The following is a 288,358-nucleotide window of genomic DNA, read 5'->3' on the forward strand; positions in this document are numbered from 1 at the left end:
GTGGGTAGAAGCAGTTCCACTCATCAAGGCAACAAGAAAACAAGTAGCTCTATTTAATTCTTAACTATATCATCTGCAGATATGGTATACCTTCACCAATTATAACAGACAATGGAGGACATTTTAAGAACAAAGATCTAGATGAACTCTGTGAGAAGTTTAAAATCAAACAACAATGGTCCTTAGTATATTACCCTCAAGGTAATGGACAAGCAGAGGCATCTAACAAAAACCTACTGACTATCTTGCATAGAATAGTGAACAAATCCGGGAAGGATTGGCATCTGTAGCTCAATCCTGCACTGTGGGCTTATAGAACAAGTATCAGAACACCTACTGGGGCTACACCTTTTTCTTTGGTGTATGGGTCCAAAGCAGTATTACCTATTGAAGTAGAAATACCATCTCTAAGAGTTTCCTTGCAAGGTCTTGTTATTGATGAAGACTATAGAATATCTAGATTGCAAGAGCTCAAATTGCTGGATGAGCATCGACAAGTGGCGTTTGATCATCTCAAAGTGTATCAAAAGAGAATGTCTAGAGGATATAACAAGAAAGTTCGACACCGATAATTTCAAGTTGGTGACTTAGTTCTCAGAGAGAATCCTAAAAATCAACAGTTTTGAGATAAGAAAGGGAAGTTTGAACCCAACTGGCTGGGTCCCTATATCGTTACTGCAACTTTCGGCTTTGGTGCTTATCAACTTTCAACATCAGAAGAAGAACAACTCCGTGAACCGATTAACACCATCCATCTGAAGAAATTTTTCACCTAAATATTCTCTGCTCCAGCAGATTTTTACAATGGAAAATGTCCTGAAGAAATCATAAAAATAAGAAAATGTCTTGAACAAATTCTAAGAAAAAAAAAAAAAGAAAAAGAGAAAAAAATAAAAAAAATAAAAAAAATGAATCTCTGCCAAGCAAGGTGAAAACCTGGTAAACAGGTGCCTCTTGTACTCAAGCGCTCCATCTATCAACACAATGTTGGCATTCCTGCTTTCCTGCATATTTGCTTTCACTTGTACATATTTCAGTCACTTTTGTGACATCCTAGTTCGTTGGAACCTTCATGGCTTGAAACCGATCGATGTCCTAGTTTTAGGTAATCAACAGAGCACATTACATGTCCTAAGCAGTGTCAACCAAGTCAACCTTACGTCAGTGAAACCTGGTCATCCACTCTAAGTCAGTCACCTATCTCCTGACTACTGAAGAGTTTTATCACTGAGTTAACAAGCAAAACAACATAACGGAAAACAATCACTAAATAGTTTGAGCTATGCATGAAAATTTTATTTGTGTGTTGTCTTTTATATTGGTTTTTGAGTATTATCCCTCTGAGTAACTTGAGGAAATCTATTATGACTAAGAGGAGCAAGGATTGGGGGCATAATATTTTCTTTGTTTTTTGCTTGAAGGAATTATTCCAATGATTTGGAAACATTTAAATTAGCTGGGTGTCTGTGATAAGAGCCTTCACATCAAGGTGGAATCGCCTCACATACCTCGACTCCGCTTATTTGAATGCTACAAGGAGGTTCCCATCATTTCTTTGTTTGTTTTGAGGAAACTTCTTTATTATGCAATTCGGGTCCATGCATCATTTGTCCAAGGATATGAATGAAAAAAAGGGTCATTGCGGACAATATAATTAACATTGCACATGAAAACAAATGAACTCTATTCTATCTGCTATAATTGCAAAACGCTCAATGATGAAAATTAAGCTGTTCAAATCCAGTGACTAGGTTTAGGTTGCATCTCATTTTGCATCTCATTTTGCATTTCATTCTGCATCTCATGAATTTGGAGTGATTTTGGTATAGTAACAATGCTTTCTCTTTATCTTTTGAATGAGAGTTGGAGCGTCATCATTTCTTCGCTAAGTGGTCTCTTTTCATCATTTCTCTGATCGAGTTCTTATGTTTTGAGATGTTAGCTGCATACATAAGCATCTTATATAGATTCATACATTCACTAATCATTCATTTTCACTCATCTTACTGCACAGAAAAATGAAAAAATTGTATTACTCATTTTAGTTACTCATTCACATTCATTTATTTGCATATAAAAAAAAACAAAAATAGGCATTCATGATCATTTGCATTCATACATCCATAACTGAAAAGAAATGCATACATATAGTATAAAGCATACAAAGGACATCTCATAAGCGAATCAACACAAGTATGATGAAGTCAAATTGGATCTCGTATATATATCATGTCAAGTCTAAAGTACAAAATGATGTCAAAAGACATATACAAACTCCCATCGCAACAAGAATCGCATAGGCTACAAAAAAATGGGTGTGTCTACAAAAAATATCTGAGCTACAAAAAAGAAATCATCTAGCTCGCTCCCTCTCCCTCATCGCCTGGTGGTGGAGGAGGAGCCTGCTACCCAGGATCCTGTCAAGGTGCTTGTGCTCCCTCTGATCGGGCCATATACTGCGAATAGGGTTGCACCTGATGTGCAATAGGAACTACAACACTATACGCTGCTACATAGTAAGATGCCAACTGCTCTGAAGAAGGACCTCTTATCGTAGAGAATCTATCTCCACTCTTGACTCTGCTCTCAATGCTGTGATCTGGCGATCATGCTCAGTCCTCACCTTGGCCAGCTGTTGGTCTCGCTCTGCCAGCTAAGTCTGCGCCACTAGCAATTGTGACTGCAGCTCTGCAAGACATGCCCTCATCGACCATCCATCGTCTGTCCCTTGCTATCTCACAGGCTCTCCACCCCCATCTCCACCTCCACCTCCAGCTCCACCTTGCTCCTCTCTCCGCTGTCAAACCTGTCTAGGAGCTTCTCACTCCTCCTCCATCCCACCCACTCACCCTAGGGATCCACCCTCACTCCTCTGCTATTCTCCCTTAGCTGGTACCCTGCTATTGCTAGCACCTGGATCACCACTACCCCATCATGGAGCCTCAACTCTCTGTGCCTGACCCTGCCTCTTACCCTACCTTTGACCCTACCTCTAGCCTTGTCTTTGGCCCTATCCTTGAGTTGGTGTGGGGGCATCCTCCTGAACATCCTCAATATGAGGAGCCTACTCTCCTGGATCCATAAAATGTGGGAACAGATGCTGCTGGAAATGATCTCTGTATTGGGGCAATGCCCCTGCATTTGCTACATCATCTAGGTAATCCCACCTCAAACAGTGTAACCCTATCAACTCCTGCATCGCCAACACATATGATAATCGCGGAGACCATCCCTGTCTCTCCTCATCTGCATATCGAACATACAATGTATACTCCTGCGAGATCTCCTAGGGCCGACCATACTGCCTCATCACTCGTGAAACGATGAATCACTCCACAATAATCTGTGATCTCCCAATCAGTGGGCATGTAACAAACATGTCCCTGCGAACTAGCCACTAGTCATCCCACGGCTCCAACCCTCTGTATGGTCTCCATATGATGGCTATCAGGTCATCGAGCTGTTGTCTCCAGAAGTCTATCTTGCCCAGATGGGGCTGTGTGATATATCCGGCATACTTGTAAATGATCAGCTGCCCAAGCTCTTTGTTGTCTGTTACTATGAGCTGACACACAGGAAGGTGCTCCCAAGCCCACACCTACAAAATGTATACCCCCGCGGCCATGCTCCACCCATCTCTGTATATGATCTCATGCATCTCCTGATACATGTGGGCTAATAAACAAGAGCCCCAACCAAGTCTCTGAGGGGTCTCTATCAACCTCTCTAGCATCCGACGCCATCCGCTCTGGAAACCCTGCTGCCCCCTATCTGGCATCAAAAAGCACTTGATGAACCCTGCTAGAACACATGCCAGGGGATACTCCTCACTGTATCTTCTCATAAGTATGTCCCAACTCATGGAATGAGTCAAAATGTCTGGATCCCCGAAGACATGCCTGATTGCTTGCAGTCCAGGTAACAACGTGGTATCATAATCCACTTTATCCCCATCAAAAGGGATACGAAGGATCCTATACACATCCTTGGGAGTGATAGTCAACTCCCCAACTGGCAAATGAAATGTATTATGCTCTGAATGAAATCGCTCTACCAATGCCGTGAGCATCCTGTGGTTCACATGGATATCAGGTAATCCCAACAGATGAGTCAAGCCACACAAATCAACATGAGCCTGCTCAACCTCAGATAAATGTCGCACCAATGCCATAGTAGGAGGATACACACATTTGAATAACACAGGAGGTAATCGAACCTACAAACAACAAAACCCAACAATGAAGCATCAGAAAAACATTCCAAATAAGCCTACAAGAGAAGTTTAACATCATGCAAATCCAGCTAAGTCAAACGCAAAATAAAAAATTCATGTTTACACCTTCAAAAATGCTCACTGTCTTTCATACGACAAAACACAAAAAAGTAGCATTTCGTACGAGTTAAGAATAGGTGTCATATGACAAAACAACCTCAAATGACAAACTTTTAGACTCTGCACGACAAAATGGTCTTTTTACAGACCTCTTGCACGAGACATGGGTGACCCTAGAACAACAAAACTAATGGGCTAAAATGACAAAAGAATTTTTACCAGTTTCTTGTACAAGACAGGATCCTGTCTCGCATGATAAACCGGGATGCCCGACCCAAAACATGTGGAAAACTTGAAAAATGCATAAAAATATTCAAAATTGGAAACACAAACAGGCTTAAGATCGATCACTTACCATTGGCTCATAGTTTCAAGGTCGATTATGTCTTCTCTCACGCTCGAATCGATGCTGATGAGTAGGGACCACCATTTTTCTTCACAGAAGGCTTTTCAAATTTTCAAACTTGGAGGGTTAAAATGAATTGAAAATGACACTTTTGTCCCAGATTACTGTGACCTATTAAATGGATTTTAGTTCTTCCTTACAAAAGCCAATTGAACAAATCACACAGAGCAAGAGAGCTACTTTGACAAATCAGAAATATCCTTGATACACTAATTTAAATAATACAAAAGGAATCACATTGGAGACAACCTTATAACATATAGCAAATATAACCATATAAACAATTGAGAACAAAATCGTATCCTTGCAATTTATATTATCACCACTGCAAAAAAGGTACAAAGATGTATTTCTCATGTTCTTATTTTTTATGAGTTCTTCTCATGCCCTTATCGGTCTTTGTTTCTCCCTTATATACAAAATGGGAGAAGAAACAAGCTTCAAACCATTACAAAATTTGACTATTTAGTTTTACCCACCCGGAAGGACATGCCTTTTCATTAATTAACATAAAAATATTTTGAAAATCATAATTAAAATACTTTGAAAATGTTTGTAACTTAATTTTTTTTTTGAAATAGAAGATAAATAACACATGAGAATAGTCGATGAATATAAGTGCAACTTGTTATCTTCATGATTTAAATGGTAATTTGTGACCACTAGGTTTGACAAGGTTCTATTTTCAATTGAGCGAACTTCATATCCATTGGTTGGGATTCCACTACACTAATCCTTTGAGGGTTTAAGGTATTGGCTCTCCCATCGGTATACATCATAATGTTAGAATCAAGGAACACTGAGAGGGGGGGGGAGGGGGTGAATTAATGTTCTATAAATTTTAACTTTGATTTGTTCTTTCAACCACTTAATGCATTTGATTAAAAGAAAGATGCAAGAACACAATAAAATAAAACATAATACTATAACACTGTAATACCCTAAAAATGGTCATCTAAACCATGGGCCACTAATCTCGACAACATCACCAAGGTCCTAAGCAAAGGCAATTAAATAAATCTTGAGCACACAATTAATTCTTTAAACATCAAATGTCACATGACAAATTAATCAACCAATATTAATTAAATATTTATATTTAATTAATTAAATCATTCCAAGTAAATCATTTTAAACAATCATCTTATTTATTTTATTAAATATCCTAGCATATTTAATTAAATAAATCAATTTGCCATTAAATCATTTTGAGGAATTAATTTTAATTAAATCAATTATGAGCACAAATCTTCAAAAATGGAAATAAATCAGAAAAAAGGAATTAATTGACCAAGAAAGAATTAAAAGTTTGAGAAAAGAAATCAATTGGAGATAATCTTGAAAAACAAATTAAAAATTGATAAATAATCTCAAAGAAAGCAATTAAAACAATTAAATATTCAAATTGAATGAAATAGAGAATAAATCAGTTTTTTCTGATTTCATCTTAATTTTAGTTCAATTTCCTTTAAAACTGAGAAAAGCATCCAATCACATCAATTTACCTGGATTGTGCTTCCTCTTGGAAAATCTTGACCGCTCGTCATCATTTGATCTTAGTCGTTGGTTTCTTTCTGAATTTTCTATAAATTCAGGCTCTTATCTCTCATTCAAAATCCTGGATCCTGGAGAATGTATTGTTATTATGCTAGTTTTGCTCTAGGTTCATTGCATATTAGTTATTTCACTTATTGCATGCATATTTAAATCATTTAGCTCATTTATTGCTTAAATCTTGTTAGATTAATATTGCATCCATCTAGCATTCATCATGTTCATATAGATAAAATCATTCGTCTTGATGTTGTCTAGTCACTGGTATTGCTTATAATCTGAGAGCAATCATATACTCGCATCTTTTAGAAGGCAATGGGTCGATTTGTTATGGTTTATTATTCATTAATTATATCTGATTAACCATGCATGTAATGACTTGATTGAAGTGTTGTGTCTTGCAGATACAGGTTTTTAGTCCACTTTTCACACACACAAACACAAGAATTTATACATGGAAAACTCGGTCAAGGAAAAACCATGGTGGGGATGAGACCCACAAAATGAGTATACTCAAATATAAGTTTTACAACGGAATGCACATGCATTCAGGCACACTTCCTAGAGCTCACTGTTTAAAAGAGAGGCTCATTTCTTACAAATTAGTTACATACGATTACAATAGAATTTGAACTAAGAAATAACATCTACAAATGCCTAAGTATAATTCTGGTTAAGGACATTACACAACTTTTCATACTCTATCACAAACTGCTCTGTTCCACTATTCTACTATAATCTAGAGCATCGATCTCTAACCTGCACACATGCAACTACATACAATTGATCGCCAAAACCTTTCACATTCACCTCATACATCAAAATGATCAAATACATCACTTATATATATCTGCAACAAGAAATGATATCAATTACATGTCAGCTTCAAGAACACTTAGCTTATTATGAAACATGTAAACATAGTCGACTCAATTCAAACCAAAATACCAATGTGGATGAAAACAACTGATCACACATTACCAAAATCACTAAACAAAAAATTTAGAGCATGGAAACCATCACCAAAATTGATCCACATAATTCACATAAGGATTATCCACATAAGTCGGCTGCCCCACACTGATAAACTAAAAACTAATATACTGAAGCTTCCATTCCACACACCACACACCATCGGGGGCCAAAAATCTAGAATAAGGCCATCTAGACACCCATCTACCTTCCCTAAAATTTTCAACACAAAATGATAACCCAAAAATATGTACCAATAAAAATACTAAACTCTGTCGGATACTCCATTCTAGCTTGTCGGACTCGAACCAATCTTCAATCTGACTTATATTAGGATCAAATCAAATAGTGCATATGGGATAACTAACTTAGGTTGCCATAAAAGACAACACCAGATGACCTATGCAGTGTCTCATGCCAACACATAATCATTGGGCCACTTATAATTCTACACCTTATGAACATTCACTAGATGATCTCTCCATCTTTTGTCAGTTATGGTATGCACCTTTGAAACCTTGTATACCAATTGTCAAGTGTCACTACCCTATCACATAAGAGATTGAATCTTTGAACATTAAAATCCATTTCTTCTTGCATAAGGGAGAAAATATTCAACACCATCTGATAGAAATCGCTTTTCCTATCATTGAGATCTTTGATATGCTTATCCTTATCCACAATTGAAGAGATTGTCCAATGTTTTAATATGTGGAAAGAATCAATTTTTGCCTTTACCCTAGGCTCTCCTACATAAATATATTTAAGTTCCTCAATCAATTTTTTCACCATTATCTCTATTGCTTTGATAGCATGGGGAGCACTTATATCTCTTTGTAATACTTTGCACATTGTAATTAGAGTATGATGTACTGGTTGCCATCTCTTGGATAATGATTCTAGGATGAGCTTTTTTTCCTTGAATATTTCTAATTCTTTCAATGATGACTCATACCCTTTTTGAACACCCTCTACCTTATCCATGACATACTTTACCCTATGTATCAATATCTTCTCAAACATAGAAAGAATCTCTTGTGACATTTTCAACTTGCTGTCTTCGTTCACTTTCCTCAAATCTGCAATTTCCTTTTCACACTTCTCTCATTTTGCATCCCAACTCTAAGTATCAACACTTTTATTCATAGGTTTTGGTGGTGCATGACTATGAAGGACCAATGCCTTACTCTGGCTTGCTTCTCCACCTTTCAAGTGATCCTTTGACTTAACATTTTCAATATACAACCTATTTATTTCCTAATTCATATCAACCTGAATTTTTTTATATTCAATCAACTTTTGCTGCATGTTTTTTCACAACATCTTGGGTGAACATGGCATAATGCATTGCCATGGTGGCCGCCTATAATGGGGAGGTATCTTTAAGTGTTTTCAATATAGCAGCACCCTTGGTCTCTTGGACCATGCCGACTAATTTTAACTTATTTATGCTTTTAAATTTCACCCAAGCTACTAGAGTTTCCATTTTGGGGTTATACCCCATTGCAATTACTCCTTGCTTCGAGTCAAACTCAACTACTAGCATTGGGTTCTCATCATGCATAACCTAATCTAACAAGAACATCTTCTTGACAACCATCCCGGGAACAATTAACATGTTGTTTTTCAATACCGTTTCTTTAGCTTCTTTAGGGGTAACATCTATCTCATCGAATCTTAGCTCCTTAAAAGTCATCTTTGCAATATCATCATGTTAAGTTTCATTAGCACCCATCATATTTGTTTGTTTATTTTCTTCAAACCCCATTTTCACATTTATCAAAAAATCTTTAAATTCAAGAGTTTTTATGAATTCATCATCTTCAATAAACCTTAGAGAAATAGCAATTCTTTCATCTTCTTGATCTCCTACTATTGCATTACCCTTAGCCCGTGTCTCATTCCCATGTGTCTCCTCCTCATACCTAGGGGGTGACCCTTGGGGCTGATCAAATCTCTCTCCTTTGTTGAAAAGACTCCAAGGAATTGGTGACTTCATCGGTATCACGTGCTCCTTTAGTGTCATCATATGACACTAATGGAATTGGATCATTCCTTTTCTGCCTCATTAATGGGGCTGGACTGGGTGAAGGTTCCTGGACAAAAATGGAATCTAGAGCATCTGTAATCACAACCCCTTTGGGCTTTCTCATAGACAATTTTGCCTTTTTGGGTGTAGGATAATCACCAATCGATTTTTTATATATCTTTTCAAAATTGTTTATATACAACTTAATTCTTTTAAGAATATTTGGCTCCCTAGAATAGAACCCCGAGAAGCTTGAGTACTTATTTCTTCTCTCCTTTTCCAATTCTACTAAAATATTCCATTTCCTTTTTCTTTGAAAAATTTCATCAAAAGTTTCACAATTTCTAATAAAATCCTCATCTAATAGCACTTCATGGGAGACAGCTTGGCTTGTTAGCACTTTTCTTTTCAAATGATTGATGTGACCCTCAGGGTCACACAATCTCTCCTTGCCTTGTTTCAAAGAAAAAGAGTTTTTTAGGTAGCCCTGGAACTCTTCGAGTACATCTATGTTGGCAAGAGACACTGTTTTGATGATTTTGGTGAAGATTGGTGCATGATAGATGCTTAGGGGTTGTCATTTATGGCAAATCAGTTTGCAGATCCTATTTGATGTATATAGAATTGGTTTACTGGAAGTCATTTTGTTCATAAGGCATGTCTGGAAGGTGGAACATAGTAACCGGTAGAGAATGAGATCTTGGTGCATATCTTGATTTCAGTGATGTATTTTTGGTTGTGGTGATCAAGGTAGTTGGTTCAAGGCTCAATACAAACTAATTTGTGATATTGATATCTGGTGATGAATTGTGTGCAAGTTTGGAGCTTCAGTATCCAATAATTTAGTTAGGGCAGAGCTATTTTGGAGTAATGTGTGTTGTAGATTCATTGGGATAATTTTAATGATTGGTGTTATGATTGAGGAGTTTGTGTCATTGCATGTGAAGCTTGTGATCATATGTTTTAGGTATGACATTTGGATTTGTGATCGGATTGAGCCCTTGGTGAAACATGTTTCATGTTGTGTTATGCAATTTTTATGAAGCCGACCTATTGGAGATCTATTTCGGTGGTGTGGATATATAAGATAGATTTGGGAGATCATTTTGGTGTGAATTCATGTGTGAGGAATTATTTTGGGAGCGATTGAGCATAGTTTCACATGTGCATCTTGAGTTTTGTTGATCTGATATTCGGCAGCAGAGCAAAATAGAGCAGATTTTCAGATCAGTAGCAACAAATCATTTTGAGCTTAACCGGAACTCATTTCTCGCATTTGTAGATGTTATATACCAGTTCAAATATTGTAATTCCCTTTATATCTCATTTATAGGGCAGTGAGTCCTTCGAGGTTGTAGCCCTATTTTATATTTGAGCAGTGAGCTCTAGGCAATCTGCATGAATACAAGTGCATTCCTCTTTTGTAATATTGTTCTACTACTGGCCATAGTATAATAATATTGTGGTTTTTCCTTTTCTGGGTTTCCATGTAAAAATATTGGTGTTATGGTTGTGTGATTTCTTATTTTATGTTTCTCAATTTTGATTACTTTCTCTTGCATCTGGTGGCTTAAGAATCATCTCGATAAGTTTGCAAATTATAAAAAACTGATTCACCCCCTTCTCAGTGTTCATTGATTCCAACAATCTAACCCGATGGAGAATCCTGCACATCTAGCCAAATGGGGTAAAAAGGTCCCTTTCTTCATTCTCTCCATGACTTACTTCTCCATCCACAATGTTTGCCATCTCAAATCCAAGAAGGTAATCCTATCATAAAAAAAACTGGAAGTTGATGGGGGGCTTGCGAGCATCCATATACTTTGATCAGAGTGTAATCTGCCATGTAGAACCAATCACCAAAATCATGTGTGTGCGCTGCTTCAGGATTCTTAGCCAAGGGTCTTATCATTTCCATTATTTTTGGTGTTATCCTATTTACTTGTTGATTAAAATAACACAAAATTGACATAACAAAAATAACATGGAGATTTTTTTAATCATTATTGACACAGTTCTTATCCTGGATATGTAGCACCACAATTGCACTGGTACCCTATTTCCCATCTTATCAACAATGCCCAACTTCAATTTGTTCTCTAACTCCTGCATATTTTGATACAATATTAAGTGACACAACAATGAGTAATGGTGAAAATTACAAATTCCTTTTTTCTCTTTTAAGGCTACAAACTACACATGGATCCTCCTCTCAATTTCCAAAGCAAAATCAAACTCCAAGTTTAGTTCTGAATTTTGGATCCTCATAGCCATGCACATCATGGCAATTGGCATCTTCACCCAATATTTGGCACAAAGAAAAATAAGTTCTCTAAAAGTAAACTTGAAACTCATCATGAAAAGGCTCATTTACCACAATCTCCACAATATGGTTATTAAAACCTCTCTTTCAATATAGAGGGAGCTCATCTTTTCTATATGTCTTCCTTAGCCTGTTATAATCTTAGTCAAACTTTAGAAACTCAATTTTGTTAATGGCCTACTTATTTAACATAAAGCAGTCTATAATGGCTAACCTGGTTATTAACAATAAACAGTTTCCACTTGTCATCCTTACTGTCCTAGTGATTGGGTGATAGTTCTCAGCTAGCACTTGAATTAGCTCAACATCAAAAAGTACATCGGGTACTATCAATTTGTCCAAATCCAAGGTCTAAGGGTTTGATACTAGAACCTTTCCATCCCGATTCTTATAAAAATACCAAAATCAATCTCTACTAGCTATGGGAATCAAAGAATCTCTACACCCCTACATGCTATCCTTAAAAACCTTTCTTGAATTAATATCTTTTGACTGCGGTAGAGCATCCAATAGAGATTTTTGAAGGGGCATTTTCCTCTTAGTAGGGTTAGACAACTCTCCCTTTGGTTTTGAGCTCTCTCCTTTCTTAGGCATTGTTTCTACTCCATCTTTAGCTCAAATTTTAGTTGCTATCCTTAAAAGTTTTTACAATCCATAGAGCTTTGACAATTACAGTACTTAGTTGTTGAGTGTGCGGTCACTTATGTATCTCCCTTTGTCGTTGTAGAGCTCAAATCATTGAATACTTAGGTATAGAATGAGGCTTTCAAGTGGGAATTCTGGTTTTAATAAGGGTCTATGATTATCACCTCAACATTTAATTCTTTTGTGCCAATTTACTTTCTCCATCCTTTCCGAAAAAACTTAGCTATGATGTGTTGATGTCGTCATCCCCTAGAATTCTTTCCAACCACTGCGAGAATGCGGTAATGTTTATTGCATTACCACAAAGTATTTTTATATTATGTTTCCATTTCCTATGGTACTGCGATATCATTCCTTTGTTCATCGCTATAATGCAATCACATTCTTCACCGACCAACAATGTTTTGCATTTTGATGGTAACTTACTTAAGTTATCATTTTATCACATAGCTCACGAACATTCAATGTGTTACTTCTGTGAGAGTGCGATGTGACTTTACTCTTTTATCACCATCCCATAGTTCACCCAAAAGGTTGTGATATTAGATTTGCGGTAGCACAGGCATTTCATTCTTACTACTAGATACCGCCAATGGTTTAATAAGCCATAACAAATGTCTTGTGAGATAGCGATGTTTTATTTCAACACCTTTTATTGTTACCACCATCCTCCAACACTTTGATTATCTTGAGATTTAATTCTTGCTGTATTGCGATGAGATGTGCTAATATTTCTTTTTCTTACCACTGTCCTATGATCTCTTTGAATTATGGAGTATGGTGCTTTTGGTATTGCGGTAACCTATGGTAGGGACTTATTCAGCCAATGTAATGAAATGATTGTGGACAAAGAAGGAAAAATAGGGATTTTGTGAGTCATAACAATGGGGAACTAAAAAGGATTTTCAAAGGTGGTTAATATTTTGGAAGGGGAATGGGTAAAATGTAGGCTTGAAATTCATAATTTCTCAAAATTTAAGGTGTTCTAATAGTGGCTCCAGTTGGGAATGAATGGCTATCCTAATAATTGCAAGAATCTTGAACAACTCCAGGATGTAGAGAAAAAATAAAAGAGAACAAAGAAAAGGAAAAAACCTAAACTACTATGCATAGAGAATAACTTCTTTAACAAAAGAAGTGTTTCATAAATTGTCCATGTGTGTGTGTGAAAAGTGGACCTATATCTGTATCTGGAATACACAACACTTCAATTAAGTCATTAGATGCATGGTTAGTAAATCAATAATAAATGAATAATAAACCATTACAAAGTGACCCATTGCCTTCTAGTAGATGCGAGTATAGATTGCTCTCAGATTGCTAAGCTATCCAATGACTAGACAACACCTAAATGAAAGATTTTTAAATCTATATGAGCATGAATATGAGCTAAATTGATGCAAGATTTAAGCTAGATATGCAAGATTAATCTAACATGTTTTAAGAAATATATGAATATTTAAGCTAAATGATTTAAGCAATATGAAATAACTAATATGCAACATCTCAATGCAAATTCTCAATGAACCTAGAGCAAAAACAACATAATAACAATATATTCTCCAAGATTTTTGAATGAGAGATGAGAGCCTGAATTTATAGAAAATTTAGAAAGAAACCAACGACTGAGATCAAATGATGATGAGCAGTTAAGATTTTCCAAGAGGAAGCACAATCCAGGTGAATTGATGTGATTGGATGCTTTTCTCAGTTTTAAAAGAAATTGAACTAAAATTAAGATAAAATCAGGAAAAACCGATTTATTCTCTATTTCATTCAATTTTAATATTTAATTGTTTTAATTGCTTTCTTTGAGATTATTTATCAAGTTTTAATTTGTTTTTCAAGATTATCTCTATTTGATTTCTTTTCTCAAATTTTAATTCCTTTTTGTCAATTAATTCCTTTTTTGATGATTTAATGACAAATTGATTTATTTAATTAAATATGCTAGGATATTCAATAAAATAAATAGGATAATTGTTTAAAAATGATTTACTTGGAATGATTTAATTAATTAAATAAATATTTAATTAATATTGGTTGATTAAATTTTCCATGTGACATTTGATGATTAAAGAATTAATTGTGTGCTCAAGATTTATTTAATTGCCTTTGGTTAGGACCTTGGTGACATTGTCGAGATTAGGGGCTCATGGTTTAGATGACCAATTTTAGGGTATTACACCATGCACTGGTGATTCTTGATTTTCAGCCGCCATATTCTATAGATAGTAATAATCTTTACCACACATATCCATGATAACAACAATGCCCAACCAAAAAGCCTCAAACTTCCCATGCTTCCCTTTATCCTAATTTCTGGCATTCCACATGAGGACAATGTCATCAATTTTGAATTTTCTTTCCTTGGCTCTTTTATCATGTAGATATTTTACCTATTGTTGTATCTTGTCATTTTCTTTTTGAGCTTCATCCCCGACCTCATCCAACTCTTCTAATCACACCATTATTTCCTTCATGGGTTTAGGGATATCCTGATCCTCCTACATAATAAATTTACATATAGGCAACAAGTTGTGCATTAGTATTCTAGCTCCTGAGTTCCATATACTAAATCAAAAGGGGACTTCCTGGTAGCCTTTTATATTGTTATCCTATCACCCCATATATCTAGTCTTAATATGTAATCCCAAGCCTTTTTATTGTTTTCAAGCATCCTTCTAATTATCTTCAGTATACTCTTATTGCTTGACTCAACCTATCCATTACCTTGAGGATGATAAAGTGAAGAGTATGAAATTGTTATACCATATGATCCATATAATTATTTAAATTTCTCTATTCAAAATCACATCCCATTGTCCATGATAATCCTAATAGGCACCCCAAAATGTGCAATAATGTTTTCCATCAAGAAGTTTATTACCACTATACTAGTAGCCTGTTTTGTAGGAATTGCTTCTACCCATTTTGAGAAGTAATCTATGGCTACCAAAATCCACTTATGTACTCCACTAGATTTATCAGATATCTCCCCTATGAAGTCAATCCCCTACTGATGGAATGATGCTTCAATCTACATGGGTCTCAAAGGTAACGTACCTTGGTATTTCAGTTCGCCAGATTTTTTTTTTGGCATGCTTCACACTTTCTAAAATACTGATGAGAATCAATGAATATTGTTGGCCAATAATATCCAATCCTCAATATCTTATGGGTTGTAGTTTTTGTTGAGAAATTCCCTCCACACACTCTTTCATGCATTTCCCTCAGGGTGATACTAGCTTGCCCTCTATCTAGACATAATTGTTCTCATGTTTGAGATAATCAAATTCAAGCTAATTAGACTGAAAGGACAAATCGAAAAATCCTTAACTAATTAAACTAATTTTAAACATAATACAATGAAATAAATGATAGAAATAGAAATATTAAACTAAATTAAAACTCCCTATTCTCCACTTGTGCTTTCATTGTTCTTCTCCATTATTGTTGGTGTAGGTGGCTCTTAGGTATTACACTGATTTCCTGCATAAGATGGACAATAAATTTTGAAGAATGTAATTCTAGCTTAAAATGAGAAAATGAGGTTGAATTTATAGATTTTTAACACAAAAGAGGTGAGAATTTGAACTCAAGTGTTGATTGATAGACAATTGAAACTGATTGATCTTTTAACTCATTAGATTGAGGAGTCAACTGAATTAATTGGAGAGAGAACTCAATTGATTGGAGAGTGAACTCAATTGATTAACCAATAGAGTGAATAGACTAGTCAGTTAACTGAGTTGATAAATTAGATGACTAAATTGATGGATTGGAGTGAAAATGGGATATTGATGAGTTTACCGAGTTATTAGATAACTGATTTGATCAATCAGTTCTAATTTTAGCATGTGTTGTAGGATTTTGAAATTGAAATTGATTTTTATATTCAATTTGGATTTGAATTTGGACTTTCGAATGCTGAAATGTACAAGAAATTAACTGAAATTCAGATTTGGTGAAATATGAACTTGGAAGAAATGAAATTAATTGGAATTATGTGAAATTTGAATTTGGGGAAAATGAATTGAAATTAGATGGAATTAATTCGAATTACAATTTGGGGATTGGAAGAATTAAATTAATTAATTAAATAATTTAAATAAAATAATTTAATCATAGGAAATTGAATTAATTAAAAATTAAAGATTATTTAACTAAGGAAAATGTCACAATTAATTAAATAATTGAGATAGGGTTAATTTATTAAACGATGAAATGATAGAAATTCGATAATTAGAAATGTTAAATGTTATGATCAAAAGAAATATTTAATTTAATCAAATAATTAAAGAATTACTTAATTAAATAGACGAATAATTAGTGTAGAATTAATGAGACATTTTTAGGTGTCTACATTTGCCCCTCTTTGACACAATGCTGGAATGACGTTGTTTCAAAGAAAACAGAATTTTTTCTGCCCCAGTATGCCCTGACGACATTTTGTTCTCATGTTTGAAATAATCAAATCCAAGATAATTAGACTGAAAGTACGAGTCACAAAATAATTAACTAATTAAACTAATTTTTAACACAAAACAAAGAAATAAATGATAGAAATAGAAAGCTTAAACTAAATTAAAACTCCCTATTCTCCACTCGTGCTTCCATTTTTCTTCTCCATTATTGTTGGTGTAGGTGGCTCTTAGGGATTGCATGCTTTGTCGTTTTTCATCTAGGAATTATAGTTCTTGCAAACGTGCTACTCTGTAGTCTTCTTCTAATATAATGTACTTCAGAGAGACTCTTAATAATGACAATTCTACCTCGATAGGCAAAATAGCTTCTGAACCATAAAGAAAAGAGTAGGGTGTGGAACCAGTTGCTATGCAGACACAAGTTCGATAAGCCCAGAGAGTTCAATTTAGTTGAAGATGCCAATCTTGTCTAGTGTCATTGACAACTTTCTTTAAAATTTGCAAAATAATCTTATTGGTTTCCTCTGCTTGACCATTGCTCTGGGGATAGTATGGTGTCAAAAACGTTGTTGGATTTGAAATTGTTTGCAAAGTTCACTCACTTCTTGATTTTTGAAGGGTCACCCGTTGTCGGTTACAATGCATATAGAGACTCCATATCTGAAAATTATGCAATTCAAAATGAACTTAGCTATTTTCTTCCTTGTTGTGAAGGTCATCAGGATTGCTTCAACCCATTTTCTAAAGTACTCAGTAGTTGTGAGTATAAATTTATGTCCATTGGAGGAGGTAGGGTGTATTTTCCCCACAAGATCTAGTCCCCACTATGAAAATAGCCATGGTGATGTTATTGGTTGACGATCTTGAGCAGGTGCATGGATTAGGTTTCCATGTATTTGGCATTGTTTGCATATTTGGACATACTTGTAAGCATCCTTTTCCATTGTAGGCCAATAATAACCTATTCGTAATAGTATTTTTTCTAGGGCTGGTCTAGAAGAATGTGCTCCACATATGCCCGTCATGGACTCCTTTTAGGGTGATTTGTGCTTCTTCAACATTGAGGCATCTAAGCAAGGTGCTATCTACACTCTTTCTGTATAAATTGTAAGCAATGATTAAATGTCTTTCTGATTGTCAGATGAGTGAATTTCTTTGATTTTGTAAAAAATCAGGAGGTATATATTGATCATGAATGTATGTATATATATCTTTGTACCATGGGGAATTAGGTCTTGTTATCATACATACATATTGAGTGGACAATATTTCATAAGCTAGCACAATGAGTTATTCCATTTGAAAATCAAAGTGAGTTCCATTGTTAGGTATATCCAAGAGAGAGCCTACTATTTCCATTGCATCGATTGCCTTGTTTTGTGCTCTTGGTATTTGTTCAAATGTTACATTGGTGAAGTATTGTTTGTATTCATCCACCAATTGTTTGTAGGGTGTTAGCTTATCCTCTTTTGCACTGTAATCATCATTGACTTGATTAATAATAAGATGTGTCTCCGAAGACTCGTAGTTCCATGATCTTCCATTGTAGTGCAGTACAAAGTCCTATCACCAAGGCTTGATATTCAACAATGTCATTAGTGCAAGGGAAGCTGATCCTGATGATTTGGGAATGGAATCTCCTTGAGGAGTAATGAATAGAATTCCCGCTCCTGCTCCATGATTTGTGTGAGATCCATCAAAGTATAGTTTCTAGTTTGTTTGTGCTGATAGTGCAAATACTGATTCATCTGGAAAATCTACCACCATCGGATGACTATCTTGTAGGGGTGTTTCTGCAAGTTGGTCTTTATGATCTATCCTTTGATGGATTTTATATTGAGATATTCAATGTCGAATTCACTGAGTATCATGACCCACTTGACAAGCCTTCCGGTTAATACTGCTCTGTTCATCAAGTACTTGAGTGGATCAAAGTATGCAATGAGCTGGACTTTATGACTCAACATATACTCTCAATTTTTGTGATGCAAAAACTACTGCAAGACATGCTATTTCTATCGACGTGTAGTTGAGTTCATATCCAATGAGTGTTCTAGTGATGTAGTAGACAACTCTCTCTTTTTCTTGTTCATCATGCTGTGCTAGGAGAGCACCTAAGGAGGAATTTGTTGCAGCTATATAGAGGAGTAATGGTTTCACGTGCATGGGTGGAACCAAGTCTGGTATGGACAAAATATATTCTTATAGTTTTTGGAATGCTTCTTGGCATTGTTGTGTCCATTTGAATGTGACACCTTTCTTTAAAAGATGTTGAAATGGTTGGCACTTTTCTACCAATTGAGCGATGGAGTGCATTATGGATTGTAATCTGCTTTGCAGACTTCTGAGTTACTTGAGTGTAGTAGGTGATAGACTATCTATAATATTTGTTACTTTTTTTGGATCTATTTCAATGCCCAATTGGATACAATGAATCCCAAGAGTTTACCAAATGTTACTCCAAAAAACACATTTTTTTGGATTGAGCCTTACGTTGTATTGGTCAAGTCTATCAAATATTTTAGCCAATATATTTAGATGATCATCTCTCATGTTGGATTTTGCTAGCAAATCATCTACATAGTCTTCCATGATTGTGTGTATCATGTCATAGAATAAGGTGGTGATTACCCTTTGATAAGTAGTGCCTGAATTTTTAAGGCCGAATGACATCACATTCCATCAATATGTTTCCCAAAGACAAGTGAATGTTGTCTTAGGTTGGTCCTCTTGTGAAATTTGATTTGATTATAACCTTAAAAACCATCCATGAGTGATAGCATTTCATTTCTAGCTGTCAAGTCCACTATCATGTCTATGTTAGGGAGTGGAAAGTCATCTTTTGGGAAAGCCTTGTTGAGATCTCTAAAATCTGTGTAGTTCGTGATACCTCTAGTATGCTTGGTTACTGGAACTAGATTTGAAATCCACTTAGCATAGTCTATGGGTCTAATGAAACCCACTTTCAACAATTTTTGTAGCTCAATATTGACTAATAAATCTATGTGAGGGTGCATCTTTCTGAGTTTTCATTTATATGGTTTGACTCCTGGTAGTAATGGTAAATGATGTAAGAACAATGCAGGATCTAACCCTAGCATATCTTCATAAGAGCATGCGAAGTTGATGGGTATTTGATTAAAGAATTGGATAAACTTTTCTTTTTCTATTGGTGTAAAGCGGAAAAATCGAACCCTAGTCGTTCCCCCTTCCCAACTCCAAGGAGAGAGAAGGGAGAGTCACTAGGGTTGATGGTTTTCACTTAGGGGAGACTTTACATTCAAAAGAGGGGTCGAAACCCACAAGATCCAATCCCATGCAATGCAAGATTGGATTCTATATGAGTTTCAAGGGTTGTGACATCAAGGATACCCTCTTTTGTAAAGAATGTAGATAGAAAGATTGAACTAGGAATGCATGTAAAGTAGGAAAGATTCGCTTATAAACAGAGATAGGGATATGGGATGAAGCTGCGGACCTAGAATTAGCAGTAAAATGTCGAGACGGTGCTGTTCTGCAAATTTGAGCGAAAGTTGACAGGACGATGGTGCCCGGCGTGCACACGGTCCTCCGAAAAATCCGCGAACCGAAGGGGGATCTGTTCGTCTCTGCACAAGGATTCCAGATCTTCAATTACAGCCGCATACCTGCAACCTACACACAGAAAAGAGAGGATGATTGGGGGGTTAGGGATGAGGGGTTTGCCTTTAGGTCAAACCTCAGTTTTGGAATTAACCAAGAAATGAGAATGCTGTAAATGTAAATGTTTGTAATGTAAACAAGTACTGATACCTTGTTGTAAGAATGTTTGTATTCTTACATGCGAAGGCGTAATGTATGTTGTATGTTGTAAGTGATCTCCTCTTCAATGGTTGAATCCTTGTCTTGAATGCAACACTTAGCCTTGAATGGAGACTTAGAATGCTCAATTGCTTGAAAGATTGCTTGAATGCTTGAATGTTTGAATGTTTGAATGTTTGAATATCGCTTTCGCCTTTTGCTCACATATGTTTTTTCTCTTTCTTACCTTCCTCAAATGAGAGGGGAAATGTAGTTTATATACTTGTCAATTAGGGCTGATAGACTGATTTTCCCAACCTTAGACCGACCAGGAAACATTATTTTCCAATTTGCAAACTTAAAGACCCGATGCCCAAAAGAGACCGAGCCCAAAATAGGGCCAGGGACCAGGGTGCTGGGCACCATGGTCCTGGGGGACCAGGGCACTGGGTGCCCTATTCCTGAAGGACCAGGGTGCTGGGCGCCATGGTCTCACCTCCCGGGACAGTAGGGTGCAAGGAGGGATTAGGCCAGGGTGCAGAAAATGCAGTTTTTGGTGTCGTAAACAGGTTTCGGGGTCTCCATTTAGGTTCAACGTTGCACCGCCATCGTGAAGACCCAAATGCAGTTGAAATTGCAAGTATCACAATTTTAGGACGCTACAATTGGATTCAAGGACTTTACTAGGTGTATCTTACAAACTTTTTCACCATCACCGATGTTGATTTATTTGGTTTCTTCTACTAATAATACTGATTATTCTTTATTAATAGGAAGAGTGTCCATTCTATTATGAGAAATGTGTTCTGCTTCATTATGAATGTCCATATTGGAAGAGGCCCTTACTTCTCCAAAATATGCAATCCTATCAAAATCTATTGCAAAACCAACTTTGTGATCATCATAAGGGAGTCCATCCCTTGCACCCAAGAATTCAGCTATAGATTCATCATTTTGAAACCAATGTAATTGTGTCTTTTCTTTTTGCCCCCAATCAATCAAATGTGGTTGTATAAGGGGTAAGCCATTGTTTCCTTCTATTGTAGAAGATCCTGATAACATGCATACTTGGTTATTTGGATGACCCGATATATCCTCATCATCAGTTGCTTGTGGGTTATCATCATGATCAGATAAGAATTCATAGTCATGAGAATTTTTCACACTTTCTATGTATGTTTCACTTTCTAAGACTTTGTCACTCATCTCCTCTTGTTCTTGTAGCTAAGTTTGATTAGTGGCCCTCCTTTGTATGGTGGATGCCCTTCTTAAACTTGGTTTTAGTCATTGTAGTCTCTCTTCATCTGAATCAAATGGAGCAGCCTGATTTGTTTCCCTTGGTAAAAGTATTGACAACAACCAAGGATTACGCCCATTTGTTGGTGCTAAGCCTGTATTGTTTACCATATTTTGTTTAGATGTTTCCGATATTTTATTGCTAGATGATTATGTGTTAGTTTCTTGTATAAGTTGCCTCATATCTTCACCATATTATTCCATACTAGGAGATGTTGGTGCTCTCCTACTATGAGATGAAGAGGGAAATACTTGTGTTGATAAGTGATTCTTAGGTATGTATTATGAAGGCAACCTAGGCTTGTTTAGTATATCTAATGTACATTGCCTTGCCTTGATTATATTTGGTACATGTTTATATCCTAGCCCTTGATTCTTTGGGTTTTCATGTGGTTGAACAGGTTCTAATCTGCCTTGCTTCTATAATCCCAATCCTATGGTACCATCGTACCCATGTTTTTGTAGCATCTTGAAGCCATTGTCATACTGGTCTAGGGGTAACCTTGGTATTTTCATGCTGTCTTCTTCTCTATATATCCAGTGATTGACATCTTCATGTAGAGATTCTTCTTGTAAGTCTCCCCATCTAACAAAAAAGCATGAATATGAGTACTTCACTATCTCTTTTCCTTTATCTTGCTTTATTACTGTGTTATGCGGCTTCCCAAAAGATCTAGGAAAAAGGGATGATTATCTACCATTCAAGGTACTTGATATGGAATATTCCCCACAACCAACATCCTTAATTTATAAAAAAGATGTGGTAGGTGTATTTTTTTCTATTTATGTGACTGTCAATGATTCCATTTGTAGGTGAAGTGGAGCTTCTTGATTGTTTGGTACTTGATTGTATGTGCTCACCCTTAAATAATTGCAGTGTTGAAAAGGGTTTGGGTCACCATGAATAGTGATCTCAATGCCATTGTATGGGAACTTCACACATTGGTGAAAAGTTGATTGTACTGCCTGCATGGTATGCATCCATGGGTGGCCTAATAGCATATTGTACCCCAATTCTCTCTCTAGGACTTGAAAGGTGATGTTTGTTGTAACTCGAAAAGTCACTACACCCTTAGAAGGGTGTTCCTCATCATCATAAGCTTTGATATTGAATCTCTTGGTAGAATCAATATAATGTTTGGAATATCCTAAAGCTTTATTGAAATGCAACGTGGATATGTTAAGGCCAACTCCACCATCTATAAGTACTCTTCGAACTTTCTTTCGGTCAATCAAAGCTTCCAAGTTTAAGGGATCATTATGCATGGGTCAGTCTGTAGGTACATCCTGCTCAGTGAATGCGATATTTGAAGTTGCCAAGTTTCCAACCATGGACTGGAATGTGTTCTCATCAATATCTCTAGCAATGGCCGAATCTTGTAGTGCTTTGTCAAGGACTGCCTTATGAGCTGGCGAGATGCGCAGTAACTCAAATAATGAAAATTGAGCTGAAGTTCGCTTGAACTGATCCACGATAATGTAATTTCTAGTTGTTGAAGGGGGATTTGAAGGTACCCATTGTAATGTGACTTTTGATATTCTAGTGATGACAACACAATCTCTTCTTGTGGGATTTATTATGATTGTAGAAACTATGTCATCTCTTGCAGTGAGTGCATTTATGGCATAATCAAATGCGATATTATTATAATTGGTATTATTGTTTTGTGCATTGGAACTAGAAGCCTTTCCTTTGTCATTCTTGACAAAGGGATCCTTGAAGATGGTATGATCTGTGTTTGGTGTATTACTAGCATCCATAGTAATGTCGCCTTGATCAATGAGATTATGTATGAGGTTCTTCAGTTTGTAGCAACTTGTTGTCTTGTGACCTTTATTGCGGTGGTATTCACAGAAATCATTGTCATTCCACCAAGCGGGCTTAAATGGACCTGGTTCATAGGGCCTGACTTCTGGTAAAGTTATGGCATTACTTTGTATCAATTTTTTGAGTGCTGATTCAATAGGTTCACCATGGGGTGTAAAGCTTCTTCTGGGTGCACTTGCCCTTAGTGGTCTTGGATTGCTTGACTACAGTGCATCGGTGTTGTTTATCTGAGTTTGATTCTTACTGGAAAAATTAACTAGTCCTTGTAGAGATACTGCTGGTTGAGCTCTATTTACAACACAAGCATCAACAACTCCATCATTTGTGACACTCTTATTCCTAGGCCAAAATTTTGGCCTTTCATTGTTTGTACTTGTGTTTGGCCCATTATCCTTGTGGTGTTTCAGTATCCCTTGTTCTAATAGGCCTCTTTCAAATTTGATGCCTTTTTCCGTTATGTCTTTAAAATTATTTAGGCATTGCATTTGTAATGGATACTTAATTGGAGGTACAATATTTTAATTGAAAATGTCTACTTGCTCAGCTTCAGGGATGTGACTAAGACATCTGCGGTATAAACCTCTCCATCTTTGCAAGAATGTAGCGAAGGTTTCTCCTTCCTTTTGCTTTGTTTCACATAAATCCATCAAGGTAACTAGATTATCTATATTGAATGCAAAGTTTGATATGAATAAGTTAGCCAGCTCACCCCACGAAGCAATCTTAGGTGGGAGGTGTGAAAACCATTCTAATGTTGTCCCTCCAAGACTTTTGGAAAATAGCCTCATTAACTATGTATCATCGTGGGCTACCTCGATATATGCTGTGAATAATTCTCTGACATGATCTTGATGATCACCTTTCCCTCTATATTTATCAAACCTTGGAGTTTCAAAATGCGTGGGAAAAGGTGACATGTATAACTTTTTGTCAAAAGTATATGGACGAAGGTCCTCCATTGTATAGCTCTTTTATCATCGACTATTTGCATACTTGTCATTTGTTTTTGAATATTCTCCATTTATTGAGTCAGGATCTCTATTTATGTCAATGGTATACTGAATTGATGAGTGTTTCCCATAAAAGGAATAGTATTGGATTATCTTTGAGCTTGCTGAAATGTAGACTAACCATGTAGTTGTGTACAACAAGTCCCACTTGGTGGTGTCAAGTATGCAAATTGTGCGTTGACATTCGATTGAGTTGAGCTAGTTATTCTTTGATTCACATTTTGGCTGCTGTAGGTGGATCCACTTGAAAATGAAGGTTGAGTTATACTTGCCGAAGAAAGATTTTGAGATATTGTAGCTTGCGTTGTTACACTAGGCATTGTCTGAGATGTAACATTAGTACTTGGTGATGCAACTGCTAATGGTGCTGAAGTTGTAGTTGCTTGAGTATTTTGAGATACAACCTGGGTTGATGTAGCAAGTGTTTCTTGAGTCTATGTAACAGTAGGTACTTGAGGAACATTTTGATTCAATGCCACACCTAGTGGTAATATAGTTGAAATGTCCACCCCTAGAGGTAATTTGGCCCCATTTTTTACTAATAGTGTGATATATATGTCTCTATCATTATTAATAAGAGCATTGAAAATCATAAGCGTTGCAGGATCTTGTTAGGTTGCTTCCAATTCTTCTTTTGTCAGATTATGTTGTATTTCATCAATGAAAGGCATCCTTTTTGTGTTTGTTGATAAGGTTGCAGTTCTCTAGCTTGATGTTTGTTGATTTGTGGACAAGTTCATATTCCATGTTGGGTTAACCAAAGGGTTGTTAGGTTCCATCTGATGTTTCACCTTTTGAGCACGTGTTAATGGCATGAATGTTATTCCAATGTGATCTTGACTCTTTAAGACTCTCTAAAATGTGAATGTGAGACTCAACTAAATGTAACTATGTATGCTTCTAAGAATTTCTAAAGACTAAAATGTAGACAATGCAATCTATGAGTGAAGACTTGCTATCAAGGGATTTCAGAATTCAAACATAATATCTTCAATGTATTGTCGACATGCTTCAAATTCTACCTCTTCTTTGATTTTCGAGGTCTATGTCAATTTGTACTAATTTCTGAACTTCCTCATCTATGACAGCTTGAACTATGTCAAATTGCTCTTGATGAACTATCAATTTCTTAGCAAGTATGTTTAACCCATCAATTATTTCTAATTGAACATTGTTTGACCCAAGATTAGGTTGCTCAAATGGGAATTTGTGGTTTCATTTTAGACCCATATGCTAAAGATTATAATGTGGACTATATGGAACCTAGGAATGATTGATACTTTGCTTTAAGGACTCTAACAAGGATTTAGAAGCTCTGCTATGGTCTTTTCAACCAATTGTTTGATGGCTTCCTTTTGAGCTACCTTTTTGATCTTTTTCCTCAATTTTCCATCAAGACGAACAGATTTTTGGATCTCATTATCTATGACGATTTCAACTATATCATACCGAGCATGATCAACTTTTAGTTTCCAAGCAAGGTTGTCCAAACCATCAATTATTGCTAATTGGTCATTGTTTTGTCCAAGATTGTGTTGCTCGAATGGAAATTCTTTGTCTCCTTTTAGACCCATGTATTGAGGTATGTTTCTTAGACTCTAATGCAATATTGAATTCTATATGAGTGGATGCAACTTGGTTGAATACTTCTATTTTTGTGATGTGAGGACTTGTGCAAAAACTTTGTGCAGTATGATGACACTAAAGGACTTATGCATGAACTAGATATCTAGGACTTAAGATCACTTGAGAATACCATGTTTTTTTATCTTTGAATTTTGCAAAAGTTTTGGTGTGATGTTGATGTTGAAACTTGACATTGTTGAGGGACTTGACCTTGTTGATGTTTTTGACTATACCTGGTTGAGATTCCACTTTGTTTTTGGTATTTTCTAAAATGTTTGAATTTGGTGAAATGTAGCAAAGGACACAACATACACATCAAAATGAATAATAACATAGAAAGAATACTTGTTTAAAGAACTTTTTCAAAATGTCCTAAATGTTGGAGTATATTTTAAAACCCCATTTTGTTTTCGCTGTAATTGGTCAATTGATAGCACATCAAGTAGACTCTCCTAATGGTCAAAAGGTCACAAGTATTACCACAACTCACATCTTGATATTTTGTCAGCTCAAACAACCTTATCACAACCTAGAGTGCGCCCATTTTTTTGCCTTTTTCCAAAAATTAGACCAAAGAAGATTGCTCCTCAATTGGCCCATTATCCCAGGAGATATATGGTGAGTGTATTGGAGGCAAATTCTTCCCCCCTCTTGCACTATGATAATCCAAGTTTCTAGTTACTGACTCAGTTGAGCTTCTAATTTCTAAGGTGTTTAGAAAGGGTTCCATTCAAGTGGTCACAATCAACAATGTTTTACACTTTGTTGAGGGAGGTCTCCCAGTCTGTAGAGGTTACACTTTACAGATTTTAATAAATTGTATAGGCACTGAGGGAGGCATAATGCCGTTGTGACATCATGCAACACTAGTCACATATAATTTTCATCACATACACATTTATTTAAAGTTGCTTGGATTAATTGGCTTTATCCATTGCCACTTAGGTCATTCCCTCTCACTTGGCCTTATGGGCTACTTGGGAGCTGGGCCTTCTAAAGGTGTTATCCTAATGCAGAAAATGAAATAAAGCATGAAAAAGGTGGGTCTGACTTTTTTATCACCCCAAAAAGGGGAGAGCATATACCTATCACTTTGGAGACATGAAGAACAATGATTCCTTTTAAACCTTCATTGCAATGTTTTCTAAACTATTAGAGATGTTGCTCCAAAAAGGCATGGGGTTTATTTTAACCGTCATAGCAATGATGAAAGTTGTATTGTTCTTTTTAACAACACCAAACGAATTTTTCTGCACTAACCCTATAGAGAAAATAAAGTTAGTAGACATATGGTGGGCTATCTAGCCTAAGTTTCTCAGTTATAGAGCTCTGTCTTTTCACAAACAAAGAGAAATCCTGATAAAAACCATAACTAAATAAATACAAAATGCAAAAAACCTAAACTGGCAATTGTGAACTAACTACTAAGCAATTGTGAACTGATATTTGATCAATTGCGAATCACTGTTATCAAATGAAAATAAATCGATAATCAATTGTGAATGAGATAATTTTGACTCTTTTAGACAATGGTGAAAATTTTAGAAAAAACAAACAAAAAAGGGCAAAATTCCTGAAAAACTCACCATGCCGCCAGTGTCAGGAGGTCTCTAATACGATCGCACTCACTCAGACAAGTGCAACCTCACTCTATGACCCGCCATCTCGCTCCAAGGACACCGAAAGCACTATAATCTTGAGGAATTCTTACAAAGCAAATGAGTGCAAATGAGCTCAAATAAAACCCAATTTTCAAGATGAAGCTCAAAATTAGGGTTTTTGTCACCCTAACAACTGTGGACCCCTCCAACTTCAACGCAGTCGTATCCATACCAAACAAGATCCAAATCTTACCAAAATTCATATGATCAATTACTAGCACAATTTTGAAAAAATGGTCTTCGTTCCACAAATTTTTTACCACTTTTTCCGAGGGGGCATATTTATACCCTAAATATCATTAGGGCATATTGGGGCAATTTTGTTTTTTATATTCTTTAAAACAATGTCATTCTGACATTGTGTGAAAGAGGGGCAAATACAGACACCTAAAAATGTCTCATTAATTATACACTAATTATTCATCTATTTAATTAAGTAATTTTTTAATTATTTGATTAAATTAAATATTTCTTCTGATCATAACATTTAATGCATTGACTGATTGCCTCGCTAATATGGGTTGTGACAAAACTATTATTGATTCCTCTCGATTGGGGTGTGATTTGATGAGCTTCTCAAACCTATTAAGTATAGCCTGTAGAGAGTTGAGTATTTAATCTTTCTTATTATATGATTGCTTGTTTATACGAGTTGATATTCTCTTCTCTTAGCGAGGTATTTCTTTTCATAATTCCATTTGGTTTTGATTTGAGGAACTTTGCTTTACTCTATCATCACTTGGCATTCATTAATGATGAGTTGGTTGTTATTGATGTTGTTCGTGTGTTTGGTACTCTCTTCTAGTGTGAAATTTAAAGATATTTATTTCCACATTGGGAATCCGTCCTTCATATGCCATTTAAAGTTTGGTGTGGCATTGTTTTCATGATTATCTCTGTATGCCGCTTCTTTTGGTTTTTCAGATTTTTTATGATATATCTCCTCTTTCTTTTCATTTATGGCATAAAAGTTTTGGGGTTCATTTCTCTCTAGCATTTCCGCATTCACCTCTTCTCCTTTGGCATTTGTCTATAATGGCAAACCGTAGATCTCATGTTGTTGGTGTCAGTCATGTTTTGGACCCTTGTGTTTTGTGTAAATTCTTTGCGTTCTGTAGTATATATATATTTTGGTTGCAGGTGTTTTTTGGTTTAGGGCATGTCAATTTTGGTTGTAGGAGTTCTTTGTTGCAGGGCCTTCAAGATATCCTAGGAACTTATTTTGTAAATAAGCTTGCATGCTCCTATTCTGTAAAATGAGCTTGCATGCTCCTATTTGTAAATGAGCCTGCATGCTCCTTTGTTGATCTCTATTTTGTAACTAGCTCCGGCTAGAGGATTGTTTAGTACTTCTCTTCTATAGTCATGTTGATGAGCAATGACCAAAGTTTTTCTTGCTGGTTCTTTTCTTTGTTAGCTCAGTTTGAACCGGTTTTTAAATATATTGTAAAAATTATATATTATTAATAAAATATATCAAGTGGCATTGCCACCTTGCCAAAAAAAAACAAAACATTTAACATTTCTAATTATCAAATTTCTATCATTTCATCATTTAATCAATTAACCCTATCTTAATTATTAATTAAATATCAATTATTTAATTAATTGTGACATTTTCCTTAGTTAAATAATCTTTATTATTTAATTAATTGGATTTCCTATGATAAAATAATTTCATTTAAATTATTTAATTAATTAATTTAATTCTTCCAATCCCCAAATTATAATTCTAATTAATTCCATCTAATTTCATGTCATTTTCCCCAAATTTGAATTTCACTTAGTTCTAATTAATTTCATTTCTTCCAAATTCATATTTCACCAAATCTGAATTTCAATTAATTTCATGTACATTTTAGCATTCGAAAGTCCAAATTCAAATCCAAATTAAAAATGAAAATCAATTTCAATTGCAAAATCCTATAGTACATGCTAAAATCAGAACTGATTGATCAAATCAGTTAACTAATTAGTTAACTCATCAATCTCCCATTTTTACTCAAAATAAGCTTTTTATGACTAATCAATCATTTTAGTCTTCTTATCCATCAATTTAGTCGTCTGATTCATTAACTCAGTCAACTGACTAGTCTATTCGGTCTACTAGTTAATCAATTGAGTTCTCTCTCCAATCAATTCAGTTGACTCCTCAATCTAATGAGTTAGCAAATCAATCAATTTCAATTGTCTATCAATCAACACTTGATGATATTTAGGGTATAAATATGCCCCCTCAGAAAAAGTGGTAAAAAATTTGTGGAATGAAGACCATTTTTTAAAAATTGTGCTAGTGATCATGTGAAGTTTGGTAAGATTTGGATCTTGTTTAGTATTGCTACGACTACATTGAAGGAGGGGTCCACAACTATTAGGGTGACAAAAACCGTAATTTTGAGCTTTATTGAAAATTGGTTTTGATTTGAGCTCATTTTCTTTGTAAGAATTCCTTGAGATTATAGTGAATTCGGTGTCCTTGGAGCAAGATGACAGGTCATAGAGTGAGGTTGCATTTGTCTGAGCAAGTGTGATCGTATCAAAGACCTCTAGACAATGGCGGCATGGTGAGTTTTTAGGAATTTTGCCTATTTTTGTCTGTTTTTTCCAAATTTTTTTATCATTGTCTAAAAGGGTAAAAATTATCTCATTCGCAATTGATTATCATTTTATTCGCATTTGATAATAATAATTCGCATTTGATAAAATTGACCGCAATTGCTATTGTTGATTCACAATTGAGATTATTAATTCACAATTGAAAGTATTAGTTCACAATTGCTAATTTTGGTTCTCAATTGCCTTAATTGATCTACAATTGAAAATATCAGTTTATATTTGACATAATATGATTTTTTTTTTGTTTTCTCGTGATGTGAATGATGTATCTTATTCATTGTGCTTTTTCTCAAATGCAAGAGCATTATCAAGTCTTGATCGTGAGACAAACGAGGTCAGATGGTATTGATCGACGTCATGCATTAGATGTAGAGGATACCGCTTTGCTTCGACAAGTTGGATTATTCCATATAGCGCACTTGCCTAAGGTTACGACCAACAGGGCTAGGATTACTGCTTTGATTGAGTGGTGGCATTTAGAGACTTGTTTATTTCATCTTTTGACAAGTGAGGCATCTATCACACTTGAGGATGTGTGGCGTATTCTACACATTCCCATATTTGGTGCGCGAGTTACTTTTGATCATAGTGATGGGATAGCTGCTTTGCACACTTTGTTTGAGTGTTCTGAGGTTGTTATGAGATTCATTGGGATGATTTTGATTATGATGATCTCATCATTGTTCTTGGTTGCACTGATGCTGGATTATTGATCCGTGATAGGCGTACCCATGGTTTCCCTATTGGATGGGGACGACTGATTCATGATATAATTATTGATAGATGAGTGTTTGCTAGGGGTCCTTGTCTTCTTGCCACTTTATATCATTAGATGCATGGGATTGTATATTTGCAACATAAATTCATTAGATGTGGTGTTACTTTGCTTTAGATATGGGCTTGGGAGCACATAGCTATATTTTGTCCTGTGATACATGTTGATTTAGAGCCAGAGCAGCCATATGCTTACAGATACACTGTTGGAGTGAGACATAGGGCATCGGGTAATATTTTATATTGTCATCATCAGATTGATATTTTATAGTACTTCTCATGGAGACCTTATCTTACTTCCCCGATTGGGCTGATGATGCCCAACACCTTCCTTTTTGCCGACATCAAAGATATCTTATTGGGCGCGATGTTGGTGGTCATAGGGTTATTGATATGCATCTTCCTGGCCATGTAATTTGATAGTTTGGGGAGATATGAGGTATTTCGAATGTGACAACTTATTTTGCTCATACTACTCGTGAGATCAGTGATTAGGGTGTATGTGTGCAGCCTCATGTTGCCATTGCTGAGTTTGATGCTCTTGCTCCTATTCAGTGGGGTTGGCGAGTTGGTGTCACAGATCAAGGGAATACAACACAATATAGTGTATGGTGGATGCAACATAGGCCCATACCTTTGACAGATTCGATAGTTCTAATTGTTGTTCAATAGATTAGACATGATAGGGGACCCAAAGGGAGAGGGAGAGGGTTGATAGCTCTGAAAAATTGATTGCATGAAATTTTAAATTTTGAGCTTAAATATTGATTTTCTGGTTTTACTTGTATCCTCTGTAAATGATCCAAGGTCTAAGGTTTAGGGTTTATCAAGATTCCTTATGTTTTGTGAAGAAAACCCTTGTAAATGATAAATTTTGTTGTTACTTTTTCCCACTGAAAAACCAAGGGTTGTTTACCATGGGAGGGGCCATTTCATTTTCTAAGTGTTAAGGAGTGGTTAACTAGTTTATAAAATGTGATTTTTCCTAAAGTTGCAAAAATTTCTTTATGACCGGTCTCCTTTTAATATCCATGCCCATGATTTTCCTAAGTCCAAAATTCCTAAGTATTTTGTCAAGTTGTTAAAGAAAGAATGAATCCAATGGTTTGTGCTTCCTTGTGATCAAAGATGCGAGGATTATAAAGACCGTGACATCGCGAGATTGTGCCACGAGTTATTGGTGGAAACCGATAAGATTGGCAATATAACCAGTCAAAGCACTGTGTTACTAGTTCTCAGGAGGTAAATGATGGTTTACTAACAGTCCTATCAATTTGCATGTGTTGAAAATAAATAAAGATGTTTTATCTTGAGGTAAAAGGTGCTCGATTTTTAATTCTGGAGGAGTTAACGAGCATTGTGCAAAGTGGTAAAGTTTGAATAGATTTGACGACCCATGTATTCCCATGATGGAAGTTGCAAGAAGGTTATAGACCATGACATCACGAGATGATTCCATGTGTCCTAGGGTTATGAGGAAGACCTATGATGAGGTCGCTGATGGATTTTGATTGAAAGATGATATCGCACTGTTTTGTCAGGATTTGGTGGGTCCGCAGATACAGATGGAAGGACAAATGGTGAGTCGATATAAAATGACCATTAGATTTGGACAAGATGGGTGAGATCTGTGGTTGAGTTTCAAATAAGAAATTAGGAGGGATCATAGAAGGCATTGGTCATAGCTTGCACGAGAAAGACAAAATTAATTGGATACAGACTTGTCCACTTAGGATGATTAGTGACCAATTGGGAGATTTTGATGTCAATCTAGTCTAGGAGGATTATTTTCAAATTTTCTATTTGAGCAAAGGATTGATTCGACAAGGCAAGGATGATATCTTAGAGATGTGAAAGTATTTGGATAAGCTTCCGATTCAAGTGTGATGGATCATGAGTTCTTTGATGAATTCAAAGATTTGCTTGTTGGCAGAGATCCTAAAGTAGAAGAATGTATGCCCATGGAAGAATAAAATCTGAATAAAATCACTCACATCGGATGAACCTTGGAAAAAGATTACAATAGATGTGATATGCATGAATTCTAGTGTCCATAGCTAGCAGATTGAATTGAGAGCACCAGAGTGATGATGTTTCATGAATAGGCATTGCTTGATGAAGTATTGTTCGACTATAAATACAACAAGGTGGTGATCAAATTGGTAGGAAAGTATGAAGCCTTTTCATTTTCTGAATGCAATTTGTCCTTCTGCAAAGGGAATGATATTTGAGCAAGCTTGTAGATGGAGTTGCAATATACTCTGTGATACTGGATGGATTTTTCTGTCTCATGTGTGAGGATGTCTATTATAATAGGGGATGTGAAAGTGGGGATGATTTCCAAAGGAGGCATGAAAGGATTTTCTCATGAAGAAAGGCCATGCATGGTACAACCTCTATGTCTACTATGTCACTGGATGGCAGAGGGTTTTGAGAGGGAGCCCGCAGAGGAATGAAAAAGGAACATGTCTGGGTAGGGAGTGGCATCAATCCATCCATGTAGCTGCATGGAAGTTGCGACCCCTCCCCAACATATTATGTTTACCCTCTAACTCCCCCTCCCACTGCCTCTGATCCTGGGCATGAAGGATGAAGCTCCTCCTCTAGTTTAGAGGCGACTTTTATTCTTGACAAGACCCCATTTGCTTTTGTAAGAAGGAAACACTGAATAGGACAAAAGCTCAACATATCACACTCCATCCGTAGGTGTTAGGGCGATAATGATATGGCTCAAATGGTTTTTCTCCTTCCAATTTTCATTTAAGAACAATGATTCACAGGAGCCAATGCATGGACATGTTAACATTTTTGTAACATAGTTGCAAATGGCCTTTTAGGGATAATTGTTAAGAATGAATCTATGATTAACATGTGTCTTTTGGCCGAAAGCTTGTTGCTCCCTTTAAATTTATAAAAAGGGAAATCATTTCTAGAAGCAGGGTTCAGATTTGTTGGAAATGTCTTGTAGGTTCAGTTTTTTTGTTCCTTGGGTTTTTTCCTAGTCTGTTTCCAGTAGTGAGTCAAAGTGAAGAAAACAAGCTGTAAAAGCTTTTACAGAGCAAATAAAGAAATGTTTTAGTGTCAAATTTTGTATAGGTTCTTGAAGGAGTTATGCATAAATTTTATCTTGTAACAAAGATAGCATTTTACTTATAGAAAAATAGAATTTCGACCTTTTTCTCTCCATTGCATGATTCTATCAGTTTTTAAGTGAAACGAATCAAGGGTTTATTTTATTTAGTGCATTGTTATGATGTATGTAGCTTTCTGTTTATGCTTAGGCCGAAGGGGTCAATTAAATTGCTTAAATGGAGTTGTAGAATGATATGACTTATGCAAGGATTTTAGATAAGTAGTTTTGGGTTAGGGTTACAAATAGGATATATTGTAAGGCAATATCATATCATATCTTATGTTATCAGATCAAATTCTATCACACTTTCAGGTTTATGTTTCACGTCTTTCAGGTGTCCAATGGAGTAAGGCACTAATCAATGCTTGTAACTGGTTTTGTTTATCAGTCTTGTTTTGTTTTCAATTGATGAATCTCTACAAATCTCATAAATATCAGAATATCATTTGTTAAGTTTTATGTATTTTCTGAAGGTTGTCCCGCCCCTTCTCATACTCTAGCTTAAGGTTGAGGATCACTAAAGGATTTACCATCCTTGAGCATTCTCCCTTTCTGTTGAGTCTTTTCATGAGATAATCTACTTTGTTTTTAGCAAATTCCTGAGTATCATTGTAGAGAGCAGGAGATTTGCTGAAGGGATCACCCTCCCTAGTTCTGCAGAGCCTAAAGTGCATAAGCACTTTATGTTCTTGTTAATGTTGGTCCAATCTTGATAGATATTGATAGTTGGAGGTGGATCTCCTTAGATATTTGGAGGAATCAACTTGGTCTTTGCCTAGTGGCAGCGTAAACCTGTTCATTTTTGGGAAACCAATAAAAATGATGACTCTGCTGGGGAAAATATGAATTATAAAGAATCTCTGTAAAATGATTTACCTAAATATATAGTCAATATTATCCCATCTGAGTCAGCAACAAAAATGGCGACTCTGCTAGGGAATGTTGCATAAAGTTGCTTGGGTCTTTTGTGATTTGATAGTTGAGCGTTGCTCCCGTGTCACAGGACTATAAACTTTTGCCCATAGAGTGAAAAGATTCTTAACCTGTCCCTTGTCGGTTTGAGTCAATTCTCATAAATATCGCTAGAAAATATATTGTTGTTCATTTTATATAAAGAGTTTGGTCCAGATTTGTCCATTTTTCAAGACTATATGCAATACCTCATAAGTTGTGAGTGGCGACTTTGAGACTTTGATATCTATGCACCAGTGTGTGTTTGCTTGAAGAAGAACCACATAATTTGTAAAAAAGATGAAGTAGATTTGAGTTTTTATGATGAAGTACCCTAACAAGTTGAGGATGGAATCAATAATGCCATTTGATGATAAGGAAGTGTTGCAGTGTTGTGTTGAAACAAATCTGACCTATGAAGGAATTCCAGTTGTTTGAGTATTTATCCTCTGCAAGGAGGTGGCGACTCTGCGAAAAGATGGATGTTAAAGATTTGAAGGATTGAAGGTGATTTTGCAAGTCCTAGGTTAAATAAAGCAACAATAGCTTCAACATTTCCAGGTATTTAGATTTTCATGAGTCAAGTGTGTTTTCATGAAAATTGTGAGTGAATTTTTTTTCCCTAAAGAGTGAAAGAATGACTAAGGAAGGGAATGTTAGTGATTATTTTACATACTCCTGTGATTCAATTTCTATTTTTTGTATGAGTTTAGATGGAGTATGTTTTGAGCCTTTGCCAATGTAATAGTTTAAGATTTGTGGAAAAAAGAAAAAAATAGGGAAATGAATGAAAACATGTGTTATGAGCCTGTGCTTCCCTATGAAATGTCAAAAACAAATGTACAACCTCTGCCGAATCACCATAGAGATTTCTTTATGGAAAGATATAAGCCATTGAATTTTGATGGTATCCAAGGTTTCCCAAATCCTGTTCCTATAGGGGTTAGGGAAGAATTACCAGGATTCAGTGGGAAAAGGTCAGAATCAACATGACAACATTTGTAAGAGTTTTTTGAGTTAATGGTTGATTTTGAGATAAATTAGGAAGATGCTTTGATGAAGTTATTTGTCCAGTCTTTGAAGGAAAATGTCAGGGAATGGTTTTAGTACATACCAGTATGTTCTATCTCATCATGGGATGAGTTGAAGGTAGCATTCATGGAACAGTTTGGTGAAAGAATTAATCCAAGCTTAGTTATGAAAACATTCATGAGTATCCAGAAAGAAGAGGATGAGTTGGTACCTTCTTTTAATCTCAAGTTTGCTAGGGCATTGGATGATATTCCTAGTAGCTATAGAACAAATGATGCAGTGTGCTTGGTGGTTTATTTGGCTGCATTTGATGAGGAAGATAGTTATTTGCTGAGAGATAAGGATCCTAAAACCTTACATCAAGCTTATAGGATAGCAATGGATATTGAGAACAACTTAAGATATGGAATCCCTAAGGGTAATCTATCTGCAAGGGTATTTTATCCTAAGATGTTAGGGGTTGAAGAAAAGCATGAATCTGAACATAAAGAACCATATCAAGGCCCTTATATCCCTATTGATCACATTAGCCCTGCTATTAATTATGATTTTAACAAATATATGAGTGAAGAGAACCTGTCCCAAATATTGGTTATTCCTCATATTGATGAAGAAAAGGTTATTGAAAAATTATCTGACATATTTGATGTAGAGATGGATATGGTATCAATCACTTTACTAAATGACAACAATAGTAATTGCACAAGGAAGAAAATATCACAGGAGAGTTGTTTGCAGTCTTGTGTTTTGGATAAATCCAATGAGTATAAAGAATTGGAAAGTGTTATGTCTGACATTGATGCAAGTATACAAGATTTTGATGATATGAATTCAATCTCTCAGGAATCAATCATATATAATGATGAGAATTTAGATGATAAGATCCCACCAATTTTAATTAATAAAATTATTGTTATAGAAAGATGCATAATGTGTACAAATGAGGAAGTTATCCTAATACAAGATATTTCTAGCATTGAGGACCAGACTGTTATAAACTGCTCTCATTGCCAAAATGTACTAGAGCTGACCTCTACGTTTGAGAGAAATCTAGTTCAAAAGAATCAGAACGATCATGGCAGCTTTGCTGGGGCTTATGAATATCTTAACATGAAACATTCATACTATGGAGATCATATTGTTGGGTGTTGTTCCACTTCAAATTCTAATTCCTTGATTCCTGATGAACCTGAGGATAAGATGAGCAATGATTTTAGTGAAATTATCAATGTATTATTTGATAAAGATGCAGATGGAGATCAATTGGTGCTTTATTATAACATTTTTGAGAAGGGTTTTCATATTGTTCTTAACCATTTGTATGAAGAAACAACTGAGAATTTGGATATTATTATATCAACTTCTAAAAATGGAATATTATAAAGATAAAGGTGTAATACTTGATTTAAAGATAGGTAACAATGATCAGTTTTCCCCTGTTGCTGATATTGTTGACATTAAAATGGATACAGAACAAGAGGGTGAAATATTTGAAGAGGTCATCTCTGATCCTTTTCCTCCCCTTGATAACAGTTTGTTTGTTATGATTAGTAAGAAGGTGGATTTTTCAGACAACCCCTATTTTAGTAGGTAGGATGATATTGCAAGAGGCATGTTTTCTTAGTTATGTGCCAGAATATGAGATTTTCCTTTTTCAATAGGATGATGTTTTTGTAGAAAAGGATATCGGTTGCATTCCAGATGTTTTCTATGTTCAATACAATGCATATATGTCACAAAATAACAAATATTCTATATCATTGCACAAGTTTCAAATTTTCAACAATAATTGTAATGATAAAATTAAGCATAGTGGTTGGATGAAAGTAGCCACCAAGTTTGAAAAATGGTTTTCCACTTATGTTATTAAATTCCATTTGATGTTTTCAGAAGAAAATCATGTTTATGACTGAGGGAAGTATCGGTTGACATTGTCAGATGGAATTGGGCCATCATATGCAGCTTGACCCTACAGGCCACAAATACTCTGGGGTATAGTAAGTTTTTCTGACTCTATGCCCAATGAGGTTATGAATAAATTCCCTCTTAAATTGCTTGTTCATGGAAATTTTTTGAGGCTCTACTTTTCTTAAAGTAGCTATTATCCATGAGCATTAGTTAGGTTTTCTTTAGTAGTGTATTTTCCTTCTTGTTGAAGTTACTCTGTCCAGGTAATTTCTTTTTGGTCTGCCCTATAGTTCGTCTGCTTCACTCAAAGATTTTGGTCTCTCACCTCATTCCTATGAAATGAGCATCCCCAATTAGAGCCACTGATAGCTCTGAAAAATTGATTGCATGAAATTCTAAATTTTGAGCTCAAATATTGATTTTCTAGTTTTATTTGTATCTTCTATAAATGATCCAAGGTCTAGGGTTAAGGGTTTATCGAGATTCCTTACGTTTTATGAAGAAAACCCTAGCAAATGACATATTCTCTTGTTACTTTTTCCCACTTAAAAGCCAAGGGTTGTTTACCATGGGAGGGGCCATTTCATTTCCTAAGTGTGAAGGAGTGGTTAACTGATTTATGAAATGTGATTTTTCCTAAAGTTGCGAAAATTTCTTTATGACCTGTCTCCTTTTAATATTCGCGCCCATTATTTTCAAAATCCTAAGTATTTTGGCAGGTTGTTAAAGAAAGAATGGATCCAACGGTTCACACTTCCCTGTGATCAAAGATGTGAGGATTATAAAGATTGCGACATCCCAAGATTATGCCACATGTTATCAGTGGAAATTGACAAGATTGGCAGTATAACCGATCGAAGCATTGTGTTACCTGTTCTCAGGTAGTAAAGGTCAGTTTACTAATAGTCCTATCAATTTGCACATGTTCAAAATAAACGAAGATGTTTTATCCCAAAGTAAAAGGTGCTTGATTTTTAATTCTGGAGGAGTTAACGGGCATTGTGCAAAGTGGTAAAGTTTGAAAAGATCTGATGACCCCTGTATTCACGTGATGGAAGTTACAAGGAGGTTATAGACTACGATATCATGAGATGATGCCACGCATCCCAGGATTACCAGGAAGACCTACGGTGGGGCCGCTGATAGAGTTTGATTGAAAGATGATATGGAATTGTTTAGTTAGGATTTGGTGGGTCCGCAGATACAGATTGAAGGACAAATGCTGAGTCGGTATAAAATGACCATTAGATTTGCCAAGTTGGGTGAGATCCACGGTTGAGTTTCAAATAAGAAATTAGGAGGGATCATAGAAGGAACCAATCATAGCTTGTGTGGGAAAGACATAATGAATTGGATATAGACTTGTCCACTCAGGATGATTAGTGACCAGTTGGGAGATTTTGATGCCGATCCAGTCTAGGAGGATTATTTTCAATTTTTCTATTTGAGCAAAGGACTGATTCGACAAGGCAAGGACAATATCTTAGAGATGTGAAAGGATTTGGATAAGCTTCCGGTTCAAGTGCGATGGATCACGAGTTCTCTAATGAATTCAAAGATTTGCTTGTTGGCAGAGATCCTAAAGCAGAAGAATGTATGCCCATGGAAGAATAAAATATGGATAAAATCACTCGCATCATATGAACCTTTACAAAAGAATACAATAGATGTGATATGCATGAATTCTAGTATTCATAGTTGGCTAGATTGAATTAAGAGCACTAGAGTGATGATGGTTCAAAAATAGGCACTTCTTGATGAAGTATTGTTCAACTACAAATACAAAAAGGTGGTGATCAAATTGGTAGGAGAGTATGAAGCCTTTTCATTTTCTAAATGTAGTTTTTCCTTTTGCAAAGGGAATGATGTTTGAGCAAGCTTGTAGATGGAGTTGCAATATACTCTGTGATACTGGTTGGATTTTTTCTATCATGCGTGAGTATGTCTATTGCTAGAGGGGATGTGAAAGTGGGGAGGATTGCTAGAGGGGGCATGAAAAGATTTTCTTATGAAGAAAGGACACACATGGCACAACCTCTATGTCTACTCTCTCATTGGATGACAAAGGGTTCTGAGAGAGATCCGATAGAGGAATGAAAAAGGAACATGTCTTGGTAGGGAGTGGAAACAATCCATCCATGTAGCTACATGGAAGTTGAGACCCCTCCCCAACATATTATGTTTACCCTCTAACTCCCCCTCCCACTGCCTTTGATCTTGGGCATGAAGGTTGAAGCTCCTCCTCTAGTTTAGAGGCAAATTTTCTTCTTGCCAGGACCACGTTTCCTTTCCTAGGAAGGAAACACTCAATAGGACAAAAGCACATCATCTCACACTCCATCTGAAGGTGTTAGGGCGATAACGACGTGGCTCAAACGATATTTCTCCTACCAATTTTTAGTTAAGAATGATGATTCACTAGTGCCAGCGCATGGACATGTAAGCATTTTTGTAATAGAGTTGCATACAACCTTTTAGGGCTAATTGTTAAGAATAAATCTACGGTTAACATGTGTCTTTTGGCTGGAAGCTTTTCACCCCCTTTAATTCTATAAAAAGGGAAATCATGGCCAGAAGAAGGGTTCAAACTTTTTGGAAATGTCTTGTAGGTTCAACTTTCTTGTTCCTTGGGATTTTTTCTAGTCTGTTTCCAGTAGTGAGTGAAAGTGAAGCAAACAAGCTGTAAAAGATTTTACAGAGAAAATAAAGAAATGTTTTTACTATCAAATTTTGTACAAGTTCTTGAAGGAGTTATATATAAATTTTATCTTGTAACAGAGATAGCATTTTACTTATAGAAAAATAGGATTACGACCTTTTTCTCTCCATTGCATGATTCTATCAGTTTTTAATTGAAATAAATCAATGGTTTATTTCATTTAGTACATTGTTATGATGTATGTAGATTTCTGTTTATGCTTAGGCCCAAGGGGTCAATTAAATTGCTTAAATGGAGTTGCAGAATGATAGGACTTATGCAATGATTTTAGCTAAGTAGTTTTGGGTTAGGGTTACAAATGGGATATATTATAAGGAAATATCATCTCAAGTCTTGTGTTCTCAGATCAAATTCTATCACACTTTTAGGTTTATGTTTCATGTATTTTAGGTGCCCAATGGAGTAAGGCACTAATCAGTGCTTGTAACCAATTTTGTTTACTAGTCTTGTTTTGTTTTCAAATGATGAATCTCTATAAATCTCATAAATATCAGAATATCATTTGTTAAGTTTTATGTATTTTCTGAAGGTTTTCCCGCCCCTTCTCATACTCTAGCTTAAGGTTGAGGATCACTGAAGGATTTACCATCCTTGAGAATTCTCCCTTTCTGTTGAGTCTTTTCATGAGATAATCTTCTTTATTTTCAGCAAATTCTTGAGTATCGTTGCAGAGAGCAGGAGATTTACCAAAGGGATCACCCTCCCTAGTTTTGCAGAGCCTAAAGTGCATAAGGACTTTATGTTCTTGTTAATGTTAGACAAAGCCTGATAGATATTGATAGTTGGAGGTGGATTTTCATAATATTTGGAGGAATAAACTTGGTCTTTGCCCAGTGGCTGTGTAAATCCCTTCATTTTTGGGAACCAACAAGGGCAAGGTGGAGATGGTGGAGGGAGAGATAGAGGGCAGAGAGATGGTGGATGAGGAGAATGAGATAGGGGTTAGATAGATCTAATAGCAGTAGTTGCAGAGGAGGTGGAGGGTGGAGGAGATGATGTGGATATTAGTGGAGGTACTACATCTATGAGGAGTTCTGGTGAGAGTGGGTTGAGAGCAATGAGTCAGTATTAGGCTCATAAAGCAACGATGGAGATGAGGGTGGGGATGGTGGATATGATGTTGATATTCCCAAGGCTATGGAGAGAGGAGATGTGAAGGAAGATGATGATGAGGAGGGAATGACAACTCAAGTTAGGAGTTTGGAGGACCTGGTTGCTACTTTGCAGCATTGGCAGATGGAGGATAGAGATCAGTATCGATAGGCGATGGAGGAGCTTGCCACAAAGAGAGATCAAAATAGTTGGTGAGAGAGATCAACTACTGAGAGAGAGGAATGAGGCAGTTAGGCGGGCTTAAATCACCATAGATGAATATGATCAACTATTTGGCCAATGAAAGAGGCACGAAGCCAGATAGATAGATATTTTGTTGCTTTATAGGAGGCTATTTACTATAGGTATGATTATGAGAGAGTCGTTCCTAAGGGACAAAGAGAGCCTAGTTTTAGTGTTTTCATGGGGAGGAGATCAGGTTGGTCTACCTCTCGACAAACTAGCAGTGGAGGAGTGATGGGCCCACCTAGGGCGCCATTGGGATAGACTGGTGCTAGGCGAGATACACCTACTGATAGAGGTAGCATTGGTTGATATGGTTTGTTATTGATGATGTACAATAGATGCAATATATTTTGACACATTGATGAGATATAGTATATGCACTTTTGGTGATGAGTTGCTCCTTATTTTATGATGCATTCTATGATCTGATTTTTTTCTTTTATTGTGTGCTTACTTAATGATACAATTATGATGTAGTGTATGCGATGTGCATTTATTTTATGATATATGAATCTACGTGTGATGATGATTTAAATTTGAAATGTTTGTGATAAAGCACCTATGTGGATGTGTAACAAATGAACTAATGCAATATTATGTGAAATGGAAATGCAATGTAAATTTTTTTTGTGTGAAAATAGGTGTTGAAAATAGTGAATTTGGAAGAATTGTTAGTTGTTAGATCGAGAATAGATTAGAAGAAATGATATGAAATTATAAATCAATTGAACTAATATTTACTTATTCTAGAAGTAGATATGATGGAAACAATTTGATTGATAAGATTTAGATGAAAAAGTCTTCATTTCTTTATTCGTAGTGCAATACATTATGATCATTAAGACTTATTTTGTAACAATGGAGATTATTACACCAGGGTATGAGGAACCAAGATGTATAGATATATCATTGCAAGAAACAAATAAGTAGCAGACAAGGATTGAACCCTCCATTCTGGGAATTATGCTAGGGGTTGAGGCATGTGTGGCATTCACAAATTGAATTCTCCTATCAAAGACACCCACTAGAGCAATTGCCCCAGAACTTCAATGGTTCAAACCATAAACAACAAAAAAAGAAAAAGGATCATGCCCATCATGACTCCTCTAGTCACTTTTTTGGACATCCTTGAGTAGCTAAAATCAATGATCTTCGCCAATTTGATAAAAATATTCAACCAAAATAGACAAAACTCAGTAGTTGGACTGACTGTGTCTTTGCTTTGATATGTTTGATGCAATTTTTATAATGTCTGGTTTCAGAAGTTTTGGATCCTGTTTAAGACTGACCTATCTAGTTTTGAGTGTACTGATTCCGTTTAAGACAAGATGGTGATCACGTTGATAGTTTGATAGGGATTTGATAGATTAGATAGTTGATCAACTTGATTGTAGACGTTTTGACAAGATAGTTGTATCCTTCGTTTAAATTCATGTGAAGTGTTTGCTGGATATCTGCTAGGGTGTTTGATTCTTGCAAGACAATTTATTACAAGTTTTTTAATTGATTTTTGAATGTTTTTGTATTTTTTGGATCGATATTTGAATGTTTTTGGATTGATTTTTTCAAAAATTTATCTGAATGTTTAGAATTTTTTCAGGACTTTATCTGAATGTTTAGGATTTTTTTCGGACTTTATCTGAATTTTTAGGATTTTTTTAGGACTTTACCTGAATGTTTTTTAGGATTTTTTCAAGAATTTATTTGAATGTTTAGGATTTTTTCGGGACATTATCCGAATGTTTTAATTTTTTCAGGACTTTATCTGAATGTTTTGATTTGTTCTAGGACTTTATCTGAATGTTTAAGATTTTTTTAGGACTTTATCTAAATGTTTAGGATTTTTCAGGACTTTATCAGAATGTTTTGATTTTTTTTAGTTATGCCTCGAAGCATGAAAACCTGTATGATATGGTGGTCTAGGCAATGCACATGGAGACAATGATTTTTTCAAATGCAAATTATGCTAATGCAGTATGTGATATGAATATGTAGTTCCTAAACATGGATGAATGTATGTGCCCCTCACTCTGAAAAGCATTGATTTGATTGAATGTGTGAAACATTTCAGAGATAGGAGTTCAATCCACCCCCAAAAGACTTTAGACAATCCAATCTAACACACTGTGTAGCCAAGATTTATGAACGGAGGCATGGAAAAATTATCCATCAATTCTTGAAACTTTGATATTCTTTTACCAATGTGTGTGTATTTGAATTCATTCTGACTCTTATAACCATCAAAGACCCTTGGAATACTATGTGGCTAGCTACATGAGTTAATATAACTTCAAAAGCATCTTGGATAGAGCCTTGCTGCCCTCAAGATTTTAGGGCTCCGACGAGGTTATGCACTATAATCTCTTAAATATTTCTCCATTGCTAGTAGGCGTCCATAGCCTTGATGGAGTTATTTGCATGTTCCCATAGTCAAGCTTTTATTGTCGCACTTGTATGCGTGATATTTTAGTAATATATCATTTTTTTTTATTTTGCCTTGAGATGGATATTAGCATAGTATTTTTCTTTTCTTTTCTTCATTTTCTTGCCTTGACTTGTAATTAATGAAACCTATGTGGGTATGACAATTACAATGACACTGAAGTAGAATTTTGGATTTTTCACTAGCCACAAGATCAACTAGGTATCTGTAATGACTTAGAGCTATTGATTAATGTGTGAGATATACCAATTGATAGATTTTGGGTAACAAGGTTCAACATTGAAACTTCTACACAACCATGGATAAAGATTAATTACAAGGTGACGTTAAGAATGAATGACTAAAGGCCTCTAAGGACTTCATGAAAAAATATCTAGGAAATGAGACCACCTTCTTTCCTTTCAGTGCAGACAAGTGAATAACTCAGACAATCATCTTCTATTATTTATGCAATGAATATGATGCCTTTATGAAGGAAACTATATGAGACACAATGCTTTCACAATGATATGCAAGTATAGAAAGTAAATTCTAATTAAAACCCAACCCTTTAGATGTAATATCTTTTTAGGTGCATTCTATTAATTGAATCCGGGAGTGGATCTCCCTCCATCATTTTCAAATGATAATCATCATTTCCAACTACTTTGGTTATAACAAAAGGACCTAACCAGTTTGGCTCAAACTTTCCTAGTTTTTCACATTCAATGAGATTCCTATGATTTTCATTAAGAACAATATCTCCTACCTTGAAGCAACGTGGGTTTAATCTTTTGTTGTATCTTCTTCTCATTCCGTTTTGATATCCTTGTAAGTGATTTAGTGCACTTTGCCATTTTTCATCTAGGAATTCTCATCTTGCAAATGTGCTACTCTTAGTCTAATTTTGATGTAATGTGCTTCACAGAGACTCTTAATGATGGAAATTCTACCTCGATAGGCAAAATAGATTGTAAACCATAAACTAAAGAGTAAGGTGTGGCACCAGTTGCTGTGTGGACACTAGTTTGATAAGCCCAGGGAACTGGATTTAGCTAAAGATGCCAATCTCGTCTAATGTCGTTGGCAACTTTCTTTCATTTTTTTAAAATGGTCTTATTGGTTGCCTTTGCTTGACAATTTCTCTAGGGATAGTACGGTGTCACAAAATGTTGCTGGATTTGAAATTGTTTGCAAAGTTCACTCACTTCTTGATTTTTGAAGGGTTGTCCATTGTCAGTTACAATGCACATGGGGACTCCACATCTACAAATTATGTAATTCAAAATGAAATTAGCTATTTGCTTCAACCCATTTTGTAAAGTACTCAGTAGCTGTGAGTGTAAATCTATCTCTGTTGGACGAGGTAGGGTGTATTTTCCCAATAAGATCTAGTCCCCACTGTGAAAATGGCCATGGTGATGTTATTGGCTGAAGATCTTAAGCAGGTGCATGGATTAGGTTTCCATGTATTTGGAATTGTTTGCATCTTTGGACATACTTGTAAGCATCCTTTTCCATTGTAGGCCAATAATAACCTGTTAGTAACAGTGTTTTTTTAGGAATGGTCCAGAAGAATGTGCTCCATATATGCCATCATGGACTTCTTTTTGTTGGCATATGCACACTCCAATGAGACATTGTATGTGATTGAAGGTTTTGCCATTGATGGTAACCTTGCAATCCTATGGCATCGGCAATGCATTATACCGGCAAAGCATTACACCGACAAGTTAGTGCATTGGTATCAGCAGATCACACTCTACACCGACACTCAGGACACCGACACTGACACAGAAGAAAGGAAGTATACCGACATAGAGGCTGACAGGATTTTGGTATATTATATTTTGTTTATTATTGTAAAAATGTGTAAGCCGAGTTGGCAATTTGTAAAATGACTCTTATATATAAAAGAGATCATTGTAGACATTTGATATATAAGTGTTGTAGAAGCATTAAGGAAAATATTAGGCAGACCTAATGTGTGAAATTATAGGTTATGAGGTATATGTAAAGAATAGAGTAGGAACCGGTACTGAATCTGGCATTGAAGATGCTATTGTAAAGCAGTACAAGATATTGGATTTGTATAATCCTTATTGTAAGTCAGTGTGACTTCCCATTGAGCAGTGAGCTCTAGGCAGTTGGCCTTCCTTCATGTGCAGGCCCCTATTGTAAGTAATATTCTCTTATTGGCCAGTGAGTGAATATTGTGGGTCACAAATCCCACCGAGGTTTTTCCCACACCAGGTTTCCTCATTAAAATCTTGTGTTATGGTGTGCTTTTCATGTGGATGTTCTTGATTCTATTTATTGCATTATTTATTGCATACTGGTACACTGTTATATTATGTTTTGCATGTTTTAAGTTAAGAAATTCTAATTACCGGTTAGATACTGATTCACCCCCCCTCTTAGTATCTGTGGGATCCCTAACAATTGGTATCAGAGCTTGGTCCTCTATTTTCAAAAGCCTAACAACTTGAGGAAGATCTTGACACCAGTAAGACAACCTAATGCTTATAAATTCAATGGAATATGTTTTAACTGTAATAAGTATGGTCATAGAGAAAATGAATGTAGATCTAGAAATTATCAGAATATCAACACACCCACTGGTCAATGTTCTAAATGTAACAAAGTAGGTCACAAATCTGAAAACTACAGAATGAATGTGAGATGTTATGTTTGTGGAAGATTTGGACATTTATCTAATCAATGCAGAACACAAACCGGCATAGGTTATGGGAAAGCTATTTAGAAAAATAATGTAACTTGTTATGCATGTAACAAGATTGGGCATATTGCTAAATTTTGTAGAAGTAAAGGAACACTGGTAGACAGCAAAAGTTTTAGCTTGAAAGGTAAAGAAAAGGTTGAAGAGGTTAAGCAAGAATTCTCAAAACAATGGATTAGAAAAGCTGATCTAAATATTGGGAATACTCCTCCATTGGTAGAACTAGTCAATGCTTCACCGACATGACAGAGTGATGCTTCATTGGAAGGACAGAGCAGTGCTCCACTGGCAAGGAGTTCTTCATCTAATTGAAGAAAATTTCCTTGAGGGTTTGGCAATCTATTGATACATGTGCTATTATTCCCTCGATTAGAGATAAGAAGTTGGAAATTACTTATTACCGGCAAACAATGTTAAGTGAATACTTAACCGGCATGCAATTAATGTGGTAGATGGTGAAAAGACACTATAAAATTAAGGTTTTGGCTTCATTTCACTTCATCGAGATTTCAAATTTACGAAGAGCGTGAAGACTCCGAGCTAAGGCATTTCGAGCAAGAAGCAAGAACACTCCAAGCAATCATCCATCCTAAAGGTAGTAAAAGGTATTTAATCATGGCATCCTCCTCCGCAATTGAATACATAGCAAACCCAACTATTGTTGAAGTGATAAAAAGACTTAGGCTCGTATTTCAGTTAGTTCCTGAGATAGAAAAGAAGGATGATACCTTAGGTGCTTTTTCTCAAATCCCTAAGGGAGTTGTTTATGGTGAAGACCCCAGAATGTACATCCACTGCAACATTGAAGAGTTAGGAGATGAAGAAATTAAAACCATGTATAAAACTATGATATGTGATAAAACCGACAATGTAAAAGATGAACACAAGATCATTGAAACCCTAGGATTTACAGAGATCCTTAGCATTCCTGAATTTCCCAAGGATGTGATTAGGATAGTTTTAAGCAGGGTACATGGAGAATTTTTTTGGTTAGATGCAATCCATAAGATCACCAAGGAAGCTATGAAAGTTGTCACAGGGTTACCAACCACTGGTAAGAGACCAGATAAAAACAAGAAGGTTCCCAATGACCTAGTTAGACCTAACTGGTGCAACATTCAACAAGAGGTCTCTAAGGGTTAATGATGTAAAAGATATCAATGTGAGATTCATCAGTATGATATTAGGGTATAAAGCTACTCATGCTAATAGACTCAATTCAGTTTCAAGTTTATGCATTAAGAGTGCTTATGACATGGTCACATATAATGCAAAAATTGACATATGTGAGTGGTTAAAGGATGAACTAATTGACAACCTTGGAAAGATCAAGAAGGACAAGAAAGGAACTTTTAGATTTGGAAATTTGTTAGTATGTCTGATGCTACACATAACAAAATAGGTTCCTGGTATAGGTTACAAAGAACTTGGATATGACATACCGGTAGGCAAACAATTAACAGAGCTATTCAAAAACATGGGTGAGAACAAGGAAAACAATATTAATGACTTTTTCCAAGCATTAAAGACCAAAATGAAGAAAAGAATAAGGTTATCATAGAAGATTGTAGACAAATACAAAGATGAAATATGCTTTGTCATTAAGAAAGATGAAATCTGGATGGAAGCTGTCATCCCAAGGACAATTTGGGTAACTGAGATGGGCTATGAGACATATGATCACATAGTTGAAACATATGCTAAAGCACTTCTGGAAGCCCCCAGTGAACCTAAGGAAGAAGTATTTGGTAGTGCTAAGACTATAGAAAGCCAAATACAATCAAAGAAAAGAGTAAAGAAGGTTGAGGCATTTGTAAGAAAAGGTTCCAGACAAGCAAAAGCCATCAAAGAAGATGTATTGAAGAAAACCAGTATAACAAAGGATGAGTTGGTAGCTCCACACCCTGAAACTCACCTATCACCGGTAGGTACTTCTTCAGAAGGTGACATGCTTGCAACTTTCAAAAGAGTTGTAAGAAAAAGAGATCCCTCACTGGCAACCACACCCTCTCCCAGGAGGACAAGGCAAAAGCAACAAGAAGTGAGATCTCCGGTAAGAAAGGCCACACCAAAGAAGAAACTAACACCCAAGAAGAAGAAAAGGACAAACAAAGACTTGGCCCCTCTTGATATACTACTGAATGAAATCACAAAGGAAGGTAAATTGAAGAACATAGAGAAAATATATGACACTTTGATAGCTAATGAGAAAGTACAAGTAGAAAATAGTGTTATATTACATATGGATATGTACAAGAAGTTTTTGATGGAAGTAGTCAATGAAATACTAGATGAATTATTCCAAAGACTAGAGGCAAGAAGACAGGCAGTGATAGAATTGGATAAGAAAATAAAAATTGAGAAGCTACTTGCTGTATATCCGGTAAACTTTCCACAAGAAATTGATGATCTGATTGCAAAGGCCAACCGGTCAATATTCTCTACTGCACACCGACATATTTCACTAATGGCAGGAAGAGTTAATGAAGTGACAGAGGAAACAAAAGATGGATGAGATATATTGTTGGTTGAGAAAGAAAAACAAGAAGAGTTTAGGAACCCCAAACCCATAAAAGTTTATTAGAAAGATAGAGACAAGGGGAAAGGTAAAGTTGGTGGACCACCAAGTATCAAGGTTAGAGACAACTTACCCCCACCTCCTTTAAATACTCCACCAGTAAAATCAACAAATACTAAAGATCAACCGGCAGCTGAGAGTATGGATGTAGAGGATAATAATCCTAATCCTGAAGTCCTATATACATTGGATGTTGATACTCAGAAGATCAACATAGTGGTAGATAAAGATACAATAGATAAGATAGATATGGCTAATGAGCCTCCGGTAGCTGAGGAAACTAAGAACTTACAGGAGAAACCGACAGAAGATAAAGAACAAAAGGTAGAGACTGAGACACAGACTGAGGCAATGAAACATACAGTGAAACATACAAAGCAAAAGGCTCTGGAACAACAACATGAACAGGTACATAAGGAAACAGTGCCACCGACAACTAGTGAAGTAGGAAAACCAGTGCTTAAAGAAATGTAGACACAAACAGACCTACCAGAGGTCAAAACAAGCTTGGTTACTTCCACCGGTACTCAGATTGTTTGATCATCATCAAGATACAAATCAACCAATGTGACTAAGGTACTACTTGATTCTATCAAGAAAATAACCGACTGCAGCTCACAGGCTTACAAAGCAATTGATGATACCTTACCAATTTTGAAGGTAATTGCTCCTAACTGTAATATAGATAACAAAGATTCTTTAGGACAATTGGATACACCGTGTAAATATATTTCAGAAAACATTAAGAAAATAAAGGAAGACTCAGTGAAGGATAAAGTAGAAGTTGAAAAACAGAAATTCTTTGATGAGGAAATAAAGAAGTGTAATATAGATTTTGACACACTTCTATCGGAATAATGTAATTTGTTGAAAGAGTACAAAAGTCTGTATAAGGATACCTGTAAAACAAATTTTTTGACTGTAGATATAGACAAGAAAATGAGCAAGGTACAGGATGAGATCAATAAACTTGCAGATAGTTTTGTCAACTCACCTGATACACTATCAGTTTTTGAGGAGAAGATAACAAATTTTGAGGAAGAACTACTTGAATTGGATAGAGAGAAAGAAAGGATAATAAATAAGGCAAAACATTTGAGATCTAAACTAAGTCCAAGATTGGACTATCTAGCATCTCCGTGGAAGGAAATTTCTGAGGCACTAATACAGGGAAGCAAAACACCGGCAGAGCACTTGCAACATCTCACCGGTATAGTGAAGAGAACAGAGACAACAATAAAGGATAGCAAGAAGTTTATGGACAATATAAACTTGATTTTGGGAGATCTTTTTCAAATTATAACTACCTAACTACAAGGCTGAAACCACAAACTCTACTGACATCTTAACAACCTTTGTCATTGATGCCAAAGGGGGAGTAGTGGGATGATAAAATTCAAATTATAGGACAAGAATCATATGCTCAGGGGGAGCTCTCACATTTTTGGTAATATTTTTGGACTACACATTTTTGGATACTTTTTGAAATTTCTCATGAGTGTTGCCATCAATGCCAAAGGGGGAGATTGTTGGCATGTGCACACTCTAATGAGACATTGTATGTGATTGAAGGTTTTGTCATTGATGGCAACCTTGTAATCCTATGGCACAGACAAGGCATTATACCGGCAAAGAATTACACCTACAAGTTAGTGCACTGACATTAGCAGATTACACTCTACACCGACACCGACATAGAAGAAAGGAAGTATACTGGCACAGAGGCCAACAGGATTTTGGTATATTATATTTTTTTTATTATTGTAAAAATTTGTAAGCCGACTTGGCAATTTGTAAAATGACTCTTATATATAAAAGAGATCATCATAGACATTTGATATATAAGTGTTGTAGAAGCATTAAGGAAAATATTAGGTAGACCTAATGTGCGAAATATAGGTTATGAGGTATATGTAAAGAACAGAGCAGGAACCGGTACTGAATCTAGCATTGAAGATGCTATTGTAAAGTAGTACAAGATATTGGATTTGTATAATCCTTATTGTAAGTCAATGTGACTTCCCATTGAGCAGTGAGCTCTAGGCAGTTGGCCTTCCTGCATGTGCAATATTGTGGGTCACAAATCCCACCGAGGTTTTTCCCACACTAGGTTTCCTTGTTAAAATCTTGTGTTATGGTGTGCTTTTCATGTGGATGTTCTTGATTTTATTTATTGCATTATTTCTTTCATACCGGTACACTGTTATATTATGTTCTGCATGTTTTAAGTTAAGAAATTCTAATTACCGGTTAGATACTGATTCACCCCCCCTCTTAGTATCTGTGGGATCCCTAACACTTTTAGGGTGATTTGTGCTTCTTCAACATTGAGGCATCTGAGCAAGGTGTCATCTACAGTCTTTCTATATAAAGTGTCAACAATGATTAAATGTCTTGCTGATTGTCAGATGAGTAACTTTCTTTGATTTCATTAAAAATCAAGAGGTATATATTGATCATTAAGGTATTTATATATATCTTTGTACCATGGGGACTCATGTCTTGTTATCATACATACATATTCAGTGGATGATATTTCATAAGCTGGCACAATGAGTTGTTCCACTTGAAAATCAAAGTGAGTTCCATTGTTAGGTATATCCAAGAGAGAACCTACTGTTGCCATTACATCGACTTCCTTGTTTTGTGCTCTTGGTATTTGTTCAAATGTTACATTGGTGAAGTATTGTTTTTATTTGTCCACCAATTGTTTGTAGGGTGTTATCTTATCATATTTTGTATTGAAACCATCATTGACTTGATTAATAATAAGTTGTGAGTCTCTAAAGACTTGTGGTTCCATGATCTTCCATTATAGTGTTGTATATAGTCCTATCACCAGGGCTTCATATTCAATAATGTTGTTGGTGCAAGGGAAGCTGATCCTGAATGATTTGGGAATGAAATCTCCTTGAGGAGTAATGAATAGAATTCACACTCCTGCTCCATGATTTGTTTGAGATCCATCAAATTATAGTTTCCATTTTTTTGGTGGTGATAGTGCAAATACTGATTCATCTAGAAAATCTACCACCATTGGATGACTGTTTTGTAGGGGTGCTTCTGTAAGTTGGTCTATTATGATCTGTCCTATGATGGCTTTTCTATTGAGATATTCAATGTCAAATTCACTGAGTATCATGAACCACTTGGCAAGCCTTCTGATTAATGCTTCTCTATTCATCAAGTACTTGAGTGGATTGAAGTGTGCAATGAGCTATACTTTATGACTCAACATATAGTATCTTAGTTTTTGTGATGCAAAAACTACTACAAGACATGCTATTTCTATTGGTATGTAGTTGAGTTCATATCCAATGAGTTTTCTACTGATGTAGTAGACAACTCTCTCTTTTCCTTATTAATCACGTTGTGCTAGGAGAGCACCTAAGGAGGAATTTTTTGCAACTATATACATGAGTAATGGTTTCCCATGCATGGGTAGAACCAAGACTAGTGTGGACAAAAGATATTATTTTAGTTTTTGGAATGCTTCTTGGCATGGTTGTGTCCATTTGAATGTGAAACCTTTCTTTAAAAGATGTTGAAATGGTTGGCACTTTTCTGCCATTTGGGCAATGAAGCATCTTATGGATTGTAATATGCCTTGCAAACTTCTGAGTTGCTTGAGTGTAGTAGGTGATAGCTTGTCTAGAATAAATTTTACTTTTTTCTAGATCTATTTCAATGCCACAATTGGATAAATAAATCCCAAGAGTTGATTGTTCTTTACCAATAGGAAGAGTGTCCATTATGTTATGAGAAATGTGTTCTGCTTCATTATAATTATCTAGATTGGAAGAGGAGCTTGCTTCTCCAAAATATACAGTCATGTCCAAATCTATTGCAAAACCAACTTTGTGATCATCATAAGGGAGTTTGTCCCTTGCACCCAAGAATTTAGCTATAGATTTATCATTTTGAAACCAATGTAATTGTGGCTTTTCTTTTTTCTCCTAGTCAATCAAATGTGGGTGTATAAGGGGTAAGCCATTGTTTCTTTCTATTGTAGAATATCTTGACAACATGCATACTTGGTTATTTAGATGACCTGATATATCCTCATCATCAGTTGCTTGTGGGTTGTCATTATGATCAAATAGGAATTTATAGTCATGAGAATCTTTCACACTTTCTATGTATTTTTCACTTTTTGAGACTTTGTCACTCATCTCCTCTTGTTCTTGTAGCTAAGATTGATTAGTGGCCTTCCTTTGTATGGTGGATGCCCTTCTTAAACCTGGTATCATTCGTTGTAGTCTCTCTTCATCTAAATCAAATGGAGAAGCCTGAGTTGTTTCCCTTGGTAAAAGTGTTGACAATAATGAAGGATTAGGCTCATTTGTTGGTGCTAAGCCTTTATTCATTACCATATTTGCTTGTTCAGATGTTTCCGGTGTTGTATTGCTAGATGATTATTTTCTAGTTTCTTGTAGAAGTTGCCTCATATCTTCACCATCTTATTCTATACTAGGAGATACTAGTGCTCTCCTGTTTCTATGAGATGAAAAGGGAAATACTTGTATTGATAACTTATTTTGAGGTATGCATTCTGAGGGTAACCTAGGCTTATTTAGTATATCTAGTGTACGTTGCCTTGCCTTGGTTATCTTTGGTACATGTTTATATCCTAGCCCTTGATTCCTTGGGTTTTTATGTGGTAGAACAAGTTCTTATCTACCTTTCTTCTATAATCACAATCCTGTGGTACCATCATACCCATGTTTTTGTAGCATGTTGAAGCCATTGTCATACTGGTCTAGAGGTAACCTGGGTATTGTCATGTCTTCTCTATATATCCATTGATTGACATATTCATTTAGAGATTCTTCTTGTAAGTCTCCCCATTTGATGAAAGAGCATGAATCTGAGTACTTCACTATCTCTTTTCCTTTATCTTTCTTTATTACTGTGTTCTGTGGCTTCCTGAAAGACCTAGGGGAAAGGGATGATTGTCTGCCATTCAAGCTACTTGAAATGGAATATTCCCCACAACCAACTTCCTTAATCTGTAAATATGTGGTAGGTGTATTTTTTTCTATTTTTGTTACTGTCAATGATTCCATTTGTAGGTGAAGTGGAGTTCCTTGATTGTTTGGTACTTGATTATCTGTGCTCTCCCTTAAATAATTGCAGTGTTGAAAAGGGTTTGGGTCACCATGAACAATGATCTCAATGCCATTGTATGGGAACTTCACACATTGGTGAAAAGTCGATGGTATTGCCTACATGGTATGTATCCATGGTCAACCTAATAGTATATTTTACCTCAATTCTCTGTTTAGGAATTGAAAGGTGATGTTTATTGTAACTGGTCCTATTTGTACTGGCAAAGTCACTACACCCTTAGAAGGGCGTTCCTCGTCATCATATGATTTGATATTGATTCTCTTGGTAGAATCAATATAATGTTCGAAATATCCTAAAGGTTTAATCAAATGCAATGTGCATATGTTTAGGCCAACTCCACCATCTATAATTACTATTCAAAATTTCTTTTAGTCAATCAAAGCTTCCAAGTGTAAGGGATCATTATGCATGGGTCGGTTTGTAGGTACATCCTGCTCAGTGAATGCAAAATTTGAAGCTGCCAAGTTTCCCACCATGGACTAGAATGTGTTCTCATCAATATCTGTAGAAATAACTGAATCTTGTAATGCTTTGTCAAGGATTGCTTTATGAGCTGGCGAGATGCATGGTAACTCAAATAATGAAATTTGAGCTAAAGTTCACTTCAACTGATCCGCCATATTGTAATTGCTAGTTGTTGAAGGGGGATTTGAAGGAACCCATTGCAATGTGACCTTTGGTCTTCTAGTGATGATTGATGAGTTGAGACACTAGCTCTTTTTATTCCCAGAACTCATTAGTTTTTGTCATTTTTTGATTTATATGATGGGATGGTGATGATGTATTAAAAGTTGACTATATGCATTTTAGATGTTAACTGAACCTATTAAATCATGTTTTGTCTTTGCCAATTATTCCTCCAGCTATGTGATTCATTCCTATTGCCATACGGGTTGTCATAGGCAATATCATGTGTGAAATTAATAGATGTTTTGATTAATTAAAATAGACATGTATATGCTTGTATGCTCTTTCTTTTGAATTGCAAGAATATATAAGATGCTGCGGTGAAGGCTCTCCTGTCACACCAATTGCAAGTTGATATATTCAAGGAGATGACTGAAAGATCAAATCAATGAAGAAGATGATGAGTGTAAGGAATGACATAGGAGAAGTAGGCATGAAAGACTCATTGATGTCTAACTCAAGTGGGTGTCATTATTGTAAATACTGCCATGCTATGTTATGGATGTGGTTTGGTTTAGATCCACATTTTCAGTGGCTTAACTCCGACTACTCCCCTTCATTAATATTATCTGCCTCTTCTCATCAATGTGATCTTAGTTGTAGGGAGTGATTTTTTTCTTTTAAGTAAGTGTCTTTGTCTCTCTTTAGAGATTAGAAGAAAAGAGAAGAAAAAGAGAAGAAGGTTTAGAAAGAAGTTTGCAGAAGTGTTTTGAGTTTCTTTTGATTCTGAGTTGTTGGCATTATGTGAACCGACATGAAGACATAATGACATTGTATGTTGTCATTGATGTCAATATGTGTTATGAAGTGAACCGGCATCTATGATATGTGAGAAGAGGGAACTGACATATGTATGAACTAGTTTATATGCCAAAGTGAAGCAGTATATTTGTTCAAGGTTAATCGACATGTAGTTATGAGAACCGACACATGGAAGCATTGTATGACTACTGGCTGGTAGGTAGCTTCCACTTCAGGGTTTCTAGTTGGAATACCTCAAGTTTGTGTGACTCAATCAATGATCTTTGTGTGATGAGTTAGCACTATAATGGAGGACAGATCATGTTGCCATGTAAGCTCTGTGCGCGTGAAGGATCTTGCATGAAGAAGACTATTCCTATCTACTTCGGGAATGTGCGAAGTTTGTCAAACGGTGATAACACGTGATGGGTTATCAACCACCATGAAATCGGTGGATAATGGACGATGGAGAATGTCTTGAGATCGATTCAAGACTATTGCATTTAATGCAGTATGATTCAACGGTCAGGATTGAACTGCTTGAATTGCTTAACCTTAAAGGTTTAGGGTTTAGGGTTTTTGCTACCGACCTGTCTGTTTCCTATAAGGTCGGTGTTGTGTTTCTTTTTGGGGTTGTTGGTAAAAATTGTGAATGTGTATCCAAGGGGAGTGATACGTGATTCTTGCTAGACCAAAGGAGAGAAGAGATACCTGCAAAGTGAATGTGCAGAAGGAGAAGAGGAGCCTAAACGGATCTGCATTATCATTGAGTGATGTTAACAAATCATTGTAATTCCTGTTGATCTCTAACCACTTCAACAGTTGTAAAATCCCCTAACAGGGTAGCCTTAACTGGCTTGCTGCAAAATCCCCTAGCAGGGTGGTCTTAATAGGCTTGATTCAAATCCCTTAACTAGGTAACTCGAGGTTAATGAGTTCTGAGAAGCTATAGAGCTTAGGAGATCCTTTAGCTATTGAGTTCTTGAAATCCTCTAACAAGGTGATCCCACCGGGTTTAACCCTTAACCGGGTATTATAGCTATCCCTTAACTGGGTGATCCCTAATAGGATCGGTTCCTAGCAAAACCTATTGTAATGTCTTTAACTGGACAAGGCTCCTAACAAAGCGGACTTCAAAAGAGTTCAAAAGAAACTTGTGGGTATTCATCCCCACCGTGGTTTTTCCCAGTTGGGTTTCCACGTGAAAAATATGTGTGTCATGTGAAATGTTTTTATCTTGTGATGCTTTGTTTTACCTGTTGAGCATATGAAGGTTCTATGTTTTATGCCTGTCTATAAAACATATTGAACTCATTGTTGTGAAGATCTGATGATTAAGTTTACCTGTTTATGCATGAGAGTATAATGATACTGTAGTATTGAGCTAAGAGGAAAGCTTATTGAGTGACCGGTTCATGACTGATTGAGTTGTACTGGATGTTACCGGTTGCATTCTGTTTTACCAATATCCCTGTTTATCAGTTATTTGGAGTATTTGCTATCAAACTGGTTTTGGACTATATTTGTGTTTGTACTGATTCACCCCCCCCTCTCAGTACCGGTTTGGTACTAGTGGTTCATCATTGAGTTATCATGAGTAATGTATCAACTTTGAGAAATAATGAATAAAAATATGTTATTATGAGCACTTAGAGTTATTTTTTAAGCCTGGAAGTACTCATCCCAGGGGTTCCACTTGGTGAGTGTTCCCATGCCTTTGTTAAAAATAGTTTTCTTCTTTTGCTGCAGTAGACGTCCTTGCATTGACTGTTCCTACAGCCAGTGGAAATAGATCCATTGATTGTTCCTGCAACCAAAACAAACAGAGTAATTCCTATTTGGTAGCATTGGACTTAGCTAGTATTTCTTGAGTGAAATTTATGTTAATATAGAGTTTTTCCTATAGCCATTCAGTTGTTTCAATTCTTGCTTACTTTTCTCGTATAAGATTTTAGTTGCTGCAATAATGCAGGGTAGCTATCACAGGAAATTAGTGCATATATAGTGCATACCTATTTCAAGTATTATGTCCCTAGGTTGACAATCAAATGAAGTTCAGCTATGGAGATAGTAACTTCACAAAGTGAATGTCCAAACTTTGGGTTGAGACTTTAACTATAGTTATTGTTCCTATTGTTGAATTGAACAATGATAGCACAATCTCTTCTTGTGGGATTTATTATGATTGTAGCAACTATAACATCTCTAGCACTGATTCTGTTTATGGTATAATCAAATATGACATTAATATTATTGGCAGTATTATTTTTTGCATTGGAACTAGAAGCCTTTCCTTTGTCTTGCTTGACAAAGGAATCCTTTAAGATGGTATGATGTATGTTTTGTGTCTTACTAGCATGCATAGTAATATCGCCTTGATCAATGAGATCTTGTATGAGGTTCTTCAATGATGGACTTGAAAAGCACTGAGGAGGGGGGGGGGTGAATCAGTGAGACCATAAATGATACTACCATCAATTAGTAACTGGTAGATGAACTTAACAAATTTATTGACCAATATGCATGCAATAAAAAATATAAAACAACATCCACAATAAGTAAAACATCTACCATAACACAAGTATTTATACGTGGAAAGCTCAAATAGGTAAAAACCACAGTGAGATGAGACTCACAAGTTAACTATCTGTAGTAATAGATAAATGACCGGTTAAGGTCTACAAAGTGCTCTGCTAGCAATGAATCCTGTTAAAGATCCCAAAGCTTAGTTAAAAGCTTATACCCTATAAAAGGTAATACCCTATAAGGGGTAACCTTAGTGGACGATTTCTGAATCCAAACTAATGGATCACCCTGTTAGATGATTTGAACAAATAATCTTGTTAGAGCTTACTCGGTTAGGGGATTTGACTATTGCAGTGGTTAGAAAACAACGGGTGATGTGATCTAGTAGTAGCACAACTTCCTTGTATAGATCATGTTCTATGCACTTAACTCCTCTTTACCAACATACTCTGCGACTAAACAATTCTGCCTTTTCACATAACATATCACTTTCGCTCTTATAAAATAATTCATTGTGATGTCAATATATTGACTTTTAGATTTTATGTTGGCCTAAAGAAATCATAACACAATTACCTAGGTGCAGTGTATCTGGTCAAGTGATCATAACTCATCATAAAAATACTGCCAAAAATTGTCGGTAAGGATAACTCATCATGACTTGTGATAACTCAACACACAATCAATGAATTTTGGTTGGAACTATCAATACCGGTTGGATTTAATTATATAAATTGTTATCCTTGAATCTGCTGTGATAATCTTCGCTAGATCTTCATGTTGATGCTGATTAATGTATATCCACTGGTTGTCTCTTATGCATATACCAGTTGTCACAAAGTACCAGTTAGAGATAAACCTCTCAGTATACCGGTTGTGGTGTAAACAACTTGAAGTTACACTAGTAGACAATATGAACATGTGTGTGTGTATGTGTTTCATCAATGACAACCTATGATGAATTCATTACAATCATCATCAAGCCAACAATCTCCCCCTTTGGCATTGATGGAAACACTTAAATTTTTTTACAGTAATATCGCTAAGTGTGCATAGAAAACAAATTTACACATATACACATGCTCCCACTTAATGCATACGTTATACAAAATTTTCAAAAACACACATACATCTTTCTACTCCCCCTATGACAACAATGCCAAATTGAAAAACAATATATATATATAGGGAGAAAAGTTTGTATCAAAGTGTTCAACATATAGAATAACAACTTAAAAAAAACTGAATCAAGATTCATGCATAAGCTATTATCATGAAAATAACATTAAAGTTCCTTTTCAAATATGACAAGGCATTTGTCCATGTCTCCAACACATTCTCATTGTACTCTAGCGTAGACATAATCTGTATATGGAACTCTTCCATCGAATCCAGTGTACAAGTTTCTGGAGTTGCTAAGATAACTTCTGCATTTGATGAGGCTCTCTATAGTATGTCCACTTGTGATGTGAGTAGACTCTTTAGTTCCTTTAGAGACCGAAGTCTCTTTTCTTTCTCATGATCATAAGTATCCAACCTGTTGTGTAGATCATCCACATATTTGTTAAAAGCAAAAATAGAGTCCTAAAGTGGGACATATGCATTGCATATATTTTCTATCTCTTGCTCTTGTTGGTATTATGGATGTGTTGCACTGGTTTTGTCATTGATGTAAATACTTGTCAACACCTATCAGCACTTGGAGATCTTTGGTTATGTTCACTGACATGTTCAGTGACTTATACACAGTCACCAGTATCTAGTTCACCAACAGGTTCTATTATTCACCGACACTAAGGATGACTTGGAGATTACTTGGTTATGTTGAAGACATTGTTTGGACACTCTATTTTGGTGATTTGATTATTGGTTTAATCGAGTTTGCATATTTGCTGTTACCATAAAATAGGTCTAGGTTATGGGCTGACAAGCATTATCTATTCCAGATTAGCATGGCATGTTATGGAGATGATTTGTTATTATTGTAAATGCATTAAGCTGACATAATGCATCACATATTGATTTATTTGTAATTAATTTTATTGTAATATATTTAGTGAGCTGACCTACACATTTGGTCTTAGGTTTTGGTATATATGTAAGATCTCATTTGTGAGATTGATATGAAAAATGTAATGTAACAAGTGATAGAGCATACGGTATTAAGGTATATGCGAATATAAGAAAAGCTATACACATAGACATCATTCAAGGAAGGTTTGAAGAAGGCAAATCAGATCTTAACCGGTACTGAATCCAACATATGAAGATGTTATTTTGAGTAGTACATTATCATTGGATTTAACCATCCAATTGTAGTCAGTATGACTCCCATTTTGTGATTGAGCATTGAGCTCTAGGTAGTTGGCCTTTCTGCATGTACAAACACCATATTGTACACACACACTATCTGCAATAGTATCATCTGATTGTGGGTAAGGTTTCCCAGTGTGGTTTTTCCCCTTATAGGTTTTCCACATACAAATATCTGTGTCATGTGTTGTGGATGCTATTTGTCTTTCTATTTGTTGCATTGAACTTTACTGGTATTGCAATTAACTATTAAACTGTTAACCAACATAAAGTTTGGTTTAACGGTATTATGCATTAAGTTTGGTTTACCAGTATTATGCATTAAGTTTGGTTAAGTTATATTTGGTTTGAAATTAATAGGCAACTGATTCACCCCCCCTCTTAGTTGCCTTTGGGTCCTAACAATTGGCATTAGAGCCTAGTCCTCTTTTTGCAGAAGTTTAACAGCTTGAGGAGATTCTATGGGAACTAACTATTTCAGGAAGGACAATCAGAAACTTGATGGAACTAACAATGGTATATGGAAGATTTGAATGGAGACACATCTGAATTGCATTGGAAAAGACATATGGAATGTAACAAAGAATGGCTATGTTGGTCCTACTCAAAGTCAACCTAATCCACCAACCTTGGCTAAAGATGAGGAGAATGATTGCAAAGCAAGAGAAGCACTTTTGAGTGCATTGTCAGATCAGAAAATCATGGGATTATCAGACTGATCTACTGCTAAAGCTATTTGGGACAAATTGGAAACATTGAATGAAGGTGATACCACAGTCAAAATTGCAAAATTGGAATGCTTCCGGGTCAGGTATGAAAATCTGAAAATGAAAGAAGATGAAAGGATTTCTGCTTTTATGGAAAGAGTAAATGAAATTGTTTTGGGTATACAATGTTGTGGAGGATCATTAAGCGAAGATGAAATTGTTTCTAAAGTTTCAAGAGCAATGCCATCGACATATAAAATGAAAGTAACTGCTATCAATGAATTGAGAACAATGCCTAATGCATAAGTATCTAGAGATACTCTGGTTGAAAAACTTTCAGCTTTTGAACTTGAAGAATTTGGTCCTATTGCTACTATTAAGACAGATTTAGCTTTCAAGGCATCATCATCATATACAACAACATCATCATCATCATTTGAAAAATCTGATTGGAAAGAACTTTATGCAAGAAAACTTGAAGAAATCAGAAGGGAGAATGAAGAACTAGAAGAGCTTGAAGCACTATTTGCAAGGAAAATGCCTAAAGGTCCAACTGGAAGTAAGTATGAAGGTAAAGCACCATCTAAATGTTTTAACTATAATAAAATTGGTCATATGACATCTAGGTGTCCTGATAGACATGCAAGATTTAAAGAAGAAGCTAAAAGAACATACAAGCCCAACCCTGAATATCAGAGATATAGATTTAAGAAGAATAGAGACAAATCATGTTACTATGCTGATGAAGGAGTTACTGATGATTCTAATGAGGAACCGACAGAAAATGGATGGGACTTTTTTGCTATAACAAAAGATCAACCGACACCTACTATTCAACTGGTAGAGTAGGCCTTGGCAGCTAAAATTGAAGAAAAGGATGAATGGATCATTGATTCTGGATGTTCACATCATATGATTGGTGATAGAAGTAAATTCTTAACCTTTTAGGAGTACATTGGAGGTCTAGTAAGATTTAGGGATGATAAAGCTTGTTTGATCAAAGGAAAAGGCACTATATCTTTTGATGGTAATCACAATACTAATAATGTTTACTATGTTGAAGGTTTGAAGCATAATCTTTTGAGTGTTGGTCAATTAGTTGAAAAAGGATTTCAGTTACAATTCAAGAATGGTACATGCACAATCATGAATAGAATTGGCTTAGAAATTGCAACCGATAACCAGACCAGAGGTAATATCTTTCATTTGAATAACAATGAGAAAGCATGCTTGATTGCACATATTGATGAAAACTGGTTATGGCATAAGAGACTTTGTCATGTTAATTTTGATTGCATTGTGAAAATTAGTACAACTAAGGCAGTAAGGGATTTACCTAAGATTGTTAAACCTCACAATCTAGTATGTAAGGAGTGTCAATTTGGAAAGCAAGTTAGAGAAACTTTTAAGAGTATTCCAGATAAATCCAATAATGCTCTTGACTTAATTCACACTGATTTATGTGGTCCAACAAGAACTAGAAGCTTACAGGGAGATAGATATTTTATGCTAATCATTGATGATTATTCTAGAATGTGTTGGGTTACTTTTCTTAGGGAGAAATCAGAAGCTTTTGGGAAATTCAAACTATTCAAGGTGATGGTAGAGAATGAAACCGGTAAGAAAATCAAATGTTTGAGATCAGATCAAGGAGGTGAATTCACATCTAAGGAATTTAATACATTCTATGAAGTGAATGGGATCAAAAGACATCTATCAGCACCTCAGACACCCTAGCAAAATGGAGTTGTGGAAAGAAAGAACAAAACTATTTTGGATGCAGCTAGAAGTATGATATCAGAAGAAAATCTACCTCATTTATATTGGAGAGAAGCAGTGAATACAACAATTTACACATTCAACAAATTTCACATCAAAGGTGAAACCAGTAAGATCCCTCATGAACTATGGTTTGTTAATACTCCCACTCTTAAATATTTTAAAATATTTGGAGGTAAATGTTATATTAGGAGAGATGAGTATATTAGCAAATTTGATCTTAGAAGTGATGGAGGAATATTTCTTGGTTATTCATCTAAGAGTAAGGCATATAGATGTTTTAATAAGAGACTATAGAAAATCATTGAGAGTGCAAATGTGAAGATTGATGAACAGTTTAGAGGTAATTCAAGGTACGTGGACTCTGAACCGGCAATAGAGATAATATCAAATGAACCTACAATGAGTACATCGGTACAAAATGTTGATCCAATCACACCGGCATCATCTGAAAATTCCACAATGACTGAAGAACAACAACAAGTAAAAACACCCAGGTATGTAAGATTGAATCACTCATAAAGTCAGATAATTGGGAACAAGTATCAAGGTGTAATGACTAGAGGAAGATTGACAAATGAAGAGGTATGTCTAATTTATCAAATTGAACCAGCATCAGTTAATGAGGCATGTGAAGATAAACATTGGATTAAAGGCTATGGAAGATGAATTGGAACAAATTGAAAAGAATAACACATGGACATTGGTTTCCTGACCTAAAAACAAAAATGTAATTGGAACTAAATGGGTATTCAGAAATAAACTTAATGAAGATGGTAAGGTAATTAGAAACAAAGCAAGATTAGTGTGTAAGGGATATTCACAGAAAGAAGGAATTGACTATAATGAAACCTTTGCACCAGTAGCTAGAATTGAGGCAGTCAGACTATTCTTAGCTTTTGCAGCACACAAGAACTATAAAGTATATCAAATGGATGTTAAATGTGAATTTATGAATGGTGATCTTGAAGAGGAAGTTTACATTGAATAACCTGATGGATTTTTATTGACAAATGACAAAGATGTGGTTTGTAGACTAAGGAAATCTTTATGTGGATTAAAGCAAGCTCCTAGAGCTTGGTATGCTAGATTGGACAAATATATTTTGAAGATTGGTTACACCAAAGGTAATGCTAACAACAACTTATATTACAAAGTGACTAATGATGACATCTTGGTTATAGAAGTTTTTGTTGATGATATTATTTTTGGAGGAGAAGATGGATTGCGTAAAGACTTTTCTAATAAGATGCATGAAGAATTTGAAATGTCTATGATTGGGGAGAGAAAATTAATTTTAGGATTGTAGATTTCACAAATTGATAAAGGTATATTCATAAATCAATAAAAGTACTTGAAAGAATTACAAAAGAAATTTGGCATGGAAAACTCTAAACCAGTAAGTACACATATGACTACAATTGATAAACTATCATTAAAGGATGAATCAACACTTGTTAATCCGACACGATACAAGTCTATGATAGGAGGTTTAGTATATTTAACACAAAGAAGACCTGATATTATGAATGCAATATGTATTGTTTCAAGATTTCAGAGTAATCCTAAAGAAAATCATGAATCAACAGTGAAAAGGATTTTCCGGTATCTACAAGGCACAACAAATCTTGGTTTATGGTATCCTAAAGATGAAAATTTTGATTTATGTGCATACACAGATACAAATTGGGTAGGAGATGTAGATGATAGGAAGAACACCATTGATGCAGCATTCTTTCTTGGCAGCAAATTAATTTCATGGTTGGGCAAGAAATAGAGTTGCACATCTTTATCAACAACAGAATCAGAATATGTTGCAGCAACAACTAATTGTACCCAGGTATTATGGATTAAGAAAACGTTGGAGGATATAAAGGTAAAATGCAAAGAATCTATAACCATTTATAGTGATAATATGGCAGCAATTGATATATCTAAGAATCTGGTATTTCACTCAAAAACTAAACATGTTTCTATCTGTAGCGTCGTAAATTGTACGCACTTGCTAGGGTGGTACAATTTCACACCTAGTTTAGCACCCGCCTTGGTGCATTTTACATTTTGCATTGCATTTCTCCTTTAGCACTTAATTAATCAAATTAATTAGGTCTAAGGTCCTATTTCATCATCCTTCATATCATAAAGTCGGGCCCTTTCATTAAAGTGTGCCCCTTTTCATTTTATTCCTCCAATACATCATCTAATCAAAAACCCTAATTAGGCCTTCTTTTGAACTTGGGGGCTTGATTTCGGGGGTCAAAACATCTCGAAATCACCTATAACTTCGGGATTCTCTCTAAAATCATCATATCTGACGGCCCTAAAAATTTGGTGAAAAGTTGCCCGGACCATGGTGCTCGGAGTGCACACGGTCCCGGACATTTTTCCCAAAATTTTAGGAGCACGATCCAATCATAAAATAAAGCTTAACCCCAAGAAATTGGCAGGTTATTCAATCTCTAGGTCAGCCAAAAGTTGGAATTAAGACCTAGGTTTTCATACATAAGAGCTCCCTTTCTTCATTAGAAGGGATCAGAATTTTGTTTTCAGGAACCTCATATGTAGCAAAAGAGAAGATCTTTGAAGACTTCAATAAAATTCAACATTCATCCTCTAAGCATTCATCAAATCCATTCATTCACTTAAGGCTTTGAAGGCATTGAAGAGCAATAAGGGATCACCGACTGAAGATTGGCTTGTACCCCTCCCTTGGGGCAAGGTATGATTTCATGTTGTTTTCATGTCTTTGAATAAGCCTCATTATGTTACTTGTATTCATGCTTTAGATCACTTGGCATCTTGATTTGGAGCATTTACATTATCATTTACAAGCAATTAGGGTTTACTTTCTAGGTTGCTCTAGTTTGCTTACTTGCATTTTAGGATCTTACACACACACAAGGTCTGCACACACAATACATTTTACAATACAACTTGGCTATTCATGGAGGTGGAAATCACCGAAGCAGGGGTTTGACTAAGGCAAAACCCTATATAGCCACCCATACCCTTTTCAGATATAAGTGCAGGTTTCGGGACTTGGACGACGCCGCAGGTTACAAATCCAGGAAAAGCAGGTCGATACAACACTCCACACCAAATTGCAGAGAAAAAGACCAGGACAGGGGTGTGGGGCACCCTGGTCCTGCCAGGATAGGGGCACTGGGCGCCCTGGTCCCTGGGACAGAGGCGCTGGGCACCCTGGTCCTCCTGACAGACAACATTTTTGACATTTTTCCAGAGTGCAAAATGGCAGTTTCAGGTGCAGTTTCCGAGACAGAATCAGGACAGTGGCGCCTGCGCCCCCGTCCCGAACATTTTCAATCAAATTTTGACTCCGGGTACGCATCTGCATTCTTGTCTTGTCCTTGTGTTTGTATCTTTCCATTGTTTAAGTTCAATTCTGCAATCTTGTTATTAGTTCATACTTGCATTTTAGGGTTAGGAATTGAACTTGCATAATCTTACCTTTCAATTACAACAAAGGAATAGAAATCCTAATATGTAGCCCATGGCTCTCTCTTTCACCAAAAAGAAGTAGCCAATTGTGCGATACCTCTAGGCTCTTTCGTATTCCATAGTGTGTGACAAAAGGTAGGATTAGGACATATTAGCCTAGTCTCGCTTTTTTCCCCCACACATTTTGGTGAACCCGACGTGAATCTATCATTGCTTCCTCTTGCATTGCATTTGTTAGATCTAGAGCTAGATTTAGTGTGTTTTCATTTCATTTTCATTAAAAAGAAAAAAAAAAAGAGTGTGTTTCTTTGCATTGTGTGTTTAAATTTCATGCAACTTTTATTTCAAAATGTCAGACTTTTATTTGCAAAATGTTCATGCTTATGATGATTATTATGAGTATAGCCAAGATGAATTAGATGAAGCTTTAGATGAGTTTTTGAACTCTAAAGATGCCAAACCTTCATTTTACCAAAGACTCATAAACCTTGTTACTATGCCATTTAGGTGTGATGAGAAAGATAAGTCGAATGGTTCCTCTCAAGGGTACATTCCTATCAACTCTTCCACTAAATCTAGTAACATGGTTGTTTTCAACAATCCCCTCTATGAAGAGATATCTCCTTTTGAATCAAAAGATAAACCTTTTAATAGCTATGATCATGCTTTGTTGGATGACGCTCTTGATGACTTTGTGGCTTTATTGAAATCTCTAAACAAGAACAAAACTTCTAAATTAGTTAACATGATAAACTTGAATGAGCATAATAAGCCTCTCTTTGAAGTCCAAGGTGCTTATCCTTCTCCCACCTTTCAAGTTCCTAAATCACCTCTCCTTACTGTCCAGGGGAGGTATGATTCCTTTCTTACTCCAAATAAACCTATCATCACTGTGCAAGGAAGAAAACCTATAAGTCCTTATAATTATGCCAAGCAATTAACTAGAGAGAGTTATCATGCGGTTGCCCATACTTATCATACTAGAAATAATAGGCAACCTAATCCTCCTCTGGTTACTCCAGTTTCTCTTCCGAATCCTCAACCAATTCTTCCACAAGCTCCACGCATTTCACAAGTTCTTAGTAAGGAATATGATCTCATAGAACAACTTAAAGCTACCCCTGCTAAGATATCCCTTTGGGATTTGATTCAAACTTCTTCTGCTCATCATGGAATGTTACAAGATGCTTTGAAAGATTTGAATGTTCCTCCACCGAATACATCTAGTAATATAGTGTCTTTGGTTAACTCTGTGATGAATCCTAAAGCTCATATTGTGTTTACTCAAGATGAGTTGCCCACTAGTGAAATTCAACATCAATATGATCCCTTGATGATTGTGGTTATCATAAATGATACTGCTATAAGACGAACACTAGTAGATAATGGCTCTGGTCTTAATGTGTGTAGCATTAATCTTTTGCATAAGATGAATGTGGATACATCCCTAATTGAGCCTGACTCTCGTCCTATTCGAGGCTTTGACAATGTGGCTAAGACTTCATTAGGTATTATCACCTTACCCCTCACAGTGGGGCATGTTACTTTACCTACTCCTATCCATGTTATGTCGAGAAATCTAACATACAACTTGTTATTAGGGAGACCTTGGATTCACAGTATGCAAGCTGTCCCCTCTACATTGCATAGACAAGTTAAATTTATCTATAACAATAAGAGATATACCTTGATAGGTGATACTAATTTCCAAGCTTGTTTACAAACATCTACTTCCAAAGGGGGTTCTTCTAAGCCATCCTCATCTAGTGATGACTCTTTAAACAAGATACCTATTGATGAATCCTCGCTCTCTGATGATCAAAATTCTTTGGATGAGTCTGGAGATCCCGAAGAAGACTCTTCTCGACTTGAAACTACACATAAGAAGGATTTTGATCCTGAGAAGGTTCTCGCAGCAGACGATTGGGGATCTCTTGATTTTAATCCCTCCTTTGTAGGTGAATAGAAGGTTCCTTCTAGAGAGCTTAAAGCTGAAAAGAAGGAAGAAGCTAAAAATCAATCAACATTACCTGAGCCTATGAGCAATAACTTCATGGCCACTTCTCAAACTTCTTCTCCTCACACTTCCAATTCTGAAGGGTTTGATTCTTTGTCTTATGAAAAACCACCCTCTCTTTCTGAAATGGCTGATCGTTATGGTTGTGGTTTTCGTATTCTAGCTAAGCATGGGTATAATGGAAATGGCTATGGTGCTCATGAACAAGGAATAAAAGTTCCTCTAGAGAATAATCTTTATGATTATGCCTTTGGACTTGGTTATAATCCCTGCAAGCGCACTAAATCTTCTAGAAGACCATGTATTAGTGTTAATGTTATTTCTACATCTCTACCAATGAGACATCCTGAGTATATTGATCCTTCGCATGCTTGTGCTTTGGATGTTTTTATACCGATGATGCTTTAGCTGAGTTTTTAGGAGCATATGATACTCTTCCTCGTTATCATCACAATAGGGGATTCCCTTATTGTTTGAACATTGAAGCCTATTTTGGAAAAGAGACTGATAACAATGAGATTGTGAAAGAATTTCCTCAGTTAAAGGATACTCCTCAACAAAGTAATCTTCTTATAAGCGACACCATTGATGTTAAGATGGATTCTGGCAATGAAGAAAAAGTTATTAAAATTGGAAAATGTCTGGACGAAGAAGAACAAAAACAATATGAAGATTTATTGCGTGAATTCCCTGAGATCTTTGCTTGGACATATTCTGACATGCCTGGTATAGATCCTAAGATTGTTACTCATAATATTGTCTTAGTTCCTGATGCTAAGCCCATGAAACAAAAGATTCAAAAAATGAATCCTAAGGTGGCTCTGTTTGTTAAGGCTGAGATTGAAAAGTTATTGGAGGCTGGATTTATCCGCCCTATTGATTATTCCCCGTGGATTTCAAATATTGTCGCTGTGGCTAAACCAGCTAATAAAATAAGAATGTGTACCGATTTTCGAGATTTAAATAAGGCTTCTTTAAAAGATGATTTCCCTCTTCCAAACATTGACATGATAGTTGATTCTACGGCAGGACATGCCTTGTTATCCTTCATGGATGGTTTTTCAGGATACAATCAAATTTACATTAACCCTCAAGATCAATTCAAAACCACTTTCACCACTCCTTGGGGTACGTTTTGTTGGATAATGATTCCTTTTGGACTTAAAAATGTCGGTGCAACTTATGAACGAGTGATGACCCTTATCTTTCACGATTACATGCATAAGATTTTAGAAGATTATGTTGGTGATGTTTTAGCCAAATCCATTCTCCGCATAGATCACATTAAGATCCTTTGTCAAATCTTTGAAAGAATTCGTAAATATCACATGCGCTTGAATCCCTGAAAATGTGTTTTTGGTGTGGATAGTGGAAAACTATTAGGATTCATAGTTTCGCATCATGGGATTGAGGTGGATACTAAGAAAATAGATGCTATTGTCAACATGCCACCTCCTAGAAATGTGTCTCAACTTAAAAGCTTACAAGGAAAGATTCAAGCTATTCGTAGGTTTGTATCTCAACTTGCGGATCGTACTTTTCCTTTTACTCAACTTCTCAAAAAGAATATCACTTTTCAATGGAATGAAGATTGTCAGCAAGCATTTGAAGATTTAAAAGTGTATTTGGCTAATCCTCCTATCCTTCAACCGACCGAACCTTCTAAACCCTTTCTTCTTTATACAACTGCTTCCTCTCATGCTCTTGCAGCATTATTGGCACAACATGATAAAGATGGTAAGGAGTGTCCGGTTTATTATATAAGTCATACCTTACTCAATTATGAGACCCAATATTCTACGATAGAAAGACAATGCTTGGCCTTGGTGTTTGCGACTCAGAAATTGAGACATTATCTCTTAAATTCAGAAGTCCACGTCATAGTAAAGTTTGATCTGTTGAAGCATCTTTTCTCTAAAATTGATTTATCAGGACGCCTAGCTAAGTGGGTTATGATGTTAACTGAATTTGACCTTAAATTTGTTTCACAAAGAGCAATTAAAGGGCAAGCGTTGACCGATCACCTAGTTGAGGCCCCTTCACCTTTCTCCTTCCCTAACCCTGAGTCTTTTCCTGACGACTTCATTCTTTGTATAGAGAAAGATGAAACTTGGGAGTTATACTTTGATGGCTCTAAGTGTCTTGTTTATGGTGCTGATGCTATTATGCCTTTAGAATTAGAGATTCCATCACTTAGAGTTTCTCTCAAAGGTATAGTAGATGATGACGCTTATAGAGAACAAAGACTTCAACAGCTTGAGATGCTTGATGAACAGCGTATAAATGCTCTCGAGCATATTCAAGCATATCACAAAACTCTACAATGAAGCTATAATGATAAGGTTATTCAACGTTCCTTCTCAATGGGTGACTTAGTTCTCTATGAGAATTAGCGCAATGTGAATGCCTTACCTGAAGAAAAGGGAAAATTTAGTCCTAATTGGCTTGGACCGTATATTGTTATTGAAGATTATGGATCAGGTTCTTATAAAATAGCAGGTGTAGATGGTACGTCTCTTAAAGACCCTATAAACGCTATTCACTTGCGTAGATACTATGCTTAATTCCTCATTCCTTATCATTCATCTATTTCCTTTCTCACTTCTTCAAAATTGGATAATATGTTAGCATATATTTGTTAGAGAAAATGGAATTAAATGATGTTTTGTTTAATCTATATTGCTTCATTCCTAACAAGTGTGTTTCTTTACTTTATGGTTTGTCTTGAATTCATTTATGTAAATTGCAAAAGATTTACATTTTTTATGTTGGCATATTATACAATGTCTTTATGTGTTAAGTTGAATCGTGTCATGTTGTGTTTAAATTCAAATTAAATCACATTAGTTATATGATTCTTAGGCTTAACACATATTTTCTTCCCTATCATCAATGTAGTACTTGATCAAAGATTTTAATTAAGTCACACATGTATCAATTTAATCATGGAGCATTGAGAAATCAATCACATGGAAATTAAATTCAGAACATACATGTACATCTACCAAATGTATTAACTTTAATCAAAATACATATTGTTTTAGACATTAAAGATAACACATTGAGACAAATAAGCATGTATATATATATGTGTGTGGATCAATATACAAAGGTAGGTCACTATACATCCAAAATGTGACCTACCCTACATCATAAGATCATCTCCTATCCCTAGGGCTGGTGGCTGGAGAGTGATGACTAGATGCTCCCTCCTGATCCGGCTGTGTAGGTGGACCCATAGGGGTATACCGTGATATAGATCGTGAATGGCTCAGAGAGGAACTCCTACAATCCCTATCCATAAGGATCACGTGATACGAGGTAGCCTTGGCCTGAGCTGCTGCTAGATCACGCTATGCCCGCTGAAGGTCCTCTGATAGAGCTCGCTCTCTCTCCCTCCATATCTCTACCTGTACTCGAAATGGGGAAAACAAATCATCATGCCGACCCGCGTTCCCTTGAGGTCTATAAGCAACCTGTGAGGAACTAGGGATCTGTGCCATCGTAGAAATATCTATCACTTCTTGCTGGATCAGGGAATGCCACTCCTACACATTAGCTGTAGCAATAGAACAGATCATGTATTAGTACCATTTTATATCATCAAAACATCAATCAATCAATATAAACCTACTATACCTGGATCTCCCTCACGCCAGTAGGGATAGTGATATGGTAGCATCTGTGACTGGGAACTACTAGGCTCCCCACGCTCGAGTGATCTGTGCGCGATGGGTACAGGTCTCTGTATCGCCTCGTGTTTCCCCTTTTGGGGAATAATGGGAGGATCTAAGGCTATGGTATCATCTCCTGAATGATGGGGAGCTGCATCTGACTCCTCCTCATCTCTATCCTCCTCCTCCTCGTCATCCTCATCCTCATCTGCATCCTCATTCTCCTCATTATCATCTCTATCTGTGTCATCTTCCTCTCCTTCCTCCTCCTTGGCACTGGGCTGATCTCCTATGGGTGGATCGGGCCCTCCTGTCTCCTCATGACCCTCTCCCTCCTCTGGCTCCTCTGATCTGGATCCCTGATCCTCATCTCGGTCTCCATGTCTCCATGGACCTGGATGGCCTGTCGGGTGATCTGGTGGAAAGATAGGCCCCGGGTATGATCTCATAAACCATGAGAGATGCCTGCGCTATGCCCCAGGGTCTGCAGCATAATCAGTGACCACATCCTGATCGGACCCCTCTATATCTATGATCTTGATATCATCTATCATGGGTCTCGCTACTGCTCTGGGTCTTGGAAGGACTCGTGAGTGTCGAGTGTAGATGGGTACATTGACTGGAACACACTGCTCTAGCCCAAACTGCCTCCGTACTTGATCAAAGTAGAATGGGACTATGATGTGTGGATATCGCCCTCTTAGTAGGCGGTTCCTCTGTAAGCATGCTAACTATCTCTCCATCCCATCCCATCTATGCATCCGCAGATATGGTCTCCATACAGTCACCTCAGCTGTCAATCTGTCAAATGTCACTCTCCAATACAGTAGATCTCCAAATCTCCACTCGCTGGTAAGTGGATAAGCAAATACCCTAGGTTGCTCACTAGCCGCACTCATCGGATAGCCAACGGGCCTGGTGCATGTAAAGTGCTCAAATATCCATACCTGCAGAAGTGTGCATGTCATCAAGCTGCAACCCTGTCCTAAAACATACTCCTTGAGGTCATGATAGAGATGTGCAATCATACTCCGACCCTAGGTGTATACTCTCCTATGTCTCTCCATGGCCCTGATGCACCATGTGAGACCCCCATGCATGTGTGTACCTCACCCATTAGGGCAGACAGCTAGTGCAATGATGGCTATCATAAGACGTCTCATGAGGGGCACCTCTCCTGTAGGATGTAAGAGCCAGCTGACCATGATACGACCTCTCATCTCACTCAGCATGACTCTCCCTATGTAATATAACTGCTCCCTCTGATGATCCTCTGTTGACCGATCAGTCGCATATTTCACAGTAGCTCCTCTGATCGGTAGGCGACGAATGTGGTACACATCCTCAAGTGTCACCGTCATCTCCCCTACTAGAAGCTGGAATGTGCATGTGTCAGGATCCCATCGCTCCATGAATGCCATCAGCATCACGGGATGAAATTGAATGGCCGGCATAAGAATTATAGACCACAAACCTACTATAGACAATGTATCTCTCTTTGCCTGAGTAAGCTGGGGAATCTGATCTCACAAACTGCAAAGAATCTGTCTCGCCGTATGCTCTCTCATGTATGAGAGACCCTGCAACACAAAAACATAACTATAATTAGTACTCAATCATCAAAATCATTCATGCAAACTGTCGAACATCGTATGCTAACCCTGACATCTCTCGCCAAGTTCTGATTGGGACCATGGCGCCCTGTCAGGGACCATGGTGCCCTGAGGGGACCATGGCACCCCACAGGGACCATGGTGCCCTGAAGGGACCATGGCACCCCACAGGGACCATGGTGCCCTGGGTGGGACCCAGGGTCAGATTCCAGGGCCCGCAAACGATCACAGAAAGTCAAATGCAGAAAATCAAAAGTCAACATTCAGTCAACTCACCTCGTCTAGTGGCTCGTCATCGATCACGACCTGTCGCAGGATCTCAATCCTCGTGGGACGCTCTGATCATCGTGAAGGCATGATGATGGCTATGTGGGCTCCACTGCCATAAACAATATTCAAAAATCAACAAAGTGACAAATGCAAATGTCACTTTCAAGGTATATACTTTCATTCCTTTACCTTTACTTTCAAAACCCTAATTTTCCTCTATCACTCATTTCATCATAACTTGAGTTTGGGAGATGCGATTTTTGAACCATTTGTTGCGTAGGAATTGTATTTTTGTTCCCGTACTCCCTTGTTGTTCCAAAATGTGCTCTGATGAAGCCTTTGTAGTGAACATCTCTCATCACTAATCGTTCACACAATTTGTTGTAAGTAAACATGCTACCTTGTTTCACCTCCCTAATAAGCTAGCCGAAACAGGGGGGGCATATAGCTACTCACAAATTTCATCACCTTCCTTAGTAAGCATTAAGTGATTTTGTGATCTAACGTGTGTTTTGTAGGGTGCGGTTCCTAACTGTGTACTGCAGATACCGCTGGGGGCTTCGTTCGACGAACTTATGGATATATCCTTTTTCAAATAATGTTTACTTTCCTGTACTTTAGCTTGCATATGCACGTAGTACTCATATGACCGCTAAAGTGGGGGCTAAATGTAGCATCGTACATTGTACGCACTTGCTAGGGTGGTACAATTTCACACCTAGTTTAGCACCCGCCTTGGTGCATTTTACATTTTGCATTGCATTTCTCCTTTAGCACTTAATTAATCAAATTAATTAGGTCTAAGGTCCTATTTCATCATCCTTCATATCATAAAGTCGGGCCCTTTCATTAAAGTGTGCCCCTTTTCATTTTATTCCTCCAATACATCATCTAATCAAAAACCCTAATTAGGCCTTCTTTTGAACTTGGGGGCTTGATTTCGGGGGTCAAAACATCTTGAAATCACCTGTAACTTTGGGATTCTCTCTAAAATCATCATATCTGACGGCCCTAAAAATTTGGTGAAAAGTTGCCGGGACCATGGCGCCTGGAGTGCACACGGTCCCAGACATTTTTCCCAAAATTTTAGGAGCACGATCCAATCATAAAATAAAGCTTAACCCCAAGAAATTGGTGGGTTATTCAATCTCTAGGTCGGCCAAAAGTTGGAATTAAGACCTAGGTTTTCATACATAAGAGCTCTCTTTCTTCATTAGAAGGGATCGGAATTTTGTTTTCAGGAACCTCATATGCAGCAAAAGAGCAGATCTTTGAAGACTTCAATAACATTCAACATTCATCCTCTAAGCATTCATCAAATCCATTCATTCACTTAAGGCTTTGAAGGCATTGAAGAGCAATAAGGGATCACCGACTGAAGATTGGCTTGTACCCCTCCCTTGGGGTTGGGTATGATTTCATGTTGTTTTCATGTCTTTGCATAAGCCTCATTATGTTACTTGTATTCATGCTTTAGATCACTTGGCATCTTGATTTGGAGCATTTACATTATCATTTACAAGCAATTAGGGTTTACTTTCTAGGTTGCTCTAGTTTGCTTACTTGCATTTTAGGATCTTGCACACACACAAGGTCTGCACACACAATACATTTTACAATACAACTTGGCTATTCGTGGAGGTGGAAATCACCGAAGCGGGGGTTTGACTAAGGCAAAACCCTATATAGCCGCCCACACCCTTTTCAGATATAAGTGCAAGTTTCGGGACTCGGACGACGCCGCAGGTTACAGATCCGAGAAAAGCAGGTCGAGACAGCACTCCACACCAAATTGTAGAGCAAAAGACCAGGACAGGGGCGTGGGGTGCCCTGGTCCTACCAAGACAGGGGCGCTGGGTGCCCTGGTCCCTGGGACAGAGGCGCTGGGTGCCCTGGTCCTCCTGACAGACAACATTTCTGACAGTTTTCCAGAGTGCAAAATGGCAGTTTCAGGTGCAGTTTCCGGGACAGAATCAGGACAGTGGCGCCCGCGCCCCCGTCCCTAACATTTTCAATCAAATTTTGACTCTAGGTACACATCTGCATTCTTGTCTTGTCCTTGTGTTTGCAGCTTTCCATTGTTTAAGTTCAATTCTGCAATCTTGTTATTAGTTCATACTTGCATTTTAGGTTTAGGAATTGAACTTGCATAATCTTACCTTTCAATTACAACAAAGGAATAGAAATCCTAATAGGTAGCCCATGGCTCTCTCTTTCACCAAAAAGAAGTAGCCAATTGTGCGATACCTCTAGGCTCTTTCGTATTCCGTAGTGTGTGACAAGAGGTAGGATTAGGACATATTGGCCTAGTCTCACTTTTTTCCCCCACACACTATCAAATTCAATTTTCTGAAAGAAAATGTTGAAGCAAAAGAAGTGAAATTGGTTTATATGAATACTAAAGAGCAGATTGCAGATATTTTTACTAAGCCTTTGCCTAAGGAAACTTTTTGAAAATCTCACAGAGCAGCTTGGGGTTATACCCTCACCGGTAGATACCTAGACAGTTGATGTCTGACATCAAACCAACAGAATTATCAGAGAATTTTTTTTTTCCGGCTTTGATGAGGAGAGATACTTCTCAGGGGGAGTAGTTAGATAAATTGAAAAGTTAGTATTTTGTAATAAGTTCTATGAACTATTTGAATCTAATTTTTGTATTGCTTTGGCATTTGATGTCAAAGGGGGAGAGATATCTATGGAAAAACACATTATATTTTGGGGAGAGATTATTCATTGGGGGAGAGATTGTTACTCTCTGTATCTGTATTTTGATTTCTGGTTAATGATCTCTTTAAGAGATTGTTGGCTTTTGGTTTTTGGCATTTCTGTTTTGGCACTTAGATGGTTTTTCCATCTTGTGTTGTCATCAATGCCAAAGGGGGAGATTGTTGGTATTTTGGATGTGTTGCACTGGTTTTTTCATTGATGTCAACACTTGTCAACACCTATCAACACTTAAAGATCTTTGGTTATGTTCACTGACATGTTTAGGGACTTATACACAGTCACCAGTATTTGGTTCACTAGCAGGTTATATTATTCACCGACATTAAGGATGACTTGGAGATTACTTGGTTATGTCGAAGACATTGTTTGGACACTCGGGTTTGGTGATTTGATTATTGGTCTAATTGAGTTTGCATATTTGCTGTTACCGGCAAATAGGTCTAGTTTATGGACCGACAAGCATTATCTATTCCAGATTAGCATGACATGTTATGGAGATGATTTTTTATTATTGTAAATGCATTAAGCCAACATAATGCATCACATATTGATTCATTTGTAATTGATTTTATTGTAATATCTTTAGTGAGACAACCTACACATTTGGTCTTAGGTTTTGGTATATATGTAAGATCTCATTTGTGATTGATATGAAAAAATGTAATGTAACAGGTGGTGGAGCATAAGGTATTAAGGTATATGCGAATATAAGCAGAGCTATACACGCAAAAATCATTCAAGGAAGGTTTAAAGAAGGCAAATCAGAGCTTAACAGGTACTGAATCCAGTATATGAAGATGCTATTTTGAATAATACATTATCATTGGATTTAACCATCCAATTGTAGTCAGTATGACTCCCATTTTGTGATTGAGCAGTGAGCTCTAGGCAGTTGGCCTTTTTGCATGTGCAAACACCATATTGTACACACATACTACCTATAGTAGTTGAAGAGGGGAAAATGGATTAGAAGGTCAAATGATCAAAATGATAATGAAATAAGCATAAAAACCATAAAACATCAAAATATCATTTGATACTTTTGCTACATTACCTTCTCCTTCGGATTGAGCTTGATGAAGTGAAGGCAACCCTTGATGATGCTCCACTTGATGTGCTCCTTTGATTGCTTGTGATGTGGAATGCTCTCCTTTGTGCTCAACAAGATAGATGGATTATTGGATTGGATTTGAGTGATGGATAGAAGGATTTTAATTAGAAGAGAATGAGAGAAGAAATGGCAGCAACGACAATGCATGAGAAGTGGATGATTTGTGAGGAGGATTGGCTCCAATTTATAGATTGGAGAAGGCCAATGGAGGGCCAAGATTGATTTGATTATGAAGGGTTCATATTGATTTTAGATAGAAGGCATGGATCAAGGGTGCCTTGGTAAAATAAATAGGAATATAAAATTCCTTGGAAAAAGGGGGAAGAAATTTGAATTTCAAACTTGAGGAATTAAAAATTCCAAAATAAGGATGCATTGAGGGATTCTAAGAAATTTGAATTTCTTTGAGAGACTCAATGTTGATGTGACATGAGTGGGAATTACAAATTGAGGGATAATGATAAGCATGATTATGAGAGATTCTAGAAGACTTAATTAGGTTAATGAGATTAGGAAAAGTGATTTGTAGGAATCACATGACTAGGTTAATTAATTATAATTAATTAACTGAGTGGGTTTTAGAGGAAATAATTGTTGAGAGGACTTTAGAAGAATAGGGGAATAATTAATTTATTTGATAAATTAATTATTGGACTATAGTGACATAATTAATTAAATTAGATTTAATTGATTCTAAGAGGAATACGGATAACACAATTAAGTTAATTAATTATGTTGATAGGCTTAAATTAATTAAATATTAATTTTAGGTGTCTACAGTAGTATCATCTGATTGTGGGTAAGGTTTCCCACCTTGGTTTTTCTCCTTACAGGGTTTTCTATATACAAATATCCGTGTCATGTGTTGTGGATGCTATTTGTCTTTCTGTTTATTGCATTGAACTTTACCGGTATTGCAATTAACTGTTAAACTATTAACCGACATAAAGTTTGGTTTACCGGTATTATGCATTAAGTTTGGTTAAGTTATATTTGGTTTTAAATTAATAGGCAACTGATTCACCCCCCCTCTTAGTTGCCTCTTGGTCCTAACAACTCTACTTTTGTTTGCCTTTTTGTGATATCAGAATAAAAGAATGAAACATTAGAGGTAGAAGCAAGATACTTTCCTCCTATTTCAATAGCTTTTCTCAGCAAATCTTTATTATGTGATATTGCCATTTTGCCAGTATCAATGTCCTTTGCAAGTTGCTCTCCATACTTCTTCTTGTGACTTTTCTCAGCATAGGTTTGTGCTTCTTCTTCAAGTGACTTGATTTTATTAGATGCATCAGCAACCAACTGACCAAGTTTGCTAATAGGGGTTGTCAGATGTGTTGTAGAAGTTTTGAGTACTAGATTAGATAGAATATCTACTGCATTTTGAATTGTTTAAGCTTCAATCCTTTTCTCTTTAAGTCTCTTCTTATGCACTCTAGATTGCATGAAATTTGTAATCTTCATCCTTTCAGATGCGATCATGTTGTCAAAATTGATAGGCCTTGCAATGCTTAATGAATCATCATCATCCTCATCAATCTATTATGAGACTAATAGCTTTGTTGGTTTTAGAGGATGTAACCTTAATGATTGCTTTCTCTTGATTTTTCTTTGTTTCCTTTTCAGAAGTTTGTGTGTCAACATTTTTCTGAGATTCCTTTTATGTATTCTATAAGAACGATGGAGATTTGGGTTTCTTAGGTTGTTCTTTGTCCGGTGGATTGTCCACATTCAGTTGAGTTATTGGTTTCTCAATTAAATTAACCTATAAATCAATGATTTCAGGAGGCTCCATATCTTGTGCAGTGTTGTCTACAGATAGATCAACTGTATCCTGAACATCATAAACAACATGAATAATGGTGTCATCCATCTTCTTGGTAGAATAGACCTCATTAGCTCGTACAATTTCTTCTTCATCAATTTCTAGTTGATCAACAATATCTTCCTCATTCTGAGAAGATTGTATGAGCTCTTCCATCCATTTTATATTACAGGCTATTTGATGGGTCTCAGTCTCAATAATTTGCCTCTTTCCATTAAGAAGCTTCAATCTTCTTGCTTTGAAAGTAAACTGAGTTTTGTACTGATCTACCAAAGCACTAGTTTCATCCTTAGACAATTCAAGAAAATGTTATACAAATATCTTTTTCCAACTTTACAACTTCCTCCCATTTATTTACAAGAATAGTATATAAATAATTCGAGATATCCTTTTCAATATCATGAGGTAACATACTATAATGATACAATTTATTGATTACCTATTGAATGACTTGTTCCTTCTCATCTTCACCGAAAGAATCAAAATGTTCTTTGACATTTTAAAATCTGTTTCTTTCTAATGTCTTCATTGTTCTTTCAAAGTGGCTCACAAATTTAAAAGTAGAGATATCAAAAGGAACAATTGCCTTCAACACTTCCTTCACTTCCTTAGCCACTCTGCCAGTTGCTTTCATCTTCTTGGGTTCTTCCTCAGTATCAGTACCCTCAGATTCTTCTAGGAGAATTAGTTTTCGACCTCTCTTCTTCGATAAATTATCCTTCTTTGTATACTTTAGGTGCTGATTCCTTTTTGGTTTGGATAATTCAAGTCACCCTTGTATTCTTCTCACTGGAAGTGCTTCCTCAACTTTCTTTTTCTTACCTTTCCCACTTGTTGCAGTAGCAATACTGGTTTCAACTTGTGCATCATGGATTACCACAATATCTAGTTTTACCTTCTTTTTATCTTTTGGAGATGCTAATAGGTTATTAGCATAACCAACCAGTAAGTCATAGTTAACCTCATAACTCATATCTTTCATTTCTTCTTTTCTCGGCTCAATTGCTTGCATCAAACAAAAATCAGTGGTAACTATGAAAAACACTATCTTTTGCAAAATGTCTTACCACATCCTCAGGAAATCTCATTCTCATGCTCATCTTCTTTTGAAACTCATTGAAATATTTATTCATAGCAACAGGAAATTATTCTTTACAGCCTTGATGTTGTTCTTGATCTGAGCAGATATTGGTAGATCCTTTGACCATTCAATATCACCTATTCGTGATAGAAAATTTTGGAAATAAAAGAATAACCTGATCAATAACTATCCATACTTAAACTTTAGACTACTGTCCTTCTTGATAGATTGTAGATTTAAAAACAATTGGCTCCTAATAGCCTCACAAAGATCATAATGTACATTTTCAGCTATCATCTTGTAAGCAGTATGTACTGCTATTGATGGAACACTATTTAGTCTACTGGAATAAAATGCCTAGTAGCCTATAACCATAGCTTCCAGTTTCACCATTGGGTCCCTGATATTGTTGACAAAAAAAGCTCATTTATCAAATAATGATCTGGTTAGAGAATATACTGTCTCTTTTGAAATACGCCTCAACATAGGTACTTCACTGGTGGAATAAAAACCATTAATAGCCTGAATGGTTTCATTGGTTACAGTGTGAGTTCTCTCTAAGTACATGTTCTCACTATGAACCCGACTCAAAATATTTTTGATATGCTCTTCTTCAAATTTTTTAAGAAAGTAAGCGACATTGTGAAAACCTTTCTCGAAAACCCTAGCATACGCTGTTTGAATCTTTCCATTCTCATCACAAAGTGATTTCAACTGAGTGTAAATAGACAGTGATCCTAGATCCTCAATCTTACAGTCAATATAGCTTGACAAATCTCCTCTTACTAAAGCTCCACTAGCAACTTGTGATAATGCATTATACGACACAATTTGTTCCACCTCTACAACTCCCATTGGTTCAGATGTAATCATTAATCTTTCTACCGGTTTAGACGACGATGCCATTTCAGATTAGCAAGATTTGAAGAAGGATTTTTGAAAGAAATACCTTATTTCATGCACGCTACCTCGTTTACCGGTGAATGCCCAAGTGCACACTAGTTCAGTCTTCTGCAACCTTCAAATCAAATTGATTACACAAATCACAATGTAACTTCGATAATTATCAACCAACAATCTTTGTTAGCTCAACAAGCGCTCAAAATTTCTTTCTCAAATGCGTTAGGGTAAAAATAACAAAGTGAAAACTCACTTTTATCATTTTTACTTACTGCATTAAATGCTTGTCCGTTAGGGTTACAAACCCTAATTACACCGCTTAACAATATATAGATGCAAAAACCGATTGATAACTTATTGACAAAAGGTTACCAAAATTTTGTGCATTCAAGTTCTCTTACCACTCATTTATCTCAAGGGGACCAGAGGTGATTTGACCATTATGCTCCACTTAGCCATATTAAAAAGGCTTAGTTTATCGGTGCAGGATTCTCCACACTTGGTGAAGGAACAATTTCCTCTCCAGGTGATTCATCACTCTTTTTCTTCCATATCTGATTCATTTCTTCTCTGGTTTCTTCAACATTAACTTTCTACTTTCCTTTCTGATCCTTAGAAGAATTTACTGGTTTGCTATTTCTGGATATATAAAATTTTGCTAAGTGCCCCAGTTTGTTACGATGATAGCAGACCATACTAGATGATTTTCAAGGTCCTGCATTTCCTCTCCCAGTTCTTCTTCTGTAGTTCATAGCCACATGACCAAAGTCATTATAGATTGTGCAAATGAAATTTGTTACCTTTTCCATCTCAAATGGACTAAACTGGTTGCCATAGGGTCTTTGCCAGTTCATGTTGACCCGGTTTTCAAAATTCCTCATCCAGTTGCCATTTGGTTTTGGATGAATATGTGGTACAGGATTATTTGCTCCATATCTGCACTCAGCAGATCTATGTCCATACATTCCACATGTGAAGCAATGACCTTCAAACTTCTTAGACACATGCCTAGCATTAGTATTGAAGCTTTCATTTCTATTAGGTTTGTCTCTGAAAACATTTATAGTGTGACTAGGTTTATGGCAAATAAAACAAACAGGTTTAAATACCTTCTTACCTGTAGGCTTTTTGACCTTAGGAGAAGATTTGTTCTTAAGAGTGTTGCTCTTGGTACTGGAGGATTCACCTTTTTCAAATGTGTGAAAACCAACTCCAGAGGTATCACTATTCATTCTTTGAGACTGAATTTGTTCTTCCAACAAGATTGAACTTTTGATGAACTTGTCCAATTTCCCATTTTCTTCAGTAAGCTGTGTGGTGAGATCTTCATTATGTTTTGATAGGTTCTCTTTCAGAGATGATGCTAATTCAAGATCTAGCTGTAGGTTCTCCTTTTCTTCTCTTTCAACATTCAAATGCTCATGCAAGGTAACATTTTCTCTCTTTATCTTTGCAATCTCATGATCTCTTTCCTTGATAAGATCTTCAACAACTCTTCTGGCTTCTAGTTCCCGACTCATGCAGATAGTAAGACTTTCTAGCTCTCTCCTCAGATTTAGCTTTTCACTATTGAGTTTTTCAACTTCCTCAGCTAAAGCATCAATATTGGCCTCATTTGAAGAACTATTATCAGATATCTCCAATAGTTATTCAGTAAGCTCTCTCTTTTTGACTCGAGAAGCTTTCAGTTTGACCCTTAGGGTTTCAAGCTTATTTCTACTAGCTTCTAGCTCTCTAGCCATCTCAAGGTAGCTCATGTCCCCCATGGTGGTTTCAAGGCTTTCTTCTAAGTGATTAGGCTTCAAATAAGTTAGGATATGATACCAATTGATGGACTTGAAATGAACTAAGAGGGGAGGGGGTGAATCGGTGACACCACAAATGATACTACATCAACTAGTATTCGGTAGATGAACTTAACAAATTTATTGACCAATATGCATGCAATAAAAAATGATAAAACAACATCCAAAATAAATAAAACATCCACCATAACACAAGTATTTATACGCAGAAAACCCAAATTGGTAAAAACCACGATGAGATGAGACTCACAAGTTAACTATCTGTAGTAATAGATAATTGACTAGTTAAGGTCTACAAAGTGCTCTACTAGGAGTGAATCTTGTTAAAGATCTCAAAGCTTAGTTAAAATCTTATACCTTGTAAAAGGTAATACCCTGTAAGGGATAACCTCGGTGGAGGATTTCTGAATCCAAACTAATGGATCACCCTCTTAGAGGATTTGAACAAATAATGTTGTTAGATCTTACCCGGTTAGGGCATTTGACTGTTGCAGTGGTGAGAAAATAATAGGTGATGTGATCTAGTAGTAGCACAAATTTCTTGTATAGACCCTATTCTAGGCACTTAACTCCTCTTTACCAACATACTTTGTGACTAAACACTTCTACCTTTTCACATAACATATCACTTTCGCTCATATAAAATAATTCATTGTGATGTCAATATATAGACTTTTATATTTCATGTTGACCTAAAGAAATCATAACACAATTACCTAGGTGCAGTGTATCTGGTCAAGTGATCATAACTAATCACAAAAATATCACCAAAAATTGTGGGTAAGGATAACTCATCACGACTTGTGATAACTCATCCCATAATCAATGAATACCAGTTGGATTTAAATAAATAATCCGTCATCCTTGAATCTCCTATGATAATCTCCGCTGGATCTTCATGTTGATGACCATTAATGTATATCCACTGGTTGTCTCTTATGCATATATCGGTTAGAGATAAACCTCTTAGTATACTAGTTGTAGTGTAAATAACTTAAAGTTACACCAGTAGACAATATGAACATATGTGTGTGTATGTGTTTTATCAATGACAACATATGATGAATTCATTACAATCATCATCAAGCCAACATTTAGTTTGTAGCAACTTGCCATCTTGTGATCTTTATTGCGGTGGTATTCACATAAATCATTTTCATTCCACCAAGTGGGCTTAAATGGACCTAGTTCATAAGGCCCGACTTCTGGTAAAGTTATGACATTGCTTTGTATCAATTTTTTGAGTGCTGATTGAAAACGTTAACCAAGGGGTGTAAAGCTTTTTCTGGGTGCGCCTGCCCTTGGTGGTCTTGGATTGCTTGAATGCAGTACATTGGTGTTGTTTATATGAGTTTGATTCTTATTGGCAAAATCATCTTGTCCTTGTAGAGATACTTCTGGTTGAGCTTTTTTTACAACATGGGCATCAACAACTCCATCATTTTTGACATTCTTATTCCTAGGCCAAAATTTTGGCCTTTCAATGTTTGTACTTGTGTTTGGCCCATTATCTTTGTAGTGTTTCAATATCCCTTGTTCTAATAGTCCTCTTTCACATTTGATGCCTTTTTCCGTGATGCCTTTAAAATTGTTTAGGCATTGCATTTGTAATGGATACTTAATTGGAGGTACAATATTTTAATTGAAAATGTCTACTTGTTCAGCTTCAGGGATGTGACTAAGACATCTACGATATAAAGATCTCCATCTTTGCAAGAATGTAGCAAAGGTTTCTCCTTCCTTTTTCTTTGTTTCACATAAATCCATAAAGGTAACTAGATTATCTATATTGAATGCAAAGTTTGATATGAATAACTCAGCTAGTTCACCCCACTAAGCAATCTTAGGTGGGAGGTATGAAAACCACTCTAATGCTATCCTTCCATGACTTTTGGGAAATATCTTCATTAAGTATGTATCATCATGGGCTACCTCAATACATGCCATGAAGAATTCTCTGACATGATCTCAAGGATCACCTTTCCCTCTATATTTGTCGAAACTTGGAGATTCAAAATGAGTGGGAAAAAGTGACATGTATAAATTTTTGTCAAAAAGATATGGATGTAGGTCCTCCATTGTATATCTCTTTTTATCATTGACTGTTTGTATACTGGTCATCTATTTCTAAAGATTCTCCATTTGTTGAGTCAGAATCTCTGTTTGCATCAATGGTGTACTGACTTGATGAGTGTTTCCCACAAAAGGAATAGTATTGGAGTATCTTTGAGCTTGCTAAAATATAGACTGGCCATGTAATTGTGTACCATAAGTCCCACTAGGTGGTGTAAAGTATGCAAATTGTGCATTGGCATTCGACTGAGTTGAGCTAGTTATTCCTTGATTCACATTTTGGCTGCTGTAGGTGGATCCAAATGAAACTGAAGGTTGAGTTATATCTACTGAAGTAGGGTTTTGAACTATTGTATCTTGCGTTGTTACACTGGGCATTGTCTAAGATGTTACATTGGTACTTGCGAATGCAATTGTTGACGATGCTAAAGTTTTAGTTGCTTGAGTATTTTGAGATACATTCTGGGTTGATGTAGCAAGTGTTGCTTGAGTCTATGTAATAGTAGGTACTTGAGGAACATTTTGATTCAATGTCACACCTGGCGGCAATATAGCAAAAATGTACACCCCTAGAGGTAATTTGGCCCCATTTCGTACTAATAGTGTGAGATATCTATCTCTATCATTATTAATGAGAGTGTTGAGAATCATAAGCATTGCAGGATCTTGTTGGGCTACTTCCAATTCTTCTTTTGTCAAATTATGTTGTATTTCATCAATGAAAGGCATCCTATTTATGTTTGTTGATAAGGTTGCAGGTCTTTGACCCAGTGTTTGTTGATTTGTGGACAAGTTCATATTCCATGTTGGGTTAACCAAAGGGTTGTTGTTAGGTTCCATCTTATGTTTCGCCTTTTGAGCACATGTTAATGGCATGAATTTTATTCCAATGTGATCTTGACTCTTTAAGACTCTCTAAAACGCGAATGCAAGACTCAACTAAATGTAGCCAGGTATTCTTCTAATACTTTTTAAAGACTAAAATGCAGACAATGCAATCTATGAGCGAAGAATTGCTATCAAGATTTCAGAATTCAAACACAAGATCTTCAGCGTATTGCTGAAATGCTTCAAATTATTCCTCTTCTTTGATTTGATTTTCGAGGTCTATGTCAATTTTTACTGACTTCTGAATTTCCTCATCTATGATAGCTTGGACTATGTCGAATTGGTCTTGATAAACTATCAATTCCTCAACAAGTATGTTTAACCCATCAATTATTTCTAATTGAACATTGTTTTAACCCATCAGTTATTTCTAATTGGACGTTGTTTAACCCATCAACTATCAATTGCTCAACAAGTATGTTTAACATATGGTGGGCTATCTAGCCTAATTTTCTCAATTGCAGAGCTATGTCCTTTCACAAACAGAGAACAATCCTAATAAAAATAGAACTAAATAAATATAGAATGCAAAAATCCTAAACTGGCGATTGTGAACTAACTACTAAGGAATTGCAAATTGATATGCTATCAATTGCAAATTACTATGATAGCAATTGTGAATTGATGTCTAAGCAATTGCGTAACAATATTAGGTCAATTTCTCATCAGTTAAATGCAAAAAGTTTTTAAAAAAAAATAAACAACAACAAAAGATAGAAGATAGAGATTTTATTCTAGAATGATGTTATCCCAAATCAAACAAGCATCACATCGATATCGTCATAAAATTTGTATTTGGCAATGAGTTGGTGGATTCTTCTATGGTATTGGGTGATTTCTTCTTTTTCTTCAATTTCACGAGCTCTCTTTCTGCTTTTAGGAGTGTTTGGTATGCTTTCTGCTCTCTCGTATGCTGTCTTGCCCTCCTTGCACCTGAGATTTTGAAGGTTACCTTTAATGCCATTGTATTAGACATATTTTATGCAAAAAATAAAAATTTCCAGAATTAAAAGATTTTTATGGGTGCGGATAAACATTCACAATTGCGAATTCTTATTTTCTGGGCACACACAAATCTGTAAAATCAACCAAAACAACAAATGAAGGTTAGATCCATTTCACACTGGGTTCACCAATTGTTCTCATGTTTAAAATCATCAAATCCAAGCTAATTGCCTCCAATGAATACTATTGGCCAATAATATCCAACCCTCACTATCTTGTGGGTTGTAGTTTTTGCTGTAAAATTCCCTCCACACACTCCTTCATGCATTTCCCTCAGTGTGACACTAGCTTGCCCTCAATCTAGACATAAATTTTCTCATGTTTGAGATCATCAAATCCAAGCTAATTAGATTGAAAGGACGAATCACAATATCCTTAACTAAATAAACTGATTTTAAACACAATACAATAAAATAAATGATAAAAATAGAAAGAATAAACTAAATTAAAACTCCCTATTCTCCACTTGTGCTTCCATTTTTCTTCTCCATTATTCTTGATGTAGTTGGCTCTCATGTATTCCATTGATTTCCTGCATAAGACGGACAATAACTTTTGAAGACTGTAATTCTAGCTTGAAATGAGAAAATGAGGTTGAATTTATAGATTTTTAACACAAAAGAGGTGAGCATTTGGACTCAAGCGTTGATTGATAGACAACTGAAATTGATTGATCTGTTAACTCATTAGATTAAGGAGTCAACTGAATTGATTGGAGAGTGAACTCAATTGATTGGAGAGTGAACTTAGTTGATTAACCACTAGATGGAATAGACTAGTCAGCTGACTGAGTTGATGAATCAGATGACTGAATTGATGGATTGGAAGATTGAAATGATTGATTAGTCATAAAAAGCTGATTTTGAGTGAAAATGGGAGATTGATGAGTTAACTGAGTTAACTAATTAGATAACTGATTTGATCAATCAGTTTTGATTTTAGCATGTGCTGTAGGATTTTGAAATTGATTGATTTTCATTTTCAATTTGGATTTGAATTTGGACTTTCAAATGCTGAAATGTACATGAAATTAACTGAAATTTAGATTTGGTGAAATATGAATTTGGAAAAAATGAAATTAATTGGAATTAAAGTGAAATTCAAATTCGGGGAAATTTGACATGAAATTAGATGGAATTAATTGGAATTATAATTTGGGGATTGGAAGAATTAAATTAATTAACTAAATAATTTAAATGAAATCATTTAGTCACAGGAAATTGAATTAATTAAATAATAAAGATTATTTAACTAAGGAAAATGTCACAATTAATTAAATAATTGATATTTAATTAATAATTGAGATAGGGTTAGTTGATTAAATGATGAAATGATAGAAATTTGATAATTAGAAATGTTAAATGTCCCGATCAGAAGAAATATTTAATTTAATCAAATAATTAATGAATTACTTAATTAAATAGATGAATAATTAGTGTAGAGTTAATGAGACATTTTTAGGTGTCTACAATAACAACAAAACTCAATTCTTATTCTTCCAAAACAAGTCGCTATTTATAGGAATATACTGAGATTCTTTAAGCTTCAATGTTCTCTTCTAATTTTCATCCATATCATCTGGGCATCACATGTTTTTTAGGAAATATACTATACTAGTATACTAGGAGGTCTGTTCAATTCTACAGACTGCATCCTTTTGTGTGTTAAACTTTATTTACCCAAGATGCTTTATAATTTGATTATGTCATTAAATTTTCCAGACCTTGTCGCCTGACCAAATTGGTGATCAGAATATCAATGTTGAACTCCTAGATTCTATTTATCCATCTGCATCTCATGCTTGTAACTTCTGAGTGGACAAAGACATCTTTCACTGCTACGTGTGACACATGCAATTATCCGTGCTCCTACTAAGTATGGCCTGAAGTTTTTCACAACTTTCACCAAAGAATAATCTTTCTTTTTCATAATATAATATTTCAACTTAGCTCCCTGAAGTGACTTTCTAAAGAATGAGATTGGATGCCCATTCCCTTCATCATTCTTCTACAACATGACAACAACAATAGTATGAAAGTATGCAAATGAAAAAATCTGAAAAGGCTTGCTAAAATCTAGCGATTTAAACATAGGATCTTCTTTGATAACTCTTTTTATAGCTATAAAGGAATCTATTACTTCAGGTGTCCAATCAAGTTTAGCTCCCTTCTTCAAATTTTTTGAGATTGGCTTAACAATCTCAACAAGGTTAGAAATAAATCTCTTAATAAAATTAATCTAACCAAAGAAAGATAGGATAGCTTTTACTATTTTAGGAATGGGAATCTTGTCTATGGCCTCAACCCTCTGAGGATCACTTTTGATCCCTTCTTTGAAAAATATATGACCCAATAATTTACCTTTAGTGACTGCAAAATGACACTTTTCAGGGTTTAATGAAATACCATACCCTAATGCCTTAATAAACATCTTTTCCAAGTGCCTACAATGATCTTCAACCTTCTTTGAAGATGCTGTCAAATCATCCTAGTAAATCACCATTATGATTTTTATCAAATCTATAAAAGCCACATCCATCGCACTCTAAAATGTTGCAGGTCAACATTGGTGAGGCCAAACAACATCCTAATATAGAAAATAGTTCCCTAAGGAGTGGTTAACACAGTCTTATATTATTCATATTCTTTAACTTTAACTTGATTGTATCCTGAGAAGCTATCCATCATGGATAACAATTGACATCCAGTCACCCTTTGTAACAAAGTCTACATGTTTTCTTATGGATAATTATCCTTTAATGATGATACATTCAAGTTCGGGAAGCCCACACATAGATTTATATCACCATTTTTATTCCTTACAAGAACTAAACTAGACATCCATGATGAATTTCTAATAGGTTTAATTATACTGTCCTCTCTAAGCTTTTGCAGCTCTTCTTGCATCTTTAGGGCTAGTGTGGGGTTAATGGGCCTCTATTTTTGTGTGAAAGGCTTAACATTAGGTTTAAATGGGATTTCATGTTGGAACAAATCTTTCCTATATGATTTGAGATCATCATATGACCAGACAAACACATGTTTACATTTTCTCAATAAGTCTATGATCATTTGTTTGATCTTCAGACTGATCCTCTTGTCAATGTATACCTTCTTTGGAGCATTATCTGTCCCCAATTTTATTTCCTCCAAGTCTTCATTATTTACAGGGTCTAACTTAGTACTCAACCTATCATTTCCATCAAAGGATCACTCCAAGGCCACCAATCTTTTTGGAATCTTGTTAGTCTTTAATTGCACAACCTCATTTCCAAATATTATTTCTTTACCATCCACAACTTGGACCAAGACATTGCAATCTATTTATTGAGATTCATATTGGTCCATATAGTGCAATAATTTCAGTAAATCATCATCATCACTAAAAACTTGCCAATGGTACACATTGTCCAGTACTATAGGTCTTGTTTTAACCTCCACTTCTGTTATGCCAGTTGGGGGAAAGTCATTTTGTCTTAAAGCAATATTTTCCAAGAAGTCTGCCATTATATTTTTTGACCTTTCAACCCAATATATTGATAAAGAATCAAACATATCCACCAAATCCCATATTGCATGTTTGCACTACCTTACTTTTTTGTTCTTGGATGAGTACTTGGATCTGACCTATGAGACAATCAACTTCGAATCTCCAAAGACACAATTATTTAATTGTATATTTAATATCCAAATTTAACCCTAGCAACAATGCTTCATATTTTGCTACATTATTTGTAGATTCAAATGATAGCAAGAAAGATTATTTGAATGTTTGGTCACTAGGTGCAATAAAGACCACACTAGCTTCATTCCCCTCTTTGTTGCAAGCTCCATGAAAATACATCTGCCAAATACCTTCCCCATCAAACTGGACTTCATTATCAATAGGATGACTATTCTTAAGTTGTGGTTGTGAAGGCTCAATCCTAAAACTCCCCAAATCCATATCATAAAAAAAATTCATTTGGTTTGGATCAACACATTCTATCACATGCTCAACTCTTAGTTCTCTATACAACTTTACTTCTTTTCTATTTATTGGTGTGGTTGCATATGATAGATCCAATTGTACATTTCCCCCTCCTACAATTGTCCACTATCTTGATAAGATCATGCTGAAATATGGAGTGTCTACTACTATAATGTTTGATTTGTACAAGGCCTCATGATATGATGCTAACTTGAGCTCTACATCCCACATAACTCCCATAACTGGGACAAACCAACTATCCATGGCATAACATCTCCCATATGTAGTATCCACCCATAAACCTAACTATTTTATTACTATGAAATGCATAATATTTATTGCTTCTCTAGAATCTATCCTGCAATTTTTGATCAATTTATTGTTTATTAGCAAAGTAGTGTAGAAAGGATCCACTTGCAAGGGATTTTTTGATAAAGTACTTCCTAGATAAACTTCAGGAGTTTTCATTGCTTTCTCTCATTTTTTATTTTTTTGTTTATTGTCCCTTTCCTTATTTTCAATAGTATCCATTAGAGCCTCAGATTTATTAGAGACACTTGAAATCAATTTAATGACATTTTTCTATACTCTTCTATTTTCATCATTCTCAAAAGGGGTAGTGCCATTTTAATATGTGATAATGCTTAGGCCATATCAAATTATGGTAAATTAATTGCTAGGTCAGGTTTACTTAGCTCTATCTCAATTGGCCTCTTTCTCTCAACACGTTGTTGATTTTGATGATAATCTTGAGGGGTCATAGCTTTGTCAGCAACCGCTTCTTTTGGAACATATTTTTGAAAAAACATTAGGATGTGTTTTCTTTCATTCATTTCCTTTGGTAGCTGAGGAACTTGTGCCACCACTCTATTGACCTTTTATAAATATTTTAGTGGGTGTACCTTGATTAGGATTGACATTTCTATTCTAGAGATTGTAATTGCTATTAGCCCGAGCAACAACTGTCAACGCTTTGATTTCCTCTTCAGTTGGTCTTCTCAAGTGAACTTTATTAGTTTTTTATCTAGAAACATACACTTGAGCATTCATTCTATTTGCATCTCCTTGATTAGAGAATATTTCTTGTCGACCCACATGCATATTGTACCTCTGGCGATCCACATCATATTCTAGCCCATCATAATATGAATATGAGTAATCCATACTAATTCAATGTGGCCCAAATGACAACATGTTTATAGTGTGATCTCATATCTCTTGTTCATGGATGGCTTCATCCTCTATTGATTAGGCTATTACACAAAAAGAAGATGCATGAGGTAAATTGTAGGCCATGCACCATGGAGTGTCTTAGATACTATATTATCCCCACACTTTTTAAATGGGTCTGGAGTTTCCTTGCTGACATTATGCTTATCATCAATAGGATTTTCGTCCTTCCAATTAGTCCTATAAGACATGTCATACAATCTAGGCCTGCCATTTATATGAAAATTAGGTCTGTTGATGCAGAGCCCTCCTTGTAACCCACCAAACACTCCAAGATGTATGACACCGACTCCTCAAAACAACAATAGGATCCTATCAAGGCAAGGCTCTACAACATTTGTTCAATCATCTCACAATCTTCAAGACTCATACCTACTCAACTTGGGTAAATTGTTCCAACATACACTTTGAGACCCCCAAGGTTATGGACCATTAGCATACCTATTTTAAGTTAAACATGACTCACCTGGACCAGATCCATCATTGGTTTTAAGGATTCAGTCCTATTCCCCACAGTACCTTCATAATTAGGCCTATTTGCTTCTATCCCTTTTAAGCGGGTAAAGGGACCTTAAGTTCAAACTTTCCCAAACACCCTAGCAAAAAAATTATGGATTCAAATACCCTTTTGGAACTTACATAATTCCCCAAAAGGATGGGTCAAGGTTTGACAAAAATGGTCTGAGCCAGTAGAATATTGACTATCCTAAAGGGATAATTAGGTCTCCATTTGTGAAGCATTCATATCCAAATGAGTAAACCATACAATCAAAAACCCATGAGTATGTGGGGAACCATAAAACATCATGGATTCCAAGGTTACATGCCTAGAATCATCACCATTTGCATTCAAGGGTGACTTTGTTGGTTAAGGTCTAGGTAGCCACATAGAGATGTCTACCTAGGTTTGGTTCAAACACCCATCTCCCTTGCTCTTCCTGAAAAATTATTTTGGAATCCTAGAATAAACTATCCATACTTTCATTTCACCAAATCCCATGGTTATTAGATTGATAAATTGCAAGTTATGGCCATGAAGGAGTAAAACCCTATGTAAACCCTGGTTTTTCTAGGCACCTACAACAAAATTTGAATATCAAGAGAAAAATAGACAACCAAAAATTAAAACCAAAGACAAAACAAAGATAAATCTCCTCTCTAACCAATTCACATCATTGGGGATTGATCCCAATTCGTACAATACCATACCTCGTACCAAAACTCTAGAATTGCAGGAAAAACTCAGAATTTCGTTAGTTTGCAGTCACCAAATATTTCCTCCGTACAGTCTCTCCCTGGGAATTAGACCCACAAGGTGTAAAAACTACTCCAAAAATTATCTCAATTGAAAATAAGAGGTTAGAGCTGTTGGAGGAGTTCAAACAAATAAAAATGCAAAAAGTGCATAAAAGTTGCTCATGACAACTTTTGACAACTTTTGCAAAAGTTGTCAAAATGTCCTCTTTCGCCTCCTAATGCCTTGGGTCAAGTCTAACCCCTCCTAAAACACCCTAGAAGCACTAAAATCACTAGGATAACTATTGCCTACACACATTTGATCCCCTATTGTCCAAAAGTCCTAATTGGCTTATTGAAATGCTAAAATAGGAGTTTGGCTCACAAGATGGGGTTCTTTATTACAAACACACAATGCATGATTGAAACACATACAAAAAATCCTAAAGACATGTCTGATTCCTTATCTTTCCTCCTCTGAGTCTGATTTATCATCTTGAAGGTGTGCTCCTGCACCATACTCCCCGGAAGAAGAAATCTCAAGTCCACTTGAGATGAGAGCCTGTAGGTCTGCACCATGGTCTTTGATATGTTGTTCTATCATTAAGACTGCTTCAGAATTAGGTTGTCCTTTCCAAGCCACCAAATACACCAAGTAAACTTTATTCCTTGTTCTCTTTGCAACCTTAGTGTGTAAAACCCTATGCAACTTTGGTGGTTCATGTTTGGGAATGTCATCATCTGCAATATCTTGAATTTTGTCTTCTCCTACATCAACACTACATTTATAAAGAGTTAAGTCACATACATTAAAGATAGGTGACAAACCAAGATGAGGTGGGAGTTGAAGTTCATAAGCATTTGGGCCACATTTTCTCAAGATTTGGCAGGGTCCAATCTTTCTTTGCATAAGATTTGTATATCTGCCTTTTGGAAGTCTTTCCTTCTTCAAGTGAACCCACACCAAGTTTTCCACATCAAACTGAACATCCCTCTTCTTTTTGTAAGCATGAACTTTATATCTTTTTGCAGATTATTGAAGGTGAGTTTTAAATTGGTCATGGATTTCCTTAATTGTGGTAGCAAAGGTTTCCCCATCTGCACTAATGACTTCTCCTTGAGGTATCTCTCTCAACTCCATCACACCCCTTGGGTGGATGCCATAGACAATCTGGAAGGGTGACTTGCCAATATTCCTATTCACTATATCATTATAGGAGAATTCTGCTTGAGACAATATACTATCCCATCTTTCCCCATGCTATCTAGTCAAACACCTTAGCAGATTTCCTAGTGACTTGTTTACAACTTCAGTTTGGCCATCTGTTTGGGGATGGTAGGCTGAGGAGAAGGATAAGTTTGTACCAAGCTTCTTCCAAAGGGTCCTCTAGAAGTGGCCATTAAATTTCACATCCTTATCAGAGACTATAGTCAAAGGTAAACCATGTATCCGGATAAACTCCTTGAAGAAAAAGTCTACAACATAAGAAGCATCACAAGTGGTTTTACATGGTAAGAAATGTGTCATTTTACTAAACCTATCCACCACTACAAAAACACTATCATATCCTTTCCTTGTCCTAGGCAATCCTAAAACAAAATCCATACTTATGCTTTCCCATGGTCTTGAAGGGATGGGTAAAGGCTAGTATAGGCTTACATTTGTGGACTTTCCCTTTGCCTTTTGGTAGATCACACATGTTTTCACAAATCTCCAGACATTTGTCTGTAGTTTGGGCCAAAATTAGTGCCTCTTCACCAAATCTAGTCTCTTGTCAAGGCCAAAGTGTCCTACCATTGCTCCACAATGTTTCTCTTTAATTATATTCAGTCTCATAGAGAATTTGGGTATGCATAGCTGTGCACCCTTAAACAATAATCCATTTTGAATAAAAAATTCAGAGAACTCAACATGAAACCGCTCATCAAATGAAGCACATACCTTATAGACCTATCCAAAGTCTTCATCATCCTCATACATGGCTTTCAAGGATTCTATTCCTACACTCTCTAAGTGGATCTGATTTGTAGTTAGGAATCTTCTGCTCAAAGAATTTTCCACCTTATTCTTGACTCCTTTCTTGTGCTTAAAAATGAAAGTGAAGGCTGGTAGGGTCTCTACCCACTTCATATGCCTGTGATTCAACTTTTCTTGACTATTTATAAAGCTAAGGGCCTGATTGTCTGTGAAGTCTATGAATTTTTTTGGCAGCAAGTAGTGTCTCCACTTTTTCAAGGATTGTACTAGAGCATACATCTCTAGGTCATAGGATGAATATCTTCTCTTTGCCTCATTTAACTTCTCAATGAAGAAGGAAATAGGCCTTCTCTCTTGACTGAGCACCACCCCAATAGCCATGTGACTAGCATCACATTCCACTTGGAAGATCTTGTTGAAATTAGATAGGGCAAGGACCAACTACTCTGCAACTTTTCTCTTCAATGTTTCAAAGGAGTTACCTACCTCTTCTGTCTAACTGAACCTGCACTTTTTTCCTCCCTCTATGGTATCAAGCATAGGATCACAAATATGGATAAAGCCACTTATAAACTTCCTATAGAAGGTAGCTAAGCCATGAAAACTTCTAACATCATTCATTATTCTAGGTGTAGGACAAGACAATATGGCACTCACCTTTTCTTGATCCATTTTCAACTCACCATATGAGATTACAAATCCCAAGTAAATGATCTCTTCCTGCATAAAGAAACACTTTTCCAAATTGATCATTAATTGTTCTTCATACAATCTTCTTAGGACTAGGTCTACATGTCTTAGATGCTCTCCTTTGGTTTGATTGAAAACTAGAATGCCATCTAGGTAGACTATAACAAATTTCCCTATGAAATCCCTCAAGACTTCATTCATTAACCTCATAAAGGTACTAGGTGCATTGGATAAGCCAAAGGGAATTACCTTCCACTCATACAACCCCTCATTTTTTTAAATACAGTCTTCCACTCATCTCCCAGCCTAATCCTAATCTGATGATAGCCACTCTTTAAGTCAACCTTTGTAAAATATCTATCACCCCCAAACAATATAATAAATCTTCAATCCTAGGTATTGGAAATCTATACCTGATAGTAATCTTGTTGATATCTCTTGAGTCGGTGCAAAGCCTCCAAGTGCCTTCCTTTTTGGGTGCTAAGACTACAGGGATTGACATGGGCTCAAACTTTTGCCAATCAATCTGGATTCCAATAATTCTTCAACCCATTTTTCCATCTCAACATTCTGATCCGGTGTGAGCTTGTATGCTGATTTATTAGGCAATGTGGATCCAGGTATAAGGCCTATGCAATGATTTATATCCCTCATGGGAGGTAGTGACCTTGGCATGCCATTAGAGATGGCATGCTTGTATTTGTTTAGTAGCTGCTGCATTGTAGGGCTAATCAACCTTAATCTGTCTTCTTTCTTGTCTTCAGACCTCTCCACCTTTGTTACTGTTGGACTAGGGATAAGGGCATAACAAACCATGACTTCATCTACCATGTTCATCATGAATTGCTTCCCTCTTAATACCAACACCTTGGCCTCCTTTGGTTTGGTTTCCTCCTCATTCTCCATCAAAGGTAACAAATCAATCACCTTACCATCTTTGGTGATGGAATATGTGTTCCTAGCACCATCATGTTGTGCCTTCAAAATCAAATTGCCATGGTCTCCTAAATAGGAGATAAAAAGCATTCATCTTTGCAATGTTAAACATAAATCTATCTCTATAGGTTCCAATATGGAATTCTACCCAAGCCTGCTCTTCCACAATAGCTTGCTGTCCTTGTGTGAGCCACGAGACCTTGTAGGGGCAAGGTTGATGCAGTCTCCTCAACTTTAGTTTCTCCACCATTTCTAGGGACACAAAGTTTTCAGTTGAACCAGAATCTACTAGGACCTTGCATACTTTTCCACTCACTTTGTAAGTGGTCTTGAATAGAGACTTCCTTTGTGGGGGTTCTTTATCAGTCATCTTCATGGTAGTTATTGCTCTTTTGATCATCAAAGCTTCACCTCTTTCAGGGTAGCCATAGCTATTAGGGGTATTGACACTTTGGTATGTATTTTCACTTGCCACACTTTGGTAGTCAACCTCTAAAACCAAGTTACTTCTCCTTTCTCCCATGGAACTAGTAGGTTTATCAGGGAATCTATTGGCCATGTGTCCTTCTTGATTGCAGTTATAAAATCTGATTGGACCTCTACCCTGAGATCTCCCTCTAAATGGTGGTCTTCTTCATCTAAAGTTACCTCTCTGATTATATCCTCCATTGTCATTGGAACTACTCTCTACTTTAGTGCCTTCTTGACTGGTTTCACCTTGGTTTCCAAAACCATTTCCCTTACCTCTAAAAAAATTTCTTCCACCCCTTTGCTGTCTTCCTCTTCCTTTATTGTTCTTCTCTTATCTCCTTTTGATCTTCTCTTCCACCTTGATGGAAAGTTGATGGCATCTACCAATAGTATCTAGGCTAAGAAGGTTTAATTCTTCTTGAATGTTGTACCTTAATCAATTTAGGTACCAAGCAACTTTCTCACTCTCTTCCTCTTTTGTTTTAGACTTCATACATAGCCTTTGGAACTCCTTAGTGTATGAGTTCACATCCATCTCCTTCTGCTTGAGATTTTGTCTCCTCTTATGGAGTTGAATTTCATAGTCTTTGGGTACATAGGCCTCTTTTATTAAGGCAACCATCCTCTTCCAAGAAACAACCTTGGGTTTGTTGTCCTTCTCTCTTTCCTCTTGGATAAAGTTCCACCAAGTTAGTGTTGCTCCCTTCAACTTGGACTTAGCAATCTTCATCTTCTGGTGTCTTGGAATGTCTTCACATTCAAAGAAACTAGATAGGGAGTCTATCCAATCTACCACAACATCTGGTTCCATCTTCCTAGTGAAAGTTGGCAAATCAATCTTCTACTCCATGGTTCTCCTCTCCATGGATTTGAGGGTATTAAGGAAGTGCCTTTGGTAAGGAGGAATCACCTCTTTCTTCGGCATAGGGATCTCATCCTCATCCCCTTCTTCACCACTACTAGTGCCTCCATCTTCCTTCTCATCAACTCTACCTCTCAACCTCTCTAGCTCCCTCTGCATTGCCCTTCCCTCTCACAATATTTGCCAATTCCATGTTGGTGATCAGCCCTCTGGGGACTTCTTCTTCTTGTCCCTCTCCCATCTCTCAATTATCTATCTCCTTACCAAAGATATTACTAGCTCTGATACCACTTGATATAGAGCCCTCCTTGTAACCTACCAAACACCCCAAGATGTATGAAACTGACCCCTTAAAACAACAATATGATCCTATCAAGGCAAGGCTCTAGAACATTTGTTCAATCATCTCATAATCTTCAAGACTCATACCTACTCAACTTGGGTAAATTTTTCCAACATACACTTTGAGAGCCCCAAGGGTTATGGACCATTAGCACACCTGTTTTAGGTTAAACATGACTCACCTAGACTAGATTCAACATTGGTTTTAAGGATTCAATCCTATTCCCCACAATACCTTCACAATTAGGCCTATTTGCTTGTATCCCTTTTAAGCGGGTAAAGGAACCTTAAGTTCAAACTTTCCCAAACACCCTAGCAAAAAAATTATGGATTAAAATACCCTTTTTGAAGTTACACAATTTCCCAAAAGGAAGGGTCAAGGTCTGACAAACAAAGGTCTGAGCCAGTAGAATGTTGATTGTCCTAAAGGGCTAATTAGGTCTCCATTTGTGAAGCATTCATATCCAAATGAGTAAAATGTACAATCACAACCCCATGAGTACACGGGGAACCATAAACCATCATGGATTCCAGGGTTACATGCCTGGACTCATTGCCATTTGCATTCAAGGGTGACTTTGTTGGTTAAGGTCTAGGTAGCCACATAGAGATGTCTACCTAGGTTTGGTTCAAACACAAATCTCCCTTGCTCCTCCTAAAAAATGATTTTGGAATCCTAGAATACATTGGCCATACTTGCATTTCACCAAATCCCATGGGTCTCAGATTGATAAATTGCAAGTTATGGCCACAAAGATAAAACTCAAGAATTGCAAGAAAAACTCAAAATTTCATTAGTTTGCACTCACCAAATCTTTCCTCCATACAATCTCTCCTTGGGAATTGGATCCACAAGTTGTAAAAACCACTCCACAACTGCTCTCAACTGAAAACAAGAGGTTAGAGCTATTTGAGGAGTTGAAACAAACAAGAATGCAAAAAGTGCATAGAAGTTGCTCATGACAACATTTGACAACTTTTGCAAAAGTTGTCAAAATGTCATCTTTTGCCTCCTAATACCTTGGGTCAAGTCTAACCCCTCCTAAAACACCCTAGAATATCTAAAATCACTAGGATAGCTATGCCTTACACACATTTGATACCCTATTGTCCAAAAGTCCTAATTGGCTTATTGAAATGCCAAAATAGGAGTTTGGCTCACAAGATGGGGTTTTTTATTACAAACACACAATGCATGATTGAAACACATACAAAACATCCTAAAGACATGTTTGATGCCTTATCCTTCCTCCTCTGAGTCTGATTTATCATCTTGAAGGGGTTCTCTTGCACCATCTGTAATATGTTGCTACTTTATCACCTTTTGACTTTTTGTTAGACAAATCTTTTACTGCATTCTAGACCTTCTCCAGTTTATCCTCCTTTCATTTGTTTATTTTGATTATTCATGGGATTATGCAACACTTTTATCCCATCTATTTTTCCAAATTTCCTTGATGCCTTTCTATTGTTTTCTATTTTCAAGGCAAACCTAAATGCATCAGCTGAGTCATTGGGATTTTTCATTCTCAATTCATATATGGTCTCATTATAAAATGCATTGAGGTAAAAATCCAAAAACATAGGATTTGTAGGCTTCAAATGTGGTGGAATTTTATTCAATAATTTCATAGATCTCATGTTGAAATTAGAGACTGATTCATTGTAGTTTTTCTATATATTAGTTATCTCATGCAAGGAAAACTTTGGATCTAAATGGTCTCCATATTGTTCCTTGAATATCCTTTTGAGTTCATTTCATGAACTGATTGCTATATCTAGTAAATTATTAAATGAATCCCTTGCATCATCAACCAAATATTGCATGAAAAACTTCATATAAAATCTTCATGTTGGACATCAAATTTATCCATTACTGTATCAAACACTTTTAAATGATCTTCTACAAAAACTGCATGATTCTCTAAGAATTTAGGTACAACATTCCTCACTTCATTTTCAATAGGGTTTGGGTATCTCAGGATCCTAGAAAAATCTAATTGTCTAAACCTAACCAAGCTCATGATCCTTCTTGTGAATGAATTTAGTCTTTGATGTTGCTGATAATGTGCTTGTTGATTTTGCACTCCCTGTTGAAACTGCTGGTATTGCGGAGCTGCATAGTTAAGCAACCCTTGTTGATATTGGTGATTATTTTGTACATTTTGGTTCATTCCAGCATACTGATAAATTTATTGAAGAATTTGGTATCCACCAACATATGAATTATATCCATAATTGTAATACTCCATACCTCCTTGGGCTGCACTGATTCTAGGTGGAAGAGAAGTATTAGTAGACACCTAAGGGTCACTTACTTGAGTAGTCCCATGCACCATATATGACTGAATGCTTTGACTAGAAATATTACCAAAGAACTCACTTACTTGAGAAGAAGGATGTACAATCATGATATATTACATGGTAGGAATGACATTTGTCATTGGCATACTTTCTGGCAATTGAGATGATAGATGAGTATTAATCATTCGTTGTGAATGCTACAATACATTATTTTGAGTTGAAAAGACATTATTTGTTTGAGATGTTGAGTTCAACATTTCTTGGATAATTTGAGGTCTCTCTATCTTGTCAATCTTAAGTGCTCTACTTTTTCCAACATATCCTTGATTTGATCTTGCAATTCTTGAGTAGTAGGGTCACCTTGTTCTCCTAGTGAGTTGACTTGGTTGAGCATTTGGGGAAGAAGAAAACCTAGGAGTGGTACTATGTGTTAACACCTTGGACTTGGCACTTGATTTGATGTTCCAACACAAAATTGGTTATATGTTGCTACTACTTAAGCTAGAGTTACTTCTTCTTCATATTGTCTTTGAGTTTCCTTTTCAGCCATTATGACACAACTCACAGGTGGATTATAATACTGGTTTATTCTTTCTGACAATTTTTTATCTGGATCCATGAATGAAATGATAGTAGTACTTGTAGCTATAGGGTTTTTTTAGGGTGTTGTTTGAATCCTTCTTACTTTGATTCTTGTTTAAATTACCCTTTTGTTTAATCTTTAAAGGGTGAATAAGATGTCCCTATTTTAACGACCTTCTTCCAAACATAAAAAATTAAAACCTTTTGATCCTTTTAAAATAGAGATTTATAGGAGTCTCCCCCTTCTTTTATGAGAGAAGGAAAAATCAAAATTTTAGTCTTGTCCAGAGATTCTAGGATAGAACTAACAAGATCTTTCAAAGAACTTCCCCAACAGAGTCACCAATTTGTTGGTTCCCAAATCAATAGATTGCAAAAACCTAAGAGTATGCCAAATTCTACAATCAGGCTTTACAACTGATTTGTCCAACAAAGAAGAATCTCCCAAAGGTATATATCTTCTTCTCTTTAGGCTCTGTTATGCCTTGGTGGGTATACTTTTATCATCAATAATCATTCACTCCTTTGAATGATAAGAGAGAAAATTGATACCCTCACACAATTTATGAGTCTAAATATCTTTAATTATTCAATTATATCTTCTATCTATTTATTTTTGGCATGAGGATATTGAAATATATAACTAAAATAAGAAAATTTCTTTTAATCCTAATATTGAAAATGAAAAGAGCACAATTTTGAATAGTTGAAAGAAACTCTAAAAATGTTTAATATTGGTACCTTTCTTGCAAGACAACAAAGTCTAAACAAAATGAATCTATATTATGATCATAATTCAAATTTGTTGGCACCTTAATTGTTTATGATTTACATAAATGTGCATAAAGTTTATTTAATTAGGTTCTTCTTCTTAATTCAAATGATTCTTCTAGATTACTATGATATATTAAATTGATTTTAATTTTTCTTTACATAAGCCAATTGAACAAATCACATAGAACAAGAGAGCTACTTTGATAAATTAGAAATATCCTTGATACACCGATTTAAATAATATGAAACGAGTCACATTGGAGACCACCACATAACATATATAAAATATAGCCATACAAGCAATTGAGAACATAATTGGGTCCTTACAATTTGTATTATCACCATTGCAAAAAAGGTACAAAGATTGCTTGCCTTTTTTTTTTTGAGTTCTTCCTACCCCTTTATCGGTTTTGGTTAAATATCCCTTATATATAAATGGGAGAAGCAACAACCTTCAAACCTTTACAAAATGACTATTCAGTTTTATCCACCCAAAATGAAAAGACATACCTTTTCATTAATTAAGATAAAAATATTTTGAAAAGCATAATTAAAATACTTTGAAATTTTTTGTAACTTAAAACAGAGTTTTTAAATAGAAGACAAACATCACATGGGAACAACTCGATGAATATAAGTGAAACTCCTTATCTTCATGATTTAAATAGTAACCCATGACCAATGGGTTTGACAAGGTTCTATTTTCAGTTGAGCGAACTTCATATCCACTCACTAACATTCCACTACATTGATCCTCTGAGGGCTTTAGGTATTGTCTCTCCCACTGGGTATACATCATAATCATTGGGTCACTTATAATTCTGCACCTGAGGAACATTCACTAGATTATCTTTCCATCTATTGTCAGTTATGGCACACATCTCCAAGACAAAACCTTGTGTACCTGTTGTCAAGTGTCACTACCTTGTCCAGGAAGAGATTGAAACTTTGAACATTGAGATCCCTTCCTTCTTGCATATGGGAGAGAATATTCAACACCATCTGACTAAAATTTCTTTTCCAATCACTAAGATCTCTGATCTGATTATCCTTATCCACAATTGAAGGGATTTTCCAGTGTTTAAATGTGTGTAAATAATCAATTTTTGTCTTTACTCTAGGCTCCTTTGTAGAAATATATTTAAGTTCCTCAATCACATTTTCACCATTCTCTTTGTTCCTTTGATAGTAGGGGGAGCACTTGGATCTCTTCATAATACTTTGCACAATGTAATTAGAGTATGATGTACTAGTTTCCATCTCTTGGACAATGATTCTAGGATGAGATTGTTTTCCTTGACTGTTTCTAATGCTTTTAACAATGAATCATACCCTTTGTATACATCCTCTACCTTATCTATGACATACTTTACCATATGTATCAATATCTTATCAAATACAAAAAGAATCTCTTGTGACATTTTCAACTTTTTGTCTTCATTCACTTTCCTCAAATTTGCAATTTCCTTTTCATACTTCCCTCTTTCTATATCCTAGCTCTAAGTATCAACGCTTTTATCCATAGATTTTGGTGGTGCATGACTATGAAGGACTAGTGCCACTTTGACTTGCTTCTCTACATTTCATGAGGTCCTTTAACTTAACAATTTTAATATACAACCTATTTATTTCCTCATTCATATGAACCTAAATTTTTTCATATTCAATTAACTTTTGTTACATGTTTTTCATAACATCCTTGATGAACAAGGTAGAATGCATTTCCATGGTGGCCACCTCCAATGGGGAGGTATCTTTAATTGTTTTCAATATAGTGAAACACCCTTGGTCTCTTGGACTTTGTCAATTTATTTTGTCTTATCTGTGCTTTTAATTCTTACCCAAGCTGCTAGAGTTTCTATTTTGGGGTTATAAAATATTCCACTTACTCCTTTCTTTGAGTCAAACTTAGCTACTAGCATTGGGTTCTCCTAATACATAACCTGATCTAACAAGAACATCTGCTTCACAAGACCATCCCAAGAACAATTAACATGTTTCTTTTCAATACCATTTCTCTATCTTCTTCAGGGTTGACATCTATCTTATCAAATCTTATCTCATGAAAAATCCTCTTTGAAATTTCATCATGTTGAGTTTCATTAGTGCCCATCATATTCATTTTTTTTTTCAAACTCCTTAATTTTTATTTTTATCCAAAAATCTTTAAATTTAGGAGATTTTATGAATTCATCATCTTCAATAAACCTTAGAGAAATATCAATTCTTTCATCTTCCTAATCTCCTAGTGGCACATCAACCTTCATGCCTGCCTATCTCCTCCTCATACCTATGGGGTGACCCTTGGGACTGATCAACTCCCCCTCCTTCTTTCAAAATCATCAAGGTACAAATAGTTTCATTTGTATGACTTTCTCCTTCAGTGTCATCATATGACACTAATGACACTAGCTCATCCCTTTTCTGCCTCTTTGATGGGGGTAGACTAGGTGAAGGTTCCTAGACATAAATGAAGCATCTACAATCACAACCCCTCTTGGATTTCTCACAGACAATTTTGCCTTTTTGGGTGAGGGATCATCGCCAACCAATTTTCCATATATATTTTCAAAATTTTCAATATACAACTCAATTCTTTTAAGAATAATTGGCTCCCTAAAATAGAACCCCAAGAAGCTCGGGTCCTTCTTTCTTCTCTTCTTTTCCAATTCCACCGAAATATTCCATTTCCTTTTTCTTTGAAAAATTTCATCAAAAATTTCACAATTTCTAATAACATTCTCATCTAATAGCAGTTCATGGGAGACACCTTGGCTTGTTAGAACTTTTCTTTTCACATGATTGATGTAACCCTTAGGGTCACATAATATCTTCTTGCTTGTTTCAAAGAATAATTTGTTTTTTAGGTAGCTCTGGAGCTCTTCAAGCACATCTAACCCAATGGATAATCTTGAACATCTAGCCACATGGGGTAAAGGGTCCCCCTTCTTCATTCTCTTCATGACCTCCTTCTCCATCCACATCATTTGCCACATGAACTCCAAGTAGGCAAGCCTATTAGAAACAAATATTGTAAGTTAATGGGGGGCCAAGGGGCATCATATACTCTAATCAGAGTGTGGTCAACCTTGTAGAACCAATCACAAAAAATATGAGTGTGCCCTGCTTTAGGCTTCTTAGCCAAGGGTCTTATTATTTCCGTTGTCTGTGGTAATAACCTATTCGCTTGTTGGTTAAAAGAACACAAAATTGAGATAACAAAAACATCATCAAAAGTTTTTTAATCACTGTTGGCACACTTCTTATCCCATATGTAGCACCATAATTGCACTGGTAGCTTGTTTCCCATCTTATCAACAATGCTTATCTTCAATTTGTTCTCTAACTCCTGCCTATTTTGATACAATATTAAATGACATAGCAATGAGTAATGGTGAAAATTACAAATTCCACTTTTCTCTTATAAGGCCACAAACTGATCATGGATCCTCCTCTCAAGTTACAAAGCAAAATAAAACTCCAACTTCAATTCTAAATTCTGGATCCTCATAGCCATGTACATCATGGAAATTGGCATCTTCACCCAATATTTGACACAAATCAAAATAAGTTATTTGAAGGCAAACTTGAAAATCATCAACAAGAAAAGGCTCATTTACCACAATCTCCATAGTATGGTTATTAAAACCTCTCTATTGGGATAGTATGCAAATATTCTTGAGAGTTGACTGAGTAATGTGTTGTCTTTGATGCCAACATATTCCTCTGTTTGTTCCAGTGTTGCAGTAAGTTCAATGAGGCGATTTGATCAACACAGTAAAGATTAGTTGTTGCGGTTTAAAAAGTTTTTAGTGGATTGTCTGTAGATGATTCAACTCAAATTTCAGAGGTCTGCATGAAGATTTGATTGAGTTATGAGTATCTATGTTTCAGTTGGTTTTTCAATTGTTCAGTGGTGGTAGAGTGTCAGTATTTTGATTTGCATTGCTCTGTATTGTAATATCTTGTTCTGTGGATTGGGAGATGTGTTTGGGACATTGATATGTGTGCTTAACTCAAGTGGTTCATGGTTTGGAGTTCCTCAAGTGATTTTTCTAAGTTGATAGTCATTACAATTTGTGTTCTCGAGGTCCGATATGGAGATTCCGATGATTCTAGTAATTTGTGTTGCTGTGGTTGCTGCGGTGGTAATTCATGATGCTTGTGGATGTTTTTGAATCATGTACCATTTATGTTGGTGGTTTGCATTGATTATTGAGCTCTTAAGTGATGATTTTACTTTGCGCATTCATTTTCTTCATGTTCTTGGCTGACTGGATGCTTGTAGCATGTTGCAGATGTTCATGGTGTGTTTATTGGAGGTGTTTCGTGTTCAAGGTGATTGTTTAGGTCCATGCTATGTATTAGCCGACATTGTTTTGGTCCACATGTGATATTTTGTGTCTAATCAAAAGCTATATCATTGTAAATGAGTGTTGAGCCAACCTTGAAAGATAGGTTGATGTCATGTATAAATAAATGAAATAATCTTGTGTGAGGTATGCAGGGAAAGATGTAAATTTGCAAATAATGTATTAATCTTTTAGAGGTAGAGAAGTAGTGTGAAGAATAAATTGAAAGTTGATATGTGCTTAATTGGAATTTTAACTAGATATAGGAGACGCTATTTCTTAGTTCATGATTTTCGGATGTGATCTGAATTTGTTTTGTAAGAGAACGAGTCTTCCTTGGGTTGTAGTCCTCTTGGTTTTTTAGCAATGAGCTCTAGGTAGTTTGTGTGAATGCATGCACATTCCCCATTGTAATACTTCTAACAAAGTATATCATTTTGTGGGTCTCATTCCCACCGTGGTTTTTCCCTTAACTGGGTTTTCCACGTCCAAAATCTTCGTGTTATGTGTGTTATTGATGTGGTGCTGATTTATGATTTCATGTTCAATCATTAGATCTGAGATTAAGTTTAATTTGTGTAAATTTTTTGAAAAACCCAATTCACCCCCCTCTCAGTCATTTGCCTTGTTTCCAACAATTGGTATCAGAGAAATTTCCTCCGAAGAAGCTTGACCACTTAAGGTGATTCGAGATGACAACCTACAAGAAGGATAGTCTGAGATTTGATGGTACTAATTACTCTCTTTGGAAGAGTCACATGGACTATCACGTGAGATTCATTGGTGAAGCTTATTGGAATGTTATAAAAGACAAGTATACCATTCCTCAAAATGGTCCTACAACTTTGGATGAGATAAAGGAAGTTGAACATAATATTAGGGCTAAGGAAGCATTGTTGAGTTCTTTGACTGATTCTAAGATGAAAAATGTTATGGAATTGCATACTACTCATGAGATATGAAAGAAGTTGGAAACTTTGTATGAAGGTGACAATTATGTGAAGATTGCCAAGTTACAAAACCTTATAGGAAAATACGAGACATTGAAGATGAGCAAAGATAAGAACATCAATTCCTTCATGTAGAAGGTGAATGAACTTCTGTGTAATATCAGATGTGCCAGTGGAACATTCAAAGAATCAGAGATTGTTTCTAAAGTGCTCAGATCCTTACCTGCATCATACAAACACAAAGTTGCTACTATTGAGGAGATCTAGATTGTGACCAATGTGACTAGGGACATGTTGATTGGCAAGATTTCAACCTTTGAGTTGAGTGAATTTGGTGACTCTCTTCCTAAGACCGAATCTACATTCAAGGTCAGTGTTTATGAAAAGGGGAAGCATATATTTGATATGGGAGAAATTTCTTCAAGGAGGATATCCAGCTATGAGAAGGAGATGAAGGAAATTGAGGAAGAAGAGAAAGAGCTAGAGGAGCTTGAAGCACTTATTGCCAAAATATTACCCAAAGGAGCCGATAAGTATGAAGAAAAATTGCCTCTTAAATGTTTTTCATGCAATAAGATAGTTCATTTTGCCTCAAGATGTTTGGAATGAGTTCCTAAGAAAAATTACAAGCCTAAAGTTTAGAAGAGTTGTTATTATACTACTGATGAAGGTGTGATAGGTGATGAATTTGAAAAGGGAGGTTCAAGTGATAATGAATGGGTGTTCATTGTTATCAAGGAAGATGATCCAAAGCCTATTGATTCTACTAGTTGGAGAAATGTGGAAAGTACATTGGCTGCTCAAGTTGAAGAGAAATAAGAATGGGTGATTGACAATAGATGCTCCCACCATATGACAAGTGATAAGAGTAAGTTTGTGAGAATGGAAAAATATGAAGGTGGTGTTGTAAATTTTGGTGATGGTAAAGCTTGTATAATCTGTGGTAGAGGATCCATTTCTCTTGATGGTAAGCACAATACTGATGATATCTTATATGTAGAAGGTGTGAAGCATAATATTTTGAGTGTTGGATAGATGGTTGACAAGGGATATGATCTTTAATTCAAGAATGGAATGAGTAGAATCTTGAGTAGTTCTAAAATTGAGATTGTATCAAGTAATAAGACAAAAGGTAATATCTTTCACTTAAATGCCGGTGGTAAAAGTTATTAGATTTCTCAGGTTGATGAAAGTTGGTTGTGGTATAAGAGAATGTATCATACAAATTTGCATAACATTGTAAAGATAAGTTCTACTTAGGGTGTGAGGGATATTCCTAAGTTGATGAAACTTGCTAACCCTATATGCAAGGAATGTGAGTTAGGGAAGCAAGCCATAGTGACCTTTCAGAGAAAACAACATTGCTTAAATGGATTATTGGATCTTGTGCATACTGATTTGTGTGGTCCTTCTAGAGTTAGAAGCTTTCAGGGAGGCAAATATTTCATGTTGCTGATTGATGATTATTCTAGGATGATGTGGGTTACTTTCTTGAGAGAGAAGTCTAAAGCTCTAGAGAAATTCAATATTTTCAAAGCTATGACTAAGACTGAGACCGGATTGAAGCTAAAGTGTCTGAGATCTAACATAGGTGCTAAATTCACTTTTAGCGAGTTCAATGCTTTTTGTGAAGAGAATGGGTTTAAGAGACAATTGTCTACTATGAGAACCCCTCAACAGAATGGAGTGGTGGAGAGGAAAAACATAACCATTTAGGAAGCTTCTAGAACCATGATGATTGAAGGAAATGTTCTGCATGTTTATTTGAGAGAAGATGTGAGTACTGCTATTTAGACTCTTAATCGTGTGCATATCAAAGGTGATACCAGTAAGAACCCTTATGAACTATGGTTTGGTCATGCTCTTATTGTCAAATATTTCAGAATTTTTGGAAGTAAATGCTATATCATAAAGGATGAAGATCTAGGAAAGTTTGATGCTAGATGTGATGAAAGAATATTTCTTGGTTATTCTACCCAAAGAAAGGCCTATCAATACTATAATAAAAGACTGAGAAAGATAGTTGAAAGTACAAATTTCAAGGTTGATGAAAGCAATGAGAGACAACCCAAATCTTGCAAATATGATTCATATGATTAGAATGATAGCTTTGACAAAGGAAAGCAAGTGCAGACCCATAACCAAGTGCAAATCATTCCGGTGAATCTAGTAAATCAAGAAGAAGGAACTAGTGCAAGTGTTGAAGAAAGAACACAAGAGCCCGAAGTTCAAGAAAATCCTAAGACTTCCAGATATGCCAGGTTGAATCATTCTGAAAATTAGATCATAGGATAAAAACAAAGGTGTTCAAACAAGAAGAAGAATTGATGAGGATCAAGTTGAGTATTGTTTTATTTCAAAGGTCGAGCCTAAGAATGTGAATGAAGCATGTAGAGATGAATATTGGGTAAAAGAAATAGAAGAAGAATTGAACAAGATTGAAAAGAAAAATACATGGGATCTTGTTCTCAGACCTAAGGATAAAAATGTAACTGGAACCAAATGGGTCTTTTAGAATAAATTAAATGAAGAAGGTGAGGTTGTTAGGAACAAAGCAAGACTTGTTTGTAAAGGATATTCACAGATGGAATGAATTGATTTTGAAGAAACGTTTTCCCTTGTGACAAGAATTGAAGTTATTAGATTGATTCTTGCTTATACTGCTTACAATTATTTCAAAGTCTACCAGATGGATGTCAAGTCAACATTTCTAAATGGTGAATTAAAAGAAGTGTACATTGAGCAACCAGATGGATTTAAATTGATTGATCAAGAAGATATGGTTTTCTAGTTGAACTAATCATTGTATGGACTCAAACAAGCCCTAAGAGCATGGTATGCCAAATTGGATAAGTATTTGTTGAAGCTAGGATTTAACAAAGGTACTATTGATAGTAATCTGTATTTCAAGATCGATCATGATAAAATTTTGATTGTTGAATTTTTTGTTGATGATATTATATTTGGTGGAAATGATAGTTTGTCCAAAGAGTTTGCTAACAAAATGCTGAATGAGTTTGAGGTGTCTATGATTGGAGAGAAAACTCATTTTGGAATTGCAATTTACATAGTCAGAAAAAGGAATTTTTATATCTCAGTCCAAGTATGTAAAATAATTATTGAAGAAGTTTGGTTTAGAAGATACAAAACTGATTGGTACTCTTATGGTGATCAGATGTAAGTTGACTAAGGATGGTGATTCCCCTAAATAAAATAAGACCATATACAAATCTATCATTGGTGGATTTCTCTATTTGACTTAGACCAGACTTGATATCATGAATCCAGTGTGTCTTGTTGCTAGATTTCAAGCTGATCCTAAGGAATCTCATGTTGTAGTTGTTAAAAGAAATATTTGAAAGAGATACTTAATTTTGGTCTAAGGTATCCTAACTATGATAATTTTACTTTCAGTTCTTTTACTGATGTTGATTGGGTAGGTGATGCAGATGACCGAAAGAGTACTTGTGGTGGTGCATTTTTCTTGGGAAAAAGATTGGTTTCATGGTTGAATAAGAAGTATAATGCTATCAATCTATCTACTGCAGTGGCTGAGTACATTACCACTACAAACAATTGTACTTAGGCAATATGGATGAAGCAAATGTTGAAAGATATCAGAGTTGTGTATGATGAGCCTACTGTTATCTACTGTGATAATTCAAGTGCAATTAACATTTCTAAGAATCTAGTGCTGCATTCAAAGACTAAACATATATCTATGAAGTTTCACTTTTTGAGAGAAAAGGTTAACGAGAAAGAAGTCAGATTGGAGTATGTGTCTACTAAGGAACATATTGAAGATATCTTCATGAAGCCTTTTCCTAAGGATACTTTTGAGTATCTTAGAGAGAAGTTAGGGGTGATTTCCCCTCCTTATCAGAACTAAGATGCATTGATTTGCATCAGTCTGGTGCACTTCACAGTTATATCTTGTGATCCAGATTGATGATTGGTGGCTGCTACTCAAGAGTAGCTAGTGTTGTGAGTCAGATATTCAGAAAGTGAGTATTGTGGTTTTTCAAATATGTGCCTTTCTATGCCTTTTCCATTGATGTCAAAGGGGGAGAGAATCATGTGAAAAAATGTGATGAGTTGTGAGCAAGATCTCAGGGGGAGATTGTTGAGAGTTGTTGATTTCTTTTCTTTGTCATTGATTATTTTTCACATCATATGTTTCCATAAATCCCAAAGGGGGAGATTTTTGGGATAATATGCAAATATGTGCTTGAGAGTTGACTGAGTAATGTGTTGTCATTGATGTCAACATATTCCTTTGTTTGTTCCAGTGTTGCAGTAAGTTCAACAAGGTGATTTGATCAACATGGTCAAGATCAATTGTTGGGGTTTAAAGGGTTTTTAGTAGATTGTTTGCAGATGATTCAATTTCAAAGGTCCACATGAATATTTGATTGAGTTATGAGGATTTGTGTTTCAGTTGGTTTTTTAGTTGTTCAGTGGTGGTAGAGTGTTCGTATTTTGATCTGCATTGCTTATAATTGTAATATCTTGTCCTGTGGATTTGGAGATGTGTTTGGGATGTTGATATGTGTCCTCAATTCAAGTGGTTCATGCTTTGGAGGTCTGCAAGTATTTTTTCTAAGTTGACAAGCATTGTAGTTAGTGTTCCTCAGGTTCGATATGGAGATTATGATGATTCTAGTAATTTGTGTTGATGTTGTTGTTGTTGTGGTAATTCATGATGCTTGTGGATGTTTCTAGATCATGTTCCATTTGTATTGGTGGTCTGTATTGATCGTTGAGCTCATAATTAATGATTTTTTTTGGTGCATTCATGTTCTTGGCTGACCGGATGCTTGTAGCGTGTTGAAGATATTTGTGGTGTGTTTATTGGAGGTGTTTCATGTTCGAGGTGATTGGTTAGGTCCATGCTATGTCTTAGCTGATATTTTTTTGTTCTGCATGTGATATTTTGTATCTGATTAAAATCTATATCATTGTAAATATGAGTGTTGAGCCGACCTTGAAAGATAGGTTGATGTCATGTATAAATAAATGTAATAATCTTGTGTGAGGTATGCAGAGAGAGATGTATGTGTGTGAATAATGTATTAATCTTTTGGAGGCAGAGTAGAAGTGTGAAGAAGGAATTGAAAGTTGATATGTGCTTAACTGGAACTATAACCAAGTGTAGGATATGTTATTTCTCAGTTCATGATTTTCAGATGTGATCCAAATTTGTTTTTTAAAACAATGAGTCTTTCCTGGGTTGTAGCCTTCTTGGTTTTTGAGTAGTAAGCTCTAGGAAGTGTGCCTGAATGCATATGCATTCCCCATTGTAATACTTCTAATAGAGTATATCATTTTGTGGGTCTCATTCCCACCATGGTTTTTACCTTAACCAAGTTTTCCATGTCAAAAATCTAGGTGTTATGTGTGTTATTGATGTAGTACTGATTTATGCTTTCATGTTCAATCATCAGATTTGAGACTAAGTTTAAGTTGTGTAAAATTTCTAAAACAACTGATTCACCCCCCCTCTTAGTTTTTTTCCTTGTTGCCAACACTCTCTTGTGGTATACTGAGAGCTCATCTTTTTTGTATGTGTTCCTTAACCTATTATAATCTTGGTCAAACTTTAGCAACTCAATTTTGGTAATGGCCTACTTATTTAACATAAAGTAGTCTAGACAAGATGACCTAGTTATTACCAAGAAAGGGTTTCCACTTGGCATCCTTATTATCCTAGTTAAAGGGTGATAGTTCTTTGCTAGCACTTGAATTAGCTCAAAATTAATAAATACAATGGGTACTATCAATTTGGCCAAATCCAAGGTCCAAAGGCTTGATACTAGAACCTTTCCATCTCGATTCGTATAAAAATACCAAAACAAATCTCTACTAGCTATGGGAATGAAATAATCTCTACACCCCTCCATGCTATCCTTAAAAACCTTTCTTGACCTAGTATCTTTTGACTGTGGTAGAGCATCCAATTGATATTTTTGAAGGGCCTTTTTCTTATCAGTAGGGTTAGCAAGCTCTGCCTTTTATTTTGAGCTCTCATTTCTTAGACATTGTTGCCACTCTATCTCTAGCTCAAATTTAGCTAGCTATCCTTCAATTTTTTCACAATTCAGAGAGCTTTGAGAATTACAGTTCTTACTTGTTGAGTGTGCGGTTGCTTCTGTATCTCCCTTTTCCATCATATAGCTCAAATCATCAATTACTTAGGTGTAGAATGAGACTTTCAAGTGGGAATTCTAGTTTTAATAAGGGTATGCAATTGTCACCTCAAAATTTAATTCATGCGTGCCAATTTACTTTCACCACCCTTTCCAAAAAACCTTGGCTATGATGTGTTGATGTCATAATCCATTTGTATTTTTTCCTTCATTGCAATATCAAAAAGCTTCCCCTAGCATTCTTTCCAACCACTATGGGAATGCAGTAAGAATTACTGAGTTACGATAAAGTATTTTTATATTATGTTTCCATTCCCTGCAGTACCATGATATCATTCCTTCGTTCATCGCTATACTGCAATCACATTCTTCTCCGACCACCGACACTTCTTGGTTTGATGGAAACTTACTTAAGTTATCACTTTACCATGAAGCTCATGAACATTCAATGTGTTACTTTTGTAGGAGTGTGATGTGACTTTACTCTTTTACCACTATTCCAGAACTCACCAAAAAGGTTGTGATATTAGACCTATAGTAGTGCAGTGACTTTAAAATTGTTTGATTCTTACAACTATACCACCAATGTTTCAGTAAGCCATAACAAATATCTTGAATGATAGAGGTGTATTGTTTCATCATCATTTATTGTTACCAACATCCCTCAACCCTTTGATTATCTTGAGATTTAATACTTACGATATTGTGATGAGATGTGCTAACATTTTTTTTCTTATCGTTGTCACGTGGCCTCCTTGCAATCATGGAATATGGTGCTTACGGTATTATGGTAACCCATGGTAGGGACTTATTCAACCAATGCAGTGAAATGATTGTGGCCAGAGAAGGAAAAATATGGATTTTGTGAGTCATAACAATGGGGAACTAAACATGATTTTTAAAGTTGGTTAATATTTTGGAAGGGGAATGGGTAAAATGTAGGCTAGAAATTCATATTTTCCAATTTTTTGGGGGGTTCTAACCAAAGACATGCATGTTGTAAAAAACTTGAAAGCAACAACTATAGAATTAGTTAAGGGCATAGCTAGAAAACTTAGATTATTGCCAGTTGTTGATGCTCCGGAAAATGTGCCTAATGAAGCTGTCGTTGACAACATTGCCATTGAAAATATTGTTTGTGAAGATATTATTTATGATAATATTGCTTTTGATAATATTGCAATGGATGAAAATCCTCCGATAAATGTCTTTGAAGTTATTGATATCCTCCTAGACAACTCAAGAGAGAAAGAGGATATACTGGAAGAAAAAAAAGATGAAGTAAAGACATCATCTGAGAAATATGTCACAATGACTGACACCAAAGAAAAGGAAGAGGCTGGTATGAGCTTCGATACCTTCAATGATTCTTTAACGAGCTGACTTGCTACACCATTATCTTTCCAACCCATTACTTCTTCCAAGTCAATTGTTGATTTCACCAAGATTGATCCATTCTAGAAGTTTTAGATTAGAGAGGCCATCCAAGCTTCTACTAAGAAAGATGTTTTTGAAGAGATGAAGGAAAAGAAAAAGGTGATTGAAGAGGTAGTAATAGCACTGCAAAATGCCATCCTAGATAGTTCTATTGATCCATCTACTGCTAGCCTAGAAAAATGCAAAACTTTGTTCAATTCTTTGAAGAACTAAACAATTGTTTTGGAAACCAAAATTGCTCAAGAGAAGGAAGCTCAACTCCTAGTGGACTTAAAAGCCAAATGTTCAACTACACACAAAAACATTTATCACCTCATTGCTCATGGTCAGGTGTGTCTTTCTAGTGGAAAAATAGTATATCTGTTTAGTCTGCAATGGCTAGAGGCCACAAAAGGATTCTATGAAGATATTGACTCAATTGAGTAATAAATTTATCAAGATTTTCATACTTTTCAACTATCTTAGGATCTCATCATCTCTGATAAATCAGCCTTTGAGGAACTGCACAAGAAATAATTTGAACTTCAATAGTAGAGGGACAATATTATCCTCTCTAATGATCAATTAAGAGACATGCAATGATTGTATCTCACTGTTGAATCATGCCCTATGTAAGGCACAAGAATTTACTTTCTCTAAGCCCAACTGCATTGAAGAAGCAAAACAAACTCTCATTTCCCTCCAAGTTGAAACAAATTTTTTGATAGATTCCATTTGACATTGAGAGAACAACATAGGTAATTAGACTGCACACATTTAGCAAATCAAATAGTCCTTCGGTTAGTTCATTTTTTTTTTCTTAGGGAGAGTTTTTGTGTACAATGCTTTCCTTTTGTACCCTTTTCCCATTGATGCCAAAGGGGAAGTGATAGCTATGTATAATATTTCAAGTCAATATAAGGATAGTTTTTGTATATGAATATAATGAACAATTTTGTATATGTTAGTTGTCATATTGCCATCAATGACAAAGGGGGAGTTTTTTAGAATATTATCATTGATGATTTTGTGATTGAACAACATAAGTTTCGCAAGTCCCGATATTCACTTGGGTCTGACATATTCCTTTTTGGGTCCAAATTTCTCTACAACATCAGATATCTATAATATTTTGCAAAATTGTTTGTATTGGATCTAACAGCTATCTGAGATTTCAGGTGTTAATATTTTGTTGTAGCATAGTTATGGGTTTGGTAATAGGATACCCTTCTTACCAGCATTTCTTTATATGAAAGTTTTGATTCGGTCCCCTCTGAAATCATCAGTGGTTTATTATCTTTGGTGATCTTGTCTATTCCTTGATGCTTGAATAAGTTCCTTTTTGCTTTGGCCGAATTCTCTGATATGATTATAAGTTTAGTTGAGCTGTAGCATGTAAAGGTTTTTGAGCTAACCTATACTCTGGTTTTAGCCAAATTCATGAAGACTTAGTTTGATATATATACAATTGCTTTGAAAAGGATTGAGATATGATCTTTTTGATCATTTTATGTGGTGTATATAGTGAATGTGAAATTGATTATGTACAACATATGCTATCTGTAATCAAGTAACCATTTAATATTTAATAATATTGGCTATAAGCCATCTCCTGATAGTGAGCCATTATACTTTGGACAGTGTGTCCATCTGACAGTAAGCCACCCTATATTACTATAGCCAGTTACATAATATTGAGAGCTAATCCTCTTCGTGGTTTTTCTCGTCTTGGGTTTTCCACATGTAAATCTCTATGTTATGTGGTGTACTATATTTTTGCTTACTATTCATTTTAATTCTGTAACTAAGTTATGTTATGTAGATGGTTGTTTAAAAGTTTTAATAAATTCAACGGAATATTGATTCATCCCTCCCCTCTTAGTATTTTGGATGTTCAACACTATCCCACCACAACTTTTGTGGAATAGCTCATCAAGTATTCACATTTTTCTCTTTATCACATCCATTTCTAAAAAGAATTCTAGTAATAACCTTTATGAATAATATTTAGAAACTACATTGTGATCCAAAAACACACTAAGTGATCATGATCCTATATTTACTAGTAACTTTTTGCAAGTTTTTTTTTCATGTTTGGGCACTTAACTTGTTCATAGTTCATCATATCATCCTAGTTATATAAATATATTGAGGTATTTAACAAATTCTAAGAGGGCCATCTAAGGGTAAAATCACAATGCTATGTCACCCTTTTATAAAGGAAGTGGCCAACACAACTAAAACTGTTTAACTTCGATCGCATAAAAGTGACATTTCTAAATTGAATTTCAAAATGATGTAAATTGATCAAATGTAGAAATATTAATGAAATTTATGTTATTTATTTATTTATTTATTTTTTTAAATTTGATATTTGTTTATATATTCAAAGAGATTTTTTATTGCTAAAAAATGCTAAAAATTGGGGGTTCTAGTTGGCATCACCCAAAAAAATGATTTTTAAAATTTTTTATTTTATTTTGATTTTCCAAATAGAGGACATACATATGTAGTACTAAAAAAATTTAAATTTAAATTTTGATGCATATTTTTCTCGTAATAATATTTTAAAGGTCAACATAGTTGAATTTGGTAGTTTTCATTCGGCATCACCTTTTGCCTAGTAAATTTATCAATATAAAAAAAATTATACCATTTTGGAGAAGATTCTCTCATCTAGTGAAAAATATTGTTTAATTTTTTTTAATTTTTTTTAAAAGTAAAAGTGGAATATCCACTAAACTTATATATTAATAATAATGAGTTTACATCGAGTTCAGACAAGGCATACCAGTAGGAAAGAACCCACAAGAAAACCTCTGGTTGTAGCCTTCAAAATAGACAACAGTGGACACTACCCTTACATCATATGTACTATCTAGTCATACCCCCCAACCTCCTATTTCTACAATTTTTACAAGAGTCCCATAGGACAATTCCAAAAAACTAGAGTATCACCAACAGAAGAATATGTCAACATGTAGGACCGCCAAGTAGATAAATGAGATAAAATTCCCTGTCAAAACCATAGATAATCAACCGAACAAAATAGAAGCTGTATAACCTTCAAGCCTGCAAAAAAAACCATTCCACCAGCTACAAAAAGAACATAGTTAGCTATCCAAAAACTAGGAACTAGAGATCTCATTCGGAGGTTCACGAGATGAGGCTAGAGAAAGAATAAACCTTAGAGGAAATGCCACACAAACAGGAGCAGAGCACAAAAAACCCAAAGTGATTAATGAATGTAATGCCTGGAAGACAGCCCAAGCTTTATCCACATACTGATCAGGAGCCAAGTACAACAAAAAATCCATAGCGGCTCGAGTGTCTTCCATGGAATCACATATCAAACTCATTCATAATTCATGTAGTAAATGGCCAAACCAGCCATTAGCCATAAGCTCATGATGAGGGAGAAAGCCACCATAGTAAAAAGACCCCATATCAAACCGAAAACCAGGCAATGCAGGAGAAACCAATGCCCAATTGCATACTATCGGGAAAACAAACATGGACACCAAGAGGCGGACCAAGTCCATATCAAGTAAAACATCAAAGCAAATAGTAACAAAGTGAGAGAGAAGCTCAACATAAGAAACTTGAGGGCAGACCTACAACCACCGACATCCCAAAAGCCTACGGAATTCAAAATCCACCGCAGGAATAAACAAGTTAAAAACCTTACCAAACTTGACATAATTGTCCTCATTTTCATTTTCTTCCCCCAATGGTTGGGCTTATAAAACCACTCTATAAACACCAATGGGTAGAGAAGAAGACATTTACAGTAGGAAAGGCTCTGAAAAAAGCCACAAAAAGACATAAAATAAACCACTTTGACAATAGCATAAGATAGAATAGATGAAAAATCGTCCTTAATTTTCCATAAATACACTGCAAAATATCCATTGCAAGCTTGCTTGATTAGGTCAATTCACATGAATTAAAAAGCTTTACACTAAAACCCATAAATGCCTCTCCCACAAGCGAGGATGCCACCTACAAATATGATTATCCCATAAGCCAATTCTGTCAGGGCCGAACAAACACAAGGCGGCCAGAGATATGGTACTTACATCAAGGAATAACAACTCAGGAGCGTACCAACTATTAAGAAGTTATAAGCATGCAAAATCTTATCAAGGAATGAAAATAAAAACTACACAGATCACACATGCCACCATCCTATAAATGTCGTTATCAATGCCAATTACTCAAAGACAAAAAGTCGTATCAATATCAGATAACGGCCTAAATAATGCATCCCACTGCCTTGTACATAAACATAAGGAAAACTCTCCTCGACCTTTGATAGAGAAACATTTAAACCTTCTAGATTAATATGCATACTGCAAAAGACTTCAAATTCCCTTTTACCCATAGCACATGGGATATACACCCCACCATCCAGCCCAAAAACAAATTTTAAGAACACAACATATGTAAATAATGACAAAAGCCAACTATTTACACATGTGATGCAAATATAATCTGAACCGAGAGGAAGATAAAATGCATACCTCAAAAAGTAATAGAGATGGATGATGTGACATAAAATTCCATGACCACATAGTTAGACCACAAAGCATAGAGCCCAGACCACATCAGATTAAAAATTAGCTCTTAGGATGAGATGCAAACTGTAGTTTACCTATCCACACCTCATGAGATACACACATTAACATCTATCCCAAATGTAGAATTGTAAGAATACACCATATGCAAATAGAAACATAAAAACCTCCTATCAACACATGTGGTACAAATACAATCTGATCAGAGAAGAGGATAATATGTATACCTCAAGAGGAAATGGAAAAAAATAGCTAAAGATAAGTAGCTTAACCTTAGGGTTGGATCAAATAATTGAGAAGAATATCTTGAGGAATATCACACACTGCTATGCTCTTATGATATGCACCAGAGTCAATAGCCATATTAGCCAGAAAATCTGCCAGTTTATTTAACTCTCTATAACAATGAGATAATGTGAAAGTATCAAAGAAAGACAAATTTCCAAAATATGATCTATTATGTACTTCAAGTGCTAGCAATTACTCTTACAACTCAGAACACTTTGAATGATGACCATTGAATCCCCCTGAATCAAAAGATCTTTAATCCCTAAGGAAATAGCCAAATCAATCCCAAGGGACAAAACTTGACATTCAGTAAAATTGTTTGACTGAGACCCAAGGGCATGACATTGAGTAGCTATTAGGACTATATTGTGGTAAAAAATGGCCATACCTGCCCTAGCCAAATCCAGGTTACCCCTAGAAGCCCCATCAAAGTGAAGCTTGAAATGACCTAGAGGAGGAGGATCCCATCTAGCAACAAGTCTCTTATTCCTAGTAGCCAGACCTCTTGCAACAGACCCATGGGAAGGGATGACAAAAAGAGATTTCCATGTCCTTGTAATCATGCCATCCCAATGAGAGAAAGATGTCAGATTTTCTAAATTCTTATGAATATATGACAAAGCCATCTCCAAAATAGAAGCCTCTATCTTGACTAAGATATCAGAAAGTGAAGGAGATAACTTTTTAAAGATCCTATTGTTTCTTTCTAACCATATGTTCCAAATGATAATGAATGGAGATATGAGCCAGAGGCAGGCATAAAAGGAAGAGGAAAGCAAGATAGGCCATGCTCAAAAGTGGGAGAGAAGGTCATTGCCAATAACAAAAGATAGACCTAGTTTTTCAAATAGCCATTGCCAGCAACCAAAAGCAAAGTCACAATGAAGGAATAGGTGAGAGGACAATTCCAAATTCTTATTGCACAAAACACAAGGGAAAACAACAGACAAACCCATCCTATCCAGTCTCATCCCAGTAAGAACCCTATCTTGAACAACAAGCCAAGCAAATGCTCCAACCTTCGAGAGGCAAGCTGGATGCCAGAATAATTTATAAGGCCAAGAAGAAAGGTCCTTAGCCGGCATAAGGGAATTATATCCATCTTTCACTAAGTATTTTCTAGATGTGTTCTTAGTCCAAATAAGCTCATCTTCCCTCTCAGACAAGATGATAATTCTATCTTTGAGGATAGTACAAAAATCTACTTTTAGGCTAGGATTAACAGATAGAAAATCAATCGATTTCCATTTAGCCACCTTCACATGTCCATTATGCACAACATCAAAATAATCAAAAAAAAAAACCCCCCATTTATCCAAAAGGATTGATTTCAAAGGTGACCAATCCCTAATAGAATCCAAAGGACAATGACTATTCCAAGCATCATCCCAAAATCTAATTTTACTACCATTATGCACAATCCAAGAAAGATGTGGCAACAAGACACTTCTACATTTCCCCATAAAATTCCAAATAGCCGACCCCGGGGCAAAATCGAGGCACGAAAAATAGACTCCCTATCTCCATTATGAAGATACTTGGCAAACATGATCCTAGCCCAAAGGGAATCTGGTTTATCATACAATTTCCACACTAGCTTAGCCCCTAGGGCCATATTCTAATTCTCCAAACTGTGAATTCCAGACCCCCCAAGCTCTTTAGGAAGACAAACCTTATCCCAGGCTAACAAGGGGATTCTAGTTTTCCCATCCTTATTATTATTCCAAAGAAAAGATCTCAAAGTATCCTTTAAACTGACAAGGACAATCTTTGGAGCTTTTAGAATTGAGAATAAATAGATTGGCACCACATTCAACATAGACTTAATCAGAACAATTTTCCTAGCCATGGTGAGCCATTTATGGTTCCATGACAAGATTTTCTTTGAAACCCCTATAACTACTTTGTCCCAAAAACTCACCTTATCCTTTTTAACAAAAAAGGGGATTCCAAGGTAGCTGCAAGGGAAATCCCCAAGTTGGAAACCCCAAAACTTTTGAAGCTTATCCTGAATCAGAGAGTGAGTGTTTAAGAAGAAAATCTTAGATTTTTCCTTGTTGACCTTTTGTCCCAAAAATGAAATATAATTCCTAATCACTTGATCTATGAATCTAGCCTCCTTCAAGGATGCACTACCAAACAAAAGGGTGTCATTAGCAAAAAGGCAATGGGAAATCCTCTGATCAAAGTTTTGAATGTTAATACCCTTCCATAATCCCTTCACTCGAACTGATCTGATTGCCCAACTCAAAGCTTCAGCTAATAATATAAACAAGAAAGGGGACAATGGATCCCCTTGCCTCAGACCCCTAGAAGAGTGGAAGAAACCACAAGGGGACCCATTGATAAGAACCGAGAACCTAGCTGAGGAGATACAAGACATGATCCATTTTATCCAAGCCAAAGAAAAACCCAACCTTGACAGAATGACTTTTAATGCATTGCATTTGACCCTGTTATAAGCCTTCACCATATCTAACTTAAGGATCATGGCAGGATATTTTTGGGCTCAAATCGAATGTAAAACCTCATGAGCAACTATGCCCCCCTCAGAAGTTTCCCTTTGTGGAACAAAACCTCCTTGCTCAAGGGATATTATTCTTGGTAACAATTTGGCCAATCTCATAGAAATCACTTTGGCAAAGATCTTATAGATGGTGCTACATAAAGCTATAGGACGAAAATATGCAAAGGTTTTAGGGTCCTCCTTCTTAGGTAAAATAACATGAAGGTAGTGTTCATCTCTTTAAGGATTGACCTATTTTGCCTAGCTTCCTCAAGAGCCAAAAGGACATCTAGACCCACAAAATCCCAACATTTTTGGAAGAATAAAGGAGTGAAACCATCAGGTCCGGGTGCCTTATCCGGATTGATAGAAAAAATAGCCCCCTTAACCTCATCTAATGAAAAAGGAGACATTAACATTCTATTGTCATTGCGGGAAACAAGAGAGGGAATGTGAGAAGAGATATTGTTAGAGTCATCAATATTCTTAGATGAAAGAAGATTCTTAAAAAACTTAACCACTTCCCTAGAAATGTCCCCTTCCTTTGAGAGAATATTCCCATGACAATCCTGAATACAAGAGATCCTACTCCTGACCCTTTTCATTTTAGTGGTAGCATGAAATTTTTTTGTATTCTTATCCCCATCAGGTAACCAAAGCTCCCAACATTTTTGTCTCCAATATACCTCCTCTCTTGCCAAAATTTCTTCTAATTCACTCCTAAGAGACTTAATTTCGTCAAACACCCTAGACCCCATACCATGAAGCATCACATGCCTATTCAAAACCTCAATCATATCTAAGATCCTTTGCTTTTCTTCAAATATATTCTTGAAACGTAGAGAGTTCCACCCCCTGATATTTTTTTTAAAAAAACTGACCTTCTTGACAATCTGGAACATTCTAGAACCTCTAATGAATGGAGCCTCTCCCCATCATTATTGCAGGAGGGAAAGAAAAGAAGGATCCCTAAACCACATGGGTTCAAACTTAAATTTTTTAATATCATTTAATATTTTTTTTAATTTCAAATCAACCTCTTTTTGAACTTAAAAAACCTACTTGCAATGTTTAAAAAAAAAAATATTAAAATGAATCAAAATATGAAAATAATTATATGTCTAGATTCCCGACTTTGAGCTCTACAAAAGGGTATTTTTTTTATTTTTGTAAAAAAATATTCTGCATAAATAAAAATAGGATACAAGTGAAAAGTTTTAGAAATGTAGAAAAAAAATACTGATTTGTGGCCACATCACTTGACACATAAGTAAGTTCGACCGAAATCTTGATAGTTATAACTCAGTTCGACGGAACTATTCATGCCATCTAGGCACCATGACCATGCCAATGAGCACCACATGACAGGAAAATAGTTTGGTCAAACTTAGTTTGGCCAAACTCAGTCTGACCGAACTAAGTTCAGCCAGATTGCGCTAGTTATCCCAAAGGGTGTCACAATATTATGATTTTCCCCCTAATATATTTTAATTTAGATAGATAAGATATATAGGTGCAATAATACATAAAGTAAATTGGTGGTATAACATTTCTTTCCATACTTTCTTCAAAATATCTCCATTATTGGCACTATATATGGGTATCGACTACCATTAATCATTAGTCCATTACAGACACACCCAAAGGTTAAAATAGTTGAATAACATATTTAGCATCAATATTAGGTACTTTCTAGTCTTAGGGAGAACTAAGTAATGAAACAAAATAGAACAAAAAAATTAATTTGATCAACATCACAATGAAAGAAATTTTGAAGTAGGAGATTCATTCTTGATGTGATTATGGACATATAAGTAAATAACATTGAAAATTAGAAGAAACATAATAATATTACACCCAAGTATTATGTTACCTAGAAGTTGTTACAAATGATTAGAAATGTAGCATACAAATTAAAGCTACTTATGTCAACAAAAATACATTCAATCTTTTACATTTCATGCTTGAATGAAGTTATCAAATAGTTGTAAAACAAACTAAGTTGCAATAGCTTCATGAGAAGGAAATAATACTTTTGGAATCTAAGGGAATCCTCAAACATGCAATTTTTTTTTTTCAAATAGGGCAATCACAAAATATTTGATCATGTGTTCCCAATTGAAGGTGTTACATGGGGAAATGAGGATTTTTGTAAAAAGTCTATAGTTGGCTAGTGTTGAGAATGATAATTCTCTATAGAGAGGAAAATGATATGTCATTAAGTCTATAGTGAGCATAGAGTTATAAGTAGTCATTGTGTGGATATTTTAACTCTTAACTAGGTTATATGATTGTTAATATAGAATTATATAAGTTGTTAAGTCAACTTGGGTAGCTTATTATTATTAATAATTATCAAATATTTGCAACATATTTCTTATTATATCATTCTATTTTGCTAGGCATTTCATTTCACTTTTTTTTATCTAATGTGAAACTGACAAGCCCCTAAGATGGTGGAGGAGTTCATCTTTGTGAGGCCCTACCCCGACTCAACTTGACATTTTCAGTTATTTGCATATTGAGACTATTATGGATGCTTTATTTTATGCTTTATGGATTTAGAACCTATATGATTCCATGATTTGGATCACATTGACGTATATTGATGCTTCATTTTATGCATTATGATTATGAAACTTTATATGTTGCTAGAATAGAATTACTTTGAAATGGTGAATGTCATTATTGGAATTGCAAGACTTCATTTTGATGATAGAAAAATGATGCTTATTTTATGAATGGTTCAATTTTGAGAATTATGATAATTGCTTATGTGGAATCGAATTTGAATGAATGGGATATTGAATAATTATTGCCAAATGTATGAGTGTTTGATGTGCAATGAAATCCATGTATTTAATTATATATAATTGTGATTATTTGGAATTACTAATGTGTTAATTGAGATGCGCAGGAAAATTATCCATGTGACCATGGAATTAATATGGAGAACCAAACCTAGACCAATGTACGTTTGTTAAGCCAGGGGTTGTCTATTTGGAGAGACAACACCCCGTTTGTAATGTATTTTATTTGTGAAAGTAAATTATGCATGTATGTTAATTTGATTTTATTTAATTGTGTAAACCTACAAGAGACAAATTCCATGTGTGATTTTTATATTGTATTTTATTGTGTCACTTGACACATGTGCTGATTAGTGTCATTGATTTTAACTTGTCTCTTGGAGGGAGTTTTGTTTCTACCAAAGCCATTCAAACAAAAGAGTGTGGTCCCAAATTTGCCTTGGGTAGGGAGTCTTGGGAGTGGTCAACTCAGGTTTGACCCGTAGGTTAACTTCAGTTGGGTTTCTAAGGGGTCAAATGGACTCCTAGGGTCAGTTTTAGGGCTTTTCCAAAGGTCCAAAGGGTAGACCTATGGGTTAGAGGTATTTTTAACCATGTGACTACTCCCATGGGACTGTTTAGTCACCTCAAAAAGTGGTTTTCCCAAGGTGAGCGAAAATTCAACTTAGAAGGTTCCTCCAAGGATAGACAACCTTCCCTTTTGATGTCAAACTCTCTTCCCCATCCTCTCTCACCTTTTCCCTTTCCAGTTTTAGTAATATGTAAGAGGTTGGGAAGAGAAACCAATGGGAACTCTCACCTTACCCAAGGGGTTGGGAAGTGTGAGAGAGGCCTTCTTAGGCAAGGATTAGGGACTTAGTGAGCAATCACCCACTCTCCATTGTTGGAGATTATGCATTTTTTTTGAAAATTAGTTGTAGGATAGAAATTTTGGTGAAGTGTTGGTGGAAAGTTTGTGTGGATTTGGGCAGCTCATCCCCAACTAAGTCTAACATACTTATTGGCAGATTAAGGTTGGTTTTACTTCTTTTTGTTTATGTTGTTTATGTTATTTTTGAAAGAAAGAAATGCTTGTATGAAGAGATGTGTATATGTAATTTGTCTTGTAGGAGAAAAATGTAAATTTTCATTTCCATGTTCTTTGTTTATGTGTTCGGGTAGGATGGTCTTGGGGTGGAAGAATATGACAGCCTTGGGTGAGAGGCTCTCCTTATGGAGAGTGATCTCAAGGGTATCCTTTGTGACCCTTGCTGCATAGCCTTGTGTATGCATTTGGGGGTCATAAGGGGAGAAAATATGGCTTTGATGCCTTTGGGGGGCATAAGGTGTGGAGATGAATTTTTGTTGTATTTTGTATTGCCATGAGGTGGCTTGAGTTGTATTAAGCTTGCAATCTCCCCAATGGTACTTGGTCCACTTCTACCCGTGGAAAGTTCATCACAAGTTGTGGTGAGAGTGTAGCTTGGGATGGGAAAATGCAAGTTGAGTGTTTACCCCTTATTTGTTGTGTTGGCTGTTTGTTTGTAACCCATCTAGTGCTTGGTTTTCCAAGCTCGGGGGTGGCTTCTGGTAAGCCTAGGCTAGGAGGTGAGCTCTCCATGGTCAAGTTGTGTTTTATTGCAGGTTGCTTGGGATGGAAAAGAAAGGATAAAGGGATTAGTTGTTGTTCTAAGTTGTAGAAATAGTTCAAAAAAAGAATATTTATTTTGTAGCAAGAAAAAAGAAAACAATGAGAGCTAATGTTGTATTTATTTTCAGAAAAGAAGTGTATTTATTTATTCATATTCCTATGGAAGGGAAATATTAGTTGGGATTTCAAATCCATTTGTATTCTTATTTACTTTGTATTTAAACTTGCTAAAGAAATGTATTTCTCCTATTTTGGTTAGTTTTGCAAAATGGGAAAATGAATTATATTAGCATGTACCTAAATCCTCATTAAAAAAAAAGGAAATAAAGTCGTTGCATTTATGTTTATTCTGCAAATAAATTAATTTTGTTTCTACATGTGCATTTATGTATATTAATGCTGCTGCAAATAAAAGAAATCTGTCATTTATTTTTCCATTTAATGCAGAAAATAAATCTTATTGTAGTAGCTTATTTTATCAAAGGAAAGGTTAGCATATAGACTTAGTTTTTATTTTGTTTACCAAAAAGGTTATATTTTAAGTTTGCTATTAGAATGCATTGTAGATATTAGTTACAGAATGGTAGTTTTTAAACAAAAAAAGAAAATAGAATATAAAACATACATATTCCAGCCTTATAAAAAAAGAAGAAGATATTTTCCCTTTAACATACTACAAAATTATAATGGGAAAATCCCTGCATGCTTTCTAAAACTATAAAAGAATTAAAAAAGGGTAATCTCATAAGTTTGCCTAAATGAGTTATATATATATATATATAATGCAGGTTTATGCCTTTTAAGAAATTATTGCATGTTAATCTCTTAAACCAAAAAAAAGTGGATATATATATATATATAAACATATATATATATATATATACATACATATATATATATATATATATATATATATATATATATAAACATATATATATATGTATATATATATGCTTATATATATATGTATATATATATACATATATATATATATATGTATATATATATATGTTTTTATTTAACATATTTTGTAAACACAAAAAAAAAAAACTTAAAAAAAAAGAAGATATTTTTTGTTTGCAAAGGGAAGTGTGGGCTGCAGCCTTGGGCAGCGACGCCCATAGTCTGCGAGAGCCCGTAGCTGTGGGCGGCGACGTCCATAGACTACGGGAGCCGTAGCTGTGGGCGGTGTCGTCCACAGGGCTGCAGAACCCACAGCTGTGGGCGGCGACGTCCATAGACCGCGGGAGCCTGTAGCTGTGGGTGGCGACGTCCACAGGCTACGAGACACCACAGCTGTGGGCGGCGCTATCCGCAGCTCACGGGTAACCCCCGCTCCACCTCCTTTCCTCCTCTGTGGAAAAAAAAACTCCCGGCTCGGCCCTGAGCGCCCATCGTGGAAGAAATTAAAACGCCGCCTTCCATGGCCGCCGCTCCCACACCTGCATACACACACACCTTAAAAAAAAAAAGAGTCATTCACACACACACACAACACTCAAAAAAAAATATAATGTTATAACATATAAGCCCTAACCCTAGTTTCGGGTTAGGGCAATCACACATAGATGTTAAAATAAGATATGTGTGTGGATGGTGTTAAAAAGGAAGTTAGGGTTAGTTTGTGACCTTGTAGAATTCTTTAAAAGTAAATTAATAAAATAAAGAAAAGAAACCCCCCCCCCCCTCTCTCTTGGGAATATATATATATATATATATATATGAAATTAAATTCTATAATTATATGGAATCATATAGTTATTTGTAAATTAAGTAATGCTCTTTTAATTATTAAATGAATGTAGTAGCATTCTAAAAAGAAGAATTTAAAATTCTTGGGTAGTATAAACCCTTGGGAAAAATAAAACAATATATGTAGGGTTAAGTTGGCCCATTTAAATTTTAAATTATAAGGTATTCTAATTTATGGAGATTTTATTTAATAGGGTTGTTAAATCTAATAACTAGGACAATTTATTTAGAGCATAGGTAATTAAAGAACTATAAGAGATTATTGGACAATTAATTTTAGAGATTATATATTAAGTTTGAGATTATTGGCTAAGTGAGTTTAATTATTTATAAATGGAAGATAGTAATAACTCTTTTGGAGAAATATTAGCTTGCTTATAACTTAGATTATTTATCACCTAATTAATTTAGTTGTTTGATTCACTCAAAACATAGTTAAGACTAAACTAGTTTCGCATTATTTTAATTAAGTTAGTTGTACTAGGTTAAGTATATTAAAAAAAAAATTATTCCGTTTGTGCCCAAAAGTTTGGGCATGACAATCTTACAAGTTGAAATGTTATATTGGCTCACCACAAAGAAAGATTTAGCTAATTTATATAAAATCATATCAAAAGGATTCAATTCTAACTATGCATAGAATTCATTTCCACAGGTGTCAAGAATAAAGAGAAGATCTTGAACAAATGGATGGATAAATAAATTTAAGAGTAGATTGACACTTTATTTTTTATGCTTTATATTCAAGTGAGATCTTGCTACAAATTTTCTTGGTTCGATAAGAATTAAAACAAACTAAAATTTGTATGGATCATAATATCCTACCTAAGATATAATTCTTTCAATTCTTACATTTCTAGACAAACAAAGCAAGCAAACCCTAAATTACAAACTTGAAAAACTATAAATAACAAAAATAAAAATAAAAAACACAAAAAACTTTAAAATGCTAAAATACAAGAAATAGCGTACTTGGGAGGCCAAAAATTTGTTGGTAGGAGGTGGAAAATAGTAAGACAAATTTGGGACATGCTCTAGTTCCCCTCAGTCACTAGAAAATGAGTGAAAAAAATGAAATAATTGTATACACCTAAAAATGGTCTAAAAATTAATTAAATAAGCAATTGTTTAATTAATCCCCCTTCCCAATTTAATTGAATTCACTAGCAATTTGATTAAATTCCCCCATTCACCTGCTTATTAATAAATCTAAGGATTTATTTAATAAGTTCATTTCAATAGTCCCCCTTGATTAATTAATCTAAATTAATTAATCCTCCCCCCATTTAATTCATTTCTTTTAATCCCCTAATTAATTAAAACAAACCAATTTATGAGTTATTGAAAGTTAATTATCCTTTTCCTATTATTTGAATTTTTAAATTCAAATTCCCCACATGCCTCGTAACTTATAACCACCTAACCTAATCACCCCCTAACCTAACCCATTCCATCTAATCTTGGGTTTAACTAACCCTATCCTCTTGCACATCCTAACCTCCTTATCCTAACCTCCTATGGATTGGATATTCTCCCCTTGAGACACATGGCACTTATGCCACATGTCTCCTCCCTTGGACACTTGCCCTCTTATGAGTAAGATTCCTTTGCACTTTTCACTACAGAGATGACGAGTGTCCCTCCCTCCAACCTCTTCTCCAACCTCCTCCAATTTTACCCTTGATATCTTCAGATTCAATCTTGACCATTGATTCCTATCACCTCACCCCAGGCCTTGGAAATCCTATAAATATCCCCCATTTTGGAGCACAAAGGGTCCCATCTCATCCCATCTCAAGCATTGTTATTATAGAAATATCCCATCTCAAGCATTGTTATTATAGGCATATCATTTCTAGTATTCTAGTTGAGCATTGTTATCATTTATTGCATCTTAGATCTAGATTAATTTGATCATCTTCTAGCATAATTGCTTAATCATATAGAATAATCAATCTCTCATCTAGCTTAATTACATCTATCATTGAGCATAATCATTCATATCATTAGCATAATTAGCTTCTTGGATCAATCTAGCTTAATCATGTATTCATCTAGCTTGCACATCATATCATTTTAAATCTTCTATCTTGGTGTAGTCAAGTCACTGGGATTGCTCATCTAGATTTGAGAGAAATTCCACACTCACATCTCTTTGGAGGTGATAGGTCACTTTGCTATGGTTTATCTTTCATTTGATTTCAATTTAATAACCATGCTTGTAATGATCTATTGAGTGTTTGTGTTGTAGTTGTAGGTACCCTACTTCACACTCACAACAATCGTAGGGTATAAAACAATAAAAAAATAATTTCTCATACTAAGGCCTCATTTAGAAAATAATGGGGCCCCGTTATGATCTAGGACCAATTAACAATGGGGCCTCACTATTTTTTCAGCTCAGGTCTGAAGCATAATGAGGCCTCATTTATAAAATAACGGGGCCTCATTCTTGATAGTGTTCTTTCCAACACACACACTTCCCCCTAAGTGGGACTCAACTTTGTGTATTGACCCTTATAAAAGTTCTTATTCCTAAAGGTTACATGAAAAAAATACTTTACTATCTTTTTGATTAGAGTAAAAAAGGTTTTCTAGGGACCCAAAACCTAGACAAAAAAATAGTCACAAGGATGAACCAGATGCAAAGCCACATGGGCTAGTAGCAATGTGCAACAAAAAAAATATGGTCAGATGACCCAAAAACTACATAATATTGTTCAACATTTGGACAAAATTAACATTTTTATCAATAACATTCCTATTAATCTCAGATAAATCCTCCATAATGCTATCATTCGCCAACTTACCTTTGTCCCTACTACGAGTGTGAGTTGACGGTCCCAAAGTGGCTTGAGTATCACTCTCCAAATTAGGCACTTTCTTTCTTTCCTTTTCCACAAACCAAAATGGAAGGGGAGGCATCAGTAGCTGAGGGGGATACATTAAGGGATTGAGCTTTTTCAATAAGTCTTTGAAGACCCTTCGAGCTATTTGTCATGATTGTCCCACTGACTGCAATAACTCCTCTCAGTTTCACATTGATCTTTTCCATTGCCAACTCTAGGTTCATTAATTTCTCTTCATGATCAATTTTCATGACCGTCACATCCATAACCAACTTCTAATTGAATTCTAATAGATTGTCCACATTATCCAAGGAGGGGGTATTCATTATGCCTTGTCCAAGAGTCAAGTCACTGATTTTGCATTTTAGTCTCAAAATATATAACACCACTCATTTGAAGAAACTGTTCTATCCATCCATCACTTCCTTCACCACTTTTTCCCCATCCCATACATTTTCCACCGAGGATCCCATGTCCTTACCCATCAGGGTTCCCTTTTAAACTTCAATCAAGATTTCAATTCAGATGTCCATACCTTCCTATTCATAATCAAACCTTGGTGGGCCACAATTATCTTCGTTTCCCTTTTGTTACTTCTTCTTGGTAGCTGTGTTGCCTTGAGTGGATGCTGGAAGGGGGGAATAAGATTTTATTTTCCCACTTGATAGAGAGCCCTTCTCAATTTTCTTGCTTTGATCTAAGGGGATTGGGGACACATGTTCCTTGCCTTTCTTAGCAGAGGTAGGGCTTAAGGAATCAAGGATGTACTTATTAGATGGGATATAATTAGAGTCCCCCTTGTCTGAGTTTTCCTTGTTAGTTTCATATCCCTTTCCCTTAGTAGAGTCGTTGCTAGGTTTTTTATGGGTACCCAGGTAGAAAGCATCTTCATTAGAGGACTCTAACTCCATGGACTCATTAGTATAATAGCAATCATGGACATTCTGGGCATTATGGATGCTATTCTTTTTAGAGGTTGAGGGGTGCATCCTAATCTCAAGAGATTTAGCATGCTCCATAATCATAAGGATTAACCCCTCATGAAGAACAGGGAAGCTCCACTTTTTCAAATGAGAATTGATACTATTACTCAAAGAAGAAACTCGGTAAAATGGAATAGCAATACACCTATCATACCTAAAATGATTTATAATAGTAAAGTGATAGGTAAAAATACTTTACCATATTATAAAAATAGGTAAACAAAGTTTCCTATGTTTAAAATAAAAAAAATATGAAAATAATTACAAGAGTTTAAATAAAAAATTTACAAGAGAGGAAGGTAGGATAAATTTTGAAAGCTTGAAAGAGACAAAAGAGTAAGGATTCAAGAAAGAAAAGAGTAGACTATCAAGATGCCAAGTAAGTTAGGTAATAAAAATAATAAAGGTTCACAAGAGACAAACTGATTAAAGATAAAAGATATACATAGTTAGGGTTTAGGAAGTAAGGATTATGGAAAAGGGAAAAAAACCTTCAAAGAGTATACTCTTATGTAATGGAATTAGAGGACCTAAAATTGGGGCTAAGGATAGTTTTTGGAATATATAATGTAATAACTGATGATACAAATTCATTACACAACAAAAATAAAATAGATGCATTGATTTGGATTTCTTATTTGATGTCAATTTATAAATGAGAGTTTTGCAATTGTAGTTTCTTTTGTTCTTGCAATGTGAATGAATTTTCACTTTCCAAGTGCATTTTTTTAATCTTCAAGGGAAACCATTTTTTTAATCTTCAAGGGAAACCATTTCTACTTTCCACATGGAATATGCTTAAGTCATTTATCATTTTATACCCTACTCCTTCAAAATCACTAACATATATATTTCTACATTGGAGGACATAGGTGCTTAATCACTCTTAAAAAAGTGAAGAAGCCAACTTATTACTTCTTTCAAATCTTGTACATCCATTTTCTTCCATAGTAACTAGAGCATTTGAAATTTTTTTGAGGTTTCTTCGAATTTCAATAATTTAGGATTTTATGTAGGAGGGAAACTGATTCACACAAGCTGCCCACTTATAGTTATTATTTGCATCCCACACATAAGGATTATGCATTTTCCTCCCTTTTTCTTTTTATTTTTTTACATTTTATTCTCATCGTTTCATCCTTCTCACTCCCACAAAGAACCTTGTGTTGAGCCTATTTTATAATATTATCTACCAAATATAGAAGTCCCCTTGATAGCTAATTTTTTAGTCTCTTTACTCATATCAGCATCACTTTCCTAGATTTTATATGTTGATCACCAATAGATGGATCTCCATGCTGACTAAACATTGTAAGAAATCCAAAATTTATTCATTATTTTAAATAATTTTTTTTGAGGATAGTTAATTAATTAAAGGACATCTTGAACTATTTTTTTAAAGATTCAATTTTAAATATAGACAAGTTTAAAAATACCTCTTGAGAAACCTACTTGACAATCTCAATAAATTTAAATGGATAGAATCTAGAATCCTAACTTGAATCACTTTGTAATCTATAATTATAATAGAATTACATATGTGGGTCAACATTTGCATCCATCAATAAACCAAAACTATTTGTACCCATTTTATATCTAATATGATGCATTTTTATTTCAAATCAATTGAAATATTTGAAAATTCATAATTGTAACCAAGAAAATTCACACCAATGTATACAAAATTTTAATGTTTATTTAAATTTACATAAGCATGAAGTATTTCTATAAGAAGCTTGATGTTCCATAAAAATACATTTGCAAATAATTTATGTCAAGAAAAGGATCTATAGAGCCTATGTATTAAAGCACAAATAACCATTTTGATTAAATCTATAATAATTATTTTGCATGAAATACATAGTTTGATCTAGTCATCACTTTTCCTCCAAGTGTTCCCTTTCTTCTAAGGTATCAAAAAGTTATGAGAATTCCTATAAAAATGCTTCTTTGGTGGAGAGGTGTGTTATTAAAAATGCTTTGTACTAGAAGTATTTTATCAAGGATAACAATCAATAATTACAATAAATGATTATAAAAACTAAAAATTGACAACTTCTAGAAGGGCTTCCCCTAGATTACATTTGTTGCCTTAAGTTAGTGGAATTAGAAATGTATTCTCCAGAGGATTGAATTTAGTATCACTAATTAGTGTTGTTGTGATTTGATTAGTGAAAGTATTATTAATGTGACAATTTGTCTATTTACTAGTTGCTTTACAATAATATTATGATGACAAACCATATGTAATATTGATTCAATACCATTCATAGAAGGTGATTTAGTAAGAATATTATAAATTAACATATCTTTGGCAATAAGTGAGCAATGCATAATTTGGTGACTAATGCATCTACACAAAAAATGTATTAATGTGAGAATTTGTCAAATATAGCCAAGATCTAGAGCACAATGAATAGCACGAGAGACATACAAAAAATTTGATAAGAATAAACTGTATTCTAATCAAGATGCAAATACTATTAACTGGATCATTAAACTACATACAATGTAGATGCGCCTTCTCATAAAGGAAAGACCATATGGATATGTGAGCACACAATCATGACATGTGGCTCAATGAGAAACAAGGGTAGGTAAGAGTAGGGTGGATCACCCACCGAAGGTGGAATGTAACAACAAGATAAGACCACAAAAGGTGGCATTTATCCTACATACATCATCCCTATGTGCACACTTCCCTAAGTGTCTCATATCCAAGCTATGATGAAATGCATTACCCTAAGTCAACTTAAGTAAAGTGTAATTATGAGACATAATTTACACCAACACCCCCCCTTAAGTGCTACTTAGGGGAATGTAGACTCAAGTCAATAATGCAAGATGGGTCCTGACTATTAGGCCATGTTAGGTACCCATGTATAGATGCAAATACATGCAAACTAATGCAATCTTTTACAAGCAAAGAAAGAGAGAAAAACCCAATGGGAAAAAAATCCCCCCCCCCACAAAAAAAAAAAGAGATGAAATTAAAAAAATAAAACTCTCAAAGAAGTATGAGAAGGAAAAAAACCAATGTGAGGAAAATTTCCCTCCCTTAAGAGAGAAGAAGAGAGACCAGGTATCCCCCCTCAATGTAGAATTTGCACCAATGGTAGAAGCTCAAAATTGAATGAAGAAACTGCTCCACGGTCATCAAACAACGTTCCTCCCCTTAGGAAGAAACAAAACCAAAGGAGAATCCATGAAGTATCCCCAATCATGAAGGGAAGAGGTAGGGAAAAAAATCAAGATGTATGGAGTCTCTAAAAACTTCTCAAGTGTCCCCATGTTGATGCTAAAAGTTACCCCCTCCAAATCAGGTGTACTGGTCCATACTACTAAAAAATTCACTCCAAGATCTAGTGAGGATGAATGTAGAACATGATCCAAAGACTCACATGTCTCCTCTAAGGATAATGAGACCTCCTCCAAGTGTTGTACATAAGAATCCACAGTCATGTCAACCTCAAAAGAATGATCATGTAGAGAATGAACAAGAGGGGTAGAGTGTTCCCTCACAACAATTGAAGAAGGATCATCTTCATCAAAGAGAAGATGAATATCATCAATGATGTCTCCCAAATCTGCAATGTAGGACTCCACAAACAAACCTGCAATGTCTGTCAAGTAGTCATCCCAAGGAACTGAAGCTGGAAGACAAGGAATATTCTACTGCACTGAATCACAAGAAGGCAAAAATGTTGCAATATTTGCATCATCAAGTGCAATAGGTGATGTGATATCAAGAGGAGGAGATGAAATGTTCTCAAGAATGGGTTCACATGTGACAATACTCAAGTTAAAGTAAACAAATTTCTCCTCGGTATCTAAATCATCACAAGAAGTATAATCAACATATGAAGAATCAACCTCATCAATATGACCAAAATATGCAAAAGAGTATAACCGATATGCATGATCAACCACCCTAGTTGCAATGATAGCTCTATTATCCAAGTCTGTAATGACAACTAGATCAGGCATGAACCCCATAGTTTTCTTTGTTTCCCCATGAGTGATGTCATAGATGAAAAGAAGATTGTTTGTCAAATGGGGTACACACAATACATCATTGAAGGAGTTATCCCCAATGGCAATATATCCTTTCCCAATCACATTCATATATGTATGGTTGCCTATCAAAATTGGTGACATGTTGCAAGGCTCAAATGAAGAGAACCTAGATTGAGAAGATGCCATATGATGAGAAGCTCCTGAATCTAGAAGCCATCTCCCTGAATCATGACTTGCAGTAGTACAAATAGCTAGTCCTTTATTTTTCCCAAAAGTGTGATCCTTATCTTTACCATTTTCTTTGGAAGAAGAAGTTTAAGTAGACATTCTAGAAGGAAAACTGATTCTATTCTTCTCAAGAAGATGTTTCAATTGATCAATGTCCTTCTTGTAACAATGGTGTTCATCATTTCCCAACTTCTTGCAATATGCACAAAAAATATTATCCTTATATAATTTCCTCGTAGGTGAGGATGTAGAATCACCTTGATGTGGAGAGGATGATTATGCTCCATCTTGTAATGGATTTGTCTTATATTTCTTTTGGTTCTTGCATTTTCCTTGATTGCTTTGATTCCCTTTATTAGCCACCAAAGCTTGTGACTTTGAAGATTTGAGAATCCCCATATTGGTCAACTTAGATTGCTCAAGTATCAACATCTCTGTAAATGCATCAAATGATGCTGAAGTGTATGAGGCACCTTGAGCCAACCGATGGGTGTGAAAGCTAGAAAAAAGGCTGCATACTTTAATGAAAGCTTGTCCAACAAGTTGTAAACCAATTGAGCATCTTTTTTGTCAATGCCACAATCCTTTAAATTTTCTCTTAGCTTATTTGCTTTCGTGACATAATCTTGGATTGTATCAAAATCCTTGGGATTAAATGTTGTGAGTTCACCATCAATCTTGTAGTCCCTAATCTCATCAACTTGACCATATAATTTCTCACAAATATCTTAAGCCTCTTTAATTGTTGTACACTTCTCAATATGAAAAATGAGGTCTTCTGATACATACTTTCTCAAAGTTCCAAATGCCATAGAAGTTTTAGTGAGCCATTCAACTTGAGCATTAGGATCAACCTTAAGATGAGGTGGTGTTGTTATCGTTTCATTTACATAATGAATGAGTCATTTTTCCATTATATTACTCCATGCTTTAATTTTCCATGATGCATAATTATGTGGAGTTAAAAGTGGAAATTTAGGAAAACCCATAGCATGAAAATGAAAGAGCACTAGGAAAAAAGAGGCAAAATAACATAAAATTACCCCCCCTCAAATTCACTCAATCAAAGAACCCCCCTCCCAAAATGATGATTTTTCACTTTATACTTAGTGCGTGTACAATGAGCCACTTACAAAAAATGGCAAAGTGGACTTTTGATTTAAACTTTACAAATGCCTCAACTAGGCTATAAAAGACTCCAAAAAATACTTTAAGAGATCTAAGCTGAGATCCAAGCAAAATACAAAGTACCAAATAGGCCAAAAATGACCCAATACTGAAAGTACAATTTCTACTCAAAATGGTGAAAATTTGATAGCACCATGTGAAAGTAGACAAAAAATTAAGCACTTTAATAAAAATGGCACCCGAAAAGGAGGTCATATGAGCTTGACTGAAGCCTCTGAAGTTGTGAAATTGAGGATTGGACAGGTACAGTAGTAAAAAACTAATTTTTTTTGAAAAATATGTCCACCAAAATCAGAAAATACCACCACCATTGTAGAGAGCATAGAAAAATCAACCCAAATAATTTTTTTTTATTAATTAATTGATTAATGATTCTTTCCATGTCTACTAAATTTATCATTATAAAAAAAATTATACCCTTTTGGAGAAGATTCTCCGATCTAGTGAAAAATATTGATTAAATTTTTTTTAATATCATTTGATATTTTTTTTAAATTTCAAATCAACCTCTTTTTGAACTTAAAAAACCTAATTGCAATGTTTAAAAAATAAAAAAGATTAAAATTAATAAAATATCAAAAAATTATAAGTCTAGATTCCTCACTTTGAGCTCTACAAAAGGGTATTTTTTGATTTTTGTAAAAAAATATTCTGCATGAATAAAAATAGATTACAAGTGAAAATTTTTAGAAATGCAAACAAAATACTAATTTTGTGGCCATATCACCTAACACATAAGTGAGTTCGACCAAAATCAGTTCTGTTGAACTCTTGATAGTTATAACTTAGTTCGACTAAACTCTTGGTGTCATCTAGGCACCACGACCGTGCCAACAAGCACCACATGAAAGGAAAATACTTTGATCAAAATAATTCCATTTTAATCCATCTATCATAGCATCATTATTTCAAGATAAGCTTTAGCTAGTGCAAGTCTAGTCCATTTCCATTCTTAAGAGTAATCATACGTTCTAAATGTAAGGTTCATACACAATATGATCAAGGGAAATAACCATATCAGGGAAATAACCATATCAATCCGATTCTTTTCCAATTAAAATCACATACAATCTATTCTAGTCAAAATCATCTAACATCCTCATCCTAATCTTAAGGTACACATATGATACTCCAATATTACCACTTATCAATTTATTTATTTCTAACCTCTATTTACATTCAAGAATATCCAATTACAACATTGCTACTACAATAATTATATCAAACATTCAACTACAATACATCATGATCTCAACTACATCATGTTCTAATATATATGAATGCAAATAACAAGATACATAATATCTTGTACAACACAATATAATCATCCTCATGATACATAATACATTGTCAAAAATCTCAATACATAGAATATGCTACAGGAATCCATCTGCATAAAGAAGAGATATGAATCCACATTCATGCATGCTAACATCCAAGAAAGAGAATCCCAATGGAAGAAGGAATCAAACCACCTGACCATGTGGAACCAATAAGGAACCACCCTTGTGCTAGGAGATGACATAAGGTTCCAACAAATACTCTAGACCTAGTTTGATACCTAACAACCAATGGACAAGTAACGTAGCCAAGAAAAGCAACCACACCATAGATAAACCAATCACATAACAAAGCTAATCGAAAACAATAAACTCCCAAATGATAATCAACAATCATGGCATAAGTAACAAGGAAACATGTAGGAGTGGAGTTTCATCACATGCTATCCTCACATAGATGGGAAAAGCCACACCCTGATAGACATGTCGTTGCATGCTATCCTCACAGAGAAGGTGAATATCAACCTTGATAGACATGTGGAACTGCAACTCAACCTATGTGAGAAACAAGGGAGTAAGAATTGGGAAACAAACACTATTCTTTATCTTGATTAAATAAATACTAATTATCCAAACCATCTAATTAATTATTTAAGGTTATCACTTGATTACATAAGGAAAACTTTCTTGAGCCCCCAAAAGTCTAGACCCAAAACCTTCCTTATGAGGAACCACTTGGTGACCTATTCTCATCGGACCCCGACCGATACATGAAAGCCCAGTCCCCTTTACCATGTTCCAAGACCTTAGGGTAACAAGTACAATGATATTATGGTAAAATCACAAAACTGTGTCACGTTTTAGGCCAACTTATTAGCACAAGTGAATTTAAGTAGTTCTAACTAAAAATTAATTTTAGTCAAATATATGGTGTATAGAGATTCATTATAGCTATAATATATATGTGCCACAACTTTTCAAATTGGAATTGTCTACTAAATGTATATTTAATACCACTTTGGGTCTAATTAGTAGATTTTTTTTTTTTTTGGAAAACTCGATGTTTCAACAACTACTCTTATAAATGATATTTTTTTGAAATATAAAAATACTTTTATAGATATATAAGCGTTTTAAAAAAAATATATATCTTTTAATATTTTAGTTAGTTTTTTATATTTTATATTTTGATTTTTATTGAAAGTAGGTCATCAACACTAAAATATAAGGTCAATTATCTTGTAAAGGAAAAATACTAAAATTTATTTAACATTTTTGAAAAAAACAAATGCACTAGAGAAAAGCGTCTATGTCAAGATGATATAATTATTTTCTAATTGGGATAAATAATTAAGAAAAAAGGTGATGCCAAATGGAAAGAATTATATTTCAGTACACACAATATTTCAAATTTTTTGAAAAATATATATACATAAAATATTGTTAAAATTATATTTTTGCACTAACGTTTCAAGTTATCAATCTACACAAAAAAATTGAAGAAAAAAGGTAAAATTTACTATATAAAGTGTGATGCCTCATGTAACTTCAATTTCAATATTTAATCGGTAACTAAATTATAGTGTTTACTTTATAAGAAAGTATACTCAAATAATTTTTTAAATTTTAAAAAAATTACAAACAAAAAATACACAAAAAAATATGCATTTTATTAGTTTACATCATTTCAAAATTCAAGACATATATTTCACTTTCTATTGATTCAATTTAAAAAGTTGAATTGGCATTGGCCATTTCCTTTACAAAAGTGTGACACAACTTTGTGCTTTTACCAAACAATACAAGGAGGCCCACTCAATCCACATAATAGTAATCATATATAAAATATTTCATTCTGAAACAACAACCAAAGCCGTAATGCAAGTAAAATAAAGTATCAAGAGCTTCAATAATCAATTACATGAACATACATAACATTTCATTGCTCAATTATATGCAAAACCAATCCTCCACAGCAAGGCACATCCACTTGCTAGAGTTGTACCACATGAAAAATCTAAATATGGGAAATACACTGATCTAAGAACCTCATGGACATCATAAAAAGCCTCTGGTACAAAGCAAAACTCAAAAAAGTGATCACATAAAGTCCAGAAGTATTAAAATACCAAAATCAAGTTGTTTAGCGCATATGAGGCATTCTATAGTGTATCTACCTTATAAGGTAGCACATCTGAGGCATCCTGTAGTGCATAGGACCAAAACAATAGCGCATGAAAATAGAGACTAAAAACTCAGAAAAAATAGGACATAGACATTTACGATTCACCCACAAAATCAACCAAGACTCAGGCACAACTTCGAATCGACCCAGAATGGGATGCAAAGTCATTTATAACTCAAGGAACATATTAAATAACAAATTGAAAATAAAAAAAACAAGAATTTCTCCACTAGAACATGAATGAAGTTCCACAATAATACATAGGAACTAACCAAACATAGAGGAAGCCACAAAGATACTCCCTAAAAGAGTGAAAATCCAACAAAAAAGTTTAACAAGTAACCCAAAAGACAATAAAAAAATCTCCCTCATACAACAACCATTGCAAGGTGCTTTTCGAAAATACACAAATAATACAATGCAAAGGAACCATTCACAACAATAACCCAGACAAAAATTGAAATAAATAAATGCATTGATTTCCCCAAACCATAGTAATATAACTAGATAACTAGATAAATATTATTCCCAAATATTTTTCCCAAATCTCCCACATTAATCTTTACACAAGCACAAAGAAAACACTTCTTTTCAGAAATGAAAAAGCACAGAGGATGAATTGAAACCAACTTGGAACCTGAAGTTATCTGTAAGAAATTTGATGAAGAGACAAAATCCAATTCCACAACCATCAACAACCAAAATCTCAATCATCCAAACCAAAATCCCAAAAAATGTAAAAGATTCATAGAAAAGCCAGCCTTGGCAACGCACAAGAAAAACAATTAAATATAAGATGCATTGAAAGCTATAGGAAAAGTTTAGCCAATCAAAATATTTTGAAATACTATTTATCTCATACCAACCATGCATAAAATAGAGATAAATAATAATATAAAATAATATTATTTACTTACTCCCAAGTTAAATCAGTAAAATAATGGAGTAGGTAAGAATTATAGTATTTAATTACTCAAATAGTAACAAGAGAATGTAATAATGTAATAATCGATAATAATAAATCAAATCCCCATAAAATAAATCAAAGACAATATAAATAAATGCTCCAATTAAATATATAAAGCCTCAAGTAATATAAATAAATAACCAAACAATAAATAAACGAATACATAAATAAATAATAAATAATGAATTAAACAATCAATCATTGAATCAATTAAATAAATATAAAAGAACCAAATATATATAAGCCCCTAAAATCAATAAAACATTAATCGAATAATAATAGTAAATCACTTAATAAAATACCCAAACTAACCTTGAATTTAACTTATTTAAGGGTGAACTCACAATAATGGTTCCCACTTTTTTGCCACTTTTGACACTGAGATGAACATTTTTAAAATCATCTTCAAGTTCCGACAAGTGTAACTTTTAAACTATTAAGAATTTGAAGATGATGTAAATTAGTGATTTTTAACATTTTGTCTATAGAATCTAAATATATTTTTTTCAATTTTTTTAAAAATATTTCCTTCTCCCTCGAAAAGTAGTTTTTTACAGCAAGCTACATTTTTTAAGAGTGACGTGCCTCCCGAAACGCATAATTTTTTTTCTATAAATGATAAGAACTCAATTCTTTCGATTTTTGGTCCATAACATCAATATCTAGGGCTTTTTGTTGGTTTGATAGTGATATGTTGACTATTTTTCATTTTATTAAGCTTTGAAGTTTGACTAGTTATAATTCAGACATAGGTTTAGGTTTGAACACATAACTTGTTCTATATATATCAATTTTTTTTTTTTGATAGAAAGAAGAGATCAATGCCTAGGGCATAGATATTTTTCAGAATTTTTTTAAATTATTTTCCTATTTTTCCCAATGCGTTGAAAATAGAAGTTCATGTTTGGTGAAAAACCAATATTTCATAAAATTAAAAAAACAATAACATAATAAATTCACAATGTAATAAAATTGTACTCATTGGAAATATTTCTCCAAGCACTACCATCTTATATTTTTCGGTTATCAAGAATATTTCATTTGATCCTTGAACCAGAGGTTTGAAGGCCAAAATTTCTCTGAATTCTAAAGAATTTGGGGAGAGATCTCAAAAAAGGTAGTTCGTACGAACAGGGGTTCGAATGAAGGTGGTTCGAGCGAAGGGGGTTTGAGCGAAGGGGGGTTCGAGAGAACCCCCCCAATATAATTAAAATTTGACAAAAATAACCGTTGAAGGGGTTTCGTTTGAAGAGGTAGGTTCGAGCGAAGTGGGGGGTTCACTCAAACCCCAAAGGGTAGTTCGTATGAACACCCCCAGTTCGAATGAAAAACCCTCCGAATTTTTTTTCTCACCATTGCGTTTTTCCTTCTTGGGTAAAAGTGGGAACCATTATTGTGAACTCGCCCTTAAACTATATGACACCATTATTAATTAACTAAATAATTAAATATTCACAATGCCACAAGACGACCACAACTCAAGATACTAACACAACTACTTATACTAAGATACTCAATTGACTAGGATGACAACTTAAGCCTAGAGTGTGTAGTAGGAACTCATGCTATCTTTGAGCAACTTGCCATTGGGATAGAGACATGCTTAGTCCTGTGAGACTAGGTGGAGTCTATGTCTGGTACTTGCAACCTTGCAAGAACCAATGACCACAAGATAACTAGCACAATTGCATATATCATAAGTACTAGACAAGTGAAGAAAAATGCAATAGCATATCATACTCGTAAGGAGTGATGTAGCGCCTGCCAACAAACCCTAAGGAAACTTACAACAACTAACCTATAAGAGTAGGATAATTTTTTTTACTATGTTAAATTTTTGTTACCGAATTAGGGATTGTGTACAAGAGTTGGTTCAACTAGTTTCACCATTAGTGTTAGGTGTTAACTATTGATTGTCGATCTTAGTTCTTAATGCAAGCAAAACCATATTTACATTATCTCATTAGTTCCCTAGGGCATATTGATGTCACCACTTAGTTCATTATTAACTCTACAATTCTTAGTCCACACATTAGATTTACAACCACGATGACCATACTTATATACACCTAATGATTTATCTACTATAAAGTCAACACACAAGGGTATGCTACATATGTTACCATCTAATTCCATAATGTATTCTTGGTGCAGGAGCACCCAGTTTTGGTTGTATTTTTAAAGTTTTTACAATTTTGGTGTGATTAGGTTCAAATGTGTGTTTTCTCAGTTTGAAATAGCATCCCATAAGTGCATCAGGATAACCTACTCCGATGGGTTGTTTATTGTTGAGCCATCAGGTATCGGCGGTAGTGGTTTCAAGCTACCCCGATGACCTGATGAGTTAGCATTGGTGCAGAGTATTGCCATTGGCTATTAGGGAGAGTGGTTTGAAACTACCCCAACGAACTGATGAGAAAACAAAGGTGCAAAGTATTGTCATCGGCTATCAGGGAGAGTGGTTTCAAGCTATCCCGCGGACCCGATAGAAAAGTGGACGAAGTTTCAAGCTATCCCGTGGACCCAATAGAAAAGTGGATGGAGTTTCAAGCTATCTCGTGGACCTGATAGGAAAGTGCTAGTCAAGGAAAGAGTTATCGGGTATCGGGAGGAGTGTTTTCTTGTTACCCTGATAACTCGATAACAAGGTGCAAGTGGAGGAGGTCGACTTTGGAGACATCGACCATCAGAAAAGTGCAATGTCATGCCACCCAATGACCCGATGGAAAGTGCAAAGTGGAAGTGTGAAGACGTTGGTCATCGGTAGCCATTCCGATGTTACAACGAAGACCCGATAGGAAGTGCGAGGAGTTGGAGGTTGTCATCGGATATCGGTAACCTTGTTTGGATGTTACCCCAATGCTCTGATAGAACCTACCCGACAGTTGCCGCTAGAAACCATTGGTAATGAGATAAATCTTGTCCAATAGGAAGAGTTCACAATAGAGGATGAAATGTATAAAAGACCCAATGGACAACTGTAAAAGGGTTGTTATTTTTTAGAATGTGGATTGATGATTGCCACAGAGAACACATTTGTTTTCCTGAACAATAAATAGAAGTCTATTTTCTGGTTTCCATTTAGTGTCGGATTTCTATTTGTGAATTGCAGTAATGTTTTAGATTCGTTAAGTTCACTTATGCAGTCAATGTAAATGCTTCATTTCTTTGTTCTGTGAGTTACTGGGTTGAACCCGAAATAAGATCGGAATATGTAAATAAGTTTTCCTTTTTCAGTTTTCGTTCTCTATTTGTAAATAACAAAATGGATCCAGATTGAAACTGCACATGACCATTGGAGATGGTCAAGCAGAGCCAGTCATGTATAATAGGTTTTCATTTGTGGAAGTCCAGGAGATGGCATTAGCTATTCCTACAAACTGGCCCTAGGCGAGCTTGGTGATAGTCCGACTAGGTGTCAGTAGTGTGAAAGAGATAACTTGTAGGGGAGGAATCTATTGAGAACTGGAAGAAGATCTAGAAGGCTATAAGTCCTGGAACCTTGTCATTTTGTAACTAAAAGGTGAGAGTTTACCAAACCAAACATGAAGGGTGGTTTTGCAGAAAAGACAGAACAAGTGTTGACTGTCCTGCAGCCCTGCAAGGATGTAGTGAGCAAGCTTACCTTGTGAGCTTGAGGAAGGTGAAACAAGAAAACTACTAGTAGGGGAGTACATAGGAGAAGACTATGGGCCCTAATAGTGAATAGGATTACACCATCAAATAACTCCAGTTGGTGGCAAACTAGGACTCTTCCTATCAATTCTATCATCCAAAATGCTTAACAACTACATAATCAAATATGAGACAAACTCCTTTTGACACTATCTTATTCTAGGAACCAAACCATAAATTTGTACAAGCCTACATTCACATATACATAATGCTTCCAACATGCCTTGACTTAACTAATGTTGGAAAATGCACACTCCAATGAGTAATTGTAGGTGATTGAAGGTTTTGTCATTGATGGCAACCTTGTAATCATATGAAACCGGCAAGACAAAGATACCGGCACCGACACTGACAGCCTCTACACCGACATACAAAACACCGACAGTGAAAGGAAGGATACCGACACCTTGGCCGACTTCAATTTTGTTTAAAATGTATTTTGTAATTAATTGTAAAATCATTGTAAGCCAACATGACAAGTTGTAATATGACTCATATATGTATGAGATCATTGTAGATCATTTTGTAATAGGAAATAGGCAAAATTATGTAGACCTAATATCCGAATTATTGGTTAAGGGTTTATGTATGTAGCAGAGCTTAAACTGGTACTGAACCTGGCATAGCAGATGCTGATCTGAAGCAGTACAAGATGCTGGATTAGGATAATCCATCCTTGTAAGTCAGTGTGACTTCATTTTGAGCAGTGAGCTCTAGGCACTTGGCCTTCCTGCATGTGTAGGCCCCTATTGTAAAAGTAATATTCTCTTATTGGTGAGTAAGTGAATATTGTGGGTCACAAATCCCACAGAGGTTTTCCCACACTGGGTTTCCTCGTTAAATCATTGTGTTATGGTGTGCTTCTCATGTTGTTGTTATTGTTCTTATTTACTACATTACTTCTGGTTTATCGGTACACAGTTTTAATATGCTTTTCATGTTTTAAGACAAGTAAATTAATATACTGATTAGATACTAATTCACCCCCCCCTCTTAGTATCTTTGAGAATCCTAACAATTAGTATTAGAGCTTGTGCCTCTATTTTCAAAAGCCTAACAACTTGAGGAAGATCTTGACACCGGTAGAGATGGAAAACTTAAGAAAGCAATTGGAAACAACTCTTTCAGACTATGATGCAGAAAAGGTGAAGAATATCAAACTTGAAGATGATTTGAAGGCTGCTCAGGATATTATTCAAGCACTTCAAGAGAATTTTACTATTGCAAGAAACAAGAGGAGAGAACTTTGTGAAAAGATGCAGAATGAGGAAAATGGAAAGGAAACTCTTAATGATTTGGTAAACAAGCTAAGACAAGAAATCAGTACAACAAAGAATGAGATGCAGGATATGACTATGAGATTTTGTAAAGAAATTGAAGACAGAAAGAAGAATGAAGAAGACTTGGTTAGAAGACTAAATGATGCTGGAAATGAAAACACAAGACTTAGTCATGAAAATGATATGTTGAAGACAGATCTAATGCACACACAAAATGACAAAACTGAACTCATAAGACAGAAAGGAATCTTGGAGAATGAACTAACTGCTGCAAATCAACACAAGGAGAAATTCAAGAAAAGTTCAGAGGAACTTGGTGACATGCTAAAGAATCAAAAACCTAATGGTGATACAAATGGCCTTGGCTTTGAAACTGGTGAAAGCTTCGGTACTGCAAATAATCATGATCATAGCAAACTGGTAAGACAACCCACTGCTTACAAATTTAATGGCAAATGCTTTAACTGTAACAAGTATGGTCATAGAGCAAATCAGTGTAGATCTAGAAATTATCAGAACACTAATACACCCACAGGTCAATGTTCAAAATGAAACAAAGTTGGTCATAATTCAGAAAATTGTAGAATGAATGTAAGATGTTATATTTATGGAAGATTTGGACACTTATCTAATCAATGCAGAACACATACTAGCATAGGATATGGAAAAGCTATTCAGAAAAAATAATGTGACTTGTTATGTTTGTAATAAAATTGGACATATTGCTAGATTCTGTAGAAGTAAGACATCACCGATAAACAATAAAGGTTTGAGTTTGAAAGGTAAAGAAAAAGTTGAAGAGGTAAAGCAAGAATTCTCAAAACAATGGATCAGAAAGTCAGATCAGAATTTTGATGGGAATACTTCTCCACTAGCAGAATAGAGTAACACTCCACCGGCAGGAGAATCTTCATCTAACTGAAGCAAATCTTTTGGGGGTTTAGCAACAAAATGAAAAACATGCTATTATTCCCTCAGTTGATGGTAAGAAGTTGAAATTCTTCTATACCGGCAAATGAGTTAATTTGTGACTTAATCAACAAGCATTAAATGTGGTAGTTGGAGAAAATAACATTATAAAGCAAGTGTTTTGGCTCCTTTTTCATTCACTGAACATTCAAATCTTTGAGAGCGCGAAAATTCCCGAGCGAAGGCATTCTAAGCGAAGAAGTGAAGAAATCCATCAAAGCATTCATCCCTAAGGTAGATTGAGGTATTTATAGCTATGTCATTTTCATCCACTCCTGAATTTATTGCAAACCCTACTATTGTTGAAGTTGTTAAGTGTCCTAGACCCATATTCCAGCTAGTTCCCGAAATTGAAAAGAAAGATGATAGCATAGGTGCATTTTCTCAAATCCCTAAGGGAGTAGTATATGCTGAAGACCCTAGGATGTATATACACTATCATATTGAGGAAATAGGTGATGATGAGATTAAGAACATGTATGAAACCATGATTTGTGATGAGTTTGGAAATGTCAAACCTGAACACAAAATAGTGGAAAATCTAGGTTTCACTGAAATCCTCAGTATCCCAGATTTTCCCAAGGATATCATAAGGATTGTGTTAAGCAGAGTACATGGTGAATTTTTCTGGCTGGACTCAATTCATAAAATCACAAAAGAAGCAGTAAAAGCTGTAACAGGGTTACCCTCCACCGGTAATAGACCTGACAAAACAAAGAAGGTCTCAAATGACACAGTGATAAACCTAACCGGTGAAACATTTGATAAAAGATCTCTAAGGGTAAACGATGTAAAAGATACAAATGTCAGATTTATCAGTATGATCTTAGGTTATAAGGCTACTCATGCAAATAGGTTGAACTTAGTTTCTAGCCTATGTATCAAGAGTGCCTATGATATGGTCAATGATAATGCAAGGATAGATATATGCAAATGGCTTAAAGATGAGTTGATAGACAGTTTGGGAAAGATTAAAAGAGATAAGAAAGGAACATTCAGATTTGGAAACTTACTTGTTTGCTTGATGCTGTAAATAACCAAACAAGTACCCGATATTGGTGCTAGAGACTTTGGCTTTGACATACCGTTAGGAAAACAATTGTTAGATTTACTAAACAATATGGGAGAGAATAGGGAGAAAAACCTAAATGAACATTTTCAAGCATTAAAGGGTCGAATGAAAACTAGAGTAAGACTGTCACAAGCTATTGTGAATAAGTATCAAAAAGAAATCTATTTTGTGATCAAGAAAGATGAAATCTAGATGGAGGCAGTTATCCCTAGAACTATTTGGGTAATTAAAATGGGCTATGAAATAGATGACAACATCATAGAAACTTATGCAAAATCCCTCCTTGAAGCTCCAAAGGAACCAGAAGAGAAAGTGTTTGGTAGTGCTGAAACAATAGAAAGTACTATTCAATCTAGAAAAAGGGTTAAGAAAGTCGAAGCAACTGTAAGGAAAGGAACCCGACAGGCAAAGGCAATTAAGGAAGATGTGTTAAAAAAAATTGGTATAAGTGAAAGTGACTTGGAAGCACCTCAACTGGAAACTCATCTTTCACCGGTTGGAACTTCCTCTGAGAGTGATATACTACCAATATTTACAAGGGTTGAAAGGAAAAGAAAACCCACACCGGTACCCTCTCCTTCACCAAAAAGAACAAGACAGAAGCAACAGGCAGTAAGGCCTCCGACGAAGAAAATGACTCCTAAGAAGAAGAAGGTGAAACAAACTATTGCTCCTCTAGACAAATTTCTTAGTGAAATAACAGAGGATGGTAAGTTGAAAAACATCAACAAAATATACAACACACTATTAGTAGATGATAAGGAAAGTATAGAGAACAATGTAATTTTACACTTAGATATATACAAGAAATTCATAATGGAAGTTGTTGATGAAATTCCAAATGATCTGTATAGGAGATTAGAAGCTAGAAGATTATGTAATGCCCCTACCCTAGTCGGCCTTGTAAAACCTGTTTGACCTTGGTTGACTTCCTATGTGGCATTCTTGAATGGTTGATTAACCATGATGCAATGTTGTAGATTAGATAATATAAATAATTGTGCATACCTATTATTGTGCTTTTGCATCGATTCTGGTGTAAATGTAATTGTTCCCTAATTCTTGTTATAAATCTTGAGCTAATGCCTTCATTAAATATGTATATATATATGTATGCTTGTGTGACTCATGGTTGCAGGTACTATACCGCTTAGGTGCGAGGTTCATCTCCATCAGGATTCGCAGGGTTGAGTATACCTCCTTCATCCTTAGAATTTGGATTAGGGGGTCATAAAACTCTTGTCTTTCCTTAGCCATGATCAGGTGAGCGTTGTGTGTGGTTCGTCGGGTTCCTTTTTCGGTTGGGTTGCGTGTCATGTGATTGGTGGACTTTCTTGGTTTGCATGCCTTGTGTGTGGTAAATGGAGTATTCTATCCTAAGTATTTAATTTAATTTAATGTGTTCATTTACGCATTAGTAATTGAGAAATCAAAATAAATAGGGTTCTGTTAGGTGATTAATCATTAATTAAAAAGATCGCTTTATTTATGTTGTAGCGAATTTAATTTAATGGTTAATTTTAAATAATGAATTTAATTAGTTTATGCGTTTTAAAAAGGAAAAATTTAAAGTTATTTGAAATATAATTAATTTAACCTCTTTTTCATTTTGGAAAAGAAAGGTTAATTTTACTTATTTAAGAAAATCAATTTTTATTAGAAAAGCAAGTTTAATCTATAAGTAAATTTGATATAATGTGAAAGATTGATTTTGGGAATTAATTTAATTAAAATATTTTACCCTTGTCAATATTGCGAAATATAAATGTTGGCTTAATTAATATTGAGAAAATTAAAATTAAATAAGAGAGAAGCATTTTAATTAGAAAATCAAATTAAATTAATTGAATCGTTGAAAAGAATTATTATTTCCTTTTTATTTAAAAAGTGCTTAAATTTCAAAATTAGAAATTACATGAGGAAGAGAAAAACATTTTTGATTTGTTTTGTTTTTTGAGTTAAAACAAAATAAAACAAAATGCTCTTTTAATTAAATATTTTATGATTGGAAAATATTTTTGGGGGAAAACCTAAAAAACTTTAGGTTTCATATATATTTTTCTATTTTATTTTATTTGGGGATTCACGGGAAGCAACCGACAGTCTGTGGGAAGAAGAAATTTTTATGCATGTTGGGGATTTTGGAAGGATGGATTTTTATATAGCTGCAAGTTGGGCTCTCCTTCAAGATCTTGCCAAGAATGCGAAGAGAGGTAGGATTCTTGGTTATTCTTTTCTATTTCGTTGTTAAATAAAAAAAATGATGTTTTGTTTCAGCTTTGAAAAAAAAATGGGTTTGCATTGCTTTGTATTGGGGAAAGATATTGGGTATATTGAAAAAAAATCATGTTCTTGCAATAAAATTTCTCATATTGTTTATTTTAAACATTTTGGAAAAATATATTTCAGTGACTGTGAATGAAAGAAAATTTGGGGGTTTTTAGTTTATTATTGTTTTACTTTTATAGTGTTTTGATTTGATATTAAATCTTGAGATAAACTAAAAATCAAAATTTATTCTCAGAGAATTTTATTTTATATTTTGGAAAGCCATTAACATTCTGGAAATGTATTTTAAATCTCTGTTTGAGACTGTGTAGAAATAAAAATAATAAAATTAATTCCGTTTGAGACTGACATTTTTAGACTGTGTTTTACACAGTAAATATTTTAAAATAAAACTGAAAAAAAAAAAAAAAAAAATATAAAATAAATGGGGGGACAACATGCTACCCTATGGTAACAAAGCTACCAGGCAATATTAAATTGCCTTAATTTTTTTTTTACATGTTGTTACCAGGCAATATTAAAATTGCCTTAACTTTTTTTTACATGCCTCCAACATGTGGTGTTTTGTATTTTTAATATATATATATATATATATATATATATATATATATATATATATATATATATATATATATATATATATATATATATATATATATATATATATATATATATATATATATATATATATATATAAATACAAAACACCACATGTTGGAGGCATGTAAAAAAAAGTTAAGGCAATTTTAATATATATATATATATATATATATATATATATATATATATATATATATATATATATATATATATATAGTTGTTATTTATTTCATTATGTGGGGAAAGGATAAAGTAATATTTTATTTGGAAGATTTTGGAAATAAAAGGATTAATATTTTATTTGGAAGATTTTGGAAATAAAAGGATAAAGTAATATTTTATTTGGAAGATTTTGGAAATAAAAGGATTAATATTTTATTTGGAAGATTTTAGAAATAAAAGGATAAAGTAATATTTTATTTGGAAGATTTTGGAAATAAAAGGATAAAGTAATATTTTATTTGGAAGATTTTGGAAATAAAAAGATAAAGTAATACTTTATTTGGAAGATTTTGGAAATAAAAGGATAAAGTGATTTTTGTTTTAAAAAAAAAGTCCATTTTATTTTGTGTTAAATATTATTATTATATAGTTTATTAACAAGGGTTAATAAACATATACTATTTAATATTAAGTTTGAAATCTATGATTTATTCAATTCGTTTATTAATATATATATATATATTTTAAATGAGATTAATATATATATTTTAATAATAATAATTAAGTGAAAATCATGTATTATTAAATTATTAATTGATTATATTTTATTATCCAGGGGCTAATAATTATATAATGATTAATATTGAAGTTGGGAACCTGTTTTAATGAGGAAATACTCCTTTGGGAATAGATAGAATAACTCTCTTTCATTGGAGATGTATGAAATAAATCATATTTATTATTCGGAGATGTTTAAATTTACATATTATCCAAATGCATATTATTTTTGAATTTAGATGTTATAGGACATATGGGAAATTGCCATAGTTGGTCAAGTCCCTAGTTAGAGTATCGTTTGATAAGAAACCCCTTGTAATTGACTTAGATGTGTTCGGATGGATCTGCTTCTATGAAGGGATCATTTATGTATTTATTGGTCAAAGTGGTCGTTGTATAGTGGTTGTGTTCTCCTATAAGGTTGAGATGTAAATGACATGAACCTTATGTAATCTTAACTTAAATAATTGCCAAAGGGGTCTTGCAGTTGAGCAGACTCGGAGATGTAGCCCTCTAGGGGTGAACTCCGAGATCATATCTATGTTATGTGATGCTTTTGTCTCTCATGTTTCTTACTTAGAGCTAGCATGTATGGTTGCATTTTGTAAGTGTATAATGGGGATTTAATGAAGTTAATTCTTGAATGCATGAATATAGTCATCTTGTTAAATGTAGTAATTAGGGTCATAAAAGATTGTAAATATGATTATGGAAAGTATTTTGTTAATGTTAATGAAAAGAAGTAAGCATGGAAAGAAACTCGCTAGGTTACCATTATTGGATTAACTTGTTATAAAGCTTATAAATTGAACCTATTGAATGGGTAACTAATATTGGATTAACTGTCAGAATATCTAAAATGAAATCTAATGGATGAACCTCATTCAACTACTTACCATATTATCTTAATAAATGAACATCGTCATGTTAGCTATATTTCACTAAATTGGATGAATTTATTTAGTTTTTTACGTTTTATTCTAAACAAATAATCCTCACCAAATTAGTTTTATAATTGGATGAACTCATTTGGTTACCCACATTTTAACCTCTATAAATGAACTTCATCATAATAGCTATAATTGAACTAAAATGGGAGAACTCATTTAGTTGTTTATATCTTAATCTTAGCAAATGTATTTCTTCATATTAACTTTATTTTAGTTGAAGTGAGTGAACTCATTAAGTTAGTTATATTTTATCCCTACTGAATGATCGTCACTATGTTACTTACATTTTTAATCCTTAACGAATGAATATCATCTTACTAATTATATTTTAATTAAAGGGATGAACTCATGTGACTATATTATATTTTCACCTTAATGAATGAACTCCATCTCTTAGCATTATTTTAACTTAAATGGATGAACTCTTTTGGCTATTTACATTTTAACCATCTATAAAAATAAACTTTGATAAATTAGTTATATTGTATCTAAAATGGATGGTCTCGCCAAGTTAACCATATTTAAACCTTAATGGGAGAATTCTTAAGATGCCTACGTTTAAAATACATTGAGTAAATATCCTCATGTTAGCCTCATCTCCAATCATAATAGATGAATGCTTCCTAAAGTATAAAATGTCAATTCTTCGAACATATTTTATCCATGTCTAAAGCATTAACTCGTAATTAAGATATCCAACTTAATTGGATCAAATGTCGCGAGTTGAGTTAGGTGTAAGGTTACATAATCACGTTGGGAAACTCCTTAGGTTCGGTTAGTCTTCCGCTGTGTTATCTAAGAGTTAGATAACTCCAATGTATCTTGATGTTGTGTCTTATTATTAACACTCTTATTAGTATTAATATATTATTTAAAAATATATATATTTACACTCCATTGAGTGTTTTAGCTTAAACCCTTCGGGGTTTCCTGGCGAGGCATTACAGATTATTCATTGTTGAGATGGACAAGAAAATTAAGATTGAAAAATTAATTGCAGTGAATCCAATTAACTCACCTAATGAAATTGATAAACTTATCAGTGAAGCAAACTAGATAGTATTTTTCATTACTCACCGACATGTAGCACTAATGGCAGGTAGAGTAAATGAAGTATCAGAGGAAACATCAGATGGATGGGAGATATTCTTTGTGGAAAAAGAAAAAGAGGAAGAATTGCTTAGGCCAAAAACTATTAAAGTACATCAAAAGGACAGATATAAGGGGAAAGGTAAGGTAGGTGGACCACCAAGCCTGAAAATAACTCACAATATGCCCCCACCTCTTTCAAACACTCCATCGGTAGACACTACTGGCAGACAACTGGCCATAGAGAGTATGGAGACTCCGGTAGAGGATACAAATCATGAATCTAAAATTTTGTATACGGTAAATGTAGACACATAGGAAGTTAATGTCATGGTTGACAGAGAAACCACTGAGGATAAGGAGAAAAATGTGACTACTGAGTCAACAACTATAGAGGCTGAGATAAACATAGAAAAACCTACACAGGCAGAGCAACCGATAGATACAACTGAAAAACCATCAGAAGAACCAACAAAAGAGAGTTCAGAGGTACAAACTGAGACTACATCTAAGAAACCGACAGATGAAAGCTCAAAGAAACCCTCTGAGATACAGGTAGAGAAACCTTTTGAGACATAGACAGAGAAACCAAAATAGGTACAGGTTAAGGCTCAAGTTCAGACAGAGATAGAGTCACCGACACAAACTGAAAATCCCAAACCCCTACTTATAGAAATGCAAACACAGACTGAACTACCAGAGGTCGAATCAAGCAAGGAAATTACCACAACCAGTAGCATGGCTATTGTAAAAACTGTTGGACAAACATCTGGTACATCTATGGCAAAATTCAGACCTACAAATGTAATAGAGGTCCTGTTAGATTCAATAAAGAAGATCACTGAATGCAATGCATAAGCCTATAAGGCTATTGATGATACAATTCCAATTCTTAAATTGATTGCACCAAAGTGCACAGTTGATAGTAAGGATTCTTTAGGACAACTAGACACATTATCTAAGTTCATCACTGGTAACATATTGACTATTGATCAAATAAATGAGGATACATTTAAGGAAATTCTTTGAGGATATTGTGAAGAAGAATAAAGAGAAAATGAATACTCTATTACTAGAACTTGGAGAAATAATTTTTGACTTCAAGAAACTGTACAAGGACACTTGTAAAACAAATGTCTTAACAGAATACCTTGACAAGGAGATCAGCAAACCACAAGATAAGATAAACAATATTGCTGACAATCTGATAGGTGCATTAGATTCATTTTTGGAGTTAGAGAAGAAGATTGTAGAGCAAGAAGAGAAAATCAAGAAACTAGAAAAGGACAAATAGGGAATAAAGGATAAAGCAAAGGACTTGAAATGCAGACTTATTCCAAGACTAGAATGCCTTATTTCTTTGAGAAAAGAAATTTATGAGGCTCTGGTTCCTGGACTGAAGACACCGGAAGAGCAAATGCACATACTCACCGGTACAGTGCAGAGAAGTCAAGAGGCAATAAAAGACAACAAAACATTCAATAATGGTATAAATTTAATTTTGACAGATATTTTTGATATTGCAACCCACCAGTTACAAGAATCCAAGCAGGACTCCACTGACACCGAATGAAAACATTTGTCATTAATGTCAAAGGGGGAGTAGTGGGATGAGAAAAATGGTTAGAAGAAAGGACATCATCCACTCAGGGGGAGCATACATTTTGGCACACAGTCTTGGTAAGACAATTTTGGCAGACTATTTTTGGATATCATTTTGGATACTTTTGATTTTTCTTATGAGCGTTGCCATCAATGCCAAAGGGGGAGATTGTTGGCAATTGCACACTTCAATGAGAAATTGTAGGTGATTGAAGGTTTTGTCATTGATGGCAACCTTGTAATCATATGACACCGACAAGACAAAGATACCGGCACTGGCACCGACAAACTTTACACTGGCATATAGAACACCGGCAGTGAAAGGAAGGATACCGACACTTTGGCCGACTTCAATTTTGTTTAAAATGTATTTTGTAATTAATTGTAAAATCATTGTAAGCCGACATGGGGAGTTGTAATATGACTCATATATGTATGAGATCATTGTAGATCATTTTGTAATAGGAAATAGGCAAAATGTCATGCCCAAAATTTAGGGCAAGAATGGGACAAATTTTTTTTTTTAAAAACATAACTATAAAACATTAAATTTACAAATATAAAATATTTTACTTAGCAATAATTAAGTAGTAGATTAGCTAAAACGACTAAAGGGTCGGTTATAATCGCAAATTGAATATTTTCCTATTCAAGATAAATCACGTGCACCTATGTCGAGGGGAGATAAAAAAAATTTAAACCCTCTATTTCAATAAATTACATTTAGAACTTAAATCCCTAATTATTTAATTTACAACATCTAATTTTATTTAATTAGAATTAAATATCACTTCACTGAATTTTAATTCAAACAACTCAATCTATTAGAACTTAAAAATTAAATATTAACTTCATTAGTGATTAAAATCCATAGAGAAAATATGACCTACAAGGTAAATACCTATATATATAGGTTCATCTCCATTTAATAATAAAAAATATTTAAATCTAAAGATTTGCTTTAATCTTTAATTCTCTTAACCTTCTAGTTATATTTTCATATATGTGTATTTAATTAATTATATTTATAAACAAATATGTTTCTAAATATATAAATTTAGTTTCCTTAACAATTTCCCAAACTTTAGGGTAATAAAGTCATGCAACCCTAGTTAGGGAATTGCATTATAAAATCTCCCTAAAATTATAATTTTTTTATTATTTCTATTGTCATTACCCTAGCCCTACCCGAGCTAGGGTTTTATACTTACGTTTTTATTTTGATTAACACTTTTTATTGCAGGGCCGAATTTAGGGAGGTTCGGCGGCGGCCATGGCCAAAGAGGGTGCAGTTTGGAGGGGGGAAAAATGGTGTGGCCGACGCCTCCCACTGTGCATTACACAGCGGGCTCGGCCCCGCCAACCATTGTGCATTGCATAGTGGGAGGCACCGCCGACCATTGTGCAAGGCACAGTGGGGAGACGCCGCTGGCCCTTGTGCAAAGCACAGTGGCTCGGCCGAGGGCATCAAAAAAATTCCCTTTTTTTTTTTTTAATATATAATATATATACATATATATATATATATATAATGTCCTTTTTAATCTGTATATTTAATTTTTTTTTATATATATATATAAATTGATTACTTAAGTGTATATATATATATATATACACATATAAATAAGTGTATTTCGTTTATTTCTAAATATGAATTCTTTTACTCATAGACGCAGGTATGCAAATTTGTGAAATATATATATATATATATATATATATATATATATATATGTTTATTTTCAAAATAAATACACGTTATAACTAGAGTATCAATTTTCTATACAACAAATATGCAGGTGCTTTTAATCAGTAGCTTATTTAATAGTTTTGATGCTATATTGAGGTTAAATAAATTTGTGTTTATTTCCCCTTTATCAAAATCTTAGTTGCTAAAGGAATAGATGGGTTATTTAGTTATTGTTTTTCTTTCAGCAAAAATGATGAAAAGGGCAAAATTAAATCACTTAACAACAACACTCAAGAATCTTAAATTATTTCATGTAATCTGGTTCTATAGATTTATTCTGATTAAGACTAAAATAGATTAAGATTTTCAGTTTTCTGCAATAATTAAATTTACAGATTCTACAATTTCTACAACAACTATTTAGATAACAACTTTAATAAAATCTAACAACAACTAAATCTCACATTTTCTGTAATTAAAATAAAAGACAAAATCGCAGATAAAAAAAAAATCACAGAATTAAATAAAAATGACTTTTATATTTCCGTGGACAGTTGCATGCAAATCAAAAGCATTTCTTTTCAATTAAAAAGAAGAATATATTTAGCTCATTTCATTCCAAGAAATATTAAATACTCTACTAGATTTAACCTCAACTTTAGGACTAGAACTTAGAAATAATCCATTTATCTTTTCTGCAAAATAACAAGATATTTTCTTCATCTAAATAACAAATAACATAATCCCATGTCTTTATTTCTATATTACAATTAGCCTCTCATTTCAACGAATGAGGATTTTTTTTCAAAAATCATAATTACATTTACAAATAATTTCCTACAACAAATAACTCCTGCAACCTTCCACTTGTCCTATTCTTTTCTTCCAGCAATCCTGCATTTTAAATCAAAACTATGACCATGGAGTGGTCACCTCCCAGCCTAGGCTAACTGGTAGCCACCCCCGAGCTCGGAGAATCAAGCCCTAGACGGGAAACAAACATGCAAGCACACAAGATAGAATACACACAAATTAAAACACACTCCCAACCTGGCTACACTGCACCACACCTTGGTGATGACCTTTTTTAAGGATGGTAGTGGACCAAATACCCTAAGGAGAACTGCAAGTATGGAAAAACATGTAGCCACCTCATGGCAACCAAAAACCTCAAGAATAGCAATCCCTTATTCCTTATGCCCCCCAAGGCATTCATGCCTTATTTCCCTCCTTATGACCCCCATTGCACAAACAAGCCATGCAACAAGGGTCACACAAAATCCCTTGTGATCACTCTCATAATGAGAGTCTCTCACTCGAGGGCTATCACTTCTACCACCCACAAGATCCTCCTCTCTCCCAAGAGTAAGAGGTCTTGATGACTCCCAAAAAACACATACAATATATAACACAAAATACCAAACAAAATTTCCAAAAGAACACGCACAAAAGCAAATCTTTTACACTAACATTACTTTCAAACACATGTAGTAAGAAAGCCATTTTAAGAAGAATGCAACCAACCTTAATCTGCCCAAAGGTAGGTTAGTTTTGTTGAGGATGAGCAGCCCAATTCCACGGTTCTTCTCCTTCTACCCTTAGCCAAAATTCTCTATTCAAAATCTAGTCTATTCTTTTCAAAAATTCTCTTGTCTCCAAAACTGGAGAGTGGGTGATTACCCACAAATTTTCTAATTCTTGCTTAAGAAGCCCATTGTGAGAGTTCTCACAGGTTTCTAAAAACTAAAGAGGAAGGTAAGATAGAATGGGAAAGGGAACTCTCATTCGAAAAGGAAGGTTTACAACTAGGTTCAAATCTTCTAATTTCAATTTTCGCACAACTTAGAAAAGTCAATTTTTAGGGTGTCTAAAAGGTCACATGGGAGCAGAAACTTTCCTTAAATTACCCCTAACCCTTAGGTATACCTTATGGGCTTTAGGAAACCCTATTAAACTACCCCTAGGTGTCCATTTAACCCTTTTTTAACCCCTCTGAAGTTTATTTTCGGGTCAAACCTATGTTGACCATCCCAAAGATTCTTTACCCAAGGCATTTATGACATCACGTTACATTAATTGAAAAAGCTATAGTTAAACAATTCCCACCAAGAGACAAATTTAAAAATTCAAACATAAATCCACACATGTGTCACAAAGAAAATACTTTTACAAATTAATACATGAAATCGTCTCTTGTGGATTTTACATAAATCAATTAAATAACACTTAACACACATGCATCATTTACTATTATGAATAAAATACAACACAAATGGGGTGTTGTCTCTCCAAATAGACAAACCCTGGCTTACGAACACACATAGGTCTAGGTTTGGTTCTCCGTAATATTTCCATTGTCACATGGATAACTTCCTGCGCATCTCAATTTACACATTAGTAACTTTCAAATAACCATATATAATATAAATCACAGGAATAATAATACACATCATCACTTGCATACAATTTACATCTGAACAATTTAATACATCTTTTATCCAAGCAATTTCACATAAGCAATTCATCCTAATTCTCATAATGTTGATCCACACTTAAACATACATCATAATTCTATTATCATAGTAAAGTCCTACAAATTCAATAACGACATTTATCACTGCAAATTCATCTTATTCAAAAATCATGTAGTGTTCTATATCATAAAGCATATAAATAAATCATCAATATATAGCAATGTTATCCAATTCATGAAATCATATAATTTCTAAATCCATAATGCATAAAAATAAAGCATCCGTAATAGTCTCAATATAAAAACCACTGAAATGTCAGATCGAGTCGAGGTGGGGCCTCACACAAAATTATGCAGACCTAATATGCAAATTATTGGTTAAGGGTTTATGTATGTAGCAAAGCTTAAACTGGTACTGAACCTGGCATAGAAGATGTTGATCTGAAGTAGTAAAAGACATTGGATTAGGATAATCCATCTTTGTAAGTTAGTGTGACTTCATTTTGAGCAATGAGCTCTAGGCACTTGGCCTTCCTGTATTTGTAGGCCCCTATTGTAAAATTAATATTCTCTTATTGGCGAGTAAGTGAATATTGTGGGTCACAAATCCCACCGAGGTTTTTCCAACACCGGGTTTCCTCGTTAAATCATTGTGTTATGGTGTGCTTCTCATGTTGTTATTGTTCTTATTTACTACATTACTTATGGTTTACCGGTACACAGTTTTAATATGCTTTTCATGTTTTAAGACAAGTAAATTAATATACCGGTTAGATATTGATTAACCCACCCTGACAGTATCTTTGGGAATCCTAACAACTAATGCATGGTACCCATATACTTTCTAGGGTATGACATTAAATAAGAAGCTTCTATCATATGCATATTACTAATGGATACCTATCCATAGCTTTTATATGATCATTTGCCACCTATGAGTACAATGCATTTAGCTTGATGCTCTATCTCACAATACAACGTCTTAAGTTCCATGACCATCTAAATCATGACATCATTTAATCTCAATCTTGTACATAACTCAATGCATAACCACTGGCCTCTCACGCTTATGCCTTAACATGGTAAGTATGAAATACTACTGCCATGATGATATTGTTTCCATTGCTGCCCACACACAAAGTGCATTATTTATATGACATACTATTTATTGCTATTATAAGAAAACCTACATGTTAGCTTACTTATGCTTCTGTAAGTATGTTGACATTGTATACACATTAAATGCTTGATTGCAGCCATCTTATTAATGCATGCATATCCATACATGTTCTTAATAATGTTAATCCTCAAAGATTCATTTTGATTTTCAGCCTTATGGCTGATTTAGAATTTATGATACTTAATAATGTCACCATTGAATCTCACGTTTTCTTTCTTTCTCATTGATAGCTTAATGAGATATTTTGTTTAGTTTTCATTAATCAAGTCTAAGTGTCTCAAACAAGAATCTACCATCTAACTATGTTTCATTAATAATTACATAAAAGTACATCTTCTATTCACTAGTTCTTCCCATTGTTAACAATGACATAATAAAAGTAAAGTAAGTCAACCTTTTTTTTAATCACATGTTCATATTCACACCATTATTACTTAACACATGGATGTAAAATAATGCTTTCTTGCTGATCTAACTACTAATCTCATTACAACATAATCACGACAATTTACATTATAAGGGTTTAAGTTTCTCTTCAGGTTTACAATGCTTTTCACATACTTGAACAATACATACATAAACATGATCACATTTCCAATCTTACATAAGAATGCCTTACAAAGAATCCACCATAATTTTTAGTCTATAATGTAGACATGAATGTACAATAAATTCTTCTCTCACATAATAAGAACATCTCAGTAATCATGAAGTTTCCAATACATAAATATTCTCTAGAGTCCATGGCCATCACAATGGAGGGTCCAAGTCCACACATGAAGAAGTACACCAACAAGGAGGGAAAAATTCCAATGGAAAAAACCTCCAACCACTTACCAATGTCGAACCTACAAGGAACTACCCCTTGAGCTAGGAGATGATGATAGATCCCAACTCACACACTAAGCCTAGGTTGACACTTTTACCAAGGGACTATCACAAGAGACTTTCACACACACAACCATAAATCAAGGCAAACAATGATCAAGAAATTAGAGAGGCCGACACAACATAAATAGCAAATGCAAAAGTGTAAACATAAGGGGAACACATGTACAAGGGAGTGTCATCACATGCCAAACCAAGAACAAGGCACTAGCCTATGGGCATGCAGAGCCATCTCGACCTTTGAGAGACCAAGGGAGATTGGCTTACTGTCTCCATAGTCTTCTCATGTTTAGCCTAAAACATCCTCCCTAGGACTGAGTCATGAGGCACTATAAATTTTATTATCTTTTTTTTAATTGTCTAACTACCCATACCCATTAATTAATTTGTTATCACTTGATTAGAATATGGTAAACACCCCTATGCCCAAGAGGTATGGATTTCATGCATCCTTACAAGGAAACTTGTGATAATCCATCTCTCATGACCCCGAGGTGTCATAAAGGAGACAACTCCCTTTACATGGACCCGTAAGCAATGCTACAAGAGGCTCCAATTTCAATAAGTAAATCTGAAACTCAACAACAACAAACTACCAAACCATAGATGCATACTCAAAATCAGCAGACGTCAATATTGAAGAAAAGAGATGAGCCTCTTGACCAAAAGAAAGTGTAAACCAAATTGTATTATTGCTGCGACCTAGTATAAGATAAGAACAAGGTCTTCACACTTGCTGTAAAAAAATCAACAGTATAAAGAAGCCATCCTCATGGCAAAATCATCATAAGGAAATTTTATGAATGACCAAATGATCTCACAATCAACCATGGTACCAAATTGATTTAAACCTTAATTAATAGTACAATTCAAACAAGCGGCCTCTGAAAATAAAATACGTCAAGACACTTTTCAATATGACTATCACGATGAATACCAATAAAACAAGTTGGGGAAACGAACATGTCAGGCTTAGCTCACACTACAACTCACGGGATCTCTCCAAGATACAGATGAACTCCACAAAGTGACATAAAGAATCCTTATCAAAACAAAACATTAATTCACACAATGGCTAAAATATAAGCAATCTGGAAATCTACTATCATCAACAAAATATTACTAACCATATGGAAAAGATCCATATAAACCATGTCTGGTTCTAGTGAAAGAAGAAAATATCCAAACACAATCTAAACTCATACACATTGGCTGAACCGAATTGTCAACAAATACAACAACATTCTAAATAATAAAACATACATTTTATCTGCTAATACACCATACACTATTACCTTGTTCAATTATACTTAGGCAAAACTACACATATAGAACTCGAGGCAAAAGTAGTAATAACCCATCGAATTGGGTGATCAAATATGCTATACCCCCAACCAAGAAATTCTTCAGTGTTTATTTTAATTAGGAAGAGGTATGTATATATATATATATATTATGTGAGCAGGGCACCCCTCACGAGTGATGCCCTACATCCATACCCTGTAGAGGCAGGGGGCCACAACACTTGTGTCATGGTGCTGCTGCATCCCCCACCATTCTGTGGGTGGTGCCTTGCACCTACCATGACATGGGTGGAGCTATCGCAGCACCATGTTGTGGGTGGTTTAAGCCACCACCACAACATGGATGGGGAGGGTTGTGCCTCGAGCACATGATGTGGGTGGTTTACATAGCTAGTCCACATCATGGGTAGAAAAATGACATGAAAAAAAGGAATAAAGGGGGGCGAAAGGGGTTAGACACGAAAGCAAGTCAAATAAGTAGAGGGGGTGACATAACAGGCCAACACCCTCAAACAGGCAAGAATCCTCCTAGATGGGTGGCTAGCAAATACAAAACCACCAACAAACAGATCTCTAAGGCCAAGCCCCTCTCTAAAAAGAAAAAGTTGGTGGCTAAGGACCATAGCCCAAAGATTAAGGATTAGAGAATTAAATTGGACATACCTAGCAATGTCCTGAAAGAAAAATAGGGGACCATAGCCAACGAAGAAAACGGTGAGATTCAAAGGACTGATAACTTGATGAATCTAGTTATGGAAGCTACTAGAAGCCAGGAGAGATGCTAGAAGTGGGTTGAGCATGAAATTGATACCCTAAAAATGAGGGTTAAAGAGATTATTGATATCTTCACTGCTTCCCCTAAGCCCAACAAACTTGAGAAACTCATGATTATGACCCAAAAACTCTCCCAGGACATTGAGGTGATGAAATGCAATCACGAACAAAGGATTGAAAAGATGGAGCAGTCTATGGCTGAGATTAAGAAAAATATGAAGAACCTGGTTGACATAAGAAAAGAAGCCATGGACAACAGTATAGAGGGGCTTGAAAAGATTAATGCCATAGTTGCTGACTATAGATCCTACCATAGTGAACCGGTGAAAGATCTTGGAGGGGAAGATATGGCTATTGGAGACAACAAAACTATTGGACCTAGTTCCAAAACCAGAATCAAGAGAAACAAAAAGGGTAACTCCAGATTCATTATGGAGGAGCTGGAGGAAATCAACAATATTTTTCTGGTATTTGCATGAAGATTGCATTAATGATATGTTATGTTGTCATTGATGTCAATTAACTGGTAATGGTATTTATTATTTTGCTGATATTACTATTATTATTGATATTGTCTTGTAACCGGTAGGAAAAGCTTTTTGGAAGATATTGTAAACTAGTATGTAAGTATGTGAGTTGAAATGTTAACCGGTATAAGAGGATAAACCCTATCTAACTGGTAAACCCTACTTGTTTTTTTTTTGTTAAACCCTAACCGATTAAGATTGATGAACTGGTTATGTTGGTTTATGATCTGATGTTGAGTGGTAATGATCATGACACATGTGATCATTGTATGATGACAAGTTGAAATTGTTCTAGCGTGTTTTTATCTAGGGAATGAGAAAAGTGTATTGCATCTAATGCGAAGCACGTGATGAGTTACAAATTTGATGAAGTGGTGATTAAGGAGTGGTTGGAGTTTTCTTGAATAATGTGTACAAATTGTTATATAAATCCAGCGGTCATACTTGAGCCAATTTGTTTGTAATCTATATGAGAGAATTAGGTTTTTGTTATGTTACCAACCTAATTGATTTGTTATAAGGTTGATGAAGTTGTTTTGAAAAAGGTGTTGGCTGATATCAGTTGAGTGTATGGTTGCCGAACCAGATTATGAATTTGCAGTTTGAGTAAAGGAAGATTGAAGCTTAAAAGGATCTGATCAAGCAAGTGTAGTGATATTCAAACAAATCAAGCAAATCATGTTGTCTTCTAACAATTACAATAGAATTAAAATCCCCTAATCGGGTAAGCTCTAACAAGCTTGGTTACTTCTTAAATCCTCTAACAAGGTGATCCATTAGCTTGGATTCTCAAATCCTATACTGAGGTTACTCCTAATAGGGTACTTGCTTCTAACAAGGCATTTGTTATAAATCCCTTAACCGGGTGATTCCTAACAGGATCAATTCTTAACAAGACTTTTGTAAAAGCTTTAACAGGCTTGGATCTTAACAGGGCGAACTTCAGAAGAGTTCAGAGTCCTATCTTGTGAGTCTCATCTCATCGTGATTTTTACCATTTGGGTTTCCACGTCAAAATATTTGTGTCATGTGGTGAATGTTTTTGTGGTTATGATCTTATGATTGTTTTGATTAACTACTTAACTATTTTGATAACGCATGATAACCAGAAGCATTGAGAAATGAAGTCTGTTGACATATGATAAAGCATTTGGATGTTTACAAGTTTAAAGTTGTTTACTGTTAAGTTGCTATAACAGTCAACCAATTTTTCTTGTGAGATATTATCTTGATAGAGTTATTTTATTGATAAGTTTACTTTGTGTGATTGAGATTGAGATTGGGAAGTTTGTATCAGTTTTTTAATTTATTGATTCACCCCCCCCCTCTCAATAATCTACCAGATAATTATTCTTTCATCATACCATCAATTGGTATCAGAGAACCTCATGTCCTCTAAGATCTAAGCCTAACTGCTTGAGGAAGAGATCTTGTAGATCATGATGAAGAAGGAAGGTCTAAATTTTAACAGAGAAAACTATAGGATATGGAGGGACATAATGAAAATTTACAGAAAGAGTCTAGGTAGTCAGTATTGGGAACATGTCAAGACTAAATATGTTGCACCTACTGGGACTATGACTGATGATCAAAAGAAAGTACAAAAAGAAAATCATCAAGCATTAGAGGCCATTATTTGTTCCTTGTCTGAAGCTGAATATGTAGATGTTCATGGTCTAGAGACTGCACATGAGGTATGGAGAAAACTTGAAGAGATTTATAGTGGTGATGAATATGTTAAGATTGCTAAAGTGGAGAGTCTAAGAGGAAAGTTTGATGACATGTGAATGGTTGAAGGTGAGAATATCCAATAGTATGGTCAAAGGATAAAAGAGATAGTCGGTGAAATTAAAAGTGTAGGAGGGAAAGTGGAAGATGCCATAGTGATCAGTAAGGTACTGATAACCCTAATACCAGTCTACGCTATCTGAGTTGTAGCTATTCAAGAGCTGAAGTCCATAGACAAAACTAAGGTAACTTTTGACTCTATCATTGGAAAACTTACTTCTTTTGAATTAAATGGTTATTATGGTAGTGTACAAAAATCAGAGTTTGCATTAAGAGCTTTTGTCTCTAACCCATCTGTGCAAAAAGTAGAGATACTAGTCATGGTTATAAATCCAGATCCAGTAGAGATGATCATGATGATGAAGACACTTTAGTGGAGCTTGAAGCATTGTTGGCAAAGAGACTTCCTAGAGGCACTGGCAAATACAAAGGTAAATTAACTTTAAAATGCTTTGCATGCAACAAGATTGGCCACATAGCTTCTAATTGTCCTAATAGTGAAAATGAACACAAGAAAGAGAGTGGCAAGAAGATAAAATGTCTAAAAATAGATCAAGGCGGTGAATTTACTTATGAGGAATTCACTAAGTACTGTAATGAGAATGACATCAAACAACAACTTTTTGCACCAAGGACACCACAACGGAATGGTATCGTAGAAAGGAACAACCGGTTGGTGGTTGAAGCTGCTAGGACAATGTTGATACAAAGAGGTGTGGTGAAATTTTTTTGGAGAGATGCTATTAGTACAATTGTATACACAATGAACGAAGTTTTGGTGAAAAGAGGTAAGGACAAGAACCTTTATGAATATTGGTATGGAAGATCACCTAATGTTAGCTATTTTAAGATATTTGGAAGCAAATGTTTTATTAAGAGAGGCGATTACACTAGCAAATTTGAAGCTAAAAGTGATGAAGGAATATTTATTGGCCATTCCACCAAGAGTAAGGCCTACAAATTTTTTAACAACCGGACACAAAGAATTGTTGAGAGTGCTGATGTACAAGTGGATGAATGTCTAGAAGTTTCAAAGGAAATCAGTTTGGAGAAGAAGGATGAAGATCCTTGCATTTTGCTTTTGAAACCATAAACTATTAAATCTGAACCCGACAAAGAAAATTCTAATGCACTTGCTCAACCGAAACAAATAAATTCAGAAGATGATGATAATGATGAAGCTGAACCTAAGGATAATGATCATGTTATTCCTAGATATGTGAGATTGAATCATAGTCCTGAACAAATTATTGGGGATAAGGATGCTGGAGTACTAACCAGAAGGAGAATAAGCAAGAACTCCTACATGATCTCCATGATTGAGCCAAGAACTGCTAACAAGGCATTTGGTGATGATCATTGGGTTAAATCAATGGAGAAGGAATTGGATCAAATTGAGAAGAACAAAACTTGGACCCTGGTACTCCGACTAGTAAATAAGAATGTTATAGGTACTAAATGGGTATTCAGAAACAAGTTGAATGAAGATGGTGTTGTAATTCGCAACAAGTCTAGGTTGGTTTGCAAGGGTTATGCACATGAAGAAGGAGAAGATTATAGTGAAACTTTTGAACCAGTATCAAGACTGGAAAGTGTCAGAACTTTACTTGCATTTGCAGCCCATAAGAAGTTCAAGGTATACCAGATGGATGTTAAGTCTGCATTTTTGAATGGGATATTGGAAGAAGAATTTTACATAGAGCAACCAGATGGTTATGCTTTGACTGATGAGAAAGACATGGTAAGTAGATTTTATAAGGCTTTATATGGATTAAAGAAGGCACCAAAAGCATGGTATGAAATAATTCATACACATCTGATGAAGATAAGATTTCTAAGAACCAGTGAAGATAGTAACATTTATCTCAAGTCTGAAGGAGATCAAATACTAGTCAGTGAAGTATTTGTTGATGATATCATATTTAGAGGTAATGATGTCATGAGCAATAGCTTTGTAGATGAAATGAGAAATGAGTTTGAAATGTCTTAGGGGAAATAATTTTTTTCATAGGCTTGTAGATACAACAAATGAAGAATGGTATTTTCATTACTCAATCTAAGTATGTGAAAGAGGTCTTGAAGACATTTGGCATGAGTGATTGTAAACTAGTTGGGACACCAATGGTTACAAGTTGTAAGCTATCTAAGGAAGATGAATCCAAATCTATTGATGAAAAGGAATATAGGTCAATGATTGGCAAATTGCACTATGTTGTTCACAACAGACTAGATATAGCCCATGCGATTGGCATTGTTGCTAGATTCCCAAAGAATCTAAAGGAAACACATCTGATATCAACCAAGAGAAGTTTTAGATACCTTAAAGGTACCATTGACTATGGATTATGGTGTCCATATGGATAAAACTTTGATTTGAAGGTGTACATAGATGTTGATTGGGCTGGAAATGTTTATGACCAGAAAAGCACAACTAGTGGAGCACTCTTTCTTGGAGGAAGGCTTGTTTTATGGAGTAGTAAGAAGCAGAGTTGTACTTCACAATCTACTACTGAAGCTGAGTATGTTGTAGCTTATATGAATTGCAAACATGCTATTTGGACGAGACACATTTTGAAAGGTTTTAAGATGAAGATCTCAAAACCTATAAAAATTTTACATGATAATACAGGTGCCATAAATATTTCTAAGAATCCTATTTTGCACACACAAACCAAGAACATTGAATTGAAGTATTATTTCTTGAGGGAAAAAGTGCAGAGCAAAGATGTTATCTTAGAGCATTTTTCTACCAAGGAGAAACTTGCAGATATTTTTACCAAACCTCTACCTAAGACTACATTTGAGTGTCTTATAAGTCAACTATGGGTTGTACCCCTTCATGAGGTTAGTTGAGCATGATGTTGATTGCATTAGTCCCTGAATCACTTGCATAATTCTATAGAAGGATTGTTGTAATAGTGGAAGTTATACCACAGGGGGAGCATTTAGTTGCAGTGAACTTTGCAATTACAAGATTTACTTTCAATTTGGTATTGCTATCAAAGGGGGAGAAGTATTATGTGATTATGAGGAAGAGAACCAGTAACAAGATGAAGACATGAAGAGCATGGTGAATACTTGGTAATGTAAACTAGGATTTCTATTCACTAATCACAACAACAATCACAGGAATTGATATTTTGATATTTGTATTTCCATCAATGCCAAAGGGGGAGATTGTTGGCATTTGCATGAAGATTGCATTAATGATATGTTATGTTGTCATTGATGTCAATTAACCAGTAATGGTATTTATGATTTTGCTGATATTACTGTTATTATTGATATTGTCTTGTAACTGGTAGGAAGAGATTTGTGGAAGATACTGTAAACTGGTATGTAAGTATGTGAGTTGAACTAGTAACTGATATAAGATTATAAACCCTATCTAACCGGTAAACCCTACCAGTTTTTTTTTGTTAAACCCTAACCGATTAAGATTGATGAATAGGTTATGTTGGTTTATGGTCTGATGTTGAGCGGTAATGATGAAGACACATGTGATCATTGTATGAAGATAAGTTCAAATTGTTTTGGCATGTTTTTGTCTGGGAATGAGCAAAGTATATTGCATCTAATGCAAAGCACATGATGAGTTACAAATTCAATGAAGTGGTGATCAAGGAGCGGTTGGAGTTTTCTTGAATAATGTGTACAGATTGCTATGTAAATCCAATGGTCATACTTGAACCGATTTGTTTGTAATCTCTATGAGAGAATTAGATTTTTGTTGTGTTATCAACCTAATTGATTTTTTATAAGGTCAATGAATTATTTTTGAAAAAAGGTGTTGGCAGAAATCAGTTGAGTGTGTGGTTTCCATACCAGATAATGAATCTGTAGTTTGAGTAAAGGAAGATTGAAGCTTAAAAGGATCTGATCAAGAAAGTGTAGTGCTATTCAAATAGATCAAGCAAATCCCGTTGTCTTCTAATAATTACAACATAATTAAAATCTCCTAATCAGGTAAGCTCTAACAAGCTTGGTTACTTCTTAAATCCTCTAACAAATGATCCATTAGCTTGGATTCTCAAATCCTCTACTGAGGTTACTCCTAAAAGGGTACTTTCTTCTAACAAGTCATTTATTGTAAATTCCTTAACTGGTTGATTCCTAATAGGATCAGTTCTTAACAAGACTTTTGTGAAAGCTTTAATAGGCTTGGCTCCTAACAGGGCGAACTTCAGAAGAGTTCAGATAGCTATCTTGTGAGTCTCATCTCACCATGGTTTTTCCCATTTGGGTTTCCATGTCAAAATATTTGTGTCATGTGGTGAATGTTTTTATGGTTATGATCTGATGATTGTTTTGATTAACTACTTAACTATTTTGATAAGGCATGATAATCAAAAGCATTGAGAATAGTAGTTTGTTGACATATGATAAAGCATTTGGATGTTTACAAGTTTAAAGTTGTTTACTGTTAAGTTGCTATAACAATCAATTAGTTTTTCTTGTGAGATATTATCTTGACAGAGTTATTTCATTGATAATTTTACTTTGCGTGATTGAGATTGAGATTGGGAAGTTTGTATCAGTTTTTCAATTTACTGATTCAACCCCCCCTCTTAGTAATCTACCAGATACTTATTCTTTCATCATACCATCATATTTCCATCCAAAAGAACAAGGATCTGGTGCTCTCTCTTAACTGACAACTTTCTTTTGTTTTGTCTTGTTAAGTCTGGGTTTCCTTTGTTTTCATGTCTACTCGGGGATGCTCCTCTATTTTGATGTTGGTTCATGTCTACTTGGCTGATGGCCGGCTGTTGTAAAAGTTTTGGTTTCGGGTCCATGTAAAACCCATTTATCTTTATCAAAAATAGGCAAACACCCTCTTCAAAATGTGGGTGCTGGTTCATAGCCCTTTCCAATCAAAATTCAAATAACATATGATAACATGCACAACCTCAGATTTAATAAGGGTTTCAAACCATAATCTCAAACAATTTAACAAGTAGATCTCTAGGTTTAAGAGAAGACAAGTAATAATCACAATGATTTTCACAAACAAGATTCCCAGATAAGTATTATGTAGAGACAACCAATATTATGTACCCCCATTCATTTGAATTCTAAATCTCTCCATTTTCACAGCAGGGGTTCCAATTTCAACAACAATAAAATCATTAGCCAAATAAACCTTCCTCTACTTAGATTTTCAAACATTCCAGGCACAATAAGAGGCACAATAATCAAATCTGAAAACACAACCAAGGAAATTGAAGGTAACCAACCACCTCCCAGTGTTATAGTATGAATCCTTAAAGAAGAAAATTCCTTCAGCCTCCAGCAACACAACAACCATCTTCTCTCCCAAAACAAATTCCCCAAACACAATGGTCAACTTAGCCAAAACCCCAAAGTCTCTATTTTTTTGCAGAAGAAGAGAGGGAGAAAAGAGATTGAAGAACAAACCCCTCTCCCCATGTTTTCATGAAAAGCATGAAGCAAAAAGGGAAAAAAAACCCCTAACCTCCTCTCTAGCCCATCAAAATATTTCTTTTTTAACCCATAGATACAATAAGTGGGGTTATTATTTTATTATTTTCCCCCAATAATGTTATTCTTAAAATAATTATAGCAAGTATAATAAATAACTTAATTTAATAAATCAAAAGGATAATTAATTAAATAATCAAAACCCCACAACAATAAATTAAATTAAGATTGGATTTGATCGTCAAATAAATAAAATAAGTAAGGCAATTAGAATAAATAAGTTCACAATTAGTAAATCAAGATATACACATTAAATGTTAAATAAAGCCTTCATAATCCTTAAATAATTAAATATCACCAAGTATTAATTGCCAAGTAAATAATCAAAATCATTAAATCTCAATAAATTAAAATAACTCTATTATTATTAAAAATTAAAAAATTATTATTATTATTAAATAATCACTCGGTTGTGACAATTCATTATCACAAATTAAATAAATTAAATAATCAAACCGCTACCTCAATTCAATAGATCATGATTATTAACCTCATCAATATTTTAAATAATAAATATTAAATACACCCAATGCGATGTAATTGAATAACTATAAACTATAAATTCAATAATTAGAATAATGGAAACTCATTAAATCAAAATAATATCTATCGCTAATAAAATCACAAATCATTATAACTAATAGATCAAAATTAAATAAATTGAATAATCAATCTATCACTATAATTCAATTGCCAAAATTAAATAAATCAATAGACTAAATAATCAAACTCACCATGCCACACTCACAGATCACGAGAATAATGACGACATAGCGAATTTCGCCAACACTGCCAATAATAACTCAATGACAAACCTAGACCTAGAGTGTGGGTAGGGAACCAACTACACCTCTGACCACACATTTGTCATTGGGAAGAGGCACTCTTGCACCGGTCAAGACAGGGGAGCTTGCACGTGGTTGCCTAGGAGGAATGAATTCCTTAGTACCCGCAAACCTACAAACACAAAATGATACATGTGCATACATACATATATACATATTCATAGCAGATAGGTGGAGGAATTTCACAATGGCACGTCCCACTCATAATGAGTGATGTGACGCTGATTCCTCCATGTAGACAATCACACAGTAAACATATTATAAACATATCATATGTAACATCACATCATAGGTAGATCTCACTAGGGTTAGCATATCCATTATACAATAAAGCAAAAGCAGTAAAATCTATCAAAGTACATGATAAATTGAAATGCTAACATTATCTGTCTATGCATCAATTTCAACATAACTACAAATAGAACTCAATCATCATCATATTAACATCTAAATCACATAAAGTCATAACTAAACATGAGCATACTTATTATTATCAGGAAATATGAAATCATGCAATGTATGTGTACAATCATCAATAAGATACACATGGAAAACCAAAATAACCTCCACGCATCATGTATGTCTAATTATATCTATCATACCCATCACTCAAAATAAGGATCTGATCAAGTCTACTAAAATAGAATGGGAGTTGGCTCAAGGGTGAACTCTATATCATCATCTGTGCAGCCAACAAATAACATGAGTCCCTATAATGTATAATGTCCTAATCAAAATCATGGACACCCTTCAATGGGCTCGGCGAACCTATCATAGGTACCACATCAACCAAGTCGAAGGGCATTACATCCTTCCCCCCTTGGGTTTGACTTACTCCTAGAAATCGTAAAGGTTAGGATACATCAAGCATTACTCAATCCAAACACTCCTCTAAGCATAAACAATAATTAGTTCTACTACAACATACTTTCTAATAGTCCATCCATTCTACCTAATATCGGTCTTCGACAACTATGTATTATCTAGTCATATCCTGACCCAAGATGAGGTTTCAACATCAGAGTTCCCCATTCTTTCCTTATTCATCTAGTGAAAATGCATTCCTGTAGAGACAACAAGTAATAATTCTTCTACTAGGTACTAGGTAAGTATTGAATTGCTGAAATCTTACCGTGGTAACATCCTTTAACCACAATTGTGAAGGTCAAAACACTTAATTTCTATCAATCGAGTAGGAAGAAAAAAAAATAGTTTGTACTATTTAGGCACACCGACACTCTTTTAGTGTACGCCTCTACCCACATAAGAAGACAATTGCTCCTTCTGCACAATATTTTCTACATAAAACATCCCAAAATCACCAAAGAGACCATAGAATGGGTCTAAATGAGGGGGAAATTTCTCAAAAGTGCACCCTTTTAGGTCTAGTCTAGAAAACCCAAAATATCTAAAGTTAGGTGGCCTACTTATTTACAAACGTGTGATTTTTGACACATAGATCACATAATTTCCTTCACCATGCTTCCGCTACGCTACTCTGATTCATCTTCTTTACTTATTAACTGCACATAAAGTATTCACATGAGCTGAAAAACATAGGATTCAATCAATTGGCTTGCTTGAATCATTGTGTATCATAAGCTACTCAATCCCCAAGCACTCCTACACTCTCTAAAATATGAAGTTAACAAGTATATTTACTCTATTGCGTATTTCAACTATTAACTTAATAGCATCACTACCCAACTAATCAGTTAGTTTAGTGCAACTCTCTACAGTGTATCCCCTAACACATACTATTAGAGGCTTGATAGGGATGTGATAGAAACAATAATTAACACATAACAAGCTCACAATACAATCACATTTGGAATGGTCACCTTAGACAAGAAAAGAAAAATTGAAAATAAATGTCCTCAAATCCAAAATTGTGAAAGAAGAAAAATTGCCGGCGAAATCCACTCAAGAACGAAGTGAGACAAGTTCCACTTAAAAATAAATTAAAATGAAAGGAGAAAAAAATTAGTGACCAATCCAAGGTAAAGAAAATCCGAAACCACATTACTCACGATCATCAAAAATTCAATTTACCAATTAAACAACTCATCCAATCTACATCACGAGGTGACTACTGTTAGTCACACCAGATGGGGTAACCACTACACAACACCCAAGGGTATGAGGCCCTTGATTGAGTAGAGATGTGTGCCATGCATTTAGGACTTTAACTTAAGTTTACATATTTTCTTAATTCCTTTTAACATAGTGTATCCCCTCTTATGAGGTCCATTAGAGTATCTCTATAAAAAATTACAATTGTGAGAACATGACAAAATGATCGATACTCCTAAATCCACACAAGAAACACACTCAAATCATTGCTGTTGTTTTGACATATCCCATATACCATAAAACCATATTCACTATATTACTAGATAAAAATAAATGTTAAAGTCCTCCATGATTACTTAAATAGATATCATTATTACACCATTATTGTCAACACACAACTAATAGCATGCAGGCGATTTGAGTTCCCTCCATATCGTCATTAAATATTTAAATCAAACACATACTTAGACAAACAATCAGGTCTTCTTTCTTACTCAAGATTAGATTATCACTTTCTAATCATGTCCATATTCATTGTTACAAATATCACTCATTGGATTGCTATTTATTTACATTATGGCTACCATGATTCTATTCGCAACACTTACTTCTCTTCTGTCTCTTATTTTGATGAATACACATTACTCTATTTAAACTCGCTTCTTCGCATCCCTTATTTGCAAACACTTATGGAGCAAGTATCTCCTATAAGCATTTCACAAAGGGAGATTGTTGGCATTCTAGTAAGTTTGTTGGTATGAGGATATTGAGAAGGTTTTTGAAGATTGTGGATATAACTGAGAAAGGATGATTACTGTCTTAATAATATTATTTTGTCATTGATGTCAAGCAACTGATTTTCTAATTCAGTCTGATGTTGCCATATCTTAATGAGTATGTTTTGATAAGTATAAAGATGTCAGTAAGTGACACAGAAAGAATGAAAATGAAGGGGAGTAATAAGTCATTCAATGGGCAACTATTACCAAGTTAGACAATGATGAGATTTTGTTGTTTTGATTATTTTGATATCCTATATATATGAGTATTCTAAGAACAAGAAAAGATTTCATTCATTAGATGAGTTAAGGTTTGATATTATTCTATGTTACTGAGCATGAAGCTAGTCCATAAACACTAAGGTTATCGATATCGGTTAAAGAAGGCAGAATATCTACCGAGTAAAGGTTCAGTATTTACCGAGTAACAACTGAGTAATAGCAAAATGCATTGGATGGATAAAAGCATTATTAAATGAAGAATTCCAATGAGCTAGAGATGTAGATATGATTTATATGTCGTGAAAGAAGTTTGTTGAAGATCTACGACAACAAAAATACAGGAGTTAGATCTACAACACAGATTGAACAGTCATAACTTAGCACAAGTTCCAAGGCGAGATAAAATATTTTTAGATCGAAGGATACAATGAACCTAGTCAGGTTTGAAGATCTGATGGCTAAGACTGATCATGGGAAATGTGATCAAGGAGATTAAGCGGTTAGGAATTGTTTATAAATAAGAAATTGTTGATGATCAATATGAGCGGGCAAATAGAAGAACAATGATACTATAGTAGTGATCACCAAGCACAAAAGATTGAATATCTGATTAAAGAATAGATTGAGAAGCCTAGCAAGGAGCAAGATAAGTCTTATGACAAGATTATTTTGAGCTCATAGAGTCTGCTTTAGCATTTTAGATGTGAAGTTGCAGATATATTTTATACTGTTATTTATTTTGTAAGTGACAGGAAATCTCTTAACCGAGTGGACCTAACAGTCTTATTTGTAAATCCTCTAGCAAGGTAACATTCTGAATGAGTGTTTGAAATCCTTTGACAAGGTCACTTCTAACAAAGTGCAAGATTCTAACAAGTCTGAGGGAAATCCCTTAATCGGGTCACATCTAGCAATGTGTTTATGTAATCTGTAACAGGATTGGCTTTTAACCGAGCATACTCTAGAAGGGTATATTTCTTAGTGGGTCCAAAATCCCATAGTGGTTTTTCCCTATTTGGGTTTCCACATTAAATCTGGTGTTAAATGTGTTATGATGTTTTAAATGTATCTATTTATGAGTTTGAATGATTTACAGTCATAGTTGCATATCAGTATAGGCTACCGAGGTTGAATCTGATGAATACATTGATTATTGAGTTTTTATGATTCACCCCCCCTCTCATCTTACTAACAATTGGTATTAGAGCTTTGGAATCTGGAAGAAAAGTTTAAAGGCACTTGAGGCAAGATCTGAAGATGTATAAAAGGGATGCAACAAAGCTGAACAAGTCTAGTTTCTCCACATGGCAAAAAAAGATGAAGCTGCACTTATCAGAAATTGGAGAATATGCAATATATTATCTGGGGAATGATTACAGTGCACCTAGAACCTCCCTGATGACAATGGAAGAGATAAAGGCAAAGCAAGAGCATATTCAAGCAATGATTGAAATAACATCAACATTAACCGACTCAAAGTTTAATGATCTAGAAGGCTGCACTGATGCCAAAGCAATGTGGAACAAGCTTATATCTATGTATGGTGGTGATGAACATGTTCAGAGAGAAAAAGTAGACAGTCTAAGAGGTCAACTTGAATCCATGAGAATGAATGAAGGTGAGAACATAACCCAATATGGTACAAGGTTAAAGGAAACTGTCAATCAAATCAAAGGAGTAGGAGGAACTATTGAAGAAATGGATGTAACAAGTAAGTTTCTTAGAACACTTCTACCTACTTATGCCATTTGAGTCTCTGCGATCAATGAATTAAGGTTTGTACCAAACATGCCAGTCTCTTTGGATGCTACTATTGGTAAGCTACATGCATTTGAGTTAAGTAATTTTGATAACAGTGGGTCTTCGATAAATAAAGTTGAATCTGCATTCAATTCTTTTCATCTTGGTGAATCTGATGATTACAATGATAGAATGTATAAGTATACTAAAGGAAATCACAGTGGAGCAAGTGAGAGATTTCACAAAAAAATGGAAGAGGTACACAAACTATATGAGGAAATCAGAAAGCAAGAAGAGTTTGAAGCATTATTAGCTAGAAGGTTACCAAGAGGCAAAGGTAAGTATAAAGGAAAGTTACCTTTAAAATGTTTTAACTATGATAGAATAGGACATATGGCTTCTAACTGTCCTGACAAAGAATCTAGTGAAAAGAGAGAATATTGAGATGACAGACATAAAGACAACCAATACAGAGGACACTGAGACTTTAGAAGGAGAGATAGAAAGACATGCCTAGTAGCTGATGAGGAATCCAATGATGACAAATGTGATGGGACTAAGACAGAGGAAGTTGTATATGTGGCTATCAAAGATGGATCAGATGAAGAAAGGTATGAGGAAAAAGCCTTGATATCTCACATAAATAAAAATTATTCTTGGATCATAGATAGTGGATGCTCATATCACATGACAGGTGATAAACACAAGTTTTTTAAATTAGAAGACTATGATTGAGGTTCTGTAAGATTTGGTAATGATGCACCATATCCAGTGAAAGGTAAAGGTTCTATCACACTTCTTGACAATGATAAATGTGATGATGTATATTGGGTTGAATGTTTGAAATACAATTTTTTGAGTGTAGCACAACTAAACAATACAGGATACCGAATAGAATTTCAGAAAAGAAGTGTCAAAGTTCATGACAAACATGGAAAGCTAGCTGCTACTAGGACACAAACAAAAGGTAATACATTTCATCTTGACTCAACTCAGAATAATTGTCTATATGCTAAAATAGAAGATACCTGGTTATGGCATACAAGGTTTTGTCATGTAAATTTTGATAACCTGATCAAAATAAGTAAGAAGCACCGAGTAAGAGGTCTACCGAGATTGGAAAAACCTGAGAATGCAATATGCCAAGGATGCCAGATGGGTAAGATGACAAAGTCAAGCTTTACAAGTAAGTCCTACACTTCTAAAGGAATTTTAGATCTTGTGCACACTGATCTCTATGGTCCGATGAAAGTTCAAAGTTATTATGGTGATAAATACTTTATATTATTTGTGGATGATTACTCAAGGATGATGTCAATTATGTTTTTAAAAGAGAAATTAGAAGCCTTTCAAATTTTCAAATGGTACAAGGCTAGAGTTGAAAAAGAAATAGGAAGACAGTTGAAATGTCTAAGATCTGACAGAGGAGGAGAATTCATTTATGATAAATTTAACCTATTTTGCAATGATCATGGTATAAAGAGACAAGTATCTGCACCGAGAACACCTCAGCAAAATGGGATAACTGAAAGAAGAAATAAATCAATTTTAGATTGTGCCAAAACTCTGATGATAGAAAAGAGGGTACCTCAAACATTTTGGAGAGAAGTGATTAGTAGTGTAGTTTACACCCTGAATTGAGTACAACTGAAGAAAGGAACTTTGAAGACATCGTATGAAATCTAGTATGACAAGATACCTAATGTAAGTTACTTTAAAATATTTGGAAGTACATGTTATGTTCACAAAGATGACAGAAATGGAAAGTTTGATCAGAAAAGAGAGGAAGGAACATTTCTTGGTTATTCCTCTAGAAGTAAAGCGTTTAAATGTCTGATCAAATCATCTAACAAAATAGTGAAAAGTGTAAATGTGAAAATTGATGAATTTGCAGAAAGAAATGATGAAGGAAATTCCAAAGAACAAGAAGATTATGAAGAGTTTGTATATGTTCAACCGACAAGTCCTACCGAGAAAATTGATGAATAAAATGAAGAAAATACCCAATTACCGAGTGATGAAGAAGATCATATAGAGCCTACCGAGCCTTTATTAGCCAAGTATGTCAGAAGAAATCATGCATCAAGTCAAATTATAGGAGATAAGGATGATCCAGTGATGACAAGGAACAAACTGAGACAAAACACATGTCTGATATTTGAATTTGAATTGAGAATAGTAAAAGAGGCATTTAGTAATGAAGATTGGGTAAATGCTATGATAGAAGAGATTGAACAAATCAAGAAGAATGAAACATGGACACTAGTCCCAAGACCAAAAAAGAAAAATGTGATTGGTACAAAGTGGATTTTCAGAAACAAGCTAAATGAAAAAGGAGAGGTCATTCGGAATAAAGCAAGACTAGTTTGCAAAGGTTATGCTCAAGAAGAAGGAATAGATTATGGTGAGACTTTTGCACCTGTGGCAAGACTTGAAGGAGTGAGAACATTGTTGGTATATGTTGCTTACAAAAATTTCAAGGTATATCAAATGGATGTTAAATCTACATTTTTAAATGGTATACTAGAAGAAGAAGTTTATATTGAACAACCTGAAGGATTTATTGAAGACAAGAATAAAGATCAGGTATGTAAGTTGAACAAAGCTTTATATGGTCTAAAGAAAGCACCTAGAGCATGGTATGAAAGACTGCACTCTTACCTAATCAAGATTGGATTTATAAGGACAAGTGAAAACAACAACATGTATATGAAGAATGATGAAGACAATGGAATACTGCTTTCAGCCATATTTATTGATGATATTATTTTTTGTGGAAATGACTCTTTATGCAAGAACTTTGGAAATGAAATGTGCAAAAAATTTGAGATGTCATTAATCGGTAAAATAAAGTATTTTATAGGTTTACAGATACTGCAAATGAAAAATAAGATTTTCATTACTCAATCCAAGTATATAAAGGAAATCCTGAAGAAATTTGGAATGGAGGATTCTAAACTTGTAAGTACTCCTATGACTACTAATTGCAAACTATCAAAGAGTGATGAATCTGAATCTGTTGACGAGACACTTTACCGATCTATGATTGGAAAGTTGCAATATGTGGTTCATAGTAGGCTGGATATAGCACATGCAGTAGGTATAGTTGCAAGATTTTCTGCAGATCCCAAAGAAACCCATATGACAGCAATCAAGAGAATTTTCAGATACTTAAGAGGTCTACACTGATGTTGATTGGGCAGGGAACATTGATGATAGGAAAAGCACAAGTGGTGGAGATTTCTTTCTAGGAGACAGACTAGTAAGTTGGCTTAGCAAGAAACAAAGATGTATTTCACAGTCAACAGCTAAAGCTGAATATGTCACTGCAACATTGAATTGTACGAATATAGCATGGATCAAACAACTGTTGGAAGGTATGAATGAGAAAGTTACCGAGCAAGTAGCTATATTCTGTGATAATACTAGTGCCATTAACATTTCAAAGAATCCGGTAATGCATTCTAAGACAAATCATATCTCTATAAAGTATCATTATCTCAGAGAAGAAGTTCAAGAGAAGAAAGTTGCACTGGAATATATTAGTTCAAAGGAACAAATAGAAGATATTTTCACAAAGCCACTGCCAAAGGACACTTTTGAGTATCTCAGAAGTAAGTTAGGGGTCCTACCCCTATCAAGTACTCACTGACAGAGTTCAGTGAAAGCATCAATTCTTTGAATCTACAGATTAACTATTTATGAGTTGATGCTGATTTACACACTTTAGGAGGTTACCTAAAGTTGTGCAGGCAATAGTGATTGAAGACAGGTTGCTCTGATCGAGACTGAGATGATACATTTGTATTTTCAGCAAGCAAATTACTTCACAACAGAAGGAATCATGAATGTTTTACTTTTTGGCATTGTTGTCAAAGGGGGAGAAGACTAATTAGTGAAGATTAATAGGTGAAGATGGGAGAAGACTAATGACTAGGGGAGAATTCAAGGATAACAGGAGAAGATTAACAACAATCCGAATCCGAATCAATTGAAATAAAATCAAGTTGGTATTGCCATTAAAAGTTGGTTTTTCCATCAATGCCAAAGGGGGAGATTGTTAGCATTTCACAAAGGGAGATTGTTGGCATTCCAGTAAGTTTGTTGGTATGAGGATATTGAGAAGGTTGTTGAAGATTGTGGATATAATTGAGAAAGGATGATTACTGTCTTAATAATATTATTTTGTCATTGATGTCAAGCAATTGATTTTCTGATTCAATATGATGTTGCCATATCTTAATGAGTATGTTTTGATATGTATAAAGATGTCGGTAAGTGACACAGAAAGAATGAAAATGAAGGGGAGTAATAAGTCATTCAATGGGCAACTATTACCGAGTTAGACAATGATGAGATTTTGTTGTTTTGATTATTTTGATATCCTATATATATATGAGTATTATAAGAATGAGAAAAGGTTTCATTCATTAGATGAGTTAAGGTTTGATATTGTTCTATGTTATTGAGTATGAAGCTAGTTGGTAAACACTAAGCTTATTGATATCGGTTAAAGAAGGCAGAATATCTACCGAGTAAAGGTTTAGTATTTACCGAGTAATAACGGAATGCATTGGATGGATAAAAGCATTATTAAATGAAGAATTCCAATGAGCTGGAGATGTATAGATGATTGATATGTCGTGAAAGAAGTTTGTTGAAGATCTATGACAACAAAAATACAGGAGTTAGATCTACAACATAGATTGAACGGTCATAACCTAGAACAAGTTCCAAGGAAGGAATACAAGTTCCAAGGTGAGATAAAATATTTTTAGATCAAAGGATACAATGAACCTAGTCAAGTTTGAAGATCTGATGGCTAAGATTGATCATGGGAAATGTGATCAAGGAGATTAAGAAGTTAGGAATTGTTTATAAATAAGAAATTGTTGATGAACAATAGGAGTGGGCAAATAGAAGAACTGTGATACTATAGTAGTGATCACCAAGTACAAAAGATTGAATATCTGATTAAAGAACAGATTGAGAAACCCGACAAGGAGCAAGATAAGTCTGATGACAATATTATTTTGAGCACATAGAGTCTACTTTAGCATTTCAGATGTGAAGTTGCAGATATATTTTATACTGTTATTTATTTTGTAAGTGATAGGAAATCTCTTAACTAAGTGGACCTAACAGTCTTATTTGTAAATACTCTAGCAAGGTAACATTCTGAATGAGTGTTTGAAATCCTTTGACAAGGTCACTTCTAACAAAGTGCAAGATTCTAACAAGTCTAAGGGAAATCCCTTAATCGAGTCACATCTAGAAATGTGTTTATGTAATCTATAACAGGATTGGATTTTAATCGAGCATACTCTAAAAGGGTATATTTCTTAGTGGGTCTGAAATCCCACAATGGTTTTTCCCTATTTGGGTTTCCACGTTAAATCTGGTGTTAAATGTGTTATGATGTTTTAAATGTATCTGTTTATGAGTTTGAATGATTTACAGTCATAGTTGCATATCAGTAAAGGCTACTGAGGTTGAATCTGATGAATACATTGATTATTGAGTTTTTATGATTCACCCCCCCTCTCATCTTACTAACATCTCCATCCTATCCAGGATAACTATCATTTTAAGAACATAATATGAATTCATGTTATCCTTACTCTCTATCCAAACCCTGAAAAGTAACACCTTATTTGATTAGTGGGAATAACATTCGTTCATAGTCTAATAGTTATTTAGATGAACATTTCTCCAAACCACATCAATCCTATTCAAGGTCGGGAGTCCACTATTTAATCAAATGATTAAAGGCATAGCAGTGTCTGATGAATAATGATGAACTACTAAGGTCCTAACCGGTACTGAGAGGGGGGGGTGAATCAATACACACAAAAAAATTGCTTCAACAATTTGTCATATCAAAACACAGCTGACTGGTTGTCTTCACCACTGAACTTATTCATAGCTATACTGGTTAAACAAAAATACTTCAGACAAAATTCAATAGATCTCAAACCTTTATAACTAATTCACTGATATAATCATGCATGATTTGTACCAATAATACCACAACCATTTAACAATGCATGCATATCTAACTTAATCAAAACCACACAATCATCACATGAAAATCTCACAACCCATAACACACAGATTTTTCACGTGGAAACCCAAATGGGAAAAACCATAGTGGGAATGAATACCCACAAGCTATTTGTGAACTCTTTTGAAGTCCGCTCTGTTAGGATCCTAGTCTGGTTAAAGACTTTACAATAAAAGTTCTGTTAGGAACCAATACTATTAGGGATCACCCGATTAAGGGATGACTATATACCCTATTAAAGGTTGAAACCTTTTTAGGATTTACCTCACTACAAGATTTAAATAACTCAATAACCTTGAGACACCTAGTTAGAGGATTTATAACAAAGCCTGTTAAAGCTACCTGGTCAAGGGATTTACTTTATGTTGAAATGGTTAGAAGATAATAGGTAAAACACCGATCTGATAACAACACTTCTTGCTAAGGTAGATCCTTTTTAGTTCCTCTCTTCTACAATCACACTTTGCAAATTCCTCACTCTGGTTCGACAAGTATCTGTGTGTGTGAAAAAGTGAACCTGTAGCTGCAAGAACAACACTTCAATTAAGTCATTATATGCATGGTTAGTAATCAATAATCAATAAGAAATAAACCATAGCAAAGCGACTAATTGCCTTCTAAAATATGCGAGTATAAGATTGCTCTCAGATTTTTTATAAGCAATACCAGTGACTAGACTACACCAAGACAAAGGATTTAATCTATATGATATTAAGCTATATGGATGCAAGATGAATGAATAATTCAAGCAATAATAATAAATTCAAGCAACAATGGATGCAAGCAATAATGGATGTAAAATGGACGCAAATAATCTAAAAAGCACAATAATCTTCAATGACTCCAGAGCAAAATTAGCGTGATAATAATCTCCAAGCGTGTTCTCAAAAATCTTTGGGGTGAATCGGAATGAGAGCTGAAGACTAAATTTATAGAGAATCACAAGAGAAAAAGCTCAATTTAGGATTAATTGAAATAATTGAGAAATCAGATTTAGTTAACCTTGAGATAGATTCCAATTATAGTTTGATTGAAATGCATTCAAATTAGAAGTCCAAGTTGCATTGGAAAATAATAATAAATTAATTCCATGCATATAGGATAAAAATAGATAATTCTTTAATTTATTCAAGAAAAAGGTCTTTTCAATGCAACTGAACTTCTTTTTTTTGTTTTGAAAAGCTTTAAGTTCCAATTTTAGAGAATAATTCAATAATTTAATTAAATTGCTTTTCTGATTTCAAGATCTAAATTTAGAAAAAAAAATAATATCTCAAGTTTGATTTCTCTCTCAATTCAATTCTTTTTTTTGTTTTATTTTCAATTCAATTCTTTGTAATAAATTAATTCATCTTTTGTAATAATTAATCCTTTTTGCATGATTGAATGACAAATTTATTAATTAATTAAATATGCAAGGACATTTAATAAATTAAAATGGGATAATTGATCAAAATGATATTCTTGGAAATGATTTGATTAATTAAATAAATATTTAATTAATATTGAGTAATTGATTTTCCATATGACATTTCATGATTAAAGAATTCATAATGTGCTCAAGATTGATTTAATTGCTTTTGGTTAGGACCTTGGTGATGTTGTCGAGATTAGGAGCCCATGGTTTAGATGACCAATTTTAGGGTATTACATTTGCCCCTCTTTGAATTAATGTGCGAGCAACGCGTTGGTTCAAAGAATGTGTGATGTCTAGGAGATGCCAGTTCTGAACTTGATTGATCACGAACTAGATAAAAAGTAAGGTGTTTAGCTTAACTTGAAGCGACAAAGCTAAATAAAGTCTAATTAAAGTGATATTGATCCCCAACTTGATTGAACTGAGGAATGATAGAAAACAAAGATACCGAACTTGAACTTGATTGAACTTAGATGTAGTGATTGATGATAAAAATCAATCTTGAACTTGATTGATCAAGACACGATGAGCGAAGAATGAACCGTCTAACTTGATCAAGAAATGAATACTGAACACCTGCTTAGATTTAGTATGATCAAAGAAACTCTTTAAACTTTTGATTGAGTTTAAATGAATAATTAGTTTGATTTGAAGTGATGAAACTGATTAATGTTAAGAGATTAATTTCGATGAAAGACAAATAGCAACTTGATTTGAAGTGATGAAACTAATATGCCCCTAGTGATTGATTTGATTCAGATGATCGAGAGATCTCAACTTGATGTGAAGCAATGAAGATGAGATGCCCCTTAGCAATAAGGATTGATTTTCTTTAGTTGAAAAGATTTTGCTCGACTTTTGATGAAGATTTGAAAAATTTTCTCGACTATGAGGATGTGAGGTCATAAGGTCATGAGTATTCCCCCTCGGGAGCGAAATCGAAAGATAGTGAGGGATTGATTATAGGCAATTGTTTGGCGAAAATAAGTTATTTGAGCACAAATTGATTCTGAGGATTTTTTTTTTTGAAAATTTTGGCGTTAATTGATTGAAATGTTGATGTGTAGAACAAAATTGAAGTAATATTCAGCATTGAAATGGAGCGCAATTTGAAGAAAGAATGAGCATTTGATGAAAAAGCACTAAGTGGTCAAAACTGTGAAATTGACTAGCAAAATGATCTCGAATTTTGATTTCGATCCCAAAAATGGAATAAGAGTAGGCACATTAGCTAAGGGTACAATTTTCATAACCATCAGAGCAAGTTGAAAAATTAGGTTTTAGGCTATATATAAGACGAAAGTGTCATTTTCAAATCATTTTAACCTTCCAAGTTTGAAAATTCAAAAAGCCTTCTACGAAGAAAAATGGTGGTCCCTACTCGTTAGCATCGATTTGAGTGCCAGAGATGTCATAATCGACCCTGAAACTACGAGCCAGTGGTAAGTGATCAATCTTAAGCCTGTTTATGTTTCCAATTTTGAATTTTTTTGTTCAATTTTCATGTTTTTCATGGGTTTTGGGTTGGATGTTGCGATTTATCGTGCGAGACAGGATCCTGTCTCGTATGAAAAACTAGCAAATTTTCTTTTGTCGTTTGAAGCCATTAGATTTTTTGTATGGGATTCACCCTTATGTCATATGATAGGTTGGTTAGAAGACCATTTTGTCGTATGATGTGTAAAAGTTTGTCGTTCGAGGCTGTTTTCTCATACGAAAGCCATTTCTGACTCGTACAATATGCTGCTTGACTGTGTTTTGTCGCTTGAAAGACAGTGATCATTTTTCAAAGTGTAAACATGAAATTTTTCTTTTGCATTTGACTTATTTGGATTTGCGTGATGTTTAACTTCTCTTGTAGGCTCATTTGGAATGTTTTCTGATGATCGTTGTTGGGTTTTTTTGTAGGTTTGATTACCTCCTGTGCTCTTTAGATGCGTATATCCTCCCGCTATGGATTTAGTTCATGATTTGTCTTAGGTTGAGCAGACTCATGTTGATATGTGTGTCTTGACTCACCTGATGAGGTTACCTAATATCCATGTGAACCACGGGATGCTCACATTGTTGGTAGAGCAGTTTCATTCAGAGCAGAATACCTTTCATTTACCAGTTGGGGAGTTGACTATCACTCTCAAGGATGTGTACAAGATCCTTTATATCCCTTTTGCTGGGGATAAGGTGGATTATGATACTACATTGTTACCTGGACTACAGGCTCTTAGGAATGTATTCAGGGATCCCAATATCTTGACTTGTTCCATGAGTTGGGATATATTGATGAGTAGGTACAGTAAGGAGTATCCGCTGGCATGTGTCCTAGCAGGTTTCATTGGTTGCTTTTTGATGCCAAACAGAGGGCAACAGGGTTTCCAGAGTGGATGGGGCCATTTACTAGAGAGGTTGGTAGAGACCCCTCAGAGACTTGGCTGGGGCTCTTGGTTATTGGCCCACATGTATCGAGAGATGCATGAGATTGTTTACAGAGATGGGTGGAGCATGGTAGCAGGGCTGTACATTTTATAGGTGTGGGCTTGGGAGCACCTTCCCATTTGTCGATCGATTGTAGATGATAGTAGAGAGCCAGGGCAGCTGATCATTTATAGGTATGCCAAATATATTACATAGCCCCATCTGGGCAAGATAGACTTCTGGCGATGACAACTCAATGATCTGATAGCTATCATATGGAGACCATACAGGGGGTTGGAGTCATGGGATGACTGGCGGGCGGTTCGGAGAGACCTTTTTATTACACACCCATTGATTGGGAGGTCATAGACTATTGTGGAGTGATTCATCATTTCACGAGTGATAAGGCAGTACGTTTGACCTTAGGGGATCTCTTAGGAGTATACAACATATGCTCGATACACCGATGAGGAGAGACAGGGATGGTCACCTAGGCTATCCTATGCTTTAGCGATGTAGGAGATGACAGGTTTACACCGCCTAAGGTGGGATTACCTGGATGATATAGGAGATGCGGGGGTATTGCCCCAGTACATGGATTATTTTTAACAACATCGTTTCCCACGGTTTACAGATCTAGAGAGAAGGCTCCTCATATTGAGGATGTGGAGGATGATGCCCCCGCACTGGCACAGGGGCAGGGCCAGAGGCAGGGACATGCACAGAGATCAGAGGCTCCACGATGGTTTGGTGGTGATCCTAGTGCTAGCAGCAGCGGGGTGCAAGTTGAGGTTGGACAATAGAGGGGTGAGGGTGGATCCCTTGAGAGAGTAGGTGTGAGGTTAGGTGGCGGAGAGGAGGAGCGAGCAGCTCCAAGGCAGATCCGGCAGTGGAAGGATGAGTAGGGTGGAGCCACAAGTGGAGATGGCGGTGGAGATGGTGGTGGAGAGCCTACGAGAGAGCAGGGGGCTAACACGGGATGGTCGATGAGAGCACATTTTGTAGAGCTGCAGTCACAGTTGACAGTGGCTCAGACTCAACTGGCAGAGCAAGACCAATAGCTAGTCAAGGTTAGGGCCAAGCGTGATCACTAGATCACAACATTGAGAGCTGAGTCGAGAGCAGAGATAGAGTCTCTACGATAGGAGGTGCTTCTCCAGAGTAGTAGGGCAGCATATTATGTGGCAGCATATAGTGTCATAGTTCCTGTTGCACAACAGGTGAGACCCTATTCATAGTATATGGCACGATCAAAGGGAGCTCAGGCACTGCGCTAGGATCCCAGACATCAGGCTCCTCCTCCTCCACCTAGTGATGAGGGAGAGGGCACTAGCTAGATGATTCTTTTTGTAGCTGGGATATTTTTTGTAAACACACCCATTTTTTGTAGCCGATATGATTCTTGCTCCGATGGGAGTTTGTACATGCCATTGAACATCATTTTGTACACTTATACTTGACATTATATATATACGAGATTTGATTTGACTTCATCATACTTGTGTTGATCGACTATGAGATGTTTCTATATGCTTTATTCTATATGTATACATTTATTTCAGCATGAATGTATATAATGCAAATAAATATGGATGTCTATGTTTAATTTACTACTCCCCCTATGGAGTATCATCCTTCGACACATCAATCCCATAAGATATGACATAGTAGTACTTGATTGATGTGGAGCACACATCTTTAATTTAATTCATGAAGGGGAAAAACCTCTAATGCACCTCTCAAATAGGTAAATGTAGTCTTCAGTAAGGGCTTAGTGAATATGTCTGCTAGTTGCTCCTTACTGGAAATATGTTCTAATACAAGCTCTTTATTCTAAACCTTTTGTCTCAAGAAATTATACTTAAGCTCAATATGCTTGGTCCTAGCATGCAATACTAGATTTTTGGAAATATTTATTGCATTGATATTATCAAAAAATATACTCACCGGTTCATATATAATCACTTTGAAACCATTCTGTATATGCTTCATCCAGATTGCCTGAGTGCAGTTCATAAATGCTACCACATACTCCACTTCAGCTATAGATTGGGAAATACAACTCTTCTTCTTGCTTGTCCATGAGACTAGTCTTCCACTAAGGAAGAATGCTCCACCGGTTGTGCTCTTCCAATCATCCACATTACCTACCCAATCTGCATTGGTAAACACTTTGAGATCAAAGTTGCTATTGTATGGATACCACAATCCTTAATCAACTATCCCTTTCAGGTATCTAAGAATCCTCTTTACCACAACCAAGTGGGATTCTCTTGACTCTTCTGAAAACGAGCCACTATTCCCACTGCATGAGCAATATCTAGTCTAGTGTGCACCACATAGTGAAACTTATAAATTATTGATCGGTACTCCTTCTCATCCACCAACACTGTATCATCCTTTGTTAGTTTGCAGCTGGTCACCATCGACATTCCAACCAGTTTTCTCTCCTCCATGCCAAAGGTCTTCAATACCTCTTTGATATACTTGGACTGGGTAATGAAGATACCCTCTTTCATCTACTGAATTTGTAGACCAATGAAAAAGTTTATCTTTCCAATTAGAGACATCTCAAACTCCTTTTGCATCTCATCTACAAATGCATGACTCATATCATCATCTCCACCAAAGATTATATCATCTACAAATACTTCACATATCAGAATCTGACCACCTTCATATTTCAGGTAGATGTTTCTATGCTCAGTTGTTCTCTAAAATCCTATCTTCACAAGATGAGAATGTAACCGTTTGTACCATGCCCTTGGTGCCTGTTTCAATCCATACAAGGCCTTGTGTAATTTGCACACCATGTCACTATCATCTGACAAAGTAAACCCATTTGGTTGCTCAATATACACTTCTTCCTCCAAGATTCCATTCAAGAAGGCAGACTTCACATCCATCTGGTATACCTTAAATCCCTTGAATTCTACAAACGCAAGTAGCATTTAGACACCTTCCAATATAGCCACTGGGGAAAAGGTTTCTCCATAGTTTTCTCCTTCTTCCTGAGCATATCCCTTGCATACAAGTCTTGCCTTGTTCCTTACCACTGTGCCTTCTTCATTCAACTTATTCTTGAAGATCCATTTGGTACCTATGACATTCTTGTGTTTCAGTCTGGGTACCAAGGAACATGTTGCATTCTTCTCTATCTAGTCCAACTCTTCTTCCATTACCTTTATCTAGTCTTCATCGATAAGTACCTCTCTAGCGGTCTTAGGCTCAAATTCTGAAATCATGCAAGAATTTTCTTTCACCTTTCTCCTTGTAAGTATTCTTGCATCTTTGTCTCTTATGATCTACTTTGGATCATGATGTAGTCTTACATACCTAGGAATAACTGTAGCTGGTTCAAATTTCTTTTCCTCTTCTTTTTCCGTTTCATCTTCTTCTTCACCCACTGAAGCTTCTACTGGTATAGAAATACTGAGGTCTTTCCAATGTTTGTCACTTGTTTCTTTCTTAACCAGTTCCCAAAAGGATAAACTTGGTTCATCTTTCATTTTCTCATTGCTGGTTTCCTCAGGCTTCTCAGGGGATTCATCAACCCTGACATTGATACTCTCAACAATCTTCTGAGTCCTGCTGTTGCAACACTTGTGAGCTTTGATTTTAGTGGAATATCCCAAGAATATTCCTTCATCACACTTAGCATCAAACTTACTTAGGTGCTCACCTCTCCTAATATAGCATTTACTCCCAAACACTTTGAAATAAATCACATTGGGAGTTCTCCCGTTCTAGTACTCATAGGGGGTTTTTTCTTTACCTTTCTTAATGAGTACCCAGTTCATGGTATAGACTACAGTATGTTGGCATTATGTGAATCGGTATGAGGACATGATGACATTGTATGTTGTCATTGATGTCAATATGCTGAAGAAGAGAGAACCGGTATGTTACCAAGAAAAGGTATATGTGAGAACTGGTATAACATTGTGAACCAGTATATGTGCCAAAGTGAAGTGGTATGTTTGTTCAAGGTGAACCGACATGTGGTTATGGGAACCGGTACATGGAAGCTTTGTATGACTACCGAGTGGTAGTCTCAACTTCATGGTTTTCAGTTGAAGTGCTTCAAGCCTGTGTGACTCAACTAGTGACTTTGTGTGATGAGTTAGCATTATAACAAAGAACAGATTGTGTTTCCATGTCAGCCTTGTGCGCATGAAGGATCTTGTTCCTATCTACCTCGGGAATGTGCGAAGTCTGTAAACAGTGAAAACACGTGATGGATTATCAGTCACCATGAAAGCAATGGAAAACGAATGATGGAGAATGTCTTGAGATCGGTTCAAGACAGTTGCATTTAATGCAATGTGCTCAACGGTTAGGATTGAACCGTTTGAATTTATTAACCTAACAGGTTTAGGGTTTAGGGTTTATGTTACCGACCTATCTATTTCCTGTAAGGTCGATGTTGTGTTTCTTTCTAAGGTTGTTGGCAAAAGTTGTGTGTGTATCCAAGAGAAGAGATACGTGATTCTTGCCAGACTAGAGGAGAGAAGTGATACCTGCAGAGTGTAAGTACAGAAGGTGAAGAGGAGCTAAAGTGGATCTGCATTAGCATTGAGTGCTGCTACTAGATTATTGTAAAACCCGTTGATCTCTAACCACTTCAACAGTTGGGAAATCCCTTGACAGGGTAGCTTTAACCGGATTACTGTAAATCCTTTAACAGGGTGACTCAAAACCATTTAGTTCTTGAAATCCTCTAACAAGGTAATCTTTAATAGGGTTTAACCCTTAACCGGGTATTCTAGCCATCCCTTAACCAGGTGATCCCTAATAGGATCGGTTCCTAATAGAACCTATTGTATTAGTCTTTAACCGAACAAGGCTCCTAACAAAGCGGACTTCTAAAGAGTTCAAAAATAGCTTGTGGGTATTTATCCCCACCGTGGTTTTTCCCAATTGGGTTTCCACATGAAAAATCTGTGTCATGTGTGGTGTTATTCATGTGATGGTTTAAGTGATGTGTGTCTGAAGGTAAATCATGTTGATATAGCTGTTTATATTTTTGATGACAGATTACCGGTTCATGCACTAGGGTGAAATGGAAATAAAGTATTAGATTGTATGAAAAGATAAGTGTCAACCGGTTTATGCTTGTCTTAGTTATTCTGGGTTTTGCCGGTTGTACTCTGTTTAAGACCGGTGTTACTGTTTGTCTGCCAAAGCATAGTGTCTACTGACAAACTAGCTTTAGGATTGTGTTTTTGCCTATACTGATTCACCCCCCCTCTCAATACCGGTTTGGTACTATCCGTTCATCATTCAGTTATCATAGTAATTACTGCTTCTCTCCAAAATGTGTGAGCGACATTTCCATGGATCAACATAGTTTTGGCCGCTTCAACCACAGTCATGTTGTTTCTTTCTTCTATGTTGTTCTGATGTGGTTTCCTTGGGGCAAACAATTGCCTCTTATTCCCATTCTCCTCGTAGTATTTATTGAACTCATCAGAAGTGAATTCACCTCCCTGATCGGTCCTTAGGCATTTTAGCCTTCTACCTCTCTCCTTCTCCACCAATGCCCTTAAGGATTTGAACTTTCCAAATGCCTCAGATTTGTCTTTCAAGAATGTGACCCACATCATTCTTGAGAAATCATCAGTAAGAATCATGAAGTACTGATCTCCCTAAATGCTTCTAGTTTTCATCGGACCACATAGATCGGTGTGCACTAGATCAAGTAAGTTATCCGTGGAAAAAGGCTTACCTTTGAATGTTGAGGAAGACATCTTCCCAAGTTGGCATTCTCTCCACAAGGCATTCTCTGGTTTGTTCAACAAAGGCAATCCTCTTACTAGCCTTTACAATATTGTCAAAATTTATATGACAAAGTCTCCTATGCCATATCCAACTATCATCAAATTTTGCCATCAGGCACTGAATAATCTTGGCATTCGACTGAAATAGGTTTCCTTTGGTCTACTTATTGGTGGCAATAAGTTCACCACTCTTTCCAATTATTCTACAGACTCCACCTTTGAATTCTTGTATGAGTCCTTTGTCGTTCAGTTGAGCAACACTCAAAAGATTATGCTTAAGGCCTTCCACCCAGTAGACATCATCGACACTGCTCTTTCCATTTATTGAGATGGATCCTTTTCTTTTGACCATGCAAGGTGCATCATTACCAAACTGGACAACACCACCATCATATTCTTCAAGAGATAGAAACTTTCTCCAATCACTGGTCATGTGGTGAGAACACCCACTATCAATGATCCACTTGTTAGAGTTGTCAATATGTGAGACAAGGGCTTTCTTATCAGACAACTCTTCCTTGATAGCCACAAACACTATGTCCTCATTCTCTTCATCCCTAGATTCTTCATCGGTAACACCTCCATCCACTACAACAAGACAATTTATCCTACCTACTCCTTTATACTTCCTAAAACTCTCCGGTTTATGCTTATTGTAATTGTTAGGAAAGTTAACAACTATATGTCCTATCTTATTGCAGGAAAAACAATTCAGAGGAAGCTTACCTCTGTATTTTCCGGTGCCTTTTGGAAGTCTCTTGGAAAGAAGAGCTTCAAACTCCATTAGAATCTCTTCATCGTCCATATCTCTGCTTGGCCTGGATTCATAACTAGTACTGACCTCTTTTCCTTTCCTGGTCGGTGCAGAGGAAGAAAATGCTTTAAAGGCTGACTCAGTCTTCTGAACACTACCATCATAGCCATTCAATTCATATGCAGTCAACTTTGCAATAATAGCATCTAAATATACCTTGGTTTTGTCGATAGACCTTAGCTCCTGAATAGTGGCAACCTTGATTGCATAGAACGGTAAAAGTGATCTCAGAACTTTACTGACAACAGTGGCATCATCAATTGTTCCATGAGTGCTCTTGATCTCTCCAACCATTGTCTTGATTCTTACGCGATACTGTTGAATGGTCTCTCCTTCAACCATCCTCATATCTTCAAACTTTCCTCTAAGGCTTTCTTCCTTAGCCTGCTTGACATGTTCATCACCGCCATAAATAGATTCCAGTTTGTCCCATACTTCTTTCAGATTGTCCTTATCTTGTACATCAATGAACTCTACATCAGACAAGCTGCTAATAAGGGCTTCCATGACTTGACCATTTTCTTGTATCTCTCTTCTCTGATCATTGGTTAGAGTGCCAGAGGGAATTACATAGGCATTCTCAACATAGTTCCAGTTTTGTGCACCCAAACTTTTGATATATATCTTCATCCTGTCCTTCCATATTTTAAAGCTGTTGAACTTAGGACCTTCCCTCTTCATCATTAAAACAAAATCTTTTGCTTTAAGTGGTTAAGCTTATATCACTGAGGACCTGGATGTGCTTTGATACTAATTGATGAATAATGATGAACTACTAAGGTCTTAACTGGGATTGAGAGGGGGGGGGGGTGAATCAGTACACACAAAAAAACTGCTTCAACACTATCATATCAAAACATAGTTGACTGATTGTCTTCACCACTGAACTTAACCATAGTTATACCGATTGTCTTCATCACATGAAAATCTCACAACCCATAACACATAGATTTTTCACGTGGAAACCCAAATGGAAAAAACCACAGTGGGAATGAATACCCACAAGCTGTTTGTGAACTCTTTTGAAGTCTGCTCTGTTAGGAGCATAGTCCGGTTCAAGACTTTACAATAAAGGTCCTGTTAGGAACCAATCCTATTAGGGATCACCTGGTTAAGGGATGACTATATACCCTGTTAAAGGTTGAAACCTTGTTAGGAGTTACCTTGCTACAAGATTTAAATAACTCAATAACCTTGAGCCACCTGGTTAGAGGATTTACAACAAAGCCTGTTAAAGCTGCCCGGTCAAGGGATTTACCCTCTATTGAAATGGTTAGAAGACAATAGGTAAAACACCAATCTGATAACAACACTTCTTGCTAAGGAAGATCCTTTTTAGTTCCTCTCTTTTGCAATCACACTCTACAGATTCCTCACTCTAGTTTGACAAGTATCAAATCTCCAACATGCAGACACAAATACAACTGTTGCCAACCACTGCAATAACAAAGCTCATTGACCTTATAGACAACAACTAGGTTGGTAGCATAAACCCTAAAACCAAAATATTTCAAGTTTACACTTACAAGTGGTCCAATCCTAAATGTCCAAACACATTACATAGAATGAAATGATCTAAAACAGATCTCAAGACATTCTGCATCGTCCAATCTTTACCGCATCTAAAAATCGATAACCCATCACGCGCTCTTCACACACCGTTAAGAAAAATGCTCATTCCCGAGGTACGCATTTAATTCATTCAATATTCATGCGCAAGAACCACAAAGAAATCCTTCATGTGCACACAACTGACATGGTATCTCGATCCTTATTCTTATTCCTTAACTAACTGGTCACAAAACATCATTGGTTGCACTGCACAAGCCAAACAAGTAACCCTAGAGCTGAACTTAGACTACCAACCAGTAGTCACACATAGTGAACCCCGACACTAGTCCACTCCATCTCGGTTGACCATAACCGCTTCTGATCTTCATACCAGTTCACTTACTTGAGCACTTATTGACATCAATGACAACATACATTATCACCACTTCATCATGATAAGTTGAGACTTTGTCATGTTTTTATCATCAAAACTCTTAGGTTTTTGAAATCTTTTGGTTTGCATAGTAGTAGTGATGTATTGTAAATTGATTATATGTATTCCATGTGTTAAACCTGAACTTATGAAATCATGTTTGAACTTTGCCGGTCTATTCCTGCAGCCATGCCATTTATTCCTGCATCCATGTGATTTGTTCCTGTTGCTATGTGGATTATTTAGGGTAATATCATATGTGAATTAATAGATGTGTTAATTAAATAAAATGCTTATGTATGTCCTTGTATGTTGGTTTTGTTGTAGTGCAGGTAATAAATGATGCCGCGGTGGATATTCTCCTTTCGTGCCTAAAGAAGGAAAGATCACATAAGAGATAACTGAAGATCAAACTGAAGAGGAGCTGAGCAAGGGAAAGGTATGACATAGGTGGAGCAGCCAAACAACACTACTAAAGTCTAACTTTAGTGGGCATTGAATTTTCAAAACACTGCCACGGCATACAAAGATTATGGTTCGCTTTAGATCCACGTTTCCTGCAACCAAGCTCTAGTTATCTTCTTTATCAGTCAATCATCCGCCTCTTCTTCTGAGCATGATTTGTGTTGTCTATTGTAGTTGATCTTCTCTTTATTAATAAGTTCTTCCTTTTTCTTTGAGGTTAGACAAAAGAGAAAGGAATAGAGCAAAGGATTTTTAATAAGCATTCTTAAGTTTCTTTTCAAAATATGTAATCACTTTTAAGAAGCAATGAATAAAAATTATGTTGTTCTGATCTGTTAAAGGTAGTTTTCTGGAAGCTTGATATCACTCATCCAAGGGGGCCCACTTGGTGAGTGATGCTGTGTGCGCTCATTGAAATTAGTTTTTCTTTAGTTGCAGTAGAAGTTCTTGCTTTGACTGTTCCTACAGCCACTGGAAATAGATCCACTGACTGTTCCTACAGCCAAGCCAGAACAAAGTAAGTTTTGTTATCTATATTAAATCTTTCCAGCATTGTTTTTATAAGTTTTTCCTATAGCCTTTCATAATTTCAATTCTTTCCTTTCCTTTCCACATCATGTTAGTTCTGCAGTAATGCAGAATAGCCATTGAAGGAACTTAGTGCATATATAGTGAAGACCCATTTCAAGTACTACATCCTTGGGTTGGTAACTAAATGAACACTAGCCATGAAAATAGTAACTTTACCAGATGAATGTCCAAACTTCAGGTTGAGACTTCAATTAGAGTTATTATTATTATTGTTGGAGTAGACATTTTTAGCACCATTGCCGGGGATGGTGTCAAACTAAGAACCTCTTATGGTTATTATTCTTTTCAATTTTCAGTTAATTGTTTTGGTATACCTGATCATTTGAAGTATTTCATGAATCTGCATGCATAGAAGAAGAAGAGACCCCAAAGGTAGATTCCTGCCCACTCATTCTAATCATGCAGAAGATAATTTCCCAGATATAAATCCTTTTGCTGAACTTTACCAAGCCGCACAAAATTTGAACCACCTTGAATCTGAATTTCTGGAGGGTAGTCTTCAGTTCCTTTTTGGTCTTCAAGAAGAAGAATTTCCTATAGTAACAACCCCCACAAGTCCAACGCAAGGGAACCCACCTCTTGGTAGGAATAATCCACCACCACCACCACCAGGTCCAACGTTTGAGTTTCCCATATCTGATCAGCATGATAATGCTAATCTCAGGAACATTCCAACATCTTCACTCCCTAAATTCTTTGGATTGGTGACAGAGGATCTAGACACATTTGTGTTTGAGTTTGATGTTCTCTATAGGAGTTTTGACTATACTAAAGATGCCCATAGACTCAAAAATTTTCCTGCCACTTTGAAGGAGTCGTCCTTGAGATGGTTTATGAGCTTGGGTAGTAGCACAATCAATACATGGGATGAGATGAAACGGTTGTTTCTTGCAAAATACAAAGATTATTGTAGAGGGACTGATTGTCATGGTGATGATATCTTTAGAATGACACAAACTGAAGATGAGAGTCTTGAAGATTATCTGGAAGGTTCCTGTTTAGTGTCAAAAAGTCCAAGAATAGTAATATCAATGAAGATTCCCTCAAGTTGATATTTTTGAGGGGAACCAGTGATGAATGCACTGATTCTTTGGATCTTATGGGAGGAGGTGACATTACACAATCCACTTGGGTTGAAATAGGGCAAATTTGCAAGAAGTATTCTAGATCTGCTTCTAAGAAGAATAAGAGATTTAAACCAGGAGCACCATTATAAGCAAATGGAACTGGAGTTTCTAGATTGGAATAGTCATCTATTAAAGGACTTCAAGGAGGACATTATAAACAATATGGCTACCTAGTTGGATACACTGGCAGCTAAGAATAAGCATGAGGAAGCTGATGCATTTCTTGCAGAATTTTGTCCTCATTGTAAACAGTGAAAGAAGGATTGCAGATGTAAAATGCTAGAAAATGTGGAGGTACTTGAATTCAAGCCAATTCAAGGTGAGGATGAGAAAGTCTTCTATTTTTCTCAAACAAGACCAAATTTCCAACAACAAGGTATGCCTCCAGATCCACTTTCTTTTTCTAGTTATAGTGGAAATTCTTATGCACCAAATAACCAATGGCAATCACCATATTCTCAAGATTTTGGTAATTATCAAAATTGGTATGGTTCTCAAGGCCAAGGAGAGCATTTTGGTAATCAAATTCCATAGTGGCAGTAGCCACAAGGGAACTGGTACCCACCTCAAGGCCAAGGAAACCAATTTCAAGGGAATTGGAAACCTACTTCTCAATGGAGGGGGAACCAGCCATGGAATGCCCAATCTTCTAGTTATTAGTCACCTATCCAACAGCCACAACCTCCTGTGCTAATGCCTCCTCCTATAGCCACTGTTGTACCTCCTAGACCAATGCAATTGCCTACTCAAATGTTACCAAATTCTAATGTTAAGTCTCAGCAACAACCACAAGCTTATTCAGCTGATTTGAATCAATACCCAACCTATTCTTTATCTCTAAATGATATTCACCTCTGATCTGGGACAATTTTGCCTAATCCCTCTCATCTAGTTATCACTAAGGTACAAGAGGAGCAAGAAATCTCTCATCCAATAGATACAATACCTCAGAACCAAATATTGCCACCATTCCCCCACAAATTGTGAGAAAAAGAAGTTCCCACAGAACAACAACAAAGCTTTGATATTATTGATCAACTAAAGCATATTTGTGTTAAAATTCCATTGTTGCAAGCAATAAAAGATGTTCCCATATATGGTAAGGCACTGAGAGAAGCATGTCTAAAAAAAACTTGGCAGGAAGAAAAAGGATCCACAAACAGTGCATGTTATGGGTCAATTGGCAGGTATTATGTTAGGCAAAATTGCCATTCCAAAGTATTCTGATCTAGGTAGTCTTGTTATGAGTATAGTCATTAATGGCAGCCAAATAAAAAATGTTTTGATTGATTTAGGGGAAGCCATTAATGTAATGACAAGGGAAGTAATGAAACAACTTGAGATCAATAGTTTAAGGCCTACACCCATAGTTCTACAACTTGCTGATAGCTTTACAGTGAGACCTGATGGTATGATTGAAGATGTAGTAGTTATTTTGGATTCCTGGGAATATCTTGTAGACTTTATGATTTTATCTCCAAAAACAACATTGGGAGGATATTCGATGATTTTGGGTAGACCTTGGCTTGCCATAGTTGATGCATATATTGGATGTAGATTAGGGGATATGACTATTTCATATGGGAGTTCTACAAAAACATTATCCTTTTATTCTCCAGCATGACCCCAGCTTGAACAACAACAAGCCGTTTGGCCTATTTTGGGAGAAGAATTTGAGGAAGTTGACTCTATTAATCATCTTATGATGATTAATCGAGGGCCATTCATGCAATTACATAATGATGAATAAATTATTTATAAAATTCTGATAAATGAATTAATAGAAGAGCATGAATTACAGGAATTGGTTCCGAATGTTGCACGTTTGGACTTTCCTCCAGCCACTGATATACTACATACTCTGTTGCCGCAGGAATTATCTTCTTCTCATTTTTTTGAGATGAACCAGAATGATCTTACTATTAAGATAGAAGTGGAGTTGAATAAATGTTTGAATATCAATAGAGATCTATTAAATACTCAAAAAGAGGCCCTTGTGGACTTGTTGAAACTTCATAAAATTGCTTTTGCATGGGATTACAAGGATATGCATGGGATAGATCCAGCAGTTTGCACCCATCGTATTTATATAAAGGAAGAGTGTTGCCCACTCAGACAACCTCAAAGAAGAATCAATCCTACCTTGAAAGAGATAGTTAAAGAAGAATTGCAGAAGTTATTAAAAGCTGGGTTTATCTATCCTATCTTTGACAACCAATGTTTATCACCTTTGGTCATAGTCCTTAAGAAAGGAGGAAAATGGAGGGTATGTGTTGATTATAGAGCTTTGAACTTAGCAACAAGAAAAGATCATTTTCCATTACCATTTGTGGATCAGGTATTGGATTCTCTAGCTGGTAAAAGATATTTTTCATTCCTTGATGGATTTAGTGGCTACAATCAGATCCAGATAGCCCCCGAGGATCAAGAGAAGACAACATTTACTTGTCCATGGGCCACATATGCATATTCTATTCTTCCTTTTGGGTTGTGTAATGCTCTAGCCACTTTTCAAAGAGTAGTGATCAGTATCTTTTTTGATATTTCTCAAGACATTATGAAAATTTATATGCATGACTTTACAACTTATGGTTCTGAATTTGAGCAAGCAGTGGGTAATCTAAAAGAAGTTTTGCAGCGATGCAAAGACTACAATTTATCATTAAATAGTGAGAAATGTTTCATTGTGATGGAAGAAGGAATAGTCCTTGGTCATCATATCTCTGTAGAAGGCATCCAAGTGAATCCAACAAAAATTGAGGTCATTCAGCATATCAATGACCCTGTGAAGCGAAAAGATGTAAGAAGTTTTCTTGGTCATGCCGGATACTACAAATGGTTTATCAAAGATTTTAGTAAAATTGCAAGTCCCTTATATTCACTTCTTACTAAAGATATGGAATTTAAATGGACCCCAACATGCAATGAAGCTTTCTTAAAGCTTAAGCATGCTTTGAATCAAGCGGCAATTCTTAAAGGCCCAAATTGGTCTCTACCATTCCAAATCCATACAGGTGCATCTGATTATGCAATAGGAGCAGTGTTAGGAAAAAAAATTGACAAATTGGAAAATGCAATATATTATATTAGCAAGAACTTGCAGGGACCTGAGTTGAATTACATAGTCACTGAAAAGGAAATGCTAGCTATCATATATGCACTTAACAAATTTAGACATTATATCACAGGATATCCCATATTTGTGCATACAGATCATACTGCAATTAGATATCTCATGAATAAGCCATCAATTACTGGTAGATTAGCTCGCTGGTTTTTGTTGATCAGGAATTTGATATCACAGTTGTTGATAAACCAGGGAAGTCTAATGTGGTTGCAGATTATCTTTCAAGACTTCAATTACAAGAGGATTCTACAGTGATAGATGACACTTTTCTAGATGAACATTTGTTTCTCATTCAAGCTCACACTCCTTGGTATGCTAATATTACCAACTATTTAGCTGTTGCTAAGATGCCAAGTTATTTCTCTCCTAAGGAAAGAAGGTTTCTAGTTGAAAAAAGTTTTAACTTCTCATGGATTGTTGATTGTCTATTTTACACTAGACCTGACCAAGTCATGAGAAGATGTGTCAGAGAAGATGAAACATATGACATCCTGCACGCATGTCATGATGAGCCATGTGGAGGCCATTTTGCTGCCAAAAGAACAACACTGAAAATACTCAATACAGGATACTATTGGCCCACATTACATAAGGATGCAACATAGTACACATAGAAATGTGACAAATGTAAGCAAATGGGAAGACCTACAAAATCTGATGAGATGCCACTATATCCACAAATATCAGTTGCACCATTTGATAAGTGGGGATTAGATTTTGTTGGCCCAATTGATCCACCTTCTAATGGCAGATCTTATATTTTGGTATGTACAGACTATGTAACAAAATGGGTAGAAGCTCATGCCATGACACATGGAAGAGATAATAGGGTAGCTGAGTTTCTTTATGAAGAGATATTTACAAGATATGGAGTACCAAGGGAAATTGTCTCAGACCAGGGACCTCAATTTACTTCAACATTGATAACAACTTTGGTCAATGAATACAATATAAGGCATAGAAAATCTACTCCATATCATCCACAAGCTAATGGAAAAGTAGAAGTTACAAATAGAGAGCTTGAGGCTATTCTTACAAAAATAGTATCTGTTCATAAAAAACACTGGTCTCATAGACTTTCAAAAGCAATTTGGGCATATAGGACAACTTGGAAGACACCAATTGGTTTTACACCTTTTGAGATGGTTTATGGCAAAACAACAACGATGCCTATTGAATTTGAGCATAAAAATCTAAGGACAACTTTGTAATTAAATATGACATTATCTGAAGCACAGAAAGAATGCATTCAACAATTAAATGCTCTAGATGAATGGAGGAAAATAGCTGTTCAACAGACAAAATTGATTCAAAATCAAAGAGCAAAGTGGCATGATAAATATATCAAGGACAAGAAATTCAAAGCTGGTGACTGGGCACTACTGTATGATTCTAGATATAAAGATGCTATGGGAAAACTTCAAACTAGGTGGTTAGGTTTGTATGAGATAGAAGAAGTTTTCAAGAATGGAGTTGTTCGTTTGTCAACAATTGATCCTGTTTGATTCATACTCTTAGTAAATGGTCACCGACTACGTCTATATCATAAGCTGGCCACTAAACAAGAGTTCCTACAACAATTTGCTTGATAAGATGAAACAAAGGTTCCTGCAACAACAGACAAGGTTCCCGCAACAACTAATAATGATCCTGCAGCAACTCATCAGCTTCCTGCTGCAGTTGAGCAAGGTAATAAAGGTAAAGTTCCTACAGCCTTTGTAGTGAACATGTTTGCTGCTTCATAATAAAATATTTCCATATCTTATGGGAATATTCTTCTCTGTAAATAAAATTCCATCCCACGTTCTTACCTGTCATTTCACTTTATTTCGCTGTCATTTTTCATACAACTGCAGGTATGTGTATATTGTGTTTTGTTTTAATTATGCATTTATTAATTCATTATGATTATATCCTTTTTAAATCTACTCCACTCCCCAAAATCTTATCAGCTTGTGTGGACATGTGCTAGGTTAAGTTGGGGGGGGTTGCTTTATGGTTTAGTTTCCAAAGTGATTGATTATCCATCCTTTTTGGTACTCTGAATTGATTTCTTTCCATCATTGCTTATCATGCTATTATTTCACGCAAGGGAATAGTAAATTTTGCCAACAAAATTGAGATATGTATGGGAATTTCAATTTAGCAAGTCTGTCAGATATTCTGGTCTTCTATTTCTCAATTGCAGAGTAAAAAATAGCAAAGTAAGAGATGGGTGGTGATCCAATTCGCCATGAGCCAACGGTTCATGAAGTGTTGCTGCAGGATGCTCTTTGTGAGCATTATTTTAGACACCACAGTTGACTAGATTACTTCTTGAAAATCAAAGATTATAACGAAGAAATTACTTCAGAATTTATGCATTCCTTTAATGAAGGAGAAGATACAGTTAAAGGCTTGAGGGTTATTGCTACAGAGCAACGAATAGCAGAAGTAACGGGGTTGCCGTAGGAAGGAGAACTATTTCTAGAATCAAAATATTGAAGGAGCACCAGGGCAGAGTTCACAATTCCCACAAATGGACCGCTAATGGTGGACAAACAAGAAACTAGAAGGGTTTCTCTACCAGAAGAGTGGCCTCAGGTAGCTTTGTATGTTATGAAATACATTACATGTGAGGGGTGATATTTAAATCTGCATTCATCTCATTTTAAATTACTTAGTCATCTATGACATGGCCGGCGAGTGAATGTTCCTAATTTGTTATACCACCTCATTTTTACAAGCGCTTAGGAGACACGAAAAAATGGAAATTGCTCCATTAGCCATAATGGATTGGTTAAGATACTTGTACAATGGTCCCTGAGGGACATTTCACAAATGGAATGGGGCATATTTGAGGATATACTACAGTTTAGGGTTGAAGATTCCCCTATTGTAGAGAATCCACTAGTTGAAGAAGAAAATGTTGCGGAACCATCTTCCCCCATAGTTGCTGAAGATGAGGATTTGCTTGTTGCTGAAGGAGCCGTGGTTATTATGGAGGAAGAGATGACAGAGGCAAATATGGAACAACCCTCTACTTCTCTTCAAAGAGATTCATCAGTTCCTCGAAGAAAAGGGAAGGAGTTGGAAAGGGATGAAACAGATGAAGAACCCATCGCCCAGCCGTAGGTAACTCAGATTCCTCCTATAACCAAGAGGGTAGGACAAAAAGAAAAACTCATGTAGAAACTGAAGCAACTCCTGCAACCACTCCAAAGGTTTATGTGAGAAGAACACGTAGTAAGACACGGAAGGCTCATCCTGAGGGTAATCTGGAAAAGGTTATTACAGTGGAAACTTCAGAAGAAGGAAGCCCTACAGATATTGAAATTCAAGAAGAAAGAAGCCCTGCGGATGATGAAATCCAAGTAAAAGTTGATGAGGATAGACTAGCTAATCTTGCTTTTATGGCACAAAAACTTGAAGAAACTGTTGGAAACATTTCTCAACAGCCTGAAGAAATTGTTGGAGATATTCCTGAGCAGTTTGAAGAGACTATTGGAGACATTCTACAATAGCCTGAGGAAAATATTGGAGAGATGCCAGCTCAGATTGAGGAGTTTATTGAGGAAATCCCATGGTCTAAGGTAGCACCTATTAGACCTCCTTCATCCCTAAGTAGTTTATCTATTGCTTCAAAATTTTATAGACAATGGGAAATAGAGAGGGCTAGTTTGAGAGGGATTATTGATAAACAACAAAAAGATTGAAAAGAGAGATAATAGAATTGAGGAATTAGAGGCTAAGGTAGAAATAATTGCTGGTATGGTTCTTGAGTTGATGCAGTGTAGGTCACCTCCAAGGGTTTATGCAGTGCACTTGAAGGAGTGGTATTTGAACTTCAAACTAAACTACATTATTAGGGACCTTAGCCCCTCCTTAGAAACACCTGAAGAATTCTTTTATACTTACCAAACCTCTCCACCGGCTGTGAAGAATTTGCTATGTGAATTGTACTTACATAACTATGTTGTACCCTCAGACAGTGAGTGGAACCCTTTATTGTATATTGGGGATATCCATATCAAATCTTTAATGTCATGGATCCAAAATGAGATCATCATGGGGGCACAAGCCAAGGAATATGAAAAATTAGAGTTTGACTGTCCATTACCATTAAGGAGAGAATTAAAAGCACCAAGAGTTCTTTATTATGAGTGGCAAAAATTACTGGTAAGAGATGATGTTAGAAAATTAGTGCTTCCAATGAGAGAAGAAATCTATCAGGCATATGAGAATTTGGTTCAGACTGATAGGACAACTGCAATAGAAGGGTTAACTCAGCGCTGGAATAATTTACCAGAACAGTTAAAGCAAGGAGAACCTTATTCACTACAAAATTTTCAAGCAGCCATGCAAAGAGCCCTAGATATATACAGTTAGGCAGGGAGAAAGCCAACAACTAGCTACCATTGATCTTTCAACCCCCAATCCTTATGTGGTTGCTTTTGGCATGTCAGCCTATGGAACAAAACTATGATGAAGTCACAAAAGAATCAACTAGATGGTCCAGGTTGGAAAAAATGAAAGGATTTTATTGGAACTTGGCTTGAGGGGGGCCAAGTCAGGGCACCATTGGTGATTTGAGAGTTACTGCAAGAGTCAAAATTTTTCCTTTTGATGTAGGATCAACAAGCTCTTAAAGTTGGGGGGCATGATAAGTTGAGACTTTGTCATGTTTTTATCATCAAAACTCTTAGGTTTTTGACATCTTTTGGTTTGCATAGTAGTAGTGATGTATTGTAAATTGACTATATGTATTCCATGTGTTAAACTTGAACTTAAGAAATCATGTTTGAACTTTGCCAGTCTATTCCTGCAGCCATGCCATTTATTCCTACAACCATGTGATTTGTTCCTGTTGCTATGCAGATTATTTAGGGTAATATCATATGTGAATTAATAGATGTGTTAATTAAATAAAATGCGTACGTATGTCCTTTTATGTTGTTTTTGATGTAGTGCAGGTAATAAATAACATCGCAGTGGATATTCTCCTTTCGCATTTGAAGAAGGAAAGATCACGTAAGAGATAACTGAAGATCAAACTGAAGAGGAGCTGAGTGAGCACAAGGTACAGCATAGGCGGAGCAGCCAAGCAACACTACTGAAGTCTAACTTTAGTGGGCATTGAATTTGCAAAACACTGCCACGAAATACAAAGACTGTGGTTCAGTTTAGATCCACGTTTCCTACAACCAAGCTCTAGTTATCTTCTTTATCAGTCAATCATCCGCCTCTTCTTCTAGGCATGATTTGTGTTGTCTATTGTAGTTGATCTTCTCTTTATTAACAAGATCTTCCTTTTTCTTGGAGGTTAGACAAAAGAGAAAGGAATAGAGAAGAGGATTTTAAATAAGCATTCTTAAGTTTCTTTTCAAAATATGTAATCACTTTCAAGAAGCAAAGAATAAAAATTATGTTGTTTTGATCCGTTTAAGGTAGTTTTCTAGAAGCTTGATATCACTCATCCAAGGGGGCCCACTTGGTGAGTGATCCTATGTGTACTCATTGAAATTAGTTTTTCTTTAGTTGCAGTAGAAGTTCTTGCTTTGACTATTCCTGCAGCCAGTGGAAAGAGATCCACTGATTGTTCCTGCAGCCAAGCCAGATTAGAGTAATTTCTGTTATCTATATTAAATCTTTCCAACATTGTTTTTATAAGTTTTCCCTGTAGCCTTTCATAATTTCCATTCTTGCCTTTCCTTTTTGCATAATGTTAGTTGCTGCAGTAATGCAAAATAGCCATTGAAGGAACTTAGTGCATATATAGTGCAAACCCATTTCAAGTACAACGTCCTTGGGTTGATAACTAAATGAGAACTAGCCATGAAAATAGTAACTTTACCAAATGAATGTCCAAACTTCGGGTCAATGCACCGTGCCTTAACTTGTATATATATATATATATATATATAATCCTGTGTCATGGTATGCTCACAAGTCATCTTACATTTACCTTACACTTACATGAGTAGGAATCCCACCTAAAAGGTTCATTCCTTTGGAAGAAATTTAAAATCATGGACATGTTAGATATACCTTACGCTTCACTTGCAAGTTACTCTATGCAGCTCTTATCATTAACACCAACTATCAATCATCTTTCTTATTTGCAGCTTTATGCTCAGATAGAACACTTGATAGTTTTCTTAAATACCCAAATATCACTAACCGATTTGTGCTCCTCTAGGCTAAGAATATTCTACCAGTCATCCTACTTCAACCATGAGTTGAAGGTTCCCATTCATTACCATCACTCCATCTTCCTAAGGTTCCTTTAAATTCTACTTCATAGTAAATGCTTGAGTTCCTTCTTACACATATCTTGACCATTACCATAAACCATTTCTATTTCCAACCTAAGTCCCTAACATAACAAGATCTACTTGATTTCACTTCCTTCCCAACATGAACATAGCATTATGTTATGCCTCCATATGTATCAAGGACACCTCACTATTAATCCCACCATCTAAGTCTAGGGCATCACCCAGTAGTCATTAATAAATCCTTATAAGCTTAGTCATAACCTTAGCTTTCCTATTACATATTCCTTTAATCACCCGAAAGGAAATCAATATAACAAGAAAATCTTTTCGAAATACACAAATTGAGTTAAGGGTTTACATGCAACTATTTTCTAAACATCCATGAGATGCCAAGAGTGATTTAAATTCAAGAACATCACAATGTAATATACAGGTGATCAAACAATTTGAGAACATCAGGGACTATTCTATCTTTACCATTATATTATATATATTTTTTGTGGTTATTTTTGTATTCTACACACATTGGTAATTGACATTGAAGGCCTTCTAAGTATTCTTAGCCCTTAGAACTTTGTTAGTCCTTTGCATGTTTCTCAAGGAAGAATTTTGCATGATCCAAGCTACAACTCTTGGAAGACCTTCCTAATGATAAAATCAGCTCACAATTCAAGTATTGAGTAGAAGGTTATGACTAGTAGGGAATAGGATAAATTTGAGATAGATGTTGAAGATTTATGTATTTTCATTTTTCATTATTTATCAAACAATTGTGAGTGGTATATGTTCTATTCTCGAGTAGGATGAATCACTTCTAACTTGTTGCAATTTTGTTTCTAATGCATACTTTCAGCATGATTGAGACACACAAAACCATAACAAGAGATCCCAGTGTTGTGACCTTGGCTCTAATACCAGATGTAGCACCCACCAAAAAACCCTAGGGAAAATTACAACATTTAACCTAAAAGAGTAGGATAATTTTTTTTTTATTGTGCTAAATTTCTGTTACCGAATTAGGCAATGTGTACAAGAGTTGGTTCAACTAGTTTCACCATTAGTGTTGGATATTAAATATTGATTGTCAAGCTTAGTTCTTAACACAAGAGAAACCATATTTATATTATCTCATTAGTTCCCTAGGGAATATTGATGTCACCACTTAGTTCATTATTAACTCTTTGATTCTTAGTCCACACATTAGATTTACAACCATGAAGACCATACTTATATACACCTAATGATTTATCTACCATAAAGTCTCCACACAAGGGTATGCTAAATATGCTTCCCTCCAATTCCATAATGTATTCTATCACCCAAAATTCTTAACAACTACATAATCAAAGATGAGACAAACTCCTTTGACATTACCTTATTCTAGGAACCAAACCATACATTTCTACAAGCCTACATTCACATATACATAATGCTTCCAATGTGCCTTGACTTATCTAATGCATGGATATCCATATACTTTCTAGGGTATGCCATTAAATAAGAAGCTTATATCATATGCATACTACTAATGGGGCATGACATTAAATAAGAAGCTTCTATCATATGTATACTACTAATGGATACCCATCCATAGTTTTGTCATGACCATTTCCCACCTATGAGTATAATGCATTTAACTTGATGATCTATCTCGCAATACAAGGCCTTAAGTTCCATGACCATCTAAATCATGACATCATTTGATTTCAATCTTGCACATAACTCAATACATACCCACTGGACTCTCATGCTTATGCCTTATCATGATAAATATGAACTACAACTACCATGATGATATTGTTTCTATTACTGCCCACACACATAGTGCATTATTTATATGACATACTATTTAGTGCTATCATAAGAAAACCTACATGCGCCTATCTTACTTATGATTCTGTACATATGTTGATATTGTATACACATTAAATGTTTGATTGCAATCATATTATTAATGCATGCATATCTATACATGATCTTAATGATGTTAATCCTCTAAGCTTCATTTTGATTTTCAGCTTTATGGCTGATTTAGAATTGATGATGCTTACTAATGTCACCATTGAATCTCATGTTTTCTTGATTTTTCATTGATATCTTAATGGGATCTTTTGTTTAGTTGTCATTAATCAAGTCTAACTATCTCAAACAATAATCTACCATCTAACTATGTTTTATTAATAATTACATAAAAGTACATCTTCTATTCAGTACTAGTTCTTCCTATGGTTAAGAATGACATAATAAAAGTAAACTAAGGAAACCTTTTTATTTTTTATTTTTATCACATGTTCATATTTGTACCATTATTACTTACCACATGGATGTTACATAATGCTTTCTTTCTGATCTAAGTACTAATCTCATTACAATATGAGCACGATAATTTACATTATAAGGGTTTAAGTTTCTTGTCATGTTTACAATGCTTTTCACATACTTGAACAATACATACATAATCATGATCACATTTCCAATCTTACATAATGATTCCTTACAAAGAACCCATCGGAAATTTTAGTCTATAGTGTAGACATGAATGTACAATAAATTCTTCTTTTATATAATAAGAACATCTCAGTAATCATGATGTTTCCAATACATAAATCTGCTCTAGAGTCCATGGCCATCACAATGGAGGGTCTAAGTCCACGCATGAAGAAGTACACCAACAAGGAGGGAAAAATCCCAATGGAAAAAGCTCCAAGCACCTGACCAATGTGGAACCTACAAGGAACCACACCCCGAGCTAGGAGATGACACTAGATTCCAACTCACACACTAAGCCTAGGTTGACACTAAAACCAAGGGACTATGACCAAGAGAATTTCAGACACATACACAACCATAAACCAAAGAAAACAATGATCAATAAATTATAGAGGCTGATACAACATGAATACAAAATGCAAAAGTGTAAACATAAGGGGAGCACATGTACAAGAGAGTATCATCACATGCCAAACCAAGAACAAGGCACTAGCCTATGGGCATGTAGAGCTATCTCGATCTTTGAGAGACCAAGGGAGATTGGCTTACCCTCTCCATGGTCTTCTAATGCTCATCCTAAAACATCCTCCCTAGGACTGAGTCATGAGGCACTATAAATTTTATTATCTTTTTTTTTTAATTATCTAACTACCCATACCCATTCATTAATTTGTTATCACTTGATTAGAATATGGTAAATTCCCCTATGCCCACGAGCTCTGGATTTCACATATCCTTACAAGAAACCTTGTGATAATCCATCTCTTGTGACCTCCAGGTGTCGTAAAGGAGCCTACTCCATTTACATGGACCTATAAGCAATGCTACAAGAGGCTCTAAATTTAATAAGTAAATCTGAAACACAACAACAACAAACTACCAAACTATTCATAGATGCATACTCAAAATGACTAGACATCAACATTGAAGAAAAGAGATGAGCCTCTTGAACAAAAGAAAGTGTAAACAAAATTGTATTACTACTATGACCTAGTACAAGATAACCCAACAAGGTCTTCACACTTGTTGTCATAAAATTAGCAGCATAACAAGCCATCCTCATGGCAAAATCATGATAAGGGAGTTTTTTGAATGACCAAATGAACTCACAATAAACCATGGCACTGAATTGATTTAAACCTTAATTAAGGATACAATTCAAACAAGAAGCCTCCAAAAATCAAATACATCAAGACACTTTCCAATATGACTATCACGATGAATAACAACAAAAAAAGTTGGGGCAGCAAACATGTCACGCTTAGCCTGCACTATAACTCATGGGATCTCTCCAAGACATAGATGGACTCCATAATGTGACATAAAGACTCCTTAGCTAGACAAAATATTAATTCACACAACAGATAAAACGTAAGCAATCCAGAAATATACTACTATCATCAACAAAATCTTACTAACCATAAGCAAAAGATCCATATAAACCATGACTAGTTGAAGTGAATCAAGAGAAGAGCCAAACACAATCATGTGTTGCATACACAATCTAAAATCATACACATTGGATGATCCGAATTGTCAACAAATACAACAACATTCTGAATAATAAAACATACATTTTATCTGCTAATACACCATACACCATTACCTTGTTCAATTCTACTTAGGCAAAACTACACATATAGAACTTGGGGTGACAATGGTAATAACCCATCAAATTGGGTGCTCAAATATACTATAATCCCAACCAAACAATTCTTCAACATTCATTTTAATTGGGGATATATATATATATTATGCTAGCAGGGCACCCCTCGTAGGTGATACCCTGCAGAGGAGGAGGGCCATGACACTTGTGTCATGGTGCTGCTGCACCCCCCCCCCCCCACCATGTCGTGGGTGGTTCCTTGCACCCACCATGACATGGGTGGTGCTATCACACCACCATGTCATGGGTGGTGCAAGCCACCACCATGACATAGATGGGGATGGTTATGCCCCAAGCCCATGATGTGGGTGGTTTACACAACCAGTCCACATCATGGGTAGAACAATGACAAGAAAAGAAAGGAATAAAGGAGGTCAATGGGGGTTAGACACGACAACAAATAAACTAAGCAGAGGGGGCAACATAACAGGCCAACACCCCCCTCCAAATGTGGGTGTTGGTTCATAGCCTTACCCAATCAAAATTAAAATAACATATGATAACAGTGCACAACCTCAGATTTAATAAGGGTTTTGAACCACAATCTCAAACAATTTAACAAGTAGAGCTCTAGGTTTAAGGGAAGATAAGTAATAATCACAACGATTTTCACAAACAAGATTCCCAGATAAGTATTCAATAGAGATAACCAATAATATGTACCCCCATTCACTTGAATTCTAAATCTCTCCATTTTCACAGCAAGGATTCCAATTTCAACAACAGTAAAATCATTAGCCAAGTAAACCCTCTTCCACTCGAATTTTTAAAAATTCCAGGCATAAGAAGAGACACAATAATCAAATCTAAAAACACAACCAAGGAAATAGAAGGTAACCAACCTCCTCCCAATGTTATGATAGGAATCCTTGAAGAAGAAACTTCCTTCATCCTCCAACAACACAACAACCATCTTCTCTCCCAAAACAAATTCCCCAAACACAATGGTCAACTTAGCCAAAACCCCAAACTCTCCATTTCTTTTGCAAAAGAAGAGAGAGAGAAAAGATATTGAAGAAAAAACCCATCTCCTCATGTTTTCATAGGAAGCATGAAGAAAAAAGGTAAAAAAAAACCCTAACCTCCTCTCTAGCCCATCGAAATATTTCTTTTTCAACCCATAGATACAATAAGTGGGGTTATTATTTTATTGTTTTCCCCAATAATGTTATTCCTAAAATAATTATAGCAATTATATAAAATATCTTCATTTAATAAATCAAAAGGATAATTAATTAAATAATCAAAACCCTGCAAGAATAAATTAAATAAAGATTGGATTTGATTGTCAAATAAATAAAATAAGTAAGGCAATTAGAATAAATTAACACAATTAGTAAATCAAGCTATACACATTAAATGTTAAATAAAGCCTCAATAATCCTTAAATAATTAAATATCAAATATATCCAAGCGAAAAAATATCACCAACTATTAATCTCCAAGTAAATAATCAAATTCATTAAATCTCAATAAATTAAAATAACACTATTATTATTAAAATTAAAAATTATTATTTATTATTAAATGTAAAGCGGAAAAATCGAACCCTAGTTGTTCTCCCCTCCCCAACTTCAAGGAGAGAGAAGGGAGGTCACTAGGGTTGATGGTTCTCACTTAGGAGAGACTTTACATTCAAAAGAGGGGTTGAAACCCACAAGATCCAATCCCACACAATGCAGGATTGGATTCTAAATGAGTTTCAAGGGTTAAGACATCAAGGATACCCTCTTTTGTAAAGAATGTAGATAGGATGATTGAGCTAGGAATGCATGTAAAGTAAGAAAGATTCACTTGTAAATGGAGATAGGGATATGGGATGAAGCTACGGACCTGGAATTAGCAATAAAATGTCAAGACAATGCTATTCTGTAAATTTGAGCGAAAGTTGACAGGACGATGGCACCCGGAGTGCACACGGTCCTTCGAAAAATCCACGAAACGAAGGTGGATCTGTTCGTCTCTGCACAAGGATTCTGGATCTTCAATTATAGCCGTGTACCTGCAACCTACACATAGAAAAGAGAGGACGATTGGAGGGTTAGGGATTAGGGGTTTGCCTTTAGGTCAAACCCCGATTTTGGAATTAACCAAGAAATGAGAATGCTGTAAATGTAAATGTTTGTAATGTAAACAAGTACTGATACCTTGTTGTAAGAATGTTTGTATTCTTACATGCGAAGGTGTAATGTATGTTGTATGTTGTATGTTGTATGTGATCTCCTCTTCAATGGTTGAATCCTTGTCTTGAATGCAACACTTAGCCTTGAATGGAGACTTAGAATGCTCAATTGCTTGAAGGAATGCTTGAATGCTTGAATGTTTGAATGTTTGAATATCGCTTCCACCTTTTGCACACATATGTCTTCCTCACTTTTTGGAAGAGGAAATTTAGTTTATATACTTGTCAATTAGGGTTGAGAGACTGATTTTCCCGACCTTAGGCTGACCTAGAAACAATATTTTCCAATTTGCAAACTTAAAGACCCGATGCCCAACAAGAGACCGGGCCCAAAATAGGGCCAGGGACCAGGGCACTGGGCACCATGGTCCTGGGGAACCAGGGCACTGGGCACCCTAGTCCTGAAGAACCAGGGCGCTGGGCGCCATGGTCCCACCTCCCGGGACAGTAGGGTGCAAGGAGGGATCAGGCCAAGGTGCAGAAAATGCAGTTTTTGGTGTCACAAGGAGGTTTTGGGGTCTCCATTCAGGTTCAACGTTGCACCGCCATCGTGAAGACCCAAATGCAGTCGAAATTGCAAGTGTTGCAATTTTAGGATGCTACATTAAATAATCACTCAGCTACGACAATTCATTATCACAAATTAAATAAATTAAATAATCAAACCACTACCTCAATTCAATAGATCACAATTATAAACCTTATAAATATTTTTAATAATGAATATTAAATACACCCAATGCGATGTAATTAAATAACTATAAACTACCAACTTAATAATTAGAATCATGGAAACTCATTAAATCAAAATAGATTTTGTCGCTAATAAAATCACAATTCATTATAACTAATAGATCAAAATTAAATAAATTGAATAATCAATCTATCACTATAATTTGATAGCCATAATTAAATAAATCAATAGAATAAATAATCAAACTCACCATGCCACATACTCACAAATCACGACAACAATGATGACATAACAAATTTTGCCAAGACTGCCAACAATAACTCAATGACAAACCTAGACCTAGAGTATGGGTAGGGAACCAATGACACCTTTGACCACCTATTTGCCATTGGGTAGAGGCACACTTGCACCTTTCAAGACAAGGAGATCGCACCTGATTTCCCAGGAGGAATGAATACCTTAGTACCTGCAAACCTTCAACCACAAAATGATACATGTGCATAATACATATATACATATTCATAGCAGACAAGTGGAGAAATTTATCAATTGCATGTCCCTCTTGCAATGAGTGACGTGATGTTGATTCCCCCATGCAGACAGTCACATAGTAACCATACTGTAAACACATAGCATATGCAACATCACATCATAGGTAGATCGTACTAGGGTTAGCATATCCATTACATAATAAAGCAAAATCAGTAAAATCTATCAAAGTACATCATAAATTGAAATGCTAACATTATCCATCTATGCATCAATTTTGACATAAATACACATAGAAATCAATCATCATCATATTAACATCTAAATCACATAAAGCCGCAACTAAACATGAGCATACTCATTATTATCAGGAAACATGAAATCATGCAATGTATGTCTACAATCATCAATAAGATACACATGGAAAACCAGAATAACCTCTATGAATCATGTATGTCTAATCATATTTATCATACCCATCACTCAAAATAAAGATCTGATCAAGTCTACTAAAAAAGAATGAGAGTCGGCAGAATCATGGAAACTCATTAAATCAAAATAGTGGTTGTCGCTAATAAAATCACAATTCATTATAACTAATAGATCCAAATTAAATAAATTGAATAATCAATCTATCACTATATTTTGATAGCCACAATTAAATAAATCAATAGACTAAATAATCGAACTCACCATGGCACATACTCACAAATCATGACAACAATGACGACATAGAAAATTTTGCCAAGACTGACAACAATAACTCAATGACAAACCTAGACCTAGAGTGTGGGTAGGGAACAAATGACACCTCCGACCACATATTTTCCATTGGGTAGAGGCACGCTCACACCTATCAAGCTAGGGGAGCTCACACCCGGTTGCCCAGGAGGAATGAATGCCTTAGTACCTACAAACCTGAAACCACAAAATGATACATGTGCATACATACATATATACATATTCATTGCAGACAAGGGGAGAAATTTATCAACAACACGTCCCGCTCATAATGAGTGACATGACATTGATTCCCCCATGTAGACATTCACACAGTAACCATACTGTAAACACATAGAATATGCAACATCACATCATAGGTAGATCGCACTAGGGTTGGCATATCCATTACATAATAAAGAAAAATCAATAAAATCTATTAAAGTACATGATAAATTGAAATGCTAACATTATCCGTCAATGCATCAATTTTGACATAAATATACATAGAAATTAATCATCATCATATTAACATCTAAATCACATAAAGTCATAACTAAACATGAGCATACTCATTATTACCAGGAAACATGAAATCATGCAATGTATTACTACAATCATCAATAAGATGCACATGGAAAACTAGAATAACCTCTACACATCATGTATGTCCAATCATATCTATCATACCCATCACTCAAAATAAAGATCCGATCAAGTCTACTAAAATAGAAGGAGAGTCGGCTCAAGGGTGAACTCTACATCATCATCTGTGCAACCAACAGATAACGTGAGTCCCCAGAATGTCTAACGTCCTAATCAAAATCATAAACACCCTTCAATGGCCTTGATGAACCTATCGTGGGTATCACATCAACTAGGTCAAGGAGGGGCATTACAAGTGATATGACATCATCTCTATCATGAGTACAATAATAAGAAGTCACAAAAACCATATCATCTACTCATACAATATAATCATGAAGTGAGGTTAGCACTAGTAAGATGTAATCATATTCTTGTAGGCAATATAATCCATACTTGAGTAATGAGAGCATCTAGATCACTAAACATAAATTTGATCATCATAATAGTCCATGGTATAACTTCATTCATAAAAATCATAATGAATCCACTAATGTCAAAGAGACTATCAATATAAGCATGAGCCAAAATATATCGGAACATGCACAAATCTAAAAGTGTTTATCACATCCTCTCATAGAGGATGAGTAAGGGAGGGGTACTACATCCTTCCCTTCTAAAACTTGACTTACTCTTGGAAGCCGCAAGATTAAGGCAAATATGCACACACACATTCATATAAATATTCTTTTTAACACAACAAAATTATATATTTCCTATAGAGTATTTACAAACATTATACATAATCTCCTCTCTAAAGGATTCATCAGTCAGTAAGACATCTTACTTCAAACATTTCCTAGCTCCAAGTATGATAATGACAATAAAAGTTTCTTTACTATTCTTCAATTATTCAAGGTGGATGCATTAGTCAACAAATAAAATAAGTCATCAAACTCTTACTAGTTATAATAGACATGCTAAATAATTAAAATATATTTAAGAGAAATTTATTTAACCATATTTTGCAAGATCAAAACCATAATTTTTGTCACCAAGCTAGCATCTATAAGCCAAAAATCACAATAAGTCCGACCATTTAGGCATGACAACAATCCTTTAACATCTAGTTGTATGCAATTAAGAAGATAGCTATACATTTTTTACAAAATTTTACACAGGCTCACCTTAACTAGAGATCCTAGTGTTTGTAATACGGGCTCATACCAGATGTAATGCTCGCCAAAATGCCCTAGAGAAAATAAGTAATCTAACTAACAAATGGAGATAATTTTTTTTTAAACATTAATCCAATGCAACAAATTAAGCTACAACTACCCATATACAAAATATACATCAACAAGAATGCATAAACATCTAAACATAGATATTCTCATAACACATTATGCAAGTGGAATAAATAACATCACATCATATATCGTTCCCTAGGGTATCTCAATACCATTACTTAATTGACTCTAACACATCCTCATCTATGATACTATTCATAATTTATTCTCCCAATAGTTCTAACATGCAATTCCTAGTGATTACTCTTTCCTTCAACATAAGAATTCATTTAATTATTATAAAAATATCAAGATGACCACAACTCAAGCTACTAACATAACTACTTACACTAAGACACTCAACTAACTAGGATGACAACTTAAGCCTAGAGTGTGTAGGAAATCATGTCATCTTCGATGAACTTGCTATTAGGATAGAGAAATGATTAGACTTGTGAGACTAGGTGGAGCTGATGTATGGTAGCTGCAACCCTACAACCACCAATGACCATAAGACAACATGTACAATTTCATATATCATAAGTACCAGGCAAGTGAAGAGAACTATAACATCATATCATACTTGTAATGAGTGATATGACATCATCTCTATCACGAATATAGTAAAAAGAAATCACAACAACCCTAGCATCTACTCATACAATATAATCATGAAGTAGGGTTATCACTAGTAAGATACCATCATATTCTTATAATAAATATAACCCATACTTGAGTAATGAGTGAATCTAGATCACTAAACATAAATCTGATCATCATAATAGTCCATGATACAACTCCATCCACAAAAATCATAATGAATCTACTAATGTCAAAGAGAATATAAGTATAAGAATGATACAAGAGATATCAAAACATGCACAAATCTAAAAGTGTTTATCATATCCTCTCATAAAGGATGAGTTAGGAAGGGGCACTACATCTAGACTAGGGGATGTACATTTACACATGATTTTCATGGGTATAGGTTATTTCACAATTAACCATGTTAGAAAAGTAGTTGTTAAATTTCTTAGAAATGTTAAACTCTGCAATAATATCACCTACAACATAAAATACCAAACAAGAAAACCTTCCATAAATAAGAGTAGTAACAAAATATTTTTTATATTCTTCCAAAGGAAATTTTCATAATAAATGAAATAAAGCATAAGGAATTTCTTTCTAGAAAAATCTAGAGAAATTTAATGTAAAATTAGGAAACTAAAATTAGTTGAATGAATTAATATATTAACTTAAGTTAGTAAAGAATTCCTCTTATTTATAGAAATTAATAACATCCCCACTTAACCAAATCTTAGAAATAAGAAAATAATATTTAAATGTAAATGCATGAAATGCATAGAATGGGTTCTAGTAAGTAAAGGCCTCATAAGATACCTATTATGAAAAGGAAAATCTCTAATTATTGGAGAAAAGGAGAAAAGTACTGAAAAGAGAAAAAACACATCTCTAGAAAAGAGATGCAAATAGTAAAGTATGCCAAATCTCTTAAGCATGTAAATGGAATAATTCTAGTGATGAGGATGAATCACATCCAAATATTAAATAAAATATACATCAAGAAAATATGTAGAAGGATAAGATATATCTTACTAAATTAATCCACTGATAATCATTGAGAACTTTGGATCAAGGAAAGTGAATTTTCTTGAATAATAAAATCATTTACATACACCACAAATATCAAAATATTACTTTCTAGTCTCTTAGTATAAAATTCAAGATGAAAATGACAATGTGAGAGATAAGAGGATTACAAAAAAATCCATATTTTCAAACTAAGTCCTAGGGGCTTGTTTGAGACCATACAATGAATTATGCTTCCTATAAAAAAGTGAAGGGTCTTGCATAAATCCATGTGGTTTCTCCATATATATATCCTCATTAAGACCAACATGCAAGAAAGAACTCTTCACATCTATATTATAAAATGACCAACCTTGTAAAGTTGGAAGTGAAAAGACAAGGTGAATAGAATCGAACTTGGTAACAAAAGAAAAGGTTTCAAAATAATTAATACCCTCCATCTATTGAATCCCCTTAACAATAGTGATAGCCTTATTTTTGTCAATAAAACCATCTAAAACATATTCACTATAATAAATCCAATTGCAGGAAAAAAAAATTCTTCCCTTAGAAAGAGGAACAATATCCCAAGTGGCATTCTTCATTTGTGAAGAATAGTCCTTTGTAATAAACTTATCCAACTCAAGAAATCCTACCAAATATAAAAACTTATAGGGATCATTCAAAAGGGTATTGACACAAAAGAGAAACCCTAGAAATCTATGAACTAGTATGACAAAATTTGAAGAATCACTTTCCCAATCTCTCGAAATTCGAAGGACCACTTATCAAATCTCTAGCTACATAAAAAATACTATGGGCCCACTTGGAAAGTAGAGGCATGTGCGTGAAAAGTGGACCTATATCTGTATCTGGAATACACAACACTTCAATTAAGTCATTAGATGCATGGTTAGTAAATCAATCAACAATGAACAATAAACCATCACAAAGTGACCTATTGCCTTCTAGTTGATGCGAGTTTAGTCTTGCTCTCAGATTTCTATAGGCAATACCAATGACTAGACAACACCTAAACGAAGGATTTAATCTGTATGAGCATGAAATTGAGCTAATGGATGGAAGATTAAGCTAGATAAATGCAAGATATGCAAGATTAATGAATATTAGGCTAACATGATTAAACTATGAATAAATATTAAACTAAATGATTTAATAAAGATGAAATAACTAATATGAAAATATTCTTAATATGAAATCTTAATGAACTTAGATCAAAAACAACATGATAACAATATATTCTCCAGGATCCTTGATTAGGAGATGAGAGCCTGAATTTATAAAAAAATTAGAAAGAAACCTAGGGTTGATATCAAATGATGATTAGCGGTCAAGATTTTCCAAGAAGAAGCACAATCCAGGTGAATTGATGTGATTGACTACTTTTCTCAGTATTAAAGGAAATTAAACTAAAATTAAGATAAAATCAGAAAAAAAACTGATTTATTCTCTATTTCATTCAATTTTGAGATATAATTGTTTTAATTGCTTTCTTTGAGATTTGATTTCTTTTCTCAAATTTAAATTATATTTTTCAATTAATTTCATTTTTGATGATTTAATGGAAAATTGATTTATTTAATTAAATATGCTAGGATATTTAATAAAAATAAATAGGATAATTGTTTAAAAATGATTTACTTGAAATGATCAATTAATTAAATATTTATTTAATTAATTAAGAGTGATTAGTTTGCCATGTGACATTGATGATTTAAGAAATTAATTGTGTGCTCAAGATTAATTTTAATTGTCTTTGGTTAGAACCTTGGTGATGTTGTCGAGATTAGGGGCCCATGGTTTTAGATGACCATTTTTAGGGTATTACATTTGCCTCTCTTTGAATTAATGTGCAAGCAACTCATTGATTCAAAGAATAATTGATGTCTAGGAGATACCAATTCTGAACTTGATTGATCATGAACCAGATGAAGAGCAAGGTATTCTGTTTGTTTTGAAGTGATAAAACTAAATAGAGTGATTGAAAGTGATAGCGATCCCGAACTTGATTGAACTAGGATCTATGAAGAGCAAAGATACAAAACTTGAACTTGATGGATCAAGAAGCGGATCTTGCTGATCTAGAACTTGATTGAACTAGACACAGTGAGCGAAGATAAAAATGATCTTGAACTTGATGGATCAAGACATGGTTAGCAAAGATAAACCGTCCAGCTTGATTTGATGTGAGAAAACTAAACACCTTCTTAGATTGAGCATGCGATCAAAGATACTCTTTAAAATCTCGATTGAGTTTAAATGAATAGTCAACTTGATGAAAAGAGATGAAGCTGATTAAAGTTAAGAGATTGATTTAGATGAAGAAAATATAAACATGATTTGATGCGATGAAACTGATATGCCCCTAGAGATTGATTTGATTCAGATGATCGAGAAATCTCAACTTGAAATGAAGTGATGAAGCTGAGATGCCCCTAGTGATAAGGTCTTGTTTGATGTTCTGTAAAGATTAGCTGCTTGAATTGTAAGATTTTGAAAGAAATTCTTGCCTTTGAGGATGTGATCATTGATAATGTCATGAGTATGCCCTGTCGGGAGTGAAATCAAAAGATCCGCAGGTTGCGCAATGATTTTAAGCAATTTGATAATAAGATTAAGTGATTAATTATTTGATTGCAAATAATGATTCAGAGGGCCATTTAAAAATTTAGCATCCATTGATGAGAAATCGAGCACAAATTGAAGAAAAGAATGAGCAGTTGATGAAAGCGCCAAGTGGTCATAGTTGTACGGAATTGACTAGGAAGACAATCTCGGATTTCGATTTCAATCCTGAAAATGGACTTTGGACAGTTGATTTAGCTTAGGGTACAAGTTTTATGTCCATTGGAGCAAGTTTAAAAATTAGGGTTTAGGATATATAAGGGGTTCATGTGTCATTTATAATTCATTTTTACCTCCCAAATTTTGAAATTTGAAAAGCCCTATGCGGAGAAAAATGGCCATTTCGATCCAGGAGCATCGATTTGAGCACTAGAGATGACATAATTGACCGCGGAACTACGAACCAATGGTAAGTGATCTATGTTAGGCCTATGTATTTCTTGAATTTTGAATTTTTGTTGATTTTTTTTGCATTTTATTTTCATTCAAAGTCGTTTGTATCGTTTTGTCGTGCGGTGAGACACCGTTTCTCATATGACAAATTGTCACTTTAGTGTTTTATCATATAGTTAGACAAGGTTTGTCGTCTGATCTCTTCCCATGATTCGTACGAGATTATTCGTGGGTGACCATTGTATCATGCGACAATATATGTTTTATCGTATGGGGATTGTTACTCGTATGGAGTGTATTCTTTACTCGTATGAGTTTTTGCTTGTTTAGTAAAAACTCGTATGAAAAACAACAAGCATTTTTTAGGGTTTAAACATGAATTTTTGATTTGGCATTTTGCATATTTGGATTTGCGAGCATTTTTAACACATTTTTAGTGCAATGTGGATCACGTGCTAACAATTTGTATGTTTGATTTTGTAGATTCGGTTGCCGGATATCCTATTTTAGTGTGTATATCCGCTGACAATGAGGCTAGTTTGTGGTTTATCAGATGCAGATAGAGCACATATTGATTTGTGCGGTTTTGGGTACCTTTTACAGATGTTGGATATCCGTGTGAATCACAAGATGCTAACTACATTAGTTGAGCATTTCCATTCAGAGCATAACACCTTCCATCTACCAATTGGAGAGATGATGATTACATCGGAGGATGTGTATAGGATTTTGAGGATTTTGTTTGCTGGAGACAAGGTTGACTATGATTCTACTCAGCGATCATGTGTCTTAGTATTGAGATGGATATTCCATGATGAGACCATTTTGGAGCACACTATTACTTGGGATGATATGATGGGAAGGTATGGTGATCAGTATCCTATGGAATGCATTTTAGCAAGTATTATTGGTTGTTTTATTATGCCTGATAGAGGACAATAGGGTTTTCTTTGCGGTTGGGGAAGGATGCTTGAGAGACTTTTGACTCATCTTGAGAGACTAGGGTGGGGATCATATTTGCTTGCCCATATTTATCATGAGATGCATGAGATAGCCTATATTGGGGTGAAGAGTATGGCAACAGGTGTTTTGGTTCTGTAGATTTGGGCCTTGGAGTATATCCTAGTATACAGGCCGATAGCTGCTGATTCGAGAGAGGAGGGTCAGCCCATTGTGTATAGATATTCAAGACATGTTACTTAGCCCCATTTGGGCAAGATGAATTATTGGAGGAAATAGCTGGATGATCTGATCGTTGTAGTGTGGAGACCGTATAGCGTTCTAGAGCTGTGGGATGATTGGAGTGCTTAGAGGAAGGACATGTTTATGAATTGATCTCTCATTGGCTGATTAGTGTCTATCACTGAGTGGTTTGTAGTATCCAGGGTGATGAGGCAGTATGGGAGACTGTAGGGTATATCCCAGGAGTTTACAACTTATGCCTAGTATGGAGACGAGGAGAGACAAGGATGGGCCCTAAGACTATCATATGCATTGAACATGCATGAGCTAGTAGACGTACACTGACAGAGATGGGATTACTTAGAGGATGTCACAGATGCGGGGGTATTTCCCTAGTACAAAGATTGGTTCTAGAGACATCGTTTTCCTCATTTTATGGATCCCAGAGAGAATGCACCTCTTACAGAGGAGGCTGAGGATGAGGCACCAGTACAGGAATAGGTAATAGGTCAGGTATAGGGATGGGGATAGGTAAAGGGATAGAGAGTGGAGGCTCCTAGGTGGGAAGGAGGTGATCCCAGGGCTAGTAGCAGCAGAGTACCAGCTAGAGCTAGATAGTGATAAAGAGGGGAGGGTGGATCCCTAGGAGCTATTGGGGTGGAGGTCGGTGGTGCCAGGGTAGAAGAGGGTGGAGGTGAGGAGGAGAGAGAAGCTCCTACATTGGTGAGGCAATAGAGGGATGATCAGAAAGGAAGGGAGGGAGGCGGAGAGGCTATGAGAGAGAAGGGGGTATTAGATGTAGTATAGTCTCTGAGGACTAGATTGGTAGGTTTGCAGTCATAGTTGATGGTGGCACAGACACAACTTGCAGCCTGGGACCGAAAACTTGCTAAGGTTAGAGCAGAGTGTGATGCTCTCTAGCAAAAGGTGTTACATCAAACGAGTTAGGCAGCCTATTATGTTGTCATTTATAGTGTAGCGGTCCGAGTGGCACAATAGGTTGTTCCATATTCTCAGTATACAGCTCGATCAGAGGGAGCTAGGGCACCCAAACAAGACGTTGGTCAGTAGTCACCACCTCCTCCACCTGGCCATGAGGGAGAGGTAGAGAGATATCTTTGTTATCTCTCCTAGATTTTGTTATGTACCCCATTTTTGTAGCCTATACGATTCTTGCTCTGATGAGACATTGTATATGACAATTAATATCATTTGTACTTTGAGACACTGAGATTATGATGATATATACAAGATATTGATTTTATTTCATCATACTTGTGTTGATTGATTATGAGATGTCTTTCTATATGCTTTATTCTATATGTATGCATATCTTTTCAATATGGATGTATGTACTGCCGAAAAATGGATGTTTATTTTTTTTGTTTCTTTTTCATATGCAAATAAATGATGAAAATGAGTAACTAGTAATGCAAATGTTTATTTTTCTTTATGCAATAATATGAATGTAAATAAGTAATAATGAAATGTATGGATCTATATAAGATGCTTATGTATGCAGCTAACATATCAATACATGAGTACTCGATCAGACAAATGATGATGAAATAAGATACCACTTATCTGAGAAATGATGATGCTTCAAACTCTCATTCAAAAAATAAAGAGATCATTGTTATCATGCCAAAATCACTCAATATGCATAAAATTTAGAATGAATGCAACCTAAACCTAGTCACTAGATTTGGAATGCTTAATTTTCATCACTGAGCATTTACAAATAGAGGAGGAAAAATAGAGTTCCTTTCTTTTCGTATGCAATATTAATTATCTTGTCCACAATGACCCTTTTTTTTCCATTCATATCCTTGGGTAGATTACACATGCATCCGGATTGCACATTAAAGAAATTCCCTCAAAACAAACAAAGAAATTAATCCAACCTCTCTGTAGCATACAAATAAGAGGAGTCGAGGTATGTGTGGCAATTTCACCTTGATGTGAAGGCACTTATCAAAAACACCTAGCTGATTAGATGTCTCTAGATCATTAGATTCATTCCTATAAGCAAAAAATAAATAAAAGTATTATGCCCCCAATCCTTGCTCCTCTTAGTCAAGATAGACTTTCTCGAGTTACTCAGGGGGATAATAAGTGAAAACCAATATAAAAGATGACACACAAAGAAAATTTCATGCATATCTCAAACAATTTAGTGATTCTTTTTAGTAGTCTTGTTTTGCTTGTTTACTCAGTGACAAACTATTCAGTAGTTAGGAGACATGTGACTGACTCTGAGTGGATGATTGGGTACCACTAACAAAAATATGACTTGGTTGATACTGCTTAGGACATGTAAATTGCTCGGTTGATTACCCTAAGACTATGACATTGATCGGTTTCAGGCCATGAGGATTCCAAAAGGACCAGGATGTCACAAAAGTGATTAAAAGTTATGTACAAGTGAAAGCAAAGATGCAAGAAAGAGGGAATGAAAATGGGAAATGACAACATTGCGTTGATAGATGGAGCGCTTGAGTATAAGAGGTGCCTATTTACCAAGTTTTCACCTGCTTGGCAAAGATTCTTTTTCTCTCTATTTATTTATTTTTTTTGTGAGTTTTTTATTTTTAGGATTTTGTTCAGGATATTTTATGATTTTTATGATTTTTTTAGCTATGCCCCCAGTATGCAGACCTATATGACATGATGATATGCAAAATAATGCATGTGGAGACAATGAATTTTTGATATGACTATGGTAATGCAATATGCATGATGAAGATGCATTTCCTATTCGAACAAGGATGACCGTGTTTTTTTAGCACTTTTTAATACACCAATTGAATTGGAGGTACAAAATATTTCATAGATAAGCAGTCAATCGATCCTTAAGGTCCCTTGGAACATCCAAATTAACACACTTAGTGACTAGGATTTACAAATGGAGATGCAAAAAATGTCCTCATTGGTTCTTGAAACTTTGATCTTGTTTTTCCCATGTGAGTGCAAATGAGTTAATTCCCACTCTTTTGTTCACTAAAGATCCTTGGCATCCTATATGACTAGCTACATGGATTATTCTAACTTCAAAATCATCCCAAATAGAGCCTCGTTGCCAACAAGCTTTTAGAGCTCTAACGAGGTTATAGACTATAATTTCTCAAATATTGCTCCATTGCCAGTAGGTTTCCATAGCCCTCATGGAGTTACTTGCATGTTCCTATAGTCAAGCTTTTTGTCGCACTTGTATGCATGATATTTCAGTTATATATAATTGCTCTTTTGCCTTGAGATGAATATTTGGCATATCACTTTTTATTTTTTATATTTTCTTTTCTTGAATTGTAAGTAATGAAACCTACTTGGCTATGACAATTACAATGGCCCTGAAGTAGAATTTTAGATTTTTCACTAGCCATATGATCAACTAGTTGTCTAGAATGAATTAGAGATTTTATTAATATGTTTGAGATATAGCAATTGATAGATTTTGGGTTAACACATCTCAAATAGTGAAATCACTACCCAACCATAAGTAAAGCATCATCATAGGGTAATGTTAAAAATGAATGACCTTAGGACATCAAAGACTTCATGTCTCAATATCTAAGAAAGGAGACAACCTTCTTTTCCCTTGAATACAAACAAATGATAAACTTGGACAATTGCCTTGTTCTATTGATGTTGCTATATGTAAATGCAAAATTTTTGTGAATGTGATGCATTAAAAAAAAGAAACTACATGTGATATAGTGCTTTTAAAAAAATGATATGCAGTGCAGAAAGAAAATGCTAAACTAACCCAACCCTTAGATATAATATTGTTTAAGGTGCATGTAATTCATAGGGTTAGGCATTTTTGTGTCGGTAGTTTATCTGTCTTTTCTTGAATAGTATGATAAAGATGTCTTTTCCAATAGGATATAAGAACTCAACTGAGTGTACATGTTCAACACCTCCAATGTTGATTTCCTTAGTTTTTTGGATTTTGCAATGAAACTAGGGTAAAGTCTTATGCAGAGGATTGGATAAGGGGTATGTAAGGATGAAAATGAGGTGTTTGATTATGGATCAGATATTGAAATATTGGTGCATGAGAGAATGCAAAAATTTGTGGGATCACCATTGGCACACATCTTGAGGGATGGTGGATTAACAAAGGAAAAAAGATCTCAGATTTTGAGATTTGGATGGAGGAATTGTTAGGAACCGGGAAGGACAATTGAGACGGGGGCTGAATTAGTTGTCAATAAATTACAACCCAAAACAAATTAATCCAACATAAAACTTAGTGCTGGTAAGATAGATTAACAGTTATATTAATATCGATATAACTTAATGCATGAAACAAAAAGAGAAACAACATCCACAACACATGGCACAAAGATTTTGACGTGGAAACCTTGCAAGGGGAAAAATAACAGTGGGAAACCTTACCCACAATAAGATGATACTACTCCAGATAGTAAGTGAATACAATAATGGGGTTTGTAGATGCAGAAAGGCCAACTGCCTAGAGCTCACCACTCAATCACAAAATAGGAGTCACACTGAATACACCGTTGGATGGTTAAATCCAATAACAATGTAATGCTTCAAAATAGCATATGCAATGCTGGATTCAGTACCGGTTTAAGATTTGACCATGAGTGCCAAACACCTTCATAAAATTCATTTCCTTCAACCTTCAGATAATATCTGTGTGATTCACACAAGGATCTTCTTATTTTATCTCTTCACAATGATCTTTAATATTCACACACACTCATTCAATAATATTCAATAAGATTACAATTATTTATACAAAACCTAAGACTTTATGATGAGGTGAACTCACTAAAGATATCATGTTTAAACCAATTACAAAATAAGTCTTGATACGATACAATATATCAACCTCAATACATTTACACATTATCCAATCAATAAACCATTTCCAAAACGTGTCGTGCTAATCTAGAACATGATATCTTGTACCGGTCCATAACCTAGACCTATTTGTTGGTAAAGGCAAATATGTGAACCCGATTATACCAATAAGAAAAAAACCAAATACAAACATCCAATCCATGTCTTTGACATAACTAAATGATCTTCAGATGATAAAAAGTCATCATAAACTTCCTAAGTTACTAGTGAACTATATAGCATGCCAGTTAAGAATATACCAGTGACTGTGCATAAGACAATATCCGTGTCGGAACTACAATGTGTCGGTTCAACAATAAACTAATATAACTAGAGTGCCAAATCAACAATGTAGACCTCCATAAATATAAGTGTTGACATCAATGACAAAACCAATGCAACACATGACGAAGTCATCAATAATACCAACAATCTCCCACTTTGGCATTGATTCCAACACTAGATGGAAAAACATCTAAGTGCCAAAAATAGAATGCCAAATACAAACAATCTCCCAAAATAGATCAATACAAAGTTCTATTCCAAAAACATAAACAATATAACCAAAACCAAAATACATCTCCCCCCAATCTTCAAAGCGCAATGTTTTTCCACAAACATCTCCCCCCTTTGGCATCAAATGCCAAAGTAGTCAAGAATAAAAAATCAGAACATAACATACAACCAACTAATCCTCTTGAGAAATAGCTCTCCTTCATCAAAGCCGGAAAAATATTTTTCTGTTAGTCCCTGCTAGTTCGATGCCAATCTTCATCATTCAATTCTTTGCCTGTGGGGAAATTACCCCAAGCTTCTCTCTGAGATATTCAAATGTTTCCTTAGGCAAAGGATTTGTAAAATATCTGCAATTTTCTTTTTATTATTCACATAAACCAATCTCACTTCATTTGCTTCAACATTTTCTTTCAAAAAATTATACTTAATAGAAACATGCTTTGTTAAAGAGTGAAATACCAAATTCTTTGATATATCTATTGCTGCTGAGTTATCACAATGAATAATTATCGGTTCATTGCATTTTACCTTGATATCCTTCAACATTTTCTTGATCCATAATACTTGAGTGCAATTAGTTGCTGCTGCAACATATTATGCTTCTGTTGTTGATAATGATGTACAAGTTTGCTTCTTACTGATGCATGAAATTAATCTTCTGCCAAGAAAGAATGCTCCACCAGTGGTACTCTTTTTGTCATCCACACCCCCTGCTCAATTTGCATCTATATATGCACATAACTCAAAATTTTCATCTTTAGGATACCATAAACCAAGATTTTTTGTTCCTTATAGGTATCAGAAAATCCTTTTTACTGCAGTTTCATGATTTTCTTTAGGATTGCTTTGAAATCTTGAAACAATACACACTGCATTCATTATATCATGTTTGGTTTGTATCAAATACAATAATCCTCCAATCATAGATTTGTACCTTGTTGGATTAATAGGAGTTGAATCATCCTTTAATGTCAATTTATCAGTTGTAGTCATAGGAGTGCTTACCAGTTTGGAGTTTTCCATATAAAATTTCTTCAAGAGTTCCTTCAAGTATTTTGTTTGACATATGAATATACCTTTATCTATTTGAGAAATCTACAAACCTATAAATTTTTTTCTCTCCAATCATAGACATTTCAAACTCTTCCTGCATCTTGTTAGCAAAGTCGTTACATAACTCTTCTTCACCTCCAAAAATGATATCATCCACAAATATTTCAATAACCAAAATGTCATCATTATAAATTTTGTAATACAAATTATTGTCAGCATTACCTTTAGTATAACCAATATTTAAAAGATATTTATCTAGTCTAGCATACCAAGCTCTGGGAGCTTGATTGAATCCATATAAATCTTTCCTTAACCTGAAAACCATATCCTTATCATATGTCAATGAAAATCTGCCAGGTTGTTCCATGTAAACTTCTTCTTCAAGATTTCCATTCAAAAATGCACATTTTACATCCATCTGATAAACTTCACAGTTCTTGTGAGCTGTAAATGTAAGAAATAGCCTTACATCTTCAATTCTGGTTATTGGTGCAAAGGTTTCATTATAATCAATTCCTTCCTTCTGAGAATAACCTTTACAAACTAATCTTGATTTGTTTCTGATTACTTCACCATCCTCATTAAGTTTATTTCTATATACCCATTTAGTTCCAATTACATTTATGTCTTCAGGCAAAGGAACTAATGTTCAAGTATTATTCTTTTCAACGTGTTCTAACTCATCTTCCATTGCTTTTATCCAATGTTTAGCTTGACATGCTTCAACAATTGATGCTGGATCAACTTCAAAAATTAAACATACCTCTTCATTTGCCAATCTTCCTCTTGTCATAACACCTTGATTTTTAGTTCCAATTATTTAATTTTCTAAATGATTCAATCTTACATACCTGGGTTTATTCTTATTTACATTCACATGCTATTGTTCTTCAGTCACAGTTGAGTTTTCTAATGATGCTGATGTGACTGGTTCTTCAATCTGTGTCACTGCAATCTGTGCCAGTTCATTTATAATCATTTCTACTGCCAGTTCAGAACTTACCGATCTTGAATATCCTCTAAAATGTTCATCTATCTTCACAATAGTACTTTCAATGATTTTCTACAATATTATATTATAACATCTATATGCCTTGCTTCTAGTTGAATAACCAAGAAATATTCCTTCATCACTTCTAGGATCAAATTTGCCAATAGACTCATCTCTCCTAATATAACATTTGCTTCCAAATATTCTAAAGTATTTAAGAGTACGAGTATGACCAAACCATAGTTCATAAGGGGTCTTACTAGTTTCACCTCTGAAGTGAACTCTTTTGAAAGTATAAACTGCTATATTCACTACTTCTCTCCAGTACACATGAGGTAGATTTTCTTCCATCATCATGGTTCTTGTTGCATCCAGTATAGTTCTATTCTTCCTTTCCACAACGCCATTCTGCTGGGGTGTCTGGGGTGTTGATAGTTGTCTTTTGATTCCATTCTCCTCACAAAATGTATTGAATTCCCTAGATGTAAATTCTCCTCCTTGATCATATCTCAAACATTTGATTTTCTTGCCGGTTTCATTCTCTACCATTGACTTGTATATCTTGAATCTTCAAAAATCTTCTGATTTCTCCCTTAGAAAAGTAACCCAACGCATTCTACAATAATCATCAATTATTAGCATAATGTATCTATCACCCTGAAGACTTCTTGTTCTTGCTGGACCACATAAATCAATATGAATTAAATCAAGAATATTATTGGATTTCTAAGAAATTCTCTTAAATGTTGTTTTAACTTGCTTTCCCATTTGCCATTCCTTACATAGCAGATTATGAGGTTTTAGAATCTTAGGTAAATCCCTTACTGCCTTAGTTGAACTGATCTTTACAATACAATCAAAATTCACATGACTGAGTCTTTTATGCCATAACCAACTTTCATCAATGTGTGCAATCAAGCATGTCTTATCATTGGTATTCAAATGAAATATATTACCTTTAGTCTGATTACCGGTTGCAATCTCTAATCCAGTTCTATTTTTGATTTTTCATTTTCCATTCTTGCATTGTAATTGAAATCCTTTTTTGACTAACTGACCAACACTCAAAAGATTATGCTTTAAACCTTCAACATAATAAACATTGTTAGTATTGTGCTTACCATCCAAAGATATAATGCCTCTTCCTTTGACTAAAAAAGCTTTGTCATCTCAAAATCTTACTAGACCTCCATGAATTTCCCAAAATGATAAGAATTTTCTTTTTTCACCAGTCATATGATGTGAGCAACCGCTATCAATGATCCATTCATCATTTTCTTCAATTTTGCTGCTTAAGCTTGCTCTACCAATTTGACAATAGGTGCCAGTTGATCTTATTTTATTGCAACAAATGCACATCCACTATCTGGTGGATGTTCATCTGAATCATCTGTAACACCTTCATCTGCATAGTAACATGACTTATCTATGTTTTTCTTAAATCTGTATCTCTAATATTTAGGTTTAGACTTATATGTTCTCTTTACTTGCTCTCTTAGTCTTGCATGTCTATTAGAACACCTAGATGCTATATGACCAACTTTATTGCAATTAAACATTTGAAAGGTGGTTTACCTTCATACTTACTTCCTGTTGGACCTTTAGGCATCTTCCTTGCAAATAGTGCTTCAATTTTTTCAAGTTCTTCATTTTCTCTCCTGATATCTTCAAGTTCTTTTGCATAAAGTGCTTTCCAATCAGATTTGTCAGATAATGATGATGATGATGATGCTTTGAAAGCTATATTAGTTTTGACTATAGCAATAGGACCAAATTATTCAAGCTCAAATGCTGAAAGTTTTCCAACCAAAGTATCTCTAGATATTGACGTATTATACATTGTTCTCAACTCATTAATATTATCACTTTCATTTTATAAGCCGGTGGCAAAGCTCTTAAAACATTAAAAACAATTTCATCTTCACAAAAAGATCCTCCATGACATTGTATTCCTAAAATAATTTCATTAACTCTTTCCATAAATTTCAAAATTCTTTCATCTTCTTCCATTTTTAAATTTTAAAACCTGACCCGGTAACATTCCGGCTTTGCAATTTTGATAGGGGTATCTCCTTCATTCAATGTTTCCACTTTATCCCAAATAGATTTTGCAGTCAATCTGTCTGATAATCCCATGATTTTCTGATATGATAATATGCTTAGAAGTGCTTCTCTTAATTTGCAATCATTCTCCAAGTCTTTAGCCAATGTTGGTGGATGAGGGTTATTCAGAGTAGGACCAACATTGCCATTATTTGTAACATCCCATATATCTCTTCCAATGCACTTCATATGTGTTTCCGTTCTGATCTTCCATATACCATAGTTAGTTCCATCAAGTTTCAGACTATCCTTTCTAAAAATATTTGCTGCCATAGGATCTCCTCAAGCTGTTAGGGTTCAACAAAAAGAGGACTACATTATGATAATAATTGTTAGGAGACGGGAAGGACATATAAGAGTTGGGGGGGTGAATCAATTGTCAATAAATTACAACCTAAAAAAAATTAATCCAACTTAAAAGTTAGTGCCAGTAAGACAGATTAATGGTTATATTAATATCGGTTTAACTTAATGCATGAAACAGAAAGAGAAACAACATCCACAATACATGACACAAAGATTTTGAAGTTGAAACCCTGTAAGGGGAAAAACCACAGTGGGAAACCTTACCCATAATCAGATGATACTACTACAGATTGTAAGTGAATACGATAATGGGGTTTGCACATGCAGAAAGGCCAACCACCTAGAGCTCACTACTCAATCAAAAAATAGGAGCCACTCTTACTACAGAGTTGGATGGTTAAATCAAATAACAATGTACTGCTTCAAAATAGCATCTACAATGCTAGATTTAGTATTGGTTTAAGCTCTGACCATGAGTGCCAAACACCTTCATAACCTTTCCTTCAACCTTAAGATAATATCTGCATGTTTCGCACAAGGACAATGATCTTCAATATTCACACACACTCATTCAATGATCTTCAATAAGATCTTACAATTATTTATACAAAACCTAAGACGTTATGATGAGGTCGGCTCACTAAAGATATTACATTTAAATAAATTACAAAATAAGTCTTCATACAATACAATATGTCATTCTCAATACATTTACACATTATCCAATCAATAAACCATTTCCAAAACATGTCGTGTTGATCTAGAATGTGATATCTTGCATTGGTCCATAACCTAGACCTATCCACTGATAAAGGCAAATATGTGAACCCAATTAGACCAATAAGAAAAACACCAAATCTAAACATCCAATCCATGTCTTCGTAATAACCAAATGATCTCTAGATGATAACAAGTAATCATAAACTTCCTCAGCTACCGGTGAACTATATATCCTTCCCGTTAAGCATATACTAGTGACTGTGGAAAAGCCAATATCCATGTCGGAACCACAATGTGTCGGTTCAACAATAAACCAATATAACTAGAGTGCCAAATCAACAATGTAAATATCCAGAAAGATAAGTGTTGACATCAATGAAAAAATCAATGCAACACAAGACGAAGTCATCCATAATACCAACAGGAACAACCAAGGATTTTGGGATATAAGGATCCAAAATGGATGAAGGAGGTGATGGAGAAATAAATTTGGAAGTTTGGATGGAGGAACAATAATCTTGGCTATTGATTTGGATTTTTCATTTAGACTATTGTGCTTCAAGGAGATGCTTAGGGATCCACATGGTTTTTGATTTTTCATGCTTTTGCAGTTTCTTGGAACGCATTGCTTCTACAAGTTCCTTAGAAAACCATATAGCTTTTAATTTTTCTTTCTTTTTCTCAATCAGCCTTTGTGTCATTCTAGATGCATGGAAGGTACACAAATATGTACACCTTTGGTGATCCCACATAAGGGATGGAGGGATATAGGGTCCTAAAATAGGTGGAAGAGATGAAGAGGAAGCTGTGTACTTGGATTTGGGTTTAGTAAGGGTACCAACATTTTGAGGAATGTCACTGAGGCCATGACTCTTAATAGTTTCCTTAACATGGAGGGGTTATTTCTTGTGAAGGTCTACCCCTTTCCCTTTATATATGTTTTGAATTGTAGGATTATGAAAGGGATTTATAGGCATGATAGATCCTTGAGGTGAACATGGATGATTATAAAAAGGATATGAATGTATAATTTGATCTTGACGTGGAAAAGGACCATTGGATAGAGTAGGAAGGGTGTTTGACTCTCTATTTTGAATAGAATCATTTGAAAAGGTGGAAGAGGAATCATGATCTTTCTTATGAAGGATTATTTTCTCTTGAGATGGAAGGGGATCATATTGGAAGAAATGGAAAGGTATAATGAGATCCTCATGGATTCTAGGGAGATAGGATCTTTTTGAACCATTGTATGGGATGGCCCTTGAGATAGCCCTCTAGGGTCAACATGAAAAGTTTCATCATTAGGTTCATTATTTGAGGGGTATGATATGGATTGTTGTTGAGGTCTTAGGAGATGGAGGAATCATGGAAGAGATGGAGGCTACATGTGGCCCATTTACAACCAATGGGACCGAGAGCTAGATGTGATGCAGAAGTCAAGATCAAACTGAAGCTAGTTGTTCGTTTGACACAGTGATTTGAGAGAAGTGAATAAGACTCAGTCTGGTTTCAGGAACGATCTATCCTGTATAAGATGTGATGTAAGTAACTTAGTTTGATTTGAGAGAAGTGAATAAGACTTAGTCTAGTTTCAGGAATGATCTATCCTATATAAGTGATCAAAGTAACTTAAGTTTGATAAGTGGTTGATTAAACTAGCTGAAAGATGATCAACAAAATCGTGCAACACAATAATAGGGGTACACTATAAAGATTGTTTATGCTCAGAATTATGATGACCAAATTTATGCTTGTTGTAGACTGATTAGAAAAGTATGATAGCTCTAGAAAAGTGTGTAGATAGACAAGTTTCTGGACTAAAAAAATCAAGAATTCGTGCGATAGAGTTTTATGACCTAGACGAAAATTTAATATTTCCCAGACGATAAATATAGTTTCTCGTACGAGTTTCTGCCTAAACTCACATGATAGTTTAATAACCTCTAGACAACAATCTGATGAGTATGATGATTATTCATAGGATAATATGCTAAAGGCCAAACAACAATTTTATAGTAACAGAATGACAATTTTGTATACTCAGACGACAATTATTATAGGACAAGACGACAAACTGACATGACCAATTGAGACTCGTACGACAATAGGTATATAGCCAAATGATAATTTAGTAGACTCGTATGACATAAGACTAGAAAAAGATGAGATTCTGACATAGACAGAGTTTTGACGACTAACAAAGACCAATTTTTGATAAGGACTAAGTTTTTGATGACTGACAGAGACCAATTTTTGGACACAGACAAAGTTTTGATCACTAAGTTGTTGATGTTGTTAATTTGTTTTCTTTGGTTTTAGTATTTTAGTTTCCATTTTAGGGATGAAAACATAGTAAACACACAAGATATATAATGACTTTCAAGCGTAACACGCTAACCTTATGGAAGATGGCTTAGAGAAGAAAACCTTTAGTTGCACACTTAGGTATACACCCAATAGCTAATCAGAATATGACCCCTGAGTCTCGCGTAAGGGATTCTCAACACCATATTAGCCGACTCCGAATGCTAATGGGGGCATGGTATGGAAAGTGTCTTGGGAGAGTCACTATCTCTCTTGCACAAAGATTATCCTCCTTCCGAAGGTGAATCGGGTAGCCTCTATCTTATAGTTCTTAGTAAGGAATTCCATTCAAAATTACCCCTTGAAGTCACACAAGCATGATTGAGGCCTATATCTCAAAAAAAGTACTGAAACAAGTTGTAGTCACGTAAATATGATTGAGACCACGAGGCCCTACAAAATGCTCACTATGAGAGATCTCAAAGAGAAAACTCAAATAATCCCATCCTCCGAGACTTTAATCACTAGAGGCCTATTTATTATAGTGAGTTGGAATTCTCAGGTCCAACTATACTCACTTGGGTCATTCTCATAGGGTGATTACTTTTTCCCACTATGATAGGCCCGCTAAAGGTGCACAAATCTCAAAACTTAGAAAAAGCTTTGAGGGTCTAGATTTTTGATTGTCTGTAAAAGATAAGAGCATACTTTCCTACCTCTCATATTTTTCTTCAAGCACAAGATAGATTTGTTCATTAACTAGATACAAATTGAAGTGCCTAAATAAAATGAACTTGAAAGAATACGCGATGTTTGGTCGATTCTTTTTAGGCAACCCGCAAGAACAATGCATTAGTAATCATTTTTCTTTTGATTCTTTGACAGGCATATGTTGGATTGATGTATTCTTTGACACATTCTGTAGAAAACTAGTTAGGTTGGGAAAAATCTCAGGCAGATAGAAGATAGACCAAGGTTAGAATCAACGTTAGTAAAATTAATATTTCATTCATGAAAAACCCTGAAAAGCATATTGTTTTTGAAATGATAAAACATAAATTCGTACGACAGTCTATACCTTCCCATATGAGTATTCCCGAAAAAACATAGAATAAAATATTTAGAGCAGAAACTTGTATGAGTATCTTCTTTGAACCAAATGATAAAAGACAGGACTTGACAAAACTCCATGCAATGAAAGATGGATTTTCGTATGATCTTTCACAGAGTGTACGAATGAGACTTGAAAATTAAAGAAATGATTTTGAGGCGAAAGGATTGAATTCCGAGCCCCACGGTGAGTGAAAAAATGTGTGTGAAAAGTGGACCCATATCTGTATTTGTATCTGGAATACACAACACTTCATTAAGTCATTAGATGCATGGTTAGTAAATCAATCAACAATGAACAATAAAGCATGACAAAGTGACCTATTGCCTTCTAGTAGATGTGAGTTTAGTCTTGCTCTCAGATTTCCACAGGCAATACTAGTGACCAGACAACACCTAAATGAAGGATTTAATTTGTATGAGTATGAAATTGAGCTAAATGGATACAAAATTAAGCTATATAAATGCAAGATATGCAAGATTAATAAATATTAGGCTAACCTGATTAAGCTATGAATAAATATTAAGCTAAATGATTTAATAAAGATGCAATAACTAATATGCAAATATTCTTAATATGAAATCTTAATGAACCTAGAGAAAAAACAACATGATAACAATATATTCTCCAAGATCCTTGATTAGGAGATGAGAGCCTGAATTTATAGAAATTCAGAAAGAAACCGATGGTCGAGATCAAATGATGATGAGTGGTCAATATTTTCCAAGAAGAAGCACAATCCAAGTGAATTGATGTGATTGGCTGCTTTTCTCAGTTTTAAAGGAAATTGAACTAAATTTTAGATAAAATAAAAAAAAAACTGATTTATTCTCAATTTCATTCAATTTTGAGATTTAATTTTTTTAATTACTTTCTTTGAGATTTTTATTCAATTTTTAATTTGATTTTCAAGATTATATCCATTTGATTTCTTTTGTCAAATTTTAATTCTTTTTTTCAATTAATTTCCTTTTTTATGATTTAATGGCAAATTGATTTATTTAATTAAATATGCTAGGATATTTAATAAAAATAAATAGGGTAATTGTTTAAAAATGATTTACTTGAAATGATCAATTAATTAAATATTTATTTATTTAATTAAGAGTGATTAATTTGCCATGTGACATTGATGATTTAAGAAATTAATTGTGTGCTCAAGATTAATTTTAATTTCCTTTGGTTAGAACCTTGGTGATGTTGTCAAGATTAAGGGCCCATGGTTTTAGATGACCATTTTTAGGGTATTACAACAGGAAGAGGTGTTGGGTGCTGAATTGGGACAACATCCTCATCCTTAATAGAAGAAATCCTAAAGAGATGTACAAAGAATAGAAAGTGATGAAAAATATTATGATGAAGAGTCTATTACAGTATAACTCATTAAACAAGACATATACCCAACAAATAATTCATAATAAATATGATCAAACATCTTGTACACTTAAGAGAGAGAGAGAGAGAGAGAGAGAGAGAGAGAGAGAGAGAGAGAGAGAGAGAGAGAGCTGGATGGAGGGATTGTGCGAGAGAGATACCTAAGAGATGGAGGGAGGGAAGGTGAGAGAGATACCCAAGAGGTGGAGGGAGGGATGGTGAGTGAGAGAGAAAGAGACAGTGAGAGATAGAGAGAGCCTGAGTGAGGGGGAGGAAGGGATGGAAGGAGAGTGCAAGAGACTATAGAGGGAGAGAGGGAGAGAGTGAGAAAGAGAGATAATAATAAAGGGAGGGGAAGGGAGAGAATGAGAGAGAGATACAATTGAGAGAGGAGGAGAGTGATATAGAAAGATAGAGGCAGAGAGGGAGAGAGATTGAAGAGAGAAAGAATGGGACAGAAAGATAAGGAAAGAGAGTTAGAGTGAGAGAGATAGAGAGAGAGGAAAGAAGACTAAAATAGGGAAAAATATTTAGATGAAAAGAGAGAGAAAGAATGGGAGAGATAGAAACCCGAGAGAGGAGAGAGAGAGATAGATAAAGGTTGAGAGAAAAAGACTTGATCGAGAGGAGAGAGACTTGAGAAAAAGAAAAAGAGAGAGGGAGATAGAAAGATAAAGAGACATAGAGGCAAAGAAATAATTGAGAGAGAAGAGAAAGGGAGGGGAAGGAAGAGGGAGAGAATGGGAGAGAGAGACACCTAAGAGAGGGGAAGATAGTGAGACATAGAGATACTTGAGAGAGGAAGAGAAAGATAGAGCTCAAGTGAAAGAGGGAAGGATAGGGATAGACAAAAGAGAGAGAGGGTGAGGGAGATAGGAAAGAGAGGGAGAGATATCTAAGAGAGAGAAGGAAGTAGAGAGGGAGAGACCTAAGAAAGAGAGAGAGGTAGGGGTTAAGAAAGAGAGAGGGGGAATGTGTTAATTTCAAAAGCTAATAGTTTTAATTTTACTATGGACTTTTATATTAATAGGCATGTGTCTCTTATGTTATGGTTTAATATTTGGATTAAGTAATTTGATAGTATATAGACTCTTTTTCAATCATATTCTAGTAAATATATGATGGATAGAAGGAAGGAGGATAGGTTTATTATGTTTAGTTATGTGGGTGTGCTAGTTTTTTATAACTTTTGAGATATGTTTCTGTGTTTTCTGGTTGTCTAGCTATCTAATGCAAGTAGTTGTGTTGTTTCTCTCCAATTTTTTTTTTTTGTGAGGGTTCAAGGCCCCTTTTGTCAAGGTTTTGAAGTATAATTGTTAATCTCTACTCTTTACACTAACATTGACCTTTATTTTGATCAACTTGTCAATGTTTTGAAGTATAATTGTCTCTTATATCTTAATTTTAGGAACCTACAATTAGGAATATCAGTGCAAGTTATTAGAAGTTATCCAATCAAGAGATAATTATTATAGAATTGTTTCTTTCTATTCTTTACACTAGCACTGAGCTTTATTTTGATCAACTTCTTAAGGTTTTAAACTACAATGGTCACTTATATCTTAATTTGGGCAACTTATAGTGAGAGGATTTCTATACAAGTTATCCAAACCACTAACAATCAAAGGATCTTTATTTGCATCAACTTGTTAAGGTTTTGAAGTATAATTGTCACTTGTATCTTAATTTTGTGCAATTAGGGGATAGGGGGTCGCTGTTAGTGTCAACTTGTTAAGGTTTTGAATTATAATTATCACTTATATCTTAATTTTAGGAACTTACAATTAGGGGATTTTGTACAAGTTGTTAAAATTCATCCAAAATATAAACAATAAAGGGGTAACTATTAAAAGTTTATTTCTTTCTATTCTTTGCATTGACACAAAACATTTTTTGAAATAACTTGTTAAGTTTTGAAGTAGATTTGTTATTTATATCTTAATTTGAAAAATCACAATCATAGAATAGTTTATATTTATTAGATGTACATTTGCATTATCTAGCAAATGAAATTCAAGAGATTATAGCTTACATTTATTTGATGTCAAGGTATAGTTTATTGCATTGGATCTAACACATAAAATTCAAAGACTATAATTATTATACATGTCTTGGACAAAAATATCATAACTTATTAAGGAATGACTTATATTCATTAGGTACACACATATGCATTCTTTTAATACTCATTTCTTTAAATATTTGGTAAAAGTTTAGGTGAATTATCTTACTTATTAGTCCAAATAATTTCTTGTTATACCTATCATTAATTAAGTAATTTTATCCCAATTGTTCACATTGTTATGGGTCTGCAAAATTTCGCCCAAACCACGAATAGTGGTAAACATAAATTAGCGGTTTGGAACTCACATCTAGCTGCAGAGTCCATCCTCTGCCCAAAAAGAAACCATGGGACAAAGAGGAAATCCCCATGGCAAGCTAAATCATTTTTACAGAATGCCCACAAGAACAAGGTAGGTTCAACAAACAGATTTGAAGCCCTATCATCTATGCAATCCTGTGTTACGAGAGAAAATTTGATCCTAATTACTCTGAATCAAACCTGCAAGGATGCGGCTAGGGTTCCAAGGGGTCTCCCAATCAGCCAAAATAAATCTAAATTTACAAAAGATATCTTTGCATCTACCGCAGTAGATACTGATTGGTAGGGGAAAAAAAGGAACCCTAGATTGGCATTGGATGACTACAAGGACCATTCGGTGAGGAAGGACAATTGGTGGCCATCACAAGGAATAACACGATATGCTGCAAATTCTATTGCCATGGGAACAAATAGGGTAAAACTAGGGAAAAAAGGATTCATTTAGAGTCTTTGCCAAAGCCACCAATGACCCTTCCTCAAGCTATCAACTTAGCAAGAAAGACTCCTCATATCAACTCAAGTTAGAAAACAATTATCATAAGTAATTAGTATACAAATGATATCTAGGAGGATTACAAAAGATTAGGTCTTTTTGGCAAATGGTGTGGATATGACTCTTCTACCCAAGAAGTTATCCAGTGGTTGATCTCTGCAACTAAAGGTTAGGTAAGTATCACAACCCTAGAAGAAAATTATATGTTTATTCATTACAAATTATCAGAATTAAGGGATAAATTACTAAATTTTCAACCTAGATTCTTTAAAGGATATTATTTCTCCTTTTTTAAATGGCAACCGGATTTTTCCCCTAAGATTTTCAAAGAACATTCTGTTCCAACATGGGTAGAGCTTCCTAACCTCCCAGTAGAGCTTATTCACGAACATTGCCTTGTCAGAATAGGTGACTCACTTGGGGGTTTTGAAGGATTAGAAGAAAATTTTAGAGATTCTGCAACCATCAGGATCATGGCTAAAATGCCAATCAAAATTGTCAATATTGAGCCTATTAAAATCATAACAAATCACTCTTTGTATTGGGTTAAACCAAAATTATTTAAGGGCAGACTAGATTCAAAGGAAGTTATCTTTCCATATCTCACCCTTCCCAACCCTAAATGGGTAAAAAAGAATCTAGCTTTACCCCCTAAGGATAAGATTGTCTTAACTCTCAATCTTGAAGGAGGAGGCTTCACCATAAATACTTTTAAGGAGGCTATCAAAGATAAATCGGACCTAAGTATGAATACATTGGGTAGGAAGGAAAAGGAAACCTTGATTAAGGAATTAGAGGAAGGGGAAATTGCCTACGGAGATGGTGGCATATTTGAGACACCCTAACTTATGGATATAGACACCCCTGTTCCTCTCATTGGAGAGATTTACCTCTTGGATTGGTGCACGGAGGGATCTCCTAGGGAGAAATCAGAAATGACATTTAATGGAGGGGATATCGGCCAAGAAGATGGCATGGAATGCCAACCTTCTATCATGAGCGTTAACGCTTGTCCAGAATCACAACTTATAGACCCCCTATGTATGGAAACCAAGGAAATTGAGGAGGAACATTTAAAGAGAACTGAAGAAGAAAATAGGATCATCCTAGATTATGTGGGCAATGAAACAGTTAACGATATGATGAATACTTTCATAGAAGAAGTTGCTGATGATGATGAACTAGCTTATCAAAAATGGCTTCTTATGTCAGGGCTCTTGAAGAAAGATATTATGATAGATACAATTCAAAAGGTTATTTTTATCATGGAAACAAAAAAGGAATTAGAAAAAGGCAACCTAGGATTAGCCAAAACCATAGAAGATATTGGTTCCCCAGATTGCACTAAAGAAATTAAAAGAAGGGGTAGGAAACCCATATCGAAGCTTCTCAACTAGGTAGGTAAGGCAAAAGGTCAAACTAAATTGACAAATATTTTTTATGCAGGGAAGAGGAAGGTCCTTCCCAAAGAGAAATGAGGCTCTTTACATGGAATGTTAGGGGCATAAATGCCCCTAACAAGCAACGAATCATTAAACGCTGCATAGAAAAATTTAGCCCAGAATTAATTTTAATACAAGAATCAAAACTAAATAAGGATGATTTAGAAGCATTTAACAAAAAAATAGGAATAAGAGAAGTAGTGGGGCTCCCAGCCGTGGGGGCTTTTGGAGGATTAGCAGTAATATGGGACCCTAGAGCATTATCTCATGAATCAATATATAAGTCTCCCAACTGGATGTGTGGAAGGGTTAATAGTCACAAGAGTAATTTAAAATTCCTCCTGATAAATGTGTATGGACCCATTCAGAACAAGGATGAAAAGAAAACCTGGGCTGAAATTGAACAATTCCTTACTTCGGTTCCAGATCAGTTGAGCATTATAGGAGGGGATTTCGATGCCATAGTGGATCCTTTGGAGAAATGAGGAGGTTTGAATAAAGTATCTCAGGCCACCATAGATTTTAGAGAATGGATTATAAATAGAAATCTAATGGAAGTCAAAACTGAGATGAACTCTTTTACTTGGAATAATAGGAGAAAAGGATTTTGCAATATTGCACAAAAATTGGATAGATTTTTCTTACGAGGAAATTTGGCCAACATTCCGAACACCTTTGAAGCAAATATCCTACAATTATCTAGATCATACCACTTCCCAATCCAGCTCAACATCTTAGAAGTCATCCCTACTACATGAAGCTCATTTAGATTTGAGATAATGTGGCTTAAAGATGAAAAAATATTAAAGTTAATAGAATGGTGGAAGGAATCTGAAGCAACAAGTTCCAAATCCTTCTAGATAGTTACCAAATTAAAAATAATAAAACAAAATTTAATAGCTTGGAATAAGAACCATTTTGGAAATATCTTCAGTAAAAAAATTGAAATAGAAGAAGCTTTAAAAGAAATTAATAAAGAGGTTATTACGAAGGGTATGGACAATTACCTCTACCTTAAAGAAAGATCCCTATTAATAGAATATGAAGAAATTTTGGCCAGAGAAGAAATTTTCTGTAAACAAAAGTCTAGGGAACACTAGCTAAAAATAGGGGATAAAAATACCAAATTCTTTCACAATAGTACCAAGTAGAAAAGAATGATAAATAAAATTACCAACATTAAGACTAAATCTAGTAATCTTAGCAACAATCTGGATGTCATTGCCAAAGAAGAAATTGATTACTTTGACATCATCTTTAATAACCTGGAAGGATCAAGATTATCTTCTAGGAATGAGGTCCTCAACTGTATCCCAAAGCTAATAAACAAAGAGCAGAATTAGTTTCTAAATGCAAAATTCACTAAGGAAGAAATTGAGAAATCTCTTTTCTAGATGAAACTGGACAAAGCCCTCAGACCTGATGGTTTCCCAGCTTCTTTTTACCAGTAATGCTGGAAATTTATTGGTGATGAGGTCATTGAAGCATTTGAAGGAATAAGAAACTATGGAAAAATCCTGAAGGAACTAAACAATACATTTATCGCCCTAATACCAAAAAAAAGACAAAGTTGTGTGCTTTGAAGATTTTAGACCTATAGCCCTTTGTAACCCATTATACAAACTACTAACAAAAACAATTGCAAATAGATTACATAAGTTTCTTCCCAGGTTGATCAGTGAGGAACAAACTGGTTTTGTGCCAAGCTGCTCAATCTATGATGAAATCATCATTTCCCAAGAGGCAATACACTCAGTACAAACTAATAAAGAATCAAGTATGCTTATTAAGTTAGATATCAAAAAATCCTATGACAAGGTAGATTGGCATTTCTTATGTAAATGCTTAGAAGCCTTTGGCTTTGCAAAACAATGGATCAACCTTATTTACGAATGCATTTCCACACCTAGAATGTCAATTCTTGTAAATGGATCTCCTATGGGATTTTTTGACATCACTAGAGGGCTCAGGCAAGGGGACCCTATATCTCCCTTTCTCTTCATTTTAATGGCTGAATCTCTAGGTAGATTGTTCAATAGGGCCAGGGAACAATCATCTATCTAGGGCATCAAAATTACTTGTGGACTTGAAGCCACCACACACCAACAATTTGTAGATGACACTATGCTCTTTGGACATAGTGACATGCTAGAAGCCAAGTCTATCAAACAAATTCTAAGCACCTACTCATCGACTTTTGGCCAAGAAATCAATACCCTAAAGTCACATATATTCTTGTTCAACATAGAAGAAAAACTAGCAAATAATATAAGCAACATCCTCAAATTTAATAAAGGTAATATACCCTGCAAATACCTAGGTATACCCTTAGATAAGGGATGTAGATCCGCAAGTTTATGGGACCAAATTCTAACAAAAATTATAAAAAAGAATAGATACTTGGAAAAAAAGGTAGCTTTCCTCAGTTGGCAAGGCAACTATGATAAAATCAGTTCTATCTGCCATGCCCATATACCAACTCTCCTGTATTGACCTACCTATATCAAAAAATAATGAACTGAACAAACATCTAACGAACTTTTTTTGGCAAGGAGCCAATCATAAATTCAGAATGCGCCTAGTGGCATGGGACAAAATTTGTAAACCAAAAGAAAAAGGGGGGTTGGGGTTAAAAGACATCATTCTCCAGAGAAAAGCCCTAGGGGCAAAGTTGGTTTGGAGAATGTATAATAACCCCCATTTAAAGTGGGCTAAACTACTTTATAACAAATACCTCCAAAATTCTGATCCAATCAACATCTTTAGAATTTCTTCCTCCCCTAAGGGTTCAATAATTTGGAATTTCATGATGGACTGTAAGGAAATAATATCAAATAAGCTTACATGGAATCTAGGGAATGGAGAGAAAGCATTATTTTTGAAGGATTCTTGGGGAGGCTACCCTGCAATCATTAGAGAACATAAATTCGATACTACCAAAACAATCCTGGAGAGACAGTGGGGAGATACGGTTGCAGACTATATAGAGGAAATATTTGTCGATGGCATTAAAAGATGGAAGTGGAAATCCTTAGGAAACTTAGATCTCCCACCTAATGAGTTAAATGTACTGGAAGTGACATTGACTTCAAGAAAAATCTCCTTTAGTCAAAAGGAGGATGAATTAGCATGGGATAGATCTAAGAACGGTAAATACAACACAAAAGAAGGCTATAATGATCTCATTAGAAAAGGTCAAGTCAAAGATACAGATATCCCACTAAATTTATGTTGGGATAAAATATGTCTTCCCAAAGCTGGGTTATTTGCTTAGCTGGCACTATAGGACAAAATCTTGACAACTTCCACTTTCAGAAGAATGGGTTTCAAGGGACCAAGTAGATGCCCTCTCTGCGAGAAGATGGAGGAAACCACCAACCATCTATTGCTGACTTGTGACTACTCCCACAATTGTTGGGGTTTGCTTAAAAAGAAGAAGAATTGGTATGCCCCCATCCCAGAATCAGTCCTAGCCATGTTCCAAGCATGGCTGATCAAAAACAAAAGCTGTATATATGAAGGTTTATGGGTTATAGCTTCGACATTATTGATTTGGGAGATTTGGAAAGAAAGGAACATGAGGATCTTTAAAGATTGTAAGATGGACTGGCATCAACTAAGAAATAAGCTTGAGGTAGCCATAATTGAATTAATCATCTATCACTCAATGAAGGGTCATAAAAATTTGGAAATGACTAAATGGGATGGGAAAATGAGACTAAAATGGATTGGTCTAAAAATTCCCCCATATGTTGGTGATGGGCCATCCATCAACCAACAAAAACGTAAAGAGTGCAAGTGGACCCCCCAAAAGCTGGCTGGATTAAGCTCAACTTTGATGGGGCTTCCAAAGGAAATCTCGGTATTGCAGGAATTGGATTTTATATACACAATTAGAAAGGGGAGGAAATTGAAGCCCTAGCCTCACCAACGGGTATAAGCTCCAATATTGATTTCCTTAGTTTTTTGGATTTTGTGATAAAACTAGGGTAAATTCTTATGCAGAGGATTGGATAAGGGGTATGTAAGGATGAAAAGGAGGTGTTGGATAATGGATCAGATATTGAAAGATTGGTGCATGAGCAAATGCAAATGTTTGTGGGATCACCATTGGCACAAATCTTGAGGGATGGTGGATTGACGGAGGAAAAGTGGATCTCAGATTTTGAGATTTGGATGGAGAAACTATTAGGAACCAGGATAGACAACTAAGAAGGGGGGGGGGGGGTGAATTAGTTGTCAATAAATTACAACCCAAAACAAAGTAATCCAACTTAAAACTTAGTGCCGATAAGATAGATTAATAGTTATATTAATATTGGTATAACTTAATGCATGAAACAGAAAAAGAAATGACATCCACAACACATGACACAAACATTTTGATGTGGAAACCCTGTAAGGGGAAAAACTATGGTGGGAAACCCTACCCACAATCAGATGATACTACTGTAGATAGTAAGTGAATACAATAATGGGGTCTGCACATGCAAAAAGGCCAACTGCCTAGAGCTCAACACTCAATCACAAAATAGGACTCATGTTAACTACACAGTTGGATGGTTAAATATAATAACAATGTACCACTTCAAAATAGCATTTGCAATGTTGGATTTAGTATCAGTTTAAGCTCTAACCATAAGTGCCAAACACCTTCATAAACTTTCATTCAAGCTTCAGAAAATATCTGTGTGATTCGCACAAGGATCTGCCTATTTTCTCTCTTCACAATGATATTCAATATTCACACACACTCATTCAATGATATTCAATAAGATTACAATTATTTATACAAAACTTAAGACCTTATGATGAGTTTAACTCACTAAAGATATCACGTTAAATCAATTAGAAAATAAGTCTTGATACAATACAATATGTCAACCTCAATACATTTACACATTATCCAATCAATAAACCATTTCCAAAATGTATCATGCTGATCTGGAACATGATATCTTGTACCGGTCCAAAACCTAGACCTATCTACCATTGAAGGCAAATATGTGAAACCGATTATACCAATAAGAAAAACACCAAATCCAAACATCCAATCCATGTCTTCGACATAACCAAATGATCTCTAGATCATAACAAGTCATCATCAACTTCCTGAGATGTCGGTGAACTATATATCCTGCCGGTTAAGCATATACCAGTGACTGTGCATAAGACAATATCCGTGTCAAAACTAGAATGTGTCGGTTCAACAATAAACCAATATAACTAGAGTGCCAAATCAATAATGTAGACCTCCATAAATATAAGTATTGACATCAATGACAAAACCAATGCAACACATGACGAAGTCATCCATAATACCAACAATCTCCCACTTTGGCATTGATTCCAACACTAGATGGAAAAACATCTAAGTGCCAAAAATAGAATGCCAAATAGAAACAATCTCCCAAAATAGATCAATACAAAGTTCTATACCAAAAATATAAACAATATAACCAAAACCAAAATACATCTCCCCCAAATCTTCAAAGTGCAATGTTTTTCCATAAACATCTCCCCCCTTTGGCATCAAATGCCAAAGTAGTCAAGAATAAAAAAATAGAACATAACATACAACCAACTAATCCCCCTGAGAAGTAGCTCTCCTTCATCAAAGCTGGAAAAAGATTTTTCTATTAGTCCCTGCTGGTTTGATGCCAATCTTCATCATTCAAGTCTCTGCATGTGGGGAAATCACCCCAAGCTTATCTCTGAGATATTTAAATGTTTCCTTAGGAAAAGGCTTTATAAAATATCTACAATTTACTCTTTATTATTCACATAAACCAATCTCACTTCAATTGCTTCAACATTTTCTTTCAAAAAATTATACTTAATAGAAATATGCTTTGTTTTAGAGTGAAATACCAAATTCTTTGATATATCTATTACTACTGAGTTATCACAATGAATAATTATCAGTTCATTGCATTTTACTTTGATATCCTTCAACATTTGTCTGATCCATAATATTGGAGTGCAATTAGTTGCTACTTCAACATATTCTACTTTTGCTGTTGATAATGATGTAGAACTCTACTTCTTCCTGATCCATGAAATTAATCTTCTGCCATGAAAGAATTCTCCACCAGTGGTACTCTTTCTATCATGCACATATCCTACCCAATTTTCATCTTTATATGCACATAACTCAAAATTTTCATCTTTAGGATACCATAAACCAAGATTTGTTGTGCCTTGTAGGTACCAGAAAATCCTTTTTACTGCAGTTTCATGATTTTCTTTAGGATTGCTTTGAAATCTTGAAGCAATACACACTGCATTCATTATATCAGGTCTGGTTTGTGTCAAATATAGTAATCCTTCAATCATAGATTTGTACCTTGTCGGGTTAATAGGAGTTGAATCATCCTTTAATGTCAATTTATGAGTTGCAGTCATAGGAGTGCTTACCGGTTTGGAGTTTTCTATACAAAATTTCTTCAAGAGTTCCTTCAAGTATTTTGTTTGACATATGAATATACCTTTATCTATTTGAGAAATCTACAAACCTATAAATTTTTTTATCTCTCCAATTATAGACATTTCAAACTCTTCCTGCATCTATTAGCAAAGTCTTTACATAACACTTCTTCACCTCCAAAAATGATATCATCCACAAATACTTCAATAACCAAAATGCCATCATTGGTAATTTTGTAATACAAACTACTATCAAAATTACCTTTAGTATAACCAAACTTTAAAATATATTTATCCAGTCTAGCATACCAAGCTGTGGGAGCTTGCTTGAACCCATATAAAGTTTCCCTTAACTTCCAAACCATATCCTTATCATATGTCAATGAAAATCCATCAGGTTGTTCAATGTAAATTTTTTCTTCAAGATATCCATTCAAAAATGCACATTTTACATCCATCTGATAAACTTTATAGTTCTTGTGAGCTGTAAATGTAAGAAATAGTCTTACAGCTTCAATTCTGGCTATCGGTGCAAAGGTTTTATTATAATCAATTCCTTCTTTTTGAGATAACCTTTACAAAATAATCTTTCTTTATTTCTAATTACTTCACCATCCTCATTAAGTTTATTTCTATATACCCATTTAGTTCCAATTAAATTTATGTCTTCAGGCCGAGGAACTAATATTCAAGTATTATTCTTTTCAATGTGTTCTAATTCATCTTCCATTGCTTTTACCCAGTTTTTATCTTGACATACTTCAACAACTAATGCTGGTTCAACTTGAGAAATTAAACATACCTCTTCATTTGCCAATCTTCCTCTTGTCATAACACCTTGATTTTTGGTTCCAATTATCTGATTTTCTCAATGATTCAATCTTACATACCTGGGTTTATTCTTATTTACATTCACATGTTGTTGTTCTTTAGTCACAGTTGAGTTTTCTGATGATACTGGTGCGACTAGTTCTTCATTTTGTGCCACTGCAATCTGTGGTAGTTCATTTATAGTCATTTCTACTATCTGTTCAGAACCTACAAATCTTGAATCTCCTCTAAAATGTTCATCTATCTTCACATTAGTACTTTCAATAATTTTCTACAATCTTTTATTATAACATATATATGCCTTGCTTCTAGTTGAATAACCAAGAAATATTCCTTCATCACTTCTAGGATCAAATTCGCCATCTCTCCCAATATAACATTTGCTTCCAAATATTCTGAAGTATTTAAGAGTAGGAGTATGAACAAACCATAGTTCATAAGGGGTCTTACCAGTTTCACCTTTGATGTGAACTTTGTTGAAAGTATAAACCGCTGTATTTACTGCTTCTCTCCAGTACACATGAGGTAGATTTGCTTCCATTATCATGGTTCCTGCTGCATTGAGTATAGTTATGCTATTCCTTTCCATGACACCATTCTGCTGGGGTGTCTGGGGTGTTGGTAGTTGTCTTTTGATTCCATTCTCCTTAGAGAATGCATTGAATTTCCTAGATGTAAATTCTTCTCCTTGATCATATCTCAAACATTTGATTTCCTTGCGAGTTTCATTCTCTACCATTGACTTGTATATCTTGAATCATCCAAAATCTTCTGATTTATCCCTGAGAAAAGTAACCCAACACATTCTACAATAATCATCAATTATTAGCATAATGTATCTATCACCCTTAAGAATTCTTGTTCTTGCTAGACTACATAAATCAATATGAATTAAATCAAGAATAATATTGGATTTCTAAAAAATGCTCTTAAATGTTGTTCTAACTTGCTTTCCCATTTGACATTCCTTACATACCGGGTTATGAGGTTTCACAATCTGAGGTAAATCCCTTACTACCTTAGTTGAACTGATCTTTACAATATAATCAAAATTCACATGACAGAGTCTTTTATGCCATACCACACTTTCATCAATCTGTGCAATCAAGCATGTCTTATTACTAGTATTCAAATAAAAGATATTATCTTTAGTCTGATTACCAGTTGCAATCTCCAATCCAGTTCTATTTATGATTTTGCATTTTCCATTCTTGAATTTTAATTGAAATCCTTTTTCCACTAACTGAACAACACTCAAAAGATTATTCTTTAAACCTTCAACATAATAAACATTGTCAGTATTGTGCTTACCATCCAAAGATATAATGCTTCTTCCTTTGATTAAAGAAGCTTTGTCATCTCCAAATCTAACTAGACCTCCATGAATTTCCCGAAATGATAAGAATTTTCTTTTATCACCAGTGATATGATGTGAGCAACTGCTATCAATGATCTATTCATCCTTTTCTTCAATTTTTGCTGCTAAAGCTTGCTCTATCGGTTTGACAATAGGTGTCAGTTGATCTTCTTTTATTGCAAAAAATTCCCATCCACTATCTGCTGGATCTTCATCTGAATAATCTATAACACTTTCATTTGCATAGTAACATGACTTATCTATGTTTTTCTTAAATCTATCTCTGATATTCAGGGTTAGGCTTATATGTTCTCTTTGCTTCCTCTCTTTGTCCCACATGTCTATCAAGACACCTAGACACTATATGACCAACTTTATTGTAATTAAAATATTTGAAAGGTGCTTTACCTTCATACTTACTTCCTGCTAGACCTTTAGGCATCTTCCTTGCAAATAGTGCTTCAAGTTCTTCATTTTCTCTCCTGATATCTTCAATTTCTTTTGCATAAAGTTCTTTCCAATCAGATTTGTCAGATGATGATTATGATGATGCCGATGATGATGCTTTGAAAGCTATATCAGTTTTGATTGTAGAAACAAGACCAAATTCTTCAAGCTCAAATGTTGAAAGTTTTCCAACCAAAGTATCTCTAGATACTGGTTTAGGCATTGTTCTCAACTCATTAATAGTTGTCACTTTCATTTTGTAAGCCGGTGGCAAATTTCTTAAAACTTTAGAAACAATTTCATCTTCACTTAAATATCCTCCACAACATTGTATTCCTAAAACAATTTCATTAACTCTTTCCATGAATGCAAAAATTCTTTCATCTTCTTCCATTTTTAAATTTTCATACCTGACCCGATAACATTTTAGTTTTGCAATTTTGACAGTGGTATCTCCTTCATTTAATGTTTCCAGTTTATCCCAAATAGATTTTGCAGTAGATCTGTCTGATAATCCCATGATTTTCTGATCTAATAATGCGCTCAGAAGTGCTTCTCTTAATTTGCAATCATTCTCCGAGTCTTTAGCCAATGTCGGTGGATGAGGGTTATTCGGAGTAGGACCAACATTACCATTCTATGTAACATCCCATTTATCTCTTCCAATGCAGTTCATATGTGTTTCCATCCTGATCTTCCATATACCATAGTTAGTTCCATCAAGTTTCAGACTGTCATTCCTAAAAATATTTGCTGCCATAGGATCTCCTCAAGTTGTTAGGATTCCACAAAAAGAGGACTAGGCTCTAATACCAATTGTTAGGAATTGAGAAGGATAGCTGAGAGGGGGGGTGAATCAACTGTCAATAAATTACAACCCAAAACAAATTAATCCAACTTAAAACCTAGTGCCAGTAAGACAAATTAACAGTTATATTAATACCGGTATAACTTAATGCATGAAACAGAAAGAGAAACAACATCCACAACACATGACACAAATATTTTGACGTGGAAACAAGGGGAAAAAACACAGTGGGAAACCTTAACCACAATTAGATGATACTACTGTAGATAGTAAGTGAATACAATAATAAGGTCTGCACATGCAGAAAGGCCAACCACCTAGAGCTCATTGCTCAATCATAAAATAGGAGTCACACTGACTACATAGTTGGATGGTTAAATCCAATAACAATGTATTGCTTCAAAATAGCATCTGCAATGCTGGATTCATTACCGGTTTAAGCTCTGACCATGAGTGCCAAACACCTTCATAACCTTTCCTTCAACCTTCAGATAATATCTGTGTGATTCACATAAGGATCTGCTTATTTTCTCTCTTCACAATGATCTTCAATAAGATCTTACAATAATTTATACAAAACCTAAGACTTTATGATGAGGTAAGCTCACTAAAGATATTACATTTAAATCAATTACAAAATAAGTCTTGATACAATACAATATGTCGGTCTTAATAAATTTACACATTATCCAATCAATAAACCATTTCCAAAACATGCCATGCTGATCTAGAACATGATATCTTGTACCGGTCCATAACCTAGACCTATTTGCCAGTAAAGGAAAATATGTGAACTCGATTAGACTATGAGGCCCTACCCTGACCCATCCTAGCATTTCAGTGATTTTCATGTTGAGACTATTATGGATTCTTTATTTTTATGCATTATGGATTTAGAACTTATATGATTCCATGATTTTGATAACATTGATATATATTGATGCTTCATTTCTATGCATTATAGATATAGAACTCTATATGATTCTAGAATAGGATAATTTTGTGATGATGTATGTCATTATTGGATTTGCAGGACTTTACTATGATGATAGAAATAGGATGCATGTCGTATGTATGGATCCAAATTATGAGGATTATGATAATTATTTATGGGATTTATTTTGATACAAGATATATTGATTTTGTTTAATGTCAACTGTATGCAGAGTGTTTGACGTGTATTCTTATTCATGTGTTTAAATATTATATGAGGTTATTTGGAAATACTAATGTGTAATTGAGATGCATAGGGAAATTATCCATGTGACCATGGAAATATTATGGAGAACCAAACCTAGACCTATGTACGTTCGTAAAACCAGGGGTTGTCTATTTGGAGAGACAACACCCCATATGTATCATATTTTATTTGTGAAATTAAATGTTGCATGTGTGTTAAATTGAATTATTAATTTGTGTAAATCGAACAAGAGACAAATTTCATGTGTAATTTTGTAAAGTATTTTATTGTGTCACTTGACACATGTGTTGATTTTTGACTTGTCTCTTGGAGGGAGTTGTTTCAACCATTGCTTTTTCAAACATTTGAATGTGGTTCTAAATTTTCCTTGGGTAGAGAGTCTTTGGGGTGGTCAACTTAGGTTTGACCCGAAAGTTAATTTCAGATGGGTTTATAAGGGGTCAAATGGACTCCTAGGGGTAGTTTAAAGGTGTTTCCTAAAGTCCATAAGGTATACCTATGGGTTAGGAGTATTTTTAGGCATGTGTCTACTCCCATGTGACTGTTTAGTCAACTCAAAAAGTGAGTTTCCTAAGGTGAGCGAAAATTCAAAATTAGAAGGTGACATCTAGGTTAGATAACCTTCCTTTTTGATGCGAGATCCTTTTTCCACTTTTTCTTACTTTTTCCTTTTTCAGTTTTAGAAACCTGTGAGAACTCTTGTTGAGGTATTTTTAGGCTAGGATTAGAGATTTTGTGGATAATCACTCACTCTCCATTTTTGGAGATCATGCAATTTTGAAAAATACAGTTTTGGGATAGAATTTTGGCTAAGTGTAGAAGGAAGATTTGTGGATTTGGGCTGCTCATCCTCAAACTAGTTCTAGCAAACCTTTGGGAAGATTGAAGGTTGGTTCAACTTCTCCTTTTTGTTTCTTTTTACGTTGCATGTTTATGTTGGAAACATTGTTTGAATGAAAAGGTTGTTTTCTTGTATTTTCTTTTTGTGAAAATTATTATGCAACCTTTTTTTTATGCTTTTATGCATTTCTTGTGATTTGGGAGTAACCAAGGCCTTCTACTCTTGGGAGAGTAGGATGGTCTTGTAGGTGGTAGGAGTTTGATAGCCCTTGAGTGAGAGGCTCTCATTATGAGAGTAAACTCAAGGGGTGTATATGTGACCCTTGCTGCATGGCCTGGTTTATGCAATTGGGGGTCATAAGGGGAGAAAGTATGGCATGAATGCCTTGGGGGGCATAAGGATGTGGGGTTAATGAACTTGTGATATATCTTTATTTGCCATGAGGTGGCTTTGTGATTTGCCATTTTTGCAGTCTCCTTAGGGTATTTGGTCCACTACCACCCATGTAAAAACATCACATTTTGTGATGAAGTGTAGCCTTGGTTGGGAAAGTGTTTGTTGTATATTAATGCCCCTGCTTGTTATGTTTGTATGTCTATAACCTATCTAGGGTTTGGTTCTCCAAGCACAGGGTGGCTTCTAGTAAGCCTAGGCTGGGAGGTGAGCTTTCCATGGTCAAAACCGTATGATTTATTTGCAGGTTGCTTAGAAAGAAAAGAAAAAGACAAGCTAGGAGTTGCTAGTTTTTGTACTTGATTTACATAAAGAGAATAAGAAAAGGGATGCTATATTTTCAGTTGCAGAAATGTGAATAAAAAGTTGCATGTTGTATTTACTTTAAAAAAGAAAAAGGAAATGTATCTATTTTATTTAAAGTCCCCATTTAATAGAAGTGAGAGACTAGTTGAGCATCTCACCCACTTGTAATGTTGACTATATTGTATTCTTAATATGTTCTAAAGAAATACATTATTTTATTAAGTTATTATTGAAAAAAAAAATGAAATGTCTATTTCTGGATTTAGTTCCTATAGTTCTGAAAATAATATTTGTTGTGTATATGTTATTTTGAAAACCAAGAAATTCATTTTATCCCCTTATGCATTTGAAATATTGGAAAAGAATGAAATATAAAAGCATAGATGTTAGTAAGTTGGAAATAAAGCATTTAGTCCTATTTATGGAAGTTCTAAATGCAAATATAGTTAATTAGCCATTTAGTATGAGCATTAATATTGCATGCGGTAGTTTAATTAATTCTGTTATTTTCCCCTTGATCTATTGTAGAAAATGAATCTACAAATTAATAGTCTATTTCTAATTTTAGCAACAAGGTATTTAAAAGAAATAGAAATACATGGGTTTAAATCTGAAAATTTTAAATAAATCTGTTTATAAGTTATCCAAGAAATGATCCTGATAAAAAAAAAAAAAAAAAAAAAAAAAAAAACTTGCTGTTTTTTTTACTGTCATTATTTTGTTAATATCCTGCAAGTTGGTTTCAAATAAATATATATATTTGCATATTAAATCTTGCCCTAAAATATCAAAAGTATATTTAAAAATATCAAATATATAAATATACTTTTGAAAGTAACTATATATATATATATATCTGCACATATATATATTATATACATAAATATATAAATAATATATATATATATATATATTACATATATATATATATATATACATACATACATACATACATACATACACACACATATATATATATATAATATAAAATGAAAAAAAAAAAAAAAAAATAATAACAAAGGAAAAAAAAAGGGCTCGGCCCCTGCGGAACCCCCCCAAGGTGGCCCCCCCGCATTGTGGGCGGTGACCCCCAGCAGCGGCCGCAGCCACCACTATAAGCCGCAACCCATAGACGGGGAGGCTTCGACCCCCCCCTGTGGGCAGCGCCCCACAGCGGCGGCGTAGCCAGGCTACGTGCCGTGTCTGACAGCTGCGGCCAAGGCCACCTTTGTGGGCCGCGACCCACAGGCATGGTTGCGGCCTTCCCTCCAAGGAGCCTCCCCCCATGGACTCCTCTCCCCTCCTTCGGCATAGCCACCACCTGCAAAACAAAACCCTACGCCATGCCTTCGGCCCCTCCTTCCTACAACAAAAAAACATGAAACCCTAACCCAGTTTATGTTAGGGTATTTTGAAAATTTAAAAGGAATAAAAGAAAATGTGAGGTATACATATACATATACATATACATATATGTATATACATATACATATACATATGCATATACATATGCACATATATATATATGTATGTATATATATATGTATATATACATATGTATATATACATATATATATACACACATGATTATATATATGCATGTAAAGGTCTAATTTTTAGATTATTATTTTATGATGTATTTATATTTTATATATGTTTTATATAAACATATGGGCATGTAAATATTTGAATATGATGTTTTTTTTTTAAATTTTAAATATCTTTTAGAGTGTAATCTTTTAGGAAATTATTTGACTTTATAAGTTATTTTGACTTTAGGGGATTGTTTAGTCCACCTAAATTTAGGCTGTTCCAGACTAAATTTTATAGGGAAATTTACATTAGGGATTTAATTGACCCTTTAGTTGAATTAGTTTAACCACATTTTAATTATTGTTGAAATAAAATATAGGCATTAATAATCTAAGTGCTAGGACTAATTTATTTAGTTCCTAAAAGCAATTAATGGTTATTGGAGATTAATATTATCTTTGTCATTTAATTTAGAGATTTTTGGTTAAGTTAATTTTATGATTGAAATTGATGAGACAATAAATAATTCTTTTAGTATTCCATATTTAAATTATTTTCGCTTACTTGAGTTATTGGTAGTGTTAACTCAAACATAGTTAAGACAAAACTTGTTAGTGTGTTTCATATTAGCAAATTTAATGTTATTAGGTTGTCATTTAAAAAAAAAAAGTTATCCCGTTTGTGCCCAAAAGTTTGGGCATGATATAGACCAATAAAAAAAACACCAAATCCAAACATCCAATCCATGTCTTCGACATAACCAAATAATCTCTAGATGATAACAAGTCATCATCAACTTCCTAAGTTGTGGATAAACTATATATCCTGTCAGTTAAGCATATACCAGTGATTGTGCCTAAGCCAATATCCATGCCAGAACCACAATGTGCCAGTTCAACAATAAATCAATATAACCAAAGTGCCAAATCAACAATGTAGACCTCCAGAAAGATAAGTGTTGACATCAATGACAAAACCAATGCAACACATGACGAAGTCATCCATAATACCAACAAGAACAACCAGGGATTTTGGGATATAAGGATCCAAAATGGATGAAGGAGGTGATGGAGAAATAAATTTGGAAGGTTTGGATAGAGGAACAACAATCTTGGCTATTGATTTGGATTTCTCTTTAGACTATTGTGCTTCAAGGAGACACTTATGGATCCACATGGTTTTTGATTTTTCATGCTTTTGCAGTTTCTTGGAATTCATTTCTTCTATAGGTGCCTTAGGAAGCCATATAGCTTTTAATTTTTCTTTATTTTTCTCAATGAGCCTTTGTGTCCTTCTAGATGGATGGAAGGTACACAAAGATGTATACCTTTATTGATCCCGCACAAGGGATGGAGGGATATAGGGTTCTAAAATAGATGGAAGAGATGAAGAGGAAGGCATGTACTTGGATTTTGGTTTAGTAAGGGTACCAACATTTTGAGGAATGTCACCGAGGCCATGACTCTTAATAGTTTCTTTAACATGGAGGGGTTCTTGCTTGTGAAGGTCTACCCCTTTGCCTTTATAAATTTTTTGACTTGTAGGATCATGAGAAGGATTTGTAGGCATGATGGATCCTTGAGGTGAACATGGAGGATTATGACAAGGATATGAATGTATAATTTGATCTTGACGTGGAAGAGGACCATTGGATAGAGTAGGAAGGGTGTTTGACTACTTATTTTGAATAGGATCGTTTGAAAAGGTGGAAGACGCATGATGATCATGCTTAGGAAGAATTATTTTCTCTTGAGATGGAAGGGGATCATATTGGAAGAAATGGAAAGGTATAATGATATCCTCAATGGATTCTAGGGAGATAGGATCTTTTTCAACTATTGTATGGGATGGCCCTTGAGATAGCCCTTGAGGGTCAACATGAAAAGTTTCATCATTAGGTTCATTATTTGAGGGGTATGATATGGATTGTTGTTGAGAAGTCTTAGGAGATGGAAGCATCATGGAAGAGATAGAGGCTACATGTGGGCCATTGCTAGACATAGGTTCATAATTTTGATCATGCTTGGTAATGACATCTAGTTTCTCCTTAGGTGAATTTTTAGAATCTTCAATTTCAATAACACCATCATCAAGGAGGTCTTGAATTTTATGTTTTAATTCCATGCACATTGAAGTCTTATGTTTGTTATGCCTATGATATGCACAATAATTACTCAAAATTTCACATCCCCATATGGTATTTTTAGGCAATATGATAAGATTGTGCTTAAGAAGCTCTTCCAAAGCTGACTCAATAGATTGCCCCAAAGGTGTAAACTATCTATCTAGGAGATAGATGCATTTTTCTCTTGGTGAAGGTGTCTTGTGATCTTGTATGAGATTTGTCTTTTTATTTTCAATTAATTTTTGTTCCACCTTATGTAATTGTTTTAGCATTTCTTGAAGTCTAGTGTTCTTAGTATCATGAATTTTTATCTCAAGAGGGGTCATTGAATATTTTTGTTGAGCTTGGATGTCATATATTTCTCTCTTGAGATCTTGAATTTGTTGGGCCAAGGTAGCCATGGGATTCTTACTATTTTCAAAATTTTTAGAAGAGCTTCTAGTTTGAATAGACATTTACAACCGACTGGACCGAGAGCTAGATGCGATGCAAAAGTCAAGATCAAACTAAAGCTAGTTGTTCGTTTGACACAGTGATTTGAGAGAAATGACTAAGACTTAGTCTGGTTTCAGGAACGATCTATCCTATATAAGATGTGATGTAAGTAACTTAGTTTGATTTGAGAGAAGTGACTGAGACTCAGTCTGGTTTCAGGAATGATCTATTGTGTATAAGACATGATCAAAGTAACTTAAGTTTGATAAGTGGTTGATTAAACTAGCTGAAAGATGATCGACAAAATCGTGCAACACAACGACATGGGTACACTATCAATTTTGCTTATGCTCATAAATATGATGACCAGATTTATGCTCACTGTAGCCTGATTAGACAATTAGATTGATTAGACAAGTATGACAGTTTTGTAAAAGTGTGTAGATAGATAAGTTTCTGGACTAAAAAAATCAGGAATTCGTACGATAGATTTTTATGACCTAGATGAAAATTTAATAGTTCCCAGACGATACAGATAGTTTCTTGTACGAGTTACTACCTAAAATCACACGATACTTTAATAAAATCCATATGAAAATCTAACGAGTATGATGATTATTCATATGACAATATGCTAAAGGCCAGACGACAATTTTATAGTAACAAAATGGCAATTTTGTATACTCGGACGACAATTATTATAGGACCAGATGACAAACTGACATGACCAATTGAGACTCATATGACAATAGGTATATGGAAAGATGATAATTCACTAGACTTGTATGACAGAAGACTAGAAAAAGATGAGATTCTGACATAGAGTTTTGACGACTGACAGAGACTAGTTTTTGATGACTGACAGAGACCAATTTTTGGACACAGACAGAGTTTTGATCACTGAGTTGTTGATATTGTTGATTTGTTTTCTCTGGTTTTAGTATTTCATTTTCCATTTCAGGGATGAAAACACAGTAAACACACAAGATGTATAATGACTTTCAAGCACAACACGCTAACCCTATGGAAGTTGGCTTAGATAAGAAAACCTTTGCTTGCAGACTTAGGTACACACCCAATAACTAATTAGAATACGACCACTAAGTCTCATGCAATGGAATCTCAACGTAGTTGACTCCAAATGCTAATGGGGGCATGATATGACAAGTGTCTTGGGAGAGTTACTCTCTCTTACACAAAGATTATCCCCCTTTCAGAGGTGAATCAGGTAGCCTCTATCTTATATTTCTTAGTAAGGAATTCCATTCAAAATTACCCCTTGAAGTCATGTAAGCATGATTGAGGCCTATATCTCAACAAGGTACTGAAACAAGCTTTAGTCACATAAACGTGATTGAGACCACGAGGCCCTACAAAATGCTCGCTATGAGAGATCTCAAAGAGAAAACTCAAATAATCTTGTCCTCTGAAAATTTGTTCACTAAATGCCTATTTATTAGAGTGAGTTGGAATTCTCCTGTCCAGCTATACTCACCTGGGTCATTCTCATAGGGTGATTATTTTTTCCCACTATTGCAGACCCGCTAAAGGTACACAAATCTCAAAACTTAGAAAAAGATTCGAGGGTCTATATTTCTGATTGTCTATAAAAGACAAGAGCATACTCTCCTACCTCTCAAACTTTTCTTCAAGAACAAAAGATAGATTTGTTCATTAACCAAATAACAATTCAAGTGCCTAAAAAAAATGAACTTTAAAGAATACGCGATGTTTGGTTGATTCTTTTTAGGCAAGCTACAAGAACAATGCATTTGTAGTCATTTTGCTTTTGATTCTTTGATAGGCGTATGTTCGACTGATGTATTCTTTGACAAACATTCTACTAAAAACCAGTTATGCTATGAAAAATCTCACGTAGATAGAAGATAGACCAGGGTTAGCCTCAACATTAGTAAAAACCAAATTTCATTACAAAAAACCCTAAAAAGTATATTGTACAATAAAAAACAAATTCGTACGACAATTTATACCTTCCCATTTGCGTATTCCCATAGAATCAAATGAAAAAACATAGAATAAAATATTTAGAGCAGAAAATCATATGAGTATCCTCTCTAAACCAAACGATAAAAGACAAGACTTGATACTACATTCTCCCCCCCAAAACTAGGCTTACTCCTGGAAGCCTAAAACATATAAGAATGGAGCTCTCTCCTCCCAAGTCACCGAGGTCTCATCATTTTGGTCCCATAGGACCCTTACCTGGTTGATGGTACAACCCCTGAGGGTCAAGTCCCGATGCTAAAGAATACACACGGGCTCCATGGAAAGATGCCCATCCTCAACCTGCAAAGAGTTCCAATCAAGAATATGTGTCACATCAGGATGATAAGGTCAAAGAACTGAAACATGAAAGACATTGTGGATGTGGGATAGACTCGGTGGCAAGGAAAGATGCTAGGCAACAAGTCCTATCCTCTCAAGGATCTCAAAAAGGCCAAAAAACCAAGGCGCCAACTTAGAAACCTTTCCATAATGGATCAGACTCAACCACTGATGCACTCTCAAGAGCACATGGTCACCAATAGAAAATTGATGATCTATCCTATGAGCATCTGCATACTTCTTCTACCTATCTTGTGCAGCTACCAAATGCTCATGAATCCGCTCAACTTGCTGCTCCATTTCTCAAGGAATATCTAGTCCTATACACAACCGATCCTCTAGCCAATCCCAACTCAAAGGAGTGTGGCAAGGATGACCATAAAATTCCTGAAAGGGGGACATACCTATGGAGCTATGATATCCATTGTTATAAGCAATCTCCACTAGATAAATATAATCCTCCCATTGCGACTGCTGGTCCATAACATACATGCGAAGAATGTCCTCCAAAAGCTAATTCACTTGCTCGGTCTGACCATCTATCTCTTGATGATACGCTGAACTAAAGTTACATTGAGTCCCCAAAGCATGCTAAAGTGAGGTCCACAATGCTGAGGTAAAGGCATGATCTCTATCAAAGATAATCCACCTTAGAATCCCATGCAATCTTACCACATCTTCCAAGAAGACTTGTGCCACCACTCATGCTATATAAGAAGCTCAAATAGGAATAAAGTGAGAAACCTTTGTCAATCTGTCGACAATGACCATGATGGCATCATGACGATGTAAAGAGATAGGCAACCCAATAATAAAATCCATGGAAATGATATCCCATTTCAAATTTGGTACCAAATTAGGTTGTAAAATCCCTATCGAGTGCTGATGCTCCACCTTCACCCACTGACACTCTAAACACTTTGACACAAAATCAACAATGCCATGTTTCATACTAGCCCAATGATAAATCTATCTAAGATTTTCCTGCATCTTCTTGACACCTAGATGTGTCGAATAAGGTGCACAATGGGCCTCAGTCATGATCAAAACATGAAGACCCTCTAAAGGAGGTACATAGATCCATCCAAGGTGATGAAGAAGTCCATTTACCTCAAGGTTATATCTGGAAAATCTACCCTCTAAAGGCCTTCTGGACTCTATCACGGCTCTAACATCCTGATACCAAGAATCCTGATGAAGAACTCCAAGAAATCTCCCTCTCAAGTCTACTCCAAGGGACAATGCTGAAACTTCATGCTGTCTATGACTCAAAGCATTTGCCACCACGTTCTCTTTCCCTTGAATATAATGAACCTCAAAATCATACTCGCAGAGGAATTCCATCCATCTCCACTATCGAGCATTCAAGTTTGGCTGCGTGAAGATATACTACAAACTGCGGTGATCACTATGTAGCTCAAACCAATGCCCTAACATGAAATGTCACCATCTAACCAAAGCATGCACTATAGCTACCAACTCCAAATCATGAACTGGATAGTTCAACTCATGGTTCTTAAGTTTGTAAGACTCAAAAGAAACCACATGTCCATCTTGCATAAGCATTGCACCTAGACCTTCTAAAGAGGCATCGATGTATACCATAAAATCTCTAGATGTATTAGGAACTGCCAAAATTGGAGCACTGACAAGGAGTTCCTTCAAGGTACGAAAAGCTGACTCACACTCCTCTGATCAAATAAACTTCTTCCCTTTCCTCTATAGAGAAGTGATCAGGTGCCCTATCCCAAAAAAGCCCTGAACAAAGTGACGGTAATATCTAGCCAAACCCATAAAACTCTGAACTTCTGAAACATTGGTCGATACTGGCCAATTAGAAATGGCTTGGATCTTTGAGGGATCCATGGATACACCTTCTCCCAAAACCACATGACCAAGATAGTTCACCTATGACTGGAAGAAGTCACACTTCGCCAAGTTGGATAAAGATGATTTCCTCTCAAGCACTATAATACCTTATGCAAGTGACCCACATGATCTTCCACAGATCTAGAATAAATCAAAATGTCATCCAAGAACACAAGGAAAAAATGATCAAGGTAGGTACAAAAAACCCCATTCATGAGGCTCATGAAAACTGAAGGCATGTTTGTCAACCCAAATGGCATCATTGTGAACTCAAAGTGTCCATAACGAGTATGAAACGCTATCTTATGAATATCTGCATCCTAAATGCCCAACTCATGGTACCTAGATTTCAGGTCAATCTTAGAGAACACCTTGGCTCCCTTTACCTGATTGAAAAGATCATCTATAGGAGTCAAAGGATATCGATTCTAGATGGTTACCTTATTCAGCTATCGGTAATCAATGCATAATCGAAGAGAACCATCCTTCTTCTTAATGAAGATAATAGGCACACCCCAAGGAGAAACACTAGGATGAATGAATCCCTTGGCCAACAATTCTTCTATCTGCAACTTCAACTCACTCAACTTCTGAGTAGTTATCCAATATGGAGCTCTCGAAATAGGTTCTGCACCAAGAACCAAGTTAATGCGAAAGTCTATGTCTTTCTTTGGAGGCATACTAGGAATATCCAATGGAAACACATCAGCATACTCTCGAAGAATAGGGTGACCATCAAGAGTGATTTCTCAACTCTCTTTTTCATCCACATCCTCAAGAGTAACTGCAAAAATCTAACACCCCTTATGCATGCACCACTTAAGTTGCATAGTGGAAATCATACATAGGGATATTGGTCTCTGAACTCCAACAACCTCCACTTCCCTACCTAGGTCATCCAAACGCTCCACTGTCTTCTTGCGGCAGTCTACACGAGCACTATGAGATGAAAGCCAATCCATCCCCAGCACAACTCCATAAGAATCCAAAGGAATGACCCGAAGGTCAACTAAGGTAACTACGGTTCTAAGGTCCAACTCACAACTGGGAATAAAGGCATCTATAGAAACATGCATACCTATAGCAAACTCTACTTGCCACCTATTTGCGTAATTAGCAAATGTGAGTCCGCACTGCACCACAATGGATGAAGAAATGAAAGAATCTGAAGCACGAGAATCAAAAAGTATAGAGATAGGAATTCTACACAACACACCTACTACCTCAATAACTATACTCTGATGATCAGCCTGGTGGTCATCAACTGCTACAAACACTTTATGGGATCTACCTACATCCTCTACTATAGGCTCTGATGCTGCTGGCCTCTGACTACCAATCTGGTGAGAACACTGAGGGCACTGCGTGACTATGTGACCAAACTACCCACAAGAGAAGCAAGCTCCCTTACCTGGTCCTCTAATTCTCATCGGCCCACTGGATTGCTGGAAGATTCCCCTATTAGGGGTGTGAGATGCACTCTGTGAGGACTACCCTGAAGGACCCTGTCTACTCCTCTGCCAGTTCGTGTTCTTCCTATATTGAGAATTGCCACCTTGCTAGCCCTGGAACTATTTTGGTCTCGACATCTGATGTTGTTTCTACTGTCCACCCTTAGTAGGTACCTAAGGATTCCTAAATGGTTTAGATGGATGGGACTTGTTCCCACAAACTCTGGGCCCACTGAAAGGTGCACTACCAATCTGCACTCCTAACTAACCACCATATGCACGACTAAGGTTCTACTCTACCAACCTGGCTTTTGCCATGACAAACTCAACTGAAGCAGGCTCAAACACTCTCACTCCACTAATGCGGTCATTTATACCCCTTAAGAAGTGCTGAACAAGCATTGCCTCATCATTTGCAATCCCGGTCTACTGTTTAAGCTCATAGACCCCGTGCTCAAACTAGTCTACTGACATACCATACTAATGCAAAGCGTATAACTCATCTGCCCGAGTCTGCCTCCACTGGGGTGAGAGAAATCATGGCCTGAATCTCTGCAGAAATATCTCCCATGATATGGTGTTAATGCATACACTGATCTTCTCCTCCTCTAATCTCCACTAGATCGAAGCAAAACTATTGAGATGCATAATAACACATCTCGCCTTGGTGTTGCTACTGTATGGGAACATAGAAAAATACTGATCCAAACTGATAAGCCATGTCTCTACCTTGAGACCAGTACCCTTACCATCAAAGAAGGGAGGGTTGGACCTCATCAAGTCCTTCACGTGACCCAAGGAAGTTGGATCTCAGTCAACTGGGATCTCCCTCCTCTTGGGTGATCTCTCTCTCTCTCTCCTTGGGAACCTACTAATGCAACTCCTCAACCCGAGCATGAATAGGCTGATCAACCTCAAGCTTGGGGCCTAACCTAGCCAGAACCTCCTGAAACATCTGTCTCGGCTCTTCGCTTTCAGGAACCTTCTCTCCTGCATGATGTGAATCCTGACAAACAAACTATTCCAGCTCGACACTCACATGAGTGGGTGGTGGTGAAGGACTTTGATGGTTAGAACCATGGCCCTGTCCTCCACCTCTATCTCTATTATGACCACTTGTATGGCCTCCTCCCTTGGCTTTCCTAGCCATGACTTAACACTACAAAATAGAAAACAGTTTAGATCTACGGCAAGGATAAAACAAGGGAAACACAAACATTAAGACCTAAGAAAAATGGTCAAGCTGAATGGGCTCACTATAAACCCAGAGTACCCAGTGTTGAAACTTTTCTCTGATACCAAATGTAATGCCCTGCGAGGAACCCTATAGGGAAATAACACATCTAGGCAACAAAAAGGTGAAATAATTTTTTTTTTTTAAAGGTTAAGTTTTTTAATTATAACATTGCACATTTATTAAAACAGTATAAGTCTAACACATGATATCCTAAAGGGTAACCAATGAATATTACTTCGAAATAAAACAACTCCAAAAGGTTAATCCAATTATCCATCTAATTAGGAAATTCAATTGCAATTAATTAAACCATTCTTATAAAACCGGATTCCAAATTGAAAGATTTAAAGTGTTAGAATATATTTATTTCAATGATTCATTTACACATAAGAAGAAAGATAACTGAAATAACATACATTCCATTGAATTAAGATTACAATATTAAATAATTACATGGCTTCTAAAAATACAAATGAATACATAGGTTACAATGCCAAGGATTACATAGTTTACTGATAAAATGGCCACATGGTCTCAAATATACAATAATCTCAAACAATAGCTGATATAAGAGTCACAAACCAAGAAACACCAGTGAAGCTGATCCTCACATGAAGGTATGAACACAGATATCCGATGGGAAGTGGCACTACTACCCGACCATGTGATCCCAAAGTGAAACCACCCCACCATGCTGGGAGATAGCAGAAGACCCTCTAGCAAGCAGAACAAGACAATTACAACAGTATAACATGACTCCGCAAAGCCCATGTGAATCAACTCACAAACACTAGTGACCATAAGGAGAGAGTATCATCAAATGGCCTAAGGTGGTTACCCTAGGTAGGCCTCCATAGGTCCCAACCCCCATCCTTGGTTATCCTGGTAACCTCTCCCAAACCCCTGGCTCCATCTAAGCATCATGCAGACCCTACCAATCCCTTTGTGAGGACAAGGTGGTAGGTTTGCCATTCTAGGCCTTCTCACCACAACCTAAGCCTATACAAGCGCTCAACCATGTGCTAGGCACATTATCTCAATTAAATATTTCAACTACCCACCCCCTAATCAACTATTAGGTTATCACTTCTTAACTGACTTTCGAGGGGTTATCCTGCCATCCTCTTTGGGCGTTGCCCCCACTTGAAAGCCACTCTCTCTCATAGGATAGTGACAAGAATTATCTCTCTACGAGAACTCTATGGCAAAATTGATAGCCATATATAAGCTTGACAACTACAGGTAAAGGAAACACCAATCATAAACCCAAGATTGACCATTTAGAATAAAACAAACAATGGCTCACATCAATAGGTTTATACAACAACACCTAACCAAGGGGTATAACCAACCTTTACGACATGACAACAAGTGAAAACCAGATCTACAACATAAATATGCTTTTACCAAAACTACCATTTATACTAAAGATCCATAACAGGCAATCTTTTTCTAAAAACAGTAAAAAATATTATATACTTTGCAAATACAGATATACCAAAACAATAGAAAATACATCATTATCGATAAAAGAAAAAGATATATATATATATATATATATATATATATATATATGTATATGTATATGTATATGTATATGTATATGTATGTGTATGTGTATGTATCTGTATATGTATATGTATATGTATATGTATATGTATATGTATATGTATATGTATATGTATATGTATATATATATACATACACATTTATATATATATATATATATTAAATTTTAATAATAAAATTTATAAATCCGTGAAAATTCCTACAGACGTAGTGCTGCACACATGGGGGCCAAGGTAAAGTTTTAGGCATATGTTTTTTTTTAATTTAATTTTTTTCAAAGGTTATATAAACAAAAAAACTCCACTTCCCACTCTAAGACAACAGAGTATAAACAAATCACAGCAAGAACATAATTATATTTTTTTTTATAAAATTTACTTAAGTTTCTTCCCTAACACCATAGTCCAGATATAACATTTATTGGTAAATTAAATCTTGCCAAAAGACTCAAAACTCTAAGACATAAATGAGATTGATAAAAACCCAAATTTCTTTTGAAGGGAAAATATTGTTACACAAAACATGAGAAATAAATTTTAACCCAGATTTCTAAATCCCCTATTTTATTTTTCTTTCCACAACTAGGAAGAAGAATCACATAGCACACAGAGAAAATTATATGGAACAAAGGAGGGTAAATTTGGCAAAATTTTGCCAGGATAACCCCCTATAATTTCACAATATCAAGCTAAATAATACAGAAAGGAAATAATAAAACATTTACATATAAACAAAAATCAAGACACAACCAGACATATTTTTCTTGTGCAATACACACCAGAAACTACAAAGAAAGGAGAAATACTTGAGCTAATAAAAATAAATAAATAACCAGGTAGAAGCTATCCAACCTTGGAAAGCTTTCTTGGAGATCTTGAGGAAGAGCTCTTGCAATCAGATATCCACCCCAATACTTACTTCTCCAACATGCATCCAAGAAAATTTAAAATATCTTCCCACAGACCCTTGCCTCCCCGTGAACTCCCAAAAATCCTTTTTTTTTTTTTTTGAAAAATATGTTTAACCTAAACCTTTCTAGGTTGAAAATATTTTTCCTTTTCCCAAAATATAATATTCCATTTTAAAAACTAAAAGATTTTATTTTATTTCCTAATTCCCACAAAAAGTAAATGAAAATGCAATTTCCCAAAAATCATTACTTTCCATTTTTTTCTTCTTTTCTCATTCCCCTTTAATTAACTTTCTAAAAAAAATAACTAAGGAAAATAAATCTACTTGATTTTATTTATTTCCAATTTATTTTCAAAATCTAGAGAACAACAAATGTATTTTATTTTATTTATTTTCCCACTAAGGTTTAAATAAAATTATATTTCTACAATCATGAAATTTACAAACTAATAAAGGAAGCGAATTTTATTTTTAAAATCTAGAGAATAATAAATGCAACTAATTTATTTTCTACTAAATTTAAATAAAATTATATTTCTAATATAATGCAATTTGCAACTAAATTTAATCACTTCACTTAATTAATTAAATTCATAATCACTAAAGCATTATAATTCATAAATTAAATATGCTAACTATAAAGTGACGCCATAAACTCAATTATTTAATTTAATCTTGTAGGATTTTGCCAAGATCAAGGGCACAATGAAAAGCATAAAAGAGACAATAGAATGACAAGAACAAAGTGTATTCTCATCAATATGCAAAATGATCAACTGGATTAACCAATACAATGAATATAGGCCTGCTTATATAGGCAAGGCCATATGGATGTATGAGCACACAAATATGACATGTGGCTCAATGAGAAACAAGGGTAGGTAAGAAATACTAAGGGTAGGTAGGAGAAATAATATAATATTCCACAAGAGGTGGATGACCCACCGAATGTGGAGTGTAACAGCAAAATAAGACCACAAAAGGTGGAATTTCTCTTACAAGCTCTATCCCTATGTGCACACTTCCCTAAGTGTCTCAAATCCAAACTACGAAGAGATGCATTAACCTAAGTTAACTTAAGTAAGTGTAATAATATCCAAAATGAATATTTATTTACACCAACACCCCCCCTTAAGTGCAACTTAGGGGAATGAAGACTCAAGTCAACAATGCAACTAAGCAATGCAAGATGGGTCCTGGTTATGAGGCCATGTTAGGTACCCATGTACAAATGCAAATGCAAGAAAAACTATGCAATGCAATCTCTCACAAACAGAGAAAGGCAGAAAACCCAGTGGGAAAAAAAACTCCCCCCCAAAAGAGAGATGAATGTACAAAAGACTCTCAAAGAAGAAGGACAAAACCTCAAAGAAGAAAAAGTCCCCCCCATAAGAGAGGAAGGAGAAGTTAGCTGACCCCCCCTAATGACACATCCCGCACCCCCAAGAGAGCTCGCAACTATTGGAACTTACTCTCGGTGAAAGGTTTGGTGAATATGTCAGCAACCTACTCTACTGTAGGACAATATTACAAATCAATGACCTGCTCCTGGATGAGCTCTCAGATATAGTGCATATGGATCTCGATGTGTTTGGTCTGCTGGTGCTGGACCGGGTTCTTCAAGATCGCAATAGCACTCTAATTGTCACAATGTAGAATTGTCGACCGTGGAGTGGTGAATCCAAACTCGGTGAGAATCTGTTGGAGCCAAATGGTCTCAGTCGCTGCGTTAACAGCGCCTCGATACTTAGCCTCAGTCGAAGAGAGAGTAATAGCATGTTGCTTCTTGCTCTACCAACAAATGGGGCCCGAACCAAGGTGAAAACTGTAACTAGAAGTAGACTTACGATCAACTAGATCGCCAGCCCAATCAGAGTCTATGTAACCAACCAAGCGAAGTCCTATGCCTGCTGCATAGTGAATCCCATAGTGATGTATACCCTAGATGTAATGAAGGATGCATTTGGCGGCTTTCCAATGAAGCTCATGTGGTTCCTGCATGAAGCGAGAAACCATGCCAACTGCAAATGAAATATCAGGGTGTGTATGAGTCAAGTAGATGAGACTACCCACAAGCTGACAATACAAAGTGGCATCAACTGGTGGAGAAGAACACTGAGCCTCAAGCTTGACTCCTGAAAGAAAGGGAGTCAGGGCAGGCTTACAATCAGCCATATGAAAGCGTGCAAGTAGATCAAGAGCATACTTGGGCTGCGATAGTGTAATCCCGAAAGGTGACTATGAAATCTCTATCTTGAGAAAGTAGTGCAAAAGACCCAAGTCAGTCATAGCAAATCTATCATGCAAAGCAGATTTGACCCTGCTAATGATGGATGAAGTACTCCCTATAATGATCAAGTCATCAACATAGAGCACAAGTATCAAGTGAGAGTCATCCTGTCGCAAAATGTAGACATTCAGATCAGAATGACACCTGGTGAACCCTGCAGAGAGAAGAAAGGAATCCATCTTGGTGTACCGAGCCCTGGGGGCCTGCTTAAGGCCATAGAGAGATTTCCTTAGTCTGTAAACCAAGGAAGTATCCTGGATGAAACCCTGTGGCTGCTCCATATAAATCTCCTCATCAAGATCACCATGAAGAAAAGAACTCTTCACATCCATCTGATGTACAACCCAACCATGAGCTGCAGCAATAACAAGTGTCAAATGAATGGAGTTCATCTTGGCTATGGGTGCAAAGGTCTCAGTATAGTCAACACCTGCAACCTGCGAGAAACCTTTCGCAACAAGCCGAGTCTTATACTTATCCACACTACCATCCACTGCAAACTTGGTTTGATAGATCCACTTACATTGAACCATTTGTCTCCCCTTAGGGAGATGGACTAAATCCCATGTGTTGTTCCTCATCAAGGAACTATACTCTTCCTCCATAGCTTGGTCCCACTCAGGAACCCCAGATGCTTCCCTAAATGTCTATGGATCAGAAGCGGTAGCAATGAATGCATGTGGTAGATCCTGATGTTGTGATCAAGTTCTCTATGTATCTGAAGGATCCCCAACAAGAGAACCCACAGACTCAATTGTCTGTCAAGCCCAATGAGGTCTAGGTGGAGGTGGAGAATGAGGCTCCTCAACTGCAAGTGGACCCTGCGGAGGTGTAACCCTGCGAGTCGGAGTTGAGGGAGTCTCATCATCTGAATCACTAACATTACTATCCACAATGGAGGAAGGTGGAGGAGGTAGAGAGGCTAAGCTAGGAGATCTTTCCTCAAAGTGAACACTCCTCTCAATGAACACCTCATGTGTCTCTGGATCCATCAATCTATATGCCTTAACACCCTTAGGATATCCAACAAATATGCAAGGCCAACTCTAAGGTTCCAATGCCTTGCGTTTCTATGGAGGTATGCGAGCCCATGCTAGACACCCAAAGACTCTGAAATGTCTCACAATCGGTTTCCTACCAGCCCAAGCCTCAAAAGGAGTAATACCTTGCAAAGCTTTGTGAGGAACCCGATTCTGGATGTGTGTGACACAACTGATAGCCTCTGCCCAAAAAGTGGGATCAAGAGAACGTGCATGTATCATACAGCTAGCCATTTCTTTGAGAGTTCTATTCTTGCGTTCTGCAACCCCATTCTGTTGTGGAGTGTATGCTATAGAATGCTGAAGATCAATCCCCTCAAATGTACAAAAATCCTCAAGTCTTTTGTTCACATATTCCCTTCCATTATCTGTGTGAAGAATCTTGACCACTTTCCCTGATTGCTTCTCCACACGAGTCTTGAAGTCTTGAAATCTATCAAATACTTCACTCTTATGAATGAGAAAGTAGACCCAAGTGAAGCGGGAGTAGTCATCAATTAAGGTGAGAACATAGCGGGCCTTACTAAATGAAGGTGTTGGAAATGGACCTGCTACATCGCTGTGAACAAGTTGAAGAACTTCCAAAGCTCTCCAAGCTTTTCCTTTATCAAACTTCTCTTCAGGATGCTTGCCCATGGAACAACTTGAACATACACCCTCTGAAAAACTGATTCGAGGTAGACCTGTGACCATGTCTTTAGTGCTTAGTTGCTGAAGATAGCAGTAGTTGAGGTGACCAAACCGCTCATGCCATAGCTTACTTTCTGAATTTGAATGAGTAAGCAAGGCCTTAGAAGGTGAACTTGGCACAAAGTGGGAGAATGAATAAAGCCTTGAGTTGTCATTGACTTGTCCCACTGCTACCAAGGCATCATCATCAAGTTCCTTTACCACAACTGAATCTTGTGTAAACTCAACCTTTTTCCCATTCCCATAGTGAGTGATTTGGTAGATGGAGAGAAGTTTGGTAGACAAGTTAGGAACATAGAGAACATTCTCAAATGTTCCATCATCCATGTCAACTGAACCTTTCCCTTCAACCTCTACTTGTGTATCATCACCTATGTAAATGTGAGGTACCTTAGATGGCTCCAATGAATAAAACTGCTCCTTTGTAGAACCCATGTGATATGAGGCACCCGAGTCAAGTATCCATTGTTGTGAAGAACCTGTTGTAGCCACAAATGCTTTCCCTTTTCCCTTAGACTATGAGGAAGAGGAAGGAGATGAATCCTTCTTTGTGTAGGTGGATGGCAAGTTGATGTTGTTTTTCTTAAGAAGATTGGTTAACTCATCAACTTGCTTTGCGTGGTATCGATGCTCATCATGACCATACTTCTTGCAATATGCACAAGTTGGTTTATCCTTCTTAGGTGGTGTCCCCTTCTTGGAAGAGGATGAAAAATCGCCTTGTGATGGAGAGGATGATTGTCCTTTTTCCTGGTGTGGCTTAGACTTGGATTGCTTCTTCTTGTTGTTGGAATCTTTGCCTTGACTTCCTTGATTCCCTTGACTAGCCACCAAAGCCGTGGACTTTGAAGACTTGAGAAACCCCGTGTTCAACAACTTAGATTGTTCCAATATCAACATTTCTGTGAAAGCATCAAATTAAGGAATAACATAAGAACTCCCCACTATCAAACGATGAGTTTGGAAGCTAGATACAAATGCTGCATATTCTAGTGCAAGCTTGTCCAACAAGTTGAATATCAACTGAGCATCCTTTTTGTTAATTCCACAATCCTTAATCTTTGCTCTTAGCTCATTTGCTTTGGTGACATAATCTTGGATTGTATAAAAACTCTTGGGATCCAAGTTGGTGAGCTCATTGTCAATATGATAGCCTTTGATTTCATCAACTTGTCCATACAATTTCTGAAACATATCCCAAGCCTCTTCGATTGTTTTACACTTCTCAATGTGAAAAATGAGGTCATCTGATACATACATGCGTAAGGTTCCAAGAGCCATGCAATTCTTTGTGAGCCATTCTAATTGAGCATTTGGATCAGCCTTAGGATCAGGTGGTGCTGTTATTGTTCCATCTATGTAATGTGTGAGACCCTTTTCCATTAGTTTACTCCATACTTTAATTTTCCATGATGCATAATTATGTGGAGTTAAAGGTGGAAATTTATTAGGACTCATTGCAACAAAAAATGGAAAGAGCACAAAGAGAGGCACAATCACACAAGACACCCCCCCAAAAGTGATGATTTGGCACTTGATAAGTAGTGCGTATACAATGGGCCACTTGCAAAAAATGGCAAAGTGGACTTCTGATTTACAATTTACAATTGCCTCAATAAGGCCAAAAGAGACTCAAACTGAAAATGCAAGAGATCTAACTAAGATCCAAGCAATTTACAAGTACCTAATAGGCCAAATAAGACCAATATCTGAAAGTACAATTTCCACTTAAAATATTTGAAATCTGATCATAGATTATGAAATTAGACAAAAAAATAAGCACTTTAAAAAAAATGGCACCTAAAAAGGAGGTCGTATGAGCTCAAACGAGGCCTTTGAAGTTGTAGAATTGAGGATTGGATAGGTACAACTGAGAGAATCCAAAAATTCCGAAAAACCTATGCACCAAAATCAGAAAATAACCACACCACTATGAAGATCATGAAATTTTAGCCCATTTCAAAAAAAATTGCACCAAAAAAGGAGCAAAAATGAGCAAGATATGACCTTTCAAAGTTGGACTGCAAAACTGAAAAGCCCAATGGAGGGGTCAAATTTTTTTCAAAAAATGCTGATGTGGTGCTAATGTCAGCAATTCACTATGTTAAATTTGATGGCCATATGACTGTCATGAAAATTTCACCTCCCTGCTGACTAGGCGTCCATACTGTACGGACTGCTGATTGGGCAGGTGACTATGCAGATCCGCTGACAGGGCGTACGAATCTGACATGGCACTGTGCAGATGTAAGGTTTTGCCTGCGGGCCAGTGGCCGCCTGCCACGTGGTGGATGCGGGGCCGTCAGTTTTGGTGGTCACCGGCGGAGAGAAGGTGTCGTCGGAGGTTTTCGGCGGCCGGGAGCCGAGGCGCCGGAGGGCCGGAGACTGGCGGCCGAGAGTCGAGGGAAGCCGATGGTGGGAGCAAGGTGGCCGGCGGTGGTGAGCGGGGACTGGTGGGAACCGGCGTGGGCAGCGGCGGTAGAGACCGGTGGCGGCACGAGTGACGTGGACCTGCGATAGCATAGGTACGACCTGCAGACGATAGACTACGACCCTGCAACCTGCGGCACACGCACTGTGGGTACGGGGGGGTCTGTGGACCCCCAAACATAGCAAAAAACCCTTTTTTTAAATTTTTTTTTTTTGATTTTTCGAAATTTTTTCAGAAAATATGAAATTTTTTTTCGAAAAATAAATAAAAAAATTTCGAAATCTGTACGATAATAGCCAAAATGGGGAAAAAAATTTTCTCACCAAAATAGGTCGACTTTATAGTCGAAATTTATGGAAACGGCCTCCCGGATTCAACGGTGATGTCTAAATCACTGTATGATGCCCCCCAAAAATGAAGATCCCCAAATCTAAAAATAGAAGCCTTCCACAATGTCTCCAAAAACCAATCAATGAAGCCCCAATAGCTCTGATACCATGTAGGATTTTGCCAAGATCAAGGGCACAATGAAAAGCATAAAAGAGACAATAGAATGACAAGAACAAAGTGTATTCTCATCAATATGCAAAATGATCAACTGGATTAACCAATACAATGAATATAGGCCTACTTATATAGGCAAGGCCATATGGATGTATGAGCACACAAATATGACATGTGGCTCAATGAGAAACAAGGGTAGGTAAGAAATACTAAGGGTAGGTAGGAGAAATAATATAATATTCCACAAGAGGTGGATGACCCACCGAATGTGGAGTGTAACAGCAAAATAAGACCACAAAAGGTGGAATTTCTCTTACAAGCTCTATCCCTATGTGCACACTTCCCTAAGTGTCTCAAATCCAAAATACGAAGAGATGCATTAACCTAAGTTAACTTAAGTAAGTGTAATAATATCCAAAATGAATATTTATTTACACCAACAAATCTACTAGGGCACACAAACTAAGAAGACCCAAACAAAGATTATGAAAAAGTCAAGCAAACTGACTCGACGGCCGAACAAAACCAAAAGGGAGGACCGACTAACAACACTCACAAGAGTGTAACTGAGGTACAATTAGGGTCAACCACTATCTCCTCCACTTGCATCAGACAAGTAAGGCACACTCAGACTTGTGGAGCCAGGTGGAGATGATACCCCGTACCTACCCAGTACTTGTACCTGTAATGACCTACATCATCGAACCACATATGCATATATACAAATATAGAATACACGGAACACACATCGATGAAGGAGAATCACAACATTCCTTGTCTCACCGGAGTGAGTGAAGGAAAATCATCCCCTTGCATCTAATACACTCGCAGACACACAACATATAATTAAACATTGCATAGATAAAGTAAAGTGTCAGTACATAACAATAATCCATAAAATACCACAATCACCAGTACTGAAATACTACAAATAAATCATGCATCTCATATCCAGATAAAACATGAAATAATGTCATATAATTCTGAATAACATATAATGGTAACGTATCCACTGAAAGTAAACAATAGTAAAATATGAGTCTAATAAGTTCAAATGAGGAGGGGTACTACATTCTCCCTCCCAAAACTAGGCTTACTCCTAGAAGCCTAAAACAGACAAGAATGGAGCTCTCTCATCTTCGCTGCATCCTCCCAAGTCGCTGAGGTCTCATCATTTGGGTCCCATAGGACCCTTACCTAGTTGATGGTATGACCCTTGAGGGTCAAGTCCTGACGCTAAAGAATGCGCATGGGCTCCATGGAAAGCTGCTCGTCCTTGACCTGCAAAGAGTTCCAATCAAGAACATGTGTCACATTAGGATGATAAGGTTGAAGAACTGAAACATGAATGACATTGTGGATGTGGGATAGACTCAGTGGCAAGGCAAGATGGTAGGCAACAAGTCCTATCCTCTCAAGGATCTCAAAAGGGCCAACAAACCGAGGCACCAACTTAGAACCCTTTCCATAATAGATCAAACTCTTCCATGGACGCACTCTCAAGAACACATGGTCACCAATAGAAAAATGATGATCTATCCTATGAGCATCTGCATACTTCTTCTATCCTATGCAAATACCAAATGCTCACGAATCCAGTATGAAACACATCAGTATACTCTCAAAGAATAGGGTGACCATCAAGAGTGATTTCTTGACTCTCTTTTTCATCCACATCCTCAAGAGTAACTACAAAAGGCTAACACCCTCTATGCATGTACCGCTTAAGTTGCATAGTGGAAATCATACATAGGGATATTGGTCTCTGAACTCCAACAATCTCCACTTCCCTGCCAAGGTCATCTAAACACTCCACTGTCTTCTTACGAAAGTCTACACGAGCACTATGAGATGAAAGCCAATCCATCCCCAACACAACTCCATAAGAACCCAAAGGAATGATCTGAAGGTCAATTAAGGTAACTACAGTTCCTAGGTCCAAATCACAACTAGGAATAAAGGCATCTACAGAAACACACACACTTGTTGCCAACTCTACTTGCCACATATCTACCTGCTTAGCAGACGCAAGTCCGCACCGCTCCATAATGGATGAAGAAATGAAAGAATCCGAAGCACCAGAATCAAAAAGTACAGAGATAGGAATTCCACATAATACACTTGCTACCTCAGTAAATGTACCTTGATGATCAGCCTGGCAGTCAATAACAGTCTATGGGATCTACTTGCATCCCCTACTATAGGCTCTGATGCTGCTGGCCTTTGACTACCAGTCTGGTGAGAATGCTGAGGGCACTACGCGACTATGTGACCAAACTACCCACAAGAGAAGCAAGCTCCCTTACCTAGTCCTCTACTTCCCATTGGCCCACTGGACTACTAGAAGCTTCCCCTGTTAGGGGCGTGAGATGCACTCTGTGAGGACTGCCCTGAAGGACCCTGTTTGCTCCTTTGCTAGTTCCTGTTCTTCCTATACTGAGAATTTCCACCCTGCTGGCCCTGGAACTGTTTCAGTCTCAGTGGCTGATGTTGTTGCTACTATCCACCCTTAGTAGGTTCCTGAGGACTCCTAAATGGTGCAGCTGGCTAGGACTAGTTCCCATGAACTCTGGGCCCACTGAAAGGTGCACTATAAATTTGCACTCCCAATAGACCACCATGTGCACGGTTAAGGTTCTGCTCTACCAACCTAGCTTTCGCTATGACTACCTCAATTGAAGCTGGCTCAAACACTCTCACTCCTCCACTGATGTGGTCATTTAGACCCCTCAAGAAGTGCTGAACAAGAGTTGCCTCATCATTACCAATCCTGACATACTGTTTAAGCTCATAGAACCTATGCTCAAACTAGTCTATTGACATACCATACTAATGCAAAGCATATAACTCATTTTCCCGAGTCTGCCTCCACTAAGGTGAGAGAAATCATACCCTGAATCTCTCCAGAAATATCTCCCATGATATAGTGTTAATGCATACACCGATCTTCTCCTCCTCTAATCTCCACTAGATCAAAGCAAAAATATCGAGATGCATAATAGCACATCTCGCCTTAGTGTTGCTACTGTACATGGAGAAACACTGATCTAGACTAATAAGCCAGGTCTCTGCCTTGAGACTGGTACCCTTACCATCAAAGAAGGGAGGGTTGGACCTCATCAAGTCCTTTATGTGACCCAAGGAAGCTGGATCTCGATTAGCTAGGATCTCCCTCCTCCTGGGTGATCTCTCTCTCTCTCTCTCTCTCTCTCTCTCTCTCTCTCTCTCTCTCTCTCTCTCTCTCTCTCTCTCTCTTCTCTCCTCTAGAACCTATTGATGCGACTCCTCAACCCGAGCATGAATAGGCTGATCAACCTTAGGCCTAGGGCCTAACCTTGCTAGAACCTCCTGAAACCTTTGTCTTAGCTCTTCCATTTCGAGAACCTTCTCTCCTGCATGCTGTGAATCCTCATGAATAGACTATTCCGGCTCGACACTCACATGAGTGGGTGGTGGTGAACGAATGTGATAGTTAGAACTATGCCCCCATCCTCCACCTCTTCCTTTATTGCGACCACTCATACAACCACCTCCCCTGGCTTTCCTAGCCATGACTTAACACTACAAAAGAGAAAACCGTTTAGATCTATGGCAAGGATAAAACAAGGGAAACACAAACATTAAGACCTAAGCAAAAAGGTCAAGTTGAATGGGCTCACTATAAACCCAGAGTACCCAGTGTTGAAACTTTTCTCTGAGACCAAATGTAATGCCCCACCAGGAACCCTATAGGGAAACAACACATCTAGGCAACTAAAAGGTGAAATTTTTTTTTTTTTTTAAAGATTAAGTTTTTTAAATATAACATTGCATGTTTATTAACATAACAGAAGTGTAACATATGATATCCTAAAGGGTTACCAATGAAGATTACTTCGAAACAAAATAACTCCAAAAGGTTAATCCAATTATCCATCTAATTAGGAAATTCAATTGCAATTAATAAAACCTTTCTTATAAAACTGGATTCCAAATTCAAAAAGATTTAAAGTGTTCAATATATTTATTTCAATGATTCATTTACACGTAAGAAGAAGGATAACTAAAATAACATACATTCCATTGAATTAAGATTACAATATTCAATAATTACATGGCTTCCAATAATACAAATGAATACATAGGTTACAATGCCAAGGATTACATAGTTTACTGATACAATGACCACATGGTCTCAAACATACAATAATCTCAAACAAGAGCTGATATAAGAGTCACGAACCAAGAAACACCAGTGAAGCTGATCCTTGCATGAAGGTATGAGCACAATTATCTGATGGGAAGTGGCACTACCACCCGACCATGTGATCCCAAAGTGGAACCACCCCAACATGATGGGAGATAGCAGAAGACCCTCAAGCAAGTAGAACAAGACAAGTACAAAAGTATAACATGACTCCACAAAACCCATGTTAATTAACTCACAAACACTAGTGACCCTAAGGAGAGAGTGTCGTCACATGGCTTAAGGTGGTTAGCCTAGGCAGGCCTCCATAGGTCCCGTCCCCCATCCTGGGTTATCCTGGTAACCTCTCTAGAACCCTCGGCTCCATCTAAGCATTATGCGGACCCTACTAATCCCTTCATGAAGACGAGGTGGTAGGTTTGTCATTCCAGGCCTTCTCACCACATCTTGAGCCTATACAAGCGCTCAACCATGTGCGAGGCACATTATCTTAATTAAATATTTCAACTACCCACCCACTAATCAATTATTAGGTTATCACTTTTTAACTGACTTTCGAGGGGTTATCCTGCCATCCTCTTTGGGTGCGGCATCCCGCTCGAAAGCCACTCTCTCTCATAGGACACTAACAGGAATGATCTCTCTATGAGGACTCTATGATGAAATTGACAGCCATATCTAATCCTAACAACTACAGGTGAAGGAAACACTAATCATAAACCCAAGATTGACCATTTGGAATAAAACACACAATGGCTTACATCAACAGGTTTACACAACACCACCTAACCAAGGGGTATAACCAACCTTTATGACATGACAAAAACTCAAAACCAGATCTACAACGTAAATATGCTTTTACCAAAACTACCATTTATACTAAAGATCCAAAACAGACAATCTTTTTTTAAAACAGTAAAAAACATTATATACTTTGAAAATATAGATATACTAGAATAATAGAAACTACATCATTATTGATAAAAGAATAGCAGAGTTTGTCATTTGTCCAATAAGGCTAAATTTACACACATAAAAGAATTAACCCCCTAACATGTATGCATGATTAAATAAATAAAAGAATCTAATATATGCTTTTAAATAAAAATAAATTGATTCCAATATAATTATATATAATAATATAATATATTTATATGAATGTATATTAATCAAATAATATCATATAAACATATGTCATATTTTTTTTCTTTCCACAACCAGGAAGAACACAAAATCGAATAGCACATAGAGAAAATTATATGGAACAAAGGAGGGTAAATATGGTAAATTTTCACCAGCATAACCCCCTATATTTTTACAATATCAAGCTAAATAATACAGAAATGAAATAATAAAGAATTTACATATAAACAAAAAGCAAGACTCAACCAGACATATTTTTCTTGTACAATACACACCAGAAGCTACAGAGAAAGGAGAAATACTTGAGCTAATATAAAAAAATAAATAACCAGGCAGAAGCTATCCAACCTTGGAAAGCTTTCCTAGAGATCTTGAGGAAAAGCTCCTGCAATCAGAAATTTGAAATTTCTTCCCATAGACCCTTGCCTCCTTCCCGTGAACTCCCAAAAATCCTTTTTTTTTTTTTTTTGAAAAATATGTTTAACCTAAACCTTTCTAGGTTGAAAATATTTTTCGTTTTCCCAAAATATAATATTCCATTTTAAAAACTAAAAGTTTTTATTTTATTTCCTAATTCCCACAAAAAGTAAATGAAAATGCAATTTCCGAAAAATCATTACTTTCCGTTTTTTTTTCTTTTCTAATTCCCCTTTAATTAACTTTCTAAAAAAAATAACTAAGGAAAGTAAATCTACTTGATTTTATTTATTTCCAATTTATTTTCGAAATATAGAGAACAACAAATGTATTTAATATTATTTATTTTCCCACTAAGGTTTAAATAAAATTATATTTCTACAATCATGAAATTTGCAAACTAATAAAGGAAGGAAATTTTATTTTTAAAATCTAGAGAATAATAAATGCAACTAATTTAATTTCTACTAAATTTAAATAAAAATATATTTCTAATATAATGCAATTTGCAACTAAATTTAATCACTTCACTTAATTAAATAAATTCATAATCACTAAAGCATTATAATTCATAACTTAAATATGCTAACTATAAAGTGACACCATAAACTCAATTATTTAATTCAATCTACTAGGGCACACAAACTAAGAAGACCCAAACAAAGATTCTAAAAAATTCAAGCAAACTGACTTGATGACTAAACAAAACCAAAAGGAACGACCGACTGACAACATTCACAAGAGTGTAACTGAGGTACAATTAGGGTCAACCACTATCTCCTCCACTCGCATCGGACAAGTGAGGCATGCTCTGACCTGTGGAGCCAGGTGGAGACGATCCCCTGTACCTACCGAGTACTTGTACCTGCAATGACTTGCATCATGAAACCACATATGCATATATACAAATATAGAATACATGGCACACACACTGATGAAGGAGAATTGCGATGTTCCCTGTCTCACCGGACCAAGTGAAGGAAAATTGTCCCCTTGCATCTAATACACTCGCAGACACACAACATATAATTGCACATTGCATAGATAAAGTAAAGTGTCAGTACACAACAATAATCCATAAAATACCACAATCACTAGTACTGAAATACTGGAAATAAATCATGCATCTCATATCCAGATAAAACATGAAATAATGTCATATAAGTCTGAAAAACACATAATGGTAATGTATCCACTAAAAGTAAACAATAGTAAAATATGAGTCTAATAATTTCAAACGAGGAGGGTTAATATATATATATATATATATATAGAGAGAGAGAGAGAGAGAGAGAGAGAGAGAGAGAGAGAGAGAGAGGTGGATGGAGGGATTGTGAGAGAGAAATACCTAAGAGGTGGGAGGAGGGAAGGTGAGAGAGATACCCAAGAGGTGGAGGGAGGGATGGTGAGAGAGAGAGAGAAAGAGATAGTGAGAGATAGAGTGAGCCCAATTGAGAGGGAGGAAGGGATGGAATGAGAGTACAAGAGACTAGAGAGGGAGAGAGGGAGAGAGTGAGAAAGAGAGATGATAAGAAATGGAGATAGGGAGGGGGGCGGAGAGAGGGAGAGAATAGGAGAGATACATCTGAGAGAGGAGGAGAGTTAGATAGAGAGATAGAGTTTGAGAGGGAGAGAATAAAGAGATAAATAATGGGAGAGGAAAAGAGATGGAGAGAGAGAGGGGGGGAAGGGAGAAAGGGAGGGGAAGGGAGAGAATGAGAGAGAGATACACTTTAGAGAGGAGGAGTATGATATAGAGAGATAGAGGCAGATAGGGAGAGAGACTGAAGAGAGAAAGAATGGGAGAGAAAGATAGGGAAAGAGAGTTAGAGAGAGAGAGATAGAGAGAGAGGGAACAAGACTAAAAGAGGGAAAAATATTAAGAGGGAAAGAGAGAAATAATGGGAGAGATAGTTACCTGAGAGAATAGGAGAGAGAGAGAGATAGATAGATAAAGGTTGAGAACAAAAGACTTGATTGAGAGGAGAGAGACTTGAGGGAAAGAAAAAGAGAGAGGGAGAGAGAGAGAGAAAGAGAGATAGAGGCAAAGAAAGACTTGAGAGAGGAAGAGAAAGGAGGGGGAGGCAAAGGGAGAGAATGGAAGAGAGAGACACCTAAGAGAGAGGAAGATAGTGAGAGATAGAGATACTTGAGAGAGGAAGAGAAAGATAGAGCTCAAGTGAAAGAGGGAAGGATAGGGATAAACAAAAGAGAGAGAGGGTGAGGGAGATTAGAAAGAGAGGGAGATATACCTAAGAGAGGGAAGGAAGTAGAGAGGGAGAGACCTAAGAGAGAGAGAGGTAGGGGTTAAGAAAGAGAGAGGGGGAATGTGTTAATTTTGAAAGCTAATAGTTTTAGTTTTACTATGGACTTTTATATTAATAGGCATGTGTGTCTTATGTTTTGATTTAATATTTGGATTGAGTACTTTCATAGTTATATAGACTCTTTTTCAATCATATGCTAGTAGTTATATGATGGATAGAAGGAAGGAGGATAGGTTTATTATGTTTAGTTATGTGGGTATTGTTAGGCCCAATATGGAAAGCTAATGTACTGAGAGGGGAGGGGTGAATCAGTACTTGAAAACTTTTCTTCAACAATAACTTTATTGTTATGCATAAACCGAATAGTGCAGTAACATAATATAATGCTAAAACAAATAGATAACAATCATGCATGATTCACTCCATAACACATATATTTTGGTTATGCAGAAACTCTTGGTTAGAGAGAAAAACTGCGATGGGGATGGCACCCACAACTTCACTACTGCAATAATAAAGGTTGCTCAGTTAGAGCTACATGTTTAGCTATTTCTGATAGCTTACCTTGTTAGGAGTATCAAGATCTGTTAGATCTACCTTGGTAAAGGATTTTACAACACTTAAACTAAATGCTACACTTGGTTAGAGGCTTTACAATTTATAGACTTGATTAGAGTCTTTTACCCTATTAAAGGTTTCTCTGACAACTTCAAAATATTACAATAAAATCATTACAAATATCTGCAACTTTACATCTGGAATGTTGTAGCAGATTCTATGTGCTTAGAATAATATTACCTTGCTTATAGCATATCTCGGTAGCCCATATAGTAACTCGATAAACCCTTCTATTTACTCTATTCATTGATTGTTCTCTAAAATCCTTCTTGGTGACCTCTGTGTCTCAGTAACAGTCATAACACTTAGTGCTTTCACATGTCTTGCTTCATATATTTCTATATCTTCCTTTCTATCATGCTACATGTATATATCTAATCTTAATCCATGTTGTATAAATAGATCTCTTATGTTGGTGATCCATTCATTGCTTCGATCTTACAAACATGTTTTATCAAATGAATAACCATGCAAAATATTTCATTGGTTAGATGACCTCAAAATCATACACAATCTTAAAGTACAATTTCCAATGTGATAACAGTTCTATGTGCCTAGATCTTGTAACACATTTTCATATGTATGTCCAGGTTCAATGAATCTGGTAACACGTTTCACTTGGTGCATATCAACTCGGTGTGTCATCTTAGCTGCTTGGTAGACATGGAATGATACTCGGTAGACAACTCGGTGCATACTGGGCTCTGAGACTACTTTCTTCTATAATCGACTGGACTGTGCATATCGATTGAATATTTCGGTAGAGATAACCGACTAGAGTATATAGAATAACTTTGAACATAAAACTAATGGCAACTTGATAAGTAGTAACAATCTCCCCTTTTGACATTAGTTGAGATGTTTGACAAAAACTACTTTCAAATTTATAACTCAATAATCTATATACTTACAAAATTTGACTATACTGACAGTATATACAATAGTCAATGAAATAGTAAATCCAGATATACTCCCCTTATCGATATACTATACAAAACTTCTGATTTTGCATGCTCGGTGATCAATATTCTG

The sequence above is a fragment of the Cryptomeria japonica genome, chromosome 2, assembly GCF_030272615.1.
Source record: "Cryptomeria japonica chromosome 2, Sugi_1.0, whole genome shotgun sequence".
NCBI lineage: Eukaryota > Viridiplantae > Streptophyta > Pinopsida > Cupressales > Cupressaceae > Cryptomeria > Cryptomeria japonica.